The 248432-nt window shown below is 37.5% G+C and overlaps 8 protein-coding genes and 1 long non-coding RNA gene across 15 annotated transcripts; 5 read left to right on the forward strand and 4 right to left on the reverse strand.

Annotated features, from left to right (window-relative positions):
• Window positions 1-2772: 2772 nt before the first annotated feature.
• Window positions 2773-4255, reverse strand: LOC120422137 (uncharacterized). The gene is made up of 2 exons (XM_052711524.1): window positions 3693-4255; window positions 2773-3631 (listed from the first exon to the last, which is right to left on the reverse strand). The coding sequence occupies exons 1-2, from the start codon at window positions 3868-3870 to the stop codon at window positions 2949-2951; spliced, it is 861 nt and encodes a 286-aa protein (XP_052567484.1). The 5' UTR covers window positions 3871-4255; the 3' UTR covers window positions 2773-2948.
• Window positions 4256-5236: 981 nt separating this feature from the next.
• Window positions 5237-179551, forward strand: LOC120419105 (netrin-B). Of its 2 annotated transcripts, none has more exons than XM_052711495.1 (7): window positions 5237-7032; window positions 84110-84298; window positions 153258-153407; window positions 153539-153644; window positions 171609-171674; window positions 178155-178440; window positions 178607-178748. In XM_052711495.1, the coding sequence occupies exons 1-6, from the start codon at window positions 5916-5918 to the stop codon at window positions 178438-178440; spliced, it is 1914 nt and encodes a 637-aa protein (XP_052567455.1). In that variant the 5' UTR covers window positions 5237-5915; the 3' UTR covers window positions 178607-178748. The 2 variants fall into 2 exon arrangements, with proteins under 2 accessions (XP_052567455.1, XP_052567452.1); XM_052711492.1 differs by having other exon boundaries at window positions 5238-7032; window positions 153539-153640; window positions 178607-179551.
• LOC120419225 (uncharacterized) lies at window positions 134341-135022 on the reverse strand. Its single transcript, XR_005605684.2, has 2 exons — window positions 134638-135022; window positions 134341-134577 (listed from the first exon to the last, which is right to left on the reverse strand). It is a non-coding gene; the product is annotated as an uncharacterized LOC120419225 (long non-coding RNA).
• Window positions 179552-180445: 894 nt separating the features above from the next.
• LOC120419769 (NCK-interacting protein with SH3 domain) lies at window positions 180446-186120 on the forward strand. The gene is made up of 8 exons (XM_039582634.2): window positions 180446-180863; window positions 180943-181127; window positions 181531-181680; window positions 181839-181935; window positions 181991-183148; window positions 183209-183430; window positions 183989-184161; window positions 184222-186120. Exons 1-8 carry the CDS (start codon window positions 180836-180838, stop codon window positions 184411-184413), a joined length of 2205 nt encoding a protein of 734 aa, XP_039438568.1. The 5' UTR covers window positions 180446-180835; the 3' UTR covers window positions 184414-186120.
• A 3940-nt stretch (window positions 186121-190060) lies between these two features.
• On the forward strand, window positions 190061-196380 carry LOC120419940 (epimerase family protein SDR39U1). Its single transcript, XM_039582837.2, has 4 exons — window positions 190061-190124; window positions 190201-190276; window positions 190364-191040; window positions 196167-196380. The coding sequence occupies exons 2-4, from the start codon at window positions 190252-190254 to the stop codon at window positions 196371-196373; spliced, it is 909 nt and encodes a 302-aa protein (XP_039438771.1). The 5' UTR covers window positions 190061-190124; window positions 190201-190251; the 3' UTR covers window positions 196374-196380.
• A 102-nt stretch (window positions 196381-196482) lies between these two features.
• On the reverse strand, window positions 196483-198408 carry LOC120419859 (nudC domain-containing protein 1). The gene is made up of 2 exons (XM_039582739.2): window positions 197303-198408; window positions 196483-197245 (listed from the first exon to the last, which is right to left on the reverse strand). The coding sequence occupies exons 1-2, from the start codon at window positions 198300-198302 to the stop codon at window positions 196533-196535; spliced, it is 1713 nt and encodes a 570-aa protein (XP_039438673.1). The 5' UTR covers window positions 198303-198408; the 3' UTR covers window positions 196483-196532.
• Window positions 198409-207719: 9311 nt separating this feature from the next.
• LOC120418063 (fl(2)d-associated complex component) lies at window positions 207720-219734 on the forward strand. Of its 3 annotated transcripts, none has more exons than XM_039581406.2 (5): window positions 207720-208789; window positions 208857-211295; window positions 211369-211668; window positions 218271-218556; window positions 218626-219734. In XM_039581406.2, exons 1-5 carry the CDS (start codon window positions 207977-207979, stop codon window positions 219363-219365), a joined length of 4578 nt encoding a protein of 1525 aa, XP_039437340.1. In that variant the 5' UTR covers window positions 207720-207976; the 3' UTR covers window positions 219366-219734. The 3 variants fall into 3 exon arrangements, with proteins under 3 accessions (XP_039437340.1, XP_039436602.1, XP_039438044.1); XM_039580668.2 differs by having other exon boundaries at window positions 207721-208789; window positions 211366-211668; XM_039582110.2 differs by lacking the exon at window positions 211369-211668 and having other exon boundaries at window positions 207722-208789.
• Window positions 217415-221069, reverse strand: LOC120419967 (speckle-type POZ protein-like). The gene is made up of 3 exons (XM_039583219.2): window positions 220883-221069; window positions 219777-220816; window positions 217415-217707 (listed from the first exon to the last, which is right to left on the reverse strand). Exons 2-3 carry the CDS (start codon window positions 220804-220806, stop codon window positions 217655-217657), a joined length of 1083 nt encoding a protein of 360 aa, XP_039439153.1. The 5' UTR covers window positions 220807-220816; window positions 220883-221069; the 3' UTR covers window positions 217415-217654.
• Window positions 221070-236133: 15064 nt separating this feature from the next.
• On the forward strand, window positions 236134-241655 carry LOC120420230 (uncharacterized protein C19orf47-like). 4 transcript variants are annotated; one of them, XM_052711522.1, is made up of 9 exons: window positions 236134-236172; window positions 236557-236657; window positions 236763-237086; window positions 237150-237580; window positions 237636-238120; window positions 238203-238322; window positions 238385-238698; window positions 238761-239348; window positions 240723-241655. In XM_052711522.1, the coding sequence occupies exons 2-5, from the start codon at window positions 236645-236647 to the stop codon at window positions 237738-237740; spliced, it is 873 nt and encodes a 290-aa protein (XP_052567482.1). In that variant the 5' UTR covers window positions 236134-236172; window positions 236557-236644; the 3' UTR covers window positions 237741-238120; window positions 238203-238322; window positions 238385-238698; window positions 238761-239348; window positions 240723-241655. The 4 variants fall into 4 exon arrangements, with proteins under 4 accessions (XP_052567482.1, XP_039439321.1, XP_039439190.1 ...); XM_039583387.2 differs by having other exon boundaries at window positions 240851-241655; XM_039583256.2 differs by having other exon boundaries at window positions 238761-241655.
• Window positions 241656-248432: the final 6777 nt, after the last annotated feature.

Raw genomic sequence — 248432 nt, forward strand, 5'->3', positions numbered from 1 at the left:
TTTCGTTTATAATAGATTCGAAAAGTTTTGGAATGCAAGACAAAAGGGCATGAAGTGTATACTTCTTTAAAAAAAATTAAAATTTTGAAATGTATTTTTTTCAAATGAAAAAATTACATATTCCCCGATTTTTGACAGTTGAGTAACGGGAAATGGCAGCGATTTTAAAACTTTTTTTTAACTCCTTTTGAAGAAAAATACGTTTTTTTCGTAATTTTTAGTACGCCACCAAATCGAGCGTCCAATTTGACACAAAAGTTCTATCTCTTCACGGTTTCGAGCTTTAAATCACTGAAAAACATGTCTTTGAAAAAAATCTGAAAAATGAAAGAGACCGTACCGCCTCACCGTCACGAGATATCGAAAAATGGAACTCGAATTCAAAATCAGGGACCAAAATTACCCCTTAAGCAAAGTTTCACGAAAATCGGGGTCGGGGCAACTGCTGTGTGAGTTGGAGGAAAACGACCCAATAATTAAAAAAAATCGAAATAAGGGTAGATAAAAAAATTTCATTATTTCTGTAAAATCAAAAGATTTTTTTTTTTGCCATTTTCAGGTTCACTTTACTTTTAGAGCTGAGCCGGTTCAGTGTCGTTTTTCCTGCATATTTGTTTTTTTTTTACAAAGGCAAATGTTTGTTCAATAGTGAAGACTTTGCAGCAAAATTGTAGGACATTTTTCTTCAATTTTTGACTTATTGAAAAATACTGTTTTTTCGAAAAAACATATATCATATAAATCAAGCAATTTTCCATTAATTCAAAGATTAAATCACATTCTAAATTAATGATTTCATTATTTCTGTAAAATCATTATTTCTGTAAAATCAAAAGAACTTTTTTTGCCATTTTCAGGTTCATTTTACTTTTAGATATAGCTGAGCCGGTTCAGTGTCGTTTTTTCTACATATTTGTTTTTTTACAAAGGCAAATGTTTGTTCAGTAGTGAAGACTTTGCAGCAAAATCGTAGGATATTTTTCTTCAATTTTTGTTAAAACATGATTTTATTAATAGTGCCAATTCAAAGAATTTAAAAAATCACACTTTTTCATGAAGTGACTAGAATGTGGAAGCACAGACAAACAGACGTAAGTCATTGAACAAATTTAAGCGCGAGTTTTTCACCGATGTGAAACAGGTCGTATCGAGGTGCTCCGATTTGGATGAAACTTTCAGGGTTTGTTTGTCTATACATGAGATGAACTCATGCCAAATATGAGCCCTCTACTACAAAGGGAAGTGGGGTAAAACGGACTTTGAAGTTTGAGGTCCAAAAAACATGAAAATTTTAAAATTGCTCGCATTTCCGTAAAACTTCATCAACTCCAACTCTCTTAGATGCATTCGAATGATCTTTTGAAGCCCCTCAAAACGTGCTATAGACATCCAGGATTGGTTTGACTTTTTCTCATAGCTTTTGCAAATTACTGTTAAAAATGGATTTTTTTAAAACCTTAATATCTTTTTGCAACAGCCTCCAACACCCATACTCCCATAGGTCAAAAGTTAGGGAATTTCATGGACTATAAACCTACGGTATTAACTTTTTGGCCAATCGCAGTTTTTCTCATAGTTTGACGATTTTTCTAGAACAAAAATTTTACAACGTTAGTTTTTGCCTTGTAGGCCTCCATAGCGGCACTTTTTGGTCTCAATTTTGACATATTCGGAATCCTCAGAAAATTTTACATTAGGTTGAGGTGTTGTAATTTTGAATTTGATTGTAAAAAATGCCATTTAGAATTAATTAAAATATTATTTAGCATTTTGTCGGATTAAGGGTAAAACAAGTTTTCGCCTACTTGATACAGCATTTGACGTATTGAGCATAGGGTAAATAAGATCTATTTCTTTTTTCAAAAATGTTTTATTTAATTATTTTTTAAAGCAATATTACAACTCCAATACTTCTAACTTACGTGAAATTGTCCAAGGATTCCGAATATGTCAAAATTGAGACCAAAAAGTCCCGCTATGGAGGCCTACAGGGCAAAAACTAACGTTGTAAAATTTTTGTTCTAGAAAAATCGTCAAACTATGAGAAAAACTGCGATTGGCCAAAAAGTTAATACCGTAAGCTTATAGTCCATGAAATTCCCTAACTTTTGACCTATGGGAGTATTGGTGTTGGAGGCTGTTGGGAAAAGTTATTAAGGTTTTAAAAAAATCCATTTTTAACAGTAATTTGCAAAAGCTATGAGAAAAAGTCAAACCAATCCTGGATGTCTATAGCACGTTTTAAAGGGCTTAAAAAGACCATTCGAATGCATCTAAGAGAGTTGGAATTGATGAAGTTTTACGGAAATGTGAGCAATTTTAAGATTTTTCATATTTTTTGGACCTCAAACTTCAATGCCCGTTTTACCCCACTTCCCTTTGTCGTAGAGGGCTCATATTTGGCATGAGTTCATCTCATGTATAGACAAACAAACCCTGAAAGTTTCATCCAAATCGGAGCACCTCGATACGACCTCTAGAACAAACCGAGCAGAATCTACAAATACTGCCTCTTAACGAAAATCCATCAATCACAAAAAAAATGGAAAAAGGTTAGCTAGTAGCTCGATCTGGTGGCCAATACTAGCAATAAGCATCACTGTATATGAGAATTGGTTAGTGTGTTAGTGAACGCGGTCACTCTTGTTGAGGAGGGAGATTTGTTTACTAACATTTACATTTGTTTACCAACATGTGAGAAGAATGCAAGAAGTTCAAATTCTTAACTCACGCAGACGGTCCACGTCCGCGTCCGTTTGCGGCCATGCACTAGGTAAATCTTGCCGAGGAAACATTCGTGTAGGCTGCAGAGGTTGATGGAAAGATGCACCAGTTTGAGGGTGGTTTGGGTATTCCTGCGCTGTTTGTGAACAATGCCCACAAATTGGCCATGAGTTTAAATAATAAATTTCTTGGCGTGAGGTTAAGCTACCTTCTCGGCAAGCAATTTAGTCCACTTGCAAGCAACCAAATAATCGTATGAGACCAGGTTGACCTTGTTGTCGACGGTCTATACCTGCATCTTCAACCTTACCAGTGGCCATGTTGTACAATTGTTTGTAGTTTGTTGGGCCGAAGTCATCATAAAGAGTGGGGTCACGAGGTGGCTCCGCGTGGTCTCGTTTGATGATATCAACACGGTTCGGAGATTGCGGGGATGGCCATACGATGCTGTAAACGATCGACTCTTCACGAGAAACGCTGTTTGGTAGACTCGTGCTCGAAGTCGGCCGGGTCGCGCAATTGCCATCGCTGGACACCGGTTCATCCATGAGGGACGGATTTGAGGGCCACGACGGAGTCAACATTCTCGAGGTCGGCCGGGTTGTCAATACCGAGTTGCTGAAATCGTGGTAAGCGCAATTGCCATCGCTGGATACCGCGTCATTCACGAAGGCCGGATTTGAGGACCACGACGGAGTAAAGATTCTCGCGGTCTCTTGCGTCCTCGAAGTCGGCCGGGTCGCGCAACTGCCATCGCTGGACACCGCGTCATTCACGAAGGCCGGATTTGAGAACCACGACGGAGTCAAGATTCTCGCGGTCTCTTGCGTGCTCGAGGTTGGCGAGGCGATTCCGGTGGACACTGCATTGCCTAACCCATTCACCTGGTCAAGTTGGGGTACACCATCTATAATGTAGACCAAATTCAGTTTCTAATTGCATTCATTCAAGATCTAGTTGAAATTTACCAACGCCGACGGATGAAATAACAAAATCAGCTGAATGGGACGGCGTCTCGTTGTTGGAATTGCCTAAGAATCTTCCGATGTTCAGAACACCGGAATCGTTACTCGTAGCTTCCGGCATTTCTTCGTCCAGTGGCTCGTGTCGGTCTAGCAGTAGACTTCCGCAGTTCGCATCCGGCATATCTTCATCCTGTAGCTCGTGTTTTGTGATAAAACTTTCAAATCAATCCGGCGTCTCTTCTTCTAACGGTTCGGCCGGGAAGGATTGAGGATTATCTAAATGCTCAACAGACCATTCAGAGGAATCCACACCCGGTGGCGGGTCCGGATCCAAAAATTCCACCGATCAATCTTCTCCAAACTGGTCCATCCTCACACTCAAGTAGCAGCAGAAAAAAAACAAAACTTTTGGCGCGCTAGCTTAAACGTCATTTGAAAGTGTGCCTTGATTGCAGCGCCATCCTATTCTGGTGGATAATCCGAGAACTAAGTTTAAATTCAAATCAGCCGTTATATTCCTGATTGATGGAATTAAAAAGAGATTTACGTCTGTTTGTCTGTGGTGGAAGCGTTGCAATTTTATTCATAATACCAGTTATAATTTAAGAGCTATTATTTTTGACTTATGGAAAAATACTGTTTTTTCGAAAAAAAAAACATATATCATATAAATCAAGCAATTTTCCATTAATTTAAAGATTAAATCATATCCTAAATTAAAGATTTCTTTAAACAGTGAAATAACTATTCTTCTAAGGCCGTGTTACAATTTTTCAAAGTTTGGTTAGTATGCACAAATGGGTGATGAAAAATAGCTCCTTTCGGCATATCAACATTTTATGCCTCAAATCTTTCGTTTGGGTGCACCCTCCCTCACCGATACACCTGTTGCCTCCCTCGCCTATTCGCTCTCTCTTTCCCCCATCCTACCGCTCGCTCACTTCTCACTTCTTCTCACCGTCGTGAGCAAGTGTTTTTCACGCACCGGCATCGCGCTTCTCACGCTCACTCGCACTCACTCTCTCCCATCAAATGGCTCTCTTCTGCATGTTTAAACTTCTCTCGCTCTCGCGAGTTCCCTCTCTCTCAGCCTGCCGTGAGAAACCGAAAGTAGTTGAACTCGCCGAAGGATGCGATGCAAAACAAAAACACCGATCAAAGTCCCTTTAAACCGTTCGCCGCATGCTTTCACCCCGTGCGAAATTCGCCGATCTCACCGAAAATTTCCCTCCGAAAATTCTCGCGAGAGAAAGAGAGATCGAGCGGAGAGTCTGCTCTCCTCTCTCACGAGCGCTCGTCATCCATCGTACGGTACGGTAGCCGATGCACGCGCGTACAGCATCCAAGCCGATAAAGAAGCTGCGGGAAAATTCTGACCACGCCGCCGCCGCTCCTCCCCTTCCCCGCCCCAAGATCCTGCCCGACATCGGGCGCAAAATTTCCCTTTTCCGAAAAACCTGTAGAGCTCTTCGCATCTCTTGCTCACTCGCTCGTACTGAGGGTTTTTCTGCACAACATCTGCTTTTTCTTGCCGTGCGGCGTTTAGTCCCGAATCATCCGTCGGTACAGAGGAACAAACGGTGCCGCCGTCAGTCAGTCAGTCAGTCTGCATCATCCAGCCAGACGAAACGGTGGATCCTTTGTGGCGGGTATCCTTTTACGCGCGAGTTCCGACTTCCGTCCAAGCGCGACTAGACAAGCTGACGTCGACTTTGTCGACCTCCTTTGCTTCGTGCCGTTCGTCGTGTGTCGCGCCGGGTTGTCCGTTTTTGTTTTGGTCCGCTGGTTCGTCGCGTGGTTTTGTCGCAACGAGGTCGACAACCAGTCCGACATTGTCGGGCGATTGGCGGGATAAGTGGGAGGCAGGTGTCGGCGGGATTAGTGGTGTGAATTTTAGAATGTGGTGATAATTGGTGGATGATTGGAGTGTGGGTTGGACCGGGAAACAAGCTCGTCGACAGAGCGGTACCGGCTGTTGATTAATTATCCGTGGTCGGTGGCGCTGGTTATGCCTGATAAGCCGAAATCGATTTACAACTTGGGCAACGTTTGTTTGTGTGTGGGCGGGGTAATAATGGGGAAAGTGTGTTAATTAAAATTCCGTGTCCGTCGTTCCGCCCTCTACGTTGTCGCGCCCCCTCCTGAAAGTATGCAACAATAGTAATTAATTAAAATTTCATGAGAAAAACAGATTTTTAACCTCGGAACGTAATTTATGTGCGAACAATGAGCGCGACCGTGTTGTTTGGCATTCTGTGCGGGGTCCTGACCGTGACCAGCGCTTCCCCGGACGGTTACCTGAAAATGTTTCCCTCCGTGCAACAGTCCCAGTACGATCCGTGCTACGACGAAGACCGACCCCGGCGCTGCGTTCCGGACTTTGTGAACGCCGCCTTCGGGGTCCCCATCGTGGCGTCCTCCACCTGCGGCCTCCGCGGACCCGTTGAAGTCTGCGACAGTCCGGAGCTGCTCGGTCCGTGTCACCAGTGCGATGACTCCGTCCCGCGCAAACGCTTCCCCGCCTCCGCCCTAACCGACGTCAACAACTCCAACAACGTCACCTGCTGGCGCTCGGAACCCTTCCCAACCCCGCTCGGCATCAACGAACCCCCGGACAACGTCTCCCTCACGCTATCCCTCGGCAAAAAGTACGAACTAACGTACGTCAGCTTGACCTTCTGTCCGGGAGCCGTCAAACCGGACTCCATGGCGATCTACAAAAGCGCCGACTTTGGCAAAACCTGGCAACCCTTCCAGTTCTACAGCTCCCAGTGCCGTCGGGTCTACGGCCGTCCAAACCGCGCCACCATCACCAAGTCCAACGAGCAGGAAGCCCGCTGCACCGACGCCCACCGTCACATGGGCGAATCCACCGGCATCCAAGGCTCCCGGATCGCCTTCAGCACCCTCGAAGGTCGCCCCTCCGCCTCCGACTTCGACTCCTCCCCCGTCCTCCAGGACTGGGTCACCGCCACCGACATCCGCATCGTCTTCCACCGGCTCCAAATGCCCCAGGAGTCCATCGAAGACCTGCTCCTCCTAGGTTCCCCCCAAGTCCCGCCCTCCTTCCGGCAGTACAAAAACTCGCTGGAAAATGACAGCTCGACGATCGCCACCTCGAGCCCGCCGACGCTCACCCACCACTACGCGGTGTCGGACTTTGCCGTGGGCGGGCGCTGCAAGTGCAACGGGCACGGGTCAAAGTGCGTGACGGGGCGGGACGGGGAGCTGGCCTGCGACTGCAAGCACAACACGGCCGGCAGGGACTGTGAGCGCTGCAAGCCGTTCCACTTTGATAGGCCGTGGGGGCGGGCGAACGCAAGGGAATCGAACGAGTGTAAAGGTGAGTGGATAGAATCTTTTGAAAATCGTTTTCTAATATTTGACTGTTGTAAAAATTCTATTTGATTTGAACAAGAGTTTTATAGTATAGATATTTAAACTGTCATATTTCCCGTATAAATATTTGATTTTGATTTATGTTTTTAAAATTCGAAAAGAAAATCTAGCTAAATCATTTTCAACTAAGTTTACTCAGGTAAAACCAGGAAGGTGCTGTGTCCTATCCCTCGCCTAGACCAGACCAAAATCCATGATAGAGCTGTCAGACCAAATCTGTCAGACCAAGACTGTCAGACCAAAGAGCAAAAAGTAAACAATCTTGGTCTTCGACGTAGGTGCACACAAATCATGAAAAGAAAATTTGATAAAGAATTTTAATTTTCCAATTCAATTACTGGTTTTGGGCTGCAAAATTTAATGTACGCCAGAAAATGTTAAAACAGTGCGGCGTCCTGTACACCGACAATTAAATAAGCAGTTAGACGCTTTATTCTTTCACTTTAATTTTTGATCGCGTTTTCGGTTTACACCTGAACAATCTTGAAATTATTTATGCGGATTTGTGATTCCTCTCGTTCAATCATTCCCTTGGGTAAAACCCTATCCAGGCATGGTTGCAGCGGTTTCAAAACAATTATATTTTTGTGTATATTTATTTTTGTTTCTTTTAAAAAAATAAAAATTTTAAATCTTCAAATTTAAAAATTTATTTGGCTTAGAGTTTCATTCATCAAATAGTTTTCAAATTATGTTTTGGCAACACTGTCAAAAGTTTCAATATTTACCAGGTGTTGTTATTTATGAAGATTTGTGTCGTGAACTTATAATTCAGAGGTGACCAAAATATGGGCCGCGATATCTTCTTTTTAACAAAGTTTCAACTTTCAAATTTGACTAAAGTTGAAAACAGTTATAAAGTTGAAAATATAAGTAGTAGTATTGTGGATTTAGCTCGTAGCTGGATTTTCTGGCATCTTTTCACTGTCATTGGAAACGGTCGTGGATAGACCTGGGGGGTTCCCAGTTGGAGTGAAAAAATTCAATTTATAGAAAAAATAAGGATTAAAATTTTGCTTTTTTATCAATTCTCCGACATCAGAAATAATTGTTTGAACATGCTCGCAATTTTTTTTATTCGGTCGGGAAAATATTATTTTTCTTGAAAAAACTTTCATTCTTAATCACATGATCACCCCTAATTCTGGCTCGATGTCCCGCCATCATGCGACCGCGTGCTCCGTTTGTTTGTCAACAAAACTGCAGCTGGATGGTGAGACGAAGTGAGGGGGGAAGAGATTTTGACATTTTTTGCCCGCATCTGCAACTATTTCGTCGGTCGTTGAGTCGCCGGTCGTTTCCAGCGACCGAGTCCAGCTAGGAACTGATCGTACAATAACGTTCTTCTGATACTCAGTGAAAGATAGGTACTGCTGTTTCAAAGGTTTCGCAAAATGAAATTTGGGCTCAAGCGCACCATCCGTCAGCTAAATTCAACATGGCGTTTCACTGCACGGTCAAGTGAAATATCTGAGTTCAAATAAAATTGGGTTTGATTTGCTTGAAAATTACAACAAATAACACGCTCTAGGTATGTGCATCAAGAATGCGTGAATATGACAATTCCTTAGATGTGTCCGTGAATGCACAAGAAAATTAATCCATTTATGTTCAAGAACACAAAATGTTACGCATGTTTTGAATTTACATGCTTGTATTTTACGTTAGATTTGCAATTACGTCTACACTCAACCCCCGGTGGTTGATCACTTTTTCGTTTGACACTTTTTTAGTTTGTACCCCATTGGTTGGTCAAAGTCAAACGAAAAAGTGACAAACTGTCACTTTTTACACAGCGCTCACGCACACTATCACAACAATCGTTTGGCAGTGTGTGTGAACTCTGTGTAAAAGGGGTGTCAAACTAAAAAGTGACCCCGTTCGTTTGACAACAGTTGGTGTTAAACCATCGGGGTTTGAGTGTAATGTAATTTTATTTATTTTTTATAGTGTATCCTTGTTCAAATTTAAGTGTAGCTTATCACCAATCAACAGTTTTGATCTAATTCGATGATTTAAGCTAGAAAAACATAACAAATATAATGAAAACATGGATTTTATGACCGCTTCAAAAATTTCCTGGGATCCCGGAATTCCCGGGATTCAAAAAATATTTTCCCGTTTCCCGGGAAATTCAAAACCCGGGAAAATTGGACGCCCAACTGTAAATGAACTTCTCCCATTTTTTAGTATGTTGCGTGAAAATATCCGAGGAATCCAACAAAAATATTTCCAGACCTAAGCTCTTTGGTCTAGACACCGTCAAAACCGCATTTTAAAGTTTCATACGTCATTTTCAAATGTTTGGCTAAGTTTTGAAACTTTTAACTACCGTAAACTGGGGTGACTTTGATAGCCCGGGGTGACTTTGATAGGTTTTTCAATAGCCCGTCAAATAAGTATCTAAACATTTTTGAGAATTTTAACTATGTAAGCATTAAGGGATAGCTTATTATCGAACACATATGCAAAAATGTGACTGTTACATTGGATGTATCAAAATTAGTGGTCAAATCAAATTTCTATCAATGTCACCCCGGGCTATCAAAGTCACCCCAGTTTACGGTATTTTTCCTAGAAAGGCCAACGACTCACCTTTCATTTGCGTCCAAGGCAGCTGAAATCGGTTGAAAAGTGATTTTTGCAAAAATCGACGAAAATTACCATTTTTTAGACCACCCTAACACAGCGTAGGTCACTCTGATGGCCAAACCCAAAAACACGGGTCTAATTATTTCGGCCAAGGATCCCCCAGAAAACAAATTAAGCCCAAATTATTGTTTTTTTTCCGTTCTCTTATCGCGGGGAATTGCTGTATATCGACGTCGTCGTGCTATCTTGTCGCACGCGTTTTAAAGTTTGACCTTGATTAACTAGAGCACACAATGTAAACAAAAACAAACACGTTTTGTTTGGCTGACCATTCTGTGCATTGTCCCGAAGTTTGGTTAAAGTTGGTTGCTGGAGTCCCGAGTTGTAATTACAAAATTTGTTTAATGTTTAATGTTTAATGTGTATGTTTAATGTTTGTTAATGTTTACGGTAGTCTAACTTGTACGTGCGTCAAACGCGTTCTGACCTGCAATCCCTTTGGCCAGTTGTCGCATTTACATCAATTTTCAGGAAGTGACAAAAATGCACGGATTTTTTTTTCGGATTTCGTTGAATATCTCAGGATTGAAATCGAATTTTGGGGATCTGTGAAGATCAAAAGATAAGGCATTGTGAGCTGCACAAAATGGCGTTCTTAACTCAATTTGGCCCAAAATGGACATACGACAAGTTAGCACGACGGTGACGACATATAAATATTCTTTTTCAAATTATATCTCGGAAACTATTGATGCGATTCTCAATGTTAAAAATTGAAAATTTTGTGAAATTTTGTGCTCTTTTCAATAAAAAATAATTTCAAAATTTAAAAATTATGCTTAATTTTTGAGAAGGTCTAAAATTGGATAATTTTCTTTGCTTCGTATTTTAGACCAAGCCATGAAATTTCAAATAAATTAACAAAATCAAGCCCCAAAAAATCTTATTGTAGTTAAAAAAAGATATTTCATAGACACTCTGACAAACTGGGCAAACACTGCCTTGAACGGAATTCTATTGAAAACCCGTCAAACAAATTGAGGAAGACCACACCTTCTTACAGGTGGATTCAGTTTGATTTTCATTAACAGCAACCACCGATTCCGTTCGAAAACAACTGTTAACATCGATTGAGAGCTCCACCTTACCGAAGCATATCAAATTCTCGCCGATCAACCCTTTCCATGTTCTGCGTCAACAGAGAGCCGCGTCCCAGAACTCGCCACAGGGCGCCATATTTGACGCGGCCGGCCCGAGCGCCACCAGACGGGGTCACTCCGGGTTCCGGCTCTTGCAAACCTGTCGTAACCCTTGAACAATCATTTAGTTTTAAATTTTTAAAGTATCCAATAATTCCAGGTTAAATTTTGTCATGTTCAGAAATGTATATTTGTTTTTTTTTTGTGTAGGTATGTTTTGAACCTTAAAATTAAGGGTTAAGGTACTCCAGCTTCTTCATCGTGTCCCGGCAGATGAGAGGTGATAACAATCAAAATGTAAACCAGCCTTTTCTTTTTCGCTCGTGTGTGTGTGTGTGTTTTTGTTGTTGTGGTCCAGGGTCGCCATTGGAACGCAGATGATGGGTCCAACCGAGGGTGACTTGCACCTTAAGCGCGGTCTGCCGGGGACTTGTAATACCATACGGAGTGGGCTCTCCTCGGCTCGGCGATCGGTCGGTGGTGTTAAGTAGGAGTTATCGACGCGATTAACTTTTCAATTAAAGCTTAATTTATGGGATTTTGGATGGTGGGAGGGGGTTTTCCGGAGAGGTTGGGTGAAAAGGGACACGGTGGAGGAAACATGTGTCTCACCTTGTACGTGTTTAAAGATTTGCGCGAGTTGGGAGCGAGAAAAAAGAGGTGTGCACACACACGCACAAATACACAAGTTGGATCCGACAAGTACTGATGAAGGATAAGAATACACGAGATAAGCTTGATTAATGGGCGCGTACTTCGTAATAGAATACCGCGAAAGTGCATTAAATTATGGAGTGATATTGAAGATTTTGCAGGGCAACCTTTCAAAGTAGTAAAAATTTCATTCATAAAGGGTGAATAAGTTATTTTTTTTTCTGGTTGAAGCATTTTTCCAAGAATCCCTAATTATGAAACGAAATTTTAATAAAATCTCGATAAACAAAATCGCGCGAATTTACTACCGCCAACGGGGTCATAAAATTTCGTAATTCAGGAAGTTGTTCGAAGAAGCCGCGCGGCCACAGAAACACACTTTTCCCCCCGTTTTTTCGGGATGTTGTCGGTTGGCGCGGTATCGCTTCCAGAGAATCAAACGAATTAAAATTTGATGAAATAAATACACGGGTGCTAGAACCGGTTGCGGGAGGGGAAAAAAGATGCTAATTAGTTTGAATTTATCGTTCTCGCCGAAAAAGAGAAGCTGGTGCTCCCTTTTTAAAGCACCCGAACCAAACTAATTACCTGTGAAAAGGTGGACCCCTGACTGGGCAAGATTTCGTCCGATAGATTTTAGCTCGAAGAAATTCAAAAGTGACTCCAGAAAAGGGGCGACTTATTAGGTTAGGTTGATGATAGTAAATTAAATTCAATTTTACAGGAACCTTTTTCCGGCTGAACTAACGAAGGCTGGAACAAAGTTGATTCTGAGACAAGTTTTCGTTAAAACAAGAAGATGGATTTTCCCTCAAAATGATGACAATGGAATCGATATCCTCTCCTCGAATGCAGTAAAATAGCCAAAAAGAAAAACAAACCGAAAAGACAACAGTCTGATTGGAACAACAATCTTTATTGATTTGAGTTGTTACTGATGTGAAACACTGCTGGGGGAGAAAAGGAAATGCACCCATGTTCTATCATCTTTGGGGTGGTTCGAGCAATCACCCCGCCTGGATGGATGGACGGATGACAAATCGAGAAAGACATTACAGCTGAAACCTCAAGAAAGGAAACAATAAATCTTACTCAATCATGCAAAAACGAGGGAATGTCGCATGCAATTTTATATTTCTTAGAACAATGAACCGTGGTGTAGGCACAGAGAACAGATGTATAGTTATTTATTTGTCACCGTCTTCGGCATTATGCCGCACAGACTGTATATACTTATAAACTAAACGTATAAACAGATATAAAACATTAAAAACATAAAGGTACGTCACAACACGTTTCTAATTTTAGTTTTAAATAGTTCTTTTGTCATGTCGAAATTAAAAAAGCACCAAACTGGGTTGAAATAACGGCAGCAGCGATCGATCGGGTGGTTTTGTCCGTAAACGGTAGTGTGTCTAGCGATCCTAAACGGCAGGTAGGTTCTCAGCGCACGTTGGGGCTCGTGAAGACTCATTTTCTGACGGATCTCCGGGCAGTCTACTCGGTTTGTAAGAACGTCAAACACAAACAGACGTTGCAGGAAAATCCGGCGATGTTCTAGAGATTCTAATTGTAGTAATCTTCGGCGGTCATCGTAACTTGTTAGGTACGCAGGGTTCCTCCAGGGCAGGCGACGTAGAGCGTATAGTGTAAAGCTTTTCTGCACTTTCTCCAAGCGGTCACACAGAACTGCGTAATGCGGTGCCCAGACTTGCACAGCATACTCGAGAATACTTCGTACCAGAGAGATGTACAGCGTTTTAAGTGCCCGAATGTTCTCGAAGTCCACCGTGTTACGTCGAAGGAATCCCAGCGTTGCAAAGGCCTTAGCGGAAGTGACAGCGACATGCTTGTCGAAGGTGAGCTTGTGGTCCATCATTACGCCGAGGTCTTTGATGCAGTCGACACGAGTTAACAAGTGTGAATTCATCTCATATCGGTAGTGAATCGTGTCCTGTTTCTTAGAGAAGCTGATGACGTTGCATTTCTCTTCATTCACCTTCATCCCGTTCCTAACACACCATTCGTTAATAGCGCAGATATCCTGCTGCAGGGCGACGCAATCGATGGCAGAGGAAACAACACGAAACACTTTGAGGTCATCTGCATACAGCAACTTTTGGGATTTGAGGTGAGTGCAAATGTCGTTGACGAACAGTAAAAAGATCAATGGGCCGAGGTGGCTTCCCTGCGGCACTCCGGAGGTCACGGCAAACTGGAGCGATCGTGAGCTTCCTATGCGAACAAACCCTGTTCTGCCGGTCAGATAGGAAGAGAGCCATACCGTGAGCCAGCGAGGGAATCCCATACGTCTCAGCTTTTCAATTGCCAAGTTATGAGGCACCTTATCAAAGGCTTTGGCAAAGTCCACGTACACGGAATCAACCTGGCACCGTTTCTCAAGGCTGGAATTTATCGAGCTAACGTACAGCATCAAGTTCGAGACTGTGGATCGTTTCTTCACGAACCCATGCTGAAACTCCGATATGATGGGGACTGCGGCAGCGTACATTCTTTTGTGAATCAGTTGTTCTAGAACTTTTGGCAGGCAGGATAGTATTGAGATCGGTCTGTAGTTTTGAACATCTTTCCTTCGTCCAGATTTATGAATTGGCGTAATGGCAGCAACTTTCCATACATCTGGGAACTGACCATTTGTAAGCGATCGGTTGAAGACTAAGCTTACAGGGTGTGCCAACGATCCAGCGCACATTTTAATGAAAGAAGGTGGCAGCTTATCAGGACCAGGGCCTTTTGAAGAGTCAACTGCAGCCAAAGCTTCTAGAACTTCTGCTTCAGAAAGAACCGGAAATGGCATGTCAATGTTGTGGGAGGGAATTTCGTCGAGATAATCTGCTGGAGCGGTGTGCAAGCCATGGTTGAACACGCCTTTGAAAAAGTCGGCAAATAAATTAGCTGCTTCTTCAGGACTGTTTGAGCTACGATCACCCGAATCGACCACGGAAGGAATGCCATCAGTTCGCTTCCTGCTCTTAACGTAACTCCAAAACGACGAAGGGTCATCCGTTAAGCGGGTTTGAATGTTGTCGAGGTACTCACGGTACAGTGTTTCGTTCAGCAGCTCGTACTCCGTTTCCAGTCGCTCGACACAAACGTTATCCTCCGTTGATTTCGACCGAAACAGTCGTTTCCTTGCTTTGCGCAGAATGTTCCGCTTATGCCGTAACTCAGCATTCCACCATGGTTGTTTGATTGATCGATCTCTAGCTATCCGTTTCCTCGGCACGAGCTGTTGAATCACGTCAAATACTACGCTGTAGAACTGTGATGCTTGTGTGTTGGCGTCTTCCGAGTTCAGCACGTTGTCCCAGTCGATTTGATTCAATGCATCCGTAACAGCAACATGGTCACATCGGTTGAAGTCAAAATCAGCAACGTCAGCAGAGTGTTGGCTAACTTGGTCGGGATTGTGGTGGAGGTCAACCTTCAGTACAAACTGTTTGTGATGTCGGTCGGGTTTGAGAATAGCCGACGGAGGTTCGATCAGGTCAACTCTATCTGCGTCGTTCACGAAAGCTAGGTCAAGTATGTTGCCTCTAGCATTGGAGAGATTACAAACCTGCTGCATTCCGGACGTCAGTAAGGATTCCATAAGGTCAAGTTCAATTTCGGTCGAGGCATTGTTGGGAATGAATGCGTTCACGTCGTCGTCAAACGTCCAGCGCAGACCAGGCAAGTTGTAGTCTCCAACTACAATCACTAAGTCGTTTACGCCAGCTTTCGATAACACTTCACGGACAGCTGCGTAGTGCGAAAGGTAGATATCGTTCGGGCTGTTCGGTCTTATGTAGATGCAGCACAAAAATACATTTTGCCGCCGAACTTTGACACGAATTATGGTCTGCTCCAGATGATCATAGCCGGCGAGTTTCACAAGAGTTGCGTCGAGTCCATTCTTCACGGCAACAAGGCAACCACCTCCTCGCCTCAGTTCACTCGTAGCAGGACTACGATCTTTTCGAAAAAATTGATAGTTGGATGAGAGCTCTGAATCCAGAATACCATCACGAAGCCACGTTTCAGACACCGCTATCACATGGTAATCGCTGCTGGCTAGGGCCAAGTTAAACTGGTTAGTTTTGGTTCGAATACCACCTGCGTTCTGGTAATAAACGAGGAGACTGGAAGGGACAAGCTTTCGATTCGGTCGGCGTTGGCGTCGAGGTAATAACACTGAATGAGTTGGTTGAGTTGAAGCAGCAATTTGGGAAGAGTTGGATGTGGCAGCAGTTTCTACTCGGTAGTCTCCATTGCGACATCGGCCGGAGTTGGTTGGTTGGCAGGTGAAACGGTCTGTTGTACAGGCACCGTCAGCGTCTGGGTCTGCACGGGATCCAACGGCTGCTGCTCTTCGATCATCTGGGACTGCTCTGTAGCTGGCGCCTGAGGTCTGTCCGGATCGAACCCCGACTGCGAGTTATAGTCCTCGAACTCACGGCACAAAATCAGCGAAGGCCAAGTGTCTTTGCAGAGGGCTACGTCCTTCAGGTCAACCGGCAAACCCACTTTGAAAGACACAAACGAGAGTTCGCTCACGTCTCTGCCTTTGGGTACCAGTTTTCGAACTTTGATGTCGCTGGTTCCGAGCTTTGACTGAACCCATTCAGAAACCCTCTCAGGGGTGATGTTCGGACGGAAACCTCTCATGTACAACCAAAAAACGGGAGAACCGCTGGCTGCGAACGTAGAGTCTGTCGGGAACAAATCTGCCTCATTTTCTGCTTGCTGTGCTGTGCCACGCACGTTGATGGCAGCTTTCTTCAGGGCGCTCGCATAGCTTGAGTCGTTACTCTCATCTTCACGCGCACGTTTGGATGAGCTGACTTGCGAGGATGCTGCCTTGCACGTTTTGAACCCTTCCCGGATTTCCTTCCGTATTTCTGTTCTTATTTCCGCCAGAATACTGTCTTTGATCTCCGTTTTGAGGGAATCCGTGACAGTCATGTTGGCGGTGTCGACAGAAACCAACGAATTCGAGAATCGAGCCTTGTTGACGAGGCCTTTGCACGCGGTGCAGATCCATATGCAGTGGGCACTTCCCCGTATTGCGGACAGCATTGCAGCGGACATACCCGAGCATCTCAGGCAAACTTCCGCCGAGCAGAACGCGCCACAGCGGATTACTTCGCCCTTGACCTCGTTTGCACATTTCACACAAATGCCTTGAACCATTTTGGACAACTCAGCAGTGGTCACGCGAGGGTTCAAAACAAGGGAATGGTGGAAAGAGAGGAATCACAAATCCGTATAAATAATTTCAAGATTTTTCAGGTGTAAACCGAAAACGCGATCAAAAATTAAAGTGGAAGAATAAGACTTTTAATTGCTTATTTAATTGTCGGTGTACAAGACGCCGCACTTTTTAATCATTTTCTGACGTCCATTCAATTTTGTAGTCCAAACCCAGTCATTGAATTGGAAAAATAAAATTCTTTTTCAAATTTTCTTTTCTTGATTTGTGTGCACCTACGTCGAAGACCAAGATTGTTTACTTTTTGCTCTTTGGTCTGACAGTCTTGGTCTGACAGATTTGGTCTGTCAGCTTTATCATGGATTTTGGTCTGGTCTAGGCGAGGGATAGGACACAGCACCTTCCTGGTTCAAAATTAGGCTTCTGGTGTGAGAATGGAGATGGCGCTGTACGAAACGAAGTTGATGTGGGGTGCTGTGTCGGTTTCCAACAACTGTTCCACACTGTTATCGAATCGTACTTACACAAAGCGCAATCGCAGCTGTCTCTGTTCTTCTAACACGTAGGCGTAGACTGGACCACGAAGATGATGATTGGTGGAAAGAGACAGATGTTGTCGAACGGGGCAGTACTGGATTCGGATGATGCGCAGCGGCAAATAAAAACAACAGCAGGCGACGTTTCGTTTATTGGGTCCTTCAGCGAGTTTACAATGATTGTACAGGTGTTATCAAGTAAACTAGGCTGTTGATTTTGTGTGGCGGGTTGAATTATGATGACGTGGCGGTTTGGGAGATTGTCTTGGTTGCAGCAAGGACACGAACCATGGAAGGAGGAGGGAATTGGCGAGGTGGGTAGCGCAGGTGGGCGGCCTGCGACCTTCCACAATCGGGCCGGATAAATTTTCAACGGCGATTTTCCTGTCCTACCTTCAGATGGTTGCTGGATAACAGGTGTCGATGATGCAGGTGGCGATTATGGGCGGATTGGTGCGAAATTTGGGCGGGTTTTGTGGTTTTTTGCAGCGGTAATTAGCTAAAAGTATTGGCTTAGAAGTGGACACAATGTAAACAATCACAAAGGTACACGGAAAAAAAAGCATATCATTGAACAAACAGCACTGAAAAACGTGTGTAAAAATTCAAACCAAAATACGTTGAAAAGAGCTAGGGTGTGCACCATCCGCCTAGATAGCGCCACTTCCAAAATCATGATGGCCTACAGTAGCAGAACGTTGGACCATCTAATCACTGCATAAAACATTCCGTACGAACGACATCAGACCAATGTCTGACTGCCCTTCATCAGAGGGTTGCAATTTTACGCGCCAAAGAAAGTAAACAAAACGAAATCGGACATAACATGTGTAAAGGGACTATTTTAAGTTGTCGCTTGAAAAATCATATTTGAATGATTTTTTTGTTATGTTTTTGTTAATGTTATTGCATTTTTGCATTATTTTTAGTCAACTGGAATTATACAGAAGTGAATTTTATATTTAAACAAGGTTAACATTTATTTTCTTTCGAAATGATAGAGTTATCTAAGCCCGCTCTCACGCACACTAGCACGCCATTTGTTTTGCTGGCTGGTACAAAATTTAACCTCAATCTTTTTCGTGTACATACACGCAATACATGCGCACGTAGATAACTCTATTGAGCCTTTTCCATTGTTAGGTCAAGTATTCTCAGCCGCGACGGTGGCGCCGCCAAGCGTATCCTGCACACTCTAATTTCTTTGATGCAAGATTGTATGCAACGCATTTTTTTAGTTTACACGGTTTACACACAAGTTAGAACCAAGATGTACATCTGTTCTCTGTGGTGTAGGGGTAAGCGTGGTTGCCTCTCACCCAGTCGGCCTGGGTTTGATCCCAGACGGTCCCGGTGGCATTTTTCGAGACGAGATTTGTCTGACTACGCCTTCCGTCGGATGGGGAAGTAAATGTTGGCCCCGGTCTAACCTAGAGGGTTAGGTCGTTAGCTCAATCCAGGTGTAGGAGTCGTCTCCCTGGGCCCTGCCTCGGTGGAGTCGCTTGTAGGCAGTTGGACTAACAATCCAAAGGTCGTCAGTTCGAATCCCGGGGTGGAAGGAAGCTAAGGTGTAAAAAGAGGTTTGCAGTTGCCTCAACAACCAATCCTTCGGACACCTAGTTTCGAGTAGGAATCTCGCAATCGAGAACGCCAAGGCAATGCTGTAGAGCGAATAATTTGATTGAATTTTTTTTTTTTGAGAACAATGAAAAAATGAACTGAATTTGAAATCGTTAATACGATTTCAAAACTTAGGTTTTTTTTATTTAGCTATAAAAAGAAATCTAAATTATACAAAACATTTTTGCCGAGCTCAAAAATCGGCAAAACTTGAGTGAAATTCAACCAGACCTGAAAAAATAAACTCAAATCTAACAGATGCCCCAATTACTCATTTATGACTAGGTTCGGAAAAAATAGAAAAAGATCTGATGGAAAAGTTTGATGACTTCGGCAAAGTTTTAGGTGTTGATAAGGACTATAGCCAAATTCTCAGAAATCTATGGTCCAATTTGAAATATTAAAAAATAAATTTTCAGATTTTTTTGTTTGTGAAAAATGTTAATTCAATAATAATTTTGAAAAGGATCAAAAACTAAAAATAATATCATGAGTACTATTTGAAATGATCAAAAAAAATCTTCATCATAAAATTTCATGTAAATGTGTTTAAAAAAGCGCAAAAAAAATATGCATTTTTAAATGTTAGGTTTATTTGGTTTTGGCATTTCTATTCGATGGATCGATAACTTTTACTTTTTTTATTTATTTTTTACATTTAAAATCAGGCGCATATTTGCTGAGTTATCGCTCTTAAAAATTAGACACCATTTTGGTGATGTAAAGAAAATCTTATTTTTCCGGTTTGCTTTGGGAAATATGAGTTCCAAAAATAAAGTTAAAAATCGGCTTTTTTCAACGTTTTCAAAATACTATGATTTTCTCAAAAAAAAATGCAACGCTTAAATATGAACTTAGACCAACTTGCACCATAATTCAAAAAAAAAATCTTTTTGTCATCTAAAAAAATATTCGTTTTTTTTCAATTCAAATTTATATATAAAAAGTCCAATTGAAAAAAATATTTAAGAATGTAACTTCGTAAACCCAAAAAAAAAGTTGCAACCGACGGGATTCAAACCCAGCACCATTAGTGAGGACTGGCGCCTTAGCCCACTCGGCCATCAGACCTATGAAGTAAAGGAAGGATAAACTCATATATGAGCTTGACATTTCGGTCAAGTAGGTTTCCTATGCTGATGGGCTACATATATCAGGGTGTAATATTACATAGAATTTCATAAAATAATCCAAAATTTATTTTTCACCCAGGCCTTTTACACGCAGCTGGATTACTACTTTTTTAGCTGTGTACATCGGTGATGATCCGACTTTAAACATAGTGGCGAGATAGCCGAGATGGTTGGGACACCGGATTGATGTTTTTTTTTTCTTCGGTAGGGGAGAATGGGGAGACTTGATCCCCTTTTTTTGTATCGCACATAACTCTGTCAATTTCTCACAAAACTATGATCTTTTTGCATGAATTGAAAGCTTAAACATTCAACTATGTTTGGCTGATAAGGGTATTTCATCAGATAAACTCTTCGAATAATGACAAGCGTTTTAAAAAAATATTTGAAACCGGCATTTTCAAGATGTTGGGGGTAATTTGATCCCCCTTTCAACATTTTGAAGAAATCTTAAGCAAAATGTTTCTTATTAATCCAAACTTTTAATTTTCTATGAAATACAGCAATTTCACATTAAACCTGTACGTTTGTGTTCAAAATATAACAAGTTTAGCATGTAAAATATTTAAAAACTTAAAATTTTCTTTTTAGACAAAAATTGAGCATGTTCGCAAAAGCTGGTAATTTTTGTTTACAAAACTTTTGAAAAATGGTTCAAACTGCAGTTAGTTATGTACAACTATACTAAAGGAAACTATGTACGAAAAACCAGCCAAATTATTTAATCTTGAGGCTGATTCCAGTGACTGTAAAAACGCAGGGATCAAGTCTCCCTTAACGCACTTTTTTAAACAATTGATTGTAAAAATAGTATGACGATAAATTTAACGTCAAATTTGTAAGGGTTTTGGCGTTGATATGTTAATCAAACAATTCATGTATAAAAAATATTTTTTTGAATAATTTTTGAGTGTTTTCTATACTTATCAAAACAAAGAAAAAAGATCTCTTGGAAGTTTTTTGCAGCACTTCTTCGAAAAATGTGTGTAACTCAATCCAAACATTTTTTATTTTTTTTCTTTGTTTTCTACAATGAGTTTTAGTCAATTTCGCACAACTTTCTAGAACAAAGCTAATTGTTTTACCCACATGCTGACGAGATACAGGCTTGGGATCAAGTCTCCCCGGGGATCAAGTCTCCCCACTCTCCCCTACATGCTTTTTGTGTACACGTTTTCTCATACAATATCACATGCTTTTGCTAACAAAGATGATGTGCATGCTTTTGCATGCGATTTTACCATCGGAATTTTTGCTGCGGCCGAAATATATTTGCCGATGGGCCTCCAACAAGTTTCTTTTTTATTTATTTCCTTCCAGTTAAGAAATTTACTGTAATCATGTATGAAGCAAAAATCCCCTCACGTGAGTGAGGCACGCTGATGGTGGCATTTTTTGACATTGTTTACACTCACATTCACCTTGGAATTCTCGGGATTCAAAAAATATTTTTCCGTTTCCCGGAAAAAACAAAACCCGTGAAAATTGGACGCCCTACATCCAAACAAACAAAAATAAAAAATAAATTCTCAGAAAAAATGATTTTTCTTGAGAGAAACGATATTTAAAAACACACAAAAAGCCAAAAAAAATAATACTTGGATTATTAAAGCTTTCAAAAAACTCCACATTTAAGGATATGCTCGTGTTTGAAAACCTGCAAAAATTGACAAAAAAATAATTTAAAAAAAAAATATTTCGAGCGAAAAACATTGATGATGGTGGAAGTTTTCACCTTTACATACTTTTTCCTGACCTGAGAGGCCAGATTTGCCGATATTTTGGCACAGACTCAATGCTCAAGTGTATTATTCACATGTGTTCAGGGATGGAAAAATCGCAAAAAAATCTTTTTCGCTCGCGAACTTTTTTCACCCGCGAAAGAGATAGGAAACAAACCACGCAAATGAAAATCGCTTCCAATTTTTCGAAAAAAAAATCAATCACTAGAAGTTTTTGGTTGTGATTCTCGTTTAGCACCACTTAAGTCAATTTATTTCGTTTTGTTTACAAACATTGTTCATCTAAGAACAGTGACAAGTCAATATTGGACGTGTGACATTACACCTGCAAGTGTAGTACACTCAAACCCCGATGGTTTGACACCAACTGTTGTCAAACGAACGGGGTCACTTTTTAGTTTGACACCCCTTTTATACGGAGTTCACACACACACTACCAAACGTTTATTGTGATAGTGTGCGTAAGCGCCGTGTAAAAAGGGACAGTTCGTCACTTTTTAGTTTGACTTTGACCAACGAACGGGGTACAAACTAAAAAAGTGTCAAACGAAAAAGTGACCAACCACCGGGGGTTGAGTGTAGTGAAATCGATGTTTCGCCGAATAATCCCGATGATGATTTTTTCAGTTTCCTTTTGCCGATTTTACGTACACGAGTGAGGAGCGCAAGTTCCTTTCAGATTTTGTCTCTTGATGAGCGTTAAAAGATTTTTTTATGAAGATTCTTCCATCGCTGCTTGTGGTAATCGTTAAAAAAAACGTTTGCCGAAAAATATGTTTTGCTAAACTCATTTAGTTTTGAGGTGCTAAAAAAAGCAAATCTGGCATTTTTGTTCCAGACGTCAAATTTGGTTTATCAATTGGGATGAAAATCAACTTGAAAAAAGGGGGAGGTTAGAAGGTTGGAACTTCTGACAGGTATCGGTGTTTATCAATCTTTGCCATGTTTTCTTTCAAACAGGGTAAAAATACCAACCACTGGTAGGTGTCAAACTGCCAAAGTAATAAAAAAAGTTTTATATTCTTTGCTCGATCCTTTTAGTTCAATTGTGACGTCACGGTTTTATAGTTTATAGACAAGAAAATCGTTACGTTAAATCTTAACCAACAGCAAACAATGATTTATTTTGAATTAAGCAGTTTGACAGCTATCAATGATATTGTAAGGTGTTAATGAATAGGATAAAGATGTCACAATGTACCGGTAGCCAGAATTTCTACCTCAAAGATTGCATACAAACTATTTAAAAAGAGTAGAATAAATTGCGAAAATCGAAACAAATTTATGAACAAATGTCATGGAAGTCTTGAAAGTCTCACCTCGAAAGTTTTATAAACTTGGATGGCAGCCCTGCAACGCACCTTAAAAGAAGTCCGGCAAAGACTGATTTTGCAATCGAGCGGATAAACATCCTCCTCCTCGCAGAACCAGAACCTAAAAGCGAGAGGGGTGCCAAGGAATCAAATTAAAGAGTTTGAAATATGCGGGGGTGCTTTGATTAAATTTACTGTAAAAAGGGCAAAGGGGGAAATCATCATTTCGTGATTTCGACGAGGAAGGGTTCGTTTTTTTGTTGTTGTTGTTACGTGAGGGCGTGTGTAGTTTAACTAATCGTTAAACCAATTTGGACAAGCGTTTCGAATGGGGTCGTTTCTAATCTGTTTATTGGATTTTTTTTACCGGAGAAAAGTAAACAAATCGGCGAGATTATTGAAACATGCCATAATTTAGGCACGCAACGCCATAATGGCGGACCGTTTTGACGTTTGAGTGCGCTAACGCTGATTAACGGGCCAATAAAGTGACAGTTGCGCCAACGCGATCAGCACACAATGTCCGCACGCTTCCAGGCGTGAGAACCGTCATGTAATAAATTAATCAATTATGAAAATGCATTAAGATAAGCGCCTTCCATTAACCGGCGTCCGATCAGTTTTGCGGAACGTGGCGCGAAATGTCACTTTGCGCGATCCTTCGCCAAATGTCACACTCCGCACGCAGCAGTGTTGCCTTATCTTTGGTAATGACACCGATCTGCGATCGCGTTGGCACCCACTGACGATCGCCCGTCGTTACCCTTAACGATCGCTACTGCGACGACGAAAGTCAACAAATATAATGGAAATGTATCGCGCGCACACACACACACAATATGCAAATTTCTGCGCGCAGCGTACATTTTCATATTTATCTCGCGCGACACCTTGGATCTCGCTGACGTCTATCGCGCTCGCGCAACTCTACTCGCAGATATGTCCAATAAATTTCGTTCACCAACGGGTCCCGGTAATTGCCAGCGACAAATCTGTCTGTCGGGTTGTCCGGGACGGTTGCGAGTGGATACAAATTAGGTGAAAATGTATGTTGAAAGAAGTTGGTGCGGTTGATCGACAATTCAAGATGGCGAATGAGTCAAAACGAGGTTTTCTGGATTTATGGTTAAATTCACTCCAAATGCAAATCTGGTATGAGTTTATTGCGTGCTCACACGAGAAATATCGTCTGACAAAATTTCACTAATTTTGGTCAAGTATCCTCAAAGATATGGCCACCGAAAATCGCCAGGTGAGACGCCATTGTCGGTGCAACAAATTGGACGCAAAAAGACTGGCTGGCCGCCTACGTTACAGCTTTATTTGTTGGCAAATCGTGCAGTTACTTAAATTTTATAGCCACTTGAAACTTTTGTCCCGTCGAGTTCCGTAACTCGGTGTATCGATTTCTGGAGACCGGGAAAGGGGGAGAACAAACAGCGCTGCCAACATTAGCAAACAATCGAAAGTCATCAAACTATCATAAAGTCCTTCAACTTGTCTCCTGCTGGTTCTGCCGGTCCTGGTCGACTTTCCTTTTCTGGCAAACAATACAAAATACACACACACAAAACGTTGTACAAAAAATCTCCCTCGAAACTCCCTCTTCCAGGGTGAACCTAACCTACAAAAAAGTCCAGTAGCATATCCCAGCAAATTGTCGATATCCGATACTCTGTCGGCGGTATCGCTGGCTGGAGAGCAGCGCTCCCAAAGTGTACAAACAAATCGTAAAAAGATAAAACAACACACCAGTTTGACGCGAACGCACACACACACACACCGACATCGAGCGACCACGGTTGTCAGATATTTTGGGAAGAAGAAGAAGAAGAGGGAAGAGAGGAAAAGCAGTGGATTGAGCAGCAGCATCCCAGCAAGCCATGCAAGAACCGACATCGAGCGGATAAGAGCCGTAAACGTAAAGTGTGATTGGTATTTCCTTTGGAGTTGCTTCTTCTTTTCGATTCCCCTGCAATCTATCCTGTTGTTGTTGTTGGAGCATGCCGGGATTGCAACACTTTGACGGTTGAGTGTTGTTGTTTGGGCGGGATTGATGATTCTATGACTTTTTGGGAAGAAATCGTAAAACGTTGAAGCATTTTTGAAGCATGTGAAGTACAATAAAATTTGAGTAAAGATTTGTTTTTTATTGAAGAGTTACAACTTTTCAATTTTTATTCTTGTTTATTTCCCTGAAATGACTTCCGTAGCTTTTTTGACAGTTTGCGATCATCACTTTGCGTCACCTTGGTATTGTTTAACATTGAACTTCTAAGGTTTGTCAACATTGAGGTAACTTACAGTCACACTCGCAGACACTGTCAAAATTAAAACTTGAAATATACGAGAAAAATCCCCAAATCTCCAGGACTTCATCCGTCCGCTCCACAAACTTCGCAATTCTCAACAAACATATCACTTTGTTCCAAACCGGAAGCCAGACTCGGCAGCACTCTTGCCAAAGTCGCCGCCGTTGGACTTCCGCACCACCGTGGTGTGCTATTTACATAATCTTTGATCCTGTTTATCTTCAATTTTCATAATGTTATTGTTCTTCTGCTGGAACGGCGACGCGCTCGGCACTGATTTTGCGCCAATTTTCCTCGACTCCGTCCAGTGTGGATTGTTGGGGCATGGGGAGGCCTTGTGCTTTGTTGTTCTTTCCCCGAAACCCAGCCGCCTCCCCTCTCTGGTAGGCACTTTTTGTACTATTTGCATGGATGTAGGTATTTTTCAACGAGGAGTTGTACGGCGGCGTACACGGCAAGAGTGTATGAATGGACAAACATTGGGTGATCACAGTAGAAATTTTTTTAGAGCAAGTTATAAATATCATGATTTTAGAATATTATAAGGAAAAAATGACTTCTGAACTTTATTTGCAATCATAACCTTAGTTAAAATAGGTAATAATTATAAAGTTTATATTACCTTGACGAGCAACTCTTTTCTCAAAAATAAGTAAGTAAGATTTTTCGTTGAATTTGAAGCCATCAATCTACCAATAGATCAAGTCATATAGAAACAACGATAAAGCAAATATTTGAAAATTTTGCTAAAATATCCGCTATACATATTTCTAGAAAATTAAACAAAATTTATGACCACAACTCACAATTCTATTTAATCCTGCTAAATTTTTAATTATCTCTCTTTTTTTTTCTTTTATTATTTAAACAATAACATATACAAGAATAGAAGACAAAAACATGTTTTTAAACAAAAATACAAATATTTAGAATACACTCAAACCCCGATGGTTTAACACCAACTGTTGTCAAACGAACGGGGTCACGTTTTAGTTTGACACCCTTTTTACACGGAGTTCACACACACTACCAAACGTTTGTTTTGATAGTGTGCTTGAGCGCCGTGTAAAAAGTGACAGTTCGTCACTTTTTAGTTTGACTTTGACCAACCAACGGGTTACAAACTAAACAAGTGTCAAACGAAAAAGTGACCATCCACCAGGCGTTGAGTGTATTGTGCTTTTAATCAATATTCAACACTCTCAATGTTTTGCCTTTAAACAAAAAAACACTAATAGGTTTATTGTTATTTATGAAAACGTTGATTGTATTATTATGTTTAATGAACATTCTAGACAGGGATGAAAATTTTCCTTATTTTGTTTGTAAAAGCTTGTTAAATAAACAAACATGTTTAATATGGCCGGATCGAAAGGAACACATATTTTTTTTACAAATAAAATTCCAAACAATTTTTTTTTCATAAAATTACTTTTATTATGTCCTTTTCGGTACTGGAACCTGGTTAGGACTTTTGTAATTTTATGAAAGCAAAATTTTGAAACTGTTTAACAAAATGCTTCAGACATGATTACAATCATGCTCTAGCCAAAAATTTGCAAAATAGTATTCACGGTAAAATTTTTGTCTAAAAAATTCTCATTTTTTACTGATTAATAATTCACGTAACCTTTTTAAACAGCTCAATAATTAAATAATGTAGATGTTGATAGTTTAATTTGACCCCTAATTTTTTGGGAAAAAAACACTTTGTTTGTCGAAAAACATAAAGAAAAAACTGGGCATACTGGCAAATGTCCCTATATTGGACCTAGTAGCTTTATTGAACCCAAGTGGCAGAATAACAGTGATTTCATCAATTTCAGAACTAGTTCTAGTGCTGTTTTCTTAAAGAACATTCTAAGAATCACTAACAAGATTTTATCACTTCAATCTCAACGAAATAATGTCATTTAATAAGTTTTCTGAGCAAAGTTCAAAAAGCGTATTCAATTTCTCAGAACGTTTTCCCAACTTACTTTCCACTAACAATAGTTTCGTAACCTTCCAATGTTGCTATCCACATAATAACACTTTTCGATATACTTTCCAAAGCAGCTAAGGGACCATCCATAGATCAAGTGGAAACTTTTTTTTTTTGAAATCTCAGGTCTAAAATACATGGAAAAACTATTAAACATTTTTCACCTGTGAAAACAAATTGATAATACTCACACGAGAAATGGGTATTCTACAGTAATGTGCATGAAATATGCTGAAAAATCAGCAACACATGGCAACATGGCAACACATTTTAGTTGAACTATTCTTGAGGACAAGTATGAGTGGGAGCTTTGCATAGTTGATTCAAAATAGAGACATCTACCCTATTGGCAAAATATGTTGTTAAATTATTGTTCACAACAAACCAAAAAAATGTTATTTTTGTCAATAACACAGTTCAACAAAAAATCAAATGTTTCTTGTCTCTGAGACGAGAATATGTGTTTCTAGTAGATAATTGCCTGCTGAATCCGAATCCAGGTCCCGAATTGCTCCAAATGGTCCCAATTTTGAGATACACCCGTTTGAAATGTTAGTATAGGCCAAAATTAGCTACTTTGTCGACTATTTTACAAAAGAACTATTGAATAAACAACTAAACCAATACATGTACCTTAAAGTTCACGTTTTCCCCTTTCTGAAACACCCCTGGTTTTTAAAATTTGATAGTTTCTACGCATATTAATAGCCATTTAAAAATTAGAATTTGACTTGCATGCAAGTTGGAAAAACTTGAATGAGAACCAACTGAAAATATAATTTTGAAATGGCTATAAATATGCGTAGAAACAATCACATTTTAAAAACCAGGGGTGTTTCAGAAAGGGGAAAACGTGAACTTTAAGATACATGTATTGGTTTAGTTGTTTATTCAATAGTTCTTTTGTAAAATAGTCAGCAAAGTAGCTAATTTTGGCCTAAACTAACATTTCAAACGGGTGTATCTCAAAATTGCGACCATTTGGAGCAATTCTGGACCCGGATTCGGATTCAACAGGCAAAATACTCGTCTCAGAGACAAAATCTTGTTGGACTGTGTAATTATTTGAGTGTCCACGTTTGCTCTAAACGAGCAATTTTTAAGAACTTTCTGTTACATCAGTGCAAAAGTGCAATAATAAAATGGAATAGAGAAAAACTTTAAAAAAGTTTTTTTACATACCACATTTCATTTCAATAATTAATTCAATATTTTCACAAAAGTTAAGTATAAATATTAGGGTGGGTACGTTTTTCAAAAAGTTCTCCGATCAAGTTTTAGTATGGTTCCCCTTGTAGAGCATGCTCATAGGGACTCTCATGCCAAATATCAGCTCATTTGGTTGAAAATTGGCTGCGCGCATCAGGGTTAAAGTTTACATGGGAATTAGGGGAAATCATATTTTTGGCAGGGTAAGCACTCGCTTCTAACTCCATCCAATTTGCTGATTTTCACTATTTATACAACTAATTTTGCAAAACTTGCTCACTCCTTATTGAGCTATTTATCATTCGATTTCAGTTGAGAACGCTTTTAATTAGCTTTAATTGAATGTCAAAGTTCTGACTTGCCAACATTAGAGGCACGCTGGAATTAGATGCTGTTCCCCTACTATGGGAAATTTGGACATTTTGTTCAAACGCTACTGCAGGTCTGGGAAAATCACGCGCCAACTTCTGGTATGGTCAGGCCTAAGGAGAATGGTCTGTAGAACACTTTTCCCGAAGAGAGCATATGGATTCGTTGTCCCTAGACCTGGCGCATTGGAAAACAATCTGATGTCTCCGGAATCAACGGTTTTCCCTGAAAAAGCATCAAAGCATGCTATGAAAGCTTGATGAACACCGCGACGCCATATGCCAGGTAGCTACCTCGTGGGTGAGAAACGGCTGGAATATTTAATTTCAACCCTCTTTTAAACTACAAACTGGGTGCTGAAAAGACAGAATGCGTAACGTGATTTTCGAAAGCTCCCCACTAATACAACTGCACTACAGCTGTAAACATAAGCAAAGTAGACGGCTATGTTCAAGCTCAAGCGTGACATATTTTTTGCTGCTGAAGTGAATTATTATGAAACATTTTGGATCTGTTGATGTTGAAGTTTTCGATGAAAAATTAAGTGCTTCGCACTTTTTTCTTCGTAGACTAAACGATGGGCGGCCAAAAGAGGCCTTTTTTGTTTTCCACGTGATGAAAAATTGTGTCAAAAGTGGGTGGAATTTCGTGAATCAGAAGAGCAACCGAATGGAAGTTCCGAGATTATGTATCTTTGACGTGTAGTGATAATATCGGAGTAAGATTATCCAATATTATTTGGAAAGTACTATTCATAGTTATTGATAATTCGCTAACATTTAAAAAAGCATCATAAACATAGGTTTTGCGTGAGACATAGCGATTATAAAATTTTAGCGACGAATTATGCCAATCTCGATTTCAACCCTCTTATTAAGATGTTTTGACTTCGAATACCTCAATAGCCATCGATTTTTTTTATTCCTGACTAAATAAATTATAGATCGATCACAATACTTGCCACTTCTTGGTATAATTATGCGAACAGTAAATTCGTTCCGCTTTGACAGTTCTAAATTGAGGCCGCTTTGCGGACAACTATTCGGCACCCAGCTACAAAGTGATCATTTTGCGCAATCCTGATATTATTTAGTCGAATTCAGAATCTTTCCATATATTAAGCATAAGCATAAGCATAAGCATAGGTGCCCACCCGCAGTTGCTACTCCGTTATTGACCAGGGCCTCCAGAAGTTACATCCACGAGCCGTGGAAGATAAGTGGGAGCTATCTTTCCTCGCTTCGCAACTTCTCAAAGGCCTCTATCATGCTGATCAATACCGGCGCCGGCCACGACCAGTGGTAGGGTCACGGGGAAGTGGATGGGAATGTTAGTCCGATACTTGAGTGATAGAGACCGCCCAATCGACTGCTTCTCCGACAAAGTATCACATGAGTTTTGAGGGGGTTAGTAGATGGGTATGAGGTCAGGATTTACGAGTGGCAGTGATGTGACCATGATCATTTTGTTTATCGGTTGAAATTATATATTATATATTTTGTTGAAATTGACAAAAAAAATGGAGGCTCATTGGTTTTGAAAAATCCTTTTTTGGCGATTCCGTATTGAAAATATTTACTTTTTATGTCATTCTATACTATAATGATGAAATGGTGTTCTTATCAACACCAAAAATAACATTGCTAAATGTTCATTACAGCGTTCAATTCTGTGGTGAAAAGTTCTTCTTTTCAGCACTTGTATCGAGTAGAAATACTTTTCAACACTGTTTTTGTTTTTAAGCTGACCAAACGCCACGAACACCAAACCAAAGCGGGGAAACACAAGTTTTGCTAAGAAATTCTATTCAAAAGTGTTTTTTTTAATTGTATAAAAAATGTTGCATGCATGGCTTCGATTTAAAAAATCGCCGTAAAACCATTTTTCAACCAATTTTTGATCTTAAAAAAGAATATGAAAGAAGAACTCTGAAAATTTTAGAAAATGTATGGGTCGGAAGTTGTCCTTGTTTTATGTGACTTTGCCAATGTTTTCAAAAATGTAACTTTTTTACGTGTCAACTTTTTTTAACATTTCCTATATTTTTAGTAAAAAGTATGTATGCAGTATGTATGCAGTAATTTTTCTAGTGTCCCAGACTATGCCTCTACGCATTTATTTACAATTTAAATGATAATGGTGCCATTTTATAGCAGAAAATGTGGAAAACAAGCAAAAAATTGAAAAAGTGACTGTAAAACATGAAAAAATTATATAGGAAAAATGTAATGATAGGAGGTGGTAGAATAGGCCGAATACTACCAAAAACAAACATAAACTCAACAAGATAAATGCAAATTAAATTACTAAAAATGAAACAAAAAAAAAACATAAAACAAGAGAAGTAAAGTTTTCCATTGGACAAAAGTTGCTCAAAATGACCTCCTGAACACGGGAAAAATATTGTTTTTCGAAAAATAATTTGGGTTTGATGTATACAAACTTAGCAGTGCCTAGTTTTTACATCTCGTGCTGAAAAAAATAGAAATTTGAGACTCCGCAAAATATTATTTTGCTATTTTGTAAGCTTGGATACAACCCAAAAACACTGCACTTTTTAAAAAAATTCCCCAAAGTTCTTTGCGACGCAAAAATTGTTTTCAAACATTATCCGAAAATTTTTCAATTTTTTTTTTCAAAATACTTTTTTTTATCTAAGGCCGTTGCAAAATTTATGTCCCCCCTGACTTTGGTCAGAGCCGAGGGACATAAACTTCAAAAAATATTTGCAACGGCCTTAATCCTTTCTCATATTTTCATAACATTTATGAGCACTGATTTAAGGAAGAAATGTACAATAACATAAAATTAATTTAAGTTACGAAACCATTCAAATCATTTTTATACTGCCCTGCGTATCAAATTTAATCAAATAAAAAATATCTCAATGTTTAATTTCAAGTTCCAAATACCACAATTTTTTTAATTTCAGAATAAAATTCAAATAGTAAAACATCCGAAAAAAGAAACCCTGTGCAATTTGCGCTTCTATTAATGCGAAATTTCAAACAATTTAATTTTTCAAATAAAACTCCCCATTTTTACTGTGCCTCCCGCGTGTCGGCACGTTTTTGCCTTCAAAAATGTGCGCCGCGTGCCCGTCCGCGAAAAACAACCTTGCCGACCCACGAGGCCGGACTGCGAGCTGGTGGTTGTTCAACCGAGCGTGAAGCGTGCTTTCGTGATTTCTGGAGAAGGTTTCCAACTCCGCGGTGGCGGCTTCAGCAGAGAGGAATAAATCCCACCGATTTAACTCAACAGAAGGGGGGAGGGGGGAGACGAGAGGGATTGTAGCTGGGTTTAGAACGAGTCAGCAGCATAGGATTGTGTACTCATTCATAATGGATTAAAAGTCATGCATAAATTATGCTACAATTGCAGAATGGACGGACGTGGAACCGCCGAAATGCGATGGAATGAAAATAATAATGATTAAAAGTATAAAAGGTTTTGAATTTCTTTTTTTTTAAACTCATAAAATTCTTTAAAAATATATGTGCCTTAAAAAAACCGCTGAACAATCTTCTCAAAAATAAATTAGTTAAGACAATCCATAAATCACGTAACCACATCAAAGTTAGCAAAACATTCCCCCAAAATGATTGCCCTTTTCAGTACGTAATATCCTATCCGAGAAAGAAAGTTAATAATGTGGTCCAAGTCCAGCATGGTTTTTCACCACCCACCCCCAGGAGTCAGATTTTCACCATTATAATCCCCACAACGCGTTGGCCTCGTTATTGTGTGTAATAGCACAGATATTCTGGCTAGTACAAGCGCTCCCCTTCAGTTTTATTTTTGCTGATTTTCACCCCCCTATAGTACTAATCTTCTGGGAGGTGGTGGAGAAGTTTTTGTTGTGGGGAAGGAAATTTCTGCGTCTTGTTATATTCGTATTTAATTAGTCACTTTCAGTCAGATTTCTTCCCCAATCCTGTTTGTTTTGATTTGCACTTTTCTGGTAATGTTTTGCTTCTTTTGGACAGTGAACGTAATTTGAAATGCTCTATTTTTTGTTGTTTGATTTATCAATAACAATGTTGGGATGTTTAAGTATTGTTTAAATGTTTTCATAAGTTTTAGAAAACCTTTGGAAAGGGATAAATATATTTAGTAAGGATTTTCTAAAAGAAAAATTCTAGAGTTTTTTTAAAAGGTCCTTTCAACATATGGAAGACAATAGTTTAAAAACTCTGGAATTATTGATAATCAAGCTTGAATTGAGGAAATCCCGGAAAACTCTCCCTTTTTAAATCAAACTCACAGAAAAATAAAAATTTCTAGTTAACAAAAGCTTTGACCAAATCAAAAAAGCAATTCAATGATTAAAAAGTTTTTAAAATTCCGTACAAATCAGTATTATGCGTAAAATTCCCTACAAAAATTCCGGGCCTGTTAAAAATCCGCGAAGAGGTTCGAAAATCTGTATGGTAAGGAAAAAATCCGTAGGTAATTCTCCGCCAACTCACACAGCAGTTGCCCCGACCCCGCTTCGATTTGCGTGAAACTTTGTCCTTAGGGGTAACTTTTGTCCCTGATCACGAATCCGAGGTCCGTGTTTTGACATCTCGTGACGGAGGGGCGGTACGACCCCTTCCATTTTTGAACATGCGAAAAAAGAGGTGTTTTTAAATAATTCGCAGCCTGAAACGGTGATGAGATAGAAATTTGGTGTCAAAGGGACTTTTATGTAAAATTAGACGCCCGATTTGATGGCGTACTCAGAATTCCGAAAAAACGAAACATTTTCCGTTACTCGACTGTAAAAATTTTTGAAGCATGTCATTTTATGAAAAATTTAAGAAGGGTCATTTTTTCATTTGGAACAAAATTTTTCATTTTGAAATTTCGTGTTTTTTTCTAACTTTGCAGGGTTATTTTTTAGAGTGTAACAATGTACTACAAAGAACAGAAAGAACATACAATTAATTTTTTTTTTAATATATAGACATAAGGGGTTTGCTTACAAACATCACGAGTTATCGCGATTTTACGAAAAAAAGTTTTGAAAATGTTGGTCGTCATCGATCATGGCCGTTCATGGTCACCCGCGACAGACATGGACGACGAAACAAAGAGAAACGCAAAAAGTAACTTTTTCAAAACTTTTTTTTCGTAAAATCGCTATAACTCGTGATTAGGCTTAGTGATTTTTCAGCATGAGCATGAGCATGAGCATGAGCATGGTTGACTGCCAATGAGCTGCTACTCCGTTATTGACAGATCAGCTGAAGTTAAACAATGAATCAAAAATGATCAGTGGGAGCCAACCATTCGTTCACTGTTTAACCTCTGAAGATCTCTACTTTATTAGTCAATACCGGCGCCCTCCCAAGAAGCCTGCAGTTCAACGAAAGGGAGGAATGTTAGTCCGATAGTTGAAGTTGCAGACTCATCAAGCACACAGTTTTTCGCTATATACTTGTTGATACCGCTTGAGACCGTTGAATCCACAGCATCTCCTTCAAGCATCACGTGATTATTATTTTTTTTGGGTTAGTAGGATAAGGTATTGGCTTTTCGATGCCTCCCGAGCTACGATGCTATGGGGAGGACTTTCATAACAGACCCGTCGGCGAGCCTTCCGAGCAACGATGCTATGGGAAGGTCTTTTTGGTTAACACACAAAGTCACTCACACACAATTATTTCACTCCACTATTAATTAATCCAAAATGTCAGTGCGTCTTTCGATCATTATATAGAAATGGCTTTTTCACCATTAAAAATAAAACCTTATTCAAAACATTATACACAATTTACCCGACGCCGTGCCTTCCGATCAACGATGATATAGGAAGGGCTTAGAAAATCACAAAACAATTAATTAAGATCTCAAAAAAAAAAAATCACAAAAAAAAAAAATCACAAAAAAAACACCAATTACTCAACGAAAATTACGCTCAAGACACAAATAATTCAATAAGTCATGCTATTATTCGATCACCACAATCACTCACCCCTAACGAACAGCGACACAAAAGCACACAAAAAAAATAACCTGCATAATCACGATTTCGCGTCTCCACTTCCAGCGCACCAATGATGCTATTATTCGATTAGCACAATCACTCATCCGATACGAATAGCGACACAAAAGCACACCAAAAAATTAACCTGAATAATCACGATTTCGCGTCCCCACTTCCAGCGCACCAATGATGCTATTATTCGATTAGCACAATCACTCATCCGATACGAATAGCGACACAAAAGCACACCAAAAAATTAACCTGAATAATCACGATTTCGCGTCCCCACTTCCAGCGCACCAATGATGCTATTATTCGATTAGCACAATCACTCATCCGATACGAATAGCGACACAAAAGCACACCAAAAAATTAACCTGAATAATCACGATTTCGCGTCCCCACTTCCAGCGCACCAATGATGCTATTATTCGATTAGCACAATCACTCATCCGATACGAATAGCGACACAAAAGCACACCAAAAAATTAACCTGAATAATCACGACTTCGCGTCCCCACTTCCAGCGCACCAATGATGCTATTATTCGATTAGCACAATCACTCATCCGATACGAATAGCGACACAAAAGCACACCAAAAAATTAACCTGAATAATCACGATTTCGCGTCCCCACTTCCAGCGCACCAATGATGCTATTATTCGATTAGCACAATCACTCATCCGATACGAACAGCGACACAAAAGCACACCAAAAAATTAACCTGAATAATCACGACTTCGCGTCCCCACTTCCAGCGCACCAATGATGCTATTATTCGATTAGCACAATCACTCATCCGATACGAATAGCGACACAAAAGCACACCAAAAAATTAACCTGAATAATCACGATAATTAGGCTTAGTGATTTTTCACGCTCGAAAGTAGCAAATTTCACGGGGACCTCAATTTCAAAACACCGAATTTCACGCAAATTTTGCGGAACGTGAAAAATGTTAAAATAACTCTGAAAATCTTATGTTTAAATCACAGAAACTACTTTTTATGCTTTATTTTATATTATTCTTCAATAAACTGACGTGAACGTGACAAAAAAATCACCTAATTATAAAAAAAAACCAGCTGGTTTACGGATGGGCTCAATTCATGTTTTGAAACAAAATGTAAGGCATGCGTATTCCCATTTATTGAATTGTTTTTTTTTTAATATATTTTTTAATATTCAACTAAAAAAAATTAAACAGTTTTCGCTGATTTACTTCTGCTTTATCAGTTTAAATTTTATTGAATTTCATATCAAAGCAAGATTCAACAATCTTGTCCATCCAAAATATGTAAAATAGTTTAAATTTTCTTCAACATTTAGACCATTCAAAATAATTATTAAGGTTTTCATCTCTCTTTTTAAAAAAACTAAATTTAAAATCCATAGGCAGAAATATTATAAATTGTTACGAAATCGAATTTTTTATTCATAATAAGAACAAAAAACAGAAAAATTGTATTTTTTAACTTTCAAGGGAATTATTCACACAAATAATCAAATATTTTTAAAATAAAACAGGACTCAGAAAAAAATCTGAAATGTTTTAAAAAGGTTATTTCAAAGATTAAAAATACTCTTCATTTTATTTTAAATAAAACAAAGCTTGATTTTTTTAATTTATTTTGAAATCATACATTTTAACTAAAATAGCAGTAAATTTGTACTACAGCGAATTAAAATATTACTAAATTTAGTTAGTTTCTAAAGAAACTGAACATTTTAATAATTCTTCAAATGGTTCATATCAAGCTTATCAAACGAAGACTTCTTATGGGAGAACTGTCATTTCTATTACTCGAATCCGGTGCTCTATTTAACCAGGATATTCACTTGCTTAATTCTACAGTAGTTCATAAGATTATTTTTATTCCTTTTTGAGTTTGATTAATTATTTTGAGAAAAATCGTTACATTTTCACACAAACATAACATTTCACGGGATTTCGCGGAAAAAGCCAAATTTCGCGGATTTCACGCTGTCCACGAAATCGTGAAATTTCACTAACCCTACTCGTGATGTTTATAAGCAAACCCCTTATGTCTATATATCAAAATTTGTGTAATTGTCTGCTCTACAACTTTGTAGAACATTGTTTTTTTTTTCGTAACTTATTTTTATTAGGTCCTTTTAGGTGCTGTGACCAGGTTGGGACCGAGGATCAGTAAAACAATATATAATAACAAAAAAAAAACTCCTTAAATTCCATACTTGGAGATCATGTAACTGACGAGGGTTACTTGGTCCACGCGGGTCTTGCAGGTCTTGAACCTGTCGATGTACTCGGAGAAAATCCCCCACAGCTCAGCCGAACTGTAGAGTACCTCCCCGGCTTCCTTCTCCGTGGCTCCACCGTCTCGGGGGCCACCTTGGCTGCTTCCTGCGGGTCGAGGGCGATCCTTCAATTTTCTGTCCGGAACTGCGCCCGGCAGCGGAGGGAACTCCGCCGGCGTGAACGCCGGAACTGCTGGACTCTGCTTCTCCGCCTTCCTTGCCGGCGGTTTTGGTTTCGACGCCTGCTGTCGCCGCTGGATGAAATCTGCACGCTTGGGGCAGCTGCGGTCCGTAGCTTCGTGGGCACCAGAGCAGTTGGCACACCGCTTTGGTTGGGCTTCCTGGACTTCGCACTCGTCCGTCTTGTGGGGACCCCCACAGTTGTTGCACCTCCCCTTGAGGTGACAGTTCCTGGTTCCATGACCCAGCTGCAAGCAGTTCCTGCACTGGGTCACGTTCGGTCGCTTGTTCCGGTAGGCCTCCCACCGGATGTGAAATCTTCTCAAGCGCTTGATTTCACACAGCTGCTTGAGACTGGTGTACCCCTTGGGGAACGTAACAATGTACGGGGTTTCCTCCGACGAGGTGAACTCTCCCTTTCTCTTGATGGCGTGCACCTCCACAGCATCCAGGTTCTGCGATTCCTTGAGGTTCTTCTTGACGAATTCAGGTGAAGCCGACGGACGCTCCTCGGAGGAACACAGCAATTTGATCCCAAACGGAGTTAGCTTGTAACTTGGCTTGGTTGTGCACGGCGACATTACAGTCCTCAGCTTGGCGTAGCTCGTATTCTTTACCACCAGAGGTGGTGGTTTCTTGGCCACTGGAACCACTGGAACCGATGGGACGCTTCCTTTCCCGGCTGGGATACCATTGTTATTGTTGTTGTTGTTGTTCCCCGCCAGCGGGCTGAACTTGTTGTTGTTGAGAAGATTCTCCTCTGGGCCATCCCCGACAACGGCTCCGTTGCTGGTCTTCCTCCGCTTCCCCGTTCCATTTACGGAACGAAACTCGTCCCCGTCGGAGGATTCTTCCACCTCCATCCGTAAGCACTGTGCCGCGCCACGAAAACAGCAGAAAAAACAACCGCTGTCTCCGGCTGTCAGACGTAAACTGCTAGTACAAATGGTTGCAGAACTAGAACATTGTTATACTCCAAAAAATAACCCTGCAAAGTTAGAAAAAACACGAAATTTTAAAATGAAAATTTTTGTTCCAAATGAAAAAATGACCCTTCTGGGTCAATGTAGATTCGAAAAGAACATTAAATTTTCCATAAAATGACATGTTCCAAAATTTTTTACAGTCGAGTAACGGAAAATGAGAGAATTTTTAAAACTTTTTTAGTGTTTTTTTTTCTAATCTAATCTAATCTAATCAGACCCTAGCGCAGCCAATCTTTCGAAGGGATCCTGGAGAGTGCCTTAGGTTAGATGACGCCTAGCACTCTTCTTGTCATTTATTAACATTTGTAGTGCGCCATTGCATTGAAATGCATTGAAACATCACAAGCGTTAAAGCGGCCAGGCCTACTGCGTAAAGCCGTATCGCAGAGATGACTCGTAATTGGGTTGAGTTTGAGCACTGAGTGTTCGAACAACAACACAATTCTGAATCGACAGGGGAGGAAGAAGCGTGGGGACACACCACCATACGCTCCGAGATTTTGGTTGTATTCGTTGGGAGCACCATGCTAAGAAGGTTTGGTACTCCGGGGCCCTCTGGGATGGGACATTGTATTTCCACGAATGCCCTGGATACTATTTGCCGTGGTTATAGCGCCACAACTCGCTCTAAAACTTTTTTAGTGCTTTTTTCGATGAAAAATAGGTTTTTTCGGAATTCTGAGTACGCCATCAAATCGAGCGTCTAATTTTACATAAAAGTCTCTTTGACACCAAATTTCTATCTCATCGCCGTTTCAGGCTGCAAATTATTGAAAACACCTCTTTTTTCGCATGTTCGAAAATGGAAGGGGTCGTACCACCCCTCCGTCACGAGATATCAAAAAACGGACCTCGGATTCGTGATCAGGGACAAAAGCTACCCCTTAGGACAAAGTTTCACGCAAATCAAAGAGGGGTCGGGGCAACTTTTCCCGATTTCGTGTGAGTTGGTAGAGAATTACCCTTACAAGATTTTGGTTTGTGATTTTGAACTAATTTAAAAAAAAATTAAACTGATTTCTTAAATTTTTTTCTCAAGCGGTTTTGGACTTGAGGTTTTAAGCAAGTGATTTTGATACTGCAATCATTGTTTTGGAGATTGGAAAAAGCAGTAAACTTGATTTAGACTAAACATTTTAGAGCTTTTTAATCTGGTTTTCATTTTTTTATAGTAAAATTTCATCTCTCGGTTATCCTAAAACTCTCATGGATTCAAGATAAATTATGATCCAGTGCGATAACTGTCTTTTCTGCAGGACGACATTCTTCCGGATGTGAGGGGTGATGCTGGAAGGCATCCCACTTTCTCCCCCCAACATATCAAAAGCAACAAAAGACAAATAACATAACGATGTGTTGTTGTTCTGAACGATGATGACGACGACGACGACGACGACGACGATGATAATCATAATGATGACGATGATGGGGCGGTAATGATGTTGCTGCTAACAAAACGCAACACCATATATAAACTATGACCCTTCTGGCTGCTGCTGCTTCTGAACTGAACTTAAGGGATGCTTGTTTCTCTCATCATAATCACAGAGGGAGTTGAAATGAGCGTGACTGAATGACTCCTCTCTCTCTCTCTGAGTAACTATTTCGCTACTATTTAGGGAGGGGGTGGGTACGCATGTCGCCTTTATTGTCTTGTTTTGTTTTCCCCCTCTCTCGGCAGTACCACCTGGTCCCCTCTCGGTAGGTTGCCTACATTCAGGAGGGGGTGAGCAAATGCCGGGACATTCGTCGTCGTCGAGGAATGGAAAGTTTAAGTTGGCAGGGAACCGTGAAACTAGAACATTACTAAACGGATCATTATGGTTATGCTGAACGATGTTCTGTCCATATCGTTAGCCGTGTAATTTTTGTCCCTTTCCGCCGAGGTCCCACGTCATATGTGGAATTATTCACACATTTTATGCTTCAGCTGAATGGGTCGTCTGATGGATTTTACCTTTTGTGATATGTTCCGCCCGCCAGACAGGGGCAGAGGGGATTTTGACGAGATAAATATCTTTTTCTTTCATTAAATGCAGCCAGCCGGACATGACGAGTGTGACGAGTTTCAGCCCGATAGGGCTCGATGGGATTATTAAAGTAGTGTGTAAATTTGCCTTAATTTCCGTCTGACGAATAATTTCAACAGAGATGCCTCTTTACAGTAAAGCCTCACATGATCCAGTTCTGGTTTAAGATTTAAAGCCGAAATGATCCCACATCAAAACCTTCTATTTTTATTGCCCTGGAGGTGCCGCCCGGTTGTGGATGAGGTTGTCTATGTGAATGTGTGCACTTTTAACACTTTTGTAGTTACGTCAAAAATCCATTTACCGCCTCCCAAACCAAGGGTTCCACCATGAAAGACCCCCCCTTTTCCATTCGCAGGGTCGGAAAAAGCAACATGCTTCACGTGTTGGTGTCATCTTGGTTATCTTCGTCTTCCTTTCGTTCAAAAAAAAAGGCTGCGCAAATTCCCATGGTTTTTGGGAGCATCGGGGTTAGATGGGCTTAAGTTTGCGTCCATTCTTTAAAAGAGACGTTTTACCTTCCAACTCAAACATTCCATACTCTTTTTCATACCTTGAAGCACCTTCACCATGTTTTTGGGATCCATTCCAGTTCGCTCCTAAGAATTGCACCCTCGCAAAGAGAAGGTATTTAAAAATTCCATTTGGTGAGATTTCACACCGGACGACGACGACGACGGCGATGACGATGACGATGGCGACAAGCGGCATTCAGTCTCTATGAAAGAAGGGGGCATCCATAAACGACATTGCTTCTTATTGCTGCACCTGAAAAAAACTCTCCATCAGCGTCGGAAGAATTTTCTTTTTACTCGCTAAGAGAGAACTCCTCTCTCATGCATGAAAAATCGGTAAAAAGAAACTCACATAATCAATTTTAGGACAATCGAGTGGAATTTCCATAAGAGAATTCCCCTATATCCTTCAAAATATAGAAAAACCCCAAGGCATACATAGATGAGATCAGGTAAGGCAAACTTTCCTGCTGTCAAAAAATAGTTTAGAAAAGTGAAAAATTTGTCCATTTTTCCTGCGTATTTTTTTATATTTTCGTTTTAAAAAGTTTTTTGATACAGATTGACATGCTGAAATTAGTCCCAAAAATGAAAAAAAAAAGTTTTCTGAAAATCTCCATGTAAAATCCAATTTTTATGCAGACTATTGTTTGACAGCTTAACCCCCGCCTTTCCAAAGTTGGATCATTGCAAGTTTATCTCCCTTCTGGCACTTTTTAACGAACTTGTCGAAAATTTATATTATTTTTAGTATTTTTTTGGTAAATAAAAAAATAAGAAATATTTCAAGCAATTTTAAGTATTTAATTACTAATGAAGAAATGATGAGCAAATGTGAATTTTAAATAGAATAATATAAAAATGTAAACCAAAACTTGTCCTTAATTATTTTAAATATTGTAATTGTAAAGTAAAAGCGATGTTAAAAAAGCACACTCTAAAAAATATTAGTTTTATTCACCTTTTAACAATACTGTAAAATTTATATTTTTGGATATTTTACTAAATATGGCATCTCTTGAAGGCATCAAAATTTTCTTATTGAGCAATTCCAGCTCAAATCAGGAATTTTTCTGGACTTTTGTACCCGACCCTCTCTGATTTCAATGAAACTTTTCAGACATGTTATCCTAGGCCTATATAAGCCTTTTTTGTGTATATAGAGCGAGTTGCACTCGATAATGACATTTGAGAAGGGCGTAAGGGTTTTAATTATTTTTGTATTTTGTAAATTAAATATTGCTGAATCTCTAAGCTGTTACATCGTTTCAAAAAGTGGTCTTAGACAAACTTCTAGGAAATAAGACGAGATTTTTGAAAACAAAAACTGAAAGCAATATACACGCCAATTCTATGAGATTTTTCAATTTTTAAGTTTAAAAGTTAAATTTTAAGGTGATGTCACGATTTTTTTCGATCATTTTTTTTGTGAAAATAGCCTAAAATGTGACAAAAAGACTATCGAAAAATGCAGGATGGTATTTCTCTCCTAAAAAAATACAGAAATCATCTACTGAAACTGTTTTTTTGAAAAGTGGTCTAAACGTCAAAATTAAAAAAAAAACGATAGTGGGAATCGATTTCCCAGACAATATTACATAAAAGTCTCCATACTGGCCATTGTCCTATGTCCAATCCTAGTGAAGATACAGCAGTTTTAAAAATAAAAATGTTGAAAAAATATGTTTTTTGATGGTTTTTTGCAATTTCTGTATGACAGACTTATTTTTTTAGTCTCGAAAATATTTTTACCGGAAAGCTCGTCCAATTTCCATAAGTTTGTCTTTGACAGCATTTAATTGAATATATGGGCTCACATATATAAGCATAATAATATTGCTCAAAACTGAAAATAGAATATTTTATTCAATGTGGTGCAAACCTGGATAGTAAATAAGCTTACGTAAATAAATAAACGAGTCAAATTAAAAAGCTGTATTTTCCAAAAGCAAAAAAAAACGGGGAAATTTTTTTTTTATTTAAGTTATTAATTTTAGTAAGCTTTTTTTGTCAATTTCCGTAAGCTTTTTTTATCTATATTTTTTATCCACTTAATATCAGCAATATTTTTTCCGAATGGATTACAGTCATGCCTCGATTAAGCACCGCATATGGAGGATGTAAAACCGAGGCGTGCATATGGGAGACATTGTCAGGTCACCAATGCAGTTATAATATTAGGAAAATTGTCACAAAAATACGTATTTTTCCTGTGTTTTGAAAATGCAATTTTTTCACGAAAAATATCTTAAAATTATTGTATTTGCTGTATAGGTCAAATGATCGGAATTTTTTCATACATCACAAAAGACACATTTTTGAAAATACTCTAAATTTCACAAAACTGGGTACTTTAAAAAAATACTAAAAACTTAAGTATTTTATAATATGGGTATCAAATGATCGAAAAAATTTCAAACATTTCGACAGTATTGATATTTATTTGCGTAATACTATTTTTTTACAAAATTACGTATTTTCGAAAGAAAATACTCTACTCTGAATTTTACAATATCGGTATAGATCCGAAATTTTTCATACATTTCGATAGTACATAATAATATTGATTGTGAAATACTCATAATTTTAAAAAAACCGCGTCTTTTCGAAAAAATACTGAAATTCTGATTTGGGTAATTCTCTACCAACTCACACGAAATCGGGAAAAGTTGCCCCGACCCCTCTTCGATTTGCGTGAAACTTTGTCCTAAGGGGTAACTTTTGTCCCTGATCACGAATCCGAGGTCCGTTTTTTGATATCTCGTGACGGAGGGGCGGTACGACCCCTTCCATTTTTGAACATGCGAAAAAAGAGGTGTTTTTCAATAATTTGCAGCCTGAAACGGTGATGAGATAGAAATTTGGTGTCAAAGGGACTTTTATGTAAAATTAGACGCCCGATTTGATGGCGTACTCAGAATTCCGAATAAACGTATTTTTCATCGAAAAAAACACTAAAAAAGTTTTAAAAATTCTACCATTTTCCGTTACTCGACTGTAAAAATTTTTGGAACATGTCATTTTATGGGAAATTTAATGTACTTTTTGAATCTACATTGTCCCAGAAGGGTCATTTTTTCATTTAGAACAAAATTTTTCATTTTAAAATTTCGTGTTTTTTCTAACTTTGCAGGGTTATTTTTTAGAGTGTAACAATGTTCTACAATGTTGTAGAACAGACAATTACAAAAATTTTGATATATAGACATAAGGGGTTTGCTTATAAACATCACGAGTTATCGCGATTTTACGAAAAAAAGTTTTGAAAAAGTTACTTTTTGCGTTTCTCTTTGTTTCGTCGTCCGTGTCTGTCGCGGGTGACCATGAATGGCCATGATCGATGACGACCAACTTTTTCAAAACTTTTTTTCGTAAAATCGCGATAACTCGTGATGTTTGTAAGCAAACCCCTTATGTCTATATATCAAAATTTTTGTAATTGTCTGCTCTACAACATTGTAGAACATTGTTACACTCTAAAAAATAACCCTGCAAAGTTAGAAAAAACACGAAATTTTAAAATGAAAAATTTTGTTCTAAATGAAAAAATGACCCTTCTGGGACAATGTAGATTCAAAAAGTACATTAAATTTCCCATAAAATGACATGTTCCAAAAATTTTTACAGTCGAGTAACGGAAAATGGTAGAATTTTTAAAACTTTTTTAGTGTTTTTTTCGATGAAAAATACGTTTATTCGGAATTCTGAGTACGCCATCAAATCGGGCGTCTAATTTTACATAAAAGTCCCTTTGACACCAAATTTCTATCTCATCACCGTTTCAGGCTGCAAATTATTGAAAAACACCTCTTTTTTCGCATGTTCAAAAATGGAAGGGGTCGTACCGCCCCTCCGTCACGAGATATCAAAAAACGGACCTCGGATTCGTGATCAGGGACAAAAGTTACCCCTTAGGACAAAGTTTCACGCAAATCGAAGAGGGGTCGGGGCAACTGCTGTGTGAGTTGGCGGAGAATTACCCATTTGTTTTTATAAGGGGTATAAAATGATGTAGGATTCTTCAAACATTTTAACAGATTTTTTATAAATACTCAATTTTTTTACAAACTGAGTTCTTTTGAAACAATACTTAAAATTTCTGTTTTAATCAAATGTTTGGATTTATTTGTAAAAACCTAAAATTAGTTTTTTTTAAACGTATTTGATACCCATATTTTGAAGAAATCGCTATCATTTGATACTCATATTGTCAAAAACTATTTTTTTGGATTTTTTATATCGTAATAAACAAACTCTTTAAATAAAATCATTTTAATTTCAGTTTCTAACAAAACAGCATTTTTCCAAAATAGATTATGTTTAATGTAACACAAAGCTGAAAGGAACTCCAAAACTCTGTTATTACTTCCAAAAAACTTATTGAAACTTGATTATTCACCAATAAAATCAAACGGAATTGAATTGAATACTTTACAAAAATGGAATATTTAGAGCCATTGCACAGAATGATCAAAACAATATCTGAAAAAATGCGATTAAAAAAATAATTTTGAAGAAATGCGATTTATAAAAACGTTACTAAATCCACCCTTAGGTGGTTGGTGCCTTCCTCACATTTAGAGGGTAATGCTATCCAAAATAGATACATAAGGGCGGACCTTTCTGTGTTTTATCAACTTGATTCATACCATCAGATTGGGTAGTCAGATCTTCATAATTCAGTGCTCTTATGTGCTTATAACTTTTGATAGGGTTGCCAGATCTGCAATCTTTTGAACTCATTGAAAAGGTTTTTTGATTGCCTATCCAACGACATGTCGCATGGTAGATCCGGACAACGTTTTCATCAAAATATCTGAGATCCGGCCTCTTAAAAAGTTCATAAATAACACTTAAGTGCGTATAACTTTTGATAGGGTTGTCAGATCTAGAATCTATTGAACTCGTTGGAAAGGTCTATCGATTACCTATTCAACGACAAGTCGCATGGTAGATCCGGACAACGTTTTCATCGAAATATATGAGATCTGGCCTCTAAAAGGCTCGTAAAAAAAACACTTAAATGCTTATAACTATTGATAGGGTTGTCAGATCTTCAACGTCTTGAGCGCATTGAAAAGGTCTTCTGATTACCTATCCAACGATAGGTCGTAGAGAGATCCGGACATCGTTTTTATCAAAATATGTGAGATCCGGCGTCCAAAAAGTGCATAAATAACACTTAAGTGCTTATAACTTTTGATAGGGTTCTACAATGTTTTGTACGCGTTGGAAAGGTCTCCTTATTACCTTTCTAAAAATGTATAGCATGACTGGTTTTCTTACAAAAACCATCCTTTTTACAATCTTCCGGACTTTTGTTAAAATCGTTTTTTTAGCATAACTTTTGAAGTACTTAACTAAACTTTATTATTTTTAATAGCGACTTATGGGACCCCAAGACGGATCGAATGAGACCAAAATGGTCCAAATCGGTTCAGCCAGTGCCGAGATAACCCAGTACAAATTTTTTTGATCAACATCCCACCACACACACAGACATTTGCTCAGAATTTGATGCTGAGTCGATATGTATACATGAAGGTGGGTCTAGGAGGTAAAACTAAGAAGTTCGTTTTCTGAGTGATTTTATAGCGTTTCCTCAGTAAGGTGAGGAAGGCAAAAAGAAATAATGGTCAGTTTTTTTCAAAAATGTTTTCCATTTTTCTAAAATTTTAAAAGATTTAAATCAACAGTTCTTATGAAAATCTCAATTTTTAATTTCACTTTTGAAGAAACAAATTATTTAACTTTTTTTATTATCTTTTTCTTTTTGAAAATTTAACAAAAAAAGCTTTCAGCCCATAGTGATCAAACATGTTGGCCCGAGTATGTTTTGGAACAAAACGGATTCTTTTTAATTGCAGATTTTGGCAAATACTTTTTAAAATCACGATTGTATCTTTTTCCAAATCAATTTTTTCATGTAAAATCGAATTTGAAATTGAAAAGTAAACATTGAAAAAGATATGACAAAGTTCACCGTTGTGAAATTAGAAAATTTTCTCAAAGTTTGCTTCAAAGATATTGCAATTATTAGACAAATATATGCCACTGAAAGAAAAATAAATATGAAAAATAGGTTTATTGAGTGTACCACAAAAAACGCCAAATATTCCAATGATGATGTTTCAGAAGCTCGTGGTCCAACTTTCAATGTTTAAAAAGTAGCCTGATCTTTCCGATGAAATTACGTTAATTTTTTTTTTGTTCAAGCCATACTTTTCAAAATGTTTTAAACTTTTATTATAGGACTTTTTTAAAAATAAGATTGAAATATGAAAATATTGACTGGAAATATTGTTTCGTAAGAATTCAGGAAAAGTTGATGAAAGGGGGTGTTTTTTTCTAATACCAAAATAAAAACCTAAAATTTCTGAACTTAAATCAAAAATTATACTCTTGTTGACAATTTTTTCACACAAAATTTTTTTTTTTTTTGAATTATCATATGTTTTATTTTTAATTCGAGTTATGAAGGTGTAAATTTCTATGCTGTTAATTCACTTTATTTTTTATGTAATATTACTTCAACATAAAAAAAAAGTACTTTCCTTCTTTCAAATCAAAGGAAAAGCTACGTAGTTTATAAGCAACCCCTCCGTACAACCTTCTGCTGAGGGCTCCACGTATTAAAGTCTCTTTTTGTGCTCTTCGTTACTACGGGCGTATGATCCGACGGCCGGCTTCCTAGGAACGCAACACTGAACGGTGTCAGGAAGTTAATGGTCATCGGATGATGGACCATAAATGGAAGCTTATGTGGCCGATTCAGGCTGACCTGTGAGCAGTTTTGCGCTACATTGCTCGGCTTCCAAGAATTTATGTTGCTCGCAAGATTGAATAGATTCTTTGCAAAAAAAAACTCCCTGGCGTTCAATAAATCAAACCGATTCCGATATTGTGAGTTCGATTATATTGGTGGTGGTCAATCATGCAAACACATCAAACGAGAGAGAGAGAGTGAGGACAAAACTCATAATCCCATAGAAACTGAAAGCCGCCGCCAGACATGGCCACAATTCGCCACAGTCCCGAGCCCGTCTGGATCGTAGCCAAAACAATGACATCGGCCTATCGTCTCTTCAGCTGGGTGTTTGATAGATCTGAATGCAACGATAAAAGGCCCCCGAAAGCGTGAGAAGGTGTGAGAAATCGCTGGAATAGGTCCAAACTTGGTCCAAGTCCGGAGGACAATGGTGGTGATGATCGATTCGTTCGCGCCGAAAATGTCAATGTTGAAGTTTTTGTGAGAGATTTTCATTGAACGATATGGTTTACACACACTACTGAACGATTGTTTTGATAGTGTGCGTGGACGCAGTGTGGATTCAAGTCGTTGAAACTTCACTGAGGTTTTTTTTTTTGTTTTTACTAAACTTTTTAATTGGATTCGATTCTAAGGACTCATTAGTGAGATCGTTCTTCTCTTCAAACAAGTTTTAATACACAATCAAGTTTATTCGCAACAACAAAAAACTCTCCCCTTTCGACGAATTAAGCCATCTAAATTACTCCAAACAAAAGAACTGCACCAGGGCAAAACCGCGTAGACTCCCCCCTCCCTTGAAAATCCCTTCCCAAGAACCCAAAACGGAAGGCGGTTCAAATTAATAACTTTATTAACAAACCATATCTCCCATCCCGGGATCCCAGGATAAATCTGGGGCGCGTGGTCGTCGTTCCAATTTCTTGCCCATTTAGCAGCGTCTGCGGTTGGCCGCGCCCCCAACTCCCAAAAAGAGCAGCAGTTCCGCCCTCCTGCTGGCCATAAAATACAACCAGCGCGCAGCAAAAAACTTGATGAAAGCATTAAATTCTCCCCCGACTCGGGCTTCATTATCTGCAACAAAAAAAGGGGCCAAATCGACCCCCTGAAAAAGAAGGGGGATTTCGATTGGGAGATAAAGAAATTAAAGCAAGTTCTATGAAAAAAGCGAAATTGTTTTCGAGGGTGGAGGGAAAGGGTTTGCAAAGAAGGGGGGCAATCTGCAAGCAGGGTTGTCAGATACACTTGAAATCATAGTAAATTATCATTATTTTCACAACTTCCCTTTTTTGTCAATTCCTCTCTTTCATCTGCCTTCTGGCATCTGCCTTCTGTTTTCTGCATTTTGTACTTTGTCTTCAGGCTTCGGCCTTCTGTCATCTACCTTCTGGTTTCCGCTGTCTGCCCTCTGTCTTCTGCATCCTGTACTCTGTCTTCTGGCTTCTGCCTTCTGTCTTCTACCATCTACCTTCTGCCTTTGGTCTTATGTCTTCTGCATTCTGTACTATGTCTTCTAGCTTCTGCCTTTTGATTTTGCTTAACCTTCTGCTTTTGCCCGACTTTCTTCTTTTTTCTGCCTTTTGTCTTCTTCCTTATTTCTTCTGAAGAAGTCTTGAGTCTACTGAATTCTGTATTTTTGCCTTCTGCCTACTTTTAATTTCTATCGTTTGCCCCCTACTTTTTCCCTTTAGCATTCTGTCTTCTTTCTTCTAACTTGAGTTTTCTGCCTGCTGTATTACGCCTTGTGCCTTCTATTTTCTACCATCTGCCTTCTGCATTTTGTCTTACGTCTCCTGCATTCTGTACTATGTCTTCTAGCTGCTACTTTCTGACTTCTACCTTTTGATTTTGCCTTTAACCTTCTGCTTCTGCCCGACTTCCTTCTTTTTTCTGCCTTTTTTTTCTTCCTTATTTTTTCTGCCTTATTCCTTATTTCTTCTGCCTTCTGAAGAAGTCTTGAGTCTTCTGAATTCTGCATTTTTGCCATATGCTTTTTTCCTTTAACCACCTTGTTTCTAACTTGAGTTTTCTGCCTTCTGGACTACGCCTTGTGCCCTCTATCTTCTACCATCTGCCTTCTGCCTTTTGTCTTATGTCTTCTGCATTCTGTACTATGTCTTCTAGCTTCTACTTTCTGACTTCTGCCTTTTGATTTTGCCTTTAACCTTCTGCTTCTGCCCGACTTCCTTCATTTTTCTGCCTTTTGTCTTCTTCCTTATTTTTTCTGCCTTCTTCCTTATTTCTTCTGCCTTCAAAAGATGTCTTCAGTCATCTGAATTCTGCATTTTTGCCTTCTGCCTACTTTTCATTTCTATCGTTTGCCCTCTGCTTTTTCCCTTTAGCCATCTGCCTTCTTGCTTCTAACTAGAGTTTTCTGCCTTCTGTATTACGCCTTGTGCCCTCTGTTTTATACTATCTACCTTCTGCTTCAATCTCCTTCCTCATGACTTCTGCCTTCAGCCCTTACATTCTGCCTTCTGTGCTATAACTTCTACCATCTGCTTATTTCTTCTGCATTCTGCTTTATTTTAAAATTATTGTCCATTTGTCTTTTGACTTCTGCCTTTTGCCATCTGAAACTTGCATTCTACTCTTATCTATTATCTGTCCTCTTACTTGTCCCGCCTAGCTTCTATCTTCGGCCCTCAAACTTCAATCTCCTGCATGTTGTATTCTGTTTCAGAATTTTGCTTTTTGTCTTCTACCTTCTGATTGCTGCATGTTGCTTTCTGCCTTCTGCTTTTGGTATTCTGCTAGCTGGATTCGGAGTTTTCTTCTGTCTTCTGAATTTTGCTTAATTCTTCTTCCTTCTGACTTCTACCTTCCGTGTCTCTCTTTTGACTTCTGCCTAATTCCTTCTGCCCTCGGCCGTTTGTTTAATACAGGAGAATGAAATAGTATCTTCTTTTTTTTACATCTGCCTTCTGACTTCTGCACTCTTCATCGTATGTTCGCTGCCTTCTCCTATCTGCCTTCTATTTTAGAGTTTTAGAATTTAACCTGTACGTCAACGCACTCTCGCACCTTAGCTCTTTCCATCCACTATGTTTTAAACATCCTTTACGTTTAATTATACCACAAACAACTGCCTTCTGCCTTCTGCATCTGTCTTTTGACTTCTGCCTTTTTTAATATCTCCTGCATTTTGTTTCATTCTCCTTCTTTCTGACTTGGGTCTTTTACCACCACCATTCTGTCTTCTATCTTCATTATTCTGCCTTTTTCATCTGTCCTTCAGTCTTTTTCTTTCTTACGCATGCCTTATGCATCTGTCTTTTGATTTCTGACATTTGCTTCTGCCATCGGCATACCTAATTCTGACTTCAGTCTTCTATCTCTACTTTCTGGTTCACTTTTCTTTTTTCTGACGTTTGCCATCTGCATCTGTATTTTGCCTTCTGTTCTTTTCTATCTGCCTTATGCGTTCTCTCATCTATCTTTTATTGTAAATCTTTAGTCGTCTGCATTCTGTCTTCTGTTTTCTTAATTCTCCCTTATGCATTTTTATTTCTGCCCCCTTGCCTCCAGCCTTCGATTTCTGTCTTCTGAAAGTAAGTATTTAACCTCTGATATTCACTGCAGCTTGCTATCTACTGTTATAAATTATCTGCCTTCGGCCATCCTCCTTCTGCTTACTTCTATAATCTGCCCTATGCCTCCAATCTTATGTCTTCAGCCTTTTTGTCATCTGTTTTCTGCCTTCAATCTTTAGACTACTATCTTCAATTTTTTTGCCTTCTGCCTCCAACGTCCATTCTGTCCTCAACCAGCTAAATTCTGGCATCTGCCTTCTGACATCTGCTTACTGCCGACTATCTACTGGCATCTGTAATCTGTTAGTTGACTTCACTCTTCTGCCTTTTGAAATTTGCCTACTTCTGCTTTCTACAACTCAACTCTGACTTCTGCCTTCTACATTCTGCCTTCTGCTTGCTGTCTGCTTAATACTAATTTCTCGCTTCCATTTCCTACATTCTACCTCCTGCCTTCTGCCTTTTTGATTTTGTTCATCATTCATTGCTTTGTCAGTTTTGTTCAAAATTATTTTTGGCAACACTGTCTGCCCTCCAAAATCAAAAAAAAAGAGAACTCCGGCTCTTCATTCAAAGTGGGATGCAACAGTTCTTAATGAGTTTTCAAATAAAATAAACTGCCAGCTTCCTTCTTCTTGCTGTTACTTGTTGTCCTTACTTAAAAGTGGGGAAAGATGTGGGGGAACACCGCGCCAAAGGGCGTGGAAGATGATTATTTCCTCCAGCTGCAAAACAAACGATGCGGTTCCAATCGTCTTATCGTGGTCTTGTTTTGAAGCTTGAAGAAGGTGTAACGGAAACGCTCTGGTTGTGGTTTTGCAAGAGGAGAGTTGGTTCTGGACTGGTAATCAGGCGAAAAAAGTTCTTTTCGAGTTTTGGCGCGATGTCTTTTTTATCGATTGAAGTTATAATTATTTCCAATATTTTCGGTTTGAGACTTGAACTAACCGTGCAACCTATTTGTTTACATGTTGATTTTTTTTTTTAAATATCGGCAATATTTTAATGATTGCCAACTGACTTCTGCATTCTGCCTGCTATCTATTGTCATCTGTCATATGTTTTGACGTCATTCTCCTGCCTTTGTAATTCTGCCATCTGCCTTCTGCTTACTTCTATCGTCTGCACTCTGCCTTCTCGCTTCTGCCTCCAGACGTCAGTCTACTGCTTTCTGAGTGTATTTTGCAATCCTTTTTTTCTTCTTCCTCCAGCCTGCATTCTGTCTACTGACTTTTGCATTCTGACTGTTATTTATAGCCATTTTTCTGCCTTCTGCCATGTAATGTCATGTCTATGTTTGCATATTAAAGAATTTGACAAATGTCAACAATATTGTTATGATGATGAATCATCTGAATTTCACTACAAGGCCAGGATTTCTCCCTTACCCGAGCATGGGTAAATAACAAGGGAAATGCGTAATAATACCTTTCTCTGGTATCAATACCAAATTTTGGTATTCCTGGACCCTTAAAAATTTGTCTTAAGGATTTTGTAAGAGCAAAATGTGGTATCATACCAATTTAAGGTATTGTTTTGATATTGCAAAATTGCAGAATTTGTCAATGGTCGAACACCACATTTTGGTATTATTTTGGTATTAAAGTGTTTTACCAAATTCCTCTGAAACTATGGGAAAATTTTGACCAATTTTGACAAAATAATTAATTTTGCGCTAAAATGATGTCTCAAAGCGAATGCTTTAATTGAAAACCGGAAATTTCAAACTTGATTTTAAACATTTTTGATATACCCCCTACAGAAATGACTTGAATTGTGGAAAATTTTCTAAGTCAGGATGGCACATTTTGGTATTATTTTGGTATTAAAGTGTTTTATCAAATTCCTCTCAAACTATGGGAAAATTTTGACCAATTTTGCCAAAATAATTAATTTTGCGCTAAAACGAGGTCTCAAAGCGAATGCTTTCATTGAAAACCGGAAATTTCAAACTTGATTTTAAACATTTTTGATATACCCCCTACAGAAATGACTTGACATTGTGGAAAAATTTCTTAGTCAGGATGCCACATTTTGGTATTATTTTGGTATTGAAAGGTTTCATCAATTTTCTCTGAAACTATGGATTTTTTTAAATTTTTGACGAGATAATTAATTTTGCGCTAACTTGACTTGAAACCCAAAAATGTTAAAGCTGATTTAAGATTTTTTTTGTGATATACCCACTAATATTTTTTTCAAAAACGTTGAAATTTTTCTAAGTTGGGATAACCAAATACTTTGAAAAACGAGTCAATCAACAGATTATTGAATTTTGGTGAATTTCAATCCAGTTTCATTTTAATAATACTTATTTTTCAATCTTGTTATTTTTCAGAAGCTTCAAGAACTTCAAGTACAGCCGTTCATCAATGACAAATGCATTCGGTGTGGTGAAGAATATCACTAAAAACAACATGGAATCATCAGGTGAGTAGATTTGGTTGTTGCATAAGGATCATTTACGTTTTTTTCACTAACTGCAACTGCTGCACTAAAAATGGTATGAAAATAGCAAATTTTGGTATTACTTGTGCAAATACCAGCGACCAAAATGTGCTCTTGGTTGCCCAGTAATAGATGGTAAAATACCATGAAATCAAACCAATATCATGTTTGTGGAAGACCACAGGAATACCAAAATATGATTTTCCAAGGGCGCGGGAATACCTAAAATTAAAACCATGACAATACTAAGTTTTGGTATTCAAGCAATGTTCAAAAATCCAGAAGACCTCAACTTGGTATTGAAATGATTTTATTTTGTGGTATTATTTTACCCTTGGAATAACATGGTATGGTATTGTTGTACCCTTCCACATACAAGCTTTTGGTATGATTTCATGGTATTTTACCATCTATTACTGGGCAACCAAGGGCACATTTTGGTCGCTGTTATTTGCCCAAGTAATACCAAAATTTGGTATTCCCGTGTTATTTACCCCTGCTCGGGTAAAGTCTTTAAGAAACCCTACTTAATGTCTCGCACGCCCAGATGTGGCACCTAACCTACATTCTTGCACGTACACAACGTTTCCCGAAAACTAACCTAATTTACATAATCTCGCCGCGTACATCCTGCCCCGAGAAGCGAGCCCCCATGCTCCAGCAAGCATTTCCAGTAATTACTTCGTCATCATCGTCACTTCAACCTCAACTCCCTCCCCAAACATCATAGAGCAGAGCGAGCAGATTTGCTTGTTTACGCACTTTGGCACCTGAAGCTCTTCCCACCCCTTAATGTTTGTAAACATCCTTCACGGTAAGATTGCCCAACCCCGGCTTGCAACGACCAACAACAAACCAAACTCCAAGAACGTGACCAAGGATGTGGTTTTTAGAAAGGTGAGAATGCACTTTTTTCCTCCCCGATCAAATATTTGTTTGTGCTACCTCGTCTACTTATTGGCCCCTTTTTACGACCCCCGTAATAGTTTGGATCGAATCGGGCAGGTCGGACTCAGCAGGGGGGGTGTTTGCAGGTTAGGTTCTTTTTTCGAAAGTTGCAGTTGAGTACCCGAGCAGGAGAGGTTAGGAACAACTGTCAAAAGTTTGAGCGCTGTCAAACAGCTACTGTCAACGCAAGGGGGTTGACACTTTGAAAAGTTTATCTGTACATAATTCAAGCTAGTGACAACTCCCTCGGTTTGACAGCTGTTCAGACTCTGTTTGTCAACAAAGTCGAAGGTGTCAAACTGTAAACCTCAAAGATTCTGCTCGGGATTCCAGCGCTTCTTCGCCCTTTCCCGTCGAACAGTAGAGCAAAAGTTGCATTTTCCCTAGACCATGTTTACAAACAACCGGTAACCTTTTTGTGGCCGCACACTCTGCTGGATGCAAGTCAGTGTTGTTCTTCACCGTCTTCCATTCTTTACCCCCAAGAGGTGGGTGTTTTGTTTGTGGTCCACTTCTGATCAAAACCCGACTTCCAGCAGCGTTTGTTTTTGTTGTTTGGAATCTTTCGGTGCCCGCATTGAGCAAACGTCAAAACTTCCCAAAGGGATTTTTCCCTTGTTGTAAAAAAAGCTAATTTTTCACTTTCACAGTTGGAATGTGCTTGAGTTATTACGAAGTCGGGTCCGGATTCGTCGTCAAACCGCCAGATGTCACCACTAATGAAGTTTTCGCCCACGCGCCGTTTGACCTTTTCCGACGCCAGCGACGGTCGTCAGTCCGTGGTCATCATCATCAATCAAGAAAATGAGTCGGACAGCTCGACGCGACGCGATCCTTTTGCGCTCTGCAACTTTGAAGCTGTGTCGTTTTACATTTTTCGGATTTGGGGATGGGGATGCAGGACAAAGGTTGGAGTTCCGATGGACGTGGCACAGATGACGTAACGCAGATGACATTTGGACATTTTGACATTTGGACATTTGAACACTTGGACACTTGGATATTTGGACATTTGGACATTTGGACATTTGGACATTTGGACATTTAGACATTTGGACATTTAGACATTTGGACATTTAGACATTTGGACATTTGGACATTTGGAAATTTTGATGTTTGTAAGTTTGTAGAATTGGACATTTGTATTTTGATATAGCTATTTCTTCGACCAAAGTCCGTTTCAAATTTTAACCTTTCCACGTTGACCGTAATTTATGCCCAACCCCCAATCCACACAAACCATCACAACAGTATCCCTTCAAAAATTCCCCGAAATAAAAAAAACTCCGATCCAACAAGGTTTCGGGCTTCGGTCCACGGTTAATGAACACGCAACGCAAAATGAAGTTTTACTCCCTGAAACTTTTCACGTTCCATTTGTGGATTTCATTTTGTTGAATCGCAGAGTTTTCCTGTTTTTTCCAACCCGTCGACCCATACCCTACAGGGACATTCCTTTCTTGCGCCGCAGCGGCGAGCGGAGGACATCATTTTCCCACTCGTTAGGCCGGTGGCAATGAAAAATGAGATTTTTCACCCGGGTCTACCAGTCTCGGGGATGCTGAACTTTAAACGGTGAAATGATGTGAACGTCGCAATGGCGTGACTAAAGAGACGTTATTACGTACAAAAATCAGATTGAAAGAGAATGCTTTTGTGGAGCTTTTGACAGTGAGTAAAACCCAATAACTTGGGATTTTTTTAGCGTGTATTTCTTTTTCAAAAGTCTCTTTACTCATGAAAGAATCTTTCAGGTTTATCGTGTATTTTTTCAGTGTGGTAAATAAACAGCTGTCATCTGAAAAAACGTCAAGCAAAACAATGTTAAATTGTAAACTACAGTATATCTAGCAAAACAATGCAAAAGGGCCGTTGTGGGTTTGTAAACAAAGAGGGTATCCCTTTCATGTCAGATGTTAACATGCTCTAGCGTGAGCAGGACACACTATTTGTTTACAAACCCACAACGGCCCTTCTGCATTGTGTTGCTAGATATACTGCTTGCGTCAAATAATGTTTACATTTGGAATGAGCAGGATACTATGTTGTTTACATATCCACAATCCCACAATGGCCCAATTACATTGTTCTGCTTGGAGTAACAATAATAATGCTAATGAATTTTACTCAAAGCTTGGTGAATTTCAGTCAAGCTTGGTGAATTTAACGCAATTTTGTTTAAATTCTGAGTAAAATTTGCTCATTTTTGACATTTCTAGCAAAACAATGCAAAAGGGCCGTTGTGAGTTTGTAAACAAAGAGTGTATCCCTTTCATGCCAGATGTAAACATCCTCTAACGTGAGCAAGATACACTCTTTGTTTACAATCCCACAACGGCCCTTTCGCATTGTTTTGCTAGATTTGTCCTATTCACTCATTTCTGAGTAGGTTGGAGACTGATGAAAACAGAGTGATTTTGAAAAGTAATCTCTTGACTTTTTTTTGATAAGGTCCTATAAACAAATGTAAACATTGAGTGTATCCCTTTCACACCTTATGTCAAAGTCCATCGGAGTAAGCGGGATACACTCAATGTTTACTTTTGTTTATAGGACCTTATCAAAAAAAAGTCAAGATCTGATCATAATAATTGAAAATTTTGACAATTTTTGACAAAATATTGTGGTGTAGCGATCCATACAGTATGTAAAAAAAGTATTTACACCCCTTGGGCACTATGCACATTTTGTGATGAAACATGTAAAAAAATTAAAGTTTGACAGGAACCTAGTACTACGTTTTGTTCAGAAACTCATGCCAAACATTTTGCTACAAAAAACTCATGAAAAGATGATTTCTATAAAAAGTTATATAACAAATACTATTACGAAACTAAAAAAGGTGCAAAAAAAGTTTGTACACCTATCGAAAAATTTACATAAATAATGTTATTTGTTGACAAATCACCATAAATCCAGTCTCCCAACTCCAAATAGGCATCCTTGACTGATTAAAAAAAGAATTTGGATTGAATATAAAGTTTACTAACTACTTAGTATAAAAGTTTACATAACTCTGGAAATTCTATATAAAACTTATCTAAACTTAATTTTGCAAACTTTTAATTCAACTAAATGTCAATATATTACCATATAATTGCTAAATAAACATTTTGGAGTGGGTATAACACCGTTTTGGGGGTATTTGTATCGATAGAATAGATTTTTCGTTGAAATTTCGTACCAACCCGGAATTACGTCGTAGGAAAATCCGCCGGCATCCGAACCGGTCCACGATTCACAAGTCAACCTATGTGGAATCGGAAAGGGCATAAAATTTCCGATCTTTTGATACCCAAACATCTAGGTTTTCTTTAAAACTTACGTTTATAAATACCTAAGCAAAAACGTTGTTATGGTTTCGTTTGAGCAACCTGCCAAAAATGTATGGAATTTCGTAATTTTTGTTCTCGTGGATCAAACGTAGTACTAGGTTCCTGTCAAACTTTAAATGTTTTACATGTTTCATCACAAAATGTGCATAGTGCCCAAGGGGTGTAAATACTTTTTTTACATACTGTAGATCCATCCATTATCTACGTGCGCATGTATTGCGTGTACACGAAAAAGATTGAGGTTAAATTGTGTACCGGCCAGCAAAACAAATGGCAAAGCCACAACACTACTCCTGTCATAGAAGGTAAATATTATGATCGGATTACTAGACGCCTACTGAGATTGGATACACACTAGGGTGCCCAGAATATGGGACTTTTCCTCAAAACCTCGCTCCACAAGCTGAATATCGTTTTTTGGGCAATTTTAGGACTCTGGGTCAAATATGAGCAAAATCGGTCAACTTTTACCCATTGATACTCGAAGGTGAAGTTTGTATGGGAAAAATCGAAAAACTGTATGGAAAACCCAATTTTCTTACAGTTTGGTCTGCACGGTGCGCTACTTCCATCCAAATATTCCCAAACGTGAGATTCTTATTGAAAATTTAATGTTCTACAACACCAAAGCCGTAAAACTCGATCTTGAAAAGTTATTAGCTATTTAAAAAAGTCATTTTTGTACACGGAAAGAAGGTTTATCGTGAATCTTACTAATTTTCGGTTAAAAACCCTAAAAAAATTGGTTGTTTTTCCAACCACGATTTTTTTTAGCTGGAAATCCTAAAAAAAATCCTGGATTTGACAGCTGGATCCAGGTCCTAAAAATGATAAATCTAGCTAAATTTTTAGTAAATTTTACTAATTTGCAAGCTGGAAAAATGCTGTCAGTCTCAAAAGCTGTATGTTTTGAGAAGGTCTGTTAGCTATTTTAGCTAGATTTTATGGTATTCTTGCGCGTTTTCTAGTTAGTCCAGCAATTTTTTTTACTGTTTCAACCATTTTCTTTGGAATAATTTTCAAAATTTTCCATTGATGGCTGCGAATCCAGATATCTTAACAAATCTTTTTAGCTAGTTTAACTAACCTTGCCACTATTCTTGGTAGGTGTTTTGGTTAGAATAGCTACTTTTTCTGCTATTTCTACAAGTTTTTTTTTCAAAAGCCTCCGTTGCTGCCTGTAAAGCTCGCTTTATTCACCCAGCCTTTTGGCTGATTTAGCTCGTTTCTTTTCTGATCTTGCAACGTTTCTCGGTACATCCAGCTAATTTTTCGATTTTTCGATAACTAGTAATTTTGAAATCTCTTTTTAAAAAAAAAACCGTTGCTGCCTGCAAAACTGTTTTTTTTCAACAAGTACGTTTTTTGGAAGTCCAGCAAATTTTTTGAATGTTTCAATAGATTCCAGGCTTTTTCAACTTTGTTATAATTGACCATCCTAATATTCTATTGAGTTATATTGAGTATATATTCTATTGACAAATTTAATAAAAATACAAAAATACAAAAATACAAAAATACAAAAATACAAAAATACAAAAATACAAAAATACAAAAATACAAAAATACAAAAATACAAAAATACAAAAATACAAAAATACAAAAATACAAAAATACAAAAATACAAAAATACAAAAATACAAAAATACAAAAATACAAAAATACAAAAATACAAAAATACAAAAATACAAAAATACAAAAATACAAAAATACAAAAATACAAAAATACAAAAATACAAAAATACAAAAATACAAAAATACAAAAATACAAAAATACAAAAATACAAAAATACAAAAATAAAAAAATACAAAAATACAAAAATACAAAAATACAAAAATACAAAAATACAAAAATACAAAAATACAAAAATACAAAAATACAAAAATACAAAAATACAAAAATACAAAAATACAAAAATACAAAAATACAAAAATACAAAAATACAAAAATACAAAAATACAAAAATACAAAAATACAAAAATACAAAAATACAAAAATACAAAAATACAAAAATACAAAAATACAAAAATACAAAAATACAAAAATACAAAAATACAAAAATACAAAAATACAAAAATACAAAAATACAAAAATACAAAAATACAAAAATACAAAAATATAAAATTACAAAAATAATTAATTTAACTTAATTCAACTTAATTTAACTTAGTTTAACTAAATTAAACTAAATTTAATTAATTTAACTGAATTTAACTAAATTTAACTAAATTTAACTGAATTTAACTTAATTTAACTTATTTCAACTTAATTCAACTTAATTTAACTTAATTTAACTTAATTTTACTTAATTTAACTTAATTTATCTTAATTTAACTTAATTTAACTTAATTTAACTTAATTTAACTTAATTTAACTTAATTTAACTTAATTTAACTTAATTTAACTTAATTTAACTTAATTTAACTTAATTTAACTTAATTTAACTTAATTTAACTTAATTTAACCTAATTTAACCTAATTTAACTTAATTTTACTTAATTTAACTTAATTTAACTTGATTTAACTTAATTTTACTTAATTCAACTGAAATTTACTTAATTCAACTTAGTTTTACCAAACAACTTTTAACAACAAGTGAACTAAATGCTACCTAATGTAACGTTTAAAAAAAAATGTATCTAAGTTTAATTAAATTGAACAAAAATTTCTAGATATAACCACACTAGACTAAATTTATTTCTTCTTAACTATATTCAGTTTAATTAAACTAAACTTAACTTATTTTGGATCTGTCAAACATTGGCCAGTCTATACCTAGACACTCTGTACCCGCAGCCTCCCCCCCCCCCCCCCACGTAGACAGATGTCCATACACAAAAGTGGAGTGTGGACAAACGCCAGCCTCCACCTCCCCCGCCAAAGGGTTCACGACAAAGGGATGCCACCAATCGTCCAAACAAAAATTAGAGGCTCAACTTCTAACCTCTTTCCCTCAACACAAAAAAAAACTTCTCACCTAATCAACTGAAGATCTCAGCCCGCAGAAAATCTTCCTGGCTTTTAATCCATTCACTCACGCACCATCTCCACCTTTTGCACTTGCACTTTCGACTTTCAAACACAGAATCGTCACAAAACTCCGCGAACTGAGCGACTTAAACAGGATCAAACACGATACGAGACGTTCTCTTGCTTTGTGTTGGTCTCGAACTGATGATCTGTCAAAAAATCCATGCTGCCGGTTCCAGCTAGTTTTTCGGTAAAAAGTAGGCAAAATTGTGCTGAAACACCATTATTTTTGGTAAAATCTCTCCTGTCATTTTGATTTGGGCTGTCAGTTTTGGATAGCAAATCAGCAATCAGGGTTAGCTATTTCACCAATCCCAAGTTGGTAAATTTACCTGTAATTTTAGCTAATTTAACCAAAAAAATCGCGCCATCAATTTGAAGCCAACTAATTTGAATTGCTAAATTTAAGATGGAACTCCTTTCCGTGTATGAAAACCATTTTTTTCACCAACTTTACGCTCGGGTATCAATGGGTTAATCTCAACCAATTTCGCTCAAAATTTGCACAGCTGCTTAAAATAACCCAAAAACCCAATTTTTGCTTGTGGAGCAGGGGGTCATTTTTTCTGGGCACCCTAATACACACTCATCCAAAATCAAGCAGTTTTCTTTGTGAAATACATTAATGGTAACAAACCTTTGAATGTATTGTTAACATTTTCTGTCAAAATACCCAACTTGCATCATTTAGTCCCAAAATATGCTCACTCGAAATTCTACTTTTCTATCTTCTTCTTCTTCTAATTACCAACAAAAAAAAACAAATCGTTAATGCGCTTACCGGGGCGACGTTTGCCGTGTACTTTTTTTACCTCTCCAAAAGGTACGGAACGTAAGCCCCGGGAGAAAAAAAAAATATGCGTAATGAAAAGCAAACACAAAAATCAGTCAAGGTCGGGGGAGAGAACAAATCTGCGCCCGAAATAAACGCTTGAATGCATTTTGCACTCCCTAATTTAGAAGCAAAAATCGTGTTCCAATTGAGTGAAAAGTACCGTTTTTTTCGGAAGTACACTTTGATTTTCTTTGATTTTTTCATTTGGTTTCTTTTTTTCTTTTGAAACTTCCTCCTTTTCACGCATAATTGAGTCTTTCTGTGTCAATGTGTGTTTTTTCACGAGGTAAGGGAGCGTTCTTTAAAAACGTAACGTAGTCAGAGGGGAGAAGGAGTTGATGATTTTGTTACGCTTTATAATATAAATTCATAGTAATATGACACAAAGGAATGATGACAGATCCTGAGCCAGAAAAAAATTATTTCCTCTTAAGGGGTTACATACATGTAGAAAATCACAAAATTTATTAAAATCGGCCTTCGTCATGCACAGCAAAAAATCCGATGGTAAAATCGAATGCAAAAGCATGCACACCACCTTCGTCAAAATAAACATTTAATATTACACACTGCATGTACAATTTTTTCAAGCACAAAAAAAAGTTGCAACCGACGGGATTCAAACCCAGCACCAACAGTAAGGACTGGCGCCTTAGCCCACTCGGCCATTAGACCGATGTAAAGCTGTAAGGATAAACGCATATATGAGCTTGACATTTCGGTCAAGTAGGTTTCCCATACGGATGGGCTACATATTTCAGGGTGTAAAATCACATAAAATTTCATAAAATAATGCAATATTTATTTTACACCCAGGCCTTTTACACGCAGCTGGATTACTACTTTTTTGGCTGTGTGCAAACAGGACCAGTTCAACGAGTCTTCACCAAAATTTTGAGCCAATTTGGTCAAAGCAGTGTTGCAATATTGTGGCACCGGTTTTTTTAAATTGCTAACTTCAAATAGCTATATCTCGGCAATGATACAACCAAATGTTTCCAGAATTGTTTTGTTAATAGATGAAAATGTATAATTTAATGCCCATAAAACAGATTTAAAAAAAGTTTATGTGTGTGCTCAAAACAACCTTTGACATTTTTGCCGATTTAAATGTATTTAACCCCTTAAATGTGTAAATTACCATTGGGTTTTTCAACTGTAAATTCACGTCTTTTCACAAATTCCAATTATATCGGTGTTCTAAGTAAATACTGAATTTAAGAAGGTTGAAGGTTGTTTATAAAGGATAATTTAAAAAAATGAAAATTTTAACGGTTTTTGATGTAAACTTACAAGTTTTTCATGGAATGTCGGTGAAAAAAATGTAATCTTACGTACTTCACGTCTTTTCAAAAATTCCAATGAAATCGGTGAACTGAGTAAAAATGAATTTAAGAATGTTAAAGGGAAATTCAAAACAAAATTTTGAAAATTTTACCGGTTTTTCATGGAAGATCGGTGTAAAAAATTGTAATTTTACGTACTCCACGTCATTTTACAAATTCCAAATAAATCGGTGAACTCGGCAAAAAATGAATTTAAGAAGGTTAAACGTTGTTTTAAAAGGAAATTTAAAACACAATTTTGAAAATATTACCGGTTTCTCATGTAAAATTACACGTTTTTCATGGAAGATTGGTTTTTTGTCATTTACGTACTTTACGAACTATTAAAATTTTCATAAATGATTTGCGTCAAAAATTGTAATTTATATCAGGAACTGGTGATATTTTCATCATGATCTGATGAATTCAATTTTTAATCTTACGATTTTTTTTATTACATCTAAAAATAAACTTTCAAATTAAAAAAGATTTTTAGAGTTTACATTCACTCATTTCAGAAATGAAATGACTTAAATACTACCAGAAACTGATTTCTGACTACTCAGTAAAAAAAGATTTACTCAAGGTTGAAAATCTGATAATTGAGTATTACTCCTTTTGCGTAATTTTACCTAAATTATATGTTAAAAATTGAAGTCAACAGCAACTGATTAAAAATTTCACTAGGACCTAATGTAAAGTAACTTTTTTTTTCTTCGTTACAAAATCTGTCACCATTCCCAGATGTTATACTATCATTTTTTTATTAACTGTGCCCACGATAAAAAAAATATTAAATTTTGAAGATTCTATATTGGGCGGTTTAATAATATAACATCTTTTATGTTATCTAGATTGAATTTTCAAAACAACTTATGAGTAAAGGGTTTCCTATGCAGATATGACCTTTTGAAAATTTAATCTAGATATAATGTTAAAGTTAGTGGAAAAGTGGAGGGGGCTTTCGAGGTCTATTACAAAATGTTACCCGATATGGGGGAGGGGGTGGTTACATATACACAGTCAAAAATTGTGTGAATTTTGAAGGTTTCATTTTGGAATGTTCAATAAAACCTCTTTTATGATGTAATTTTACCTCAATTTTGACTAAGAAAGTGACATTACACCAGCAAAGTTGTAAAATTACACATTTTCAGAGGTAAAATAACAATTTTTTTCTGACATAAAAGATGTACTGTATGTAATTTTACTAGATTTTTTACTGTTTAAGCACTCATACCAATTTGCAAAAATATATTGTGTTATGCGATACATGGGGGGTGGGAGGATCTCTATCTATTACAATTTGTTATGAAAAAGGGGAGGGGGGGGTCAAAAATCCCAAATTTTGCGTTACGTCATAAAAGAACGTCCCTTTTACAAGAGGTAAAAATAGTCAAAGATGTGAAATACTACACATTTACTGAGATTAAATTATATCTGATTAGGTACATTTTTTAGAACTATGGATCTGAAAACTTGTTCCCATTCCCAGATGTAATTTTATCTCAGAAAATGTATACTATTACGCATTTTTGTCTACTTTTACTTCTTATGACGTGAAATTTATTTTTTTTCTAATGTAACTAAGTTAATATCAAAACTTCAAATTTTCTACCTTCCATATTTACACTTTTTTGTACTGTGTAGCTTTGCTTTTGACGAAATCTTATTAAAAATAACTCAAAAATAAGTTTTTTGAAACGAACCTGACGAGGAAAGAGAGGGATCAAACAATTCTTATTTTGCGTCAAGTAATAAAAGAACGCTCCCCGAACAAACAGATCATCGCTAACCTAAAATATGGTAATATTTCATCTGGAATGGTGACAGAACTAAAAAAATGATAAAATTTTCATCAGTTTCTGTGGAATTTCAATCTTCCAATAAACTTTTTTACTCCAAAATTTTTTACTGTGAACAAAAAAAATTTCTAATGAGAAACAAAAATAATTCTAATTTAAAAAAATCTTCAAAATAAGACAAACTACGCCATTTCTGCATAACCCATCAAAGTAAATTGCAATTCACCACAACCTGAATAGTTCTCCAAGTTTCCATTCCAAAATTGAAACTGAATATTTACCAGTTAAATTTTCATCAATTGCGTAAACATCTGCGGATCGTTTCTCGACCATCGTCAAGAAACTCTGGAGCCAGTTTCCCCCGCCAGCTCAAAGCAGCAGCAATCAGTGCGCCAGTAATGGTGATAATTTAATTCCAATCCTGGTGTGCACTGGGTCAAGGGATGGCCCCGGATGTTGGGCGCTGAAACTTCGTTATTGAGAGACTTTGGAACGAGATGGCGAGCAGGTGAAACGGGAGAAATTAAATTGCTCCCTAACTAACTTTGGTCGAGCGGTTTCTCATCGTCATTGGCATGGTTGTGAAGTTCAAAATTGCTGAAAAGTAGAGTATTTTAATTTGTTCATTTGTTCATTTGTTCATTTGTTCATTTGTTCATTTGTTCATTTGTTCATTTGTTCATTTGTTCATTTGTTCATTTGTTCATTTGTTCATTTGTTCATTTGTTCATTTGTTCATTTGTTCATTTGTTCATTTGTTCATTTGTTCATTTGTTCATTTGTTCATTTGTTCATTTGTTCATTTGTTCATTTGTTCATTTGTTCATTTGTTCATTTGTTCATTTGTTCATTTGTTCATTTGTTCATTTGTTCATTTGTTCATTTGTTCATTTGTTCATTTGTTCATTTGTTCATTTGTTCATATGTTCATTTGTTCATTTGTTCATTTGTTCATTTGTTCATTTGTTCATTTGTTCATTTGTTCATTTGTTCATTTGTTCATTTGTTCATTTGTTCATTTGTTCATTTGTTCATTTGTTCATTTGTTCATTTGTTCATTTGTTCATTTGTTCATTTGTTAAATAAAAAAAGCAAGGAAACAATAAATTCTTTTGACAGAATTCAACAAAAAAACATGAAAAATTGTAAGATTCTTTCTGAAAGCCAAATACCGCCAAAAAGCAAGAATTCCCAAACATTCCCGCCGTGTCAGAAAGCAATCTTATTCCGACAGGTGCACTTTCTGTTCAAAAGTAGACGCACTCACACGTGTAGTACAAACGTCCAAGTTATTAAACTTCCAAGAGGTGATGCATCGCCACTTTTAGCTTCAAAACTGTGCGAGAAGGAAAGTTTCTCCATTCCGGCAGTATAAAATTTAGGAGAATGAACGCAAGTGATATACCGTACTTCAGGGCTTGCCGCAAAATTAGACCCCAGGAACGTGTGAAGTTTTGGAAGTTCGCGAGAAGTGTTGCCAGATTTTTTGATTTGAATTTCCGTCAAAAGTGCATGACGAGTGTCCGTTTGGTGCAAATCATTCAAGTTAAGGGGAATCGGAACTGCTTGCCAATTATGTCGCATTCAAAAATTACCACAAAATTCATTTCCGGCAACACTGCCTAAAGTGGTACCTTAAGTGAGCAAAACCGCACCGAAAAGCCTCTCAGAACTTTAACCGCAAACTGCCACAGCAAGATGTTCTACATACCTTGCTGGCACCTTGCCTGGCCCGCGCAAGCTTCACAGGCAGGGTGAACTCATTAAACACTGACTTCAGAGACTTAGTCAGTCACTGGCGAAAGTTTCCCCTCAAGGGAGAGAATGTCTTCAAGCCTCGACCACAACACAGAAAACGTATCATCGTGTGGTGGAAACTAGGTAAAGTATACTTTCTCCGGCAGAACTTGGCTCCCCCGCCTTGTGCATCATTGTGTCTGTTTAGATTCCGAAGCAAATCTTGGAATTACAGCTTCCTTGAAGCTGTAAGATTTGCCTTCCAGTAAAGAAAACAAACATGTTTAATTAAAATTTGGTCCGTTCGGACGGGATGTGCCCTTAAGGATTATTACACGAGTCCAGGCAAGTGCACAGCAATTTATCTTGATTAGAGTGCTGACCGTGGATGAAGGTCCCAGATTGGTTCCAGATTACGTGATCCGGTAGGGCTGTGCCGATTGATTGAGTCGATTCTTAGGCAACATGTTTGATCTGTCGATGGCTTCTGGATTTAGAGGAGGGAGTTTGGCTTGGAGATACGAAGGGTGTAGCACATAAAATTCTAGTCGATGTACTCTGGTAACTCGTGATGGCCTAAACTTATTTTTTTGTTTGAAAAGTTTAAGAAAATGTTGAATATTTAAAAAGCACAAATTATCAAACAAGGCAAAAACAATCGAACAGACCTCAATATTTCAACATTTACATAGGGCACAAATTTATTTCCAGATAATATTTTTTTCAATCAGGGCACAAATTTACAAAAGGGTTAAGCCCTTTTATGAATTTGTGCCCAAATTTGATTACAAAGAGGACAGGACGCCAAATTTTAATCCAGGCATAAATTTTAAAACGGGCTCAAATTTTCAAAATATGTCACCAATCTTCAAGCAAAGCACAAATATGCAAAAAGGGCACACATTTACAGACAGGACGCCAAATTCTAATCTGGGCATAAATTTTAAAACGGGCTCAAGGTCCTTAATAAATACAAAAAACGGGTTCAAATATACAAAAAATATCACCAATCTTCAAGAAAAGCCCAAATATTCAAAAAAAGGGCACAAATTTACAGACAGGACGCCAAATTTTAATCCGGGCATAAATTTTAAAACGGGCTTAAATTTTCAAAATATATCACCAAATTTCAAGCAAAGCACAAATATGCAAAAAGGGCACAAATTTACAGATAGGACGCTGAATTTTGAATCTTGGCACAAATTTACAAAAAAAAGCTTGAATTTACAAAAGAGTAATACATCTTTAATCAAAGCACAAATATGCAAATAAAACACAAATCAGGGCAAAAAGGTCACAAATTTACAGCCAATGTTTTAATCTGGGCAAAAATTTACAAAATGGCTTGAAATAACATAAAGGGTATTAAACCAAAGCACAAACATGCAAAAAGAGCACAAATTTACGTACAGGTCACAACATTTAAAATTGGGGCACATCATTTCAGGCCGATCACAAATTTTCAAACTGGACACCAATTTACAATCTCCACTTTTAAACAGAACACCAATTTGAAAAGTTCATTGAAAATTTAAAAGTTGAGAACCACATACAAATGGAAACAAATTTACAAACAAACAAACTTTCAAAAGTGCCATTTACAAAAAAAATCACACAGGGCACAAATGAAAAAGTTGGACACATATTTACAAAAAGGGCACAAATGATTAAACAGAGCACAAATTTACAAATGGGGTTCATACTACAAGAAAAGTACAACATTCCAAAAGCACTATTAGAAAATGGGGCACAAGTTTACAAAAATATCACGTCATTAACAAACAGTTTAACAAGCAGATCATACATTATCAAAAGGTCACTATTTAAAAAATGGGACTCAAACTACAAGAATAGTACAACATTTACAAACTGAGCACAATTTTCAAAAAGGGCACAATTAAAAAAAATGGGGCACAAATTTACTAGCATGTAAAAACTAATATTTGTATTTAGGACACCTATTTTTCACCACACAAAGAAGAAGGGGCACAAATTTATCACACAATCATTATTCAAGTCCACAGATTTATAACCCGAGAGCAAATATTGGAAAATGCATATATGAAATAGTTAGACACAAATTTACAAATGGGGCACAAATAAACAAACGGAACAAAAATTTTTCACAGTGCAGAAATTAAAAAGTGGAACAGACATTTTGAAAAGGGCACAAATGAAAAACACAAATCTCAAATAGAGCACAAATTTACAAGAATAGCACAACATTTACAAGTTAAGCACAATTTTGCAAACAAAGCACAACCCAAAAAAGGGGGTAAAATTTACTAGCATGTATATACAATGACTATACATTTTCGAACAGAAAATAAAATTTCAATCAAAGCAAAAATAATCAAATAGGAAATACATTTTCAAGCAGGGCACAAATGTTGCGCTGGTTACAAATCTACAAACAGGGCATATAATTTCAAAAAGGGCTCAAATTTATCACCAGATCACAAAAAGTAAGCAACATGATCGTCATCAAAATTTTCTAAATCACTAATAAGTAATAATTACTATCATAATTAACATTGTCAGACAGGGCACATACAATAATGGGGCAGACATTTGCAAATTCAAAAATTCCACAAACATACAAACTGAGCAATTTTTTTTTAATTGGGCACAAATCAACAAAAAGGGGCACAAATTCACTAGCACTATTATTTTTTTTTAAAACGAGCACCAAATAAAAATTGGGGCACAAATTTAGAAGGAGGGCACAAATCAACAAACAGTGCACAAATTTACAAAAAGGGCACACATTCAGCAGAAAAGCAGAACTTTTAAAACTGAGTTCAATTAACAAAAACAAAATGTACAAAAAGCACAAATTTTCAAATCGGGCTTAAATTTTCTAACATTACACAAATTAACAATTGGCTCAAATTTACTATCAGCATTAAAATTGTTAAGCAGGGCACATATAATAATGGGGCATAAGTTTGTAAATGATGCGAGAAAATGACAAACTTTTCAAAATTTCACAAACATCAAAACTGAGCACAAATTTTCAAATTGGGCACAAATCAACAAAAGGGGGCACAAATTTACTAGTAAACTAACAATCCAAGAAAAAAATAAAATGGAAAACATATTCAAGAAGAGCATATATTTTCAAACGGGGCACACATTTAGTTGCGGGGCACAAATACAAAAACAGGTTACTGACTTTCAAACAGGGCATCAATTTTCGAAAAGGGCACACAAATCTAAACTGGGCACAAATTAACAAAGGGGCACAAATTTACCAGCAGATTAAAAATATTTAATAAAAAGGACACAAAGCACAATTTCTCAAGAAGCGCACAAATGAAAATATCGGGCACAAATTTACAAACAGATAATAATTTCAAGAGAGGCCAATAGAGTTAAAAAGGCCTAAAACACACATTTAAAGGGGCACAAAATATACATAAAATGTTGTGTAAATTTCCGTAAAACTCTTATTTAAGTGCTAAATTAGTGATTTTAGCTTCAGTTTCTGTTCTTAGACTCTTTTCCCAAAGTCACCCAACATGTGCCTTGGCACGTGTGCCCTGCCCGCTGTCCGAGCGGCTCTAATTAACGTGCCGTGAGCGTGACTTGCTCGTGTGTCGATTTCGCGCGCGCGCGCCCCCCTCTAGCATTGATTAGAGACAATCTGGGACCACGATTTCATTAAACAGATAGCCGCAAGGTGGCGCTCCCCCGGCCTCCATTTCAGGAATCTCCGGTGATTTACTACGTTCGACTCGCTCTGTCGCTTTGAAGGTGAATTTCAACACCTGCCCGCCGAAGCCGGTCGACCTGCATAAAATCAATTGGGGCGTGAAATATTAATTATTTCTTGATTTCAATCGGAGCCGCGAAAAAAAAATGGAAAAAAGGCAGAATAATACGCGGGCACAGCTCATTAAAAGTTAACGAGTTGGGTTGTTGTTAATAGAATACCAAATCGGGAAGCTGCCCTCAAATTGAAAAATGTGGTAAATGAGGCTACGAAATTGAATCAGAATTCTTATTTGAATAAAAAGAATGTAAATTTGAACACTTGAACACTTTGACATTTGGACATTTGGATATTGGACATTTGGACATTTGGACATTTGGACATTTGGACATTTGGACATTTGGACATTTGGACATTTGGACATTTGGACATTTGGACATTTGGACATTTGGACATTTGGACATTTGGACATTTGGACATTTGGACATTTGGTCATTTGGACATTTGGACATTTGGACATTTGGACATTTGGACATTTGGACATTTGGACATTTAGACATTTGGACATTTGGACATTTGGACATATGGACATTTGGACATTTGGATATTTGGACATTTGGACATTTGGTCATTTGGACATTTGGACATTTGAACATTTGGACATTTGGACATTCGGACATTTGTTCATTTGGACATTTGTACATTTGGATATTAGGACATTAGGACAACACTGCCTTAACTTACTTCTTAAAAAAAGCAAGACCGTATTTAAGACCCGTATTTTTTCAGCCAGTTGCAAAAAACACTTAACCCAGATCGAATCCAATTTTCTGACTTTACACCAACCTAACCCCATTGTTATCCCACCAAATCCGTTCAAAAAGTAAACAAAGTTTTTGGTCCCCGAAAATTTCCTATCAATCTGGGTTTCCAATGAAAAGGAAGAGTAAAAAAAAGCGATACGCCAATTCATTTGATTCCAAGCATATTGTAAATTGAAAAAGGATCGGATCCGTAAATTCCTCGGACGATGACGACCAGGTGTCCCAACCCGAAAGCAGGTAGGAACGTCCTTTTCACGCTAAATTTACCGGTTCCATCAGTCAAGAAAACACACGCCACGACGACGACGACGGCTTGACCTGGAGGACTTCTGGGCCGTTTTGAGCCTTTATTATTATTTTATTGATTCGGGGAATGGGTGTTTTTTGGACCGTTTCTTCGTGGTTGATGTTGGTCGCCTGTTGGGAGTTTAATAGTTATCCTTAAAATTGGATCAGAAAGGGTAGGATTGCTGCGTATCATGGGATGATGGATTTAAATTTTTAAACATGGCTCGGAACTTACTGAAAGCCGAAAATACCTAATTAATCTTTCTAAGAATTCACTTGTATTAATTGGGAGAAAGTATGTAGAAGAGAAACTTTAAAGATTCTAGAAAACCCTGCATTATGTTATACGAAAACAATACGTCTTATGAGCTTAATCTCAAATAAGATAACATGTTGCGGTTTATTTTCTGAGTAAGATTACGATAATTTTTTAGGATGCGTAAAATCTTCCAAGTAAAACGATAAGATTCAAGGCTAAAATAAACCAATCAGGCTCATAACTAGACAGTAGATGCGTGAGGATATTTGCTACAAGTTGTCAAGCCAGTTTTCTGAAAAAAAATAAAAGTGTTCGAGTAATCTCAACATTACTGCAAATACTCCCAGATACTGCCCTTAGCCCTTAAAGCTAGTCTTCATGCAATGATATCAACAAAACCATTGTTTTCGCTTATATTGAAGGATCAATAATCCACTTCTTTTCAAACCAAAACAAAACAAAAGTTTGTTGCGAAGGTAACCTGAAAACAAAATCCCTGATGCGTTCGTCCAGATGGACAAAATTTACGCAAAAAGAAGCAACAAAATAAAACAACGGTAGTGTCCTCTTAACAGAGAGTGCAGCAGCTGGACCGGTCCGCTTCAACCGTTTCGCACCACCGACAGCCAAAGAGGGACGGAAACTCTCCATAATGATGATGGAAGTGAAGTCTTCTCCAGGAGGGAAACATCACGCCAAAGGTAAACAAACACAAATAAAACATATCTTGCAGTCCCAACCCAGCATCATAGGTTAAATAACCATCAGCCAACATAAACTTGGTAACAATGTGATGCTTTGTGATGAGGTGTTTGTGTATCTGAACTTTGTTTTGTTTAAAATGTCATTTTTCAAGTTTGGAGCGAAGAAAAGTCGTGTGGTTTTACTGGAAACTTCTGTGTAACCGTTGTGCAACTTTTATGAAACAAATAAGTTACTGATTAGTTTTTGGTTGAACATTTTTTTTCTGAGAGTATATAAAAATAGAAAGTTTTAAAATTTAAGTTATTTATAAGTTTCATAAGGGTTTCTAATATACAAGTCAAACATGTATGCAACGCTTGTAAAACCTTTATGAATCTTAAATGTGTCAGGTTTGTTTTTGTTTAAGATTTTTTTCCTACTTTTTTTTCAAACTGCAAGGTGGATCCCTCCTCATAACCCAAGCAAAACTTGCCAGTAAACACACACTGATTTCCATTATCTTTTCCACCAACTTGGGACCAAAACCAACTTAAGGTGGCCGCCCCTATTTCTCGGGGTGTCGTCATCGCCGTCATTATCGTTGTGGTTCATCATCGTCGTCGTGGTCACTGCATCATTGTGCGGTCAACTTTGGGACCCCTCCCATAGTTGACCTTTGCCGTCAGCATCGCAAGCCTGGCCAGGTCAGGGCCTCAGAATTTCGAACAAAAGTAAATTAATAGCCTTTATTGCCTTCTGGCCGGTAGCCCAGTCCCAAAACTGTCCGAGTGTTGTCCAAACATGGCCAACCCGGGTGGGCCGTGGACATGTTCGAAAACGGAGGACCCTTTTCCCTCGGGGGGACAGGACATTTCGAGGGTTGACTTAATGAAAAAAGTGAGTGTGTGTGTGTGTGTTTGCGTTGGGTGAAATGAGGGATCGAAAAGTTTGGTTTAGTTTTGTTGGATGTTCTCGGAAGGGAACAGGGATTTTTCTCGACGAATGTGATGTTTAACAGAAAGAAGAAAAAAAGAACTGTAAAATTAAACTTAGTTCAAATCCGATGTTAATGTAACTGATAATACAAAAAAATGTGAAGAACAATGACTTAATTACTTTAATCAATTTCGATTCTGTTTCCTTGGACTTTTGGATGCACATTTGTTGGACCATTCTGAAGTATTTTATTAACACTGGAACGCCCAACGCATGTCCAACTTACACGGACGCCCAAGCCTCGCAAAAAAGTTGGAACGGTAACTTCAACTCGCTGGTTCTCGGGCATTACTCAGCCAATTGGGACGATTCTTGTTTCCAGCGATTTGTAAGAATGTCTAGATGATCCTAAAATTTTGCAGAACTTGATTTGGTCAAATCTGTAGTTTTTGCGACCGAAAACATCGTTCCACCTTTTTTAAAACAACTGCCTCCGCGGAATTTTTGGCGAATTATTTTTTACACGCGAAAAAAAAAGTTGGAACGATGTTTTTGATCGCAAAAATTGCAGATTTGATCAAATTAAGTTCTGCAAAGTTCTAGAATCATCTAGACATCCTAACAAATCACTGGAAACAAGAATCATCTTGGTTGGTTGAGTTATGCCCGAGAACCATTGAGTTGAAGTTACCGTTCCAACTTTTTTGGAGCCTTGGGCGTTGGAATGTTAAAGAAGTTTTCATAATATTCATTGAGACTTTGATATAAACATCGTTAAATATGTGTCACTAAAAGGCAGATATTTGTTTTCTTTTATTTTTGTTCTGGTAGTGTAAGATTTGGTAGAATTTTGGTTTTTTTGTTTTTCTCATATTTTTTTTTAGAATTTTCCCATATAAACTTCAACGATCCATAGCGACCCTTGAACATTAACCGATTTGGCTTAAAATTGGCAAAGTTACTTATTTTTACCAAACAAATCTAACCAGTCTCTTGAGATTTTCCAAAAATTTTACATTTTTCTTGTCACCCTACTGCACACCTATTTTGAATCACATCCCTTATGTTTAGGCTTAGTGATTTTTCACGCTCAAAAGTAGCAAATTTCACGGGGACCTCAATTTCAAAACACAAAATTTCACGCAAATTTCGTGGAACGTGAAAAATGTTAAAATAACTCTAAAAATCTTTTGTTTAAATCACAGAAACTACTTTTTATGCTTCATTACATATTGTCCTTCAATAAACTGAAAAAAAAACTTCGCTAAATTTGAACGTGACACAAAAAAAAAATCTTATAATTTTCAAAAAGGGTTCCACCTGGTTTACGGATGAGCTCTATTTATATTTTAAAACAAAATGTAGGGCATGCGTATGATCATTTATTGAACTACTTTTTTAATATTCGACTAATAGAGCAAAAAGATTTTCGCTGATTTACTTCTGTTTTATCAGTTTACATTTTATTGAATTTCATATCAATGCAAGATTCACGATCATGTCCAGCTAAAATGAGTGAAAATAGTTCTAGAGTTTTTTTTATTTGGTCCTATAAACATATGAAAGACAATAGTTTATTGGTCCTTTTAAAAAAAAACTCTGGAGTTTGAATTTTCTGCGTCCATTCAAAATATTTTTGAAGGATTTCATCTCTCTTTTCAAAAACTAAATTTAAAATCAATAGGCAAAAATAATATAATTTGTAACAAAATCGAAATTTTTATTCAAAATGAGAACAGAAAACAAAAAAGGTGGCATTTTTCTAACTTTCACGGGAATCACCCACCCAAATAATCAAAACCTTTTTTAAATTAAACAGAACTTCGAAAAAAAGGTGATTTCAAGGATAAAAAATACTATTAATTCAATTTTAGATAAAATAGAGCTTATTTCTTAAAATTTCATTCGAATTTTTACATCTCAAATAAAATAAAAGTAAAAATTTTACTAAAGCGAAAAAAAATATTGCTAAATTTTGTTAGTTCCTAAAAAAATCTGAAAAATCTAAACAATTCTTCAAACGGTTCAAACCAAGCTTTCAATTGAAAACTAATAAAATTTACTTAAATAGTCTTTATGGTTGAAATATTGATGGTAATATTTGAAGAAAAAAAAATAATTGAGAAAATTTATAAATTTCAAGAATTTCACACCGTCCGCAAAATCATCAAAATTCACTAGCCCTATATTAGTAATTGAACAAGGGTATTACCTCGCTGAATTCTTCAGTAGTTCTTAAAAATAATTTCTATTCCTATTTGAGCTCGATAAAATATTTTGAGAAAAATTGTTACAGTTTCACACAAACATAAAATTTCAAGGGATTCGCATTCGCATTCGCATTCGCATTCGCATGGAGATGGTGATCTTAGCGGGTTGCAGACTGGATTTCTTCATGTATATGTGATGATTGTCCAGCCCAGGTTGCTTAGAAAATGATTAAAGGGAATTAAAACCAATTCTACCCGAACAAGACAGGCAGCACCATGAAAGCCATCCATTGCCGGCCGCTCCCATCTCCACCATTCACCGGGAGAGGAAAAAGGATTCGGAGCACGGGAAATGTTGATGCTTGACTTACTTAGAAAAAGGTAGCGAAACCGCAGGCTCTTTTTCCCAACCCTATTGTGGAACTCGATCAAATTGACCGTTTGACCAAATTTAATTGAATTTAAACAACAGGGCTGCGTAAGTGTCGCGTGGAGTTGGTAGTTGTGGAAGGTAAAGGTCTGGGAGTCGCCCTAAGCAAGCGATACGACCAGTGGCATAAATCAGGTTAACGGATAAACTATTATTCTCAAGGCAAGCAATCGGATGCTGCTGTTGAGACATTTCCCGTTTAGTGAATGTGCGGAATTAATATTTTAACGATTGAAGGTTTATTCTAAAGCAACTAAATGTTGCTATCGAATCAGTTTCTATTTAGTTTGTTGTTAGTATTTTTAAATGTTTAATCCCGACGCGAATAATTGTTTATGATCCAATATTAGACAGCCGGCTGTGGAAATAAAGGATCTTATAAATAAATCAATTCTGTTGACAAAGTCATAACGACAATTGCAAATTCCGTTCATGATGACTAAAGAAAGTATATAGAAAAATCGAAATTGCGAAACCTACAGAATCTAATCTGTACACGATTCTTGAATAGAACATGAAAATTTTTAAAGAAAATTTAGACTAATAATCCAACAGGAGATATTGCTGTAAACGCGCGATTCATGTGTATCCTGATTCATTTTGAAGAATTCTGCCGGTGCTAGAAAACAGCATATTTTGTATTTGTATCACGCAAGTAATCACACACACACACACACACACACACACACACACACACACACACACACACACACCATGCATTAACACGGAACAAACTCACCGGAGTCATCCTTCATTGGCCGATTTATCAAATCCACAAGAGCAGCTGCATATTTTTTCTTCCTTTGCACAGATGTCCAAACAAATGATTCGTACTCGAAAAACGAACGCGAAAGTTTCTTTTGCATTAAATTTCCTATTTTGTTCACTTTTTCTCATTGCTAGCTTGTACAAACATAACAGTTCGAATGTACAGATATTCAAAAACACGAGCTGACATCCCTGACCTAAAAGCTCTCCTGTAACGCACGACGACCCTTTTGACGTTTATCGCCGAGGAACAGCAGAAAACGAAATCGCACAAAAGCTCCCCGCTGCCTCCCGAATGAAAACAAAAACAAACTAAACCGCGTTGGACCGGTCACGCAAAATTCGATTTTTCCTTCAATAAACCACGATATTTGTTTTAAAACCACTCTATTCCACTACTATACGTAGTTATAAAAGTTTTAGAACACAATTAAGCTACAATAAGACACAATTATCACGTCAAATAACAGAAAACAACGGAGCGCGAGCAAAAGCGAACTTCCACACAAAAAGCTTTCCAAGCTCCTATCAACATAAAATTTCAAGGGATTTCACGGAAAAAGACAAATTTCTTGGATTTCACGCTGTCCGCGAAATCGTGAAATTTCACTAACCCTACTTATGTTAGTCAAAAATGCGGCCAAACTTGACTCCAAAACAAGTCAAACCACCAAAGGCCCAAAGGGGCCATGCATAAACCACGACACTTTTTTTGTAAGTTTAGAATATGAAAAAGGTCTAAAACCCGCATCTTTGGAAGAGGTTTTCTGATCGGTTTGGTATCTTCGTTAAAGTTGTTGGCTATAATCAAGACTTTTTAGGAAAAAATGCGTTTACAGGAAAAAAAACTTTTTTTATTCAACATTTTTTTCAAATTTCTTGTTGGATGTAAAACTGAACATGCAATCGAAATATACCTTTGAGAATTTTTGATTAATTGTACCGTTTTTCAAATAATAACCATTTATGGGTCAAATGTTTCGAAAGATTTGTCCCTTTTTTAAGTCTTAAAAAGTATTCCACCATCCTCCATTTATAAAATAGTAGTTTATGCAACAAGTTTCAAAAAGAAGATTTGTTCAGCACGAGTCGTATATTTATCGAACGAGGTTTACCTAAGACCGAGTCATGTAGCCTAGTGGTAACGCTTCCGCCTCGTAAGCGGTAGATCGGGATTTAAATCCCGACTCGGACCAACACAACTGGTGATCGTTTCTCTTCTGGATTCGATTGCTTAGTAAAGGGAAGGTGACCTATGGAATGTTAACATTAACCTTAACATGTTAACATTAAGTTGAGTCAAAAACTGCCACTGAATCCGCTTTGTAAATGCCGGCCCCGATACTCTTCAAGGGTGTTCCCCTCAGGAACTGGGAAAGATTTACTTACTAGGTTTACCTAGTTGGATAAATACGATGAGTGCTGAAAAAATCAAGTTTTGCAACGAGTCCCATACAACATGTTTAGCAATTCTGAAAAACACCTTTTGAATGGAATTTTATGTCCAACATTCATGTGTTAAGTCAATTCACCGTTCAAATATTGAAAAATTTTACTTTTCGATTCAAGTGCTGAAAAATTCAACTTTTCAGCACCCATTTCAGTGCTGAAAAGTAGAACTTTTCAACATTGGGATTGAAAGGTATTAATTTTCTATTCTGTTAGTTTTGGTAGAAAAAAGTAGGCCGTTTCGTCTTCGAGAGGGACAGGAAAAGTAAGTAGAATCACGCCGGAATTGCAAAAAAAAATAGATTGTTCAGAAAATTTTCAGCACTTTTTTTTCATTGTTGATCCGAGCAATGGTAACTAAGATTGGAAAAAATGATATTTTAAGTGCTACCCAATTATCAATTGACGATATTTTAGAAACTATTCACTGAAATACAAAAAAAGTACAAAATTCCTTTATTCTAGGAATTTTGCCTGCTTTCCTTATTTAGTCATTCGAAATCCCAATTACTAAACAAGGAAAGGTCTATCATAATCATAAAGTAAATTTTTACTATTTTTTATTTTCCTGTTGATCCAATTGTCAATGTCAAAAAATAAACTTCCCTGGAATTGTCTCATCATTTAAAAAAATATATTTTAAGGATTCAAAAATCAAAAGATCAACAATTCAAAAGTGCTTAAAACGTTTTGTTTCGATGATTTGAAATGTTCGTTGTGATTTTCAAATTTTGAAAAATGATCTTTTTAATTATTTTATTCAAAACTTTTTACTGAACTAACACAAAGTATTGTAAATCGATAAACTAATCCAATAAACTGAATTTAATTCATTCGAATTATCTTTAAAACAAAAGGTTATTTGTCATTATTACATTTTAAATAATTGTATCGCATTAAGTTGAAACGGGACGCCAGTTCTTAGACAACTTATGTTCCACTTAAATCAACTTCTGAACTCGACAGATTGCTTGCTATCAACCTATTTAGCACCTGCAAAATGAAGAACTTCGCAAGTTACGGCATTTTCCATAAAGGAGCTTCCAAAAACTCGACTGGAATAAATTTCTAAACTCGACAAATTGTTTGCTATCTTTATCGTAATCGTAAGCAACGGAAAGCACTTGTTTAAGTTACGGCGTTTTCCTTAAAGGTGCTTCGAAAAACTCGAGTCTTGGTGTCAAAACGGCGTTACCTTCCCGTTTCCCCTTAAATAAGTAAAAAAAAACACATAGAAAGTTAAAATTTTCCGTGATTTGATTAATCAGTCAAAGGTCTTTCAACGATTTTGGAATGGTCGAATATGTAAGATGCAGAAATTGGTATTTGACAATCTCCCGTTTATGTTCAATTTAGTTTGAGATTTTTTAATTATTATATTTAGGCCTCAGTATCACCATCGCCAACTTTTTTTAACACAATCAACATCCGGACATGAAAAATGAAGCAAATTTACTCTCAGTACCCGCACGCAAACCAGTTGTCTCTACGACGTCGCGACGGTATAGAACCATCCTCCTCCGACATTCTGCTGCTGATGCAGTTCCTCGCGTGTTCGACGCCCACGCACGTCTTCGACAAAGTGGCCGACTGGTGACAGACAGTTCTTCACACCATGGTGACATTGTGCTCCCTTGTCACATTTTATGCAAAATCTATATATATAAAAAATTTCGACTGTTTTGTTCGAACGCGAATCAATTCAAAACGGAACGTCCGATCGAGGTGTTTTTTGTTGCGTTGGGTTCCTATAAGCCCAAGGAAGGTTCTTACGCCAAGAAGTTACAACTTTGGTCACTCTGGAACCGATTCCGGAAAATCTGCAGATTGTATGGGAAAAATTACGTAAAATCAAATTTTGATCACAGTAGGCTGAATAATAAAAAAATAAAAACGTCAACAAACTAAAAAAGGAAAAGACGAAGTTTTTCGGGTAAGGCTTGTTTAAGATAAATAATTTGACATTTTAACGGTGCATTTTGACTCTTTTTTAAAATTTGTCAAATGACACAAAGTGTTTTAAAAATATCAACAGGGATCTGTGTCAAGCCAGCACAACCCCAACACGTCTAGAAGATGTTTGCTAGCACACCTCCAACGCAACGCAACGTGGTGCGAAGAGAACATTGTGCATTGTACCACCTCACACCGCACTAGATCCTCTTGGACGGTACTCTTAAGGTATAGTCACCGAAGGTATCGCAAAGGGACTTGACTAATTGGCGAGCGTTCACCGCTGAATGCGTTGTGATATTTTATGTATAAACAGCACTCATTACTACTAACGACTCACATCCATTCACGTGGGGCTTCGCGTTACGACGACGTTACGAGCGGTGACTAGAATTGTTCTTAGTTACAGTGGAACGACGTGCTTTGAACCTTATTTAAGAAGAATGTAGTCAAAGATTTGTGATATTTTTGATTATTTTTAATTGTATCCAAAGCAATTACTTCAATCTTTACCAAATAAATTTCTTCTAAATTCGCGACAAACGATTAATTACCCAAATCGGCTAATCCGGTCGTAACTTACAGCTTAAGCTTCAACATAAATCGCCAGTTTCAGCTACAATTATTTCGCAAAAAGGATTAACCCTTTGGCCCTTTTGGTTTTTGTTCAATTCCATCCCCCAGCTAATCCAACTCCAAGTGAGGAAAAATCCTAAATTTATATCACCTTGCGCCGAGATTTACCGTTTCCCATCGAGAATCCCGAAACCCAAAAATGTAAATCGCTCTGTTTTGTCAGCACACCAATTCTAGATTGTGCATGAAAACGACAAACGGACTCGATCCCCAACAATACAACCAACGACGACGACGAATGGCTCGTTTAATCAATTTAATAGCGTGTTTAATTAAGTTAATGAACGCACTCTACTCCCTGAGGAAGCTGGGGTTTGGCGCTTGACTAGTCACTGGAATAATGGAAACTTGAGCGCGAGAGAGGTGTTTGGGTGCGATTTGGTGAATGTTGGCTGATTAATATCTGGCTCTGTATTAGAGGGAAAATAGAACGCGTTCTTAAAAGTTCAAGAAAGAATTGTTAGAATGAGCTGACATTTGGAAAATTCTAATGTGATATATTTTATAGGATAAGTGCAAGAAAGTTTGAATTGAAATGCAAATTGATAATAGACCTGCCGAAATAACTCCCATATTTTTGTTTTTTTGTTTTTTTTTTGCTTGTTTTGCTTGTTTTGCTTGTTTTGCTTGTTTTGCTTGTTTTGCTTGTTTTGCTTGTTTTGCTTTTTTGCTTTTTTGCTTTTTTGCTTTTTTGCTTTTTTGCTTTTTTGCTTTTTTGCTTTTTTGCTTTTTTGCTTTTTTGCTTTTTTGCTTTTTTGCTTTTTTGCTTTTTTGCTTTTTTGCTTTTTTGCTTTTTTGCTTTTTTGCTTTTTTGCTTTTTTGCTTTTTTGCTTTTTTCCCTTTTTTCTTTTTTGCTTTTTTGCTTTTTTGCTTTTTTGCTTTTTTGCTTTTTTGCTTTTTTGCTTTTTTGCTTTTTTGCTTTTTTGCTTTTTTGCTTTTTTGCTTTTTTGCTTTTTTGCTTTTTTGCTTTTTTGCTTTTTTGCTTTTTTGCTTTTTTGCTTTTTTGCTTTTTTGCTTTTTTGCTTTTTTGCTTTTTTGCTTTTTTGCTTTTTTGCTTTTTTGCTTTTTTGCTTTTTTGCTTTTTGCTTTTTTGCTTTTTTGCTTTTTTGCTTTTTTGCTTTTTTGCTTTTTTGCCTTTTTGCTTTTTTGCTTTTTTGCTTTTTTGCTTTTTTGCTTTTTTGCTTTTTTGCTTTTTTGCTTTTTTGCTTTTTTGCTTTTTTGCTTTTTTGCTTTTTTGCTTTTTTGCTTTTTTGCTTTTTTGCTTTTTTGCTTTTTTGCTTTTTTGCTTTTTTGCTTTTTTGCTTTTTTGCTTTTTTGCTTTTTTGCTTTTTTCTTTTTTTGCTTTTTTGCTTTTTTGCTTTTTTGCTTTTTTGCTTTTTTGCTTTTTTGCTTTTTTGCTTTTTTGCTTTTTTGCTTTTTTGCTTTTTTGCTTTTTTGCTTTTTTGCTTTTTTGCTTTTTTGCTTTTTTGCTTTTTTGCTTTTTTGCTTTTTTGCTTTTTTGCTTTTTTGCTTTTTTGCTTTTTTGCTTTTTTGCTTTTTTGCTTTTTTGCTTTTTTGCTTTTTTGCTTTTTTGCTTTTTTGCTTTTTTGCTTTTTTGCTTTTTTGCCTTTTTGCTTTTTTGCTTTTTTGCTTTTTTGCTTTTTTGCTTTTTTGCTTTTTTGCTTTTTTGCTTTTTTGCTTTTTTGCTTTTTTGCTTTTTTGCTTTTTTGCTTTTTTGCTTTTTTGCTTTTTTGCTTTTTTGCCTTTTTGCTTTTTTGCTTTTTTGCTTTTTTGCTTTTTTGCTTTTTTGCTTTTTTGCTTTTTTGCTTTTTTGCTTTTTTGCTTTTTTGCTTTTTTGCTTTTTTGCTTTTTTGCTTTTTTGCTTTTTTGCTTTTTTGCTTTTTTGCTTTTTTGCTTTTTTGCTTTTTTGCTTTTTTGCTTTTTTGCTTTTTTGCTTTTTTGCTTTTTTGCTTTTTTGCTTTTTTGCTTTTTTGCTTTTTTGCTTTTTTGCTTTTTTGCTTTTTTGCTTTTTTGCTTTTTTGCTTTTTTGCTTTTTTGCTTTTTTGCTTTTTTTGCTTTTTTGCTTTTTTGCTTTTTTGCTTTTTTGCTTTTTTGCTTTTTTGCTTTTTTGCTTTTTTGCTTTTTGCTTTTTTGCTTTTTTGCTTTTTTGCTTTTTTGCTTTTTTGCTTTTTTGCTTTTTTGCTTTTTTGCTTTTTTGCTTTTTTGCTTTTTTGCTTTTTTGTTTTTTTGCTTTTTTGCTTTTTTGCTTTTTTGCTTTTTTGCTTTTTTGCTTTTTTGCTTTTTTGCTTTTTTGCTTTTTTGCTTTTTTGCTTTTTTGCTTTTTTGCTTTTTTGCTTTTTTGCTTTTTTGCTTTTTTGCTTTTTTGCTTTTTTGCTTTTTTGCTTTTTTGCTTTTTTGCTTTTTGCTTTTTTGCTTTTTTGCTTTTTTGCTTTTTTGCTTTTTTGCTTTTTTGCTTTTTTGCTTTTTTTAGGTGTCAAAATTTCAAACGGAAATTAAAGTGTATGAACATTTCAATAATTTTCCTGGAAAATTCTAAAATTCTATTCAGAAAGCAGTTCTTTTAAGCATTCCTGAATTATCTCCTTTTCAAAACCTAAAACCTAACCACTCTCCAAACCGTAATTTTTCTCGTGAATAATTTACATCGGGCAAAAACACCCAGCCTGCTTTTGCTCATGTGTCTGTTTCCTCTTGTTTACCATTCGGTTGTCATAGCGAACATAACATTTGAAAATGGAATATTTTTCGAATCAATTATTTATTTAATTGAGTAATTTTGAAGAATTCAAGTTCAAGTTTCAAGACAAAACTAAAAAAGAACTTTTAAAATGTTACGTCAGAAATTACTTCTTTCCACCCAAAAAAAAACAATCCCGTTTACTTCCTTACTGATGCCATCTTGTCGTTCCCTCACCGGAAATTAAAGATTAAGTAGGCAACACACAATCTTTCCCGCGACGCGCCACATTTCCATCTCACGATAGACTGTGAAGACTGTTCTTGTCTCTGACGGTTCTGACACAATTCAGCAAAAGCAACAAGAAATTTGCCATTCTTTCCAAACTTCCTTCCCGGATTGTTTTTTTGTGATTGTCACTCACAATTTAGGTGATGGTCTTTTCGTGGAAATTTAGGCAAATTTAAAGAGTATTTAAGCAAAATTGAATAATTGAAATCTAAATAATATTAAATTATGAATATTAACACATTCTACAAAAACCATAAAATCTCAAACTTTGACCAATTTTTTCCTCTTTAATTCCAGTGTGCAACTGCAACGGGCACGCACGGCGCTGCCGCTTCAACATGGAGCTGTTCAAGATGAGCGGCCGGATCTCCGGGGGCGTCTGTCTCAACTGCCGGCACGCGACCACCGGCCGGCACTGCCACTACTGCCGCGAGGGCTACTACCGGGACGCCACCAAGCCGATCACGCACCGGAAGGTGTGCAAGCGTGAGTATTTGTCATACTAACTTGTCGCACTTGCATTTTATACTAAATTGAGTTAACAACGTCATTTTGTGCAAAACCTCACCTTTTGACCTTCATAGATGCCCAAAATTCGATTTCAATATTCAATAAAAATCAAAAAACTCCTTACATTGTTGTCACTCTTTATGTGAAACAAGTTTCAATCTTGTGCTATCTTGACACACCCGGAACATTGCTGTAAGTGCGACAACTGGCCAAAGGGATTTCAGGTCAGAACGCGTTTGACACACGTACATGCCCGACCACCGTAAACATTTTTAATCATAACTCGGGACTCCAGCAACCAAGTTCAACCAAACTTCCGAACTATGCACACAATGGTCAACCAAACAAAACGTGTTTGTTATTGTTTACATTGCGTGCTCTAGTTTTTGTTTATTCAAGGTCAAACATTTAAAAACATCTTTCTCGTAACAAAAAATATGACGTGTGACAAGAAAGCAAATTATAAAAAGGGGAATATATATTTATTATTTAATTTTGAGAAGTTACTTTAAATTAATATCGTCATAATATAACAAAATTTTAATGAAATATTTGCAGAATTTGGAAGCAAAAAAAGACAAAAAATTATTCGTTGAGGCAAAACAGATTTATCTCAACTTTACTTTTCAACTTTCAACTCCAACATCTTTTCATGTATGAACTGGATGAAAAAATCCCGAAAAAAAACTTTTCTCACAAGCTGAAGCAATTTTTGACTGGACGAAAAAAGGCTCCGTCAGACAATGAACTGAACTGTTCTGTTCAGTTGGCCCGGCCAGGATGCACACACACTGTAGTTTATCAACCACCAGAAAACAGGATGTTAGCACATTAAGAAACTTTTACAACCCCCCACCTCCCAAAAGCTGCGCCGAGCAAGAAAAAGTGCACTTTTCAGTTTTTGATCCCGGGAGTAAGTAAAAGTCGTCCTTTCGCATATGGCTGAGAAGGAGATTTTCTCACAAAGGAGAGTTTTTTAAGCTAAGAAAAAAAAAGTTCCAAAATTAAATCGGCTGCATTTTTGAAAGGACTGGAAAAGTTTTTTCGACGAAAACATAAAAATGGCGTTACTTTCTCACTCCTTATTTTTCGTGTAGTTTTTTTTCTGATTCGTTCGACTCGCCCATTCATTTTGTGGTTTCACAACTTTTCAACAAGTACGCGGTATTTAAGTATTTAACACACAGACACACACTCACATGAGTAGTAGTTGGAAATGCCAACTAATTTGTTCGTGGCCGACACGCGCCGCTCGTGCTAAATTATTCATTTTTAATTAAAATCGCCGCGCGAGGATGAAAAATTCATCGCATTTTCCACACCATATAATGCTCGCGGTTCGGTGACGACCAAATACAATGTTCGTGTGTGTGTCTGTAAGCATGTAGGTGCGATTGTGTGAACTGACCATTCTCAATGGTCAGTTCGCACAAAAAAGATTACTAGTTTTTAGGATTTTTATCAAAATGTAACAAACAGTTTTAAGAAAAACGAGTGTTTCTTTCATTTTTTTATAAAAATTTCATTTGCAAATTTATTACTGTGGAGACCGATTTTCTACCAACAATCAATGTGTTTTGTCATATGAATGTGTGTAGAAGGGCGGAAAACAAATCTCTCTTTAATAAATGAGTAATTCTCCACCATAACTGGAAATGGATTTTACTTAATTTTTTTGTCATGGACACTACTTAAAAAAATAAAAAAATGCTCTATTTTCAAAACGGTGCACCTAATCAAAAAAATTGCAAAGTACATTTTTATTGCAAATTCGATTTTACATAAAAAATTAAGTCAAAAAATTTTGTGTACAAGATTAATTTTTTTTACAAAAATCACTATTAAAAAAAAGTCATAACTCGTCGGCAAAATTTTGATCCATACTTCTGAATGGATTAAAAGATGCGGGGTTTTGTCCCCTAAAACATATTACAAAATTCAAAAATAAAAAAATACGGATTTTGGGAAATTGAATTTTTGTTAAAAATAAAGTTAGTTAAAAAAAATAAAAAAATACGTGTACCTTAATTTTTTTTTCTGAATAGTCAATATATCAATACCCTCAATACCTACAACTTTGCCGAAGACACCAAATCAATCAAAAATATCCTTGAAAAGTTTGAGCAAAGTAAAAAAAACACAAAAAATCAAAATTGCCGAAAAATTGTGCTACTAACGTCTGTTTTCCACCTCCAGTTCGTCTTGATCGTGTTTTTTTTCGAGTGTCGATTTTTGGGCTTAATTAAATTTAGTCAGAAGACAATACAGAGGTATTGGAAATTGGACCTCTGGTTGCTAAAATAGATCGACTAAAAGTAAAAGAAACTAGATAATCGAAAATTTTAAAGTCTCATCCAAACAGGTCCTTTTTTTCTAGCACCAATATCCCAGCAACTAATAGTACTGTTTTCAATGTTAAAACATGAAACATTTGAAATTTTCTGATCTTTTTGAAAAAAATATTTTTAAAACTTTGGTATCAAGCCTACCATTTTAAAGAGATCAATTATTCAATATTACGCCCTTTTGAAATGTTAGAGTTGAATTCAAAATTTAAACAAAATCGAAGAAATCAGAAATTTCAAAAATGTTTTTTTTTTTAATATTGAAAATAGGACCATTAGTTTTTGAGAAATTGGTACTAGAAATAAAGGGCTGTTTGAATGAGACTTAATTCAATTTCAATAAGTGTTTTTATTCAAATTTGGCAGTTCTGTTCCAGGATGTTACATTTACAATTCAGATATTTGGAGAACCTTTCAACTGAGATCTGAGAATCTGAATGAGACTTAACAAACCTATTTTTTTTTTGTCTTTAATTCGCTGTAGAGCAGTTCTCTACGGAATCGGTCTTTTTTCTTTAATTTTAATTTTCATATTTGTTAATCCGGCTGAAACTTTTTTGGTGCCTTCGGTATGCCCAAAGAAGCCATTTTGCATCATTAGTTTGTCCATATAATTTTCCATACAAATTTGGCAGCTGTCCATACAAAAATGATACATGAAAATTCAAAAATCTGTATCTTTTGAAGGAATTTTTGATCGATTTGGTGTCTTCAGCAAAGTTATAGGTATGGATATGGACTACACTGAAAAAAAATTACACGGTAAAAAAATTGTGATTTTTAATTTCTGTTTTTGTCACTAAAACTTGAAATGCAAAAAAAACTATTTTTAGTTTTTTTTATTTTCAGGTATGTTTTAGAGGACATAAAATGCCAACTTTTCAGAAATTTCCAGGTTGTGCAAACAATCTTTGACCGAGTTATGATTTTTGGAATCAATACAGATTTTTTCAAAAAATCGAAATGTTGGTCGCAAATTTGCAATCAAAAAGTACTTTAGTGAAATTTTTATAAAGTGAACCGTTTTCAAGTTGCAACAATAAAAAATATGAAAATTGAATTTTGGGCTAATTTAAATTAAATCAAAGTAATTAAGTCAATTTAAATTTAAAAGGTCAAATATTCAATATTACGCCCTATTGAAATGTTAGAGTTGATTTTAAAATTTGTTTTTCGAAGAAATCTTTTTTTTTACAACTGTTTCAGTTTAGCAGTTTAGCAGTTGAGGAGGGGGGGGCAAAACAATAAAAAAATATGAAAATTTAAATTACGAGCTATGGTATTTACATTTAAATGAAAACCGTGTTTTAAAAAGCATTTTACACCTGCCCAGTTGTTATGCAATCATTAATTTTCAAAATATCCAAGTATTGAAGAAATTTATTTCGCAAAAAAAACTTTTTGCGGTGCTGTACATTAGCTGTACATTGGAATTCTACAAAAAATAAAAATATTTTTGATCAATCCCAGACATGCCAAATAAGATTTTAAACGCAGAAGAAAAATGAAATGATAAACGCATTTCCTGTAAAATTTTGAAGTTTTTAGGAAAAATATAACATAAAATTTTAAAAATAGTTGCAACGGCCTTATGTCTTTCAAATATGTTCGAATTGAGAACTGCTAATGTTTGCAAAACAACAGATACACTCAGAGAAAAAAAATAGTAAATAAAATTAAATCAAACCAACAAAATTATTACTGAAACCAGATCAAATTCTTTGAAAACATGTTAAAACTCTCAAAAACAGTACAGAAACAAGTACATATAAATGAATTTCTATGAAATAGGTTAAAAATTAAAATTTTCTTATAAAACATACACATGCTCACGATTGAAAGAAAGAAAATGCTCACAAAACATTACTTAAACATGCATAAATTATGTTTAACGGCTTTGAGCATATTTTTCAAGTAAATGAAAATCCTCATTATTTTTAAATTGAGTTAGAGGAAAAACATGCTCAAATTTTACTGTTTACAACATTTTGAAAGAATATTAAATACTTTAAAAATATGCTAGCATTCAGATTTATGTTCCCTTCTGATTTTTTCTCTTGATGATCGTCAAAAGATTTGATGCTGATGATGTGAAGATGATGCAAATATTTTTTTGCGGCCTGAAAAACTCAGTGTGTAATACTAAATGCTGTTTTTATTTTTTGAAAAGGTAATTAGATTTTTATATGCGATTTTACCATCGGATTTTTTCAGGTGGAATAAAAATACTTTTTCTTCACTTAGTAAAGTCTCTGGTAGATGTCTAGAGAAAAACAAAACAAATATTTTTGAATCCTCTGAAAACCATTTTAAGCCATGTCAAATCTTTAACAAGTTTATAGAACACGGCCAAAAAGCTCACGTTATATTCGCTGCCGTCAGCGAATCAAACCTCCGTCAACAGGTCACAATCAATAAAACCGTTCACCGCCGTTCAAACGTGCCCGTTCATGTTTGACATGTGTATTCTGTGCTCTGGCAAGGATTTAAGCACAGCAGCTTGCTGTGATTTGACATGATTTCCGCAGCAGTGCGAGGGGCGCCTCCATTATTAATGCTACGATCATCATCGGCTGCCGAGATTGGTTTCGATGCTAAACGGGCGGGCAGGGCTTTTGGAAAAAAAAAACTTATCCATGAGCCATTGATTAGTCTGTCAAAATGTGATGATACAGAGCCCGTTCAATTCAGTTATTCCTGGTTTGGAAGGAAGAAAACGGCAACCATGTCTCCGGGCGTCGTCACGTCCTCGGAAGACGACAACGGCGCGACATCCGAGGAAAAAAGGTTCGAATTCCGGCCACGTTTTCAATCAACCGCGGTCGTCTGGAATTACAATCGAAAATAGCTCGCAGAAGGGACCCACCCGCTTCCCCAACCGCACAGAGTAAATAGTTTGTCTTGCCCGGTGCACAAATCTATCAAATAATGAACCGTTGATGTCGATTGGACGATGTCGCCTGCTCGGGGAAAACGTCCTTGTTTGCACTGGTCCAAGTTGGCGTGGTGACCTCATGACGAATGTCTGGTTTGACATTTTTCTTTCAAACCCTTCAAGTTTGTTTTTGTGACAAGCTGCCACAACGCCACTACCAACTGTCATCGTGCACCATTTTTCGGCAGCGGACGAATTTTCCCCACGAAAAGGAAATAGAATCTGCGAATTTACTCCCCCGGAATAACTCCACTAGAGGAATCACCAGACCGTTAAAATAAGATACTGGCGAAGGAAAGGATGCTTCAGCGTTTGGGATGCTATACTTCAGCGGGACTTGCCAGCCAGCTCGTTTAGACAGAGCGTAAATGTTCACGGCAGTAGTCACGTACTCCGAGCGGTGTGTAGTGTTTGTACACAGAAAAAAAAATCATGGTAATATTACATCTGGGAAGGGGTACATCTTTTATGTCAGAAAAAATGTGTAATTTTACCTCTGGAAATGCTTAATTTTACCACTTTTCTGGTGTAATGTCACTTTTTCAGTCTAAATTGAGGTAAAATTATATCATAAAAGAGGTAATATTCAACCTTCCAAAATTAAAGCTTCCAAATTTACACATTTTTTTTCTGTGTACCGTCAGCCACCGCGGGAATGCAATTCGATTTATTTACTCAAACTTAGCGTTGAAAGTTGCATTTTCGTGGAGAGAATGTATCCAAAATTGTGTGATTGGGATTTTACGGATTTTTTTTAAATTAGTTCTTACGTCAATGTTGCATAATTCGAGAAATAAAATTTGATCCCCTTCCAAAGTTTCAATTACCTCTGTAGACACTACATTACAAGAAACCTCTCAATAACGACCGCGGTCCATAACCGGGTGGCAATTACACGCGCCATAAAACGCTTCTCTGCACACTCGGTGTGCACTCTCGCACCAGATGATGCTCAATTTCGCGACAGCGATTAGCTTTCTCCATAAATCAACGCTCATTATTTTAACCTTCCCTTTGCAACGCTAGATGATGGTCATCCCACGCCCCAAGAAGAAGTAGTGACCTGCACCATTCTTCACATTGCAAGAGTTGCAAAATTCTTCCAAATTGCCGTCACAGGGTGACCAGCAAAAAATTTGCGTGCTCCATAATGGCGGTTGCCATAAAAAGTTTGACAGTTGCGGTGACGCTTCATTACGTTTATCAATCTACAAAGTTTCGACCGGCTTTGCCGTCTTCTTCATAACCTCAAAATTGCCACAGTTTGGTCACCCTCCCGTCCCACATGAAAGCAAATCTGACCGCGGAGATGTGTGGCGGTGATAATATTATTGAGTCGTAAAAATCCTCTCTTCCGAATGGTCATCATCCCGCGAAGAGCTTTGTTTACGACTTCATTTTTACGAGCTTGGCAGGGTGCAAGCGGCAAGATGCACTATTGTTTAGCCATCACGATGACAGCGACGCGTCGTGTGCGATATGCAGTGACCATCACGGCAACCCCCCCGACGGTGTTGATTCGGATGACTTCGCGTGGCCATAATCTGCAGCAGGGGGGCCCTTTACTGTGATCTATTGATTGGAGGGCTCCCTGCTGCGCTGAAAAGTGTCGTTGAAACTGATTTATCAATAAAAGTTGACGCTGCGAAGGTTGGGAAACGATTGAAGGAATTTTTGGTAGGGTTTCGACATTTTTTATAGCACAAACAGTTTGACATTTCTCCGGGCGCGTTGCAAAATGCATCGATTGCCGGCAATAGTGTCGCCAGTGCTCCCCTCAAACAATCACTTTTTGTTTTCGTTTTCACTAAACATTATTTTTGATTCCAAATACCAAAAAGTTAGCATTTCGCATAATAAAAAACGTCGCCCTTAACTGGGGCGAAAAAAAACGGAATCACGTTTCCTATTGACTAAATCGCCCTCCACCACGAAAACAGCTATATTCGTCGTTTGACGTTTCAACAAAATGTCACTTTAGTGATTTAATATCGTCAATCCTTTTTGCCGGGAAATGAGTTATTGAAATGAAATATTTAAGAAAAAAAAACAAAAAAAAATCAGAAATTTAAAAAAAATCGTTCATTTAGAAATAATTCATTTGAAATCTTCTTACAAGTGGGATTATAATCGTTCTAAGTTTGGTTGTCTTTTAATTTTTAGCCTCTTGAAGTTTTGAAATTGGTAAAAATATGTTTTCCAAGAGCCAATTTTTAACAAGCGAAATATTGGCAATTTCAACCGAGCCCGTAGCCCAGTTGTAACGCTTCCGCCTCGTAAGCGGAAGATCGGAATTCAAATCCCGGCTCGGACCAACACAATGATGATGATCTTTTCCCTTCTGGATTCGATTGCTAAGTAAAAGGAAGGTAGTGTTATCGTCACAAACTGGACCTTATCAAGACACCTTAGGAACACAACCTATGGTATGTTAATATTTACCTTAACATGTTAACATTAAGTTGATTAATAAACTGTTACTGAATCCACTTTGTAAATACCGGCCCCGATACTCTTCACGGGTGTTCCCCTCAGGAACTGGGAAAGATTTACTTACTTTATATATTGGCAATTATGGGTGCGATCTCCCTCGTTAAGGGGTTACATATACGCAGAAAATCACTAAATTTCATATTTCAGAAAATTCACTAAATTGACTAAAAAGATGATTTTCAATCACTTCTGAAAGTTTCATGAAGATACTTCGTGACTGCACTGAGTAAGAGACGATTTAAGTTCACAATGTTGCCATGCGCAAAGCGAACTGTCAAACTTTGTGAACGTTTTTCTCTAAACACCGAGTTGATTTACGGGTGCCACGATATCTCGAGATGGGATCGACCAAATGGGCTGAAATTTGGTGTGAAGACTCCCAAGCAGGGCCGTGCACAGGATTTTCGAAAGGGGAGGGTTTTCTCGAAAGGGGCGCATGCGGTGCTTGTTTAGATTGCGAAAGGGCGCTAACAGTCAATCTTTAAACTCAATAAATAATACTTTGGTATATTTTACATATATTTTGCTGGTTCGAATCCCGCGGCGGACGCTCTAAAATTCTAAGTGTAAATATGGGTATCCAGCGCCGTCGCTCTGTGCCTTACTCAAACAGGGCGGCGAAGTCCTTGTAGTTAAAAGGAAGACAGTGGTTGATCTAGTACCGGCCGACAGATATAAAGTCAACTTCGTTTTTTATATATTTTACATTGGTGCAACAGGAGACTACACTTTTTGAATTGGTGCTGCAAATCGTGTTCAAAAGCACCATGAAGGGGGGGCGTTAATTCGGAGTTTGAGCGAATTTGAGATTTTTGCGCAAATGAGAGTTTTGGCGTAAATCGGAAGAGGCATGGGCCGTTCACTTGTGGAGCGTAAAACGGGGTTTTAGTGAAGAAGTGTAGCAGTAATTGCTCAAAACAAGTTTTCATAAGTTTTTTTTTAATATTAAGAGTAGTTCTCTACGATTTCGCAAATTTTTTTCACGATTTTTAGCTTTTCATTTTTTTGATTTGGATGAAACTTTGCCATGCACCATGCATTCCATATGTCAAAAGAAGCACAATTGCATAATTCGTTTTTCTATTCAAATGTCTATACAATTCTGGGGCCGGTCATATTATTCATCTGGTTTAGGAGATATGATTTTTTTGAAGAAAAAAAAACGTAGAAGTGGACAAAAATTGTTCAAGCAATTTTGTTAACAAAATGTACCGTTTTCAGGTTAAAGCTTATTTTAGGACTGCATTTTCAATTTATTTTGGTTTCTTTTCAAGAAAATTTTGTATTTTTTTCTCTCTGAAACTTTCAAATCGAGCAATTTGTTTCTGAGATACACAATCTCAAAGAAATCAAATCGATGAACTTGATTTTTTCTTAGTGTTAACCCTTTGCTGCCCAATTTTTTTTCGATTTTTTTTTTATTTTTCCCTTGTCATTTTGAGAAACTTTTGTTCTACGAAAAAGTTTACGTCTCTTGTTTTTTGTTGTTTTTGTTTCATTTATAGTTTTTATATTTGCATTTATCTTGTTTAGTTGATATTTGTTTTTGGTAGTATTTGGCCTATTCTAGCACCTAATTTGTCATGTTTTTACAGCCAATTTTTCATTATTTTTTTGTATGTTTTTACTTTTTTTTACTCTAGAACAAACCATTATCATTTAAATTGTTAAAAAATGCTTAGAGGTATAGTCTGAAACAATAAAAAAAAAGTACAAAAAATATTAGTGAAAAACACAGCCAAGAAAAATTTTCATTTTTTTAAACATTGGTAAAGTCAAATAAAACAAGTCACACGTTCAACCCTAAAAAAACCAAATTTTAAGAGTTCACCTTTCCAATGCTTTTTAAAGGTCGAAAATTGGTAAAAAAAAAGATTTTTGGCGAATTATTAGATCGAACCCCGCCTAGAGGTGGGGTTGGGTTGTAGCTGGATAAAACTGAAAGTGTTCAACTGATCATAACTCGGAAACTACTGGTTTTCAATCGACTTTTCTTTGCATTCCCTATGTCAAAAGAAGCAATTTTGCATCATTTGTTTTTCCATACAAGTCTCCATACAATTTTGAGGGCTGGAATGGGTATGTAAACGTATGAAATTTTGTATCTTTGGACGGAATTTTCTGAAAATCTGAAAAATTAGATAAGAAACTTCATTTTTGGGTCAAACATTTGTAACAGATTTTTTGAGTATAAAAAATTAAAAAAGATAATTTTGAATATATTTCTATCGATTCCTTGACATTTCTGAAGAAACGTCCTAGAAAATCAATAAAAAGTAACAAAGTTGCTACAGGAAACAAAGATATATTTCGATTTACCCCAGAAAATGTTCCGAAAAGGCACCTCTCTCATAAACAAAATTTAAAAAATGATAAAATAATTAACATATTAAAAAAAATACTATCAACGCCTGAATAGCACCATAGAAATGATGAAAATATTTTGAAAATTAGATTTCAAAGAAAGTTTCACAACACGTAAAAAAAATAATCAAAAAAAAGTTAGCTTAAGCAACATAAAAATGATAAAAAGTTGCGCCTTGTGATGAAATAATTTTTTTAAATAAAACAATTTGACTACCTTTTTGAAAATAAAATTTCACTAGAGGTGGCCTCATGACAAAATAAAAAAAAAAATGAAAAAAGTAGAGCAACATAAAAAAAGATCAAAGATAAATATTTTAAAAATAGGATTTTATCAGCGGCGTTTTGTTGATAAAATTATTTGACTATCGGCGCTCCTCAAGCTATAAAGACTATTCAAAATTAGTCAAACAAAGTTTGCCAACCGGCGCAAAAAATTGTTGTAGCTAGAACGCTAAACAGAATTTTTATTTTTTTATGTTACCGTACGCCAAACTTTGTTTTGCTCTTATTAAACAGTCTTTATGTTGCTAGAGGGGCGTCGATAGTCAAACTTTTTTTTGTTGAATGTTTTAATTTTGTCATAATAGCGGTTCCAGTAAAATCTTATGTTTAAAATATTTTTATCATTTTTAAGCTGATTTTGGGCACCGATTATTCAACTTTTTTTTCAATATTTTTACCAATTTTTTTCCCCACTCATAAGGGCGCCTCCAGTAAAACTTACATATTGAGAATTTACATAAAAATGTTTACGTCATAGGGGCGCCCCCATTCCATTTTCCATATCGAGAATTTGCATGATTTTTTTAAGTCGTAGGGGCGCCTCAAATCAAAATGTTCATATCGAGAATTTGCATGATTTTTTTTAGTCATAAGGGCGCCTCCAGTCAAATTTTCATAAAAAAATTGTATGATTTTTTTAAAGTCGTAGTGGCGCCTCCAATTAAATTTTCATAATTTTCATAAAAATGTTTGAGTCATAGGGGCGCCTCCAGTCAATTTTCATAATAAGAAATTGTATGATTTTTTTAAAGTCGTAGTCACGCATCCATTAAATTTTTCATAGCGAAAATTTTCATGATTGTTTAAGAAGTAGGGGCGCCTTCTGTCAAATTTTTGGTATTGAAAATTTGTTCTAAAAAATTTAAGTCACAAGTTGAATTTTCATAATAAGAATTTGTATGATTTTTTTTAAGTCATAAGGGCGCCTCAATCCAAGTTGCCATATCGAGAATATGCCTTTAAAGTCGTAGAGGCGTCTTCAGTCATATTTTTTACTTTAACATTATTTTTTTAAATACATATTTAAAAAAAAATAATTCATAGGGGTGCTTCCAGTCAATTTTTCATATCCAAAATTTGCATGATATTTTTAAGTCGTAGGGGCGCCTCCAGTCAAATTTTTAATGTTGAGAATATGTTTAAAAAAATTAGGTCGTAGTGGCGCCTCCAGTTAAATTTTCGTATTGAGAATTTTCATAAAAATGTTTCATTCATAATTATCATAGGTCACATTTTCATAATAAGAATTTGTATGATTTTTTTTTGAGTCAAAAGGGCGCCTCCATTCATTTTTTCATATCGAAAGTTGGCCTGATTTTTTAAGTCGTTATGGCGTCTCCAGTCAAAATTTTATATTGAGAATTTGAATTGGAAAAAATTAAATCGTAGGGGCGCCTCCAGTAAAATTTTCATAATTTTCATAAAAAAATTTTAGTCATAGGGGCGCCTCCAGTAAAATTTTTCATATCGAGAATTTGCATGAATTTTTTGAAGTCGTAGGGGAGCCTTCATTCAATTTTTTATATCGTGAATTTGCATGATTTTTTTAAGTCGTAGGAGCGCCTCCAATTCAATTTTCATATCAAGAATTTTCATAAAAATGTTTTTGTCATAGAGGCGCCTACAACCAAATTTTAATATCGAGAATTTTCATGTTTTTTTCAAGTCATAAAGGCGCCTCCAGTCATTTTTTAAAATATAATTAATATGTTTTTTTTTAATGTCGTAGGGGCGCCTCCATTCAATATTTCATATGGAGAATTTGCATGATATTTTTAAGTTAAAAGGGCACCTCCAGTGAAGTTTCTATATTGTGAACTTTTATTTAAAAAAAATTAAGTCGTAGGCCTCCAGTTAAATTTTCATGATTTTCATAAAAATGTTCAAGTCAAAGGGACGCCTCCAGTCAAATTTTTCATGTCGAGAATTTGCATGATTTTTTTAAGTCATAAGGGCGCCTCCAGTCAAATTTTCATGATAAAATTTGTATGATTTTTTTTAAGTCGTAGTGGAGCCTCCAATCAATTTTTCAAATCGAGAATTTGCATGATTTTGTTAGGTCGTAGGGGCGCCTTCAATTCAATTTTCATATCGAGAATTTTCATAAAAATGTTTGAGTCATAGGGCGCCTCCAGTCATTTTTTCATAATGAGAAATTGTATGATTTTTTCAAAGTCGTAGGGACGCATTCATTAAATTTTTCATAGCGAAAATTTTCATGATTTTTTAAGTCGCCTCCTGTCAAATTTTTAATATTGAGAATTTGTTTAAAAAAATTAAGTCGTAGGGGCGGCACCAGTTAAATTTTCATAATAAGAATTTGTATGATTTTTTTAAGTCATAAGGGCGCCTCAATCCAAGTTGCCATATCGAGCATATCCTTTAAAGTCGTAGGGGCGTCTTCAGTCATATTTTTACATTGGGAATTTGTATTTAAAAAAAATAATTCATAGGGGCGCTTTCAGTCAATTTTTCATATCAAGAATTCGCATGATTTTTTTAATTCTAAGGGGCGCCTCCAGTCAAATCTTTAATGTTGAGAATATGTTTTAAAAAATTAGGTCGTAGGGGCGCCTCCAGTTAAATTTTCATATTGAGAATTTTCATAAAAATGTTTCATTCATAGTCATAGGTCAAATTTTAAATATAAGAATTGGTATGATTTTTTTAAGTCATAAGAGCGCCTCTAGTGAAATTTTCATTATAAAATTTGTATGTTTTTTTAAGTCGTAGGGGCGCCTCCAGTCAAATTTTTATATGGCATATTCGTACTGAAAAAAATAAGTCTTAGGGGCGCCTCCAATTAAATTTTCATAATTTTCATGAAAATGTTTTAGTCATAGGGGCGCCTGCAGTCAAATTTTTCTTATCGATAATTTGCAAGATTTTTTTAAGTCATAAGGGTGCCTCCAGTCAAATTTTCATAACAAAATTTGTATGATTTTTTAAAGTCGTAGGGGCGCCTCTATTTAATTTTTCATATCGAGAATTTGCATGATTTTTTTAAGTCGTAAGGGCGCTTCCAGTCAATTTTTTATATTGCATATTCGTATTGAAAAAAATTAAGTCTTAGGGGCGCCTCCAGTTAAATTTTCATAATTTTCATGAAAATGTTTTAGTCATAGGGGCGCCTTCAGTAAATTTTTTTACATATCGAGAATTTGCATGATTTTTTTAAGTAATAAGGGCGCCTCCAGTCAAATTTTCATAACAAAATTTGTATGATGTTTTTAAAGTCGTAGGGGCCTCTATTTAATTTTCCATATCGAGAATTTGCATGATTTTTTTAAGTCGTAGGGGCGCTTCCAGTCAATTTTTTATATTGCATATTCGTATTGAAAAAAAATTAAGTCTTAGGGGCGCCTCCAGTTAAATTTTCATAATTTTCATGAAAATGTTTCAATCATAGGGGCGCTCCAGTCAAATTTTTCGTATCGAGAATTTGCTTGATTTTTTAAGTCATAAGGGCGCCTCCAGTCAAATTTTCATAACAAAATTTGTATGATTTTTTTAAGTCGTAAGGGTGCCTGCTTTCATTTTTTCATATCGAGAATTTGCATGATATTTTTAAGTCGTAGGGGCGTCTCCAGTCAAATTTTTATATTGCATATTCGTATTGAAAAAAATTAAGTTTTAGGGGCGCCTCCAGTTAAATTTTCATAATTTTCATAAAAATGTTTTAATCGTTAGGGCGCCTCCAGTCAAATTTTTCATATCGAGAATTTGCATGATTTTTTAAAGTCGTAGGGGCGCCTTCAGTCAAATTTTTATATTGCATATTCGTATTGAAAAAAAATAAGTTTTAGGGGCGCATCCAGTTAAATGTCCCGCCCGTGTGGATCAATCGGACCACGCACTGGACTCACAATCCAGAGGTCGCCGGTTCGAATCCCGCGGCGGGCGCTCTAAAATTCTTTGTGTAAATATGGGTATTCGGCGCCGTCGCTCCGTGCCATACTTTCATACACTTAGGAGCCCAGGGCGGCGAAGTCCTTGTAGATAAAAAGGAAGACACTAGTGGTTGGTACTAGCAATGGTGGCCGACAGCTATAAAGTCAACTTCGTTTTTCCAGTTAAATTTTCATAATTTTCATAAAAATGTTTTAGTCATTAGGGCGCCTCCAGTCAAATTTTTCATATCGATTTGAAAAAAAAATCTCTTTGGCGTTTTAGCAACATAGCTTAAAAAAAAATCGGCCCTTCGGGCCGAGGGGCGCATAGGGTGTAACTAACTTAATTTGCCAGGGGGGGGTTAAACCCCTAAAACCCCCCCCTTGTACACGGCCCTGCTCCCAAGACATATTCCGTGAGCATGATGAAGCCCGATTTTGAAATATTGCTTTTCTAAATAAAAAAACAAAAATCAAACACTGACGATTTTTTATATGAAAAACATAAAAATATTTTTATCTTTTTTTAAAATAAACATTTTGAAAATCGGCCTTAGTCATGCACACAGGACCGATTTAACGCGTCTTCACCAAAATTTTGAGCCGATTTGGTCAAGGCAGTGTCGAGATATCGTGGCACCTGTCTTTTGAAACTGCTACCTTTTAATAGCTATATCTCGGCAATGTTACATCCAAGTGTCTTCATATTTATTTTGTTAATAGATGAAAATGTATATGTTAATGCCATGCAAAAAGTTTAAAAAAAAGTTTAAATGTGTGCTCATACAAACCTCTGACATTTATGACGATTTAAATGTATGTAACCCCTTAAAAAAATACTGTTGAGAAAATTTAAAAAAAAATTCAATAAAAATATTTTTAAATAAAATAAATTAATTTTTTTTTATAATTAAAAAAATCAATTTAAAAAAAAATCAATAAAAATATTTTCTCAGCATTGATTAGAAAAAATCCATTTTTTTATTGAAAAAGGAAAAAAAATCAAAAGTTTCATTTCTGAACATTGAACATCGAATCAAAAGTTTGGTCTGTTTTAGTAGATAAAATGTGCCAGCTTTTGGGCTTAGGGTATGAAGGACGTTTTGTTTTGTCCAAGTTTTGATTGTTTTTTTAAACTAGTGTTTTTTGAAAAGTATCGAAAATGTGTTTTTAAATGTACATTTTAATTCTTATTCGAATAGTATTTTATAATAATAATGATAAAGTAAACCGTTTAGTGAGTTGTAGGATTTTTTAGGTTATACTATTCAGCAAAAATATCTTGTTTAAATTTTTAAATATAGCGACCATTCCTTTTTGGACATTGTTTAGTCCACCTTTCATTGCTTCGTCTTCGACTTCGTTGGCCTTGCAAAGAATTGCAAAGAAAATGAGTTTTTCTAAGTGCTACAAACAATATTTTTGCAAGCTTCAAAAAGCGTTTTGTTGATCTGAACAAAACCTACAAATTGCTTTTGAAAGATTGCAAAAATGTTGCATCGTTCCAGAAAAATCGACAAGTTAGAAAAACGTAACGCATCGCGTAAATAGAGGTTTCACCGTATTTTCAGATTTTAAAAATCACGTCATAAATTACAAAAGGGTTTAGATCGAATTATTTGGCCCTTTTGTAGTGTAAGTCGAGAATTTAAAAAATCTTAAGACTTGTTTTCAAGAACGCCATTTTGTGCAGATCACAATGCCTCACCTTTTGACTTTCAAAGATCCCCAAAATTCGATTTCAATCCTGAGATATTCAACGAAATCCGAAAAAACTCCGTGCATTTTTGTCACTTTACATATGAAAGTAGATTCAATCTTGTCGTGCTATCTTATCACTCCCTGAAAATTGATGTAAGAGCAACAATTGGCGAAAGGGATTTCAGGTCAGAACGCGTTTGACGCACGTACAAGTTAGACTACCATTTACATTTCGGGACTCCAGCAACCAACTTCAACCAAACTTCGGGACAATGCACATAATGTTCATCCAAACAAAACGTGTTTGTTATTGTTTACATTTCGTGCTTTCGTTTTTGTTTATTCAAGGTCAAACATTAAAACGCGTTTTTCTCGGAACTTCGAAATGGCGGGTGCGACAAGATAGCACGACGACGTCGATTTAACGTTTAAAAATCAGATCGATAGTTTCCAAGATATCAAAAAATATAAAAATATATAAACCATTTTTTTTTTGGGATAAAAAGGTTATACAAAAATGGGTGATTCGTGTCTTCCGTGTACCTACTTTTACTGAAAATCCTAACATAAATTACAACTTTGCCGAATAAATGAAATCGATCAAGAAATTCTTTGTCAAGATACAGATTGTGGAATATTCACATGCCCATATTATCGACAAGTAATGGTGCCAAATGACTTATTTTAACATAGGAAAAGCACAAGCAAAGTCTCATAGAAATAAAATAAGAAAAAAATATAATTAGCGAAATCGTATAGAGAATTACTTTTTTGTAAAGGGAAAATCATCAAATATCGTGAGGAAGGCCCCAATTACAGCTGAAAGAAATGTAAGAAATATAGTTTAATTTCAAGTTTAACATGTTTACAGTATAGGGGAAATATACCCATTTTAATCACTCTAAGCCGTTCGACCAATTCTCATCACTTTTGCCGTTTTCCGCTATTAAATCAACATTTTTAAATGTATCAACAATGGAGAATTACTTGCTGACTTTTATTTGATTTATTTTTACTTTGGAACGGTAAAAACACTTTATCATGATCAAAGTGCTGATAGGCCGATAATACAAATAGGCTGAGAAATGGTATATTTCCCGTACTTCGATTTATACCTCAGTGTTGTTAAATGCATAAACCCATTTTTCTAGTAGTTAAACGAATTTTAAAATTTTTGCTGAAATTCCCCTAGAATTGTCACAATAACATTCAAGATTTCCTCCCTTACCAATCAATTCTGAGAAATTCACTGCATTAAACATTTAATAAAACCGAGGGAAATCCTTGAAGAAGAAGAAAAATTAAGCCACGTGCCCAAGACTCAACCGCGAGGGCCAAGAAAAATGAGAGAAAATTATTAAAATGAACAACCAACCACACCACCAGAGCAGGTGGCTTCCGGTAGATCGACTGTAGAAGCCAGCCACGTGGACTAAATACCGGCTTCCGGTGCGAACTGAGTTGGGGGAGGGGGTGATGGTGAGTGAAAATAACAGAAATGAAAAGGAAAAACTTTTTGGCGCGCCGTCATTTTCGTCGTCGTCGTTGGGAATGAAAATTGATGACCAGAAATATATTAATGGTGAATAGCTCAATTTATCCTGACTGGAGGGAAAGAAAGTTGGTCTGATTTGTTGGGCACTTTAATGAGACATTCCACGCTGGCGGATTGTTTCGGTTTGTTGACCTCATTTCGGGGATTTGGGACGAATTCTTTTTGGAGAAAATTAAGGTCAAATGAATTTTGTTTTAATTACATTCAAAATCTCAATGCAGATTTATTAAAGCACTGTAGTGAAAACGTGCAAGCAAATTATGAAATAAACGTCAACGATACACGCTAATCGACTCTAATCAAAACATGAGTTCAAACCCAGATCACTTACTTTTGCTGCATGGACAAATACCTGCCCTGTTCGACATCTCAATAAAGTCGGCAAACAAATTACCCCCTCATTACTGTCATCATCAAAGAAATGTGTAATTTCCGATTATAAATCGATCCTAATCTGCAATTACCCAATGAGCGCCGTAAAACTGCACCCATTTTGCTGCACACTCAGAACTGATTCGCCCCAGGGTCCAAACGTTTACCCCCAGTCAGAGCTTTGCAATGTGTCGCCATCTAACCACTTAAGATGCAAGTTCAAACGAACGTCCGTTGACATGATCATGACAATTGTAAGGTTTGACAGAAACAAATGTAAACAATGTGCCTCTAAAAGTGTCAAACCATTTGATAGATTGACTCAAATTTGGTTAAAGTGAAACTTACCCAAAATTGAGCAAGTTATTATAATGAGTCAAGTTCGAATAAAATAATTTAATCATCTAACCTTACGTTAATTACCTTGGTCTGGCGTTACACGTAGAAAAAATCACAAATTATTATGCCTGATAAATCAAATGGTTGTTTTTGAAAACTTGTGGCGCTCACACACTAATTGCAGCTCTTGGGCCTGTGCATTTCATCTTTAATTGCTACCTCCTCAGACAGCGAACCAACTAAAAGCTCAAGGTAGCTGTCGTGGCGGGTAGCGTCGTAAATTTGTAACTATTACCTGAAGGGTTCTGTGCGGTTTGTGACACAGCCGTCAAAGGATGTGGTCACCCGGTTGGAGTCGTTAAGATTTGTGTAAGTTAGGAAAGAGTTGTAAATCTTGTTAAACGTTTTGCTAAAGGTTGCATTGCGAATGATTGAAGGGTAAAGCAATTAAAAGTGTAGAGAATGAAAAGTCACACCATTAAAAATTCTGCAAAACAATTCGGCGTTATCAACTCAGTTGAGTTCATTTTTTTTCGTGGAATCACGATAACTCGTGATGTTTACAAGCAAACCCCTTATGTTATTGTCATAAATTTACTAACACATTCAAAGTATGTTTACAATGCAGCTGGAGGTTTGTTTGCATCAGATATCCTATCTCTTTCTAGCAAAAGTTTTTTTGTCAGGCGACTTCTAGCTGTTTTTTTTAACTGGCTGCCCGATATTACAGCCAACATACTTCGCAGGAGTGACAGCTCGAGCTCGATCATTGTTTGCATCAGGACACTCTGACGAGGAGTTCGTAATTTCTGGGTTAAATAATATTTTTTATAAAAAAAGCCTTATGTTTACGTGTCAAAATTTGTGTAATTGTCTGCAACTTTGTAGAACATTATTACACTGTAAAAAATAATGCTGCAATTTAGAAAAAAACACGAAATTTTAATACTTTTGTTCCAAATGAAAAAAATACCCTTCTGGGTTATTGCAGATTCAAAAAATATGTACATTAAATTTCCCTTCAAATTACTTGTTCCAAAAATTTTAACGATTGAGTAGAGGAAAATGGCAAAATATCTGATTTTTTTGTATTTTTTTCGATGAAAATACGTTTTTTCTGAATTATTACGACGCCATCTAATGGTGCGTCCAATTTTACATAAAATTCCTTTCCCGAGTAACGTTTTTAAACCAACTAGCCACCAGTTTAGTTTTAGTTTTATTGTGGTTTTATGGTAGCATCTGGATTGCTTTAAAGTTTTATTTGGGCATTCACCGCAACCGATAAGCAAAAGCTAATTAGTAAATTCTAACAAGGTTTTATGCCTCGGACAAAAAAGTTTGATTTTGCACTGCACTCTGTCCTATGAATTCAAATCCGGAATAAGTTTCTCACATATAAAAACCGAATTATGCGAGATTCATTCCTTTTTGTTGAAAAGTACACCATGAACTTCCGAGTGCTGCGCAAAATCATTTTTTTTTTCAGTAAAATCGCTGTATCTCATCAATAGTTCATTTTAGTTTGAAGTCTACATTTATTATTATGTAAAATTGACCGGGGAACACGATGGTGATAAAATAAAACAAATAAAAATATAAGCAATTGATCAAAACTGAATTTTTATACTTAAAACGTTAAAATAAAATATTAGTGGGCGTTTAAGGGTTAAAATTTTATTTTTATCGAATTCCTTGAACAATTTTCTATAAACCTGTAGAAAGTCTTTTGCTCAAATAGTTGCAAAGTTATGATTAAAAGAAAAAAAAGTTTTTTAGAAAATCGCCAAAAAAGAGGGCGGTGCCAAAAATAGAGGGATGGTCCAATCAGCACCAAACTTGGGATTTCTGTTAACTATCGATAGATAAACGTTCCCTCCAAGTTTGGTCCAAATCGGTGAAGGTCTAGTCCAAAAGTGTACTCAGTTGACCTGGAATGACCCTTATATCATTTGGCAAGACGAAGACTTATTTTTTACCAGATCAAAATCTATTTGGCATAAGACGTTTGAAGACGTATGAAATGTCGTTTTGACTTAGTTTAAACAATGGTTTTATTAAGGCGTTGAGGAGGTTGTTAGGATTGAGTTGTAAAGCCTTGAACTCCTATGTAGGTTTTATAACAAGGCCAACCTTTTGCGGAGCTCCTATTGGGTTTTAAGAGGGGTTTATCGGGACACTGAGGAGTTTGTTACGACTAAGTGGTTTTAATGAAGGTTTTATAGCGGTTTGGACGCCAAATTTCCAAACCATCACCATTTCAGGCTGCAAATGATTGAAAACATGTCTTTCATCGAATGTTCAAAAACAGAAGAGGTCGTACCGCCCCTCCGTCACGAGATATCGATAAATCGCTCGAATTCGTGATCACTGATCAGGGACAAAAGTTACATCTTTAGGACAAAGTTTCACGCAATTCGAAGAGGGATCGTGGCAACTTTTTCGTTTTCGTGTGAGTTGGTGGAATTACTAAAATTTCATTTAAATTTTGAAAATTGTGTAGAAATTTGCGATATTCCTAATAATTACTCCATTTCATCATTCTTTATAATTCCATAATTTGTGTTAATTTACTATCATCAAGTCAATTAAAAATTAATTCAAATTCAAGAGTTCCTTCCGAATAGCACACATCATACCTTAAAGAACGCTATCGCTAATCCCCAAAGAAGAGTTGGAAAATACCTCCAGTCCGATTCAATCAATCCAAACCTTACCCATCCTCACTCATCCACCCCTCCCCATCATAAACAGAATGGAAAAAAATCATTCAAAACGAATCGCCCCCTTCCGAGGGGTAAACATTTCCATCACGCCAACCGACTCGTGCCCAACTTTATGGATTTGATATTTTGCAAGCTCATTGCGGTTGATGAAATTTCATTTGCAAAAGGAAAAGGTCACCCACGCGATTTTCCCCGACGAGGGGTGATTTTAAGCCAAAAGTCGTAAACGTGGCGCATCCTTTTCGCACTCCTGCCGGAGCGATTCTCCCGGGGGAGCTGAGTTGGAAAAAAATGTTCTGAGTAAGAGTTGCCTGAGGGAGTTGGAGGGAAGGATCAACACCATCACGCCAAGTGACTTTTAGATTGATTAAATTTGTTGCCAAGATGTTGCCACCGGTTGTAGAAGGTTGCCGGAATTACCGGTAAATGGAAAGGATTGTTGAAGTTCGTTTTTAATTCTCTACTACTGTTGACTAGTTTGATATTATATATTTTTATCTGGTTAAACTTTAATTTTTGGTGTGTTGGCGTCCAATTCAATACCCGGTGGCCGGTTGTGAAATTATGGGAAAGTATATTTGAATTAGAATCAAGAATGCAAAACGAACCATTTTAATTATTGCCCATCATTGCAAACCATTTGCGAATAATCATAAAGCGGCGCGTTTTATTACCTTTTATTTCCTTCGAGAAGAACCAAGCGTCTCCATTCCAGAACGCCGTCGTCGTCGATTTATCTCAATTGATCGTGGCAAAAGCAGCACCAGTTGCAAATGCACATTCAAGGATGATGATGAAAATGAATCATCTTAAGGGTACACCACACACGTTTGTGGCAAAAGTGCATCTGGTCGTGCCATAATTCATCCGTATTAAGTGTGAAATTATCCGTTTGAAGACTATGAACGGAGTGCAGTTTTATGGCGAAAATCGTCTGTGAAATTACCCGTTTTGAACTGAACGCTGAACACAAGTTATGAGACTGCAGTCGCGATTTGGCACTTTAAATGAAGTGTTTTATCGCTTTAATCACTGAGATTAAAATGTTTACTGAAACTTTTTTTTTAACTTTGCTTGAAAAAAACCAGAGATTTGCACACACTGAGAAAGAATTTTGAAAAATTCCAAAACTCTCTTCCCTTTTTTACGAAACGTCGATGAAATTATGTATGTAATTACAAAGATCTTCATGACTTTTTTTCATGAAAATTTCGTCTAATCATTAATATCACAACTCGACATTTTGGAAGTTGATATCAGTAACCGCATCAGTTTCGATAAGGTATGATAGATATGGGCTCCCTTAACACTCTTTAATGAACAGATTTGATTTTTAGTGCATTAATTTCCAATAAATAACATTGTAAATTTCGGGTATAAATGCTATGGAATCAGTTTGGGCAACCATGCGCACCCAGGTTTTTTTTTTCAATAAAATTCAATTCTGTCAATTAGAGAGTGTTCAGGCAGCCCAAATCTATCATACCTTGACGAAACTGAAGCGTTTACAAACATCAACTTAAAAAAATTTGAGTAGTTTATTTATTTCTTTTGAAATCATTAGTTATCACAAAAGTTTTTTTTATTTTTTCACTTTTCCTTATTTTTTATCAAACCAATTTTTGACATCTTCGGATAATGCCTTTCTTAACTCTTTCGCGAGATTTCGATGAAATAAATGTAGTTCGAGGCGTTCAAAGAATAAAAGTTTGTTAAAATGTATTTTATTGCATTTCCGATGTAAAACTTCTTAAACACTACGATTTTTATACCGAATTCGGTAAATTTTACCGAATTTTCAACTACTGAACAGATCGGTAAACTGAAAATTACCGAGTTCGTAAAAACTTACCGAAAATCTTTAATAAAGTTCATTATTGTTCATGATACAATCTATATTCGGTAAAATGTTGTTCCTTTTGACAGATGGTTCACCGATGTAAACTTTACCGATTATTCAACTACCGAATTCGGTAAATAAATCTAAGTGTGTACTTTTCCTGGCATTCAAGAATAACGAAACGGCCAAAAAGAACAGTATTGAAATGTGCTTTCAAGCGACCATTTGAGTGCCGAAAAGTTCAGCTTTTTGATACTGTTTTGGTGTTTGACACTTATCTTGCCGGCAAATAACATTAAAGGGAGGAAAAAACGTTTTACTGAACAAAAACAAATACAGAGGGTGTTTTCTAGGATTGAAAAATAATATGTGCCGTAAACCGGCGTGACATTGATAGGATTTCAATTTATTTTTGGAATATTTTCCGATTGGTAAGGTTTTCCCCAAGATTGTTATTTTTAAAACATGTACTGGGGGCCACACAAAGTGTGTTTTTCAAAAACGTTTTTTCAAAAACGTTTAAGAAAATAGCTGGGTGCAGAATAGTTGTCCGCAAAGCGGCCTCAATTTAGAACTGTCAAAGCGGAACCAATTTACTGTTCGCAAAATAATACCAAGAAGAGGCAAGTGTTGTGATCGATCTATAATTTATTTTGTCAGGAATAAAAAAAGTCGATGGCGTCGAGCTATTAAAGTATTCGAAGTCAAAACATCTTAAGCAGAGGGTTGAAATCGAGATTGGTATGATTCGTTGCTAACATTTCAAAATCGCTATGTCTCACGCAAAACCTATGTTTAGTACGCTTTTTGAAATGTTAGCGACGAATGAACAATAACTATGAATGGTGCCTGCCAAATAATATTGGATAATCTTACTCCGATATTATCACTGCACATCAAAGATACATAATCTCGGAACTTCCATTCGGTTGCTCTTCTGGTTCACGAAATACCACCCACTTTTGACACAATTTTTCATCACGTGGAAAACAAAAAAGGCCTCTTTTGGCCGCCCATCGTTTAGTATACGAAGAAAAAAGTGGGATGCACTTAATTTTTCATCGAAAACATCAATATCAACAGATCCAAAATGTTTCAAAACAATTCACTTCAGCAGCAAAAAATATGTCACGCTTGAGCTTGAACATAGCCTTCTACTTTGTTTATGTTTACAGCTGTAGTGCTGTTGTATTAGTGGGGAGCTTTCGAAAATCACGTTAAAATCAGAATTTAGGAGTTCAAACTTTATTTTTACGTCAAATATACCATCACAAAGGTTTCTGATATAGTTTTTTTATGAAAAAAAAGCTCAATGTTTATATTTACTTAACTAAGTTTATAAGCTTTTTAACTAAATACATATAAAGTTTAGGTAAAATTGTTAAAAAGTCAGAATTTTGCCTGAAATTCATTAAAACTAGTTTTGTTTATAAAATTAACGATTTACATTGCATTTTAAACTGAATTCGAAGCACGAATCAAATGTTTTCACACTTTACATGAAATTTGTCTTCTGAAAATGCCTATAAATCTAGAGATTTTTTTTAATTATGTTTCAAAAACACATTATATTTGTTATTAACAAACTTATTTTACCTTCTCTCAGTTGAAAATTGTCTGAAAACCCCGAAAATGCCTTCCGTTTTCCGATTCAAAATCATGTTCATTGAGAAAATTATGACACTTTGATAAGAATAAAATAATGCCTTGCATCAACATTTTCTTAATTATAGTTAACTACCTTTTTAATTTTTCTAAAATTTTATAAAAAGTTCTTCTTGAGGTACTTTGATCACTTCTCTACCACGGTCAGTATTATTCCTTACCATTCCGTACGTATTTAATTTGTACTCTTCATTTTGCGGAAAAATCTCAAACCTATCAAAGTCACCCCGGCTATTAAAGTCACCCCGTTAAACAGAATTCAACTAGTTGCGAAACTTGTTTTTTCAGCATTCGTCGTATATATAGTGCAGAAAAAATCTTCTTTTTGCTACTTGTTGCTTAATGATTTTACGAGCCACGGTTTTAACAGAGAAAAAGGAAATACTCTTTGGTTTTAACATTTGAATGAAAAAGTGTTTAAAAATGCATTATACACCTGTCCAGTTGTTTTGCAATCATTAGTTTCCAAAATACCTAAGTATTGTCGACATAAACTTTGAAAAATATTGGCAACGGCCTAATATGTTTTTTTTTTTTTGGAATTAAGGAAAATAAACATTGAGCAATATTTGAAAAGGGCCTTAAACACCTTATACAAATTACAATGATAAGATATAATGGTGATAAAACAAAGGTCAAACAGGGTCAAACAAACAAAATTTGCACTTTTTGCTTTTTGAGTGTTTTTGATGCCGCCTCTCAAACATGAAAAAAGAAAATTTGTTTATTTGACCTTTTACATAAAAAATCCAGATTTGGACACTTTTTTTGTTTATATCACGTCAAATATAATTTATAATTCTAAATTCAGACGAAAAAAAAGCTTTATACCAACAATTGCATAAACCGAATCTTGCCTTAATTTTTTTTTTATTTTCATGTAATTTTTTCAGCTGTTTATATAAATATGCTATAAAATTTTTCGAAGTTTGGTATCTTAAAAACGGCTTCTCGAATCGATTTGGTGTCTTTGGCAAAGTTGTAGATATTGTTGAGAAAAATTTAAAGCACCACGTAGTTTATTGATGGTCCTTAATCCAAACATTTTAAAATGCTCTTAATTTCTGTTTTTTACCCTGGAAATGAATTTTTATTTTAGAAATACTGTACTTTAATGAATGTAAAAACAACTGAGAATTCGCACTTTTGAAAAATCATGTTATGATTCTCATGTCTTCATCGAATCTCTAAATTCAGCTGAGTTTAGTTCAATTCTAAGCTCAGCATAAAATTTCTCATATGTCTCCAATGACTATACTTTAACCAATTTGATTTTAAAGGATTTTATCTCCCTTAGTAAGGCAAATTTACGTATTTGATATTTTTACGATTTGCCACGATGTTCATTTCTCCCAAAAATTCTTCCCACAAATATCTCGCTTTCATCATCATCATCACCATCCTCCCCACGTGGTTTACCTTTCCTGGTGTGGGCGGCTGTCTGCCAAAATATTCCTCTTCCCCATCAAACCGGGGAAAGCTTTCACTTTCGACTGACAACACCGCGCTATTCGTGGTTCTCTATTCCTGTAAATACATCACCTTTTTCCCTGCCTTGGTAGACACAAAACCGACATCCATCCATCCCCCGGCTGTGACTGAGTCTTGCCAAATCCACGAAAATTTCCGGAACCCGGAAAAGCTGCATCATTTCCACTTCCCTTTTCCCTTTAATCCAGTGAATCCCGAGTTGGCTGCCGGTTGGAGGTGGGCCGGGCAGGTGATTAATAATTTATTACAGGTGTACGGAGAAGGAATATCTCCGACAGTTCTAGGGTCTTTTCACCCACCCTCAAGAAGGTAGTCACTGATAGGGATAAACCGGCTTCTTCTCCTTTTCTTCTTAACCCAAGTTTGTTTTCCTTTTTACTTGTATTTTTTTCTTCGTGGGGTTCATATAAATAAATGCAATCCGACAAAGAAACGGGTGAAGAGCTGTCGAAACGGATGAGAGTGAATTTGGAAATGCCGAAACCCATTTTGGGTTGGGTTGAGCTGTAAGCTGGGTGGGGGGAGAAGGCGGAAGTGTGACCGAGTCCCTTCCGGAGGGATTTTCCATTTCCCTGCGCGCTGCTGTTGCTAGGACTGACATTTTATTTGTACACGGAAATGTCTACGGATGCGTTTCGGTTTAATAACATGCGGTGGGGAGATGGTGGAGCGTGATCTTAAAGGTTTCACTGTAAACTTGCTTCAACTGCTAAGGAAGAAGAATTTTTTTTTCTTCGATAGCGATTTCGAAAAAAACATCATTCAAATATTAAGACTTATTTTAGTAGCAATTCTGACACTTCTTTGCAGCATAAAGGAGGTATTACACAACGACAAACAGAAAAACTCGCACTTTTTCGTCAAGTTTGCCAAACTCGCAAACAAAGAAAAGTGTATGCTGGCTGACATTTCAGTAAACAAATGCAGGTCAACAAACACGGCAGGCAAACTGACAAAAGGTGCGAGTTTGTTTGTTTGTCATAGTCTAATACCTCCTTAAGTTCTGTGAAAAAAGTGTACTCTTGTGGTTCTGAGTTATCTCTACGTTTTCGCAAATCGACGTTTCCTTTGATTTTTTTTTAAATTTGGATGTAACTTTGTTCTAGAGCGTCCAATTTCCCAGAGTAACAAAAATCTCAGGAATCGGGATTAAAAAAACCGGAATCTAAATTTTTAAACTTTTATATAAAACAGTCAAAAGTAAGTTGTATAAATGTGGTTGGACAGTGAGTGACATGAAACCGTACCCAAAACTATAAAATTGAATTTGATTGATTGATTGACTGGTTTTATTTTCATTTTTGATTTGATTTGCTAATCTAGTTTTTGCATCTAGGCGGGAAGGGTAAACCAGGGTGACATTGACAGAATTTCAGTTTATTTTTGAAATATTTTCCAACTGTTAAGGTTTGTATCAAGATTATTGTTTTTAAAACATGTACTGGAGTAGTCCCCACAATGTCCATGCACTATTTAAAAAAAAAAACTTTTCAATGCTGTTTAAAAACAGTTGCGTTGAAAATTATTATTTTGAGTTCCGGGGTGACATTGATAGTCTTAGTTTTTCCTGTTAAAATCAGATATAAGGTGTTCAAATTTTATGTTTACGTCAAATGTACCATCACTAAGGCTGCTAGTATAGTTTTTAAGAAAAACAATTCAATCTGTATATTTAGTTAACTAAGTGTATAAGCTTTTTAACTAAATACATATAAATTTTAGGTAAAATTGTTAAAAAGTCAGAATTTTACCTGTAATTCGTAGAAACCAGTTTACTTTATAAAATTATCGAATCATATTGCATTTTAAATTGCATTCGAAGCACGAATCAAAAGTTTTTACATTTTATATCAAATTTGTTCTGCAATTTTTTTTTAGATTTTTTGAATTATATTTCAAAAGCACATATTATTTATTATTTACAAATTTATGTTAACTTCTTCTAAAGGAAAATATTCCAAAGAATCCGAGAAAGGAATTCCGTTTTACAATTTAAATTCGTGTTCATGGAGAAATTTATGACACTTTGAGAATATTAAAATAATACTATTCATCAAAAAAAATGATTATGATTAACTAACTTTAAAACTTTTCCAAATTTTATTAAAACTTTTTGATTTAATTTAATTTGTACTCTTCATTTGCTGTAAAATCTCATACCTCCAAAGTCACCCCTGCTTTCAAAGTCACCCCGGTTTACGAGACTAACCTGTACCTGTATCGGTGGCATAAATTCCATATAAAAATATAATCAAAAATATAATCAAAAATATTTTTAAAGATTACTTCACTATTTTGTTTAATTTCACCGTTTTTAAAATACCTATTTAAAATGTAATTTTTGATAAATGTTTTTTTTTTTAATTTGTAAAAAAAACTTCATGAAGGTAAAGCAATTTCCTACAATTTTCTTGTTTAAATTTGTTTGTGAAAAAAATGTTTCCTCAAGGCGGTATCAGACTATGACAAACAATCCCGCACTTTTTCTTGTTTGACACTTTGCCAAACTCGCAAACAATTTGCGGCAAACTCGCAAACAAAGCAAATTGTATGCAGGTTGACGTTTCTGCAAACAAATCTCAAATTAGTTTGCAAAAGGTCCAAAGCGTTATTTGTAAACTAAGCAGCTTTTCGATCAATTATCGTCCAATTTGCAAATCATCAACTTTAAAAATGCTTTCAATTGTTAATATGAACTTCCTTTCAATGCACTTAACTGAAAAACAATGCAAATTCAATGTTAGAGAAAAAAAATAAGTGTCGGAGGTTTACATGGCTGTTACGACGTATTGCAAAGTAACCAGAAAAATGCAGGCAAACAAACAAAGCAGGCAAACTGTCAAATTATCAAAAAATGTTTGTCATATTCTAATACCTCCTTCAGTGTCATCTAATTAGCCCTCATTTTTCAACTCACGATATCTCGAAAACTGTTAGTTTGATTTTCAATGTTAAAAAATGAAATCTTTGTAAAATTTTCTGCTTATTTCAATCAAATAATTTTGAAATCTTAGAATCAAGAGTAAAAATTTAAAAAGGCTAAAAACACATATTTTTAATATTTTTTTCATTATTTCTGAATCTTTGTTTTTTTTTCAAGAAGTATTTTTAAATTGCAAAAAAATAACATTTGTCTTTTTAATCATGAACGGTTTTTTCCGATTTTTCTACAACTACCATTTAAAAAAAGTCGTGTCAAGATTCCAGAGCAGTAGTTTTTATATTGTTCTGTCTATTCGATATACATAATAACAGATCGATCATAGTGTTGCCAGCTGCAACATTTTAACACGATTATTTTCACACCTTAAAATCCTCCGCCATCCTTCTCGCTATCGACACAAAATAGCACCTTGTTTTTGTGTGGTCTGTAAACTAAACCGTCACAAGAGAGTGTTTTTTTCTGCTGAATACAGGTTGAAACAAGGAAAAAAACACGCGTCTCTCACCGTTGCTTTTTTTTTATTACTATTTTGTTCGTCCCATTACGCACATTAAAAATTATTTAACAGCGTGTTGCATGCATCCATGCATGTGCCAAACCATAAATTTGCAAACTTACCACAGCACCGCCAAACTCGTGGGCGCACTGCCCAGGATCACTAGGGTTGGGTGAGCTATTTTGGTGTTTCTGGAATGTGGTTAAAAAATGTAATAAGAAAACATTTATGTTTAAATTATTAAACATTTAAATTTAAAGCCTTTTTGGCAACGCTGTCACAGCCAACCCCAGTGTTGCCAGAATTTTTTTTTCAAAGTTGTTTCACTAAAAGTTTCGATATTTTTAATTTTATAAAAACATTAAAATATTCAGTTTTTAAAAACATTTTGTTCAAATATGGCCAACTTTACTCTAACACCAGCGGATGCTGTCTCGACATGGTACAAACCGTTTTTCTGTTTTTTTTTTGTTTCACCTGTAAGCCGGTCTCCCGGTCCAGCAGGGAGTAACCTTTACGAGCCTCACACATAAACCGCTGCCGCACGTCAGCGCTCATAAAATCATCAGCAGGTGTATTTATGTACCAGGTCTTGCAGGAAAAAAAATACGTGGGAGTGGTATTTTCTGACATAATTTTGAGAGAGTAATGAAGAGGAAATTTGGGTGGTTTCCATCAAATGATTTTTTGACAAAATTGAATAATATATATTTTTTTAGAATGTTTCATTGTCCGAACAACGCTATCCAATTGAGTTTTAATTGAACTGTCAAAATTAGGGAACATTCTTATATTACACAACGCAAAATTTTAGATTTTTAGACACCCCTATAGGGTATACCTCTTGTAACACATTCCCCATGAAGCGAGCTAACTGCGTGACGGAATAAAAGAATGCTTCCTAACCTTATAACAACATTACACGTTAATCGATTTATAGTCAGTTTTAGCTAAAATTAAATTGATCAAATACTAAACAATTTCTACAAATTGAGATCAATTCATTCATGATTTAGCTCTGTTTTAACCCTCCCGACAATTAGTCATAATGAGATAGCCCATCGCCATTATGGCAAACACGTGATTTACCCTTAATTTGACAGCGAACAATTTCGTTAAAACTGCCTTTCCGGCTAATTTTCAACAGCCAGCGAGCGATTACTGCCGCTGATCCGAAACTCAATATTAAATTTAATCAGTCCAGTCCAACCAATTTTATTTATCGCTGACACATGTTCCTGGCTGTCAGTGTGGAGGAGTGCCGAGGGGTGCAACAAACGGTGCACGATCCCGGCACGAGGGTACAATTTGTATGCGTTTTTTGAGAGGACACGAGCAGGGGTGGATTGGCCTTGCTTTCATTATTAGCTCCGCGGGCGATTCGCAATTATTGAATTTTAATTGTTTACTTTGCGAAAAGTGCCACTGACAGGGCGCGCGCGCGCCCGCTATTATCGCCCTTGGCATTGTTTATCCTTGCGGGGAGGTTTGACGTTTCGTGACATTTCACTTTATGGCGAGCGCGCTATCGAAAACGATTTTTTTATAGCACCCGCCATTATGGCGGAACGTCAAACTTGTAATTTTTTAGCGTGCCAAGGGTTAGCCGCACCGACAAACGTCAATTTTGGGTCGGTTTTTCACTGTTTGCGTTTGGACGACGGTGTTGAATTTTCCACAGGGGTGAGCACCACGTCAGGTTGCGTTTTATCTTCGATTCGCCGAAAATGAGAAACGCACACGCAGATTGTTTTAATCTCTGACACGAGTGTGTGCGGGCCCGGGAGGTATCTGGAACTGATAGGTTTTTTGGGGTGAGGGGTGCACCGATGGCGCACAGAACGTTCATGAATAACAAAGTTGTTGAAGGTCGCTTCCCTGCGAATGAAGGGTGTTTGTTTTGGTTTGGTTTTTTTGGGGGGTTGAGCAAATGTAATAACTCAGTTTATGATCCTTGTATTCTAGCTGCGATGTCAACAAATCATATTTAGAGAGATTTATGGCTCCAGAACAATATGTCAAATCTAGATTAAATTTTCAAAACAACCTATCCCTCATGGGTTTCCTATGCAGATAGGGCCTTTTGAAAATTTAATCGAGAAATGTTTGTAAAACAAGAATGATAATCAAAAAAAGTGAAAGTCAAGCGTATTTTGGGGGTGCGCGTGCTTTATTTTGACATTTTGATATTTTCGTTACCTTATGTTAAATGACATTGAAACAAGACAGTTCAATGTCAACCAACAGTGAGGTAACGTAATGTCAAATGAAGCGCGTCGTGAAAAAGGTCTTTTTTGACACTTGATGGATGCCGTCATAATGTTTTGAAATCTCAATCTATACATTTTGTTGAAGCAAAACCTTCTGAGGACGAATCTCTTCAATTTCCGCTTCATTTTCCTCCCCTCGCTAAGCCTCAAACTGCCGCCGGCCAGAATAAATGTTCCATACTGACAGTTTTATAACTCGATTATTACTTCCACTTTTCCCGGCGCGGCGAGCCCCAGTCTTCGGTCTAACGAAATAAAAAGAAGTTTTCCATTTGCTGTTTAGTAGCCGGTCGTCGTCGTGATCCTTTTCGTCCTGTCGTACTCTTCATCCTGAACCCTCTCTCCCTCTAGAATATCTCAGAATACTCTAGATAAAGCTGATGATGATGTACCATGCGTTAACGTCCTCAGCGTCCTCAGTCTCCTCCGGAGTGGTCCAATTACGGGGAATCGCTGGTTGTTGTTGTTTTTGTCCCACCCTGGATTCACGGGGCCAAGGAAGATCCGGAACGCGCAACAGTCTTGTTATCTTTTTATCCTCTTTGTTTATTCACTTTTTCTCGCAACCACTCCACATGGTCCTCTGGAAGAAGCAGAAAAAAACGAAGGGTAAACCCTCGTTGGATCCGTAGACTCCTCATCCCAAGACATGCGTTCGTCCTGGACGGAGTCTTGCCTGCGGACTATTTGCTGTCCTCCTGCTTGACTCTTCTTGTGTAGAGAAGATCCCCTGTGAACCCCTTTTTCCCTGAACTAGATGTAATGAGCGGGTTAGATGAACCTCAAGACCAAACAACAGGTCGAAACGTTGACTTACCAACCTGTCAAAACATAACCTCAATTCGTGCTGTCAAATGTCACACAATTTGTCATTCCTGTCCATTTGACCCCGCATCGCCCTAGCTGGGTACACACATGCACATGGGGTCGAGCATCCCCCTTCAATCGATCTCCCGAAGCGCAGTCCATACATCACGAGGTCAATCTCTTTAAATTGTCGGATTTATGGCCCCTAGTTAGGGCGGCGGTGGACCACATTCGAGCAGAGCTTTCTTCGGCGAGAACGTCGTGAACTTCACCATCGTGGTGGTGGTGAAGTTTTGAGGTTAATTTTTGGTTTGATGGTCGCATAATTGGCTAACAGAGCTCTCGGTAACGAGAAATTCTGTGTGCAATTTGCGGTGCTATAATGAGCGAAATGCTGTCAAACGAGTGTTTTATGGCGGTCGCCATTATGGCTGCTTGGAAGATTTGACACCTTTTCCAACGCTGCGTTCGACATATCGTTTTGACGCTAGCATACCAAAGTAACACAATGCATAAGGTAAACATTGTGAGCTGTCAAACGAGGCAGTAGGCCATGAGAGAGGCAAATGCGAATGTGGCCAGGCCTACTGCGTTGCATTTACCGCAGAGATGATTCTTTGAATTTGATAATGTTCAGAAGATTCTTTCGAGCAAAACAATTCAAAAGGGCCGAAATAAGTTTGTACACAAACAGCGAAATGTTTACATGTAATATGAGTGTGAGCTACTGATTATTCACGAACTTTCAGCCAACATTTTACAATGTTAAGCACGATTTTAACAGAAAATTGTCGTGGAGTCGTCACATTCGCAGAAAGCATTGTCAAAATTATTATTTAAACTGTAAACAAAAACAACAAAATGGAAGATAATGTACAAAAACCCTTAACACATAAAAACCTACAAAACCTAAACACACATGTAGGATTGGCACTCCGAATCGAAACCCAGGGAATTGTCCACGTCGGGAATCCCATTCCGCAAGCTGAAGACATAAAAAAGCAAACAGTAAAGATTCCCGAGTACACAACATCTCTATCAATTTCCCCCGAGGGGGGAAGAATCGCTCCGATAAGAAACGGACCAGGGAAAACAGACACGAGGGAGCCTTCCGGACACGGTTGTTGGTGGATTTGTCGGTGTGGAGTTGGGAAAACAAAGGATTTTCGGGCAGATAGCATACGGTTTTCCAGGGAAGTTTATGAAAATCAGACTGGCAACATCTTCTCTTCTGGAGTGGGTCGTAAACCGGGTTGTGCAGTTTATTCTACGGGTTTTTTTAGGGGGAATTTGAGTTTGGAAGTAATTTTATTTTTATTTTTATGGCGACAGGAAGAGTAAACAATTGGTTCTATGTGGATGTTTGGTGATTTTGTTGACTTTTTGAGGTGGATAAGCTTTCGTGGTGGAAATGATCTGATGCTGAAAGAGATTGAAAAAAGATATCATCAAAATATATTATGTTATGAAAGAATGAACAGATTTCTAATTTGCAACGAAATAAAATCTTTTTTTTTTCTTGAATATAAACTTTCAACATAACATAAGTTGTAAACAAGGAACTCATTCTGTTCACTCAAAGCGTCAACATTCTTTAGAGTGAATTGTTTATTTACATTTGAAATTACACCTTTTCACAAATTTATTATTGATTTAACTGTAACATTTCAAAAGGACATAACAATCCATGACTTGCTACTTTGCGTTGGTTGTGTTTGTCAAAATTGATCTATCTCTGTCACTCCACTGGCACTAGCTTTGTTTATGTTTTGATTTTCCTGTTGTTCTGTTGTTATTGTTTTGGTTTTAGTATCACGGAGTTAGAGAGCGTTCGGAACGCAGTTGGGGGAGAGGGAGAGGTCGGAGGCCGTGTTACGCTCCATACAAAATTATAAAAAAAAATAAAAACTATCAAACCAGCCGAACAAAAAAACAAAGGTCTTTTGCTCGATTGGTACCTATTAATTCAATAAAAATTACGAATAAAGCAAAACAGTTTCTCTTAAGAAAGTATTACACTATGACAAACAAACTCGCACTTTGCCAAACTCGCAAAGTTGATTGCAGCAAACTCGTTAACAAAGCAAAATTGTTTGCTAGCCTACACTCAAAATAATGTTCACCACGATGCTGCATGAAAATTCCGGTGGCAGCCAATTTTTGGTCCAAAACAACGTTTCACATGAGTCGTGCAACTATCACCATGCAATAGGCCTCCAAAACCAAAGCTAAAAACTCGATTCGCCACCTACATTCGAGTAGGGGAACTTTGGTGCAAGGTTACTTTTACGTTTTTGCGCGATAAGTGCAAAGGGGAGTGAAAACTATTTTAATGTTTTTTTTAAAGAAAATTGATCTTTTGGAATAAAATAAAGTTAACAGGAGGTAAGAAATAAAAAGTTCTATCGACTTACTTTTTGATGTTTTTGCTAAGTTGCCTTTTTCATTGAAAATTCTGAGATCCGGATTGAAAAAGCGAGAATGAGGTTAGATTGCTAATTTTGAAAATCATTTCAATTATCATTTTTCAAGCAGAGCTTTGCTTTTATGGTAGAAGTGACTTTAAAAAATATTTGTCCACTTGGATAATCTACATTCTCAATTGATTAGTTAGGTTTTGGTTGATTAAAATATTCCCTTATTTTGAATCAGATATTGAACAGGTTAAATCGGCCATCACAAAAATATTTTCGTTTATATCAATTAAGCTATTTATTTCTTACCTGAAAATGCTATAATTTGCTATTAATGTCGATTTTATGATGGAATAAAACAATTTCAAATTTCAAACCAATTTACTCGCTGTAGGTTATAATGAAAACATCACCCCAAGATTGAGCGCCCTCTAGTGGGGGGTAATTTTGACGTTTGATTGCCTATCATGTCAACTCTGCTTGGTTTTCACGCAGCTAACACTCACACAACTGAATGTCACGTGAAATCCATGCCTGAAAATTCGGAGGCGTGGCTTGCGGTCAGCTGGTTTTGTGTTTGCATGACAATCTTGCAACACCCGCATGGAAACTAGCATGGAAAAAATCCATACACCTTTTCATGCAACATTGTGGTGAAAAATTAGTCGAGGTTGCATGAAATTCCTGTCTGACAATTTTGTTGAGCTCGATGACCGGGACTTTCAATTCAGTTGATTTTTAGTTGTTTGGGCGAGCGGACGTAGCAGACAGTCCGTTGTCGCTTTTTTTGCTGGAATAAGATTGATACATAAATTGAAATCAATTCATCATGGTGCTAAAGTTGCCGTGTTTAGCTGGTAAGATTAAAATGTTTTTAAAATTGTGGCTCAAAAGTAATAAACAATTTGTTTTTTTTTTTTAATTTTTTCAGGTGAACGAGAAACTAGATTCGATAAGCAAGGAGGCTAAAGGATTTCGAGGGATCTGCAAAGAAAATGAATTTTGACGTGAGTCTGGGAGGACGATTAAAACGAGCCCAGTTCGGAAACTTTCAGCGTGCGCAAATGAGCGGAAGTGGCAGATAAGTGCGAGAGGATAGATCGTAAAAACTGTGTGTGTATAATTAGTGTGCTGGTTATAAAATTGTGAATCATATGTGGGTGTTCTTTAGTTGTATTAAGTGATAATAAAAACGTTTCATATTTGCGACTGCAAACTAAAACTCTTTTAATTATTCTTACCATGAAATAATAATGCATCGATCGCATTGAAAGCCAACAAATAGGCATGTGAATTCCACCATACATTATTGTAAATATTGCATGAGGCGTCAGGCAAATCTGACGTGAAATTCCTGCAAACTTGACATTATGTGACAGTGAAAAGCCATCAAGATTCTGTGTGCTGGTGTTGATCATCCACCGGACGTTCATGTCAATGTTGCATGAAATACTGTTTGGAAAATAATCACATATATTTTCATGCAACATTGTGATGAACAGTTTTTTGAGTGTAGATGCAAGCTGACGTTTCTGCTAACAAATGCAGACAAACAAACAAACTGTCAAAAAGTGTGAATTTGTTTTTTTTTGTGCCATAGTCTAATACCTCCTTTAGTACCTTGACAGAAACCAAAACAAAACTGACTGATCTCAAGTTTGTTTACATGGTAAGTTTCTTCATTTTGAAAAGTTGGGCTTGATTTCAACTCAAATTTGTTCACAGAGCGAATTTCTGATTTCAGTAAACTACTCAAATGTAGGTCAACATTTTAAGTTTAAAAACGACATTTTCCATCAAAGCAATCTGATAAATTGGTACAACTCCCCCAAGTCGAAGACAAATTCATGAATGAAACCCAAAAAAACAACAACACTGAAAAAAGTTCACACGACACACTGTTTAAAGTCCCGTGTGACATATTTCGCTTCCCCCTTTTAAACACCACACGCATATCGCAAAGATTAATCTTAAAGCTTGTTATTTTCGTCCAACGGGTCGTGTTGCCGATTTTTTTTGCGACAATTTCTCTGATGTCTGGTCATGGTGTAAAAAAAGAGCACACGAGCACGTGTTCGACCAACATGAAACGGCGAATGTGTTGCAAAATGGGCCGAGAAATCACGCACAAAATTGACACTCAAACGTTGGCGTTGTTTTTTGCACCTTTTTTCAAGTGTCGATTTCCTCTCCGGCACAACCGTCATCCTGACAGATCTTGTCGGCGGTGCTTTGGTAGCGGTTTGGAGGAGAAAAAACACCCAAATCAAGAACGAATGTCATTCGGTGTGACTGACAGTTCGAATTCGAGTGAGTGAGTGATTTTGTGATTGATTGAGTTAGTGAGTTAGTGAGTAGGTGAGTGAGCGAGTGAGTTAATCAGTTATTGAGTGAGTGAGTGAGTGAGCAAGTTAGTGAATTAGGGATTTAGTGAGAGAGTGACTGAGTGAGCAAGTGAGTGAGTGAGTAAATAGGAGATCGAGTGAGTGAGTGAGTGAGTGAGTGAGTGAAGAATAAGTGAGTTAAGAAGCGTCATCTTTTGCCATTCACTGTCAATATTATCAGAACTCACTAAATGAATAAGGTTATCCAGGACACCCACCTTCCATCCAGCCTTCGATGCTAATAAATTGTAACTCATCTTGCGCTCTCCGAAAGGCGTTGAAGGTGGTTTACGCCGCAAGAAAAACAAACATCGCGATAAATTTTTAAACTTAATGGTCACTTTTATGGACGGACGTTAACTCTCGTCTCCTCTGCTTAACCGCGTTCGATTTACGACCGGGATCAATTGGCAGACGGGAAGGAAGGGGTTGTTATTATGGCAAAAGAAGGGTAATTGGATAATTTCTCACCGTGTGTGGGATCGGGTGCAGACATTGTTGTGTGGAATTAATATTTTCGCGGATCATTTTGGCGGATGTGACCTTAAATTGAATGAGGATTTTGCAAGTGTTTCTTTTATGGGTAATTTTGCGGAAAGTGATGAATGCTATAAATTAAGTAAATCAGTACAAACATAACCTAGAATTTGACCCAATTTTGTTGAATTCATACCACCTGCTAGAAATCATCACTTTCTCAGACCATAATACCACAAAGGATTTGTTTCCATTCAAGCCAATCCCTTTTTCCCTAAATGAAGTTTCTAATTATACTGGCACCCGTTTCCGGACTCACCATCTGTTTGTCCTGTAGGGCACAACGTGTGTGATCCAATTCCGGACACAATCAATATCATCCGGCATAATAATCAAATTGTCTCCAAAGATAACACCCTATTCGAAAGGGAGAAATGGTAACAAGCACTCCACTCTCTGGAAATTCAGCGAAAAATAGTCATCAAATTTGAGCGTTTGCTGTATAAAAAATGATTTATTTTGAATTAGTGAATTAGTTAGTGAGTGTGGAGTGAGTTAGCGAGCGAGTTATTGTGTGAGTGAGTGAGTGAGTGAGTGAGCGAGTGAGTGAGTGAGTAATAATGAGTGATCTTGTAAGTGGGTTAATTAATGAGTAAGTGAGTAAGTGGGTGTTCTGTAAGTAAATCAAGTCAGTCAATACAATAAAAATAAGTTAACAAATGCTTCCCAATTTCCCATGGAACTACCTCACAGTATGAACAAAGAGACCTGCCCGCCCAGAATCACGACTGGGGTAACGCGTCCGTTCTAGTTGAACTACTTCATTTACGTCCTCTAATCCTGGATTGAAAGCTTCGGGGGTGGCGAACTTCATGGTCTTCATGGTCTGGAAGAGCGCTCGTACTCACGTCCGTGTGTAACTTACAGCTCACTTTGGCTGGCCACCAAGAGCCTGGAAACGAACAGCAAATCGTCATGATCCGGTGGCGAAGGAGCATTTCCAAATCACAGCCGAAACGAGCAGCAATAGGATATGAAACGTTTCACTTCTAAACGAGCGTATCAAAGAACACCAAAGGTAGAACTGCGGCGACGGCTGTGTGGAGTCTGCGATTCGTTTGAAGTTCGGTTACATTTCAACCGTCGGCGAAACCCCCACTCACATGCTTTCGGACTGGTTGAAATCAAATCAAATGGGGAGCTGATCGTGGCGCTGGTGTGCTATCTTGTCTCTCAGAGTTCATGTTCCAATTCTAACACACGTCATACAAATTTAGTAAAAAAAATCTGGAACAAGATAACACAACGTCGACAAGCTTTCGGTGTGCAGTTCTGCTGCAGCAGCTGACGAGACTGGACGCGATGGGATGAGCAGCACTTTCTACTTTTGCTCTGAGGCTACCAGCGCTAGACCAGGACAGTCCTCAGTTGTTGTTGCCAATGTGTACCTATGTACCCACTTTGTGCGCAACTGAACTGGAACGTACACTCAACGAGTGCGCTGGATGTTGTGACAGAGCACAGAGCACGGGGAAGATTTATGTCGGAGTTGTTTATGAATCTAACATGCAACTTTGTTGAATCAAACAATTTGTAAATAAAGAAAATTTAGACCTTGGAGCAGAGTCTTTCCTAAATAAACAAAACAATACATTCCAAAATCATTCGTGCGTGATTAAGGCCTTTCACAACTATTATGGCATCATATAATAACAAAAATATAGCATTACCATGTCCTTTAATTCAGGGCTACCAATACCCAAAAAAATACAAAAAATATTTTGCAAAATAAATAACGAACGATCTGAAATTTTGGAGAAATTTTGAAAGCAGTTTTTGCAATTTCTATAATTATTAGAATTAACTTGATACTCATTATGAAAATTTAATCGTGTGCTAAATCCTTTTTTAAAAGCTTAAATAGTTTAGAAAATTAAATAAGCCTAGTAAGTTATTTTCAAAAAAAAACTCTACTTTCATAAAAAATATGGGTATTCAAAAAATGCAACTCAAAATATCTGAAAAATTTGTCATCATTTGTTATTTATTGTTCAAAATATGAGATTTGACTATTTTGTTCTAAAATAAGAAGTTTTGTGTTGATTTTACATATTCAAGAAAACACAACAATGGTCAAATTCAAAGTTGTTAAAAACTAAACATAAACGACATAAACTTTGAAAAATATTTGCAACGGCCTAACTCAAATTTTCATGATATGTGATATGGGTATCAGACGACGCGTAAATTTGAATAGATTTGCTCTACATAAGATTTTTTTTACGATAATGCTATCGGTGAAAACCGACGATAACTCATTTAATGAAGGAACTTATTCTAACGAACTGTTTTTCGAAGAAAAAATATGAGTAACAGTACAAATAGATGTACCAACTTTGAATATGTTGGAATTTACTGAAATTTCGATGTTTGCAATTCGCGAAAAGGTTGTGCATTTATAGAACTTTATTGAAGCTACTTATACTTAGGTAAATGTCAAGTGATATGAACTTTGAACAATATTTGCATTGGCCCTAAATGAAAAGGGTAATTTTTTATCAATAAATTTGACACGAGGAAATTCTCATATGTTTCCCATTTGTTTTTGAAAAATGCTTAACACACTTGCTCCTAACTCCATCCAATCTATTGATTTTCACTATTTAAACAACTTTTTTTTAAATTGATAGAAACTTAAACGACAAAAAATTTAGAAAAGATTTTCAATCAATTACATTTTTAAAGTAGGTATTACATACTCAATTATTCACAACATAACGTTTTATTAACATTCAAATTTTCATAATTTATAAAAGAGGTAACAAACGTCGCATAATTTTGTATGAATTTTCACTACATTTTATTTTTAGCGCTAATTTCACAAAATACCGAAATGTTTTGAAAATTCTTAAATTTTCGTAATTGGGTAATTCTCCGCCAACTCACACAGCAGTTGCCCCGACCCCTCTTCGATTTGCGTGAAACTTTGTCCTAAGGGGTAACTTTTGTCCCTGATCACGAATCCGAGGTCCGTTTTTTGATATCTCGTGACGGAGGGGCGGTACGACCCCTTCCATTTTTAAACATGCGAAAAAAGAGGTGTTTTTCAATAATTTGCAGCCTGAAACGGTGATGAGATAGAAATTTGGTGTCAAAGGGACTTTTATGTAAAATTAGACGCCCGATTTGATGGCGTACTCAGAATTCCGAAAAAACGTATTTTTCATCGAAAAAAACACTATAAAAGTTTTAAAAATTCTCCCATTTTCCGTTACTCGACTGTAAAAAATTTTGGAACATGTCATTTTATGGGAAATTTAATGTACTTTTCGAATCTACATTGTCCCAGAAGGGTCATTTTTTCATTTAGAACAAAATTTTTCATTTTAAAATTTCGTGTTTTTTCTAACTTTGCAGGGTTATTTTTTAGAGTGTAACAATGTTCTACAAAATTGTAGAGCAGACAATTACAAAAATTTTGATATATAAACATAAGGGGTTTGCTTATAAACATCACGAGTTATCGCGATTTTACGAAAAAAAGTTTTGAAAAAGTTGGTCGTCATCGATCATGGCCGTTCATGGTCACCCGCGACAGACACGGACGACGAAACAAAGAGAAACGCAAAAAGTAACTTTTTCAAAACTTTTTTTCGTAAAATCGCGATAACTTGTGATGTTTATAAGCAACCCCCATATGTCTATATATCAAAATTTTTGTAATTGTCTGCTCTACAACTTTGTAGAACATTGTTACACTCTAAAAAATAACCCTGCAAAGTTAGAAAAAACACGAAATTTTAAAATGAAAAATTTTGTTCTAAATGAAAAAATGACCCTTCTGGGACAATGTAGATTCGAAAAGTACATTAAATTTCCCATAAAATGACATGTTCCAAAATTTTTTACAGTCGAGTAACGGAAAATGGGAGAATTTTTAAAACTTTTTTAGTGTTTTTTTCGATGAAAAATACGTTTTTTCGGAATTCTGAGTACGCCATCAAATCGGGCGTCTAATTTTACATAAAAGTCCCTTTGACACCAAATTTCTATCTCATCACCGTTTCAGGCTGCAAATTATTGAAAAACACCTCTTTTTTCGCATGTTCAAAAATGGAAGGGGTCGTACCGCCCCTCCGTCACGAGATATCAAAAAACGGACCTCGGATTCGTGATCAGGGACAAAAGTTACCCCTTAGGACAAAGTTTCACGCAAATCGAAGAGGGGTCGGGGCAACTTTTCCCGATTTCGTGTGAGTTGGTAGAGAATTACCCAATTATAACAGTAATATCACGTGACGCAAATTGTTTTATAATTTTTGTTTACCTAATTACATTTTTAAACAGAAAGCCGTATTTTTTAAATGCCTGAATTTTCTGCAAAGTTTCTACAAAATAAATTATTGCATCGTTTGATGCCCATATTAAATTTATAATATATTAAGTGTTTTTTTTTTATGCGTTATCAATTATATTATTTTGAAAATAAGATAATTTTTTACTAAAAATTTACAATCTGGTGAAAATTTAAACTTAAACATACCCAGTTAAAAAACAAGTGTTTTTAAACAAAATTACGTTATTTTTGGTTAAATTCAAATATTCAATACAAAATAGTTGAATGCGGTAGCAATGAAAAAATGCGTTTTTTGCCAGTATGCAAAAATACGCTATTTTGTTAATTTTTGTGATTGCTCACCTTTTTCGATAAGTATTTCCATTGAAATTTTAAAGCTTTTTGAAAAAAAATTAACGAGCTCAAACATATGAGCTTGAACTAAGAAAATTGCATTTATTATTTTACAATGGATTAATCTGCTATTTTCATTAAAATTTTATTTTTTTTTTAATATTTGTTTTGCCTTTTGATATTTCAAACCGTTTTTAAAGGAGAGGAGCGGGGTTGGTAAAAAAAACCTTGAAAAACTATTTGCAACGGCTTAACTACATTTCCAAAAAAATCCTTTTAAGAAGTAATAATGAGTGAGTTATCGTCGGTACCTTAACGTCAATAGAATTATCGTACTTTGATAACGATAGCTTTATTGTGATCGACTCAACGATAACGATAAAAACGAAAAATAGCACAAATTTTCACAAAACACCCTGCTATTTTTGAATAAAAAAAACTGAGTTTTTAATTTGTAATATTTGTCAATCAAAGCGAAATATAGATTTAAAACTCATTACTTATTTAAGCGTAAATACTCAAGTTTTTTTTAAATACCGTACAAGTACGTTTAAGTTTATTAAATGCTCATGTGTAAAAATAATCAACATGAAAAGGGTATCCAACTAAGCGAAATTGTATTTAAATATTCACTACATTAGAGATTTTAAGTGTTTTCTATCATACTGAAATGGTCTGAAATGAGATAAGCTGTAGAGTATCGTGTGAGCAGCAGTAGCAGGATGATGGTTTTATTGTCGTGTTCGTTTAGTAATGTATTTGTGTTAAAATCTAGCTTGGTTCATTGTGGTGATGGAATTGTTTTTGGTGGTGGTGGTGATGGTGTTAAAAAATAAGAACATTCAATTTACTAACATTGAGTCCAAAACCTCCCTACAAACATCTATACCACTAGGTGACGTAGAGATCTCTGCGCATTCTAGATAGATGTTTACTAACATGCCTTCCAATCCCCGAGGTTAGCAAGGTACCGGCCAGGAGCCCCTTATCTTACTGGATAGTATTACACGCTCATCTAAAGAGGAAAACATGGTATCTCCCGTGTTGGAATATTGTAACCGTATGAGAGTCTAGTGCTATTATACGTTTAATTACAATTAAACAGCAAGATAAGCGTTGTGCAGCCATCCGGAATTGTGTGACTTTTATTGCTAATGCTAATGCTAATGCTAAAATGAGATAAGTTGTATTGGCATAGGCACCTTCACGTATACATATCGACTCAGAATCATGTTCTGAGCAAATGTCTGTGCGGATGCGTGTAGGTGAATGGGCAAAAAAGTTGTCACTCGATTATCTCCGGACTGGATGAACGGACTTTGGCCGTATAAGTCTCATTGGATCCGTCTTGGGGTCCCATAGGTCTCTATTTAAAATCAGCAAGTTTCGTTAAGCACTTCAAAAGTTATGCTAAAAAAACGATTTTGGCGTATGTCCGGAAGATTGTAAAAAGTGTGGTTTTTGCAAGAAAACCTATCATATTATACATTTTCAGAAAGATATTAAAAATACCTTTACACTGCCCATAATTGAAAATTCGGCTATTATGCCAAATCAAGTATTCCGAGAAAAACGCGTTTTAGTGTTTGTCACAAAATCTCCGTCAAGGCAATTTCCCATAAGAGTGGCATATTAGCCGTTTGGTTTTTCGCATCGGCAGCCAAGTCTAAACACTATTTCAGTAAAATTCAAGTTCCAGAAGATGCGTTGGAACATCCTCTACCACCTGGTGCTAATATCTCGTTTTTGCCAAAAGTGGATATTAGCCGTTTTTTCAATGGTGGGCAGTACAATGAGCCCAAAACATTGAAGATCTGACAACCCTATCAAAAGTTATTAGCACTTAAATGTTATTTAATCACTTTTTGGAGGCCAGATTTCAGATATTGTGATAGAAATATTGTCTGAATCTTCAATGCGAACTATCGTTGAATAGGTTTTTTTATCAGACCTTGCCGATGAGCCAGAAATATTAAAGGTCTGCGAACCCTATCAAAAGAAATGAGTAATAAATTTGATTTGTTAAACATGTTAAGGGGGAATGTTACTATTTTTACTGAATGTATTAACTTTATGAATGTGGGGAAGGCACCAACCACCTAAAGGTGATTTAGGTAACGTTTTTTAACAAATAATACTTTCCTATAATTTCGCAGTTGGCCAGCAGGATTTGGATTGAAAACACACACCCACACCAATTTAAATAATTGAATTAAATGCATTTTTGGCAAAAATCTTAAGCAACAAATATCACAAAAAAAACAAATCTTCTTATCTGTGGTCACGTCACCCAAAAGAGACTCCTTCAGGCGCTTTCCTGATCCCATCCAATGACGTATTGCATCCAAACCAAAGTCCTCCCCCCAGCAGGCTGGGACACCAGAACGCCTTCAGCAGCTTACTGCCGAACCGATCATCACAAACAAGAACTCGATATTCGAACCAACCACACCCACCTCCCGTAACGATGATTGATATGTCAGTGATAACGAGACACGTCACATGTGCTGATGGCGGTGAGGAATATCGCACCGATAGCTTGCTTTTGTTATCCTAATTCAAGCCCGGGCCGATGACTTCTGTGGCGCTCACTCCAGGCCTACAAAATGATAAATTATCCCAATTATCAGAATATCTCCACAGCATCGATAAATTGTGCCCCTGCAATGTCGCCGGGGCGGCTGCAAGATGGAATCCGACCGTTTCTTTCTCCACAACATAATATAAAAATGCCACAACAAACCTACACCCCTGTCGGCGGTGTGCCCACTTGTCACATTTGCATTTTTTTGACTTAATTTCGCTTAATTTTGTGTTTTAACAGTCCTTTCATTGTCATCGCCGCTCAGAACAGCCATGCCAGATATACAGATGGATCTGTATTTTACAGATTTTTCGATCTCAAAAATCACAGAGTTCTTAAAATTTGTATATACAGATTTTTAAAAATTGATTATCATTCCAAATTTCAACAATTTAATAATTGAATTATGCTTTAATAAGATTAAAAAGCTCGAATCTGCTATTCAAATTTCAAAAGTGTCTTGGATGGGTTCGAATTTGACATATTACAGATAAAATACAGTGTTATTTTTAAGAAAATACAGATCTCCAATAAAATAATCTGGCATCGTTGGCTCAGAAGGCACGCCGAAAAATAAGCAAGTTAATAAAAAATGGCTCTATTCTGTTGACGATAACCGATGAGATTGTTTAATTCAGGAGGTGTCACATTGCCACTTATCATACAAAATTTAACCAAATTTTGCAAACAATGTGACAAGATAGCATCACCTCAACTGTCGTGTCCCATCGCGGCCATCTTCAAAATAATCGTCAAAGAAATTGACGCATGACTTTTCGCCTCAAAAATACAAACCAGACTGAAACATCGATCGACATCGAGGTCCTTCGCAGCGCTATTCTCTCCTTACTCGCTCACGAGTCATCATTCAATCCGAAAGCTCATCCTGCTGTCTCGTTTACTCCAACTAAGCCAGAACGAGCTTTCAAGAGAATCACGCCGATTTGCTCATCGAGCGCCGCGCGCTCGTTCTCTTTTGTTTTGCCTCTCCTGCGTTTTCTTCTAAAATCGCTCACTGTATATCCGGCAAGTTTCGGCTTCTGTCAAATCGCGAGACCGAATTTGCGTTTCTCTTAACATGCGTTTTAGCTACACTACTATCCTGTTTGAGTCAAATGTGAACTAAATCTTGCATACAAATTACCCGTGTGTATTAAATTTACGTAATGCTTCGTTTGTGCCATACATTTGATTTAAAATACTTAAATTTCATAAATCATTGTATCACCTCGTCTTATATCCCACAATATTCCCCTCCTGTACTCTTTTCATGTATGCATCTTTAATTCTAGACTTTTTTATCAGGTCCTATAAACATATGAAAGACAATAGCTTATAGAACCTTTAAAAAAAACTCTTAAATTATTCTCTCATAGAAATTGGTGCCATATACACTATTCATTATTCGTTTTAAACATTTTTTATGTCCAAGTAGCTTAGTTCTCTTCTCCTTCCATTATAAACATTTTAATGAAATTAACTCGCCATTTGAATCTGTCTTTTCTTTTTTTTTTCTTTTAATTTTAGCAATTTTTTTTTACTTTTCCATTTTGTTTAAGGTAATCCTACATTAAATTTGCCACTCACTTTTACCTGTGGTTTTTCTTTTGGCTTTACTTCAACTTTACTTCAAAATTTTCCTTCTTGGCTTTATGTATCTTTACTTCAACTTTTTTTTATATTAATTATTCACTTTACTTGCTCACTCTTATTTATATTTTAAATATTTATTGACTTTAGAGTAGCAGATTAAGTTTTTTTTTTAATGTTTGCAGTTGACTCTCTTGTTGTAGTCTCTTCAAATAGCATGCTTTGCTTTTCGTTCAATAGTTTGATACCTCCCACTCTCGATGGTCTCTTTAAATCGATACATAGAGAGTCCAATGTGTTTCTTGATTTTATTTAATTTCACATTCCGCTAATCTCATGTTGTGTATTTATTTACGAATTGTGCCATCTCTGTACATTATTCATAATTTAATGCCATATCTATTCGTTTATTTATTTATTTTTACATCTTATCGTATCTTGATGTATTTTTATTTTCTTAAATTCTTATCACTATCTTTAGAACTGTTATCCGTTATTTATAATCTTAACCTTTCTGTATGCTTCCTTCCTCTCAAATAATTCTTTCGTCTCCTGTCTGAATATCGCTCTTGTAATAACTAATTTATAGCAATTTATTATTCCTTCTTATCTCTTATTTATTCACTCGCACCTGCATGGTATGATAAATGGTTTTGTTATATTTTAATCATTCGATTTTCTCTGTATTAATTTTTTTTTCTTTCAATTCTTTTCTGAGCTTTCAACATCTGTTCGTATCTTAATGTATTATTATATATATATATATTTTTTTAAACTCTGATCGTCTCTAAATATGCCGTTATCTTTAAAAGCTATTTCCCACAGCCCGTTATTTATAATCTTTACTTTTCTGTATGCTTCCTTTTTTTTTACTTTTCAGTATCGCATTTGTAATAACTCATTTACACCAATTTATTGCTTCTTTTCTCAAATTACTTAATTCTCATCTTGATCACTTCCACTTATTTTTCTTAGGATTTTGTTTTTAAATCTTCGCAGGTACTGATTTCTAGATCTATTTTATGTTTTTATTATAATTAATAGTTAATAGTTAATCTTTTCCGCATGTTTTTTCTTCATTAATGACTCAATGACTATCTGACTATTACTATTAATGTAGTTTAAATTCTCATTTCTTATTTATTAATATTTTCCATCTGAATCTAAAATTATTACATCTCTTCCTCAGTATCGGCCCTTACTTAAATTCTTACTCAAAATTGATTGAAATTTATTGAAATCATCTGATCAATCTACTTCCTTGACGAACATTCTGTAACTCAGCCCAAGACATTCAATTGAAGCTCAAACACAAGTCGGGTAGGTTTCCAGACTACCTTTTTCAAATTCTCACTCAAACTGATTGAAATTTATTGAAATTTCTTGAAACTATCAGATCAATTTACTTCCTTGACAAAACATTCTGTAACTCAGCCTACGACAATCAATCGAAGCTCAAACATAAGTCGGATAGGTTTCCAGACTACCGTTTATACATTCTCACTCAAAACTGATTAAAATTTCCTGAAATCATCAGATCAATCTACTTCTTTGACAAAACATTCTGTAACTCAGCCCAAGACATTCAATCGAAGCTCAAACATAAGTCGGGTAGGTTTCCGGACTACCCTTGTAAAATTCTCACAATGATTGAAATTTATTGAAATTTCTTGAAACTATCAGATTAATTTACTTCCTTGACAAAACATTCTGTAACTCAGCCCAAGACATTCAATCGAAGCTCAAACATAAGTCGGGTAGGTTTCCAGACTACCCTTCTTAAATTCTCACTCAAAACTGATTGAAATTTCCTGACATCAACAAATCAATCCACATCTCTGACAAACCATTCTGTAACTCAGCCCAAGACATTCAATCGAAGCTCAAACATAAGTCGGGTAGGTTTCTAGACTACCCTTCTTAAATTCTCACAATGATTGAAATTTATTGAAATTTCTTGAAACTATCAGATCAATCTACTACCTTGACAAAATATTCTGTAACTCAACCCAAAAATCAATCGAAGCTCAAACATAAGTCGGGTAGGTTTCCAGACTACCATTCTTAAATTCTCACTCAAAACTGATTGAAATTTCCTGAAATCATCAGATCAATCTACTTCTTTGACAAAACATTCTGTAACTCAGCCACGGGGTTGGGCACAAGGTTGATCCGTAGCGCATTGGATTCACTACCGTAAATATTGGTAAATATTGGTAAATACAGGTAAATATGGTTGATCGAATACATGCACGACAACTGGAACGAAATTTTGTTCAGTGTGGATAATGACAGTTCAGAAATGTCACTTTTTGGTTCTCTTCATTTACAAACTGTCACTGCTCCACATTTATTTTTCTGGCTCGAGGGAAATTTCCGGTGCTCTTCGAAGATTGGACCAGAATCGACAGCACCTGAGGCAAGAATCAAACGCGGTTAGTGTCGTAATTGATACAACCGCCGAGTACGTCAAGGATTTTGGTGCCACCGAATCGAGTCTGAACTGCTAACTCCCGTGGCCCGGCCTCAGCTCGGCTTTCACGTTTGCCGGGATACGACCGCAGCGGGCGAAAGAATTTCAGTTACAAGAGTTCAGTGGAGCGTCACAGGAACATCAGAAAACCTAAAGGCTGTAACGGGCGGGGGTTGTCTAGTGGTTTTGCCAAGAACCAAGTCCACTTATATGCGCCAGGCCGATGACGGCCGCGGACCGGCAAGATCTAAATTCATTAAAGCCCGACCCGGCTGCTCAACTCAGGGCAGGTGGAAAAGGTAACGGTGCCACCGAGTCAACGTCAGCAACCAACACATGGTATGAACCGAGATGGTAAAAGATTTCCCGACCCTTTCGATCACCAGTTAATGTTTCGGGAAATCTTTTACCATTTAGATCTTGCCGGTCCGCGGCCGTCATCGGCCTGGCGCATATAAGTGGACTTGGTTCTTGGCAAAACCTCTAGACAATCCCCGCCAGTTACATTTGGCGCCCGACGCGGCTTCCGTTTTGGGCCCGATCAAGGGTGTTTACAACAATAAACTGCAGGAGAAACCCGTCCAATTTGTCGTTACCATTGCAACATTAACAAAAACTCGGCCTGCGACGTCCGATGCCCCGACGCAACTTCCCGTTGTTTTGAGCAAAAGGAGATTCTGGTACGACGGATCTCGGTTGAATGTTTGTATCAAAAAATATAAATTTAACAACCTAAATGTATACCCTTTTTTCAATGATTTCAACAATCTTCCTGCCCTGGCCATCGTAGCCGTATACACATTTCAAAACGCATGACCCCGTCAAAACTCACTAGTGCCGTTTGCGGTGGAACCGTACCTAACGTTTAAGGCGCAGCCGCAGGAGGGGGATGCAGAGGGGGGTTTTATTTTATGTTTTTCATTAAAAATAACAATCCAAAAAAACTTAAAATACAAATATTAAAAAAAAAACTGCGTGACACGTCCTGGTACAGCTGACGAAGATCGCGTTCCGGTCGGTCGTGTTGCACGTGTGGCACCGGTAAAAGTCGTGCATCGGAAAGGACGTGTGCAAACTGATCTTGTACAGAAATTACCTCCCGGATACGGCCTTCTCCACCTCGTCCTGTAAAATCGAAACAAATGAAACCCAACTCTTCTCTGATCGGTTTTGCACTGAACTTACTTGGTTGTTGCCACGGGTGATCGGCTGGACACCACTGGCCAGACACAGGCCACCGAATTTGTTGTTAAAGATCTGGTTGAATTAGGTTTTGGTCACCCCAAATCTTGTTCCCGCGGATCACCGGTACGGATTTGCACGTCCGAGTACAGGTGACTGACGATTGTCACAAAAGTACGAGCCAACTTGTTTACCAGAGTTGATGAAGATTGGTTATGTTATGAACTTTGTTTGTAAACAAACCGCAGCGCGCGCTTCTGCATTGACAACCACGGCTCGTGACCACACTGAAATAAATTTTATGAAGGAATCGCGTATCGCCGTAAATATGGATGCACATACGGATTAACATATGCGATATAAGCAATATATGTAAAGTGACCACCTCGTGAACTCAGCCCAAGACATTCAATCGAAGCTCAAACATAAGTCGGGTAGGTTTCTAGACTACCTTTTTAAAAATCTCACACAAAACTGATTGAAATTTATTGAATTTTTTTTTAAACTATCAGATCAATTTACTTCTTTGACAAACATTCTGTAACTCAGCCCAAGACATTTAATCGAAGCTCAAACATAAGTCGGGTAGGTTTCCAGACTACCCTTTTAAAATTCTCACACAAAGCTGATTGAAATTTATTGGAATTATTGGATTTATTGGAATTTCTTGAAACTATCAGTTTAATTTACTGCCTTGACAAAACATTCTGTAACTCAGCCTACGACAATCATTCGAAGCTCAAACATAAGTCGGGTAGGTTTCCAGACTACCCTTCTTACATTCTCACTCAAAACTGATTGAAATTTCCTGAAATCAACAGATCAATCTACTTCTTCGACAAAACATTCTGTAACTCAGTCCACGACATTCAATCGAAGCTCAAACATAAGTCGCATAGAAAATGCTTTCCATTCTGGCATATTCAGTTTTTTTTTTAAGTTTTCTTAAAACTGCTTTCAAAACACGAGTCGGAGAATACATATTATCGCGATTACAAACTCTTGATCAATTCAATTATATTTCTAAACTCGACAGTTTGCTTGCTATCGTCCTTTTCTCGTCTGGAACAACAGAACACTCAATCGTCTCGAGTCTGATTCCACGACGGACCTTCTCAAAATCAAACTATCCACTTAAACGACCCCTAGGTATTTTGTGGTCTCTATTGCAAGTTTCTGCTCGAACCTAGAAGTCCGAAAGCTTGAATGGGGAGAGCACCTAAACCTATTTCTACTCCAAGAAACCTTCCACCCGATTGATTGACGACCTTGGTGAGTCCAACCGTCGCCAGTGACTTTACAGGAGCAGGCTTGGTTTGGTGTGTTGTTTGTACTTATACCAGAAGAACGACTCAAACACCTGGAATGACTTAACGGCCTAACAACAACTAAGACCAGGACCAACGTTTTACTTTCCCATCCGATGGAAGATTAAAGCAGATGGGAATCGAACCCATGATCATCCGCTTACAAAGCTGACAGCGTAATCATTCGACCGTTGCTGCGGACCTTCCCGTATCCACTGGATACTATGGCTTTTCATTCTTTTTTGCCATTTTTGCTAAGGCTTTTCAATCTTTTTTGCCTTTGTCAATTTGCTGACTAAACTTATCTGCCATTTCCTCTATGGCTTTCATTCTCTTCTCCTTCTTTTGCGCTGGCCAGTCTTTTTTGCCAGTTTTCTCTAGGAAATGTCTTTTTTTTCCTTTGATTAGTGTTGGCCAGTCTTGTTTTGTCTTTTTATAAATTCCTCTTTGGTTTCGTTACCGAGCAGTTGTTATTATAACTCACTTTTACCTGACCACACTAAATTTTAAAAACACCTTTTCACCAGACTGCTGGAAGAAACAACCGTAATTCTTTCCCACGTGTAATACGTACCATCGGCCGGTGAGAACGCAGTATTCCCCCATACAATGAAACACTAAATTGTCCACTACCGCCGAAACACACAAAAAGGGAGCTAAGCCACGCCATTGTCGTGTCCCATCGCGGCCATCTTCAAAATAATCGTCAAAGAAATTGACGCATGACTTTTCGCCTCAAAAATACAAACCAGACTGAAACATCGATCGACATCGAGGTCCTTCGCAGCGCTATTCTCTCCTTACTCGCTCACGAGTCATCATTCAATCCGAAAGCTCATCCTGCTGTCTCGTTTACTCCAACTAAGCCAGAACGAGCTTTCAAGAGAATCACGCCGATTTGCTCATCGAGCGCCGCGCGCTCGTTCTCTTTTGTTTTGCCTCTCCTGCGTTTTCTTCTAAAATCGCTCACTGTATATCCGGCAAGTTTCGGCTTCTGTCAAATCGCGAGACCGAATTTGCGTTTCTCTTAACATGCGTTTTAGCTACACTACTATCCTGTTTGAGTCAAATGTGAACTAAATCTTGCATACAAATTACCCGTGTGTATTAAATTTACGTAATGCTTCGTTTGTGCCATACATTTGATTTAAAATACTTAAATTTCATAAATCATTGTATCACCTCGTCTTATATCCCACACTCAACCTCAAGCCCAAGACGACCAAGCCCCCGGTAAAGTGTCCACGGATGGCTATTTGAATGTTTTGAAAAATTGTCTCACTTGGTCCTCGACGAGACTCGTCACCGTCGTCTGGCCTGTTTTGGTCTGGAATTTTGCTCCAACCTGCGCGCCTCCCTGGCTGGACCGACGAAGACCAAATGACTGATGATGAGTAGACTTGCCGGCCCAGACGGACCAGAGTTTGTCGTGTCTCTCCAGGACGGTCAGCACGTGCCGGCGACCTGAAGTGGGTTGTTAGGGAAGTGGAATGACACCTCTCCAGAGGTGTTGTACCGAAGGCATGTTGAGATAAAGTGGGGGCCTTTGAAATTGAACACGAGGCGATAAGTTGAGGACCATTGGTTTGGTCTGATGTAGTGATCCTTGCCGGTTTGTTGAACATTGCAAAGAATGAAATCTGAATTGTATGATTAGAAAAACAATTTTTTTGAACTGTTTAACCATGATTTGTTTGTACTTGAAGGTGTTTTTTTTTCAGTTTTTTTTAATTTTGGTACATCTCGTTGGCTTGAAAATAAAATCGAAAAGTAACAAACTCCTCAAATCATACATGAATTCAAGCTGCCAAAATTTCCTCGAGATCTCCTCAAGGAGATACACATTTAATAAACGCGTTTATGATTTACGAAATTTAATATCTCCCTTCGGAAGCCCCCTTCTCCGTGGCACTCCAAGAAAAAAAGAGCGCGAAATTCGCCACTTGAGGGAACCAATTTGGCGCGCAAACGTTTTCAATCATAATCTTCTCGTTTTGGGTTTTTTTTTCTCTTCACAGGAGCCCACTTGGAAAAGATCTTGTCAAATTTGCAACCCCAAGAGGAGGAGGAGGAAGAAGTGGAAAAGCCCTCCCGGGAAATCAGGCCATCATCGTGCACGCTCAAGTGTTGCAATTTATTGCGCCAAATTTTTCCCACCGTGACAAATCTTGTCACGGGGGAAACGGCGGTGGTGGTCATATGAAAGAAGATGATTTCCGGCCGACGATAAGTTAAGGATGAGGAACGTATGGATTCGAGGGGATGGTATTTTGAGGATGCTGGAGGGTGTTAAGTAGGTTTAAATTTGCAAAATTTGGTGTAAATTTGATGTTTAACATTAATTTTGAGGAAAAGTATAAGCAATTTATGAATTTATAGGTATGTTAGAACTTGTTGGCAACACTGTATTACATTTTTTTTCTATTAATTCAAGTATTTCAATGATTGCATTTTAAGATCATTCATTTTGTACAATTTTTCAAGGAACACAAAAAAGGTCAACACTTTCCAACAAAGAAAATTTAAATGAATCAATTCCGGGTCATTTCACCAAAAAAAAAACTAACAAAATCCTCACACAAAAAAAAAACATTCCCACTTGATCGAAACTTTTGCGCGCTCGAGTTGAGTGCTAAAAAGCACTCGTGCATACGCCGAGCGGCAATAAATTTTAATCGATTTTTCGATTAAGCTAATATTTTTCTCCCACATGTCTCGGAATCGAATGCCACGACCAGGGCAGCCACCATCAGTATCGACGCCGAGGACACATCGGTTTGGGGTCCGAAATAAAAATGGTCCCAATACGTCCTGGAAGTTCTCTGTGACTGGCTTTTTTTCTCGCTCGCTCTCTGGGTATGGATATTGGTCCTTTGGTGTCGAGAGCTTCACGGAGTCAGCAGCTTTCTTTTTTTGCGATTTTTTCGTGTGTGGGACGGAAAGATTGTAAGAAAAGTAATTTTGAACAAAACGGAATGTAACGCCATATTTATGTGAAATTTAAAGATATTGCATATTCGAAAATGATCTTGAAACCAAGTTTTACAGCGAGTTACGTACATTTTTTTGCAATTCCAAAAAACTTCTTTTTGAGTGTAATTTTAAGTTAAATGTTCGTTCGATAATTCAATTCTCCATTCTATCAAAACAATATTGAGATTTATTGCTTTTCGATACAAGTTCCAAAAAAACAACTTTTCAGCACTCATTTCAGTTTCAGAATAGTTTTACTTTGCGATTCTATATTTTTTAGTAGAGAAGGCTGTTTCGTCGTTAGAGGATGACAGGAAAAGTAAGTAGTACGGTGGATCGGTATGCAGAACAGCCAGGCTTCAAAACAACCTCCTGAAATTTGGGAGCGATCTGAGCAGACCCGGCTTTCCGCAAAGCATTTCAATTTTGTATGGGAATTTGTACGAAAAAAAACAACTTTTTTATTATTTGTGATTTTAATTTGAAATTTTAATGCTTTGTGAACAAGCCGGGTCTGCGCCGATAGCTGCCAAGGCTGTATATCATAGGTACTCGCGATTTTGCTTGGCATTAGTGTGAGTGCATGGCTCCGTGCCACTAAAACCAAAACAATAACAAACGAACAATGGACCGTGTCAGTGGAGTGAGAGAGTCAGAGATAACGGTTTTGACAACCGCACTACTACACAATCAATCGCGAGTACCTTAGGTAGAAAGCCATGGATTGCTGCCAAATGAGGCCTAATTACCTGGGTGCTGAATAGTGGTTCGCAAAACGGCCTTAACTTTGAACTGTCAAAGTGGAACCAATTTACTGTTCGCCAAAAGTAGAGAGTAATGTTATCGATCATTAAAACTGTTTTTTACGGAATGCACAGTGGGCGAAATGGAACCCAAAATCGGACTTAATTGAACGCGGCTGGTTCCCTGGTATGAATAATAGTGTTTCTTATGTAAAAAAATCCGGGGAATCGATTGGTGATGGTTTCATCCACCGCACGACACGGTCAAGGGTCCATTTTGCCCCAATTCCCCATTTTTAAACATTTTTTCTTAAAAATCGGTCTGTATTTAGAGCGGAGGCTTTATGCGGCCTTCCAAAATGCATTTAACTTATGTGAAAATGTCCCAGGAATCCACTTGCACCGCAAAAATCATCTAGGGTCCATTTAACCCCAATTCCGCTATAAAAGCATTTTTGGCCGTTTTCAAATGTTAGGTCATATTTTAAAAATCTGAAAATATTTTTATCGTAAAGATCAGACAATTTTACATAAGAATGACGATTTGCACTTGAAAGTTTGATACATTTATGTTGATATAGAAATTAAACTAAATAAAAAGATTGAAGCATCATTTTTGGGCCAATTTTCCCAAACGCAGAATAAAGCCTTTCACATACATTTTATTTTTATCAACATAAATGTGTCAAACTATCAAGTGCAAATCGTCATTCTTATGTGAAATTGTCTGATCTTTACGATAAAATATTTTCAGATTTTTAAAATCTGACCTAACATTTGAAAACGGCCAAAAATGCTTTTATAGCGGAATTGGGGTTAAATGGACCCTAGATGATTTTTGCGGTGCAAGTGGTTATTTTTACTGGATTCCTGGGACATTTTCACATAAGTTAAGTGCATTTTGGAAGGCCGCATAAAGCCTCCGCTCTAAATACAGACCGATTTTCAAGAAAAAATGTGAAAAAATGGGGAATTGGGGCAAAATGGACCCTTTGCCGTTTCGTGTGGTGGATGAAACCATCACCAATCGATTCCCCGGATTTTTTTTACATAAGAAACACTATTATTCATACCAGGGAACCAGCCGCGTTCAATTAAGTCCGATTTTGGGTTCCATTTCGCCCACTGTGGAATGGTTTAAAATCATACTGACCGTGGTAAAGAAGTGTTCAAAGTACCTCAAAGAGAACTTTTCATGAAATTTTGAAAAGTTTTAAAAGTTGGTTAACTCTAGTTAAGAAAATGTTGATGAAAGTCATTATTTTAAACTTCTAAAAGTGTCATGATTTTCTCAATGAACATGATTTTGAATCGGAAAACGGCATGCATTTTCGGATTCTTTGGACAATTTTCCACTAGGAGAAGGTTAAATAAGTTTGTAAATAATAAATAATAAGTAGTTTTGAAACACAATAAAAAAAAATCTCCAAATTTATAAGCTATTTTAGTTGAACAAATTTTATGTAAAATGTGAAAACTCGTGATTCGTACTTCGAATTCAGTATAAAATGCAATATAAATCGATTATTTTATATACAAAACTAGTTTTTACAACTTTCAGTCAATATTCCGTTTTTTTAACAATTTTACCTTAAATTTAAATGTATTTTGTTAAAAAGCGTATGAACATAGTTAACTAAATATAAACATTGCTTTTTTTCTTTAAAAATTATATCAGCTACTTTAGTAAAGGTACATATAACGTATAAAAAAAGTTTGAACATCTTAAATATGATTTTAACAAGAAAAACTATGACTATCAAAGTCACCCCGGAATTTGAAATAAGAATTTTTAACGTAACTATTTTTCTAAACACTATTAAGAAAAAACTTTTTTCCAAAATAGTGCATAGACTTTGTGTCGCCTACCCCAGTACATGTTTTAAAAATAATAATCTTGAGAAAAACCTTACCTGTTGGAAAATATTTCAAAAACAAATTGAAATCCTATCAAAGTCACCCTGGTTTACGGTACATCTGATTATAAAACAGCTCATTTATCAGAAAGAACAAAAAGTTATGCTTGTGCTTTAACAGCCTGCTACTTTGTAGATGTAAACAATGTGGGACCATTCGAAAATCACGTTACGCATTCTCTTTATTCAACACCCATGCAGCTAATTACGATAAAAATAGCAGTTTTTTTTTCTATATAAATATTTTCAATACAAACGTCAAGCCAGTAAGTAGTTTTACTACGGAATTGAAATTTTGCAACGCATTTTCTTGTGTCGCACCAATTTTTGATACAGAATTGAAAATTATATATATAACAGCTTGTAAAGTACAAATATCATTAACATTGTGAATTTTTGAAAGCACTTTGTTCAATTTGTCTAAAGAATAGGTTTACGATTAAACGAAAAAAAAAAAAAAAACATTTTATGACAGGAAAACTCTACTAAGCGGACCATATAATCATTAATTATTGAAAAATTATTTAAAATGTATTGAAAGTTGTAAAACCTCATTGGAAAAAAGTCCAATTATTTAAATTGCATAATTTATAAAGTATTTCTTAATTAATGATTTTGGAGTCGAATTACTTAAAAATCCTAAATTTAGCTGTGAATTTCGATCAATCATGCTAGATTTTTAGTTCATCAATTTATTTCTATTGTTTGCAATTTAATTTAAGTACAGTTTTGTTGTGTTTTCCATAATTGAACCTAATGGCTTTTGCGAATTGCGAATTCTATACTTCATATACTACAATTACATTAAAATGAAATTCATGATTTGTAATATTTTTTGTATAATTTGTGATAAACTTTTTGCGATTCTGTAATACGAAATGTTATCAAAATTTAAAATATTTTCAAACGGGCCCAAACAAGCCAAAGATGACGCAGGAAAAAATGCATTCAATTTTTTTCAGGAAAATGCATTAAATTTTGACATAGGACTATGTCTTTACTTACTATATTGGGGGGCCAGTTCAGAAATTCGATCCAAAGCGTCACTTTTAAGCGTTAAAAAAGGGGACATTTTGAACGCTTATATCTTTTTTCCCTGTGAATCAATCCAGATGGTTGGACCACCAATCGAAAGAGGAAGACTTCAGCTATTGTTTAACTACATAGATAGTCTGACTAAACATAGTTAAAGCACTTAAAACATGCAATCAAAATGAGTAATTTTTCAGTACAAATCGGACAGATGACCAATCAGAGCGAGCGTATGCATTCGAGACCGCGCCTCTTTTGTGCCGTTCTCCGGCTGTGCCGCTATTTAAGCAGAAAATTTCGCAAAAGCAAGTCACTTTGGAACGAGCACTCGAACTGTGCACGTCGGGCCGGCGCGGAGCAGCAGCAGCAGCGGCCAATAGAAGAAGAGGACCAGCAACCAGAAGGAAGAACCACCGGCAGCAGAAGGAGGAAATTCGAGCGAAGCGGACGGCGTGGAAGTCGCTATGATGCGGCGGTTCTCATGAAAAATGGCCAATTCGACAGTTGTGGCCAAAACCAGAAGTGGCCGGTGCCCTCAAAGAAGGTTCCCCCGGGGCCTGGGGGGACATTTACAGAAACATACGAGTTGTGGCAATATGGGTATCAAAATTCATGGTTTTTTATACTGAACATAATAATGGCCATTTCGACAGTAGTGGCCACAACCTGGAGTGGCCGGTGCCCTCAAAGAAGGTTCCTCCGGGGCCTGGGGGGACATTTACAGAAACATACGAGTTGTGGCAATATGGGTATCAAAATTCATGGTTTTTGATACTGAACATAATAATGGCCATTTTGACAGTAGTGGCCACAACCTGGAGTGGCCGGTGTCCTCAAAGAAGGTTCCCCCGGGGCCTGGGGGGACATTTACAGAAACATACGAGTTGTGGCAATATGGGTATCAAAATTCATGGTTTTTGATACTGAACATAATAATGGCCATTTCGACAGTAGTGGCCACAACCTGGAGTGGCCGGTGCCCTCAAAGAAGGTTCCTCCGGGGCCTGGGGGGACATTTACAGAAACATACGAGTTGTGGCAATATGGGTATCAAAATTCATGGTTTTTGATACTGAACATAATAATGGCCATTTCGACAGTAGTCGCCACTACCTGGAGTGGCCGGTGCCCTCAAAGAAGGTTCCCTCGGGGCGTGGGGGGACATTTACAGAAACATACGAGTTGTGGCAATATGGGTATCAAAATTCATGGTTTTTGATACTGAACATAATAATGGCCATTTCGACAGTAGTCGCCACTACCTGGAGTGGCCGGTGCCCTCAAAGAAGGTTCCCTCGGGGCGTGGGGGGACATTTACAGAAACATACGAGTTGTGGCAATATGGGTATCAAAATTCATGGTTTTTGATACTGAACATAATAATGGCCATTTTGACAGTAGTGGCCACAACCTGGAGTGGCCGGTGTCCTCAAAGAAGGTTCCCCCGGGGCCTGGGGGGACATTTACAGAAACATACGAGTTGTGGCAATATGGGTATCAAAATTCATTATTTTTGATACTGAACATAATAATGGCCATTTCGACTGTAGTGGCCGGTGCCCTCAAAGAAGGTTCCTTCGGGGCCTGGGGGGACATTTACAGAAACATACGAGTTGTGGCAATATGGGTATCAAAATTCATGGTTTTTTATACTGAACATAATGGCCATTTCGACAGTAGTGGCCACAACCTGGAGTGGCCGGTGCCCTCAAAGAAGGTTCCCCCGGGGCCTGGGGGGACATTTACAGAAACATACGAGTTGTGGCAATATGGGTATCAAAATTCATGGTTTTTTATACTGAACATAATAATGGCCATTTCGACAGTAGTGGCCACAACCTGGAGTGGCCGGTGCCCTTAAAGCAGGTTCCCCCGGGGCCCGGAGGACTTTTTACAGAACCATACGAGTTGTGGCATATTGGTATCAAAATTCATGGTTTTTGATATTGTACATGAAAATTGACATTCCGACAGTAGTGGCCACAACCTTGAGTGACCGGTGATCTCAAAGCAGGTTTCCCCGGGGCCCGGAGGGTCTTTAACAGAACCATACGAGTTGTGGCAATATGGATATCAAAATTCATGGTTTTTGATACTGAACATGAAAATTGACATTTCGACCGTAGTGGCCACATCCTGGAGTTGCCGGTGCCCTCATAGAAGGTTCACCTTGGGAGAACATTTATGACAATTTTGCCGACAAATCTATGAAACAAAATAAAATATTTCAGATTTCACTAGCAATCCAAAAACACATTCAAATTGTTTGGTCCTATGTCTTTCGGTTATGTCTCTGACATACCATCTTGAACTTTTTTTACCTCTATTTCCATTAAAGTTTTGATGTTAGTGAAAAAAAAATACCCTCTAATTTTTCTGGTCGATTTTGAACAAGGGGCATAAACTTTAAAAAAATATTTGCAACGGCATTTTAAAAATAAAGTACCGTAATCTGGGGTGCATCGGGACTACAGTCTGAATAGGGACAGCAGTTTTTAGAGCACTTAAAGCTTTTAAATTTGGAAATGGATGTACACATTTTGTTGGCCTGAGTCTGTTCTAACCGAAACCAACCAGAAAAATCAATATTTAGTGCTCCAACATTATTAAAACTGCTGTCCCGATTCGCCCCATGTGTCCCGATTGACCCCAGTTTACGGTAATAGTGAGTAAATAAATTAGGCTGGTACAAGAGCAATTCTCTGAGATTTCGGTCATTCGATTTTTTTTGTATTTTTTAATCCGGCTAAAACTTTTTTGGTGCTTTTGGTATGCCCAAAGAAGCCATTTTGCATCATTAGATTGTCCATATAATTTTCCATACAAATTTGATAATTGTTCATACAAAAATGATATATGAAAATTTAAAAAAATCTGTATCTTTTGAAGAAATTTTATGATCGATTTGGTGTATTTGGCAAAGTTGTAGGTATGAATAAGGACTACACTGAAACTAAAACTTGACCAGCAAAAAAAAATAATTTTTATATTTTCTAATATGTTTTAGGGGACATCAAATGCCAACTTTTCAAAAAAAAATTCAGAACGGACAAAAAATCTTTGACTGATTGATGTTTTTAATCAATACTGATTTTTGCAAAAAAAAATCGAAATATTGGTCGCAAAAATTTCAATACAACGCCCTTTTAAAATCTTAGTCTTGATTTAAAATTTTTGTAAATATTGTTATCGAAAAGATCGGAAAATTTCACAAATGTTTCATTTTTTAACATTGTAAATCGGACCATTAGTTGCTGAGATATCGACATTAGAAAATGGTGGGTTGTTTTGGGTGATACTTAGAAAACATCAATTATCCTGTTTTTAAACCTTTGCATGGCAATATCTCAGCAACTAAGGGTCGTATCAACAAGGTTAAAAAAGGCAAAATATATCAGCTTTCCAAAAATATGTTTTTTAAAGGTGGCAAACGTATGCTCTAAATTTAAAAATTGGATAACTGCGACTGTTTTCAAAAAAGTTTCCTAAAACTGGCTTCAACTTGAAAACGGTACACTTTATCAAAATTTAACTGAAGTATTTTTTGATTTTACATCGAAAAATGAAGTTGAAAAGTTTTTGAGACAAATATTTCGATTTTTAGAAAAAAAATAGTATTGATTAAAAAAACCATAACTCGGTCGAAGATTTTTTGCACAGCATGGAAATTTCTTAAAATTTGGCACTTGATGCCCCTTAAAACACAAAAAATAGTGCTTGCAAATCGAGCTTTAGTGGCAAAAAGTAACCACTAAAAAATCACCAATTTTTTTACCGTGTATCATTTTTTTCAGTGTAGTCCTTATCCATACCTATAGCTTTGCCGAAGACATTATATTTATTATATTTAGATTTTTCAAAATATTCGCACCAAGCTCATCTTTTTCTACCTCAAACTCTCCGTGTTAACACTTATCTGCTTCAGCTCGCCGCAATGGTGGCCACGTGGTGGTTCGAAAATTGGTCCTCACGAGCCATCGTGTTTTTTTTTCTTTTTCAAAGCTCCGAGATGGGTTAGCAGGTTCTTTTGATTTTTTTCCCCCTGTACTGTTGGCCAATCGAGCAGCGGAAAAAATAACACTCACATGGAAAACCCAGCACCGATACGATACGACGGCGTGCCACACTTTTGGCCAATATGGGCGCACTGGGAATTTAGATTGCAGTGCTGCCAGACTCTGACCAAATACAAACGACCGACAGATGATGGGAAGCAATTGTCTGGTCGTGGCTAATGTTCGTTTTTTTGTGTGTCCTTTTTTTGGTTTTTGGCTGATGGGGAAAATGTCCTGTTTCAGCAAATGGATGGCTGGAAAGTTCTGGTTCTGGTGGTGTTACGCCCCGAGGGAAACATGGCTGAGGTCAGGTTAAACTAAAGGATTTTAGTTGGTTGAAATGGGAGGACAGTTGTTTTCGATGAAGTTGTTAGGGATATTTTAATTCTAGGGTTAGATTACAACGGAAAGGTATTGGTTTTATTGTTGGCATGCAATAAAATTGAACGGTTTCTACGATACTTTCGTAATAAAAATTGACAGGTTATTTAGATAGTGAATGAAGTCGAATTATCGATGTACGTGCTCCCCGTAGGAAATTCCCATAAATTTCGATAATCGATCCTTCACAAAAACAAAACAAAACTGGCTTGATGCAATATCATAAAGAACATAAAGAAAGTGTTATGTATGGCTTGTTTTCAAACCTCCAAAATATACAGCCATTATCTCAAATCATCCCCACCGGCCATCGTATCTGTCCGCGTTTTCTTCGACATGCCAGGACCGCCCACCACAATCGGCTCCTTCTTGGCATACGTCTCATAGCCAACAAGTCACTCAGTCACTCGAGATTGGCCACCGGCCATCGTCCGCCCAAGAGTGTTATGATAAATCACTAAAAATATTACAACCTCCGCTCGCCATATAAATTAATCATAACACGTCGTTTACTATCAAATTACCATTAAATCATTTTTCTTTTCCCAACCAAACTCCTCCGGATAGCCCGGACTGGTCATCCGTCAGAACTATACCGGGTCCGAAACTAACCCAACTTCGACGAACGCGAAATTCTGGAGTAGGTATCAACCGCGCGAACCCATAAATCATCGCTCGTTTTGCCAGCCAGCCTCCGGTCTTTGTGTCCAGGGCGCTGGGAGAGATGCTGATGAGCCGTGAGAGACAACAGCGAACCATTGAGTAACAGACAAAATACAATGTAAACTTTGTTTAAACTTTTTTGAAAAAAGAAGCATTTTTGTTTGATTCCATACAAATCTTCAAATAGTTATCCAATTCCATCAAACTATAAAACCAATCGTTTTGAAAACGTGTTTTCTGATAGATTTGGTGTCTTCGTCAAAATTGTAGGTATTGATGAGAAGAATTAGAGGAAATATAGGCACACTAACATTTTTCTATTTCAATTTCACGTTAAACATAGAATTGAGCAAAATAAAATTTTGAAAGATTTCGTTTTAGATATGGTTTTGATTATGGTGGCCAAAGATGCCATATTTTTTGCTATAACAAATGCTTGTTAATATTTATTTGGCAGTGCTGCCAACTTAAAAAAAGATATTTGAAAATTAAATGTTAAAAATAAGTGTTTTAAGCCCTTTCAAAACGTTAGATTTTTTATTGAAAAGAGCAGAAAGTATTTTTTTTTTATTTTTCGAATTAATTAATTTTAATTTTAATTGATCATTTTCGTTAGGCGTGTACAAAATGACAGGTGCACGCTCACATCTAGTGTTCTGTGACAGTCCGTGGTGGGAGTTGCAGGGAATGGAGATGTTGCCCGCCGTCTGGATGTCACACGGGGCTCTGACGACGAGACAGCCGTGAGACGGAACAGTAATGTGATGGATGAAGCTTCGAGACAAATGGATTTTGCATTCACCACCGGGGAGAGAGGCTGGACGGATTAAGTGACCCGTTTGGGTCCATAACGATCGGTGACGGCTGTGATGTGTCATTTTGCATTTGAGGAGTTTGGATTAGGATTGACGGATAAATTTTACTTAGGTACTGGAAGACAAATATTCTGTTTTTTTTTTGTGATTTTGAAATCCAGAATAAGTGCTTTTATAGTTTACACGCAGCTGAATTACCACTTTTTTTAATGTGTAGATATTGTACGATCAGTTCTTTACTGGACTCGCTCGTTGGAAACGACCGTCGAAATAGGCGGCGGGTTAGATGCGGGCACGAAAATGTCAAAACCTCTCCCCTCACTTCGTCTTACCCTCCAGCTGCAGCTTTGTTGACAAACAAACGGAGCACGTGGTTGCATGATGGCGGCATCGAGCCAGTATTAGGGGTGATCATGTGGTTAAAAATGACCGAATAAAAAATTTGCGAGCATGTTCAAACAATCATCCCTGATGTCGGAGAAGTGATAAAAACCAAAATTTTAATATATATTTTTTCTATGAATTGAACATTTTCACACCAATTGGGAACTATCCACGACTGTTTTCAATGACCGTGAGAAGATGTCAGAAAATCCAGCTACCAGCTAAATCCACAATGTTGACCTATATAGCAAGTTTTACAAGCTTCCTGTCAAACAATCAATTTGTCAAATTGGCAAGCTTTCAAACAGAGCGCAAGCAAAGTCGATGCTATAAACAGCTTATGCCAGATTGTAAACAAATAGTGCTGATGATTGTGGTTGGTCACTTTTTCTTTTGACACTTTTTTAGTTTGTACACCGTTGGTCGGTCAAAGTCAAACTAAAAAGTGACGAACTGTCACTTTTTACACGGCGCTCACGCGCACTATCACAACAAACGTTTGATAGTGTGTGTAAACTCCGTGTAAAAGGGGTGTCAAACTAAAAAGTGACCCCGTTCGTTTGACAACAGTTGGTGTCAAACCATCGGGGTTTGAGTGTATTGTCATTTTTGACAGGAGTGGTGGAGTAGCGATCCACGCCACCACTCCTGTCAAAATAGTTTAGTATTATGATTGGAATACTAGATGATTAGAGGATTATTTCATGTTAAACCAAATGCACCTTTTTGTTTTTTTGTCAAAACAATGTAAATAATCTCAACGAAAATCGAGTGATAGAAAAAACTATCATTTGATGATTCCTGCACCAAAATATCAGAGGGTATAGTGACCGACACTATTGCTTGTAAGTTTTTTTTTCTTTTATCTTGTGATTGTCAGCAAGAGCTTTCTCTTTCTATCACCCCTTCTCTTTTTCTCGTTCACGCACACTCGAATACGATTACGAATACAGAATTTTAAAACTTTTTTATGACTTTGCTAAATTGCAAGTAACAAGTTTTTTTCCAAATCCTAATTAAATTTACAGCTTTTGAGGTTTTTTATGTCAAAATATGCATTCAGAAGTCGAACTTAAAACTCAACCAACTGTAAACTTGAAATTTTTAAAGCTTTCGAACAAGATTCATTTTTTCTAACTTAAAAAATATCGATTCTTCAAGCTTCAATACCTTCCTTCAAGTGTTGTACCATTCCAATTTCTCAGCCATTAGCCCTAATCGGTCGATCCCACTCCGGCCATCATCGGCAGAAGGTCCGCCGGCTATTCCTCTCTTTCAAATTCACTTATAAATATTTAATTAACACATCAGCAAAAATGCCCAAAAACGGGAAGCAAAGAAGATTATCTCTCCCTTTCTCGACTCGACCCCTCTGAGTTCCTCGTTACCGCTGCAAGTACGAAGTTCCGTTCGGTACACTAGACAAGTATTGGAGAAGTACAAAGTTTGTTTTTTTTTCAAAACTTTGTTGCTACAGTCACACGCTGTTAGTTTGACAACTTGCTGATTTGACATGTCGATAAAAGTGACAGTGTCAAACCAACGACGTTCCACCGTAGTCTAAGCTAGTTAGGCGGAAAGAAGTGTACCAAACTTCCGAAACGGTCGCTTTCATTCCGTTTAAATAGTAGCAAAAGACCGGCACCGATGACAATGCCCGATCCAGGGTGTCGGGATCAAATTGAATTAAATTTAATCCGTTTAATTGGCTGCATGCATTACGAATTTGGATCATTAGAAGCGAAGGGGCCGCTGCTGGCTACGCCTCTTCAAGGTGCTTAAGAGCGCAGCACAAAAGAAATGAATGGAAAAAGGGTAAAGTGAGAAAAGAAAAAAAGAATGAGAAGGGATGCCGAAAAGAATAATCTCTCAACAAGAGAAGAGGAGGTGATGAAGGCGTGGGAGAGCGAGAGAAGGAGACGGAACGATGATTGGAATTAATCACTGCAGTTCGTTTTTTTGTCTGCTGGGGAGACCCTTGGTTCATCAATTGATTTCGTCGACATCAGCTGATGTCTGAACCATCAGTTTGTCGACATCAACTGATGTCAAAAATCTCCTTTCGTCGACATCAATTGGAATCTGAATCATCAGTTTGTTGTCATCAGCTGAAGTCAAAAATCTTATTTCGTCGACATCAATTGAAATCTAATCAGTTGATGTCTGAATCCTCTGTTTGATGACATCAGCTGATATCTGAAGTCTTATTTTGCCGACATCAGTTGATAGCCGAATCCTCAGTTTGTCGCCATCGGCTGATTTCAGTGATCTCATTTAAGACATCAGCAGAAGTTTGTGTTTTTCTTTTGTACTTACAAAGGACACGTTCTAACTTGGTCGATATCAACTGATGTCAGCGACATCACGTGATGTCAGTCTTTCTTTTCAGAAAACTTTTAGTGCGGCAAGGGTTAAACCGCGGTTCAGCTCCGCCGCCTTAACTACACCCCCTCGTTTGACAGTAAGCGTGACATGATATCGGATGTGATGAATTTAATCGGTTTTCGTCGTTGTTTTTGTTTACCGGGCGGCGATGTTTTTGTTGTGTGCCATTCCGGGCTAAATTTCCGACGAACGATGACAGCCAGACAGATGTGCTGGCTGGGTTTGGTTTTGGCTGCCTCAGTGGCTTGAACAAGCAATTAAATTAGAAACCGGTGCGATGGAATTAATTATAATTATCCGCTCAGATTGGTGGGATAATGTGGCGATTTGGAATATTTAAAGCCGTGCGCTGTTGACGTTTGATTTAAAGACGGGCTGGCAACTCTGCTCAAATGTGTAAAGGGATATGAAATTTGACAGCGAACTCTTTTTTTGCAGCTTAACACTATTTTGAAACAAAACCATAAAAAAAATCAAGAAAACTGGCAACACTGAACATGTGCGTGTGTGTGTGCAACCAACCAAACGGGACCACGCGGTCACTTCTTACAAATTGAGTTGTTTCCATGTATTTTAGATTTTACATTCCATGCATGCAAATAACTCGCATAGGCATTTGGCAAGTGTTAGCTCTGCCGAGCTTCTGTGACCCATTTCTACGCAGGCTAGCCGTGCGCGAGGTACCTCAGCATGAATCGACAAGCCCCGCTCTAAAGAACGTTTGCGTCAATCGGATTCAAACGTTATTTAGAACTTCCGAGTCCTTGTCAAATGGACAAAGACCCAGCACGTATATAGTTTGTAGTAATAGTATTCCTAATTCTACCAATCCAAAGGACGGGGGATCGAACCCCGACTTTGATTTTTTGTTCATGTTTAGTGTTTCAAAAATTCATATTTCCTGAACTTTCTCATTTGGAGAAGATGGGAATCAAACTCAGGATCATTCGCTTACAAAGCGAACACCGTAACCAGTCAGCTACGGCTGCTCCATATTTCCAATTGGAAGTTTCTCACCCGAAAAGCAGAATCATCCGTCAAACCGGCACCGATTACAGTCGCATTGGACTTGACCAAAAAGATAAGGACGTTGTAGCTTGAAAATGTCAACCGCAATTGATGGCTCCCGTCGGATGTTACAGGTCATCATAAAATCTTCAAGAACATCGCAGGAACCCATCACAACCGTACCAAGCTCTAGCACTATCGTTCATTCAAAGAACACAACAACACGAACATTTTTTCAAAATTTTCGAACCGCGTATTCTCGGACACCGGAGTTGAATTTGCTCCCTCTTGTAAAATTCAATAACACACCAAAAGCACACCTTACAGCAGCTACATGCAAAAATAGTCATGTCCACGGAACTTTGGCAATAAGAAACCGGATTTCCAACCGGAACAGTCCGTAAAACGGCAAGACACCGTCAGCACTACAACAAATCACTCACAAAACGTAAAGACCGACCAAACTAATGCACTATAATTAACTAAAATTCCATTAGAAACAATATTTTTCAAATTCTTAAAGAATAAGCGAAAAAACGCGGAGCAAAAACATAAAACGTCACCGAAAACTGGCAACACTGAACATTTCTCTTTAAAAAATATGACTTTTGTGGATTATGAATACACTCAATCCCCGGTGGTTGGTCACTTTTTCGTTTGACACTTTTTTAGTTTGCACCCCGTTGGTTGGTCAAAGTCAAACTAAAAAGTGACAAACTGTCACTTTTTACACGGCGCTCACGCACACTATCAAAACAAAAGTTTGATGGTGTGCGTGAACTCCGTGTAAAAGGGGTGTCAATCTAAAAAGTGACTCCATTCGTTTGACAACAGCTGGTGTCAAACCATAGGGGTTTGAGTGTAAACTATTTTCTGTTGAACTCAAACTGAAAAACCAATTTAAAAAATAAAAAATTTCTTACAGATTATAATTTTCTTAACAACTTCTTCTAATTCACAGCATGCGACTGTCATCCGATCGGATCCTCGGGAAAAACGTGTAACCACACAACTGGCCAGTGTCCCTGCAAGGACGGCGTCACCGGACTGACCTGCAATCGATGTGCCCGAGGTTACCAGCAAAGTCGGTCACACATTGCCCCCTGCATAAGTGAGTATTTTGGTTGACAGTTGATCGTGGGAACATTCCTTAATTACGTAACGCACTATTTGATTTGTGTTTTAAGGGAATTTTCAAACAAATCACAGAAAAATAAAAATTTCTTCGTTTTCTTCCACCAGAAATCCCACGGGTCATCAGTATGGTCCATCCACAGAATACGGCACCGGATCCGCAGCGGCACGATCCGGACGAACCTTCCTACCGCACGGACGCCGGAAGGGGTAAGTAAGTGCCTTTTTTGACATTTATTATTTTATCCCTAACCTCAATTTCCTCTTATTCCCAAAACAAAATATTTTAAATCCCTCTTCGAACATTGTAACTTTGCGGTTTCCCATCGACTTTGTGTGAATGGGACCGAGAAAAAAAAACGCCAACAAAATAAATCAATTCATTTCAATTTGCAAATTGGCAATTTTCGGGCGAAATCAATACGGCTACCGATGAATTTCAAATAGTCTGCTGTATTTGCGATTGGAACGGGGGTCGTGCGTGAGTGGGTGCGGGTGCATGCGAGTGACGATTGATTGGAACGGATGAAATAAGAGGGGGGTAATTTTATTCATGAATTTAAACAGGAACAAGCCACACACAAATCGATGTGCAAAATCGAAAAGTTCGTGGGTGAGCTGAAAAGGCAGTAAAATTTACGATCGTAACTGTGCCTTAAAAAGTGTTAATAGAGTGAATCGATTCCTAGAGTTGATTTGATGGGATTATTCTGTGTGACTCATTCTGAAAGTCAATTGAAAAAAAAGTTAGCAAAGCACTCGAAATGTAGCGTGACATCCAAACACTGAATTATGTTTAAGCTGAAAAATGGAATTAATGTTCTTAAAAATACAGCACGTTCCATAGCAAAGTTCTACAGCAATGTGCTGAAATAAATTTAACGTTACGTGTTTAGTTTAACTCTTCCCTAGTATCACGTAGTGTTCCTCGAATACAACAAATATTCTTCAAGATGTAAGGCCTGACAAGTATTTTCAAGATTAGACTCCAAAAATAAACTTCTCAGACACATTCTGAACTTCTCCAAACACAATCATCATTAACTGCAATAAACCCCCAAAAATTCATCAAAAACAAGTAACATTCCCAAAATTCCAATGCATCCCTGCCCCCCTCAAAAGTATTACAATAAATTTCCGCACACTCATTCAAGGAAACTTTTACCCACTCTCCTTCTCGATTACTACTGAATGAAACGGATTTTCCCTTTCCGACTTTCAACCACCCTTCCCAAGTTCCCCGTTCCGGAATTTAATTGCATTTGGGTGTTGGAACCATCGGCGCTTCTGTTTTTAGTGCGCATCAGATCCGTGCCGCCACCCGTTAATAGCCCAGCATAGTTTTCCGGATCACATCGGAGCAATATCTGTTGCAGCATCAGCAGGGCAGCGTTTTTGGCTTAAGATGCTGCACAAGTTTCGCAAAATGAGATAATGTAGCGAACCGGTTTGACACTCTTAAATGGGCTAGACAACTATTTTTATCTTGTTTTGCAATAGACAGTAAACAACAATCATGGTAAAATGACATCAAGAAATGTTGTCAGCAAAAAATGTGTAAACTTACATCTTTATCCCTCCTAAATTGATTTGAAATAACATCGATACATTATTCAATCTTCAGATGTTTCATCCTTTCAAAATTAGGCTTGTTTTACTTGTTTAATTTTAAATGAATATTTATTCATCCATTCTCTAAGCTCCTCTATAGTCATTGGTTCGTCCTTACGAGTGAAAACATTCTGAAGTTAAAATCTTTAGTATGTTGTTAATTCTCCTCCAACTCACACAGCATTTGCCCCGACCCCTCTTCGATTTGCGTGAAACTTTGTCCTAAGGGGTAACTTTTGTCCCTGATCACGAATCCGAGGTCCGTTTTTTGATATCTCGTGACGAAAAAAGAGGTGTTTTTCAATAATTTGCAGCCTGAAACGGTGATGAGATAGAAATTTGGTGTCAAAGGGACTTTTATGTAAAATTAGACGCCCGATTTGATGGCGTACTCAGAATTCCGAAAAAAAACGTATTTTTCATCGAAAAAAAACACTAAAAAAGTTTTAAAAATTCTCCCATTTTCGCAAAAATTAACTTTTTCAAATTTTTTTTTTCGTAAAATCGCGATAACTCGTGATGTTTATAAGCAAACCCCTTATGTCTATATATCCAAATTTTTGTAATTGTCTGCTCTACAACTTTGTAGAACATTGTTACACTCTAAAAAATAACCCTGCAAAGTTAGAAAAAAACACGAAATTTTAAAATGAAAAATTTTGTTCTAAATGAAAAAATGACCCTTCTGGGTCAATGTAGATTCGGAAAGTACATTAAATTTCCCATAAAATGACATAATCCAAAAAAATTTACAGTCTAGTAACAGAAAATGGGAGAATTTTTAAAACTTTTTTAGTGTTTTTTTCGATGAAAAATACGTTTTTTCGGAATTCTGAGTACGCCATCAAATCGGGCGTCTAATTTCACATAAAAGTCCCTTTGACACCAAATTTCTATCTCATCACCGTTTCAGGCTGCAAATTATTGAAAAACACCTCTTTTTTCGCATGTTCAAAAATGGAAGGGGTCGTACCGCCCCTCCGTCACGAGATATCAAAAAACGGACCTCGGATTCGTGATCAGGGACAAAAGTTACCCCTAAGACCAAAGTTTCACGCAAATCGAAGAGGGGTCGGGGCAACTTTTCCCGATTTTGTGTGAGTTGGTAGAGAATTACCCAAGTATTATTTAAAATTCACACTTCACAATTTAATCATAAATTGTCGATTTTTTTGGTTTTTGAAAATTTTATTTTAAATCTTTTTAAATGAAATTTTACCAAAATTGTTGTATAGAAAAGTGAAGTTCAAAAAATAATTATTGAAATTTAACAATTTCCTCACGTAAAATTGCATAATTTTTAAACTAAGAATCACCAAATTTTTGTTGTAAAAAATTGTAAAATTTCTATCGTTTTCTACACAGTGTAAAAATTTAATTTTGGAAGAATTTTGGGTTGAAAACGATCAAAATTTTACCATTTACTCATGTAAAATTACACAAATTTTTAACAAAAAATCACAAATGTTTTGTTGTATGATAAATGATAAAATTTTCATCGTTTTCAACACCGAGAAAAAGTTTAATTTTGAAAGGTTGAAAATGTTGGGTGATTTCACCTAATAAAAAATGCGAAAAAAAATCAATTCAACTTAACTGATGAACATTTTTACAGGCCCTGATGTAAAATTACACATTTTTACAAAAAAAATCTTTCATGAAATGTAGTTAAAAAAAACTACATCAGGAACTGGTACAACTAATCATTAGATTCTGTTAAATTTATGTTTTGATATTTAAATTATTTTAAGAAAATTTACACCGAAATGAGGTAATATCCAACCATAACATTTTTAACCTTCAACCCCAATTTTTTTTCGACAGTGCATGGAATTTAACTTTTTTTCTGAATAATTCGGCATAAAATTATCTAATTTTACGTCAGGAATCTCTAGGATTTGTTTTTTAAGATATTAGGGTGGCAAGAAAAGTGAGAAATTAGGCGGAATTCAGCATCTGTTCCTGTGTGGATCAAACGGACCGCGCACTGGACTCACAATCCAGAGGTCGCCGGTTCGAATCCCGAGGCGGACGCAAAAATGCTAAGTATAAATATAGGTATTCGGTGCCCTCTCCCCGTGCCCATACCTTCACACTTAGCAGACCCGGGAGGCGGAGTCTTGTCGCAAAAAGAACGATACACGCCTGTGGATCCGTTGACGAAACCACAAGGTTTAAGAGGGCCACATTATAAGGTGTTACGTCGATTCCGTTCCGTTCCAATTTTTACCCAAATTGATTAAGGTTTAGGAGTCGCTGTTGAGAGTTGATTTTTTATGAGATTTTTGAAAAAAGTACGGAAAAGGTTATTAATTTGATTTGAAAAATAACTAAATAAAACATTTTCGGAAAAGAAATAAATCTTATTCACCCTGTGATCAATACGTCAAATGCTGTATCAAGTAGGCGAATATCTGTTTTACGCCTTATCCAACAGATTGTTATAAAATTTTTTTTAATTCATTCTAAATGGCTTTTTTCCAATCAAATCAAAAACTCCAATACTACAAATTTACGTGAAACTTTCCGAGGATTTCGAATATGACAAAATTGACACCAAAAAGTGCCGCTATGGTGGCCTACAGGGCAAAAACTAACGTTGTAAAATGTTTGTTATAGAAAAATCATAAAACTATGAGAAAAACTGCAATTGACCAAAAAGTTAATACCGTAGGCTTATAGTCCATGAAATCCCCCCTTTTGACCTATAAGAGTATGGGTGTTGGAGGCTGTTGCAAAATAATATTAAGGTTTTAAAAAAATGATTTTTTAACAGTAATTTGCAAAAGCTATGAGAAAAGTCAAACCAATCCTGGATGTCTATGGCACATTTTGAAGTGCTTCAAAAGACCTTTTGAATGCATCTAAGAGAGTTTAAATTGATGAAGTTTTACGAAAATGCGAGCAATTTTAAGATGCGTTATGTTTTTTGGACCTCAAACTTCAAGGCCCGTTTTACCCCACTTCCCTTTGTCGTAGGGGGATCATATTTGGCATGAGTTCATCTCATGTATAGAATTTAGTATTTTTTTGTCTTCATGCTTGACGGTTTCAAATAATTTTGATATTTTTAACTGACAACCCGCATAAAAAAGTACCATGTCAAAACTTTTTCTCATATGGTAATTGAACTTTAAACTATATTGTTACTACCATTTCCTAAAATGTTTGACTACTATTTTAGAAATGGTATATATATGGTTGGCATGAATTTTTACTATCTCTCAAATGGTTTAACCATCTGGCATAACGGTGGTTAGCAATGGTAACCTTAAAAAACTCAGTACTATTTTCGTCTAAAAACTGTTTGTTGTATGGTTAAGAAATGGTTTAAGTACTATTTGGCAAAAAGTAACCTTAAAACAAACAGTTCACAAATAGTTTAATATAGTTAAATTTTAATTTTGGGAATTTGTAAAAACGATTTCACAAATAGTTACCATTTCTCAAAGTGTAATTGTATGATCCAATATGGTAATCAAATGGTAATTTTTTATCCGGGAAATGATTTTTAACCATTTTGAAGATGGTAATTTTGGTGCCCAAGACACAAAATCGAACAGAAAAAAAAACTTTCTGAAGGACACCGGTTTTTGAATATTTTAAAACGATTTTCATGCCATGATTTTCATTCAAACTGAACGAATTTGAAAAAATAACCTATTTGGTCATAAAGAAAGTACAGTCCAGACTCGATTATCCGAAGGCCTCGGACAAATTTCACTTCACTGTCTTAATTTAAGTTGTCGAGCTTAAGTATGTCCCCTACATTACGCTCAACTGCTTTATATTGGTGAAGAAATATTGAAAAAATGCATTTTATTATTTAATAAGCAATCAACTATTCAAATTCGACTAAAATGGGAACTCGAATTCGATGTATAAAACAAGAAAATAAAAATAACTAAAAACAAATTTTTGTTCGTGATTCGATTACACAGTTCAACAAAAAAACAAATGTTTCTTGTCTCTGAGACGAGTATATGTGTTCCATGTAGAATTTTGCCTGCTGAATCCGAATCCGGGTCCAGAATTACTCCAAATGGTCCCAATTTTGAGATACACCCGTTTGAAATGTTAGTTTAGGCCAAAATTAGCTACTTTGTCGACTATTTTACAAAAAAACTATTAAATAAACAACTAAACCAATACATGTATCTTATAGTTCACGTTTTCCCCTTTCTGAAACACCCCTGGTTTTTAAAATTTGATTGTTTCTACGCATATTTATAGCCATTTTAAAATTATATTTTCAGTTGGTTCTCATTCAAGTTTTTCCAACTTGCATGCAAGTCAAAATGCTGGGATATCAATAATAAAAATCAAAAATGCTTTGCAGAACGTTAAATAAGTATGTCTCGGTAATCTAATTGATCATATTTCATGTAATTTTGTCTGCGGAATCCATTCCTATCATTAGATTTTTTCAAAAAGGTCAGCTTTTTAAGTAAAAATTGAATTTTCTGTAATTTTTTTAAATAAAATCTATTTTAAGCTAAATTATGACTCAGATATGACTAAATGTCGATGTCTCGTCAGTCTAATTGATCATATTTATTGTATTTTTGTCTGCTGAATCCATTCCCATCATTCGATTATTTTCAAAAAGGTCAGGTTTTTTTTTATCAAATATAGAGTTTTCGATGATTTTTTCAAAATAAAATCTATTTTATGAGCAATTCTCTTTGAAATCGGCCGATATCGACCATTTTTATTTGTTGTATTTTTTTATTTGGCTCAAACTTTGTGGGACCTTCCCTATGACCAAAGAAGCTATTTTGTGCCATTGGTTCACCCATACAAGTCTCCATACAATTTTGGCAGCTGTCCATACAAAAATGGTACGTAAAAATTTAAACAGCTGAATGAATGAATTTTCTGATCAATTTGGCGTCTTGGGCAAAGTTGTAGGTATTGTTGAGGACTATTGAGAAAAAAAGGTACACGGAAAAAAAATTGCCGAATTCTTTATAATTTTTTTTACAATTACTCAAATTCCCAAAACACGTAGTTTTTTATTTACGAGAATTTTTGATAAGTTTTAGAGGACAAAAAAACCCCATTTTTTGAGCCATAGAGAAGTATGGTCAAAAAATCTGCCGCCCTGTTATGAATTTTTGAAAAGGCAGTAATTTTTGGAAAAAATCGAAATTTCATACAAAACAAAATTTGACTTATTTTTTATGTTAAATTTAATTTGCAATCGAAAAGTACAGATTTTTGATAAACGGCTCCGTTTTCAAGATATAGCCACCCAAACATTCAATATTACGGCCTTTTAAAATGTTAGTCTTGATTTTTTTTGAAAATTTTGTTTTTGAAAAGATCGGAATTTTTTACGAATGTTTTATGTTTTAACATTGAAAATCGGACCATTAGTTGCTGAGATATCGACATTATAAAATTGTGGGGTTTTTGGGCAGCATTTTGACTTGCATGCAAGTTGGGAAAACTTGAATGAGAACCAACTGAAAATATAATTTTAAAATGGCTATAAATATGCGTAGAAACAATCAAATTTTAAAAACCAGGGGTGTTTCAGAAAGGGGAAAACGTGAACTGTAAGATACATGTATTGGTTTAGTTGTTTATTTAATAGTTCTTTTGTAAAATAGTCGACAAAGTAGCTAATTTTGGCCTAAACTAACATTTCAAACGGGTGTGTCTCAAAATTGGGACCATTTGGAGCAATTCTGGACCCGGATTCGGATTCAGCAGGCGAAATTCTACTTGAAACACATATACTCGTCTCAGAGACAAAATCTTGTTGGACTGTGTTTCGAATTCAATTTTTTCTTGCATTTACCTCAAATTTGATTTAGCCAAATTTAAATGGTTGATTGCCTACTTAATTACAAATCCCTTGACAAAATCCACATTTTTAGTATTTTATCAAAGCTATTTTGACCGCAATTTTGGAATTAAAAAATTCTAAATAACTTTCAAGTAGTTTATTGGTCATTATTTAAGCTCGGCAATCAATAATAAGACAACGATTTTTTTCGTGATTCAATTTTCGAAGTAATAAAGTTACAAGACCTTCGGATACTTGAGACCGGACTGTATTCTGTTGGCAGGTTTTGAAAATACTGATTTATTATCAAACAATTTATCATTTTATGAATTTTGCCCTCTAAACGGTACCATTTCGGTGGCATCTCGTTAACGAGGCAATATTGTAAGATGGCCAAGATCTAGGTCTTGGAGAACGGTATTACACGATGCGCGGCTTTATGAACGCGCTTCATTCGCACCAGTCAGTGTTCTTAGCTAGAGCCTGATGGAGATAGGTGTAACTTCTTCTCCACTTGCCTGCCAAACATTTTCACCGTAGTAGGGTTGGAGATGGTGGTTACTAACATTCCTTCCCGTTTTCAACGAAATCTGTATATTGACCTGGTTGGCGTCGTTAATGATCACAACTGTTTATGATATTTTTAATTTTTATGAAGGTTTATGTTTGATCACTAATTGAAAAAAAGAAAAGTGTTAGCATTCAAGTCAGAATCGAAGCACCTCACTCTAACCAAGTGGGGAAAGGGGAAGGAACTTCCCATAACTTACACACGGCGGTGTGATGACGATCAAAACGACCACGACAAAGTCGACGGGACGAGGCAAAGTCTAAGGGGCGGCAACAGGAAGAAAGATTCGGAAAGTGCATTGCACGTACACAAGAACACACACTCTGTTACACATAGTTGAGATAATGGAACAAGTTTTTCGGTCCAGACTTTTACGAGGGCATTTTTGCTGAAAGTCTGAGAAACTGCGCGCTTGAAGGAATGGGAGTTTATAATCGCTTCACGATTATCTAGATACTAATATGTTGGCGCGGTTTGGTTCGGTCTTGGTCTGCTGGTGAGAAGGTGGTGGTGGCCTATAAATTTTGACCATCGGGGATGAGAAGGGGAAAGGGGTGGTGGTACAGAAAATTAGACCACATCATGTACTATCCAAGGAAGGGAGTACGCGACAACGACCAAGACGAAGATGGCGACACGATAGAGGAGGAGGTGGAAAACGATTTCAGTGGAGTGAAGTTTTCTTCTGGGAAAGTGCAAAAGGTTTGCGTCACGTCTTTGGGAAAGAAATATTAGTCTCGAGTAGATTCGGGAAATAGATTATGGTCACATGATGAATTTAGTGAGTAAAGGTGAAACTGTTCGTCATCATAATAAAAAGGGCCCTTGCTTCATTGCTTTTTTGCTTTTTTGCTTTTTTTTTTTGCTTTTTTGCTTTTATGCTTTTTTGCTTTTTTGCTTTTTTGCTTTTTTGCTTTTTTGCTTTTTTGCTTTTTTGCTTTTTTGCTTTTTTGCTTTTTTGCTTTTTTGCTTTTTTGCTTTTTTGCTTTTTTGCTTTTTTGCTTTTTTGCTTTTTTGCTTTTTTTTTTGCTTTTTTGCTTTTTTGCTTTTTTGCTTTTTTGCTTTTTTGCTTTTTTGCTTTTTTGCTTTTTTGCTTTTTTGCTTTTTTGCTTTTTTGCTTTTTTTGCTTTTTTGCTTTTTTGCTTTTTTGCTTTTTTGCTTTTTTGCTTTTTTGCTTTTTTGCTTTTTTGCTTTTTTGCTTTTTTGCTTTTTTGCTTTTTGCTTTTTTGCTTTTTTGCTTTTTTGCTTTTTTGCTTTTTTGCTTTTTTGCTTTTTTGCTTTTTTGCTTTTTTGCTTTTTTGCTTTTTTGCTTTTTTGCTTTTTTGCTGTTTTGCTGTTTTTGCTTTTTTGCTTTTTTGCTTTTTTAATTTTTTGCTTTTTTGCTTTTTTGCTTTTTTGCTTTTTTGCTTTTTTGCTTTTTTGCTTTTTTGCTTTTTTGCTTTTTTGCTTTTTTGCTTTTTTGCTTTTTTGCTTTTTTGCTTTTTTGCTTTTTTGCTTTTTTGCTTTTTTGCTTTTTTGCTTTTTTGCTTTTTTGCTTTTTTGCTTTTTTGCTTTTTTGCTTTTTTGCTTTTTTGCTTTTTTGCTTTTTTGCTTTTTTGCTTTTTTGCTTTTTTGCTTTTTTGCTCTTTTACTTTTTTGCTTTTTTGCTGTTTTTGCTGTTTTTGCTTTTTTGCTTTTTTGCTTTTTTGCTTTTTTGCTTTTTTGCTTTTTTGCTTTTTTGCTTTTTTGCTTTTTTGCTTTTTTGCTTTTTTGCTTTTTTGCTTTTTTGCTTTTTTGCTTTTTTGCTTTTTTGCTTTTTTGCTTTTTTGCTTTTTTGCTTTTTTGCTTTTTTGCTTTTTTGCTTTTTTGCTTTTTTGCTTTTTTGCTTTTTTGCTTTTTTGCTTTTTTGCTTTTTTGCTTTTTTGCTTTTTTGCTTTTTTGCTTTTTTGCTTTTTTGCTTTTTTGCTTTTTTGCTTTTTTGCTTTTTTGCTTTTTTGCTTTTTTCCTTTTTTGCTTTTTTGCTTTTTTGCTTTTTTGCTGTTTTTGCTTTTTTGCTTTTTTAATTTTTTGCTTTTTTGCTTTTTTGCTTTTTTTGCTTTTTTGCTTTTTTGCTTTTTTGCTTTTTTGCTTTTTTGCTTTTTTGCTTTTTTGCTTTTTTGCTTTTTTGCTTTTTTGCTTTTTTGCTTTTTTGCTTTTTTGCTTTTTTGCTTTTTTGCTTTTTTGCTTTTTTGCTTTTTTGCTTTTTTGCTTTTTTGCTTTTTTGCTTTTTTGCTTTTTTGCTTTTTTGCTTTTTTGCTTTTTTGCTTTTTGCTTTTTTGCTTTTTTGCTTTTTTGCTTTTTTGCTTTTTTGCTTTTTTGCTTTTTTGCTTTTTTGCTTTTTTGCTTTTTTGCTTTTTTGCTTTTTTGCTTTTTTGCTTTTTTGCTTTTTTGCTTTTTTGCTTTTTTGCTTTTTTCCTTTTTTGCTTTTTTGCTTTTTTGCTTTTTTGCTGTTTTTGCTTTTTTGCTTTTTTAATTTTTTGCTTTTTTGCTTTTTTGCTTTTTTGCTTTTTTGCTTTTTGCTTTTTTGCTTTTTTGCTTTTTTGCTTTTTTGCTTTTTGCTTTTTTGCTTTTTTGCTTTTTTGCTTTTTTGCTTTTTTGCTTTTTTGCTTTTTTGCTTTTTTGCTTTTTTGCTTTTTTGCTTTTTTGCTTTTTTGCTTTTTTGCTTGTTTGCTTTTTTGCTTTTTTGCTTTTTTGCTTTTTTGCTTTTTTGCTTTTTTGCTTTTTTGCTTTTTTGTTTTTTTGTTTTTTTGCTTTTTTGCTTTTTTGCTTTTTTGTTTTTTGGCTTTTTTGCTTTTTTGTTTTTTTGCTTTTGGTTTTTTTGCTTTTTTGCTTTTTTGCAAAGCAATTTTTTGCAATTTTCTTTTTAGAAACTTCCTTTTGTAAAAATAAAACATCATTCCAAAAAATCGCAAAAATGCAACCAAACCAAACAGCTAAAAATACGGTCTTCTATTTTCGCACTCAATTCCACTGAAAAGGTAATAAATTTCCACTTTTTAATCTCCCTTCTCGGCGACGACGACGACCAGACTTTGGGAACATTAATTTGGTGACTACCGGGGAAAACGCACCACCCCCGGAGGGAGGTTCAGCAAATTGTTTTTCATTAAGTCAATCCCGGCGGCGGCCGAGGCCAAAAACGACAGAGACAAAAATTTGACTGGGAGTGTTTGGGATTAAAATGTAATTACTTTCAAATTACTTGTTCATTTTGCGGGACGAATGTGCTTTATTTAGAAAGAAAAAAACTGTGGAATGAGAATTTCCCGTAGGATGGTTTATGGGAAAACTCTTAAGCTGAATGAGATTTATTTGAAAACAGGTTCCCATTAGACTAATTGAAAAAAAAATCTAAGGGCCAAAAAAATTGTAATTTATTGTGTTAAAATAATTTCCACTAAAATTTAAATTTGTAATTAGTAATTTGTTGTTTTATTGGGTACGATAACTTGTTAGTTAAAATATATATCAAGTCAAGGAGGGAAATTAAATTAATTTAAATCAAGTTGATTCCTTACATTTGAGTTGAAATACCTTTTTGATAGTTTTAATTTTTAATATCTAATTCTTGATTTTCATTATTGTTTTTAAATTGAAATTCAGTTCAATTTATTATTCCATAAACACGAGTAAAGTTGTGAAATTCAAATTTCCGGTTTCGGAAAAATATTTTTCTTTAATTTACTCCATCGAAAACTCTGCACTGCAGAAAGTCCTTTGTTTCCCACGTTAGAGTCCTTTCGGAGCTTGCACAAAATATTGCGCGATCACATAATTTAATTTTATTATCTTTCTCACAAACGGGTGCCCACACCACACACACCAACATATTCTCACTCACAAACACATAATTTCGCGCTGCTGCTGCTGCAATATAACACATCATAAAGCACCGCACTCAATTTTAAGGGTGGTTTGCCCTATTATGGACCTCTTTTAGTAATTAATTCAATTTTAAATCCAAATAAGAAGTGGTTTAATTAATAATTTCAATAACCATATAAAAAATTAATTATTAAAAATCTTTAAAAAAAATCATTAAAAAAACATTAAAAAATATAAAAAAAACAAAAACAAAACGAAAAAAATTCAAAAATACTTCTAGACAAAAACTGACAGCTCTTTGTTCTATACTGGTATTACCAAAGAAAGACAAACACGGAAAGAACTGCTTAAAATTCAATGGTGCAACCAACACCGAGATAATTGGCTCCTTTGGGGCCGATTCCAGACCACCCCCATCATAATCCACCTCCCACCATATTTATGATCACACGTGGTCGACTCCCCCGCCATCAAACCCTTAAGTCAAGCTACTAAAGCGCTCAAAACGTGCTAATACGGCACACACTCACTATCGCTCTCGAATTGAGGACAACGGATTTTATCACTTGTTTGCCAAATCCACCCGAAATAGCCCTTAAAAACAATGGCCACCAGGGGCAGTGGCACCCTTTACGGTCGAGCCCCTCTTTTTTACGGGTGAGAGTTGTTTATTTGATGGGCTTGTCAATTAGGAAGGGGGTAAGTTAGTGGACGGGCCATTTTGTGCCGCAGTTGTCGCATTATAATAAAGTTTTTTGTCTGGTTAATTGTGTTTGTTTTGGGTCGAAAATGGGTGCAAATCTTTACAACATGTTAGATAGCTTTTGACATTTGAGTTACAACATTTAAGAAATAATTAATTAAAGGAAATCACACTTTATAGACTTTAAAAACTTTAAAAACTTTAAAAACTTTAAAAACTTTAAAAACTTTAAAAACTTTAAAAACTTTAAAAACTTTAAAAACTTTAAAAACTTTAAAAACTTTAAAAACTTTAAAAACTTTAAAAACTTTAAAAACTTTAAAAACTTTAAAAACTTTAAAAACTTTAAAAACTTTAAAAACTTTAAAAACTTTAAAAACTTTAAAAACTTTAAAAACTTTAAAAACTTTAAAAACTTTAAAAACTTTAAAAACTTTAAAAACTTTAAAAACTTTAAAAACTTTAAAAACTTTAAAAACTTTAAAAACTTTAAAAACTTTAAAAACTTAAAAAACTTTAAAAACTTTAAAAACTTTAAAAACTTTAAAAACTTTAAAAACTTTAAAAACTTTAAAAACTTTAAAAACTTTAAAAACTTTAAAAACTTTAAAAACTTTAAAAACTTTAAAAACTTTAAAAACTTTAAAAACTTTAAAAACTTTAAAAACTTTAAAAACTTTAAAAACTTTAAAAACTTTAAAAACTTTAAAAACTATAAAAACTTTAAAAACTTTAAAAACTTTAAAAACTTTAAAAACTTTAAAAACTTTAAAAACTTTAAAAACTTTTAAAGCTTTTAAAGCTTTAAAATCTTTAAAAACTTTAAAAACTTTAAATTTTTTTAAATTTAAAAACTTGTCAAAACTGTAAAATTAAATGTTTAAATGGTTAAATGGTTAAAATGTTAAATTGTTAAATTGTTAAATTGTTAAATTGTTAAATTGTTAAATTGTTAAATTGTTAAATTGTTAAATTGTTAAATTGTTAAATTGTTAAATTGTTAAATTGTTAAATTGTTAAATTGTTAAATTGTTAAATTGTTAAATTGTTAAATTGTTAAATTGTTAAATTGTTAAATTGTTAAATTGTTAAATTGTTAAATTGTTAAATTGTTAAATTGTTAAATTGTTAAATTGTTAAATTGTTAAATTGTTAAATTGTTAAATTGTTAAATTGTTAAATTGTTAAATTGTTAAATTGTTAAATTGTTAAATTGTTAAATTGTTAAATTGTTAAATTGTTAAATTGTTAAATTGTTAAATTGTTAAATTGTTAAATTGTTAAATTGTTAAATTGTTAAATTGTTAAATTGTTAAATTGTTAAATTGTTAAATTGTTAAATTGTTAAATTGTTAAATTGTTAAATTGTTAAATTGTTAAATTGTTAAATTGTTAAATTGTTAAATTGTTAAATTGTTAAATTGTTAAATTGTTAAATTGTTAAATTGTTAAATTGTTAAATTGTTAAATTGTTAAATTGTTAAATTGTTAAATTGTTAAATTGTTAAATTGTTAAATTGTTAAATTGTTAAATTGTTAAATTGTTAAATTGTTAAATTGTTAAATTGTTAAATTGTTAAATTGTTAAATTGTTAAATTGTTAAATTGTTAAATTGTTAAATTGTTAAATTGTTAAATTGTTAAATTGTTAAATTGTTAAATTGTTAAATTGTTAAATTGTTAAATTGTTAAATTGTTAAATTGTTAAATTGTTAAATTGTTAAATTGTTAAATTGTTAAATTGTTAAATTGTTAAATTGTTAAATTGTTAAATTGTTAAATTGTTAAATTGTTAAATTGTTAAATTGTTAAATTGTTAAATTGTTAAATTGTTAAATTGTTAAATTGTTAAATTGTTAAATTGTTAAATTGTTAAATTGTTAAATTGTTAAATTGTTAAATTGTTAAATTGTTAAATTGTTAAATTGTTAAATTGTTAAATTGTTAAATTGTTAAATTGTTAAATTGTTAAATTGTTAAATTGTTAAATTGTTAAATTGTTAAATTGTTAAATTGTTAAATTGTTAAATTGTTAAATTGTTAAATTGTTAAATTGTTAAATTGTTAAATTGTTAAATTGTTAAATTGTTAAATTGTTAAATTGTTAAATTGTTAAATTGTTAAATTGTTAAATTGTTAAATTGTTAAATTGTTAAATTGTTAAATTGTTAAATTGTTAAATTGTTAAATTGTTAAATTGTTAAATTGTTAAATTATTAAATTGTTAAATTGTTAAATTGTTAAATTGTTAAATTGTTAAATTGTTAAATTGTTAAATTGTTAAATTGTTAAATTGTTAAATTGTTAAATTGTTAAATTGTTAAATTGTTAAATTGTTAAATTGTTAAATTGTTAAATTGTTAAATTGTTAAATTGTTAAATTGTTAAATTGTTAAATTGTTAAATTGTTAAATTGTTAAATTGTTAAATTGTTAAATTGTTAAATTGTTAAATTGTTAAATTGTTAAATTGTTAAATTGTTAAATTGTTAAATTGTTAAATTGTTAAATTGTTAAATTGTTAAATTGTTAAATTGTTAAATTGTTAAATTGTTAAATTGTTAAATTGTTAAATTGTTAAATTGTTAAATTGTTAAATTGTTAAATTGTTAAATTGTTAAATTGTTAAATTGTTAAATTGTTAAATTGTTAAATTGTTAAATTGTTAAATTGTTAAATTGTTAAATTGTTAAATTGTTAAATTGTTAAATTGTTAAATTGTTAAATTGTTAAATTGTTAAATTGTTAAATTGTTAAATTGTTAAATTGTTAAATTGTTAAATTGTTAAATTGTTAAATTGTTAAATTGTTAAATTGTTAAATTGTTAAATTGTTAAATTGTTAAATTGTTAAATTGTTAAATTGTTAAATTGTTAAATTGTTAAATTGTTAAATTGTTAAATTGTTAAATTGTTAAATTGTTAAATTGTTAAATTGTTAAATTGTTAAATTGTTAAATTGTTAAATTGTTAAATTGTTAAATTGTTAAATTGTTAAATTGTTAAATTGTTAAATTGTTAAATTGTTAAATTGTTAAATTGTTAAATTGTTAAATTGTTAAATTGTTAAATTGTTAAATTGTTAAATTGTTAAATTGTTAAATTGTTAAATTGTTAAATTGTTAAATTGTTAAATTGTTAAATTGTTAAATTGTTAAATTGTTAAATTGTTAAATTGTTAAATTGTTAAATTGTTAAATTGTTAAATTGTTAAATTGTTAAATTGTTAAATTGTTAAATTGTTAAATTGTTAAATTGTTAAATTGTTAAATTGTTAAATTGTTAAATTGTTAAATTGTTAAATTGTTAAATTGTTAAATTGTTAAATTGTTAAATTGTTAAATTGTTAAATTGTTAAATTGTTAAATTGTTAAATTGTTAAATTGTTAAATTGTTAAATTGTTAAATTGTTAAATTGTTAAATTGTTAAATTGTTAAATTGTTAAATTGTTAAATTGTTAAATTGTTAAATTGTTAAATTGTTAAATTGTTAAATTGTTAAATTGTTAAATTGTTAAATTGTTAAATTGTTAAATTGTTAAATTGTTAAATTGTTAAATTGTTAAATTGTTAAATTGTTAAATTGTTAAATTGTTAAATTGTTAAATTGTTAAATTGTTAAATTGTTAAATTGTTAAATTGTTAAATTGTTAAATTGTTAAATTGTTAAATTGTTAAATTGTTAAATTGTTAAATTGTTAAATTGTTAAATTGTTAAATTGTTAAATTGTTAAATTGTTAAATTGTTAAATTGTTAAATTGTTAAATTGTTAAATTGTTAAATTGTTAAATTGTTAAATTGTTAAATTGTTAAATTGTTAAATTGTTAAATTGTTAAATTGTTAAATTGTTAAATTGTTAAATTGTTAAATTGTTAAATTGTTAAATTGTTAAATTGTTAAATTGTTAAATTGTTAAATTGTTAAATTGTTAAATTGTTAAATTGTTAAATTGTTAAATTGTTAAATTGTTAAATTGTTAAATTGTTAAATTGTTAAATTGTTAAATTGTTAAATTGTTAAATTGTTAAATTGTTAAATTGTTAAATTGTTAAATTGTTAAATTGTTAAATTTTAAATTTTAAATTGTTAAATTGTTAAATTGTTAAATTGTTAAATTGTTAAATTGTTAAATTGTTAAATTGTTAAATTGTTAAATTGTTAAATTGTTAAATTGTTAAATTGTTAAATTGTTAAATTGTTAAATTGTTAAATTGTTAAATTGTTAAATTATTAAATTGTTAAATTGTTAAATTGTTAAATTGTTAAATTGTTAAATTGTTAAATTGTTAAATTGTTAAATTGTTAAATTGTTAAATTGTTAAATTGTTAAATTGTTAAATTGTTAAATTGTTAAATTGTTAAATTGTTAAATTGTTAAATTGTTAAATTGTTAAATTGTTAAATTGTTAAATTGTTAAATTGTTAAATTGTTAAATTGTTAAATTGTTAAATTGTTAAATTGTTAAATTGTTAAATTGTTAAATTGTTAAATTGTTAAATTGTTAAATTGTTAAATTGTTAAATTGTTAAATTGTTAAATTGTTAAATTGTTAAATTGTTAAATTGTTAAATTGTTAAATTGTTAAATTGTTAAATTGTTAAATTGTTAAATTGTTAAATTGTTAAATTGTTAAATTGTTAAATTGTTAAATTGTTAAATTGTTAAATTGTTAAATTGTTAAATTGTTAAATTGTTAAATTGTTAAATTGTTAAATTGTTAAATTGTTAAATTGTTAAATTGTTAAATTGTTAAATTGTTAAATTGTTAAATTGTTAAATTGTTAAATTGTTAAATTGTTAAATTGTTAAATTGTTAAATTGTTAAATTGTTAAATTGTTAAATTGTTAAATTGTTAAATTGTTAAATTGTTAAATTGTTAAATTGTTAAATTGTTAAATTGTTAAATTGTTAAATTGTTAAATTGTTAAATTGTTAAATTGTTAAATTGTTAAATTGTTAAATTGTTAAATTGTTAAATTGTTAAATTGTTAAATTGTTAAATTGTTAAATTGTTAAATTGTTAAATTGTTAAATTGTTAAATTGTTAAATTGTTAAATTGTTAAATTGTTAAATTGTTAAATTGTTAAATTGTTAAATTGTTAAATTTTTAAATTGTTATTCGCATTTTGTGAACATTCTTCTCAATTTTTCATGATTTTCTTTACAGGAAATAAAATGTGTACAAGTAGAATTCAAAACAAAACAATTAATCCAATTGAGACATATTATGTCTAAATATCGTAAAACCAGAAATATATTAATGCAATCAGAAAACGGAGCTACAAATAAACAAATCCCGGGTCCCTGCACCGTAAAATCTTCCGTTTATACACTCGGAGCAAGACTTAATCCTATTTTAGCTCGTAAAAAAATCGTCAATCAACATCGTAAAGCAAATCGACAGTAAAAATTAATCCTCTTCCACGCGGATGCCAAAGTGCAAAACCCAACTTCCTTCCCACACACTGACTCACTCGGTTTCTCTCTTTTCCTTACCCTTTACTCTCCCGATCTAACACTAATAAAACCGAACTTTGCCTTCAGTTTGCCTTCGACCAACATAGCCAAGAGGCTGAAGAAAGGCGACTTTCCGTAGCTGTACACGATTAAAAAGTTTAATCACCGATTTCTTTGCTTCTCTTTTTTTTTGCAGAGTGCGGAAAGTGCAGAATCGGCACCAAGCGGCTAAATCTAAACAAGTTCTGCAAAAGAGATTACGGTAAGTGCATCAGCTGGCAACGCTGTGGAAGCCACAGATTGTAGGAAGTGTCAGTTTGGGGTACACGCTTCGCAAAAGTAACTCATTTTCTAAATTTGACAGATTAGTTAGTTTTCATAAAAACCGAACCTACTCAGAATTGAGTAATGGGGCAGCTGTCAAATTTGAGTGGATTCTTAGTGAAATACACTTAAATCTGACTGATGCCTCATTAACTCATTTTTGATTTGGTTCGATTTTGTTGAAAACTCAATCATTTGAATTGAGAGTGTACAACCAGTTTCTAGAAATGCCAGGAAAATCGCGATCGTACCACATATCAAATTTGACGTTCATTTGTCTATGGCCTCTCAAGATTCGCGGATTGATGCAGCCGCCTTCACTTCGTTTCTAGCCATAACGGCGTCCGGGGTGGAAAAAAACAGTACCAGACTCTGTGTGACAAGTGGATTCCACGGAAGATCAACTTTTATGCCCTGCCATTTCGCCCGTGATTTCACGCGGATTAAGTGCAGTGTTGATTGTGATCTCCGAGGCCCCACGGATCGAAAAGAGAAAAAGTGGCAAATTGATTTTTTATGGCTAATTTCCTGTCCAAGTGACTCACGGCAATGCGGTGGAGGACAAAGATGAAGTTGGAGTGTTAATTTTGACAGGTTATGGTCAGGTGACAGATGAGAAGTACACACTAATCGAATAAATCTCATTTGAGAGTTACCAACCAACTCAGCTATGAATGTTCCGCCTTTAATAAGCGTGTATGTCACTTTGACAGTTACACGTTAAAAAAAATAACTTATAACTTTAGGTTCAAACTGAATATTTTGCTGCATGGGCTAAGAAGTATTGAGCTGTTTTCAAAGTTTAAATTGTATAATCAATAAACCAATTTGAATTCTTCAAATGTTTCAAATCCCTATATTCTAATGGATTTATGCAATCATCGAATCCTTAGAAGTACAAACTTTAAGCACATGATCCCTTTCTTCCTAGAACAAGAAATGTTTCCCCTTTACCGTTGTTCTTTCGCCAACACAATCGGAAAAGTTCTGTGCAGGAAAACAACCTAAACACATACTCACAGCTGCAGAAAAGGGGTTTCCCTTCCAATGATTAATCATTCATGTGTGTGTGTGTGGGGGGGGTTGGAGTCTGGGAAAGCATCAGAAAAAAAACACGAGGAAACCTGGGAAAGGAAAACATTTTCCAGTTTTTCATCCTTCCTTCCTTCCGCCGCGACCTTCCTTCGTCCGGAAGGATCTACTGCAAAAGTTTGCGCTCCTTTTTCTTCGGTTGTCCCCAACCGTGCCCGAGGCACCCCTTTGCCAAGCTCAACAACATTTTCAGGACGTAAGTGTTGTACTTTAGATGTACACACACACTCATGCTAAACAATGGTGAAAATCCTGTTGATGTGCCATGTTTTTGATAAAATATTACAAGTTGAGTTTTGCTCACTCTAGGAAAAGCTAAACAACATGTAGGAGAAGTCTAAACTTGTTAGAATATTTTAATATGGCAACACTTCAAACGTCAATTTGAGAGACGTCAACTTGACACCAGTGATGCCAGTTTTCAAATGCTATAAAAAGCACAACTCTTCCCTAAATTCAGAACTCCTTTATCATCTTCCGATGAATTCCATTCACAGAAGGCACTTGCCTCCGCTCAATAAAGCGATGCAGACGACCGGATGATGGACGATGGCGAACCCATGTTGCAAATGTACTTTTTTTATTAAATTTTTGCCCATCCATATTTGTCGAACTGGACGCAAGAATCCAAAAAAAAAAGTTCGCTAGCCTAGAATATTCAAACCACCTCGGGCCCAATGCGGCCTCTCTCTAGTTTTCAAAATCGAAATTAATTTTTGATGGCACCCTGCGGGGACATTCACCCAACCTTGAACAGAGCAGGGTTGCCAAACTGGGCAGTGCCAACACTGGAACGAAGATTAAGCTGTCAAACGGCACTATAATGACAAACTGTCAAAGTGTCATAATGGCGAACACGCACAAAGTAGACACTGGCAGCACTGCTGCAGCGTTTAGTGCACTTGCTGGACTTGCGAAATGGAGTTAGGCTGTTTGTTTTCTGCACCAACGGGGACTTTTCTAGTCAACAACAGAATCCGGAATGGTAGCGGTAATAGGCGCGGCATGCCATGGAAAATGGAATGATAAATTAACTTTCCATAGTGCGTTTGTTTTGGGCGAAAAAGTAGTCTAGCATTTTAAATGAAAACGTCATATCGGCATAGAAAACTCCTGAAACAAGGGTTGTTTTGAAAAGCACTCTAGTAATGATATCGTTACAAGATTTACATTTATTGAACACTATGGTGTCTTGAGTAATGCAGCAGGTGGTGTTGTGTACCCATTTTTTAAGTTAACTTTTTACACAGATAGTGAAATCCCCAACTATCCAATTTATAATTTTTAATATGTTTTAGGGGACAACAAAAGGCAATTTTTGAGCCACAAAGAAGCATGGTCGAATTTCACAAAGACTTTATGTTCGGATTTTTTAAATTCAGGGGTCATTCTCTAATGCAAAATAAAATTTGCAATATAAAAGTACTTTACATATAAAATTTATTTCAAATAAAAACAAACATGTTTTTAGTTGTTTTTTTTTTTCTATAATGTCCATGTAAGTTCATTTCTAAAAAAAACATCAATTGACTGAGCAATTCCCTACGAAATAGGTCGTTTTTCTTTAATTTAAATTTTTATATTTTTTTTATCCGGCTGAAACTGTTTTGGTGCCTTTGGTATGCCTACAAAAGCCATTTTCCATCAATAGTTTGTCCCTATAATTTTCCATACAAATTTTGCAGCTGTCCATACAAAAATGATTTGTAAAAATTCAAAAATCTGTATATTTTGATGGAATTTTTTTATCGATTTTGGTGTCTTCTGCAAAGTTTTAGGTATGGATAAGAACTACACTGAAAAAAATTAAACACGGTTAGAAAAAATTTGGTGATTTTTAATTTTTGTTACTAAAATTTGATTTGCAAAGAAATACTATTTTCAATTATTTATTATTTTTTTATATGTTTCAGGGGATGTTCAAATGCCAACTTTTCAGAAACTTCCAGAATGTGCAAACAATTAATTTTAATTAATACAGATTTTGAAAAAAAACTGAAATATTAATCGCAAAATTTTTTCAATCGAATTTGCAAGTAAAAAGTACTTTAATAAAATTCAAGCTATAGCCATTTTTTGGTAACTTTTTTGAAAATAGTCGCAGTAATTCACTTTTAAAATTTATTCCCACTTTTGTTTTTTTTTTTTTTTTTTGATTGGCTGAGAAAACTATCTATATTTTGCTTTTTAAAACTTTCTTGATAGGACCCTTAGTTGCTGAGTTATTTCCATGCATAGGTTTAAAAACAGGAAAATTGATGTTTTCTAAGTCTCACCCAAACAATTCACCATTTTCTAATGTCGATATCTCAGCAACTAGTGATCCGATTTGCATTCGTGAAATTTTTTGGTCTTTCCGAAAACAATATTTTATTTTATTTTTTAAATTAGGACTAACATTTCAAAAGGACGTAATATTGAATGTTTAGCCCTTTAGAAATGTTAGTCTTGATTTAAAAAAAATATTTTTTTCGAGAGATTGGAAAAATTCCAATTTGAACAATTGATTTTGATAAAAAAAATAATACTTGAATTTTTAAAAGTTCATTTCCGAATTCATTTTTAAAACTGATATCTCCGTGATTTTTTTCCGTACATGTTTGTCCGTACTTCTCTGTGAATCAAAAATTGGTCACCTACAAACCTAAAAAAGTTAAAATATCAAAAAATAACGAATTCCTTTTGATCAGGGCGATTCGCCAAAATCCACACAAAAAACGGGAATTTTTTTGTGTTTTTGGTGATTTTTAAACGTTTCTCTTGTTCAATGAAAATCAATTGATTTTTGTTTTAGCTGATTTGAAATTATATAAATAGTTTCCAGATGTTCTTTTGGTTATTTAAGCTATTAAAATATGTTTAAAGATTTAGTATCTTCAAAAATTTCGAATAATCACAGGTAAAGCATGCATTTCTAGCAAACAGTGTTTTTCCTAAATATTAAAAATATTAAAACATTGACAAACGGAAACTTGATTAACTTTTTATGCATGAATACTTTGATATTTTTTAAGGATAAAGCTGTTCTAATGCGTCTCTTGATAAAAACAATGATTTGAACTAAAATTTAGGCCGTTGCAAATATTTTTCAAAGTTTTGCATATTAAAACACTTTTTTCATCCAAATGTTGAAACCTAGGCTTGTAATTTAAATTTTTATATTTTTTTTATTTTTTTTTTTTTTTTGGGTGTCAAATTCCCATTATTTTAGGTTCTAAGAAAGTTAAAGGGTGCAATTGGTTTTTTTTCTCAGTATTATCCTCATCACCACCTACAATTTTGCTGAAGACATCATATCGATCAGGAAATCCCTTTTCATACAAAAAAAAAATACAAAATACTGTATTTTTTGATACTACTCATTTTTAATCATTTTCAACAAGGATAATAAACGACACATAACAATGAATGGCTTTCTACAAGATAAGATATCTTATGAATATTTAAATATTTTAATCTTAAAACTCTTAGGTTGGAAAATGTTGTATCAAATTTCAAAAATCTGAGTATAAAAAAATATAGTTTTTACGAAAACTCCAGCATTTTATATCAAAAACAATCATTTTTTTGCATCGTTTTGTGAAAATTTGAGTAATTTGAAATATTATCATTTTCGATATCGAAGCCCCAATAACCATAATCGTCATTGTCGGACAATGATGTTATCGGTGATAACATTATCGTTAAATAAAGTTGGATGCGAGACTACCCGACAAAACATCAAAAATTGTCTAATTATATGATTTATCCATGTAATATTTCCCTCTATTCTCAAAAACTTATGTTGGTGCCTTCGGCAAAGCAGCTAAACTTTTTTTCAACCTATATTTCGCGCAAGCAGGGATGAAATAATCGCAAAAAATCATTTTCGATTGCGAACTTTCTTCACCCGCGAAAGAGAGGGGAGGCAAATCACGCAAAAGAAAATCGCTCCCGAAATACTCCAAAAAATCAATCTGCTGATGATTTTTTGTGAATTTCCTTGTCAGCACCACTTAAATCTTTGTATTTCACTTTGTTTACACACATTGCCCATCTTCAAAATGTGACAGGTCATGCAAGTATAGTAGTGAAAAGAATGTTGCGCCGAATAATCAAGATGATGATTTTTTTTAGATTCCTTACACCGATTTTTTCGTGAGCGAGAGAGGAGAGCTATGCTCCATTCGGATTTTTTCTCTTGATGAACGTCCAATGATTTTTTTTTTTGATAATGAATATTCCAGCGCTGCGAGAAATTGAATTTTTGTATGAACAATTTCTTTCTCAAAGAGTGCTAAATAAAAACTCTTATGATGAAGATCCTTCCATCGTTCCTAGCAAGCATTTGAAATTTATAACTTCATTTAGAAATATTTTTTTCAAGAGCCTTGACATTACGTCTTTTAGTAATCGCTAAGATAAATCTTTTTGAAATACGCTAATTTAAACACACAAATTGACCTAGACAGGTTTCATGCATCCTAAGTGCGGACTCCGATCGCTATCGTAAATCGATTAGAGCATCACTGAGTGCATGTACCATAAATTACGCTCCACGATCCGCTTCTAAGCTTCTTAGTTTTGCTTCCTCATCATTTGACACGCCGCAGACTCCATATGGGTCCTCGCAGCACCACAACAACAACTGCTTGGAAACGCGCCAATATGATTGAGAAATGAAAAGTTGCTTATTTATTCGGCTAAGCCGCTTAGGAAAATGGCATGTGACTAATTTGTATTGCCCGGCCGTTTTACCTCTCCCTTCTTGGGTTGAGGAAACCGCCTAATGGATCGCTTACAAGCTGCAACACTTTGGCGCGTTACAAAGAGGTGTAAATCGATTGTAAGCAACGGCTTAGTGCTAGACTAGTGCTAGTGGTTCATAACTTAAACTTAAACTTCTCGGCACTTGAAGTTCGGTACAACTTCGGACGCCTAATAAGATCATAACTCTTCCGCGCACTACAGCCATAAAATGATTTTATTAACCTCTCTCTCTCCCTTGCGACGCCGCAGCCCTTTAATAGCATTAAACTATCAACGGAAGGGCTTGGCTGGGCCTGGTTGTCTGATGCGGCACAGATTTGCCAGCCGATTTACTTATCGCGTTGAGCACTTAACCTCTTAATAAGATTAAACCCTGGAGAGCATCACGGGCGATAAATCTACCTAGCCTAATTGAGCGGAGATGGTGCCGCGGATCACGTTTGGAATAAGTTTCTTATGAGGATAAATAATATTTGGATGTAATTTTTATCAGAAAGATAAATAAGTTAAATAATGTATTCGACCTACAAAAATCCATAAATCTAAACAAAAAACTTGTTTTTCTTCTCTATTTTAGTAATAATGGCCAAGGTGACAGCAAAGGACACGAAGCCCGACAACGGAAACCTAAAAAGCAGCAGCAGCATCACCACAAACACAAACAGCCAGAACAGTTACAGCCACAGCAGCAACGACGCAACGGCGGTGGTAAAGTTCACGCTAAGCGTCCAAAAGGTGTTCAAGCGGAGCCCCAGCCCCGGCAGCCCGCTGTCGGTAGCGCTGAGAAGGTCGTCCCAGCACGTAACCCTCGTCGTGGACGTCCAAGATCTCGAGTGCCGCTGCCCAAAAATTCGAGTGAATAAGTAAGGATGTTTTTGCGTTTGACATTTGACAGTTACGTTACCTTTCCGTTGATTGACATTGAGCGCCGCAAAGGTCAATCAACTGACAGGTAACGTAGAGCTGTGCCCTACAGCATCTGTCAAATTAAGCAGAAGAAGATTCTATCATTTTCCCCTCTCTTTACAGGTCCTATCTGATCCTGGGTCGGGACACCGAGGGACCACCGGGAGCGCTCGGCATCGGGCCGCGTTCGATCGTCATCGAGTGGCGTGACGAATGGCACCGACGGCTAAGGAAATTTCAACGACAGGCAGTCCACACATGCCACCACTGATCACACAACAACGACGACGTCGACGAAGCAGACGAGATTTTGCAACAATAGTCGATTAAGATATATATTTATTGATTAAAGTAATAAATTATCGCTAAATTATGTAAGATCTGCGCTTTGCGATCCTTCCCAAACCTTCCGGAACAGGCCGGAATCTTCTTCGTACGCACCAAATGCTAAATAACCCCCTTCCCTGTCGGTCCAGGGAACAGATTTATGGCAAGACTTGTCCAAGATTTATGCATCGATTCTGTTTTCCCACGTGTGACGACGAAACACACGACGGTGATGTTCCACTACTAACATTCCTACCCTTCCCCTTACTTAGATCGTTTCCAAGTAGCCATGGTAGCAGCAAATCTCAAGACGTTGTAAATCTCTCAAATGTATAACCTAACAAGCAACAAACATCTACTTGTATATCATTGCCAATCGTTACTTTTACCAGTCACACACACTCTAGTAGTAGTAGTAGACGTAAGTTAGTACCTCTTATTACGAAAGGATATTTATGTGATTTGTTGATCGTTGAAGTTTCCTTAGCTCTCGTAGATGCCACTAGACTCGCTCCCTACAACACACTTCCTAACTAATTGTAGAACGCGCAAAAAGAATAATAAAAAAACACGTGTCGCCATATCAAAGCAGTATTTTTTACCAGTTAAGAAAAATTCGTGTGATCATTAAATACTTAACAAAAAAAAACTCACTCACTTTTAAACTGTAAGATACTTGATAAGCGGTATGTGAAAGAAACACAAAAATAAACCATTTTGACGACAAGCTGAAGTTTTTTTGCCCCCTTTCCTCCCGGAGTCCGAAAAAGTTATATCCTGAAACCTAATTACCGCGCTCCGCAACAGTCTCAACAGTATGTATTACGTTACGCGCAGCGTTGGAGGAAAAAGTTTTGTTTATCCTTCGCCGCTCCGGCAAACACGGTCCAGGTGAGTTGCGGAACATCCGTTTGCAGGTGGTGCTAAATTGAAGCCGAGTTTCTGCTGCTGGTTAGGATGTGTTTAATGGCAACTTTTTTTTCGCACAGAGAGAAGCTCCTGATTTAATGACACCTTGCGTTTTAAATCCGCTTAATGCTATTGGACAAGCATTGATCTCAAAAAAGTTGAAGCATAGAAAACGGACATCTTTCTCTAACACGGACGTAATAGTCGAGCAATGCAATTCAGCGTTCTTCAACCATCAGAACTCACGAAAATCTCCGTCATTTCATTACTTAGTCAGCATTATTCAACCATCAGAACTCACGAAAATCTCCGTCATTTCATTACTCAGTCAGCATTATTCAACCATCAGAACTCACGAAAATCTTCGTCGTTTCATTCTGTCAGCATCATTCAGAACTCACGAAAATCTCCGTCACTTCATTACTCAGTCAGCATTATTCAACCATCAGAACTCACGAAAATCTTCGTAATTTTCGAATTTCCACCTTACTATGCTGCGTGTTCAACTCAACCATGTTTACATTGCCTCCAAACTGTCACATTGAACGTCCTCCTCATCGTGCTCGCTCCCAGATGGCAGCACCCAGCGCTGAAAAAAGAGAAAACTCAACATTAGCACAAACATTTCAAGCAAACCCCCGCTCTCTCGAACGACCGTCCAAAGCGCACGAGAGACCAAAACACAGTACGGGTACATTGACATTTGGTCGACCGCGCGCGCCTACTTGGGTGAACCGAGGAATTTTGGTTGTTTTCGAGTTGCAAAAATAAACAGAGCGCGCGCTCTCTCTCTCTTCGCAAAGATGACAGCAGAGGAAGCTGTGAATAACAACACACACAGCGAGAGTAGCACGCGAGAGCACAGCTACAATGTGTGCGGGACTTCCAAAGAGCACGGACGGGTTTGTCGGGTCGTCACTGTGCTGCGTGTGATATGGAGCCCCACTGAAGTGTGTCGCGCAGGGTGGGGTAGGTGTGTGAGGACCTCGTTACTTTTTTTCGCTATCCCAATTTTCGCGTGAGGTGAAGATTAAAGTTCGCACAAAAGGTCGTGACGAATGTGAGGAAGAGTCCGGTAGATAGCTGGTCACACCGTCAGGAACTGCCGAGCCAACCATGGGCGACAATCTGCTGAACGAAGCTGGTAGGATATGGGTCAGGCTCTACCCTGGAAAGAGGAAAAATCAATTATTTTTCGCGTCTTGTTACAACCATTTTTGCAGAGAGCTTCGAGATGCTGAAGGCGCTGTACGACTTTACGGCCGTGTACCCCAAGACGATCAGCTTCGACGAGGGCGAGTACTTTATCCTGCACCAGACCAGTGCCCGCCAGCGGAACTGGTGGCAGGTGGTCAGCATGAAGGGCAACATCGGCTTCGTGCCGTCGAATTATGTCATGAAGCTCAAGGTAGATATCGCGAATATAGCGTAGAAAAACAGCAGCATGCGGAGGGACAAACATCGCAGAGAGCACGTACAAGGCCGAAAGTGGATAGTGGAAGAAAAATCAATATTTTACTGCATTTTAAATGAACCCCAAGTATCATCTTCAGATCAGTGGATGATAAGCGGCTGAGGGCGCTTCCGTCCGTCGGCAAGGCCACCCGGGCGTCGAGAGACGCCTCCTCAAAACTCTTCCACTTCCACGTTCCCTTTGCACGGTCGCGTAATAACGCTGTAAATATTTATATCCACGCCTTGTACAGCGCTACATGGCATTTTGCGGATGCTGTGTAAGCATATGCATTAACCCCCTTCTTCTAGAGGATTATCCTCTGACGTGCATAATTACGCTGTAATGCTTCTTTCAGGTCGATCCAAACTTCCTCAACGGGTTCCTCGAGTCGAGCATCGAGTCGCTGCGAATGTCAACGGACAAGGAGATCAACGGTATCATCAATCGCGAGGAGCTCATCGATCGACTGGTCGAGAAACAGCGGAAAATCGAGAAGATGCTGAAGGTAATTATGCTAGTAGAACGACGACGCTGTCGATGAAAATGCGGATGAGCGAGTGAGAGTGTGTGGCTACGATACAAGAGAGGAATAGTTTTAAATAGGTTTCGGCCTGGTTTAGTTCCGGATGCGATCACGTGTTTATTTTGCGCTTTGTTTTGCAGTTCGAGAGTTCCGACAGTGATTCAGAACCTGTACCGGTGAAAATGGGCAACGGAAGTGTGAAGCATCTGGAGGATTACCCTTGTAACAACTGCACAGGTGAGTGCGATGTCTTGAGGATTTACGAGCATCCAGCTAACCTCAATCGTTTCAGAGCCCGTGTCTAGTCACAGCAGTGGGAGTGAACCTCCCCGATCACCAGTTGCGGTAAAGCACGAGAAGCTAACCAAAAAGTCACAGTCTAGTCCAGCGGTAGGAGTGGCCAACAGTGTTCCACAGTTTGTTCAGGAAAGTCCCAGCATGAGCGTCCTCTCGTCCAAGCTGAACCAGGACGAACCGCTGACGCCAACTGCGCAAGAAAACAGCGTCGTGTCGGAAGTGTCCGAAACGGAAACGACCAATACGGCCACCACAACGACGACAACCACGACGAGTGACGAAATTACGGCCATCTCGCGAGGAGACGAAGAGATCGCCAAGACCGAACCAACGGCAGAACCGGAAGCACAAACTGATCACGAGATGGAGGCGGAAATCACCAACAACGACGACATGACCGCCAGCGAAAACGAACCCCAACCAAAGGAATCATCCGCCAAAGAACCTACCAGCGATCCGGACACGATCGCCGAGAGTCACAACCTGAACGATGTTCCGCTGTCGAAAATCGAACCCCAAGACGTGTACCAGGTCGTGGACGCGATCCGCACCAACACCAGCCTCAGCCATGAAATGGCTTGCGTTGCCCTGCGCGTCGTACTCAGCGAGCTGGAACCGCTGCTTCCCCAGCCGATCGTCAAGCACCTGGAACCGATAGCCGTGCACCTGACTGCACCACTCGACGTTCCGGACGCCTTACTAGCTCAAACGCATGACGCCCAGCGGCTGCGCGTCATTTTCAACGGTCTGTCCGAGTGTAAAAACGACTCGGAACAGCGCACCTGGATGCTGCACGAAGACGAAGCCGACATCAGCCGGTACCTCAGCGAACTGATCAGCATCCTCACCCACGCCGACCCCAAAATCTGCCGCAACGAAATGGCCGTCGACCACTACCAAAGCGTCATCAACCTGGTCCTGTACTACCAGATGGAAACGCGCTGGTCCATCCGGAAACTGCTACTCGAGGCGTTCAAAGCCATGTGCCACCTGGACTACACCACCGTTGACATCCTGCTCGGCTCCGTGCTTCCGCTGGAAATCGTCCAGGACATGATCTCCAACGCGCGCAACGTCGAAAAGCTGCAAGAACTCGCCAACATGCTCATCATCGTGTTCTCCATCGGCAGACGAATGCCCATCAACCAGCAAGGTAAACCCCACCACAAACCCCCACTCAAAATCTCAACCTCAACCCTAATCTGCTTCGCAGAGCACCTCCGCTCGGACTTTATCATCTTCCTGCTGAACATCATCGAGACGCCGCCGGACACGGACGTGCACGGCGTGCTGCCGGACACCATGATCAACCTGATCCTGTCCTTCAACCTGCAGTTTGACAACTTTACCGAGAACGTCGTGCTGGAAGCGATGGAGCAGATCAAGACGGCGAAAACTTTTACGGAGAAGATTCTGGTGCTGATCAACCGGGAAGGTAGGGCGGGCTTACCTTTTGCGTTGCAACGCGGGAGCTTTGTTTACAACTTCGGTGTTTTTTCACAGCTGGAAACTTTTGCTGCAAACTTTTGTTATTTTCTGATTGAAAAAACTTGGATTTTGTTTTAACTGTTCGGAAAACCACAGAAATTCGTTGTTATTAGTACACAAATCACAGTCTTTCATTTGATTACTTTTTGACAAGCACGTGTTCTGAACTTAGCTGTCACTCCCTCCAAGATGCTACAAGAAAGGTGTTGACTGTTTATGCTTTAGCGTTACGCCTTTCTTGACAATGTCAAAAAACGTAACGCATGTGTCAACCAGGAAGATTTCAAGCAAAACAATGTGAATGGGCCAGTGTCGGAGTGTAAACAAAGAGTCTGTCCTGATCACGTCAGTTGATGTTTACGTTAGGAATGAGCAAGATAAATTCTTTGTTTACACTTGGACACTGGCAATTTAGATTGTTTTGCTAGATTTATGAATTTTGTGATATTAAAATTGGGGCTCTACCTCGGAACGATATTTAAAAACTTTCTACTCAATTTTGCAGAGGATCCAGTACACACCTTGAAGCACACTCCAGCGCACATAAATCCGGTTCTGAAGATGCTAGTCGATCTGTTTTCGCGCCCCGAAACCGCCTCCATTTTCTACTCCAACGACCAGAGCGTCCTCATTGACATCCTGGTGCGCCAACTGTCGGACCTTTCCGCAGGAGAACCGGTAAGACTTGCCCAACCCAACTCTCAACCCAGCTTGCTAACCCGTTCCACCCCTCCCCAGATCCGCAAGTGGTACCTGGAGCTGTGCCGCAAGATTGTGCGCAACACCAGCTACGCGGACCACCAGCACCGCAAGCAGGACCTGATGAAGATCTTCACCCGGATCTTCTGCGAGGAGACGGAGTGCAGCGCCGGCGATCAGCAGATTGTGCGGGAGATCGCCAACGAGTTTCCGCAGATCTTCAAGGCGTGAAGCACTGCCAACGGCAGTCGCAAACGAGCAATACCGCAGCAACCAGCCGTTCCGTTTCTTTCAGATGCCATTTCAGTTTCCGTTGTCAGACTCTTCTGCTGATCAAACCAAAAAGACCCACGCATTTATCAGGCTTTTCCCCCACGCTCCGCTGTCGTGTAACGGCAAAACGTCAAAATGGCGTTACACAGCGTTACGGCGCTTGGGCCCCACATGACACCTCTCTTCAATGTTGTTATAGATATTCAGAAATAGAACAAAAACAGTACGCAATTCAGTCCAGTTTTATCAAATTATAACTCGCATTCGCTTACACAGCAAGTGGAAGGCAGCAGCATTTTTTATCAACTAGAACAATAGACTATTTTGATAAAGAAAGAAAGAAAAACAGTTGTAATACAGGTTTTAACATTTGAGCAACACTTCGACATAACCTTATACGCAATAGATAGCAGAACACGTACAAATAGAAAGTAATACACGCGATTCCTTTTTTCGCCGAAAGGATAACTAATTGTCACAACTTTCAAGCAATCTTCCTCCACACAAGCAAGCAAGTATACGACACAGCACTGCGTCGCAAGCGAAAACAATTCTGGACTTCGAAAAACCTAACCTCCACGAACGAACCTACGAAAATTTGGATTGGATTGGAAATTGTGGTTAAAAGATTAAATTTTATGCATTTGTTAGTTTCTGCAATTGGACTTCCGAAACGGAGCTTATAATTCTGAAAATTAAATGATATTTTTTTCTAAAATAAACTTGTTCATACTTCAACTTGGTCTGTTAACAAAGCCAAATCATAGTTTATAAACTTCGTTTGCTTTACGAACAAAAACATACAAAGAAAGAAAAGATATTAAATATTTTTACTCCTACTGTAGTCATGTTGAATATGTACCTAAGTCAGAAAGAATAATCAAAATGGAGAAAAAACAAATCCTAAGCAAAAAAAAGAGTCGTATGTGTTTGATTGTTGATATTAGTGATACCAATACTTTAATAAAAAATAAAAACCAAAAAATAAAACTCTGAATCGAAAGGAAAAATCTCCCTCAATATTTCCCTTGAAATGCCAAAAATACATTTAATAAAACAAAAACGAAACAAATATCCATTTAAACGTGTCTGAACTTTGTAACTTTCAATTATAACGTTATGAACCTAGAAAACTGCAAACAAAACCAACACTAATAAATTACTTAGGTTAAAAGAAGCAAATCATTTTATACCCTATTGGCATTGTGAGCGAAAAAAAAGCAGATTTTGAAACCAAGTTTAAACTCGTGAGTAAAAAATTTAAAGTGCAGAGCAAGGTTTTAAGTAATAATAGTGAAACTTTAACAGTTGAGAGCAAATATTTAAAAACAGAAGAAGACAAATAGACAGCTATAATTATATTTTGGTAGGTTACAAACGCATTCAAAGTTTATAACGAAGAAAACGGCCATTAAGGCTAGCAAAAAACAAAGTGAAAACAAAAATTAACGGAACAATGACTATAGAAATTTGAACAATGATTGGAAAGCTTGGCTAGAAATTTAAAAATAAAAAAACGACTAAAAAGTCAACAGAACAGCAAAACAAGAAATGGAGAGAAAAAAAAACACAGTTTCACACATGTTACACTATTGGTAAGCAAAACTTAAGATATTTGGAAAAAGTCAGTAAGACGAGTTGCGAAATAAATATGGTAATCTTAAATGCGTGTTTTGATTGATTGACTTTATTTTTTTGTATTTTTTGTATTTTTTGTAATTTTCGTAGTTTTTTTTGTAATTTTTGTATTTTTTCAAGTTTTTATAATTTTTGTAATTTTTGTAATTTTTAAATTTTTGTAATTTTTGTAATTTTTGTATTTTTTGTAATTTTTGTAATTTTTGTTATTTTTGTAATTTTTGTAATTTTTGTATTTTTTGTAATTTTCGTAGTTTTTTGTAATTTTTGTATTTTTTGTATTTTTTGAAGTTTTTATAATTTTTGTAGTTTTTTGTAATTTTTGTATTTTTTGAAGTTTTTATAATTTTTGTAACTTTTGTAATTTTTGTAATTTTTGTAATTTTTGTAATTTTTGAATTTTTGTAATTTTTGTATTTTTTGTAATTTTTGTAATTTTTGTTATTTTTGTAATTTTTGTAATTTTTGTAATTTTTGTAATTTTTGTATTTTTTGTAATTTTCGTAGTTTTTTGTAATTTTTGTATTTTGTGTATTTTTTGATGTTTTTATAATTTTTGTAGTTTTTTGTAATTTTTGTAATTTTTGTATTTTTTGTAATTTTTGTAATTTTTGTAATTTTTGTAATTTTTGTAATTTTTGTAATTTTTGTAATTTTTGTAATTTTTGTAATTTTTGTAATTTTTGTAATTTTTGTAATTTTTGTAATTTTTGTAATTTTTGTATTTTTTGTAATTTTTGTAATTTTTGTAATTTTTGTAATTTTTGTAATTTTTGTAATTTTTGTAATTTTTGTATTTTTTGTAATTTTTGTAATTTTTGTTATTTTTGTAATTTTTGTAATTTTTGTAATTTTTGTAATTTTTTGTAATTTTTGTAATTTTTGTAATTTTTGTATTTTTTGTGATTTTTGTAATTTTTGTAATTTTTGTAATTTTTGTAATTTTTGTAATTTTTGTAATTTTTGTAATTTTTGTACTTTTTGTAATTTTTGTAATTTTTGTAATTTTGTAATTTTTGTATTTTTGTAATTTTTGTAATTTTTGTATTTTTGTAATTTTTGTAATTTTTGTAATTTTTGTAATTTTTGTAATTTTTGTAATTTTTGTAATTTTTGTAATTTTTGTAATTTTTGTAATTTTTGTAATTTTTGTAATTTTTGTAATTTTTGTAATTTTTGTAATTTTTGTAATTTTTGTAATTTTTGTAATTTTTGTAATTTTTGTAATTTTTGTAATTTTTGTAATTTTTGTAATTTTTGTAATTTTTGTAATTTTTGTAATTTTTGTATTTTTTGTAATTTTCGTAGTTTTTTGTAATTTTTGTAATTTTTGTATTTTTTGTATTTTTTGAAGTTTTTATAACTTTTGTAATTTTTGTAATTTTTGTAATTTTTGTAATTTTTGTAATTTTTGTAATTTTTGTAATTTTTGTAATTTTTGTAATTTTTGTAATTTTTGTAATTTTTGTAATTTTTGTAATTTTTGTAATTTTTGTAATTTTTGTAATTTTTGTAATTTTTGTAATTTTTGTAATTTTTGTAATTTTTGTAATTTTTGTAATTTTTGTAATTTTTGTAATTTTTGTAATTTTTGTAATTTTTGTAATTTTTGTAATTTTTGTAATTTTTGTAATTTTTGTAATTTTTGTAATTTTTGTAATTTTTGTAATTTTTGTAATTTTTGTAATTTTTGTAATTTTTGTAATTTTTGTAATTTTTGTAATTTTTGTAATTTTTGTAATTTTTGTAATTTTTGTAATTTTTGTAATTTTTGTAATTTTTGTAATTTTTGTAATTTTTGTAATTTTTGTAATTTTTGTAATTTTTGTAATTTTTGTAATTTTTGTAATTTTTGTAATTTTTGTATTTTTTGTAATTTTTGTAATTTTTGTAATTTTTGTAATTTTTGTAATTTTTGTAATTTTTGTAATTTTTGTATTTTTTGTAATTTTCGTAGTTTTTTGTAATTTTTGTATTTTTTGTATTTTTTGAAGTTTTTATAACTTTTGTAATTTTTGTAATTTTTGTAATTTTTGTAATTTTTGTAATTTTTGTAATTTTTGTAATTTTTGTAATTTTTGTAATTTTTGTAATTTTTGTAATTTTTGTAATTTTTGTAATTTTTGTAATTTTTGTAATTTTTGTAATTTTTGTAATTTTTGTAATTTTTGTAATTTTTGTAATTTTTGTAATTTTTGTAATTTTTGTAATTTTTGTAATTTTTGTAATTTTTGTAATTTTTGTAATTTTTGTAATTTTTGTAATTTTTGTAATTTTTGTAATTTTTGTAATTTTTGTAATTTTTGTAATTTTTGTAATTTTTGTAATTTTTGTAATTTTTGTAATTTTTGTAATTTTTGTAATTTTTGTAATTTTTGTAATTTTTGTAATTTTTGTAATTTTTGTAATTTTTGTAATTTTTGTAATTTTTGTAATTTTTGTAATTTTTGTAATTTTTGTAATTTTTGTAATTTTTGTAATTTTTGTAATTTTTGTAATTTTTGTAATTTTTGTAATTTTTGTAATTTTTGTAATTTTTGTAATTTTTGTAATTTTTGTAATTTTTGTAATTTTTGTAATTTTTGTAATTTTTGTAATTTTTGTAATTTTTGTAATTTTTGTAATTTTTGAAATTTTTGTATTTTTTATCTTTTGTTTTTTTGTATTTGTTGTATTTTTTGTAATTTGGCGATTGTCCACGCTCCATACAAAAAAGATTTATTTTGTATGGAAATTGAGGGGGTTTGAGGTTTCCAAAAAAGTGTCCACGATGGACCCTTTTGTGATTTTTGTATTTATGTATATTGAACTTTATAATAATTCTGGAAAAATAACAATGTTTCGATCAGTCTTTGCGGTAAAAATAAAAAAAATAATGGATTGGGATCGGTCAACTATTGCGCCCTCTTCATTTTGACAATTTCCCCCATACAAAGCTCAAGGCCTGGTCGGAAGGGCCCAAGATTTCTGTCATTATTTCTGGCGAAAATGAAACAAACCGGTCGTGCACGGTGTAACTGATTGAACAGATTGATTTATTTTTTTTTGCCAATACAATCCAAAGGTCGTCAGTTCGAATCCCACGATGGAGCCTACACCCTAACGAAATATCATGATTTTCTGAGTTCAATATCCTAATATTCATACGATTTTTTTAGTTCAACCCATATAATCATTTTTATGGTTTTAGTACCAGAACTCAAAAATTTTATGAAAAGTGGAATATTGAACTCAGAATTATTATGATTTTTGATAAGGATGTAGATGTAAAACGAGTTTTGGATTGCGTAATTGTTTCAAACCTTCGGACACCTAGTAGGAATTGCATTAGAGAAACGCCAAATCAATGCTATACACTCAACCCCCGGTGGTTGGTCACTTTTTCGTTTGACACTTTTTTAGTTTGTACCCAGTTGGTTGGTCAAAGTCAAACTAAAAAGTGACGAACTGTCACTTTTTACACGGCGCTCACGCACACTATCGAAACAAACGTTTGGTAGTGTGTGTGAACTCCGTGTAAGAAGGGTGTCAAACTAAAAAGTGACCCCGTTCGTTTGACAACAGTTGGTGTCAAACCAACGGGGTTTGAGTGTAGAGCGAACAATGTGATTTGATTTTGAAAATCGCGATTGGTTTTGCCTAATATTTGGTAATAACAAATTACCGCCATAAATCTAGAACAAATCGAAAACCACACCCTTACCAAAAATCATGATTTTTTGAGTTCAAAATCCCACTTTTCATACGATTTTTTGAGTTCAGGTACTACAACCATAAAAATGGTTATATGGGTTGAACTGAAAAATTCGTATGAAAAGTGGGATTTGGAACTCAAAAAATCATGATTTTTGGTAAGTGTGCATCAAACTCACTGGGCACTCTTTTGTCAACCCCCTTTTTCGAAAATCTCGTTCCGCCACTGCGGACAAACTGTCAAAATCAGCTGTTTATGTCGATTTCAAATCCGCAAAAAAAGGAAAATAAACAACCGACCTTCGAGGACATTCGACCGAGAGAGGATTTCGCAACAAGTAAATAAAAACAAATCGAATCGCGTACTCGAAGCGATTGGTTTGTAGTTTTGTTGTGTAAATTTTCCATCCGCAGGCGGAATTCCGGAGCATATCTGGTCGTAACAGGTCGCAGAACGGCATCCGGATGTCGCTGAAGCATGTAGTGATCGGTAAGGCTGCTGGCTGTTGGGCTTTTGAGATGGATTTTTCCTCCGTTTATTTAGCAATTATGTAACGTTACGAAAATAACTTTTCAGGCGGTGGAACCGGCTTCGTGGGCAAGCGTCTGGCCAAATGCCTGCTGGCGGACGGCTACGAAGTGACCACCATCTCGCGGATGCCCGCCATCAAGGCCATGACCTGGCACGACCTGGAAAAGGACGGCCTGCCGGAGGGCACGTCGGCCGTGGTCAACCTGGCCGGCCAGAACGTGCTCGATCCGACGCGCCGCTGGACGCCCGGCTTCAAGCAGAACGTGTGGAACTCCCGGATCAACTCGACGGCCGCGTGTGCCCGGGCCATCGAGCGGGCCACCGTGAAGCCGCGCGTTTTCGTCAGTATTTCCGGCGTCAGTCACTACGCGGCAGGTCCGAAGCCAAACACGGAGGACTCGGCACCGGTCGAGCACGACTTCATGTCGCGGCTGTGCGTGGAGTGGGAACGGGCCGCCAACCTGGGGGACAATTCGACCTGCCGAGGGGTGAAGGTGCGCAGCGGAGTGGTGATTGGGCGCGAGGGCGGGATGATTGCGTCGTTGATACTGCCGTTTTGGTTTGGGGCCGGTGGTCCGATTGGGGACGGGAGCCACGATCTGCCCTGGATTCACGTGGATGATTTGTGCGGAATGATCAAGTTTGCGATCGAGAAGCCGGAGGTGAAGGGGGTGCTTAACGGAGTGGCACCGCAGCTGATTACGAATAAGGACTTTACCAAGGTAGGTTCTTCAGTTAAAACTTCTTTTTTTTTAAACTTCAATAGTCCGAAAATCAATCGGTCGTCGATGAGAACATGGTCCATTTACTCGGGAGCTTTCAACGCAAGCTATTTGGCCCAATCACCGGATTGCACATCTCCTCCCCTCCTAATGCGGGCGTTCATATCTCCGATATCTCTTGTGGTCAATGAACACTGAAGAAACAACCATTAATCCTCAATCTACACATCTGGTCGTTAATCGGCTCCTAATCAATCACACGACTACGCATCTTGCCCAACACTATAAAGCCGATTCCCTTGTGCTTGTTTTCTACATGGTGTACTCCAAACCATCATCGTCCCACGTCTTCACTCCCTTCCAGCACATCTCCTGCAGTGCTACAACATCGAAGTTGCGGGATTTAAGCGTACTCGTACCCAACAAAACGTAGCGATCAGCAGTTCTATGTTCCGAGTTTCCAATCGGTGTCCTTTTCGTGGCAGGGAGACCACTCAAATCCCATCTTAAAATTTCCGACTTTTCCAGAGCCTTTACAATTATATGTATCTCTTTTCTGAAGAATGGTTTCAAATTAAAAACTCTCTATAAAAAGTCTCGAACTAAGTTTCTAAAAAAAACATTGACAGTTTTAGTAAAAAAAACTTGAGTTTCAATAATAAATTCCTAAAAAATTTACTTCAAAAATGGAACCATAATTTTGATTCAGGGTAAAAACATAAAAAAAAAATCAGTCTGAAAAATAACCGAGAGCTTAACAAAACCTATTATTTCAATGTTTATTTTTAAAATTGGGTCATTTAATGAAGCTTAGATTGCTGATATTATTGTTTGCAGCGATAACGCTTATTTTTCTGAGTACAATGACCTTTTGTACGACCACAAAGAGTTTAACATTGATTTTTAAATCAATTTTGATAAATTAACCTCGCGGTCCTTCTTGACAGAGTTCTACTTGACAGCTCTTTCCAATGGGAACATAGTCGATCAATCAAAAAAATGTTCTCTTGTCAACTTTTTTTTTTTTTGCATTCAAATAAAAAAAAAGTGATCAGAAATGGTTTTCAAAGCGTGTTTTTAATTGTTGTACAGTAGTTGTTCGGTAACTGGGCGTTGTTTAACTGGGCTGCTTTTTAACTGGGCGCTCGATAACTGGGCCGTAGCCCAGTTAAAAAGCAGACAAACGTCAAAAAACAAAAACAAACCGAAATCACCGAGGGGTTAATGGATGCAAAAATCATGGTCAACAATTAACAAACTTTTTTCAAACTTTTATGTTATTTTAAGTCACAATTAAAGAAATATGAAAAGTAATCATTGTAAATAAATTTTAGTTTTGTTTATTTTTATATTTCATCAAATAAATATTATGCATCGGTAGTCCCCTCGTTATTTTTCGTCCAGCCCAGTTAGCGAACAGCATTCGATGACTGGGCTACGTTCTCAGCCCAGTTACCGAACAACTACTGTATATACACATTTACTTAGGGCTTTAGGACCCTATTACCAAACATAAGTTTTTTGAAACTTCGTTTCAGCTGGCAATGAAAATATGATAACTTAAAGTTAAAGACAACAAAATTTTAAATTTTATTTTTATGATTTTATTTTTTATCAAAGCTTTACACATCTTTACACTTGATTACAGTTATTATACTTTAAAAGAAACTAAAAATATCTATGAATTCTATGAAATCTATGGATTACCAGGCATCCTTTAAAATTTTATAAATATTGATGTTTAATTTTTTGAATCAATTTCGATTTGTCGACGTGTCAGTGAAAAATCCAGTTTGATAACAGTTTGATTTTATACGAATGTTTCTAGCCAAAAGTTCTTTAAACTTATTTTTAATAACTCAAACAAATTCTTATTAATTTAATCAAGCTAATACAAATTTAAATTCAGATTGTCACGTAATTAGAAAAACATGTAAAGTCTTCAACATGCTACCTATTTAGAATACATTGTAAAACGTTTATTAATGAATTTCTTATCAAATTGAGGCTTTTTAAACTTTTTACAAATTTTGAATTTTGAGAGCACAAATCGGAAAAAGACGTAAAACTTTAGAAAAACTATATTTAAAAAAAACTTATAATTAGAAAAAAACTATGATTACAATTTTTACCAACCATATTTGCCATTTCCAATTTTTTAATATTTTCAAAGCGTAATTTTTGCCTTCCTCACATTACTGAGGAAAGGCTTTAGAAACACTCGAGAAATGAACTTTTTAGTTAGACCTCCTAGACCTACCTTCGCTTGTACATATCGCCTCAGAATCACCAGCTGAACAAATGTCTGTGTGTTTGGCTGTATGTATACATGTGTACCGAATCATTGTCACTGGAATATCTCGTCACTGGCTAAGCCGATTTTTACCGTATTAGCCTCATTCGATTCGTCTTGGGGTCCCATAAGTCCCTATTGAAATTTGTAAGATTTAGTAAAGCTTAAAAAACTACTGCATATAAATTTCCCTATTTGCATAAAACAGATTAAAAATTTTCAAGATCTGACTTACCTATCTAAAATTACAAGCAGTTTAAAAAATGGTCTGAATTTACATAACCTTAATCTACTTCCCCACGGCGGTGTATGTACAATCTTGACAAAAAGTCTGTAGGCAGCCTGTTTTTTTTTAAACTCATCACTTATTTTTATTAGGACCTTTTAGGTGGATTAAGATTTTTCCATTTTTTCATTCTGAGCGAAAAACTTTTAGATTATTTTTCGATATTTAAGTTTAAGCTTTATCTATAGTTACGGTACCCATAATCACACAAAAGTTTAAGGGAATCAAACATTTGGAAACAATTTTTGAAATGACTAAATGAATTTCAGTTTAAGATTCAAAAATATTTACTGCAAATAAAAACTATTGACAATCTGTAGTTGGATTTTTTTTATATTCAAAAAAATGTGGCAAAATGAAACAAAAACATAACTATACACTAATTCTGCTGTTCTACGCATAATTGTCCCATGTTCAAAAAAGTGCAACTGAGAAAAACGCTATTGAAATTTTTCGACCGATCTCTGTGTTTCTACGCAATTATGCCGTGGGTTCCTATCCATCCAATGTGTCCCTAATCGCCCCAGTTAGTAGTTTATCACTCCTATTTATGATCCTCTTGCTATACAATAGGTAAACAAGGCATAATGCTTCGTTAAACTAATGATTCTATGAGAGTAAATACTTGGTGGGACAATTATGCGTTGAAGTGTAACGATGGGACAAACAGACTTGGTGTTGTTTTTGATGAGTTTCCGAACAAAGTACTAGATTTTATGTGTTTTTCTAAAAGTATACGACAAACTAAACTAAAAAATGTCAAAAAGTCAAAATCGTCTAAAAATGACATGGGACAATTATGCGTAGAACGGCAGTAATGTAATCGTCGAAATCAAACTCTTTTTCATATTGGCTTTGTTGTTTTAAAAATTTAGATGTTACCTTTTGTTTGATAAACATAGTCAAAAATAAATAACAATCTGTGATTCATAAAAAAAATATATATAAATTTGGGTCAAATGCATGCCACCATAATCATTCAATATGTATTAGAATTTTTAATGTCTTAGGCAGGGATGGAATAATCGCAAAAAAAAAATCAATTTCGCTAGCAAACTTTCTTCACATGCGAAAGAGAGAGGAGGCAAATCACGCTCCCGAATCCTCCAAAAAAATCAATCTGTGGGTGATTTTTTGTGAATTTCCTGGTCAGCATCACTTAAAAATATTTATTTCACTCTGTTTATACATATTGCCCATCAACAAAATGTGACAGGTAATTTTTCGACGCGTGACGTTACACTTGCAAGTGTAGTAGTGAAAAAGATGTTCCGCCGAATAATCAAGATGATGATTTTTTTAAGATTCCTTTTACCGATCTTTCGTGTGCGAGAGAGGAGAGCCATGCTCCCTTTGGATTTTTTCTCTTGATGAACGTCCAATGGTTTTTTTTTTTTGATGATGATTATTCCATCGCTGGTTTGAGGTCTTAAATAGCCTTTTCATTGTCATAAAGATTGAAATAGTGAAAGGAACCCGAAATTTAAAGTTAGATGCCGAAGACGAATTGGGTACTAAAGCCCTATGTCAATTTTTATGTACAACGATAAAAAACACGATTAAAAACAATTTCTGATCACTTTTTTTCATTTTAATGCAAATTTTTTTTTTTGACAAGACAACATTTTGTCGATGGATCAACTATGGTCCCCTTGGAACGAGCTGTCAAGTAGGAACTTTTCTGTCAAGAAGGACCGCGAGGTTAATTTTTCAAAATTGATTTAAAAATCCATTTTAAACTCTTTGTGTTCGTACAAAGGGTCATTGTACTCAGAAAAATAAGCTTTATCGCTGTAAACAATAATATCAGCAATCTAAGCTTCATTTTAGGACCCAATTGAGTGAAATGAATTTCAAAGGTGTACAAAATATTTCGAAATAATTCAAGAGTTAGATAATATTTTTTAAACAAGGATGCTTGGGATTCCCGACATTTCCCGTCTTTTTAACAAAAAATCACAAATTCTCGTCTTCGTGGAATTTTCGTGGATTTTGGCGAATTCCTGACTTTCCCGACTTGTGTGGCCACCCTGAATCAAATATTATTGGAATTGTCAGCATTCATTTTTAAATTTATATGGACATTTTGTACGATGGTTGGTGTTTACTTTTTGCCTTCCTCTCCTTACTGAGGAAGGCTATAAAATCACTCGAAAAATGAACTTCCAAGTTCGACCTCCTAGACCCACCTTCATGGATAAATATCAACTCGGAATCAAATTCTGATGTTTAAACAGTTTTCCATTTGCAATATTTTTTTTAGGTAAGAAAATCCTATTATTTTTTGAGGTTCTGGAAAAGTCGGGAATTTTAAAAATAGATTTGAGTGGCTACCCTGTGTTTGTACCGGATCTTAAATTCTTCTTGATTGTTCGTTATTCTTGTGTTTTCGATAAGCCGCCGGATTGGGGCTAAGAATACCTTTAGTCTTGGAGCGGTCCGGTTTCCTTTCGTCACCGTATTGAGGCTTGTTTCGTGGCCTAACGATAATTCTTAGTAGTAAAGAGAGACATTACAAACTTACCTAACACAACTCTTTCCTTCCAGGCCTTCGCGTCCGCCCTGTTCCGGCCGGCCTTCTTCCCGCTGCCCGAGCTCGTGCTGAACCTGATCTTCGGCAAGGAGCGTGCCGTGCTGCTGACCAAGGGCGCCAAGGTTGTGCCGAAGCGCGTCCAGGAGCTCGGCTACCAGTACCGATACCCGGACATCCAGTCCGCATGCAAGGACGTGGCCCGCCTGTTCCCTCCAAAGTAGTAATTCACACTCCTCCTCACTCACACACATCGCGCGCGCATCTCACCCCGTCCCCCACTTAGAATATGCTTTCACAATTTACAAACTCGAGAATAAAACAACACTCAACTGTTGGGCGTTTCAGTGTAAAGTTAAGAAGTTGCGTGTGTATTGTTGTTGTTACTCTTCGATCCGCAGCTGCAGCACGAGCACGTGACTCTCGGTCAGCAGGATCGCGCAGTCGTTTTCCGCGCAAAGTCCGATAATTTCACCACTTCCCTCGAGCGAAACAAGCTTCTGCTGACCGATGCTCACCTGGGGCCCGTTCCGGTGGCGCAAACCTTCCGCGCCGTAACTCGCCTTGTAGATGAAGATGTGCCGCTCGGCTTCGCAGATCAACGCGTAGCTCAGGTCCGGCGAGCAGGACAGGAACTTGCGCTGCTGTTTGGACGCTTGTACGTAACCGAACGCGTGCAAGGTGCCCTCGTGCCGCAGGGACCACTCGTCGCCGGGTTGCTGCAGCCACAGGCACGCGTCGACGTCGTGGCGGAGGGCGATTGCCGGTGGGAATTCGGGGCGCAGCGGTAGACTGAACAGCGGACCGTTTCCGCCGAGGAACGTCTTGTGCGTCACTGCGTGACTTGTGGCGTCGAACCGCTCGAGTGTGTATTCCGTTTCTTCGCCGGAACCGACGATGCCGAAGTCGCACTCTTCCAGCTGGCTGGTTAGGTTTGAAACTGGTGGCAGGTCTTCTCCTTCGGCGCGATTTGCGTTGGTTTCTTCGGGACAGCCTGGGAACAGGAAGGGCCACATCACTCCGGGTTGAGATTTGAACAGCGTTATCTGTAGCTCGGACTGTTCGTTGGTCCAGGAGGTCAACTCGGCGTCGATAGCTGTGAAAAAAATTCTGAGTTATTACTTGACATTCAAAATACGATAATTCTTCGAACCTGCAAAGAAACTCTCCCCGTCGATGATCAACGCCTCATTGCGGTGCACTTTCAGCTTCATGTTCTCGTTGGTCACTTTGTAGCTGAACCCTTCCTCCTTCGGTACCTTCACGCTTATGTCCTCCAGCGTCTGACTCCACTCAAAGTTCACCTCAACCGGCTCTCGTTCTCCCTCCGCCTCCGGCTTCTTCAACTCCGGCACGACTTCCTTCTCCACAATCGGGTTCTCCGAGTCCAGCACAAACTTGAACGGCTTATCGCTGGCCAGCACCAACCCCCTACTCTTCAGCTCCAGCGCGCAGTACACCGGAAATCCCCGACCCCGCAGCACCTTCACCGAATGATACTTCCACTCTCCACTTCCTCCCTCCTCCTGAATCGCCTTCACCCAGTGCAGAACCGTCTCGAACCCATCCTCTTCCGTGCGCCTCACAGAACCGCAAACAGCGTGAACGTGCCGCTCCCCACCACCAGCCACCTCGAACCTCCCATCCAACACCACAAAACCCTCCTCCATCCCATCCACCGCCGGAAACACAAACCGGCCCTTCCACTCGTCCCCACGCCGCCGATCCCCGGTCTCCACCAGCCGCAACCCGCCCTGGCCGTCCCCAATCAGCGCGTACCGTTCCGACAAAAACCGCATCGAGCAATTATAATCCCCCTCCCGCCGCTCCCGCTTCCGCCCCACCTTAAACACCGAACTCACCGGCTTCAACCGGCCACTCGCCTCATCGTACACAACCCGCCGCACCGTCCATCCCCCATCCAAGAAGTAACAACTACCGACCACCCACGGATCCCGCACCAGGTGGTTCTGCAGCCCGAACAGCTGCGCGTCCAAACACGAGTACTGATCCGCGCCGGGGCGGACCCGGTCCGGCCGGGAAGAAACCGGTAGATCCGTGCGCAACACCGGCACCGGCTCCAGCGATAGCTTGTACCCGGCGAAGTCGACTTTGAGTAATGCGCGGTCCGGGCGCAGGTCGAGCAGCTTCATGATGGGACGCGGTTGAACTACGGGAACGACGAGGACGAAGATTCCGCCGGGTTGCGCGGGTTGAGCAGAACGTTGGAATGTTTTTGTTTTTGCGCGGTTTGTTTTGAAGTGTGTTGGCACGCGACTGTGCCCAGTGAGTTTGACGATTTTCGAATTGATGGAAGTTCCCTCTGTAATCGGTAATTACAGAAATTTAAAGTTCTGGAGCAACATTTGAAAGGGGCAGTACGACATTGCGGTATACGGCCTTTCGTCCCATTTAAAGGCTACCCGCATAATCAAATACCAAAGGTGAAACTGTCGAAATCATAAGCAAATTATTTCTGGTATGGTTACCATTTGTGATATTGTTGATATAATGTCACGACCATATATTGCGCGTATTGAGAAAAAATCTGTTTTGGTGATTTTCTTGTAGGGGTCCCAAAGATACGAGCGCAAGCGTTTTTCAAATTCATCGCAGCAACCGTGCTGATTTTAATTTTCCATTGCTGTCAATTTACAAAGGTTAAGAAAATTATGATCAGGAATTCCGCCGGATGCAACGAGTCCGTGGCCTTCGCGGAAGGCATGGCGATCCTCGGTCTCCGTATCGGGTCGGATGGAAGCACTGGGGTGGTGATGGCTTTGTCGGGCCGAATTGTTCCTCGTTGGTGAATCGGTGGCACCTTCATGCCTTCATCCATTATTCGAGCCTACAACCAGATCACGCGATGCTAGGGCTGCCGATTCAACTCCGAAGATATCTGCCCGAAGAAGCCAGGAACGCAGTGCGTTCATCTAGCCAGGGGCGAAGCTAAAAAACCACCAAGCCCGCCGCGAAGGCCATAGAACCGCTGCATCCAGCCCAAACGACCGGCCAACCGCAGGCGTTCTTTTATAATGTAACACAGTAAAGAGGTGTGATTCGGGGGTCGAAGGCTTTATTACACTCGAGAAACCGGATGTGGCCACCGGCGAACATGAAAAACTTGTCCAGAAGACGAAATAGCACTACAGACACTCTATATTCAAGAAGTTCTGTACTTTGCATGACCAGTTTATACTGTACGGTTCTGGATGTAGCCACCGGAGATCTTGAAACCCGTTTTAAAGTTCAATTCTTACGGATTTTTATTCCAAGATTCTTTTAAATAAACATTCTTGGTAAAAGAAATGGAATCAGTTTTCGTATGAATAAACTTGATGAAATTTCAACAAATTTGGATCTTCCGGTGGCCCTTACTCTGGTTCGTGCGGTATGATTTTTCATTACATTCGGTTTCTTAGTGAAAAATCAAGCTTTTGGAAACTAAAACTAAACTGTTTTTGTCCATTTTCCCCGTCGTCTTGCGCCTTTTAGTGCTAACATAATCAGGCGGCTTAACCTGCCCCGAAAAGCGTATGCCTGGGCAACAGGTTCGACAACGAGGGGGAAGCCTGCCCGACTAAGCCAATAACGCTCGAAGTGCCTCCATTCGACGGTACGGTACAGCCTATCGGGAAGGTCGATGATTCCGGCACCAGTACGGATGCCATAGAGCCGGCCTAGAAGATCGCAGAACCGCATATTCCGTCACCAAAACCAAATAAGCAATCGACAGCCAGCACCAAAGTCTCACGATTTTTTAAGATTGACAATCAAAATGTTTTTATTTTTTTTTGTCTAAGCCTACTCTCTTGACTTCTCCATTGGTTTTTCCATTGCGACGGTATCTTTCTGCGGCGATCAATTGAAGCGCAGGATTCTAATTTTTCTTGAAATTATTAATAACAAAATTAAAATGGTACTGTTTCCCGAATAGTTACACTTATCATTGACATATTCGAATGGTTGATTTTTTTCCGACAATTTAATGAACGGTATCTATTCGTCATACGATTAGGATGGTTCGAAACAGCTATTGTTAGAACATAATAGTACTGTAGCCGGTATGATAAAAGTTATGATACTCGGTATGGTTTAGTCAAAGAAACCTAAGCGGAAAATTTCCTAAATTTCCTAAGTCCAAATAATTGAAACAATTGCACAACAATTAATGGTACGATATAATTATTCCTCATATGTTTGGTACTATTTCAAACAGTTTTTGTATGATTGAGCCAAAAATGAATTTTAGCGAAAATTTTCTGAAGTCCCAATGATTCAAACAATAATTGAACAGTTGGGTCCTAAAATGAAGCTTGGATTGCTGATATTATTGTTTACAGCGATAAAGCTTATTTTTATGAGTACAATGACCCTTTGTACGATCACAAAGAGTTTAAAATGGATTTTTAAATCAATTTGGAAAAATTAGCCTCGCGGTCCTTCTTGACAGAAAAGTTCCTACTTGACAGCTCGTTCCAAGGGGACCATAGTTGATCCATCGACAAAATGTTGTCTTGTCAATATTTTTTTGCATTAAAATGAAAAAAAAAGTGATCAGAAATGGTTTTTAATCGTGTTTTTTACCGTTGTACAAACAAATTGACATAGGGCTTTAGTACCCAATTCATGGAGAAATATAACTTTTCGCCATATGGTAAGGATTTTTCGGACCAGCTATTGTTAAAACATAAGGGTACCATAGCCGACGTATTATTTCCACAGGTATTTCCAACTTGAAGTTCAGCAAAAAACTCTTAAGTCTCAATAATCCAAACAATTGTACAACAATTCATGGAATGATATAACTGTTCGCCAAACGCTTAGGATTATTTGAAACAGGTATTGTATGATTGAGCCAAATGAACTACAGCAAAAACAAATCTTAAGTCCGAATAATTCAAATAATACTTTAACAATTCATGGAACGATATACCTGAATTATGGCGAAAATTTAGTCCCAACAATCCAAACCATTGTATAATTTATTATAATCTAAATACAATCATTTCACAGCCTCCATAACCATAACCACATAACTGTGTCATAATTGCCTAAACCGTTGAATTTCACTTTTTCACCGTACCGAACCACCGCATCTCGCCGTTCCTCGGGATGTTCCCTTCAATCATCACTATCCTGGACAACCGGGAACTGTCCATATTGAGTGCACGAAGCCGGATGTTCCTGGTTTCACGTAATTTGTCACTATTCCTCCGTATCCGTAAGTCAGCTGCCTGAGACTACTGCAACGGTAGTAGGAGAATGCTAGTAGTTCTTTTAACGTTATGAATCTAAAATTAATAAAATTAACTTACCAACATGATGAAAAGGTTTCAATTGCAATCGTTTTTTTTTTCAATCGTGAAACGAAATTCTCAGCGGACTGCATTTTTCTCCCGCACGATTTGTTTTGGTTTAAAGTATGAGAGAGTAAGCAATATTTTTGGTTTTGTTGGTGCATTCTCTTTCGCTCTTACACGGAACAAAATCGTGTTGCCAGTTTGATGAAATATTGTGTTGCAGTGTTGCTAGTAGCAGCATCAAATCAGCACTATTCCGGCTATTACCAGAGCAGTTGTTTTAAAGCTAATTTGCAATCACCTTAGCTGTTTTATGACTGATTTGCTGGTGAATGCTGTTTAGCAGCTCATTTGTGATTTCTTTTAGTGCTGGATGGTTACTTGGGTGTCTTTCAAAATACACAGAGAAAATTCGACTGGTTTATGTCCGTATTAAGTAGAGTCCGTGCATTTTACTGAGCGACAACACTGTTTATGTAGCTCTAAAAACCATCCTGGGAATCCATACCTCATATAGCCGTGAGGACACGGGCTCCGGATTCATCGAACATCATCAGCAACAACAGCATCATATCGACAGCACCGCGAGTTCAAGCAAATAATTCAACTTCCCCTCTCAATCAGCTGAGTCGGCAAAGTAGTAAACAACTCAAAAATAGAATTGAATGAAGCAGAGAAGAGAAAGAAAGGGACAACAACATTTTTGCCTCTCCATTTTTTGACATTTTGCAGGGGTGGAGCAACAACAGTAGGGGCTCAGCTGTATAACAACTTGAGGTTGCTGAGCTGTGCTTCCAGTATGGGTAGAGCCAGATACCGATGGGACTCTCCTTAAAAACCCAGGATCGGCATGACGCTCGAAGTTAAGCTAGGCCAAGAAAACACCCGCAGTCGTCTAAGGAAACTACGTTTATTTCTCGGGGTTCCGTCGACGGTTTATTGGGCACACTTCCTAACTCCTCGCTAGCACGTCTCCCTTCCCACTTCCTTACTTCCTAGATCCTACCTCACACGATCCTTCTTCCAACTTCCTTGTGCACCGATGATCTGCTGCGGGGCCCCGATCTGCACTGCGGTGGTCGTTGTTCCGTCCGGATGACCGTTGAGCTCCTCCTGCAATACGCCAACGGGGGTGGCTTCTCGGTCGTCGGATGGACCCTCCGACTTCTGCTTCTGCTTCTCGGACCTATCGCCAGCCGTCCGTGTCCTTCCTGAGCGTGTAACGGTGCTGCAGGCTTCGACGAGGCAGCGCCTCCGACGGGATTGTCCGGGTTTGGGACACGGAGGTTACGTGGCGGCTTGGCGACGCACCGACCAACGGATTGACGGTTGATGGTTTCGGGGTTGGTCTGCCGGGCCGGATATGGCAATGCCAGGGCAGAAACCAACGGGGTTTCACGGGGGAAACTTGGGGTAAACCCGAGAGGTCCTAGGGCAAGAGGGATTTAAAGATGGCGTTAGAGCGATGGCGGTCGGGATCAAGGTTCACTACGGGGGTTGTTGTGGGGAATATCATCCTACCTGGGATGTCCAAATCTCGAGCAGCTTCTGCTCTTCGCTGTCCGCGGAACGTAGCACGGTTCCGGGCACTTCCTGACACGGTCAGGTTCACTGCGGCCGCTGGTCCAACTTCGGGACACTGGCCTTCGGTTTCGGCTGCGATTGACCACAGCCTCCTTCGTCGTACAACACCGGACTTAATGATGGCGCAATCCTGGCCACTTCGTCCTGAACCCCCCCTGATCCGAGACCCGCCAACTCTCCTCTCTTTTCGCCCTCTTTCGCCACCCCCTGCTGATCTCTCGTGCGATGTTTTCCACGACGACATCTGGTGGTGGCTAGCGGCAACAACGCACTGCGTGGGACTGGTCGTTCTGGGAGACGTCCAGGTAGCTTTCCGTCGACAACCACGAACATCTCTTGGCACTACATTTACACAAATACGCGACGAGTCACACCGATATCGAACACTACAGACACACTGGTTACAGCTGTAAAACAGAAATATAAAGTCCAAAACCAGCTGCAAATATGCTGTAAAAGCCAGCCCGGGAGCATGTTGACAGCTCCCATACAAACTGAGCGTACCCCGTTTTGTGGGCCCAGTGGGCCTAAGATGGCGGCCTTCGATATTATCTAGCCAAATTTTTGAAAATGGCGAATAGTTTAATTAAATATAGTTTTTGCCTTGTTTTGGTTTAAAACGACAAAATAAGCATTATGGGATCATTTTTTTCAAAACTTGTTTAGAGATACGCCACGTTCAAATATTAGTCTAGAACTGTTGAAGTGAGCGTGCCACAAAAGCCGTCACGAAAAAAAAGTTTCCTATGCAAATTTTGAGTAGCATATTTGATGGGCGTACTCCGGCGAGGCCCACTTGCCATCTGGCGGTGGATACGCACAACTCACGAAAACTGTCATGTTAGGGGACGGTTGGTAAAAGCGCATTTGGTGCAGATGTCAAAACATTTTAGGTTTTTCCCGCAGCTATAAATGCGCTGTTAGTGCTAAACAGTGACTTCATTTAGTGCTGGATGGTTACTTGGGCGGGTGATTTGCTTTTTTACAGGCTAAAAAAAATAATAAAAATCAAAAAAGATGGATTTTTATTCAAAATTTAGTTTTTTTTTCAACTTTGTTAATGGAGTACTTTTTTGTATGCATTTGTGCGATCTGCAGCATTTTGCAGCTTAAAATTTGAACCATGTCCTAACTTGTCTCCAAATTTCAAAGTGCACTTATGTGCACTTTTTGAGTTATGCCATTTTGAACATTTTGATTCATGCAAGAAAATCAATGATTTCGCGTATACGCTTGGTTAAAATCACATTATTTACCTGCGGAGGCAGAAATGACGTATCTGCTATGTATGTTTAGAAATGGATTTGATATTCATGACTTTGTTGGTACTTAGGTACGTTTAATAAAATTAGAAATTCCTATTCTAAGTATTTTACAGAAACGATTCGTCGAATATTCATATCAGTTCGTTGTTGTGTTCTTTTGAAAGTCAGGATAATAATACCGTAGTGTCCCTGTACGATATAACGAAGCACTATTCTGAAAACGTGAGAACTGCTTTCGAGTATATTTGTAAGAATTACAACATTGCAGAACCATCACATGATCAACTCAGGGAAAATCGAAAATTAAACTTTTTTTGGAAATATATCAAAATTCATTTGTTTTCATTATACTTAGTACTATGGGGCGGACAAAGTCGTCAATACACTATCAGTACATTAACGTAAACGGTTAACGTATTGATATTTCGTCAATATATTGACGAAATCCCACCGTTATTACTTTACCTTGATTGCCCGAACTGTCATAATTTTACAAAGAAAACATAACCACATTTTAGAAATTTTAAAAAATGCGTGAAGGCACAACAACGTTTGAAATAATGGACCAGCGATTGGACCAACTCGGAGAACCCACGGATGCCGACCGACGTCGATAGGAGGAATGGTCGCCGCACCGCATAGCCGATCTTTTTCTAGCAGACGATCTGTGTCTCGTGGCACGGGCACTCGACGGTCGTACTCCCGGGAAGAACCCGGTCGGCGTTGGCATTTTCGGCTTTGTAGTCTAAAGGGCGGAGACAAACAACAAGCACTTTTTCCTTTTTCGACACCGGAATGTTGGAGGATTACATTCAGCTGCTGTAGAATGGAAATTTGTGGGTCTCGTGGCGCAGGGGTAGCGGCTTCGGCTGCCGATCCCGATGATGCTGTGAGACGTGGGTTCGATTCCCGCCTTATCCACTGAGCTTCTATCGGATGGTGAAGTAAAACGTCGGTCCCGGTTTCTCCTGTCTCGTCAGAGGCGCTGGAGCAGAAATCCCACGTTAGAGGAAGGCCATGCCCCGGGGGGCGTAGTGCCAATAGTTTCGTTTTTTAGAATGGAAATTTGTCTCTCCCGTTCACCAAAATACAACCTAATTATTTGTTAACATTTGAGTGCAAAATAAGGTTGATTCCGTGGTGGAACAAAAGCTGCTTTCTTCTGCAAATGCCAAATGCCGATTTGCAGTGATCGAATCTAGCCAGGTTCCATCCAACAAAGCAGAAATGAAAAAAAAACATCAGATCTCATTCATTGTCTTAATTTTTACACTGCAATAGACATGATAGTCTATTCGTAATGAAAGAACCTTGTCCGGGAACTGAACACGGTAATCCCTCCCTCCCCCATTCCCCAGACAATAGTCTCTTTGGGCATAATGTAAGGTACGCACTTCGGAAGGAACCGGTCAAGAAAAAAATCAAATGGACAGCAGCGGCAGCGCAAACAAGTCAGAAAGGGTGAAGAAAAGCCCCAAGAAATCGCTCCCTCTCCTTTGTTCTGCTGTTCATAAAGCTGTTTCTTGACCCTTTTCCTTCCGATCTGCATACTAGCCTTAAAATGGCAAAATGTAGTTAATTTTTTTTAGATTTGCTGGAAGAATCTGTTCATCTCGGGCAATGGGAATTTCTCGACCATAAAAAAACGACATTTGACATACGAATGAGATTCGCCTGAGAATTTTAGATGGACATTAGTAATGCAATTTCTTCGGTTCTCCGTGACAAAACGATTCGCGGTCACTCAGTCATCTACCACGATGGAGGAACAAACCTGTACTCGCCCAACTCTTCCTTCTGCTTGCAATACCGGACACACCGGTGAACTATTTTCCAGAGCTGCAGGAGGAAGAGTTCGCTTTTCCTGAAACCAGGAATGTTCGAAAATAAGCCGGGACATGCCGGAATCGTAATCAAATGCGTGTACCGTTCGCCAACTCCTTTTGTTTTCAAATTTAGTTTTGATCCGCCAAAAATTAGCTTTGTTGTTTACCATCTGTCATCTCAAGGTTGAAAATACAATGTGGGAATGCTCACTTCAATTTTCGTTGAAGTATTGACCAGTATATTGATTTCAGCGTCAATAGATTAACGAAAAGTAAAAACTTTGACTCTGTACACCCCCTAGACTAAGTACAAACAACACAAAAAAGTCACAAAAAAGCAAAAAAATATTTTAGGCCGCTCGCTTATATGAAAATACCCCATAGTGCAGCGCTTTTTTTAAGAGGCTCGAGCGAGCAACCCTCTGGCACCACTGTAAATAGCTAGAACGTTTGACAGTCACTAAAACCTCGAAGAGCCCACGTAGTAGTATTAGTGAAGAGCCCACGGTGTTTATCGTGGGCTCTTCACTAATACTGCTGCGTGGGTCCTGTGAGTGTAGCAGTATTGGTGTTGTTTGTTTGTTTACACCAAATCTTCAAGAAACATCACTTTTTGTGTGTGCAAATCTTTTACGAAAAAAGGTGAGAGCTGTTGCTTCCGATTGACCGGGAAGATTTGCCGAGTAGTACTGGACCGGGGACTGGCCAAGTCCCTCTGTAGATCCTTCCGAACAACTCGCTGCAATCTTTGGCTGGGATTAACCGACCAAGTGCAGAAACATCCGTGATTCCGGTGATTGTGGCGGAGCTGGTCTTTCCGAGCATCCTTCGATAACATTCTCCGAGAACTGGCCCACTCAGGCTGTCGACTCGCACAGGGAATCGAAGGAATCGCGTGCTTGTGTAGAATCCGACCTTTTGTGGAATCACAAGAAGTTCATCGCGGAGTGGTTCGAACAAATCTGAACTTCTAACTTGCAAAACCGTTTTTATCGCAATTTCGTGGGGCACTTATCCATAGTCTCTGGCGGATAAGGTCCTTCGGGAACTTGTGTTTGGAAATCCGTCCCGTGTCGTTATTTTTTCATGGAAATCATTTCAGCATTATGAAATTATGCCTTTTTTACCACGCGGTTTGTTTATTTTAAAATTTTGACAGCAAATGCGTTCTTCATCTTCTTTGTTGTCTTCATGCTCGCGTCGAACATTTAGGTTTCATAAACATGGCCGTCGTGACAGAGGGCTGCGAGCGAGTGAAGTTTTTGGTGAAAAATTGGGGAGCGGCGATTGAGCACAAAGTTTCTATTTAGCTTATTTATTTTATTTTTTTACAAAAAATAGGGGTTTTTTAGGCCAAATAAACCAAATTATCAGTTTTTGCGTTTAGAGTGTTTTGAAACCGCATAGTTTCTATAAAAATGAAATTAAATTTATTCTAGGATTTAAACATAATGCTAGTACTCAAAACTAAGTACTCGATTGATCTCCGATTACTGTCTCGCCGTACACAGACCAATCCACGAACCCCTCGACCCTCTGCATCGCGCCGTTCTTCGAGCTCCTTTTGCGTCACCCTGTGCTACGATGGCCGCCGTCGCCGAGCTGTCAAATCGAGAAAATTTTCGTATCGCGGTGGCATCATTCCGGATTGTTTCGCCCAAAACGGTGTCCATTTCGGGTCGTTCCGTTCGCTTCCGGCAGTGCAAAGTGCAGTTCGGGGGTCCGCCCTTCCGCGACGGTTGTTTTCGGGTGCGAATTCGTGGGTTTTGAAGGGGAAAAATCGTGTTGAGTTTTTGAGCTTGCGCCCGCGAAATATGTGCGATTCGGTGCTGCGGGTGTCGAAAATAAGATGTCTACACCTGTGAAGCGCAAAATTACACTCGAGCTCAACCCAAACAAGAAAGTGCTGCCGAAGGATCGGCCCAGCGTGTTCCAGCGCCTCGGCACCAAGAAGTTTCCCCTGCCAGGCGGAGGAGGAGGTGGTGGTGTAGGAGGTGGCCCCTCGTCGTCGGTTTCGTCGACCGCGGCCGTCGGATCGGGCCAGGAAGCGACCCTCAACAAGGAGGAGATCGTCAAGCGCATCGTCGGCTGCGACGAACCGCCCGAGCCGGTTCCCCCGCCCAAGATCGTCCCGGAGAGCGTGTCGGCGCACGCCCGGCTCATCGAAGCGCAACTTGCCGCGAAGCTTGGCAAGGTCATCGTCAGCCGGGGCGAAACTATCGGCGCTCCGCCGGCTCCGGTTCCACCGGTTGCGTCGTCCTCCGCTGCGGTCAGCACTTCCGGTCACGGTGTTTCTTCGTCCTCGACTGGTAGGAAAGAGTCGGAACCGGTTCGAGGTGATCGGGGTGAGCGAGATCGCGGCGGCCACACCGGCTCTAAGACGACGGGAGGAGAACGGGGCGGTGGTTCGGGGAAGGGCACTTCCGGAGGGGGAGGTGGAGGCGAGGGCTGGGATCAATCCAGTCTGGAGAATGCTGATCAGGACATCCTAGAGCGGAAACGTAAGGAACTTCAGCACGAGCTCAAGCTAGAGATGGACGCCAGCGGTGGAGGGGGAGGAGGGGGAGGTGGCCATCACCATCACCACCATCATTCGTCGTCGTCGTCGTCGGCGGCGTTGAAGCAGAAGGCCAGCAAGGAAACGCTGACGGTGGTGAAGAAGGTGAGGCTTTTTGTACCTTAAAACATTACATGAAATTAAAACCTGTGTTCTCTCCCTCTAATTCCAGCGTCCGGTTCCGGTGCGCAAAGTGCCCGTTTCGCGCCGCCGCTCGTCGTCCAGCTCGGACAGCTCCAGCAGCAGCGGTTCCGACTCGTCCGACTCGGACTCGAGCTCCAGCTCGAGCAGTTCGTCGCGGGACTCGTCGGCGCGGCGGCCGGCCACGAAAAAGCGCGGCACGGTTCGGCAACGGCGCGGTTCCAGTTCCAGCTCGGATGGCGGGGCGAAGACGAAGCTGGTCAAGAAGCACGTGAAGAAGGTGTCGGCGGACGGAACGAAGCGGATCGTGACGAAGAAGGTGGCGGGGGGACACGTAACGAAGATTCGGGTGAAGAAGGTGACCAGTCCGGGGGGGACGAGCCACTTGAGGAAGGTGCGGGATGTGTCGCCCGGAGGGAAGGTTGGCACCAAGTACACGGTCAAGAAGGTGGTCGCGGTGAAGAAGGACAAGCTGGCGGTTGTGGTTGATGCTAGGGAGCGGGTTCGGGAGAAGGAGCGGGAGATGGTGCTGCAGAGGAAGCGCGAGTTGGCGATCAAGGAGAAGGTTCCGTCGCGGAAGAGTCGCTCGCCGAGGTCGCACATCAGGTCGAGGTCGCCGCGGTCGCGGCTGTCACCGCGTGGGTCTTCAAGGGGGCGTGAAATGCTGAAGAAGAAGTCGCCGGAACCGGTTGCGCGCTATCGCGAAGCTCCGGCCACCGTTGTAAGGAGAGCGGAGCGTTCGCCGGATCCTCGGCTGGACGATCGTCGTGGACGGCACGAATCTGTTAAAGATCGTGATCGCGGACTTCGCGAGCGGGAGTTGTCTCGGGCTAAAGAGCGTGAACGGGAAGAGGCGTTGGCCCGTTGTCAGGAGAGACAGCGCGAGCGGGACCGGTTGGCGAGTGCTGGGAAGGAGCGCGATCGTGCAGTTCCTCCGCCCGCACCGAGTTCCGGTTCCGGATCTGTGAGTCGAAGTCGCGACCTGGACGGAGGTTTGGACAAACCTGATCGTCATCGCCCGGTGGAACGGCTGCTGCCTCGTCCGGCGGAGCGAGCACGTGCCCTAGCCGCGGCCAGATCCCCAGGAAAGCACGATCATGACCGGAGTCGTACGCCGAACTCCCCGCGTGCAACGCGTGATCGACTTCCACGGGAACGATCGTACGATCGTTACGAGCATCATGACCGGCGCAGCAGATCTCATGAGCGAGAATATCCGCCACCCCAGCAAACGATCGTGCGTGGAGCTCGGGCCAGGGACAGTCCATACGAGCGGCATCCGCCCCCGCCGGCCCCGGCTGGGCCGATTCGCCGTGACGACTACCGTGAAGATCGCCCTGGTTACGAGCGTGACCGCGGAGGTCGACACGATTACGGCCGTAACGAATACCCGGATGATCCTCCGCCGAGACGTGACCACGTCGAGCGGGACTGGGGCGGTGATCGTGAACCACCGCGGAACTTCGATCGCCGGGGACCACCGCCGGAAGATCGAGGAACGTGGGACCGCGGAGATCATCACGGGCCACCGCAGCACAGCCACGGACCTCCGCACGATCAGGAACCGTACCAGCAGGGATCGTCCCGGAACTGGGAGGACCAGCCACGCTGGAAGGAAGCGGACGGCTGGGTCAACGACAAAGATCGTCCCGACTGGAAGTACGGCGATCAACGCCCACCGCCGAAGCAGTGGGAACACGACGATCACCCCGGTGGACACACCCACAACCACGGCGGAGGACGGCCGGGTCGCTGGCAAGGTCCCGACCAGAACCAGGGTCCCGGCAACTGGCACGGCAAACCCAAGGAAGACATGGACTTTGGCGGGCCACGACACAAGCTGGCCGGCCGACTCGGCGACGTTCCCGACCGTGGGGGCATGTTCCGTCGGCACACGCACCAGGGACCGCCCCCAATGTATCACCACGATCGCAAGATGGACCGTGGCGGTGGCCACATGGACCGGGGAGGCCGCGGCGGACGCTTCGGACCACCCAACCGGTACAGCATCAACCGTACTCAGCAAAATCTGGCCAACCAGCAGATGCAACACCAACACGAACATCATCATCCGCACGGACCTCCGATGCAACATCAGCAGCAACCTTGCGGCGGTGGCATGCCACCTTCCAACCCCAACGCACAACCCGTGATGGCACCGCAAGTCCCGGAAGTAAAGGAAGAAATTCCATCGGCTGTGGAACCGCAGCCTTCGGCTGCAGCCCCCGACGCAGTCCCCCCAGCCGATCAACCAACTCCACAACCAATCGTGGCCGCTTCAACTGAAGAGATGCCACCACCCAACGAAGATGCCGAAAAGGTGCCCGACGAACCAGTGACTTCCGAAACTCCCGCTGAAGAAGGCGACAAACCCGCGGAGCCTGAGGCGGCTGTCGCCGCCGAACCCATGGACGAGGACAACCTGTCGGAGATCAGCGACGACCCGGACGACATCCTGACCAGGGAAGAGGTGAGTCTCGCTTTCAATTCCTCAACACCCCGTTCTCAATCATTTGTCCCCTCGTGACACGCTGCGCTAGGAGGATGACTTTGGTGAGTCGGAACCGTTGGAGACGGTTGTGGCGGCGGCTGCGCCGCCCCCCTCTACCGCTTTGTCGTCCTCGATGATGATTCCGTCGCAGGTGCTCCAGAACCATCAGCAATCTCAAGACGCGCAGAATCAACCGTCGCTTCCCCCACGGCGTCCTTTTTTATCTAAGGCCCGGTACAAATCGTACGACGGGTGTATCGGTGGGCCAGCGCCACCGGCGCTGCTGCTGCCCGATCTGTACGCCAACGTTGACGACGGTGGTGGCGGGACGACGTTTCGCGTCGGAACGGGAGTAAGAGTTCCCCCTCTGTTTTTGTTTGTGCGTGTTGTGCGTTGCTTTTTCGTTGTTTTCGCTAGATTTTTTGGTTCTTTGTTGGTTTTTTGCTACCTTTGGTTGATTCGCTGTGACTTAGGGCATCTCCAGCGCTGGGGTGCAAATCAAATTTGCACCCGGCTCATGAATACCGAGAGCAAATTTGCCACCTTGAAAAAACTCCGTCTTCTCCACCGCTAGGGTAGCAAATTTGCCACCGAAACAAGCCCACCGCGGGGGGCAAATATGGGTTTTTTTATCATTTTTGCTCTCGTTTACCTTCAAAATCAATAATTACGTGTTGATTCATGCATAGAAATGCTAAAAGTTTATAAAACTATTTAATGCTATTGAAAAGTTCAAAGAATTTCATTTTTCGAAAATGTCGAAAGTTAAACCGACGACGTTAAACCATTTGCTACCCGATTTGATTCCCACCAAATTTGCTCTCGAGTTTGCCCCCGAGCCTCCGACCGCGCGTAGCAAAGCAGGTATCAAATTTGATCTCAAGTTCTTCTGTAGAAGAAAAATATGTGTCGGTACCTGTCGGGTACTCATTTTCTGATATGATACCCGACAAGTACCGGCAAGCCGGGAGCAAAGTTTTGAATGCGTGTTTTGGAGATTTTTGTATGTCTGCTCTTGTGTACCTATGATTCAAAAATTCAATAGTTCAAAAATTCAAACATTCAAAAATTCCAAAATTCCAAAATTCAAAAAATATAAAATTCTAAAATTCTACAAATTTAAAATTCTAAAATTTAAAAATTTTAAAATTCTAAAATTTAAAAATTCAATAATGTTAAAATACAAAAATTTAAAAATTCAAAAATTCAAAAATTAAAAAAAAATTATAAGGCCTATTTCGGTAAAATTTTAAAATTCAAAAATGCGTTTAAATTGCTTAATGTTTGTTGTTTTTTTAAATTTATTTAGCTATTTTTTTGTTTTATTTTATCATCTTTTTTCAATTTTTTCAATCTTTTTTTTGTAATTTTTTTTTATTTTTACATTTTTTTAATACTTTTTGATTTTTTTTTTAATTTTCATTTTTTTTTTAATTTTTATTAAATTTTCTTAATTTTTTTTAATGTTTTTAAATTTTTCAATATTTTTTTTATTTTCTTATTTTTTTAACCCTTTCAGGCCTGATGGGTCATATATGACCCATACCGAAATTCGGTTGTATAAAATCACACAGTGCTCAAAACATATAACATTGTTCAGCAAAATTGTAATTTATGAGTTTCTCTACCTAGGAAAAAATGTTTGAGTGGTTGTTAATGGCCTTTTTGACGACCTAGAACATCCTGAAAACCTGAAATTTGGAAACTTCAGAAAATGTTGAAGATAATTCAGGCTTACAACGATTTTTCCAGGCAAATGAAGCTTAGTTATTACCAGTCATATCCCCACGACCATTTGGCACCACTTCGATCCCTTTGGATCTCTTTTGGGATGGTCTGGGTCCTCCAAAGTGTCCTGAAATACAGATCTTGGAGTCTACCGCCGTAACAACACGATTCTACCAAGTTTCCGATTATGGTTAATATTCAGTGATGTCCCTGGAACCCTTTGGCAACACTCTGAGCTATGTGGATCACTTTTGGGATGTTCTGGGTCCTTCAAAGTGTCCTGAAATACAGATCTTGGAGTCTACCGCCGTAACAACACGATTCTACCAAGTTTCCGATTATGGTTAATATTCAGTGATGTCCCTGGAACCTTTTGGCAACACTCTGAGCTATGTGGATCATATTTGGTTCATATTCAGTGATGTCCCTGGGACCCTTTAGTATTTTTTTTATCAGAGTAGTTACTTTTGTATCTTTTGTAATATGGCCCGTTCTTAGGTTTTATGTTTTGCTTCTGTTTACAGCCTGCCGATAGATCGTCTTCTGGAATGCTTCTGTTTGAGTGATACAGTATTGACGAACACGAGAAACCAATCCGCGGACGTGAAGATAAGTGAGATTGAGGGGAAACCTCGTATATTTTTGACCCATATAGAGTTCGATACCGATCATATAGCCCAATATTCAACTCGAATTTTGCTTGAGAGTATCTTAGCGAGTAAAAAATTGCAGTTGAAGCACTTCTCCGTGTATTGTTACAGAGTTTTTCAATGCTCAGACTCAGCCGCCCACAGATCGTTCGAGAGATTGAATGTGTTGGGTTTTGGGAGGTTTATGACTTGAACAAATTCAACTCACGCAGCAGCCAAAATCCTCTCTCGACCGCCACCTACCCCTTTTGCCACGCCAGATGGGATTCAAGCCATCCTTTCGCTTACAAAGCGAAACCCGTCAGGAGCTGGCACCGTTTAGCATTACTAGACTCCAAGATCTGTTTTCCAGGATTTCCAGGACACTTTGGAGGACCCAGAACATCCCAAAAGTGATCCACATAGCTCATAGTGTTGCCAAAGGGTCCCAGGGACATCACTGAATATGAACCATAATCGGAAACTTGGTAGAATCGTGTTGTTACGGCGGTAGACTCCAAGATCTGTATTCCAGGACACTTTGGAGGACCCAGAACGTCCAATAATGAAATGTAACTTTTTTTTGCCTGTTTCTGTTTACTTATGGAAAAATTTAACTACTGGTAGGGTATATGACCCTATTTTGGACCTAGTACCTATTTTGGACCTATTTTTATTAATCGAGGTAGTTCAGGCTTTTAAAGTACGAATTCACTGAATCCAATCAACAGAAAGTGTAAGCAGGATCGTTTTGTTGCTTACCTCTTCCAAAAATGTTAACATTTTTGATTATTTCCGCTTTTTCAGCCACTTTTTCCAATGCCATTCGAACTTCCTACCATTTTCCTAGCACATAGATTAGGTCCAAAAATTCTGGCCTCGTTACTTATCAGACTTGGCTCGCGACACCTTGATGATTTTTTCTGTTTTGCACTGACACCAAGCAATTTCGTCCGGTTTCCGAGCCATGTAACTGTTGTTTATTCAATTCTTTTATGTTTTTCATCACTAAACCATTGAAATAACTATTCTATTATCGAAAAAAAACTCAATTCAAAATATTTTTTTCAAATCAGTCGCGTTGGATCAGTTTTTGGACCTACTTTGCCGTCGGTTCAAGGCTATCATCAACACATATATAACAAGGTGTTGCCAGTTTAGTTTATCAATTTATTTCGATACACTCAACCCCCGGTGGTTGGTCACTTTTTCGTTTGACACTTTTTTAGTTTGTACCCCGTTGGTTGGTCAAAGTCAAACTAAAAAGTGACGAACTGTCACTTTTTACACGGCGCTCACGCACACTATCAAAACAAGCGTTTGGTAGTGTATGTGAACTCCATGTAAAAAGGGTGTCAAACTAAATAGTGACCCCGTTCGTTTGACAACAGTTGGTGTCAAACCATCGGGGTTTGAGTGTATTTCATTGAAATTAATTGATAATTTTTAATTTAATATTTTGAGTTGAATTTCTTTACTTTAATTATTTGAAAGAAATCTAAGTTTTAAAAAGCAAATGATTAACAGCAATAACGAAAATATGTTTTTTAAACGATAAAATTGCAAATTGATGATAGAGATTTAGATGATTGTTAGGACCGATTGCAAAGTATCCCAAAATTTAAACTGATGTTGATTTATTTTTGTCGTAACATCATTATCACCAATTTAGCTGCATATATTTTTAATTGTTGCTTCAAAAAATGCAAACTGGCTACCCTGTTGGAATTGAAGGGGAAACGATTGAAACCCCTAAAGGGTCTAGTTCATTTAATCGTCAGCTGTCACCGTGACAGGAGCTGTCAACATTGCTTACGAGTGGTTTTTGAAAAAGTCGTATGAATTAAATTTAAAAAATCTTGAGTTAGTTTTGAAAAGATCCTAAGCGCTAGTTATAAACAAATCAATTTTTCGATCAGTTCTCGATCAATTTACGAATTATAAATAAAAAATGCTTTGAATTGTCATCTGCACGTCTTCTAAATGCTCTTTACTGGAAAACAAACAAAATTTGGTTTGATTCAGAGAAAAAAATCAAACAAGTGTCGAAGATCGTGATGGCTGTTACGACGTATTGTAAACTAATCAGAAAAATATTCATATGGAAAAAAATTACCGTGTCAATCATGTTAGAAACACAATTGAACCAGCTAGAAAAATAAAAATCATCGAAAAAAAATGCAAAAGAGGTGCGATGTTAACTTTATGAATTTTATGATTTGAGACATATCTGATTACCGTAAATCTGAGTGACTTTGATAGGTTTGAGATTTTTCCGCAAAATGAAGAGTACAAATTAAATACGTACGGAATGGTATGGAATCATATACTGACCGTGGTAGAGAAGTGCTCAAAGTACCTCATGAAGAACTTTTCATGAGATATTTAAAGGTTTAAAAAGTTAGTTAACTATAATTAATAAAATGTTGCTAAATCGCATTATTTTAATCTTCTCAAAGTGTCATGATTTTTTCAATGAACATAATTTTGAATCATAAAACGGAATGCATTTTCAGACTCTTGAGACAATCTTGTACTAGGAAAAGGTAAAATAAGTTTGTGAATAATAAGTCTTATTAAATATTATTTGTTTTTGAAACATAATTTAAAAAAATCTCCTAATTTAAAGGCATTTTCAGTAAAACATATTTCATATAAAATGTGAATACTTTTGATTCGTTCTTTGAATTCAGTTAAACATGTAATATATAATTTAATAAACAAAACTAGTTTCAACGAATTTCAGGCAAAATTCTGAATTTCAACAATTTCACCTAAAACTTATATGTATAAGGTTAAAAAGCTTATAAACTTAGTTAACTAAATATTGACATAAACGATTTTCTTAAAAATTATATCAGCAACCTAAGTGATGGTAAGTTCGAAGTAAATATAATGTTTGAACACCTCAAATCTGCTTTTAACAAAACAAACTATGACTATTAAAGGCACCCTGGTATTCAAACCAACGATTTTTTTCAAATATTACATTGTTTTTAAAACTGCAACATGTAGTTAAACTTTTTGTCAAGCAACTGTAAAGTTTAACATAACAGATGAGAAAGTTTCACACCAAGTTACAAGCTATAATCTCCCTTTAAAATTTCTTGATTGTTTAATAATATTTGAACTTCAGCTCTGCGTAAAATTTAGAACCTTTTTTCATTGTAACTTGTTATGTATTGTGAATGTATCTCATTTAATTTTAAGTTAAGGTGTTTTTATTGCGACTAATAACGGGTTGTCTTTTATGTTCTAATGCTTGAACAATTAATTAAGCAAATTGTAAATAGGACAGAGACTTGCTAAAGATGCGCGAGTTTCCATTCAATATAATTAAAACACGTTTTCAAATTCAAATCCATTAATTATTTAATTTCTGAAATACATATTTTCCAAATTATAATCGTGGATAGGCCCTTTGGTTTATCAAACCGAGTTTCTGTAAGTGTGCGTGTTGCCGCCGCACGCCGCAATTCGAGTTGTCAAAATTTCAACCAATCAGAGTGTAGGTCCAAAATAGGTTCAGCGATGTCTCCAAAATACATTCAATAAGTCCAAAAAGCATCCAAAAAATGTTTTACTTGAAATGCTTATAACAATGAAATGGTTAAATTATTTCCAAATTTCAATAGTACACTTTGTTAGGCATAAATTAAGGCACAAAACAGTCCTGAAACGAGCCAAATTAGTTAGACCATTCCTGAGAACAATGCGAAATATGTTGACGCTTTGCATAGTTTTCCGTGCATCATTCCATTTGCCGCAGTAGCAAACCAGCAGAATAGCGGGTAGCAAAGTGAAATCCCGAAGAACTGAGAGCAAATTTGCTACCACGACAGGTACCGCGGAGGGGTTGACGTCGGGTGCAAATTTGATTTGCTTCGATGTTTGCTACCCGCGCTGGAGATGCACTTAGGAGCGTAGGCCTCGTCTGTTACATGATCTCGAAGTACGGAGTACAAGGAGTAAATTTTGTTATTATTTTATATTAGATTTTAAACCGATCCTCGGTTCTTGCCTGGTCGTAGCACCTGGAAGGAAAATAAAAATAAGTTAAGATTGTTCATCTGCACGTCCTTCAAATGCTCTCGACTGAAAAACAACGAAAATTTAATTTTCGGATGGCGGTCACGGCCTTTTGTAAACTAAAGGAGGTATTAGCCTATGACAAAAAAACAAACTCGCTTTTTTCATGTTTGATAGTTTGCTAAACTTGCAAACTGGGAAACAATGTAAAATGTATGCAAGCTGAAGTTTTTGCAAACAAACAAAACATAGTTTGATACCTCCTTCACACGAGATTAGATCATAAAGTGGGTTCATGGCAAATCGATTTGTTCCGATCTAAAAGGAAATTATGCTCTTTTTTTACTAGTTCTAGTTCAAGCATGCCTTTGGTTGTTGCCCTTAGATCTTATTATTGTTTCCAGCAAACCCCAATTCAACAAGAAGTTGAACTCTCTGTCCAGCTTCTGTGATGATTACCAAGACAGCTCACTTTTTTTTCGTTCTCCTTGAGTTTAATAGCTGCTTCATTTTGCTTTCAACAGTTTATCAGCTACATTTTTAATCAACTCCCCCCTCTTCATCGCAGGAAATTGCCCTACTGAACGAATCCGCTGCCGCCGCCGCCGCCACCGCCGACAAACAGTCCGCCGAGCACGGTGAATCGTCGACCGCCGATGGCTTGCCGCAGGAAGGTTCCGAACTTGGCGCAGCAGCGACATCCGAGGAAACGGCCGCCCAGCAGCATCCCGATCCCAAGGACCCGAAGGTGGCCGGCAAGTTGCACGCCAACAAGGAACTCAAGAAGGACTTTGAGACGCTGGACTTTGAGGAGATTTCCGACGGCGAGCTCGAGGAGGAGAACAAGTTCAAGGGTGAGGGGGGTTGTTGCTTTTGGGGGTGAGGTTGACGTTTTAATTGGTGTTTTTTTGTTTGTGTTATAGGTCTTGGCGACGCCCTGGGCGTGGATTGGGCCAGTTTGGCGCAGGAAACGCGCGCCAAGCTGCGGCCCGAGCAGACCATTCCGGTGTCGGCGCGCAACCGCTGGAAGGCGCACCACATCCTGCTGGACATTGGCATTTCGGTGCGGCTGGCCGGCGAAGCGTACGCCCAGCGCGTCCTGACCGAGTCCAAGGATAAGCTGCGCGATGAGATCCACGAGTTCAAGGCGGCGGCCGCGGCGCAGAAGCAGGCCGCGGTCAAGCGCGAAGAGGAAGCGCAGCAGCTGTTCCACGGGGTCAAGATCAAGAAGGAGGTGCTGGACGAGGACGAACAGAAGGAGGTCGCCGAACGGGAGCAGCAGGCCGCAATCAAGGAGGAGGCGGAATCGGCGGCCGCCGCCGAAGAGCAAACCGAGCAGGAGGCGAACCTCGCCGAAATGGACAAAATCCTGCACCCGGTGGCGTCGGTGCACGTGGCTATGCGCGAGCGAGCCCGTGCGCGTCGCAATTTGATCTTGCGCGCCGCCGGCCCTTGCAGCAGGGCGCTGAGCGCGCGCCGCGATCTGGAGATTCGACGCCAGCTGTGCGGATTCCCGCCGCAGGAGTGCAACGAGCGGATCACGGAGAGCGCTGCGGCGACGGCCGGCGCCAATGCCGAGCTGCACGATGCGGTGATGAAGCTGTTCCAGGCTACCATGCAGCCGGCGGCGGCGACGACGGCCAACAAGATTGAAGTGCAGTAACGAGAGAGAGAGTGTGTGTGTGTGCGTGTTTATCAGTTAAGAAGCTGTCTCTACGGTTAAATTAGTATTATGCTAAAATTGAAACATTGTGGGCGCGAAGGTCGCCGAGATCTTCCAGCCCAACAGAGAGTAGTAGATCGTAATTGTGTAACGTGAGTAGGTCATCAGTACGCAAATATAATATAATTGTATGTTCTTTTAGTCCAAACTTATCCGATTGGAAGTTGCACACACGGTTCTTCGCTTTCATAGTGTTAGATCTGCACAGCTCCGTAGATTGTCCGTTTGGCCTCCCCCAGGGCCTTAATTTTCTCCAGAAGCATGCTAACAATTAAGAAGTTAATAAAAGTTTTAACAGTAGTAAGCAAACAGGTGCTTTTTTAATTGCAAGATGACATTCCTAGCAGTCACCTTTGGCAGCCATCGCCCTGATCGTTTCGTCCACGAGGTGCGGACACGCCCGCACCATTTCCTTCCAGCCGTCCGTCTCCGTCACCTTGGCCACCACGCTGACGCTGAGAAACTGCAGCACGTGCTTCTTCATCTCGAGGTCGCCGTACAGGTCCGCAAGCATCAACGTTTCGGCTGCCGTTTCCCAGCTGAGCTTCTCCAGGATGTGGCAACGGCAGTGGCTTTTCAGCGTCGGAACGTCGTACTTATCAGCCGCTTTGTACAGCGCGTGGGCCATCGTCTCCAGACTGGTCAGCTCGTCCGTGTAGATGAACCCGAGCAGCGCTTCGAAAACTGGCGGTTCGATGTCGTCGATGGAAACGCAATTCTCGATCGTTTCCTGCATCTGGTGCTCGAACATGGCGCTGAAGACGGAGCTCCTGGCCGACAGGATACATTTGTGCGCCGGGAATCGCTGGCCAGCGACCAGTATGGTGACGTCGCCAAACTTGCTGTCGACACCGACGAGGGTCTTCAAATCTTTGGCCAAACTGCTCGGTAGAGGTTTGGGGGTTTTTACCAGCTTTTCGTTTACGATCGTAGAATGAACTGTTATCTTGCACTTAATTACGAGTGTATCACCTGGCTTGACCTTTTCGAGCAGATTATCCCTTGAAATATAATTATTAAACCCCCAGTCGCTTTTCACCGTAATCTCATGCTTGCAGGTTCTCCGCAATATTGGATTTCCGTTTGCGTCAGCCAATGTAAATTCCAAAGTCGCAGACGCTTTGCCTTTCGGCGACGATACTAATTCAACAAACAGAGAACAGCACTTTTCATCGCCGTTGGCCATTGATGCGTTTGGATAGAAATTCAAGCACCATTTCACCGGTTCCTGCTCACCGGAAGGAAATTGGGGCGAGCACTGTTTTCCTTCGACGTTTTCCAGCCAGACGCTGAAGTTGTTGATGACCCAAGTGTAGCGGTACTCGGTTTTCCTCACGGAAGTGACGTACGTCTCTCCGTCGTTGGTTCCGTTTGGTTCCATGGTTGAAGTTCTGTAAATAAATAAGTTTGTCAAAGTTGGTTGGTTGTTACAGGCTCTCGTTAAGATTGTAACTCACTTTTTGTTGTTCAGTGGGCAAATTGAAACCGGATAGGAAGATATTTTCCGGACAGAGCGAGCGCTCAGTAGAAACCCCGTAGCAGACTGACGTGTCCGTGCCGTGTGACAGACGAGGTCCTGTTTTGTTGTTTTGACAACGGCCTGATGAGCGGCGGCAGCTTTCTTTCGATAACGGCGTCATATGCAAACTTATGTGGAACTGCACGGAGGATAGGCATTACACGAAATCGAGTTCGATTACACGAAATTCAGTTCAGGTACGATTACACACGGAGAATCAGCATTACACTTTTTGCAGTTCGATTTTACACCACCGACTAGTTTCAACCCTCGAACTGAAAAAAGTGTAAAGTGCGAACTGCAAAAAGTGTAAAAGTTACATCTTTGCCAGTTCAGGGGTCCGAACTGAAAAAGGTGTAACTTTTACTGGTCTGAAACTAGGGTGAAATTTCCCAGTCACAAAAAATGATTTTGCGCCACCTAGCGGCCAATCCGGGAACTAAAAATTGGGGCTAATGGTTTTTGTCATCGCTTCGATTTGGTGGGGGTAATTTGGAAACTAGGTCCACTGTTGTGCACGCCATCTATATTCGTCTAGCAAAACTTTTTGGAGCAGTTTTCTGATATTTTTGTACTGGGCCAACCTTTAATCGCGCCGTGTCTTCATGGAACCTGCCAATTAATCAAAATTGGTCCGGAAAAGTCGGCCGATATTTCCGAAAAAGTACAACACCAGGGTAAAGGCGATTGAGGTGGCAAAAGGAAGCTGATCGAAGCCGTCGTACGATGACGCACAAACCCAAGAATCTGTAAATGGACCTCCCGGAAGCAGATGCTGGTGTTAATTGGTGATGGTGCCACAGCTACTTGTCCCAGCGATCGTCTTTAGCAAAGGTATCGGTAAGAGCTGGAATAGTGTTTCTGGAGTTTTTTTTTGAAAAGGACCAATAAACCAAATTTTCAGTTTTTGCTTTTTGGGTGTTTTTGAATACCCCTGACTCAAGGCGGTTCTAAAAACACCCAAAAAGCAAAAACTGGAAATTTGGTTTATTGGACCTTTTCAAAAAAAACTCCAGGTTTGTTAATACAAGTTTTGAACAACGTTGGATCATTTCAGGTATTAAAGTTTTTTTTTTTTTTTTTTTTTCATAAAATTATTTTTATTAGGTCCTTTTCGGTACTGGGACCTGGTTAGGACCGAGTCGGCTTTTGTAATTACATTTGACTTAATAATTACAGAGGATCTTGTGTGTAAATGTTAGTGGGAGGGGAGCCGATTACCCGCGGCCTACTCGGGGTTAGTAGGGAAGGGATTGATGTTAAAGACAAGGCGTGGGAAGGGAAGGGGGATTGTGTAGGGGTCTTGGTTGGCTCTGCTGGCCTTTGCGTTTTGTCCTCAGCCGCAACTCGGCGTCCAGCTGCTGGGGCGATCTTGCTTTGCTTCCGGTGCAACCAGAAACGACGGCTTTGTGTGAAGGCGAGTTATACTAACTAGAGGAAAACTAACTGAAGGGAAACTAACTGGAAGAAAACTAAATAGATATTTTGGAATCTGAGAGGAACTGATAGATAGGATAGAGAACATCAAGGTCTAGTTGAGATAGCGCGTATCGCATCGGGATTTCTGGTGGTCTTCCTCGGGCCCTGAGGGTATCTTTCAACTTAATTCTGTGAGCCTGGTGATCTGGACACGCCCATACGAGATGGTCGATGTCCTGATAACCCTGCCCACAGTCGCAAAGGTTCGTATCACTCATGTTGATACGGTACAGATGAGCCTTGGACGAGTAATGGTTCGACATAAGGCGGGACATCGTTCTGATGAATCCACGCGTCAAGTCCATTCCCTTGAACCAGGCTTTTCTTTGCACCTTAGGTCGTATGGAATACATCCAACGTCCCTTGGTGTCGTCGTCCCATTGATTTTGCCAATCCAGAAGCGCACGCTGCCTCGGAAAACCGTAGCATTCTTGTAGGCTAATTGGCCTTTCAAAAATGTCTCCACTCTCAGCACCCTTCTTGGCGAGCAAGTCCGCTTTCTCATTACCCGGAATCGAGCAATGAGCGCGGACCCATACCACCGTGATGCTGAAGGACTGAGCCGCCAGGTTGTTTAAAGTCTTGCGTATTTCCGTGAGGAAAAACGTAGACTCCCTGGTCGGCTTCAGAGACCGGATAGCCTCAACAGAGCTAAAGCTATCGGTGAAGATGAAGTAGTGGTCAGGTGGCATGGTCTCGATGATTCGCAGTGCGCAGTAAACCGCGGCTAACTCTGCGACATAAACCGAACTCGGGTCCTTCAGCTTAAAGAACAGCTGATAAGATTCATGATAAACACCGAAGCCCGTACAGCCGTCGAGCTTGGAGCCATCGGTGAAGAATCTGTTGTTTGGAGGAACATGGTTGTACTTTGATGCGAAGATCGACGGTACAACCCCCCGCAGAAGATGGTTTGGGATACCGCGAGTATCGGCTTTCATGGACGTGTCGAAGCCAATCAGGGTGCTGCTGGTTAACGGAGGCGTGCGCTGTACCGTTGTGCACGGGCTCGACTCCCACGATGACATAAAGTCATAGTATAGAAGCATGCGCCGTGACTCAACGTGAAGGTTCAGCAACGTTTCAAAGTTGTCAATTACCAGTTTATTCCTGTAATCACACCGGATCAGGAACCGGTAAGACAGTTCGTAGTAACGAGTTCGCAGAGGCAACACTCCCGCCAAGACCTCGAGGGTCATGTTGTGAGTTGAGTGCATACATCCCAAGACAATGCGAAGACTTCGGTACTGTATCCGCTGGAGAACCAACAAGCGTGATTTCGCAGCTGACTCGAAGCAGAAACTGCCATATTCCAGCACCGAGAGTATCGTTGTCTTGTACAGTCGAAGCAGGTCAGAAGGATGAGCACCCCACCGGTTGCCAGAGACGCTGCGCAGAAAATTAGTTCTTTGCAGGCACTTTTGCTTCAGGTAGTTGATGTGCTTCCCCCATGTTCCCTTTTGATCGAAGATGGTACCCATGTACATGAAGTGGTCCGACTGCTCGATAGTCTTTCCCGAAAGAGAAAGATTGAGCTGTGCCGGTTCATGCTTCCCCGTAAAAACGACCAGTTCCGTCTTCTCCGGAGAGAATTCAATACCCTTTCCCACTGCCCAATGGGCCAAGTTGTTCAGAGTATCTTGCAAGGGTTCTAGCAGATCGACTTCTTTCTTGGCAGCGATTGAAACCACTGCGTCATCTGCGTACTGTATAAGGGTGCAGTCTCCGGTCAAGCAATCATCGATGTCGCTGACGTAGAAGTTATACATGGATGGACTAAGGCGTGAGCCTTGTGCCAAACCCATGTAACTTATCCGGGTGATTGCCAGATCACCTTGCACAAAGTGCATGTGTTTTTCTGACAACAGGTTGATGAGGAAGTTGCACATCGTCGGATTGAGACCGCTCCGCCGAAGCTTTACTCCCAACACATCGATGGAGACTGAATCAAATGCACCCTTGATGTCTAGGAAGACAGAAGCCATTTGCTGTTTCTTACCACGGGCTATGTCGATCCCTGTGGCCAGCAAGGCTAGACAGTCGCTTGTTCCCTTGCCTCTCCGGAAGCCATACTGCGTGTCTGACAGCAAGTGCTCTCGTTCCATCCATGGTTCGAGGCGGTCGAGGATCATCTTCTCCAGCAACTTGCGTAGACACGACAGCAAGCTGATTGGACGATACGAGTTGTGGTCGGACGCCGGCTTACCGGGCTTTTGAATGGCAACCACCCGGACCTGTCGCCATTCGTGTGGAATTATGTTCTGCTCCACCAACGTGTTGAACAGATTCAACAGACGCTGCTTGGCGACGTCCGGAAGATTCTTCAGCAAGCTGAACTTGATCTTGTCCGGACCAGGAGCAGTGTTGTTGCCCGTCAATAGTGCTATGGAGAGCTCTACCATCGAGAAGGGAGGATTAGAATCGCTCCCATCAAAAACGTCGAATGATGGTTGTGTCGGCACCGAGTCCGGGCACACCTTCTTGGCGAAATCCAATATCCACTTGTCCGATTTTTCCACACTCTCGTTCGGAACGGAACCTCTACGCATGGCCCTCGCAACGCGCCACAGAGTGCTCATGGATGTATCTGCTGGTAATCCTTCAACGAACTCCCGCCAGTACATTCGCTTCTTCCGCTTCAGAGTATTACTGTACCTTCGATCGAGAGCTCTATACCTTTGGAAGTTCGCTGGGGATCCACACTTGCAGAAGTCCACATAAGCTACAGACCTGGCCGCCGAGAGATCCGTACACTCCTTGTCCCACCAGGGAAGTGGAGGGCGCGTTCGGATGTATGGTCCCGGGACGGGTTTCGTCTGAGCTTGTAACGCACTGTCATAGATCAAATTAGCCAGAAACGCATATTCTTCAAGCGGTGCCAACCCATCTCGCAGCTCAACTCCAATGGAGACTGCCTCCGCGTACTGTTTCCAGTCGATATTTCGCGTCAGATCGTAAGGCATCTCCACCGTTGTCGATTGCTGTGGGCCATGGCTAACCAGAATAGCGATCGGCAAGTGATCACTGCCACGAGGATCTTGGAGCACGTTCCAGTCACAGAGAACTGCCAGACTGTTGGAACAGAGCGACAAGTCGATGGCACTCGCCTTCGTACCGGACGTGGTTGACGTTGGTGGTGTTGCAATGCGCGTAACTTGCTTGTCCCTGTTTAGGAGGGTCATCTGGAAGTCGTCGCACAGTTCATGAATCAGATATGCTTGAGGGTCTGTAGGTATTAAAGTTTCGACTCGGAAAAGATCAGCGATTGCGTTGTGTGGCGAATCATGATGAGCTGCTCAACCAACATGATGTGTTCAGCTCGATCTTCGCCATCAAAGTCATCGTCAACATGAACCACGTGGAAATTCTCAGTCCGGCTTTGCACGGATTCGGCCGTCTGGATTGAAAGATCAAGTTTCCGCACCAGAACGAGGAGGCGAACGGACAAATCATGCAGATTCAATCGAGCTTTTAGGAAACTGCCTCGGTCATGGGACGACCTTAACGGAGTTTATTTATAGGCCGGGTATGATTGCATTTCGATGGTCGGCCGTAACCAATGCGGGGTTAATATATCTTAGTCTTGCCATATCCTTGAGTAATAAAAAAAAGTTTTAAAATAGTGTTGATTTAATTCAATACCTGCTAAAGAGAAAATATTTTTTTCAAAAATAACAAAGCGACACAAAAAAATCTCTCAAGTATGTGAAACAAACAAGTCTACCTTTTTGTGGAATTTAATTGAATTTTGCCACGTAAAGAAGATTCTAGACTTTGAAATGTTTTCGATTGCTGTTAATAATTGATTATTTGTAAAAATAGTTTTTCGAGACATTTTTTCCATAATTCGCAATTCGGTTTTGATTCTTCGCTTCCCGCGGAGCTAAACGTGTGTGTGTGTGTGGTCCAATCCAATATCCGCTAACCGTTAGTGAAATTATGGGAAAGTATAGTTTGTATCAGACTTTGTATATGCCGAATGCTGATATAACTTATCTCAGTCCCGGATATTATGTGGTGATAGCCCTCGCGCTGCTTCCTGCTACCCGTTTCAGAATGACAGAGCTCCTTGCGGTCCAATTCCGAGGTCGCTGGGCATTTGTCGGCCCAGCCTAAGCATAGAAGCAAACATCTGAAGGAAACTCGATCTATATTTAAACTTCTAATCCCGTCAGGCAAATCAGGGATCAGCGCGTATTTAATATGAGAAGATAGATAACATACTTCAACACTACGTATCATTTCGCAGCTAAATATATTCCTTCTAATAGCCGACTGCTTTGCGTCCCAAACAACCAAATCGAAGGTGTGAGTACGAATCCCCACCTGATTCAATTTTGTTTTTTGTTCATATTCATAGTTCAAATTCCAAACGATTTTTGTGACTGGCAATTCACCAAATAAGGTGAGTGATGTTTTCTGGATGGAATTTTATTTAATTTTGCCTCGCAAAGAGGATTTTTGACTTTGAAAATATTTTTGATTGTTTTTAATAATTAATTATTTTTTAAAATAGTTGTTCGACACATTTTTTCCATGAATCGCAATGCGGTTTTGGTTCTTCGCTTCCCGCGGAGCGATTTTTGGCTTCCTCTTCGAGGAATGCCATATAAAATCACTTGAAAATTGGCCAAAAAATGTCACTGCGATTTCTCGGAAATGGCTGAACGGATTTGGACACTTCCGGTCGCATTCGATCCCTCTAAGCTTCAGATAAGTCGCTATTGAAAATCTTCCCCGTAGCCCTTTCCTGTAAAAAGATATTTACGAAAAACGATTTGCAAACCTAAACCCAAAAAACATAAAAACGATGAAATTTTTTCAAAATTGCTTCATTTTTGCATAACTAGGTAGTCCGGAATGTCCTCCATCCCCGGCTGAAACGGGACAAAAATCCATTGAAATTTGCCAAAGTTACAGCCATTTTAGGAAAATTGTTTGCATTCAGCCGCCTCCAAATCGACTAAAACGAGGCCAAAATTAACCACAATTTCGGCATGTTGCACATTTTTGTCAAGCTCTTTCAAAACCCAATCCACTGAGATACATATCTCGACGAATTATTAAGCTTAGTAGTTAATATCTGCACTAAACTGCTAGTTTCGACGATATCAATGCATTATCACATGCTGGTTCGCCCATCCGGCTAAAAAACCCAGAACTATTATACTTCATTCGAAAGCATTTTTCATCGTGCTTCGAATGTCATCTTCGGAAATAAAATTCCCTTTGTGAATCGCGTCCAGCATGCAAAGATTCCGCCGACCTCAAATCAGGTCCAGAAAAGCCTCAAAAGTCGAGCGGCCGGAAGATTGCTCGAAAACCCAAGTCGAGCACCTTCCGGCCGGAAGATTGCTCGAAAACGCGCAGAGAGAAAAAAAAAACAAATCAGCTCAGAGAGCGAGCGGGAGAGAACAAGATTCGAACCCACGGGGCACACACCGGCCAAAAACAAAACTTAGATGCACGTCCCAGCTCACTACACTGACTCAACTCGCTGAGAAGAGAGTAACAAGAACGCGAACAAGTGGTCGCCGTTGGTTTACGGTAGATTATTTTATTTTGGGGGAAAACGGCCTCTTACTTTTCCTACTCAGGTTTTGTGACTGGCAATTCACCAAATGAGGTGAGTGATGTTTTCTGGACGGAATTTTATTTAAATTTGCCTCGCAAAAAGGATTTTAGACTTTGAAAATATTTTTGATTGTTGTTAATAATTAATTATTTGTTAAAATAGTTGTTCGACACATTTTTTCCATAAATCGCAATGCGGTTTTGATTCTCCGCTTCCCGCGGAGCGATTTTTGTGACTGGCAATTCACCAAATGAGGTGAGTGATGTTTTCTGGATGGAATTCAATTTAATTTTGCCTCGCAAAAAGGATTTTAGACTTTGAAAATATTTTTGATTGTTGTTAACAATTAATTATTTGTTAAAATAGTAGTTCGACACATTTTTACCATAAATCGCAATGCGGTTTTGATTCTCCGATTCCCGCGGAGCGATTTTTGTGACTGGCAATTCACCAAATGAGGTGAGTGATGTTTTCTGGATGGAATTCAATTTAATTTTGCCTCGCAAAAAGGATTTTAGACTTTGAAAATATTTTTGATTGTTGTTAATAATTAATTATCTGTTAAAATAGTTGTTCGACACATTTTTTCCATAAATCGCAATGCGGTTTTGATTCTCCGCTTCCCGCGGAGCGATTTTTGTGACTGGCAATTCACCAAATGAGGTGAGTGATGTTTTCTGGATGGAATTCAATTTAATTTTGCCTCGCAAAAAGGATTTTAGACTTTGAAAATATTTTTGATTGTTGTTAATAATTAATTATTTGTTAAAATAGTTGTTCGACACATTTTTACCATAAATCGCAATGCGGTTTTGATTCTCCGCTTCCCGTGGAGCGATTTTTGTGACTGGCAATTCACCAAATGAGGTGAGTGATGTTGTCTGGATGGAATTCTATTTAATTTTGCCTCGCAAAGAGGATTTTAGACTTAGAAAATATGTTTGATTGTTGTTAACAATTAATTATTTGTTAAAATAGTTGTTTGTTGTTGTTGTTTTTTTTTTTTTTCTTAAATTCTTAAATTCTTAAATTCTTAAATTCTTAAATTCTTTTTTTTTACAGATCTTGGTTTTATTTGTCAGAAGTTGCTTAAAATTATTTTATAATTCACAATTTAAATTTTCAACGGTTACTTCTTCCTTGGGAGTTTTTATAATAAAGTGGAAATATTTTCCCAAGAGAATTTTAATCCTAAGTGAATCATTCTGATCTAGTCCATAAAGTTCAGGAAACAAAAAGAAATTGTTAGGTTTTTGAAGCAAAATGGGGTTGACTATGCTCAGTTGCTGTTTTAAAAACAGCCACACTGGCCTAGACGTAGAACAAGCAAAGAGTTTGTGTTCTATAGATTCAATTTCTCCAGGGCATTCGTCACACTCCGCGGAAATGCAACGATGTTTTCCGTAGAGTTACTCCTTATGTTGCACTTTTCCATGAATTATCCTGTACCAAGTTGCACGATGGTCGGATGGCAGCCTACGATCATTGACGTTCTCGAAGATTCGTCTCCACTGACGCGATGCACTGAGCAAATCTGGATCCGGTTCATCAGCTATCAGCTCCTGGTAGATTGTAGATGACGCGTGGTGCTCAAGTGTCCTTGCTGATAACGTTGCAATTTCAAGTGCAGCAGCTTTCACCTGTGGGTATGCTGCAGGAATTTGCAGAACAGGTGTATCTAGCATTCCTCGTAGAAAGTGTAGTTCATCGATGTTGTCTAGGATCCTATTCGTCAACAATGCTATGGACTTGAAACCCGGAGAGTGTAGATTTTGCCCCCACGGACCTTGGGAAGAAATAGTGTTTCCAGTTTAATCGGCTGCCGATTCTTAAATTCTTAAATTCTTAAATTCTTAAATTCTTAAATTCTTAAATTCTTAAATTCTTAAATTCTTAAATTCTTAAATTCTTAAATTCTTAAATTCTTAAATTCTTAAATTCTTAAATTCTTAAATTCTTAAATTCTTAAATTCTTAAATTCTTAAATTCTTAAATTCTTAAATTCTTAAATTCTTAAATTCTTAAATTCTTAAATTCTTAAATTCTTAAATTCTTAAATTCTTAAATTCTTAAATTCTTAAATTCTTAAATTCTTAAATTCTTAAATTCTTAAATTCTTAAATTCTTAAATTCTTAAATTCTTAAATTCTTAAATTCTTAAATTCTTAAATTCTTAAATTCTTAAATTCTTAAATTCTTAAATTCTTAAATTCTTAAATTCTTAAATTCTTAAATTCTTAAATTCTTAAATTCTTAAATTCTTAAATTCTTAAATTCTTAAATTCTTAAATTCTTAATTTTTTTTTTGTTGCCCAATGGGCATTGGGTTAAGTTCACTGCGACCACCTGAGAAGGCTATCTTTTGTGATGTACCCTGGTTACTGTCCATACTACAAATTACTCGTATCCATTGGATCGGAAGACGAGGGGTTATTTTGCAGACATGGTTTATCCCAATTCGGCGCAATACAGTCGATGAACTGTATGACCTTCTTGGGATGGGTGTGGTGCCATACATCGTACGGCGTAAGAAGGTGCGATCCAAAGAACCGCAGCCTTCGAGACACAAGTGCTCCGCAGAAGCAGAGTAAATGTGCCGAGCTTTCCAGCACAGTTAAACAAAAACGACAGAGGTTGTTAGGCCACCTGCCGATTTTGTGCAGGTGATATCTGGCAGGACAATGTCCTGTTAGAAGCCCTGCGAGTATTCGTAGTTCCCTACGGTTTAAGCCAAGAAGTTCTTAAATTCTTAAATTTTAAATTTTGAAGTTCTGATAATCTTTTAGCTTGAAAAAGTTTTAAAGTTTTTAAAAGCTTTTGAAATTTTAAATATTGTTAAAGCTTGAAATTCAAAAATTCTATATATATTTTTTTACATTCTACACCCAAAGGAAAAATATATCTCAAAATCTGCAACAGTGGATTTGCTGCAGAAAGTGTCATGTTTTATAACATTTTTTGCAGCAAGCCCGTAGATCATTTTTGCCCGCGTGTAAACATTTCAGCGATCTGCAGTTCTCACCAACACATATAACGCTGGCCCGTCCCCGAACAACACTCCAAAGAGAAGCATATGTTGGTGCTCTTTCACTCACTTTTCATCAAGCGTCCATGGCGCGGTGGAAGCGTGTCGGTTCACTAACCAAGAAGTTGGTGGTTCAATCCTCCTTCTGTTAATGTTTTTTTTTGTGAAATACAACCAAAAAGCCGTCGGTAATGTCGATAATTGTCGGTAACGGGCAAAAATGTCATACCCCTATATCGCAAAAAATGCATGAGGACAGTTTTCATGCAGATTCTGATATACTTTCATGCCACCATGCATCACAATCATGCGACCGCCGTTTGGGTGTACAATTTTCAAATTTAGGGATTTTTGAATTCCTTTATTTAATTTTCTCGTTATTTTTTAATTCTTATATTCTTTAAATTTGTAATTGTTATTTTTTGATTGATTTACGGTTTTAAAATTTTTAATTTCATTTTTAGATGTACTAAATTTTATTTTTTTAGGCATATTCAATATTGGCTTAATTGTTTAAATTTTTGCTTTGAACTTTCACTGCATTTTTCAAAAAGCCGATTAACGCTTTCTTTTTTCAGGCAACATGCATATTCCAATATAATCCTGCCAGAAACCATGCGTTTACGTGTGGCCCGCGTGGCATCCGTGAACCCACGGAAGCAGTTACGACCGCGGAAACATCCGTTCCACAAACCCATATTGTCTCATACTCCAGTGGCCATCAATCCGTCGGACTTCGAAGACAAACATCCAAGCCGGAAGCCTCGGTCAAGGCAAACACCAAGCGAGAACATCCGAAGGAACCCAAGTCTGAGAAGAATCGGCGATCCGAAAGCTAAATTTAGTGAAAAAGTGGAGTTAAAAGTAAAATTATGTGTGCTTAAATAAAAAAAATAACGAAAACAGAACAACAGTTTTTTTCAAATGCAACATAACCTAAAAATCCGAAATGACAGCACACGACAAAGGCGCGACATCCTAAATAACAAAACCGTGCGAGGTCGGTCGAATATCGTACGACAATGTCGTACAATTTCGATTATCGATCGCACGACAAACACGACATTTAGGTGCAAAAACGTATGACATCTGTGCGACGTCGTACGATTGCACGGACTTTTCAGTCAGGGATTTGGTGCATTGCTACACGCAGAAAAATAAGGCATATTTGAATCAACAAAACGTTTTGTAGATTTGAAAATCATTATTTTTGTTGAATCAACGCTAAACGTCAAAGCAGCTTTTTTGAAACAACAAAAGACTTTTGTGGAATTGAGAAAATCAAGGTTTGTTTCAATGAAGCGTTGATTATATTCAACAAAAATTTGGATGATTCAAACCTCGTACAGGCTGCAGTCACAAAAATCGTTTGTTCAGCTCCGCGGGAAGCGAAGAATCAAAACCGCATTGCGATTTATGGAAAAAATGTGTCGAACAACTATTTTAACAAATAATTAATTGTTAACAACAATCAAACATATTTTCTAAGTCTAAAATCCTCTTTGCGAGGCAAAATTAAATAGAATTCCATCCAGAAAACATCACTCACCTCATTTGGTGAATTGCCAGTCACAAAAATCGCTCCACGGGAAGCGGAGAATCAAAACCGCATTGCGATTTATGGAAAAAATGTGTCGAACAATTATTTTAACAAATAATTAATTGTTAACAACAATCAAAAATATTTTCTAAGTCTTAAATCCTCTTTGCGAAGCAAATTTAAATAAAATTCCGTCCAGAAAACATCACTCACCTCATTTGGTGAATTGCCAGTCACAAAAATCGCTCCGCGGGAAGCGGAGAATCAAAACCGCATTGCGATTTATGGAAAAAATGTGTCGAACAACTATTTTAACAAATAATTAATTATTAACAACAATCAAAAATATTTTCAAAGTCTAAAATCCTTTTTGCGAGGCAAAATTAAATATAATTCCATTCAGAAAACATCACTCACCTCATTTGGTGAATTGCCAGTCACAAAACCTGAGTAGGAAAAGTAAGAGGCCGTTTTCCCCCAAAATAAAATAATCTACCGTAAACCAACGGCGACCACTTGTTCGCGTTCTTGTTACTCTCTTCTCAGCGAGTTGAGTCAGTGTAGTGAGCTGGGACGTGCATCTAAGTTTTGTTTTTGGCCGGTGTGTGCCCCGTGGGTTCGAATCTTGTTCTCTCCCGCTCGCTCTCTGAGCTGATTTGTTTTTTTTTTCTCTCTGCGCGTTTTCGAGCAATCTTCCGGCCGGAAGGTGCTCGACTTGGGTTTTCGAGCAATCTTCCGGCCGCTCGACTTTTGAGGCTTTTCTGGACCTGATTTGAGGTCGGCGGAATCTTTGCATGCTGGACGCGATTCACAAAGGGAATTTTATTTCCGAAGATGACATTCGAAGCACGATGAAAAATGCTTTCGAATGAAGTATAATAGTTCTGGGTTTTTTAGCCGGATGGGCGAACCAGCATGTGATAATGCATTGGTATCGTCGAAACTAGCAGTTTAGTGCAGATATTAACTACTAAGCTTAATAATTCGTCGAGATATGTATCTCAGCGGATTGGGTTTTGAAAGAGCTTTACAAAAATGTGCAACATGCCGAAATTGTGGTTAATTTTGGCCTCGTTTTAGTCGATTTGGAGGCGGCTGAATGCAAACAGTTTTCCTAAAATGGCTGTAACTTTGGCAAATTTCAATGGATTTTTGTCCCGTTTCAGCCGGGGATGGAGGACATTCCGGACTACCTAGTTATGCAAAAATGAAGCAATTTTGAAAAAATTTCATCGTTTTTATGTTTTTTGGGTTTAGGTTTGCAAATCGTTTTTCGTAAATATCTTTTTACAGGAAAGGGCTACGGGGAAGATTTTCAATAGCGACTTATCGGAAGCTTAGAGGGATCGAATGCGACCGGAAGTGTCCAAATCCGTTCAGCCATTTCCGAGAAATCGCAGTGACATTTTTTGGCCAATTTTCAAGTGATTTTATATGGCATTCCTCGAAGAGGAAGCCAAAAATCGCTCCGCGGGAAGCGAAGAACCAAAACCGCATTGCGATTCATGGAAAAAATGTGTCGAACAACTATTTTAAAAAATAATTAATTATTAAAAACAATCAAAAATATTTTCAAAGTCAAAAATCCTCTTTGCGAGGCAAAATTAAATAAAATTCCATCCAGAAAACATCACTCACCTTATTTGGTGAATTGCCAGTCACAAAAATCGTTTGGAATTTGAACTATGAATATGAACAAAAAACAAAATTGAATCAGGTGGGGATTCGTACTCACACCTTCGATTTGGTTGTTTGGGACGCAAAGCAGTCGGCTATTAGAAGGAATATATTTAGCTGCGAAATGATACGTAGTGTTGAAGTATGTTATCTATCTTCTCATATTAAATACGCGCTGATCCCTGATTTGCCTGACGGGATTAGAAGTTTAAATATAGATCGAGTTTCCTTCAGATGTTTGCTTCTATGCTTAGGCTGGGCCGACAAATGCCCAGCGACCTCGGAATTGGACCGCAAGGAGCTCTGTCATTCTGAAACGGGTAGCAGGAAGCAGCGCGAGGGCTATCACCACATAATATCCGGGACTGAGATAAGTTATATCAGCATTCGGCATATACAAAGTCTGATACAAACTATACTTTCCCATAATTTCACTAACGGTTAGCGGATATTGGATTGGACCACACACACACACGTTTAGCTCCGCGGGAAGCGAAGAATCAAAACCGAATTGCGAATTATGGAAAAAATGTCTCGAAAAACTATTTTTACAAATAATCAATTATTAACAGCAATCGAAAACATTTCAAAGTCTAGAATCTTCTTTACGTGGCAAAATTCAATTAAATTCCACAAAAAGGTAGACTTGTTTGTTTCACATACTTGAGAGATTTTTTTGTGTCGCTTTGTTATTTTTGAAAAAAATATTTTCTCTTTAGCAGGTATTGAATTAAATCAACACTATTTTAAAACTTTTTTTTATTACTCAAGGATATGGCAAGACTAAGATATATTAACCCCGCATTGGTTACGGCCGACCATCGAAATGCAATCATACCCGGCCTATAAATAAACTCCGTTAAGGTCGTCCCATGACCGAGGCAGTTTCCTAAAAGCTCGATTGAATCTGCATGATTTGTCCGTTCGCCTCCTCGTTCTGGTGCGGAAACTTGATCTTTCAATCCAGACGGCCGAATCCGTGCAAAGCCGGACTGAGAATTTCCACGTGGTTCATGTTGACGATGACTTTGATGGCGAAGATCGAGCTGAACACATCATGTTGGTTGAGCAGCTCATCATGATTCGCCACACAACGCAATCGCTGATCTTTTCCGAGTCGAAACTTTAATACCTGAAATGATCCAACGTTGTTCAAAACTTGTATTAACAAACCTGGAGTTTTTTTTGAAAAGGTCCAATAAACCAAATTTCCAGTTTTTGCTTTTTGGGTGTTTTTAGAACCGCCTTGAGTCAGGGGTATTCAAAAACACCCAAAAAGCAAAAACTGAAAATTTGGTTTATTGGTCCTTTTCAAAAAAAAACTCCAGAAACACTATTCCAGCTCTTACCGATACCTTTGCTAAAGACGATCGCTGGGACAAGTAGCTGTGGCACCATCACCAATTAACACCAGCATCTGCTTCCGGGAGGTCCATTTACAGATTCTTGGGTTTGTGCGTCATCGTACGACGGCTTCGATCAGCTTCCTTTTGCCACCTCAATCGCCTTTACCCTGGTGTTGTACTTTTTCGGAAATATCGGCCGACTTTTCCGGACCAATTTTGATTAATTGGCAGGTTCCATGAAGACACGGCGCGATTAAAGGTTGGCCCAGTACAAAAATATCAGAAAACTGCTCCAAAAAGTTTTGCTAGACGAATATAGATGGCGTGCACAACAGTGGACCTAGTTTCCAAATTACCCCCACCAAATCGAAGCGAGGACAAAAACCATTAGCCCCAATTTTTAGTTCCCGGATTGGCCGCTAGGTGGCGCAAAATCATTTTTTGTGACTGGGAAATTTCACCCTAGTTTCAGACCAGTTAACTTTTGGACTTAGAAAAAATTTGAAGAATCTGCGGAATTGTTTCACTCGCTGTCAAATCGGGACTTAGTGCAATTTGGATTTCGGTGGTCAGAGGAGTTGAAATGGTGAGTTTTGCCGTTTTGCCTCAGTTTGGGAACAGTGGCCGGAAAAGGCGCCATTCCGGTTCCCCAGACCGGATAACCAAGAATTACGTAACAGTGAATGTTTTTGTGGCCGGATTCGGTTGAATTCTTGGTTCTTGGGTCTGGAGGAAGTGAAATTGTACCTTCCGGCAGGAGTTGACACAAAGCTGTTGGATGCGGTCAGAAAAAGTAAGATTCCGGTTCCCCCAGACCGGATAACTAAGAATTTCGAACCAATGAATATTTTTGTGGCCTGGTTCGCGTGAATTCATGGTTCTTAGGTCGGAGGGAATTGGAATTCTTGGTTTTTTGACTGGAGGATTTTCAGACTCAAAACTAACCCCACTTTTTTTTGCTTGTTTCCAGTCGGTCAACTAGAAAACTTTTTTGGATCTGTTTTCGAAGCTAAACCGACGCGTAAAGCGCGCCACGGAACACGGTCCGGCTCGAAAAGATGTCCTCGGCCTGTAAGTGTTGCGGGAGTTTTGTTGTGATGCCACTCAAAACGTGGAGCTAAATTTTTGACTGCCCTTTTTCGGGGGAACCGTTTTTTTTATCTCTTCCTGCGACAGGGATGAAGTTATTCACCATGCCAGCATTCCGTCGCAGGCTGCCGCCGGGTACGCCAGTGTTTGTTGGGAACCGGATCCAGAAGGACATGCTGATGGATTTGCACAAGGATTACCTGCCGGAGATGGGCATCACGACGATGGGAGACATTATTGCCATCCAGCGCCACTCGAAGACGGTGTGCGACCAGAGTGCCCGCGACCGGGTGCTGTCCTCACAGTCGGCAGTCGTCGAGAAGCCAGAACTGCCGGAACACTTAACCAATCTGGTTCCGGTGGCGGCGGTTTCCGCCACGCTGAGCAACCCACCCAAATCGTCGGTGTCCCGTAAGATCCTTTCTCCTCAGGAGCGCTTAAGAATTCGCTTTTGACCCTTGTTGACCTTTTCAGGCCCCAGCTCGGCGAAATCTCTGCCGAGCAAATCGCGGAATGGCTCTTCCAAGAACAAAATCACACTTCCGACTGGCGGCGGATCTTCCACGAACATTGTGCCCACCATCAACGAGGGTTCGGACAAGAAGGCATCGCTGGTCGGTAGCTTAGGCAAACGGAGTGCCGTCTTCAAACGGCTCGAGTGCAACTCCAATGAAGACGAAGAGGAGGATGGAGAATTGGACGTCGACATTGACGACGCCGGAAACGGACGGAAATCGCCGAAGAAGATGGCCTCGAAGGTCATGCTCAAGGGTATCGAGGCGCTTGGGAAGAGAAGTGCCAGTTCTGGCGGCGGCGGAGGTTCAATCTTTTCGCGGCTGGGCGAGAAGAGCAACCAGAGAGAGCAGAGTGATGGAGCGCCCGCCGGGATACTTAAGAAGACGCCGGTAAGTGTTGAGGATTTGGTCAAAGTCAGCCTCACTAACATTTAAACTCTTTCAGCAACAACCCACCCGCAAATTCCCTCCCAAAACCCAGAACGTCACTCTGTTGAAGAAGATCCCTGCCAAGACGGTCACGGCAGGTGATGACCAGTCGCTCTCCTAGTGACGGCGCAGTTTTGACCGCATGAACTCGGACGGCGAGCCGGCCAAATTCGTATCCTTCTCGAAGAGGGACGAAGTGCTCGAAATCGAATCCCATCCCATGCGCTTCCAGGATCGGGAACTCCCGTTTTGGGCACGCCTAGGCGGCGGTGGCGCTAACTTCCCAGCCGGGAAACGTCGATCGCCCTTCTCAAACCAACAGCTAACGGAGGCGTTGATCTCCGGGTTGTTCCCGATCTGATGAAAAGACGGTCCGGCTACAGTGCGCCCACTTCGCGAGCAAAGTCCCAACCTGAGCCCTTATAGTTCGTTGACAAGACCCTCGGCTGATGTTCCTGAAGACTTCCGGTCACCGATCTACGTTAGGAGGTCGATCAAAAGGTACAAAGTACAAACATCGCTTTCCCCCCATTTCATCGCTTTCTTTTAATGCTTACTTTATTGTTTGTTTCTTTCTTTGCAGGGCGACGGTGACAGCTTGAACGGGAACCGGAAGCAAGAAGCACGAGGTATCATCGGAACTCCTCTGGCTGTCCGTGACCGGAAGCACGAAAATATTCAAACCGAAAAGTACATCGAGAAGGTAAAAAACAAAGTTGAGTTGCTGAGATTTGTGTTTACTGAAAACTTGCGATTAATTTCCAGCTCTTTGTCCAGCTCCAGGAGATTTAACCAGGCAGACTTATACAGCCTTTAACCTTCATCGCCCCAATCCGTGACTCAGATGCAGTCCGTAAGTAGGATACTGTAGGACAAGATTACCCAAGATTTGGTGGGGAAATGCTGGATCTCATCACGGCGTCCAAATGCTGCAGGGCAGAACACCAAGGATGATAAGGATCATCGAGGACAAAAGGAATTTTAGCGCCAAATTGCACCTTGGTTGACCGAGTTGCTGGACCAAGACATTGGCTAGATGATTGGCAACCTCTGAGCCGGTGATTACAGTTTCCCAGTAGGTAAACCATTCACAAACTAATTAGATTATTAAAAATGTAAACCTTTTTACAATTCTTTGCAGGGTTAGGCTCCAAGTGAGGACAAGACAGAGCTCGGTGACGATGGTAGCGCCGAATTACCGTGACATCCGCCAAGACCGGTAGAGCCGGATAGCTATTGCGACGAGCTGAGGAAAGATAATTCGGTCAACTGGATTAGGAGCAGGCCTAGTGTAATATCTCAAACGTTCGACAGTGCGAGGCATAAGAACCGCGGGGAAACCTGCAGGGACTTTCTTTGCATTAAGAGCTATCCAAGGTGTGGTAGACTGCGAGGAGCAGTAACCAGCTCGGAGCTCGAAATAAAGTAGACAAGTCGCCTTGATGTTCCAGCCGAAAAGACTCCTTTTTGTTTATTTGAACTCGGGTATTTAAGTTACGGCCTGGCACCCCTAGCCGTATTGCACCAACACTTGCAGACTTGTCATACGAAGCATTCTTTCTGAAATAATAAATCAGCCAGTCAAGTTTCATCCTTCAACCAGTGCAGTGCTGAAGTTAATCGTCCGAACCTCCCCACGGGCCGGGAAGCAGCCAACATGGCCCGCTTCCCGGGAACCCCGTACATAACTGGCGCAGTCGGTCGTCTCGGTGGATTACCGAGACTTAAGGTAAGTAATTATTAAGTTTTAGTACAATAAATTTAGGGCAAAAAGTCTGGTTCACCAGCAATTTCCTGTGTCGATATTGCGAAATCGTAGTCGACACAGGCTATAAGTGTTTAGCATAGGGCAAAATTAGATTTTGCAATAAATTTAGGACAAAAAGTCTGGTTAACCAGCAATTTCCTGTGTCGATATTGCGAAATCGTAGTCGACACAGGCTATAAGGTTTTAGTATAGGGCAAAATTAGATTTTGCCGTAAATTTAAGTGAAGAAAAAAAAACCCCCCGCGTATGAACGAAGACGATATGTGGATGATACGATGGTCAGCAGAAAATGCTTTGAAACGGTCGTCACCGCGTAGGAAAGAAGACGATATTTGAACGATACGATGGTCAGCAGAAAATGCTTTGACATGGTCGTCGCGCTGACGCGATTGCAACGAAATATCCAAAACCAAAAGAGTTCTATAAAAATTAAAAATTAAAAATTAAAAATTAAAAATTAAAAATTAAAAATTAAAAATTAAAAATTAAAAATTAAAAATTAAAAATTAAAAATTAAAAATTAAAAATTAAAAATTAAAAATTAAAAATTAAAAATTAAAAATTAAAAATTAAAAATTAAAAATTAAAAATTAAAAATTAAAAATTAAAAATTAAAAATTAAAAATTAATTTTTTTTAAAAACTTTAAAAATTGAGACGTTGTGTAATTTTATTGTAATCCATTATTACATGGAAATACAAAGGGTACAAGTGAATTGTAATCGAGGATTACGTAATCTTAGATTACATTCAATATAAATATATTTTTTTTTCATGTTTGTAATTCAGTATTACAAACTTGGAAATTTGTAATTTGAAATTACGAACTAGCTTGACAATTTTTCACCATTGTGTTTTCACATTACTTTTAAAATTCCCTAACCCAAAAAAAAAAAAGAAAAAAAAATGGACGGGCAATTGTTACAAAGCATGATGTATTTTTTTTTTTTCCTGAAATTAATTCTGTTTTCATCAAACTATCCGAGGTCGATTCGCACAATATTATCATATGGTCGTGTTGCTCAATTGGAGCCCAAATTTGAAGATTTTCATTGGCATTTTTGTTAAACATTTTATTTACTAAATGTAAGCTATTTACTTTACTTTCATCCGCCTTTTACTTTTACAATAAGTATCAAATACACAAAAACAGCATCATGACTACCATAACGCTGAAAGAGAAAATGCACCTTTGTTTGACGATGGAGGAGTCGTTGTATTGGCATTTTCTGTGTAACATTTTGTGTACTTGTTGTAAGTTGTCTATCTCTACTGTTATCTGTCTTTTACTTTCACTATAAACATCGAATATTAACCAATACTTTTTGATCCATAGAGAATCAGGATGATAATCACGAGCCGAAACCGAGGACTGGCAGGCAAACAGCATCGAAAAAAAAAAAAAAATCAATAGCATCTTCATTCCTTCTTTTATTTGATATTTCTAACGCTTTTTACTTTTAGACTTCCACCATATTCACTCAACACCCGCTTGGTAACCACGTCTAGGGAAAGCAGCAGACGTGCAAAACAACCAGGCTAATTTCTCCCCAATGAACCTAACCAGCGTTGGAGAGGTAGTAATGGATATGAAGAATGAGTTGTAATTGTAAAATTCGTAATCATTGTGGCGTTAACGAAAAGAACAAAAAAAAAAAAAAAGGGTTTTATGCCGTGATTGAGGAGAGAGCAGACATAGCTCAACCTCAACCCAAGTGCTTTTGTCCCTTCCAAAAGCCTTAGCCTGCAAAAATTCTGATGGATGCTACTAAGAAACTGTACACCGAATATCGCTGTTAGAATTAAGTTTGGTAGGACAAGTTAGCAAGAAATCGTTTAAATCAAACCAGAAAATTCTCATAATTCTTATGAGCCTGAGCCGCATCAACCAAATGCTAGGAATGTGATATCCTTGATACGTCAGGAATCCTTCCTGTTGCCATCCCGGGGCTCCAGACAACTAGATTTGTGAGGCCCTCGACACGTCAGGACTCCGTCTAGCCTGGAACAGTCATTGGGAATGTGATGTCCTCGATACGTCAGGCATCCGCCCTTGGACGAACTCCGCAGCAACTCGAGCACATCAGTGGAACTCAGAGAAAAAAAAAACTAAAACAGTTTTTTAAAGTCGAATCGAGACGATTCGAGTCTAACGATGGGGTAGTTACGGCCGGGCTCCCCTAGCCGTATTGCACCAACACTTGCAGACTTGTCATACGAAGCATTCTTTCTGAAATAATAAATCAGCCAGTCAAGTTTCATCCTTCAACCAGTGCAGTGCTGAAGTTAATCGTCCGAACCTCCCCACGGGCCGGGAAGCAGCCAACATGGCCCGCTTCCCGGGAACCCCGTACATAACTTTTATACTAGTCAAATTTGTTGCATCACATGTAATTTGAGTGGTGACACTTACGTGCTACAGTATAGACTTCTGGAGTTGGCTTGTACTGGGTTGAACCCTTGCGCTGGCTCAGCAGGAGTCAGCGTCCCGGCCAATTGTCGTTGAACCGAAATATGGTTCGAAAAAGGCTATACGCAAGCATCAGCAATTATGCTTGCGCCAAGTGGTTCTAACTGTGTGTGGGCTCTACAGCCAGGCAGGGTTTGTGTTTTGAAAGACAAAACCTGGTCTTGTTGTGCGAGGTCCGGGCATGGTAATAAAAATGGAAATTAAGTGTGAATGGGTATGTTGGGAATGCAGTGGTGTTCAGACTATTACACCTTCCCCCTTTAAAAGAATAGTTTTATGAAGTAAAATTATTCTTTGCCATTCTCCAGTAGCCATTTACAATTTATTTGATATATTTATGAATTTTTGTTGTTGTGTGTTTGTTTTGTTACATTGTGTTTTGTTACATTGTGTATGTGTATGTGTAAGTGTATGTTGTTTTGTATCCGAATTTTTCACTTCCGCAGTCTATTGCTGGGAAAAATTTACCTGCATTGTTGATGCTAGGCTCGGTGGTTTATTTGATTATTCTATTTTTGTGCACTATTGTTTTCTTTTTTGTTATAGGTTCTTCTAATTCGCAATTCGGATCTCTGATTTGTGTGATTCTAAATGGACCTTGGAAAAATGAATCTAGTTTTCTCCTATTTTCTTTTTTTAGATAAACCAGATCGCCTATTTGTATGTGGATAGGATTAATTATTTTGTTACAAATTTGCGTTTTTTCTTGTTTTTGCTGTTCTAATATTGACTTTGTTAAATTTTGGCTCTTTTGTAATCGAAATTTCAACTCGTTGTGGTATGCTTCTAAATTGTAGACTGGATCTAGATTTCTTTGATTATTGCTATGTGGTAAGTTTGCTTTAACACCGAACACTAATTCATAAGGTGTGTACCCATGAATAGTATGTGGAGTTGTGTTGTAATTAAATTGATAATATTTCAACCAATCATCCCAATCCGATTGATGCTCGTTAACGAAACATCGTAGGTATTCGTTTAAACACCTATGATTTCTTTCAAGAGCACCAATGGTTTGTGGGTGATAGGCAGTTGCAAAAGTTTGTTTTATTTTCAATTGTTTGCAGATCTGACTAAGAACTTCGTTATTATATTCGGTACCTTGGTCGGTTTTGATTTCCAAAAATTTTCCATAAATTAAGATGAAGTTATCTACTATGGCTCTTGCTATAGTATTAGCTTCTTTGTTTTGTATTGGTGCAAGAACTATATATTTAGTTAGTTCGCACTGAATTGTTATTGCATATCTGTTGCCGTTGTTGGTTTTTGGTAGGGGTCCTACTGTATCTATTGTAATGATTTCAAAAGGTTTACTCGGAGTTGTTGTTATTATTTGTGGTTCTTTAGTATGTTGTACAATTTTATTTCTTTTACACAGTTCGCAGGCCTGAACGAAAAGTGTAATAGAACGTTTCATTGCTTTCCACCGGTACAGGTCTCGGATCTGTAGGTACATTTTAGTTTGTCCTACGTGTCCTCCTGTCGGTGTATTGTGGAAATTTCGTAAGATTTCTTGAATTTCATTTTTGTTGTCTACATACATTGGTGGTTTGTATATTAAAATTTGTAGACTTTGCAAAGTTTTATTAGCTACAATTTTAAATGTAGAAATTGTTACTTTTTTGAAAATTTCATCTTCCGTTGAAAGAGATATTCGATCGATTCTCATTTTCTTTAATTCTTTTTCAAGCCTTGAAAGAGTCATCTCTAAAGTTGGACTTTCATTTTCTGGCTGAAATGGGATTTTCATCATTATTTTTTTGTTTTTATAGATCTGTAAAGTGTTATTAACAACACGTAAAGCGCATAATTTTCTCGTTTCATTAATGTTTTCAACTGTATAAGCCGCTGCGTGCTTTGCATGCTTTTCGTTTTCTGCATTGATCTCGTGTTTACTACGAGCATTTGCATATTTTGTAGTTGTTCACTTGTTATAACTATTCGTGAGAGCGCGTCCGCACCCACGTTTTCCTTACCAGCTATATATATTACATCGAAATTGAATTCTCCTAAATCCAAACGCATTTGTGTCAATTTGGATGTTGGGTCTTTCATTCCGTATAAATGTACAAGTGGTCTGTGATCAGTTCTGATTACAAACCTATTTCCGTAAAGATATGGTTTGAAGTAGTTAATTGCCCAGTGGATTGCTGTTAGTTCTTTGAGAATAACAGACTTATTTTTCTCACCAGGTGTAAAAGTTCTGCTAGCGTAGGCTATCGGTCGATCGCCTTCACTAGTGATTTGGGATAAAATTGCTCCACAACCGACGTTAGAAGCATCCGTTGTGAGAATAAAAGTTTTGGCAAAATCAGGGTATTGTAAAATTTTTGGTGACAGAAGTTTGTGTTTCAGTGTGTCGAAGGCGAGTTGACACTGAACAGACCAGTCAAATTTGCAATTCTTTTTACATAACTGGTTTAAAGGGTGAGCAATTGTTGAAAAATTTTCAACGAATTTTCTATAGTAGTTACAAAATGCGACGAATCTTCGAACTTCGTCAGCATTCTGCGGCACTGGATATTTAACCAGTGATTCATATTTAGAATCATCTGGGAGTATTCCTTTATCTGTGACTTTGTGCCCCAGATAAGTTACTTCAGATTTAAAAAATTTACATTTTGAAGGATTAAGCTTCAAATTGTAATGTCGCAATCTTTCAAAAACAGTAGTTAAATTTTTAATGTGATGTCTCATTGAGCATCCTATGACAATAATATCGTCAATATAAATAAAAGCTACTTCAGGAGTGAGACCTGCCATTGCAATGGTCATCATCCTTTGAAAACTATTTGGGCTAATGTTCAAACCAAACGGTAATCTTAAAAATTGGAAGTGCCCAGTATCCGTGGAGAATGCAGTAAATTTTCTACATTCCTCCTCTAAAGGAATCTGGTGAAATCCAGATGTCAAGTCTAGGGTGCTAAAATATTTAGCTCTTCCTAGCTGGTCTAAAATCGTATCTATTCTCGGCAATGGAAATTTATCTGCCAATATTTTTTTATTTAACTGACGGAAATCAACGACCAGTCTCCATTTTTTAGAACCATCACTTGATTTTTTGGGCACCAATAAAATTGGTGAATTATAATTCGATACAGATGGTTCAATAATTTTGTCATTTATCATTTTTTTTGACCTGGTCTTCAATTACAGGTTTTTGTGAATGTATAGTTTTATAATTAGGGATATATACTGGACTAGGGTCAGTGAGGTTAATTTTTTGTTCATAGAAATTATTTGTGGTTAGTTTTTCGTCGGGTAAGCAGAAAATATCCGAAAATTTTGTGATTAATTGTTTTAAAGGGTCGTGTGTGTAGTTTGGAATTTCATCAAAATTTATTTTTTCAATTATGTCTTCAACTCTGTTTTGGTTGTTTAGGATCAATAATTCAAAATTCCTTAATGGTTCAATTTTCGGTTTAAATTTCTTCAGTAAAATTGGTGAATTCGTTGTATTTATTAATTTCACACAACTTGTGTTAGGGGATATTATTGTGTTTCCGCAGAATAATCCTCGTTGGATTTCCTCAGAAAACACAACAGAATCCTCATCGACACTAAGTTGTGGAATTCTTCTAATTATTTCGCACCTGGGCGGTACTACTATTGAGTTATTTAAATTATCCTCAATTGGTACCTCAACGGTGTTCTCTTGAAAATTAAATGTCAATAACCAATTTTCATAGTTAATTGAACATTTGTATTTAATAAAGAAATCGCGTCCTAGGAGTCCATCTGTTATTATGGGAAAATCGCTAGGGACGACTTGGAACATATGACTGACGATCAATCCATTATCAAATTTCAATTGAGTTTCAGTTTCGGCCAATGTACGTATTGATCCATCTGTAACTCCTGTTAAATTGTACTGCTTTGCGGTATTTACTTTTTGCTCGGGTTTCAATTTACCGGCTTTAAATATTGAAATATCAGCACCTGTGTCAATTATAAAACTGCATTTTGAGTTGGCCATGCCTGCAGTGATAAATACAAAATTCGCTGAGGCATTGTTTACGGAAAAAATGGACTTTGCGTCTAGTCTAAAAAATGTTGGTTTTCTCTGTTTGACCCGGTTTGGTTGTTATTAACGTTCTGAGTTTGAACGTTTTGTTGATTGTTGGGATCAGTATTTAGTTGAAAAATTTGGTGAGGGTTTCTGTTAGTCCCATGACCATTACCTCTATTTGACTGATTATTGTTATTTCTATTATTATAATTATTGTTATTGTTATAATTATTGTTATTATTTCGATTGTTGTTTCTGTTATTGTTACGGTTGCGATTATTATTGTTATGGTTACGATTATTATTGTTATAATTATTATTATAATTATTGTTATAATTGCCATGATAACGGTTGTTACCATTACGATTACGGTAATTATTACCGTTTGTGTTATTATTGTTACCATTATTGTTGCGGTAATTTTTATTTGGTTTAGATTGTTGGAATAATAGTATTTCGGCAGGAGTATCAATTGATTCTTCCAATGCAATGTAAATTGCATCGGAAAGCTTCATTATTTTTCCAGCTCCGGCACTGGCTTTTATTATGGTTTTCGCTTCTTTATTTTTTAAACCATTCGCCAGTGCCTTTATGCCAGCTTTACTGGCATATTTATTTGAAGTACGTATCACCGGGCATATCGTCATCACGATACGCTTGCTCGAGAGCAAACGTGTGTTTCTCGATTTCCCGAGTGAAGGTTTTTATATCGCCAGTTTGTTTAGTGGCGTTTAATGTTACTAGGGCAGCTTCTGGGCTGGTTTTTATTTTGCACCCACCCAGTGCTGCCATAATTGTATCTATAGTTGTTGCATTGTCAATTTCTGGAACGAACTGACGCGCTCTACCAGAAAATCTGGACACAATAGATTGCAGGGTAGCTGCTTTATTTGCCTCCGTTACCAGAGGTTTAATGGTCTTGAGTGCATCTAATGTGCACTCAAGTTTGCTCGACTCCCCGTCGTAAGGAGCGACAAGGGAGGAGACCAATTTTATCATATCCAATGCAGAAGTCATTTCTTTGCTTCTTATTGCAATGATTGACCGATAAAAAATAATTATGATTTTTGCGACTGTTTTAAAGGACAATCGCTTTGTTTGTTTTTGATTTAATCGAAGTGTAATAAAGTCTTCGATTTTTTGAAAAGTATTTCTAGAAGCTTTTATATAAAAATTAAGTTTACTTGATTCGATCTTCTCTTCGTTAATAAGAAGATATTTTTCTATGTTCGAGTAACTTTTTTGTGCTACTTCCCTTTTGAGTAGTAGTGTGTGTGCTAGAAAATTCCTATAAGGGTTTTTTTCAAGGGTTTCTAAGATCTTATGCAAGGTTTTTATGTTTAAATCTAGTTCTTCCATGGCATTCGTCGGCCATTTTTCATTAAAAAAAAATATTACTAACTATTTGCTTCAAAAATTTTCATCAATTGTTACTTCTTGTTACTTGTTGTCTCGATACTGATGTTGCTGCGGGTCTGCGGTTCGGGTTGTGCTGGAATCGTCCGTTCTCACAACCGACGCTCCCCGTCCAGATGATTACCGATGTTGAGTCCGTGTAGAAACACCGCGTAAGGATATGCGTCCGCTAAAAGCGCGCTCCCCTTTACGGTTGTTTGTTGTTGGTGACCTCATTCGATTCCAACTCGTTGCTCGTTGCGATCGCGTCTTAGTAGATGATCGCCAAGATGATTCCACCGGTTTGGTCCTGGATGGCCTGATGGTGGGTCATCAGTCCTCTCGTTGTTGACATGAGTACATGCCCGGTAATGGTTGGGAGAATTCTGCTACTTTTCAGGAAATCCACAATTTTTATTTTTTTTATAGGCGTTGGCTTCACCATCACTATTTTTTGTACTTCACTATTTATTATTATTTCACCGTTGGCAGCATTTTTTGCTAGTTTTTCCGCTATTAAACAACTTTTTAGTTGGTTGTTGTCCAACTGTATTGGTTTCTTTGATTTTAGCGTTGATTGAAGTTTCCGTAAATCGTTTGTTAGATTGTTTTTCGTCATTTTCTGCGCGCACTTTCTATAACACTTTTCATTGTTTTTGCAGTTTTTTTTTTTTTTTTGATCGAAACTTATTGTTCTTTCTTAATCACCACTTCACTTTTGCGTTACGATGCTTGAGAGCGATACTACTCTTCGTAGTCTGTCCTCTGTTCTCATCCGTTCGAACTTAATTATGGCACGATATAGCACATATGCGAGCGTAATAAAAATTACTGCTACAGCTGCATATGCTAACACCGTTGTCGCGCTCGCACTTTTTTCCAAGTGTGCTGTTTGCAGCACATTCGCGTTTATGATGCGTATTGTCTCCTCATGCAATAAGGGCGGTTTTGGTGTACTTTGTTCAGTACCCATCGTTAACTTAAAATGTTATTTTTTTCACTGTCGCACTGTTTTTTCACTGTTTTTCACGGTCACTGTTCGGTGCACTAACGCGGCACGAAAGATTTTCCAGTGTGGTGGCATTTCGGGTCACTACGGCGTGCTGTCAAAACTTTGACGCGAAGCCGCTGTCACGGTCGCCATGTAATATCTCAAACGTTCGACAGTGCGA

Source organism: Culex pipiens, chromosome 1 (genome assembly GCF_016801865.2).
Source record: "Culex pipiens pallens isolate TS chromosome 1, TS_CPP_V2, whole genome shotgun sequence".
In the NCBI taxonomy this organism is placed as follows: domain Eukaryota; kingdom Metazoa; phylum Arthropoda; class Insecta; order Diptera; family Culicidae; genus Culex; species Culex pipiens.

What these genes read in the sequence shown, in the direction of transcription:
- LOC120419769 (XM_039582634.2), top strand. Translation starts at nt 180,836, where the DNA reads ATGGGCGACAATCTGCTGAACGAAGCTG. An exon ending in CAATCTGCTGAACGAAGCTG is followed by an intron (nt 180,864 to 180,942) that starts GTAGGATATGGG and finishes CCATTTTTGCAG; the next exon opens with AGAGCTTCGAGATGCTGAAG. An exon ending in CCCTTGTAACAACTGCACAG is followed by an intron (nt 181,936 to 181,990) that starts GTGAGTGCGATG and finishes CAATCGTTTCAG; the next exon opens with AGCCCGTGTCTAGTCACAGC.
- LOC120422137 (XM_052711524.1), bottom strand. Translation starts at nt 3,870, where the DNA reads ATGCCGGATGCGAACTGCGGAAGTCTACTGCTAGACCGACACGAGCCA. An exon ending in TATTTCATCCGTCGGCGTTG is followed by an intron (nt 3,632 to 3,692) that starts GTAAATTTCAAC and finishes TCTACATTATAG; the next exon opens with ATGGTGTACCCCAACTTGAC.
- LOC120418063 (XM_039580668.2), top strand. Translation starts at nt 207,977, where the DNA reads ATGTCTACACCTGTGAAGCGCAAAATTACACTCGAGCTCAACCCAAAC. An exon ending in ACATCCTGACCAGGGAAGAG is followed by an intron (nt 211,296 to 211,365) that starts GTGAGTCTCGCT and finishes ACGCTGCGCTAG; the next exon opens with GAGGATGACTTTGGTGAGTC. An exon ending in CGTTTCGCGTCGGAACGGGA is followed by an intron (nt 211,669 to 218,270) that starts GTAAGAGTTCCC and finishes TCTTCATCGCAG; the next exon opens with GAAATTGCCCTACTGAACGA.
- LOC120419859 (XM_039582739.2), bottom strand. Translation starts at nt 198,302, where the DNA reads ATGAAGCTGCTCGACCTGCGCCCGGACCGCGCATTACTCAAAGTCGAC. An exon ending in CGGGGAGAGTTTCTTTGCAG is followed by an intron (nt 197,246 to 197,302) that starts GTTCGAAGAATT and finishes TTTTTTTCACAG; the next exon opens with CTATCGACGCCGAGTTGACC.
- LOC120419105 (XM_052711492.1), top strand. Translation starts at nt 5,916, where the DNA reads ATGAGCGCGACCGTGTTGTTTGGCATTCTGTGCGGGGTCCTGACCGTG. An exon ending in ACACATTGCCCCCTGCATAA is followed by an intron (nt 153,408 to 153,538) that starts GTGAGTATTTTG and finishes TTCTTCCACCAG; the next exon opens with AAATCCCACGGGTCATCAGT. An exon ending in GTTCTGCAAAAGAGATTACG is followed by an intron (nt 171,675 to 178,154) that starts GTAAGTGCATCA and finishes TCTCTATTTTAG; the next exon opens with TAATAATGGCCAAGGTGACA.
- LOC120419940 (XM_039582837.2), top strand. Translation starts at nt 190,252, where the DNA reads ATGTCGCTGAAGCATGTAGTGATCG. An exon ending in GCTGAAGCATGTAGTGATCG is followed by an intron (nt 190,277 to 190,363) that starts GTAAGGCTGCTG and finishes ATAACTTTTCAG; the next exon opens with GCGGTGGAACCGGCTTCGTG. An exon ending in CGAATAAGGACTTTACCAAG is followed by an intron (nt 191,041 to 196,166) that starts GTAGGTTCTTCA and finishes CTTTCCTTCCAG; the next exon opens with GCCTTCGCGTCCGCCCTGTT.
- LOC120419967 (XM_039583219.2), bottom strand. Translation starts at nt 220,806, where the DNA reads ATGGAACCAAACGGAACCAACGACGGAGAGACGTACGTCACTTCCGTG. An exon ending in CAGGGCGATGGCTGCCAAAG is followed by an intron (nt 217,708 to 219,776) that starts GTGACTGCTAGG and finishes TTTTCCTTCCAG; the next exon opens with GTGCTACGACCAGGCAAGAA.
- LOC120420230 (XM_039583256.2), top strand. An exon ending in ACCCAAATCGTCGGTGTCCC is followed by an intron (nt 237,087 to 237,149) that starts GTAAGATCCTTT and finishes TGACCTTTTCAG; the next exon opens with GCCCCAGCTCGGCGAAATCT. An exon ending in GGATACTTAAGAAGACGCCG is followed by an intron (nt 237,581 to 237,635) that starts GTAAGTGTTGAG and finishes AAACTCTTTCAG; the next exon opens with CAACAACCCACCCGCAAATT.